Source organism: Pelophylax lessonae, assembly GCF_965119305.1.
Source record: "Pelophylax lessonae genome assembly, chromosome: 6".
NCBI lineage: Eukaryota > Metazoa > Chordata > Amphibia > Anura > Ranidae > Pelophylax > Pelophylax lessonae.
The window spans coordinates 124,242,270-124,486,062 of NC_138773.1; the positions used below are offsets into that span (position 1 = coordinate 124,242,270).

Sequence of the window (243,793 nt, forward strand, 5' to 3'; positions counted from 1 at the left end):
CCTCCACTGGTATCAAGGTGGATTTATTCAGCCTAGAGACAGTGTGGTCCACTTTAGTGGACACCGTCCGTTTGTCCACGGCCTCCAAAAAGGGATAGCGGTGGGAAAAACGCTTAGGCACCACCAGCATATGTTTAATGCGCCGCCACTGGTCATTTGCACTTTTGTGAAACTCAGGGCAGGGAAAAACCTGACCTAACTTCTGGGCCCTCCGGAATCCGAAAGCAGCCCGCTTACTTGACTGAGATGGCTCATAGTCAAGATTCAGAGTTTCCTTTATGGTGCTAACGAGGGCATCCACCATAGTGCAACCCCCTGCTACAGAGGAGGAAGATTCCTCCTCCCTCCCAGAAGTGGAGGACCGGGACCCCTCAGGAAGAACATCATCCGTGGCAACCAATTCAGGCTCAGAGTCTGAGGACAGGGATGGGGCATAGGCCGTTTTTTGGAAGAGCGTTCCGACATCAGCAGATCCACTTTGGATGCTAAAGTCGCAAGAGTAGCAGATAATGAGGCCATGGAGGAGGTTTCAGGGGTACCCGAAGCCCCCACCAGGTCTGCAGGGAATTTATTGTCCCGTGAGTCCATTTTTGCCATATAAAGTAAAAAGGATGCTGGCCCTTTAAACCGGCGGTCGCTAACATCTTGTATAACAGTGTAAATTTGCTGTCCCTTCAAAATAACTCAACACACAGCCATTAATGTCTAAATCGCTGGCTACAAAACTGAGTACAGCCCTAAGTTAAAATGTCCAAATTGGTCCCAAAGTATCAATATTTTGTGTGGCCACCATTATTTTCCAGCACTGCCTTAACCCTCTTGGGCATGGAGTTCACCAGAGCTTCACAGGTTGCCACTGGAGTCCTCTTCCACTGCTCCATGATGACATCATGGAGCTGGTGGATGCTAAAGACCGTGCGCTCCTCCACCTTTCATTTGAGGATGCCTCACAGATGCTCAATAGGGTTTAGGTCTAGAGACATGCTTGGCCTGTCCATCACCTTTACCCTCAGCTTCTTTAGTAAGGCAGTGGTCGTCTTGGAGGTGTGTTTGGGGTGGTTATGTTGGAATACTGCCCTGCGGCTCAGTCGCCAAAGGGAAGGAATCATGCTCTGCTTCAGTATGTCACAGTACATGTTGGCATTCATGGTTCCCTCAATGAGCTGTAGCTCCCCAGTGCCGGCAGCACTAATGCAGCCCCAGACCATGACACTCCCACCACCATGCTTGACTGTAGGCAAGGCACACTTAGCTTTGTACTCCTCACCTGGTTGCCGCCACACCAGCTTGACACCATCTGAACCAAATAAGTTTATCTTGGTCTCAGCAGACCACAGGACCTGGTTACTTTAATCCATGTCCTTAGTCTACTTGTGTGCAGCAAACAGTTTGCAGGCTTTGTTGTGAATCATCTTTAGAAGAGGCTTCCTTCTGGGATGAAAGCCACGCAGACCAATTTGGTGCAGTGTGCACTGACAGGCTGACCCCCCAACCCCTGTAACCTCTGCAGCAATGCTGGCAGTATGCATATGTCTATTTCCCAGACAACCTCTGGATATGACACTGAGCATGTGCATTCAACTTCTTTGGTCGACATTGGAGAGGCCTTCTGAGTGGAATCTGTCCTGTTGAATCGCTGTATGGTCTTGGCCACTATGTTGCAGCTCAGTTTCAGGGTCTTCGCAATCTTCTTATAGCCTAGGCCATCTTTATGTAGAGCAGTAATTCTTTTTTTTAGATCCTCAGAGAGTTCTTTGCCATGTCAAACTTCCAGTGCCGGTATGAGAGCGTGAGAACAATCACACCAAATTTAACACACCCGCTCCCCATTCACACCTGAGACCTTGTAACACTAATGAGTCACATGACACCGGGGAGGGAAAATGGCTAATTGGGCCCAATTTTACTTAGGGGTGTACTCACTTTTGTTGCTAGCGGTTTAGACATTAATGGTTGTGTGTTGAGTTATTTTGAGGGGACAGCAAATTTACACTGTTATACAAGCTGTACAGTCACTACTTTACATTGTAGCAAAGTGTAATTTCTTCAGTGTTGTCACATGAAAAGATAGAATAAAATATTTACAAAAATGTGAGGGGTGTACTCAATTTTGCGAGATACTGTGTGTGTGTATATATATATATATATATATACACATACATACATACAGTGGGGATCGAAAGTTTGGGCACGCCAGGTAAAAAAACTGTATTAATGTGCATAAAGAAGCCAAGGAAAAATCTTCAAAAGGCATCAAATTACAGATTAGACATTCTTATAATATGTCAACAAAAGTTAGATTTTATTTCCATCATTGACACTTTCAAAATTACAGAAAACAAAAAAAAAATGGCGTCTGCAAAAGTTTGGGCACCCTGCAGAATTTATAGCATGCACTGCCCCCTTTGCAAGGCTGAGACCTACCAGTGTCATGGATTGTTCTCAATTATCGTCTGGGAAGACCAGGTGATGTCAATCTTAAAGGTTTTAAATGCCCACACTCTTCTGACCTTGCCCCAACAATCAGCACCATGGGATCTTCTAAGCAGTTGTCTAGAAAACTGAAACTGAAAAAGTTGACGCTCACAAAGCTGGAGAAGGCTATAAGAAGATAGCAAAGCGTTTTCAGATGTCATTATCCTCTGTTCGGAATGTAATTAAGAAATGGCAGTCACCAGGAACAGTGGAAGTTAAAGCCAGTTCTGGAAGACCAAGAAAAATATCAGACAGAACAGCTCGCAGGATTGTGAGAAAAACAATTCAAAACCCACGTGCACGATCCCTCCAGAAAGATCTGGCAGACACTGGAGTTGTGGTACACTATTCCACTATAAAGAGATACTTGTACAAATATGGTCTTCATGGAAGAGTCATCAGAAGAAACCTCTTCTACGTCCTCACCACAAATGAACATATAGACAAGCCTGATGCATTTTGGAAACAAGTTATGTGGACCGATGAGGTAAATATTGAACTTTTTGGCCGGAATGAGCAAAGGTACGTTTGGAGAAGGGGCACAGAATTTAATGAAAAGAACCTCTGTCCAACTGTTAAGCATGGGGGTGGGGATCAATCATGCTTTGGGGTTGTATTGCAGCCAGTGGCATAGGGAACATCTCACGAGTAGAAGGAAAAATGGATTCAATAAAATTTCAGCAAATTTTGGATGGTAACTTGATGCCATCTGTGAAAAAGCTGAAGTTAAAGAGAGGATGGCTTCTACAAATGGATAATGATCCTAAACACACCTCGAAATCCACGGGGATTACATCAAGAAGCGTAAACTGAAGGTTTTGCCATGGCCTTCACAATCTCCTGACCTCAACATAATTGAAAATCTATGGATAGACATTAAAAGAGCAGTGCGTGACAGAGAGCCCAGAAATCTCAAAGAACTGGAAGACTTTTGTAAGGAAGAATGGGCAAAGATACCTCAAACAAGAATTGAAAGACTCTTGGCTGGCTATAAAAAACGTTTACAAGCTGTGATACTTGCCAAAGGGGGCAGTACAAGATATTAACTCTGCAGGATGCCCAAACTTTTGCAGACGCCATTTTTTTGGTTTTTTGTTATTTTGAAAGTGTAAATGATGGAAAAAAAAAATCTAACTTTTGTTGACATATTATAAGAATGTCTAATCTGTAATTTGATGCCTTTTGGAGATTTTTTCCATCTTTCCTTGGCTTCTTTATGCACATTAATACAAATTTTCACCTGGGGTGCCCAAGCTTTCGATCCCCACTGTGTATATATAATTATATTATCAGAAGTAAAAAAAGTGTATATATGCACTATATTGTCATAAGTATTGTGACGTCTGCCTTTACACACACATGAACTTTAATGGCATCCGAGTCTTCATTCGTAGGGTTCAATATTGAGTTGGACCGCCCTTTGCAGCTTTAACAGCTTAAACTCTTCTGGGAAGGCTGTACACAAGGTTTAGGAGTGTCTCTATGGGAATGTTTGACCATTCTTCCAGGGGCGCATTTGTGAGGATGGCACTGATGATGGACGAGAAGGCCTGGCTCGCAGTCTCCACTCCAATTCATCCCAATTATGTTCTATTGGGTTGAGGTCAGGACTCTGTGCAGGTCAATTTCCTCCACCCCAAACTCGCTCATTCATGTGTTTATGGACCTGGCTTTGTGCACTGGTGCGCAGTCATGTTTGAACAGGAAAGGGCCATCCCCAAACTGTTTCCACAAAGTTGGGAGCATAAAATAGTCCAAAATGTCTTGGTATGCTGGATGCCTTCACTGGAACCAAGCCAAACCCCTGAAAAACAACCCCACACCCTACACCAAATGATTTGGATCAGTGCACAAAGCAAGGTCCATAAAGACATGGATGAGCGAGTATGGAATGAAGGAATTGAGTGGCCTGCAAAGAAGCTCAAGGACTAAATTTTGGCCCTGAGCCAGGCACGTTTTTGTCACACAACTGTAGCAAAATTGCATCGCATTTGAGTGCCATTAAGGATGAATGGCACCCAAACATGCATCTCATGCTTTTTCACAGATTCTGCCTATGATTCCATATTACCTAAAGTGTGAAAAGTGTCTTATTGTTAACTGGCTTGCTACCTCTGCTAGAAGTCTATTCCAATCATCGGCTTCTTATTTGGTAAAAAAATACTTTTTTTTTTTTTTTTTACTTTTCCCATGCTAGTTCGAGGTCATGTCCCTGTGCTCCTTGATCTTCGCTTGTGATCTATTACAGTGTGTATAAAACACCAGTTTCGTGGTCATATTATCTTGTCATTTTACATGACAAGAAATTTTTTTTTACTGTTCCCAATTTAACAATTATTTACTATTTGTGTAAGCATTTTTTAGCATTTGATACATAGTGAGTGCTTCTACATATGTTTTAGCTCTATTCCTCCACCTAGTGGACAAAAAATGTTATTTACATTTAATGACAACGCTGTTGAATTACTAAAAGAAATTAAAAACTAAAGAATAACTTCACCTTTGGGAACAGGTCACATGTTCCCAAAAGGTGAACTTATTCTTTAATTACTAAAATACATTTTCTTACTAAAATACATTTTAATTACTAAAATACATTTTCGGGTTCCCAGTGCTGCAGCCACTGCCCCCTTCCCTGCAGCAGTAGTACAGGGAGAAGTTCCCTGTACCATCTGCCACACGTCCGCGTCATTTAGAGACACAGCTCTGTGTGTCTGAACTACAAGCCCCGATATCCTTAGCAGCTGTTGTGAATTACCAATGCGCTGTGGAGCGATGTGGTAGTTCCTTGCGTCTTCCTGCCAGGGAGTATGGATTAACCTGTACAGGATTGCATGGGTAAGCCGATACACTAACAGTGTGCAGGAGACCTGCATGGTATCAGCGATCTTCTGCTGATTCCCCCACCCCTCCCCCTTTTCTTTGTGCTGAAACTATTGACAAGAGAGGTTAAAAAAAAAACTCTTTTACAGAGTGCTGCATAGTAGTAAAAAGCAGGCAGAGATGTTCTCCAAACTAGATTAAAAAAAAAAAAAAAAACCCGTAACGTATATGTGCAGCAGCAGGTCAGGTGGGCCTTAAAACCTACACACCACACATATGCGTCTATGGGACTCCAAGGTTTCTGTGTTGAGAGCATGTTCACTCTGGGTTCTTGGCCATGTGATCATGCAATCTGGAAGTCTGTCCGACCTCCCAGCATTAACCACTTGCCGACCGTCGCACGACTATATACTGCGGCGGTCAGCCCCTCCTGGGCAAAGTGACGTAGGGGTACGTCACTCACCCACCAGCCTCTAGGGGGGAGCACGCGCCGCCGGAGGCACGCTCCCGCCCCCGCTCGTTCCCTGACATCCCCGCGCGTGTGACCGGTGGCTCTGATGTCCGACAGTTACTCGCGATCTCCCGCAGGAGAGGGAGAAAGGCAGACGGCTGATGTAAACACAGCCGTCTGTCATTCTCCCTTAGATAATAACAGACATAAGATCCTACATAGCAGGATCGCATAGCCTCTAACATCTAACAAGCCACGCCCCTTGACAGTTAGAATCATGCCCCTAGGGACACACTTAACCCCTTGATCACAAAGTTAACCCCTTCCCTGCCAGTATCATTTTTACAGTAACAGTGCATATTGATAGCACTGATTACTGTAGTAATGTCACTGGTACCCCCAAAAGTGTCAGTCAAGGGTCCGATCTGTCCGCCGCAATGTCGCAGTCCCGCATAAAAAAAAAAATTGCAGATCGTCGCCATTACTAGTTTAAAAAAAAAAAAAAAAAATAAAAATGACAAATCTTTCCCGTAGTTCGTAAACCCAATAACTTTTGCGCAAACCAATCAAAATACGCTTATTGCGATTTTTTTTTACCAAAAATATGTAGAAGAAAACAAATTGGCCTAAAATTTTAAAACATTTTGATTTTTACATTTTTTTGAGAATTTCATATAAAAAATAAAATGTAAAAAATATTGTTATTTTTTTCGAAATTGTCGCCATTTTTGTTTATAGTGCAAAAAGTAAAAATTGCACAGGTGATCAAATACCACCAAGAGAAAGCTCTGTTTGTGGGGAAAAAAAGGACATCAATTTCATTTGGGTACAGCGTCGCACGACCGCGCAATTGTCCATTAAATTCATGCAGTGCCGAATCGCAAAATGGGGCCTGGTCTTTGAGCAGCCAAATCCTCCGGGGCTTAAGTGGAACTACTCAAAGGGCCTGTGGGTGGTGTCAGTAAGGGGTTTATTTACTTACCCTCCCCAAATGCATAGCTAACCCCCTAAATTCTGACCCTGGCTTTAACCCTGTAACCTAAAGTTCCTTTTCCCTATTGGAACACTGAATATGAAATTACTACTTCAGAATAATCACCTGGTCTTGCTCTGAATTCCCATAACGACCACACTAAATGCTATCGCTGGAAATATTTGGTGTGGGCATTCTAATAACAAATATGGCTGTCTAATTTCCAGATATGGCAGATGGCTTTAGAGACAACCACTGTGACTAAAAACCAATGATTAAGAAAGAGCCAATCATCCGATGCATGGAACACAGATCCATTATTTAGGAAACGAAATGTAACACTGTAAGTTAAAAAGAAAATCATGCTATTTTTATTGGAGCTTCCTTGGGAAATCTGTTTGAGATGCATTCATTTACATAAGGTAACGGTCAAGTGTGTCATCAAGCTTTTCAGTGATGATAAAAAATAAATTATCTTCAGTTGAAAATTACAAAAAGTGGTCACATCTGTTCATTTACAAGCTAAATTAAATTTAGAATCTTTTCACGGACGTCCACATGTACAAAACAAGTCAGTCTGCATTAAAAAAAATGGGATCATGTAAAACTGTATTTGAAGTCTGGTTTCTTCTAGAGAAAGGAGAATTTTCTTATTATGTCCCAAGGGTCCAAGCATGACTTCGATGTCACTTCACACCATGGTGCTTTTTTCTTTACGTCCTCCGTGTCTTTTGTCTTTTCTGAAGTCTCTTTGCGTCCTCTGGATTGCCAGTGTCAGCTCCTGTCTGTCCAAGCGCACGTACACCTTGCAGACGGCTTGTCAAGTGCAGCAGCAGGGGAATCAACTGGCAAAAGATAGAAAATAACAACTCATTACGACTTTAAAAGAAAATCTTCCCTTCTAATGTGATGCTTACCCAAAGTATATATCAATTTCAGCACCTCAAGTATCTAACAAAATAAAATGAAACATTGAGAATATTACAAAACACACCAGAGTTGACCTAAAACTGGGCAGTCACTTTTGGATGGATCATTCATCTCAGATATAGACACGATACAAAAATTCTTACATTGAAAGGAGTGCTTTTTAAGATACATTTAATTAATTTGTAAATAATCATTAGTATGTCCAGTTTATAAGTATACAGTATAGTAGCACAGGGAGCAGGCATTACATAGGCAAGCTCTTTTTTTCTATTTGGTAGTGCGGCAAAAAGGTTACATCTTGTTAATGCATTTGTCTTTGTGCAGTTACAATAACAGCAGCAATCCCTATTGACCTATAAAAGGCCAGCAAGGATCCTTTCAGCCAGACACCATATAATCTATGCTGCCTAGGTTTTAGGTTCCAAGAGGAAGCTTAGAAGCACTTTTTTTTCTTTATTTACAGTGTATGCCCTGTTGAAATGTGTTCACTCTTCAGCTATATTTGTAATACAAGAAATATAAATGTAGATGTTTAATATCTGTAGCTCATGCCACAGTCAAAAAAACTCTTCCCTAGTCCAACACAGTTTACACAAGTCAAGTTAAAGCATGAAGGATAGCTCAAAAGATCTTAGGTCTACCCAAACTTCTTAAGCCTAGTTCACACGATCTTATTTTTTTTCCGTTCAACCAGCAGCTTGAAAAAAAAAAAAAAAATGGAAGAGCTCGGGAGGAGATCCTATACCAGTAATTCCCAAACTATGGCCCTCCAGTTGTTTAGGAACAACACTTCCCATCATGCCTAGTCATGTCTATGAATGTCAGAGTTTTACAATGCCTCATGGGATGTGTAGTTCTGCAACATCTGCAGGGCCGTAGTTTGGGAATCCCTGTCCTATACTAACAATCCAATGTTAGTACAGTGATCTCCTCACTGAGCTATTGTGTTCTGACAGGGGGACTGGCCATTGGCTGATCGCGCTGATCAGATGCTGTTCGGCAGAAATTTTTTGGTCATGCCCCTTTGAAAGAAGCCGTACCTTTGGCAGGCTTCTATCGTACCGGCTGCCGTACACACAGGCCAAACCTACCGCCCAAAATTCAGCCCGTGTGTAAGAGGCTTTATACAATTAGAGAACACAAACACAGTGCTCTTGATAAAGGCTCAGTTTTTTTTTTTTAGCAAGTAATCAGAAGAAAAACACCAATACAGAGGGGAAGGTGTTCTGTGTCCTGTACTCCAAAAAAAAAAAAAAAAACACTATTTATTTCATTATTGTACAGTACAGGACACAAGCTCCTTTGATCTTAAAGCGGAGTTCCGGGCAGAGAATCGTTTTTTTTTTGAACATACCCCCGGGACAGTCAGGGCTAGCACATTCCACAATGGCTAGCCTCTGATCTGTCCCGGTTCGCACTTACCTTTTAGAAAAAATACTTACTTAGAAGTTTTCTTCCACAGCGTTTCCATCTCGGTTGTGGGCAGCTGAAGCCGGCGCGGTCCTCTTCTCCGTCTTCTTCCGCGTCTTCGTGTCCCAGAATGCGCTGCACCGGCCCCTCTCGTCACTTCCAGTGCGGCGCCGCATTCCTAAACAGCTTCTGGGCATGCCCAGAAGCTGTTTAGCAGGGGAATGCGGCGTCGCCCGGAAATGACGAGCGGGGCCGGTGCGGCGCATTGATTCCTGGGAGCTATGACGTTCAGCTCCCAGGAATCATAGCGAGACAGGAAGTGACGGGGTGAGCCGCGGCTCCGAGGGAGGAAGCTGTCATAGGTGAGTATTTACGATCGTCAATTACAAGGTGAGTTTTTAAAAAAAAAAATCTAACTATCCAATTCCTTTTCAGGTTAGGCTGAACTAGCGGACGGGCACAAAAAAAAAATATCGTTTTTGTGCCCGGAACTCCGCTTTAACCATGGGACATCCCCAAGCAATACAACTAAAGGGTAGGCAACACAGTAAACAAGCTAAAAGGCCAAAAACAAGGGAACAATGTAAGAATCAAAGAGTGGCTTGAAGCACCTTACAGCTAAAGCTGGCATCAGAAAAAGCCAGAAAAATACATCAATCTGTAAAAACCCTACTAACGTAGAAACAGAACACCAGGATGTGGCTTTGCATATCTAAAAAACAGAAGCCTGGTGGTGAAAAGCCCAGGAGGTACCGAATTAATGAGTTGAGTAAGCCTTAACAGGGAGGATTTTATTCCATCAAGATGTAAGCCTTTGTGATAACCTTCCTAATCTACAGCTGGTGGAACGAGATGCAAGACCGCTCTTTCGAGTCCACAGGAAAGACAGAAAATCTGAGGATCAAATGGATGCAGTGTCCAAGAGATGAACTTGCCATGTGCATACTATGTACAAACAACGTAATGAGATCTGGTGGGGGGGGCTCTGCAGGATGACAGAGAAAGCTGGACGATGCCCTGATTATGGCGCAGGGGGAAACCATCTTAGGGAGCAATGAGGAGGGGGAGCTGCACAACTACCTTGTCTTTATGAAGAGCAAGGTAGGGTTCTGTATAAGAAAAACTACCTTATGAGTAAGGTCGTCCAAAGGAATATCTAAAATAGGCTCAAAGGGAGGCTTTTGTAAAGCTGACAGGAATAAATTAAGGTCCCCGAGGTGAGACAGCTGTATCAATGGGTAAAGAGATGACAGCCAAGAACAAAGACCTTTACCAGGGAATGAGTGTCCAGCAGTTTGTGAAAGAGAATGGCCAATGCAGAAATTTGACCCTTTAGGGTGCTCAAGGCCTGTTATTAAGTTAGGTTATGTCACACAGTATGGTCTAGGGTCAAATTCCTGTGCCTCACACTATGCAAAATAAGCTATCCAAGTGCGATAATAGACCCTGCAAGAGTTTGATTTCCTACATGTTTTAAGCATAGCAATAACGAAGTCAGAAAGACACTCTTTCTGGACTTGGGTTTTATTAACCAAGCCATCAAAGCAAGCGACCATGCAGCAGGATGGTGGACTGGTCCTTGAGACAGCAGGTCTAGTCAGTCTGGAAGTGCCAATGGAGTGCCTTAAAAAAGTCAAAGAATATCAGAAAACCAAGTCCTTCTGGCCCAATTTGGTGCTTCCAAGATCAACTGAAAGATTCTGCAAAGCAGTAGAGCAAAAGGTTTATAGTGGAGGGAAGTCGTACATACCAGAGGCCAAAGGACTTTGGAATCCTGATTCTGATACAACAGCAGCAAGCTCCTTGGTTAAGACTGAGAGGCTGTGTACAGGTCAAAAGGGAAGAGTTACATACTGGAAGTGCTGATCACCTACAACAACATTGCAGGAACAGCTGATATGGGGGAAAATCAGGAGTATGTAAGTAGGCATCCTTGATGACCAACAAGGCTAAAAATTCCTTGTTGCAGTAAAGGAATGACAAATCTGGCAATTCTATCTACAACTACTGGACCTGCAATAAGGTGTTGCGATCCTTCAAGTTTGGAATGGGGCAAATATTACCAACTGGGCTTTGGAACCGGAAACTAGTCTGAATAAGAGCCTGAAATCATTCCTCAGAGGCATCTGGCACAATCACTCCCGAACAGTGAAGTTGCTGTAAGGGAGTCTGAAGAACCAGCAATCTCATAGAAGAGGCAGAAAGGTTGTAGGGAATAAGTCCCGGTTCACATTTGTGCGATGCGGGAACGCTGCGAATATGCAGCGTGATCCCGCATCGCATCCACACCCCTGGCAGTTCACACTGCCATATGCGATACGCAGGGGGTGTCAATTAAAAATTAACAACATCCCCCAGTTGCGATCGCATATCGCAGTGCGATCTGCAAGTTCGCACAGAATCGGATCGCACTAGTGTGAACCACTATGCGATCCGATTCTGCTGCGGATAAAAAAAAAAGGGTCAGGGGCGAGTTTAGTGTGGATTCGTCGCGAAATCAGCCATACAAAGTGTATGGCTAAAATTCGCACCACACATGAGATCGCATGTAATTTAAGAGCAGTGCGCTCCGAATTACATGCAAGCTCCGTGATCGCACAAATGTGAACCGGGGCTAAAGTGGCGAGGCAGTAGGGGCGAAAATTTTCCGTATAGGACTTGTGAAGCAGAAGTCTGGGAGGGGTGAAAGGATGTCTTTCGGAACTGGAAGACTTTAACTTTGGGCACATTGGTTTTCTTCTTACTGGTCAAGACTGCTTTTTCTGCCCATGACTTCTTAAAGAATGTTAACCCCCAACATTTCATATTACTGATATGTGTCTGTTATATCATGTAAATGTGTTTAAAAGGATCCTGTCCTTTTTGTGCTGCTTCCTTTGTGTAAAAAATACCTAGTGATCTGGCAGTCCACCTGCTTTTCTTTTTCAAACTGACCATGCTAGACAGGAGAGTACATCCATTCCAGTGTGGTCAGTTTTCTGGCCGGGCTCCAATGAGCAAGCCAAGCTAACATGCCCCTCTGCAAAGCCATTAACTGGGAAGATCAGTGTATTGCTGTTTCTCCACCCCCATATCTTTAAGCCCCTTTGCAGCTGAGAACAGAGAATACGAGATCACTTATGAAAATAGAAATAAAAAAGGGTATTTATAATTTTTTTTTTTTTTTGTTTAATTTCTGTTTATTGAAAATTTTTTCAAGAAGACAAAGAAAAACAGAACATAGAGACCATACAATCCCACATTAAATACGGCAAATAGCCATGGAACAGTATCAATGAGTGCATGAACATTTCAGTGCGCGTCAAGCACGCCCAGTCATGAAAAGTCTGAGAAAACATACTGATAGCACAACATCTTGTATCGTAAAACCAATGTCAGAGAGAGCCTATAGAAAAGTGAAAGGATAGAAAAAAGCAGGAAAGAAAGAGAAAGGAGAGGAGAGAGCAGCAGGGAGAAAAGAAAAAAAAAAAAAGGAGGGGGTAAGAGGGGGGGGAGAGGAGGGTGGGAAAGTAGGCCACGGGTGACTTATGTACCGAATAATAAAAACTTTAATCAGATAGGATTATATTAGAAGGTGATAAACCAAGGGGGTGTCCTCAGTGAGTAGGGCCACATAGGAAGAAGTGTTTTTAAAAGAAGACCAAGGTTGCCAGGCAGAGTGAAAACGGTCTAGTTTGTCGCGGGCTATGAAAGTAAGTTCCTCTAATTGGTATGTCGTATCAATTTTCCGTAGCCAGTGACGTATCGTGGGAATGGTCAGTGATCCCCAGAGGGCGGGGATCAGGGCTTTGGCCGCATTAAGCATATGGGGGATCATTGATCTTTTGTACTTAGAGAGCGGCATGTCAGTTCCATGCAGCAGGACAACCCAAGGATCTGATGGGATCGTAACTTCCGTGATCACTTGTATAAGCCGAAGAACTTCCGTCCAGAACGGTTGTATTATTGAACAGTGCCACCAGATGTGTGCGTGTGATGCAGTATCTCCGCATCCCCTCCAACATAACGGGGAGATGGCCGGAGAAATAATGTGCATTTTCCGCGGAGTATAGTACCAACGGGACAATAACTTGTAGTTGGATTCCGCCACCTCGGTGGAGAGAGAGGAAATGTGAGCCAATGCAAGAATTTTGTCCTTCCGGTTATCGGAAATTTGAGATCCAATATCCAGTTCCCACTTGTGTAAGAAATCCGGGTAGGGTTGGCCTTGCAATGAGATAAGTGCCTTGTAAAACTGCGAGGTGGAGTGAAGGGGGGGGGGGGGGGTCCCGAGGGGCCAATATTGCCTCAATAGGGTTCAAATCCTTGGAGTCACGCAGCGGATGTGGAAGAGCAGCTATGAACCTGGATAACTGTCTGTGTCTCCAACGGTCCATGTCCGTTGCGGGGTTGGGTCCCAAAATGTGGCTAAGTGGCTTCACAGTATTGGAGTGGGTTACGTGGGACAACAAGAGGGGAGTCTTAGGAGACCATTTTTTAAATCCAGCATCCAGTTTGCCAGGCATGAAATGGTTGTGATTCAACAGAGGCATTAAAGGAGAGTTGTAGTTCCAGGAGAACTTTGTATGCATGGAGTTCAAGACAGACAAGGTTGATAGAGTCAGGGGAGAAGTGTTTGGAGAGAGGGCCCTGGCGGACCTTGGAATCCATGGTACTGCAGACAAGTCTCTGTCACATAGATCGTATTCCAGTTGTACCCATAATTTAGAACTAATACAGTACTTCCAATCAGCCACACAGGTTAGTGAAACCGCTCGGAAATAGTCCCTGATACTAGGGAGAGCAAGACCCCCACAACGCTTTGGACGGAAAAGCGTCGTCCTGGCAATCCTGGGGCGCCTGCCCTGCCAAATATACCTGGAAAGTAAAGACTGCAAAATAGTAAAAAGCCCAATAGGAACACCCAGTGGTAACATTTGAAAAAAAAAAATAGGATACGAGGCAAAATGTTCATCTTAACTATGTTGGTCTTGCCCAACCAGGAATGGTGTAAAGAGGACCACTGCCGAAGATCTGATTTGATCGTATTCAATAGGGAAATGTAGTTGTGACGGAACAAATTATCTAAGCGGGGGGGTTAGATAAATACCTAGGTATTTCAATTTATCTGGACACCATTGAAATGGGAAATGTGGGGACAGAGCGGAGACTTCATTATGGGGGAGATTAATGTTTAATATTTCGGATTTAGACATGTTGATCTTGAAGTTTGAGAGGTGGCGGAAGTCTGCGAAAGCTCGTAAGAGTACAGGTAAAGAGATACGAGGTTGTTGGATGAAAAAAAGGATGTCATCCGCATAAGCTGCGTATTTATGAATCTGACGGTTCACAGTGACACCATGTATATCGTTGGAATGCCTAATAGTGGATAAAAAGGGCTCTAGGGAAATGGCAAACAAAAGGGGCGATAAAGGGCACCCCTGTCGCGTGCCATTATGAAGGGGGTTCTAAGGAGGCCATTAACCCGTACCTGTGCCGTTGGGAATATAAAGCTGCAATACGTTGCATAGCTTTGGGGCCAAGGCCAAAAAAACGAAGGGTAGTCAGCAAATAGTCCCAGTCCACCCTGTCAAACGCTTTTTCAGCATCAGTAGAGAGGAACAGGGTAGGCTGGGACCGAGTGCGGACAAAGTGGATTAGAGAGAGAGCACGAAGAGAGTTGTCCCTCGCCTCTCTACCGGGGATAAAACCAGTCTGATCAGCTGAGACCCAAGAGGGGATCAAGGGCAGTAGTCTGTTAGCTAACACCTTAGAATACAATTTAAGATCCACATTCAGGAGGGATATAGGGCGGTAACTGCCACATTCTGTGGGATCTTTGCCCAACTTAGGTAGGACCGAAATGTGAGCAGCTAATGATTCTGAACGAAAACCTGAGGATTTAGAAATGGAGTTGGTATAAGAGGTCAAGTGAGGGAGTAGGACATCAGCAAACTTTTTGAAATATGCAACCGTGAAGCCATCAGGGCCAGGTGCCTTACCGACTTGGGTGGATTTTAGTGCCAATTGGAACTCTTCAACAGAAAAATCGTTTTCCAACTTACGCAGGGAGCGTTTGGAGAGGGTTGGTAGGATTAGCCTTTTTGAGGTATGCCCAAATAAGTTTTAGTTTTTCAGTTAAAGGGAGATGACAGAGATCACCTTCTATATGGTAAAGCTTGCCATAAAAATCTCTAAAGGCTTTGGCAATATCAGGGGAGGAATGGACCATAAGGCCAGAGGGAAGCTTCACCTTCTGAATAAAAGCTGCCGACTTTTGGGCTCTAAGAGACCTGGCAAGCATTCTACCGGGTTTATCACCCCACTCGTAACGTTTATGGGCTAAAAAGTGAAATTTGCGCTTGGTAGCTTTGTCAAGTAAGGATCGTAGGGATTCTCTAGCCTCTGTTAAGGCCTGAAGGTGGGATACATGCAATGATAGTTTGTGTGACTTTTCCAGATCCGCCACCAGGGCAAGCTGCTCAGCGATCAATTGGCCTTGTTCTCGCTTCCTCCTTGCCCCCAGCTCCAGCAATTTGCCCCTTATAGTAGCCTTGTGGGCTTCCCACACTAAGGAGGGAGATGCGTGCTCAGTGGTATTTTCAAGAAAATATTAGCTAAGTGCAGAAGATAAGAGAGCTGCATCTGCGGGGTTCGAGAGAAGCGAGTCATTTAGCTTCCAATTAGTGGAGCGGGGTGGGAGAGAGGGAAGGAGCAGGGTGGTCATCACGGGAGCATGATCCGAAATGGAGGCACAGCCAATGGAGGCGGATTGCAAAAGGGGTAAGTGAAAGTGGCTTAGAAAAATGTTGTCAATCCTAGAGTAACAACCATGGGTTTTGGAAAAGTGGGAAAAATCAGCATCTTTAGGATGCAGGATTCGCCAGACGTCAGCTAGTTAGAGGGAATGTAACAACTTTTTAAGCCGTGCGATCTGTTTAAACGGGACATTCGAACGGCCCTTCGAGGTGTCAAGAACAGGGTCCAGGACCATGTTGATGTCACCAGCAACAACCAGGAGACCTTCAGCAAACTTCGCCAGCTCAGAAAGTGTTGTGTGTAGGAAAGTGGACTGAGCCTGATTCGGTGCATACATGTTAGCCAGGGTACAGCGGGTGTTTCCTATTGAACCCTTTAAGAAAAGATAACGACCATTATGATCAGCAAGCATAGCAGCAAGCATAGTATCAAGTTGGAAAGGGGTGTCCTTGCGAAACCCGATAGCGACACCTTTAGCCTTGTTAGAGGGTGAAAGTGCATAGTACCAGGTCGGGTACTGCGGGGAGAATAATTTCACATGAGTAGAATGGGTGAGATAAGTTTCTTGAAGGAACGCAACAGAACAAGATTCACGTTGCATCTCCCGGAACACTTGATGACGCTTATACGCCGTGTTCAAGCCTCAAACATTATAGGACAAGACTTTTATTGTCGCCATTAGGTATCCACAAGCACCTCTCCCACAAACACTGAGAACCCGGGCCTAAAGAAACGGGGATAGAAAGGGGGAGGGGAGAGGAGAGGACAGAAGAAAAGAAGAGAAGAAGAAACAGCAAGAAAAGAGAAGACAAAGGATCAATACAGAGACAATGTCTAATGGGACACCATGTATTGTCACGCAGTAAACTGCAGTGGTCCCTGGGGGGATGGATGATCCCGGAGATAGGGCACCGAGCAGGAGAACATGTCCCGCGCGACAGAGCCCCAGAACCGGGACCCTCCACCCCCAAAAGGAGAGAGGGGAGCGTATCGACCGGACGTAACATCATCCCGTAGAGACGCTCAGAAGGGAGCCGGCGGCGGCACCCCAACAAACCAAAGTGTAAATGACAATGTGTAGAACAGAATATCAAATAACCATGAGATAACCTCCCCCTGGCAGAGGAGACAGAAATAAACCCAACATGAGTATATAAAACAGTGAACAGGCATGATAAGAACAACAACCGAACGCACCTGAAAGGAGAGAACATGAATAAGCCTGAGAAAGAGTGATACATCAGCAGGCAGGGAGAAGGGGGATACCTCAGATAGGGGTCAACCCTGATTTGCGAGCAGAAGGTGGCGCAGAGGTGCGCATTTTCTTGGAGGGCGTTTTACTCCAGGAGGCACCTGGTTTGAAAGTGAAAATGGGGATGCAATCATGCCACCCAGGGAGATCCAAGGGTGGGAGGCCAACATCCTGGAGGAAGGCTGGAAGATCTTCCGGAAAGCGGAGGGTAGCAGAATGACCATTCTTGGTAGCAATTAGACATGCTGGGAAACCCCAGCGATAAGTGAAGCCATTGATCCTAAGTTGTTCCAGGAGCGGCTTAAGTGCGCGGCGGCGTTCTAAGGTCACCTTGGAGAGGTCGGGAAAGATGTTGAGAGAAGCCCCGTGAAAGTCAACAGCTTGAGTGCCACGTAGCTTAGTCATGATAGCATTTTTGTCTTCAAAATAGTGCAGGCGACAGATGACATCCCGAGGCAGGTCAGAGGATAGGTTACGAGGTCTAAGTGCTCTATGTGTGCGATCAAAACGTAAAAGATCAGTAGGCGCCCTCCCCAGGATGGAATTAAATATGCCCCTTACCGATGCCTCAAGGTCATCATCCCTGGTAGCTTCGGGGAGTCCACATTATTCCGCCGGTTGCGGTTTTCCAGATCCTCAATTTTGTATAGAGCGGCTCGGTGGGCCACCGCCAATTGCGTGACCTTGTCCTGTAATTCTCTGATGGAGTCCTCTTGAGAGTCTTGCCTCCGTTCCGTATCTTCCACTCTACCAAGTATGTGGGACATATCAGCACGGACAGCGGTTATTTCCTTTTTAAGCGACCTCTCCAAATTGCGGAACATGCCCCCGATTTCTTGCTTCAGACCATGTAGAAGGGAGGACATGTCAGAAGCCGCCGGGGAGTGCATTTCTTCAAGTGGATCAGAAAAATAGGATGAAGCTGCAGAGCGCTCCTGTGGTGACGCGGAGCGGATAGATGAAACCACGCCCGACACCGAAGCCTCAGCCCTGCTCCCTCGTGTGCGAGTACTCGAGCCTCCTGTAGATAAAAAGCGTTTTATGGACCCGGAACCGGGTAGTTTGGATGAGGATCCCTTTCCGGACCTTTTGCCTGTCATGGAGCGTAAGGTGGGTGTTTTAGAAGGCATTGAATTGCCAGGGGGTTAGTTCATAGAGGTGCCGCCAAAGCTCACTCTAATCACGGCCGGTCATTGCCAATCGAAAATCTCATCCCCAATGGAGCCGGTATAGTGATAGCTGAGCAAAGAGAAGGTGGACAATCGGCTAATGGCCGTTGCTGCAGACATTGCGGGGGGCACAGTCCAGAAGTAACTGCTGGGTTGCAGATATAGGTGATGGAGAAAGCAGAGGCAAGTGCTTACCCTGCGCCTGGTGCATGGGGCACAGCTCAAGGAAAGGCCGCGGCTTCTGGGACGTCTAGGCCGCAATTTCGGATGTCCTCCCACAGCTGAACGATGGATGGCAGACACTGGGGGACTCGGTCAGGCAGAGGATGCCAGTTGTTGGGAGGCAGAGAGACCGTGGGGGCCCAAAAAGCGGCCGATGCGCGGGACGGGCGGGCCGCCGCGGCCGCTAGGAAAGACCGCGGCTTCGGTGCAGGCGTAGGCCCCGATGTCAGAACTTCGGATCCACAGCCCCCAGCTCGGAAATTCTTGGACCGGCCTGTGCAGGGTGTCTCAGAGGGCCGATTGCTGGAATGCAAGCGTTAGATTAGGGGACCTGGGCAGCGGATGGCAGGGGATTAGCCGGCTATGGAGACGGAGCTCCCACAGAACACGTCCAGCTAGCTCGGCTTCCGGTCACGCCCCGGGGTATTTATAATTATTTTTATATACTGTATACACACAAATGTTTTGCCTTTTATTGCTATTCAAAACTGAATGGGTTGTTTCACAAGGTAAGTGTTCACATAAACTTTAATAATGGTGTCCAATGACTCACCAAGACATGATTCTCCATTAACCACTTCCTGTCCTAAGGTCATTAATAAATGGCCTAAGGCTGAAGTTGTTATACTTGGATCATGGTTGAGGCTAAAGCCATGATTCGGATATCCTTTTTTTTCAGCCACTGGATCACTTTTACAGGCTGCAAAAACCAAGGCTAAAAAATGTCTGCATTCATGGGCCCTGTCTTTGAACCATATATAACGCTGCACACATTTAAACATACGCGTGTAATCAGCAGGTGCCACTAATTTCACACTGGTTACATGTAAGTGCTGAATGAGTCATTTATGCAGCGGCAGTGCATGCGCTGCATGAATGACTCATTTAGGGAGGACATGTAAATATAAATACTGTTTAATCAGCAGGTGCCACTGCCCATCGATGCCACACTATTGTTCATATTTTGGCCCTGATTGAGTCATTCATGCAGCAAGGCCCATGCACAGAATATTCGCATCTCAGCTCATGCGGATATATGCAAGATACTGCATGTGAGTTCAGATGCAGTACGCACAAACTTTTTATGCAGAATCTTGCAGCCAATGCGGTTTGCATAAGACCTAAAAGTGTATTAGAGAAATTCCTATTTGGGAAATGTACACTGACCTGCAAGGGGTGCAGCCCCTGCACAATTTTCTACGAGATCTTTCACAGCTTTGCAATAACGCTCTGTCCTGCTCAGCTCATGGTATAATGCAACCATCATGATCATCTTACCTGCTATAATGTACTTTGTTCACCGATCGCAAAATAATACCAAATGTATACCTGGCTGTTTATTAAATTTAAAAAATTAACTTTTTTTTTATCTGTAAACTTAGGTCTACATATTTTTGATTACTCAAATAACAGTAAATCATAACATGTAAAAATGTATGCTTTTGGAGTTCTGAATGAAGTAAAACTGATGATTACCTTATCATGATTGTAACCAGCTAACAGCAGGAGCAAAGTCAATGGAAGTGCAAGATAGGAGCCTTGAACAACATCCTGTTCAGGTAATTTTCTCTGTAAACAAATAATGAATAAAAATAAAATAAATTATTATAAATATTCACAGGGTACATTTTCAGTAGCAGGCAAACAGTAAGGCCTCGTGCACGCTGCTGCTGTTAAAATAAAGTTTTTGTGAATCTTGGGCAGGTTTTTAATTTCTGCTGTTGAACTCTCCTAATGTTATCGTTCTCCTCTGTGTATGCACACATGGACCTTTTTAGCAGCAGAGGAGTTTAGAGGATGTTTTTCTGAACACTCTACAATCACAATCAGGAGAAGAAATTTGGAAAGCAAAAAACGATGAACGTTGTTAAACACTTAAGGACCGCCCGCCGCAGATTTACTGCGGCAGGCAGCACCTCCTGTGCGAACCGACGTAACTATACGTCGGTCGCGCGCCTGCAGCTAGGGGGCGAGCTCCCATCCCTACTCGGCAGCGGAGACCCCGATTGCCACCGGGTACCCGCGATCGTTCCCCACTGAGAGAGAAAGGCGGTCAGCTGTTGTAAACACAGCTGACCGTTGTTCTCTCTGGAATGATCACAGAGCACCTTATTACATAGTTACATAGTTAGTGAGGTTGAAAAAAGACATAAGTCCATCCAGTTCAACCTATGATGTGTGTGTGTGTTTGCTTTTAACCGTACATTGTATACCCCTGTATGTTGTGGTCTTTAAGGTGTCCATCCAATAGTTTTTTGAAACTATCAATGCTCCCCGCTGATACGACTGCTTGTGGAAAAGAATTCCACATCCTTACCGCTCTTACAGCGAAGAACCCCTTACGCACTTTAAGGTTAAACCGCCTTTCCTCAAGTTTTAGTGAGTGGCCACGTGTCTTATTGTATCTCCTTTCTCTGAATAGTTTGTTCCTTATGCTAGGGTCGCCAGTACAGTATTTGTACATTGATATCATATCCCCCCTCAATCGTCTCTTCTCCAGAGAGAATAGGTTCAGTGCTTGTAGTCTTTCCTCATAGCTGATGTCCTCCATTCCCCTAATTATTTTTGTTGCCCTTCTCTGGACTTTCTCCAGTTCCAGCACATCCTTCCTGAGGACCGGTGCCCAGAACTGGACAGCATACTCCAGATGTGGCCGGACCAGAGTCTTGTAGAGCGGGAGAATAATCTCTTTATTTCTGGAGTGAATCCCCTTTTTTATACAACCCAGTATTCTGTTGGCTTTGCTTGCGGCGGCTTGGCATTGCATGCCACTGCCAAGCCTGTTGTCTACCAGTACCCCCAGGTCCCTTTCCATCCTAGACTCACCCAGAGGTTCCCCCCCTAGTGAGTAGCTTGCTTTCTGGTTTCTGGCCCCCAAGTGCATTACTTTACATTTTTCTACATTAAATCTCATCTGCCATGTAGTTGCCCACCCCATTATTTTGTTCAGGTCTGCTTGCAAGATTTCCACATCCTGCATAGAAGATATTGGCATGCCTAATTTAGTATCATCTGCAAATACTGAGATTGTACTAGATATCCCCTCCTCTAGATCATTTATGAATAAATTAAACAGGATTGGTCCCAGGACAGAACCCTGGGGGACCCCACTTTCCACACCCGCCCAATCCGAGTACTCCCCATTAATGTATGTAGGCTCACAGGTCTCTGTGATCATTTCAAAAGAAACACTCCCCTAGGCTTACATTTAACCCTTTGATCACCCAGTGTGTTAACCCCTTCCCTGCCAGTGTGATTATTACAGTAACAGTGCATATTTTTAGCACTGATTACTGTAGTAATGTCACTGGTCCCCCCAAAAGTGTAAAAAATGTCAGTTAGGGGTCCAATCTGTCCGCCGCAATGTCGTAGTCCTGCTAAAAATCACAGATCGCCGCCATTACTAGTAAAAGAAAAAACAATAAAAATTACATAAATCTTTCCCGCAGTTAGTAGACGCGATAACTTTTTGCGCAAACCAATCAAAATACCCTTATTGCGATTTTTTACCAAAATATGTAGCAGAAAACAAATTGGCCAAAATGTTAAAAAATTCAGATTTTTAATTTTTTTTTTTGAGAGAATTTTCTATAGCAAAATGTGAAAAATGTTTGTTTTTTTTTTTTTTGTTTTTTTTCAGAATTGTCACTCTTTTTTGTTTATAGCGCAAAAAAAAAGAAAAAAAAAAAATCACAGAGGTGATCAAATACCACCAAAATAAAGCTCTATTTGTGGGGAAAAAAGGACATAAATTTTATTTAGGTAAAGCGTCGCAAAACCACGCAATTGTCTGTTAAAATTACTGCAGTGCGGAATCGCAAAAAATGGCCTTTTCATTAAGGGGGCAAATCCTTCCGGTCCAGAAGTGGTTAAACGTGTTGCAAACCACTAGTACAGCAGCACTAGTCCTAAGCTGCATATATGCCTGGATCACAGCCCTACTGACCCTATGCTGGCACACACATTTGCACCCATGTTCTGGTCCTCCAAGTATCCGTGTCATTTGAAGTAGTACCCAAACTGCCTATCACAGTGAAGCTTGACTAAAGCCTAGTACACACGCAACGATTATCGGCCGACCGGTCGGCTGTCTTTTGTCCAGAGTGGTGTTTTGTTGGTTGGAATGTGCCTAGACTGCACACGAATGTTCTCGCCCGACAAAATTCTACTTCAGAGGTGATGTTATGTGTTGGTTTGCTTTTTTTGTGTTCTTTCATCTCTGAGCATGCCCAGTCTTGCTCATAAGATTTTTCCCTGTCGAAATCTGTACTGACTGCACGAAAATAGGCCGTGTTTTGACGGTGGACAAAAATTTTATAGCCTGCACACCAGATTTTTTTCGGCCGAAAAGTCGGAGTCAGTTGTCGGAAGCATCATACTAACAAGCCGAAAATCGGCAGATCGGTCATCGGACGAAAATTCCCTGCCAAATTTCGACGCGTGTGTACGAGGCTTAAGACAGGGTGACACGGGAAAGGTAGGTGGACAGATACTTTTATATTGGTGCCCTTTTCTCACTTTGTTTACTAAAGCAATGTAGGCTTCCACCAACCCATGGAACACAGTAGCTCCAACCAGTCTGGGAATAGATGCTGGCTACAGAGAAATCAATAAACACAGAATTATCTTCATAGAAAAAGCAAAGAAAACTAAAGTAATACTATATATTTCTAACTCACAGTGTACTATACAGTATTATTTATTCAGACATTTGTTTCTATATCTTCTACAGGACAGTTTGTCAATAAGACCAAAATACATCAACTTCTCAAGAAAACAGTATAAAAATAAAGTGTAACAGTGTTCGACTAACCGTAGGATTAAATGTCAGAGTGATGTGTTTGTGGTATCCATGAGTACTGAAGGATATCTGAGGCAGGGTGTAGTCATACTGGGATTTAGGCAGAGTAGAATCCAGCTGTACAACATAAGTCTGTAAATGAAAAGGAAACAAAGCACAAACTATGAAATGGACAACAAATGTTAGGAATACACAAATGATGTATTCTAATTAAAGTGATATAAAAGGCTCAATTTTTTTTTATCTACAATAAAAATGGGATTTTTGACTTACTGTAAAATCCATTTCTCTGATGTTCATTGACGGACACAGCTCTTCATCTTCTTGACCATAGGGTTATACTGCCCCCTACAGGAGTAGGACACTAGGCAAAGCTTGAGCACGCCTATGGGGCAGTCCCTTAGGGGTATACTCCCACTTCCTGCTATAGGTCTTCTGACACTGCTTGTTACAAAACTGAAGAAACAAACCCAACTCCATAGAGGGACGGTTGGTGTCCGTTAATGAATATCAGAGAAATGGATTTTCGGTAAGTCAAAAAACCCATTTTCTCTTTCGTTTATTGAACAGATACAGCTCTTCATTTTCTTGACCATAGGGACATCCCAAAGCAGTGTCAAACATGAGAGGTAGGAACAGGAGGAAAAACAAACTTCCTCAAAGCTAAACATAGCCAACCAGGTAACTTGGAGCTCAAATGTCAACAACTGGAGCTCAGCTGAAAAAAAAAAAAAAAAAAAAACACCCTCAAAGAGGATAAGTCCTTTAAACAACAGTCTGCAAAACATTGCGGCCAAAAGAAGCATCCACAGATGCCAACACATTCGCTTTATAAAACGTAGTGAATGGGTGTACAGACAACCAAGTGGCCGCCTTGCAACCCTGCATCACTGATGCCTGGTGACGGAAGGTCCAGGAGGCACTGAGTGCCAGAGTAGAGTGCACCTTAACAGGGAAAGGAACCTGACCCTCAATAGAAGAATAAAAAGAAAAAATTGCCAGGACCAGAGATCCCAGCAAGGAACTAGGTCCTTACTCCTGACTAGGCAGAAAAAAAACTGAAGACCTCTAGCAGGAAGTGGGAGCATACCCCCTGGGACTGCCCTATAAGCGTGCTCAAGCTTTTTTTCTCTGCCTAGTGTCCTACTCCTGTAGGGGGCAGTATAAACCTATGATCAAGAAGATGAAGAGCTGTGTCCGCCAATGAATGAAAGAGAAAAAGGGGGTTTATACACACCTGCTCTGTGCAAATATATTGCACAGAATAGTCTATTGGCTCCTTCTGTGACTATGATCCAACTTTGATGTGACGTTGGACCAGAGAGTATAAAGTTAGATCAAAGTCACACTCTAAGTCGTAATAGTGGAAACGTAGACTAAGGCCCCTTTCACACTTGTTTCGACTTGTCCTGCGATTTAGAACTGCAAAGTCGCATGACAAGTCACACACCATGATTTCCAATGAGTACCGTGCATATGTGTGCGACTTCACGTTGCACGTTGCAATGACTTAAAAGTAGTCCCTGCACTACTTTGGTCCAACTGAGGCGTTCTGAGGTCCAAAGACATAGGCATTGCTACAAATCCAGTCGAAATCGTGGCAAAAAATAACAGCAAAATCGTGTGACTTTTAGGCCGCACAAGTGTGAAAAGGGCCTTAAGCTCCATTTCCACTAGTGCAACTAATAACAGCCATTACCATCTTGTGACATTGAAAAGCTATATATAAAAAGAAAAGAGCTTTTAAAAAATCTAAAAATGAGGGAACACTATCATTGTTTAATTGTTCCAAAGAATATAACAGAATATGTAAAAAGGAAATCAGGGATGCAAAAATTCAAAATGAACGACACTTTGCAAAAGATAGTAGGACAAACCCCAAAAAATTCTTCAAATATATTAACAGTAAAAAGGTTAGGTCTGAGCATGTAGGCCCTTTACAAAATAATCAGGTGTGGGTGTTTCACTGTTTCAACTATGTGGCAAATGAGGTTTAATGTTGATAAATGTAAACTTATGCACTTGGGGCTAAGAATATGCATGCATCATATATACTAGGTGGAGTAGGACTGGGGGAATCCATAGCGGAGAAGGATCTGGGTGTTCTGGCAGATCCTAAGCTTAATAATAGCATGCAATGCCAAGCTGCGGCTTCCAAAGCAAGCAAAGTCCTTTCTTGTATTAACAGAGGCATGGGCTCCAGAGAGAGAGAGATATAATTTTGCCCCTGTACAAATCATTAGTAAGACCTCATCTGGAATATGCAGTTCAGTTTTGGGCATCAGTTCTTAAAAAGGATATCGGGGAACTGGAGAAAGTGCAGAGAAGAGCAACCAAACTGATAAGAGGCATGGAGGACCTCAGCTATGAGAAAAGATTAGAGGAACTGAATTTATTCTCTCTTGAGAAGAGATTAAGGGGGGATATGATCAACATGTATAAATACATAAGGGGTCCATATAGTGAACTGGGTGTTGAGTTGTTCACTTTAAGGTCAACACAGAGGACAAGGGGGCACTCTTTACACCTAGAGTAAAACAGATTTAGTCTCCAAATATAAAAAGGTTTCTTCACCGTAAGAGCTGTGAAAATGTGGAATAGACTCCCTCCAGAGGTGGTTCTGGCTAGCTCACTAAATTGCTTTAAAAAAGGCCTCGATTCTTTGTGTGTACAGAATATAAATGGGTACTAACATTTTTTTTTTTTTTAGGTAAAGTTGATCCAGGGAATATCCGATTGCCTCTTGGGGGATCAGGAAGGAATTTTTTTCCCCTGCTGTAGCAAATTGGATCATGCTTTGCTGGGGTTTATTTTCGCCTTCCTCTGGATCAACAGCAGGTATAGGATTGTGTATATGGGATTGTATGGTTGGGTTTTCAATACTGTTTTTTTTTTTTTTTTTTTGGTTGGTTGAACCGGATGGACTTGTGTCTTTTTTCAACCTGACCAACTATAAAACTATGAAACTTCTTTGATGCGACTTTGATCCAGAGTGCAAAGTTGGAACAAAGTTGCATCAAAGTCGCACTCTGAATTGCAATAGTGGAACTGTAAACTAAAGCTCCGCTTCCACTAGTGCGAATTATCATGCGGCTTTGGACACACAAATTTGCATGACAAGTCACAGCCCATTAATTTCAACGACACCGGTTTCCCATCTATGCGACTTAGAAAATCAGTGACCTTGAAAAGGATCCTGCACTACTTTGATGCAACTTTGATCCAGAGAGTGTAAAGTTGGATCAAAGTTGCACTCCAAAGTCGCACTTTAGCCTAGTGGCTATGTTTCCACTAGTGCAACTCTTACGTTGTGCGATTTAGAGCGCGACGTTGGTCCAACGTTACACTCTGTGGGTCAAAGTCGCATCAAGGTAGTGCAATTTTTTCAAAATTGCGGATTTACAAAGTGGCATAGATGGGAACGAGTGCCATTGGAATCAATGGGCTGTGACATGTCATGCGACTTAATGTGTCCAAAATTGCATGACAAGTCACACTAGTGGAAACTGAGCCTAAAACTCATTACGCACATGTAATGAGCAAAATAAATGTTTCTGTATCATTCTAAACTTTCACAAATGTTCCTTTGTACCTTATTTCTTTCAAATATTGTGCCGGTCCTGTGCGAGGAGGAGATTGCGGTAACAGGCAGTTACCGATTACAGTGCACAGTAAAAACACACTGATTGCCCAGTAATAAAGAGTACCTGTCACCAGCCCATCAGAGTACCCGAGTACCTGTCACCAGCTCATCAAAGTACCTGTCACCGAGTAGCATATCAGAGTGCCTCATAGAATATACATTGTATGGGTAATTCCATTGTCCTGGTGCTCCAGGGCCTTCAAAAGTGTGATAGATAGGAATGAAATAAGATATGTAATTTGTGCTCCTAGAATGCCTGGAGGTGCTACTTGGATTTTGGGACTCTGTATGTGGCAAGGCTGTGAAAAAATCTCACATATGTGGCATCGCCATACTCAGGAGAAGTAGCAAAACGTGTTTTGGGGTGTAATTTTTGCTATGTACATGCTATGTGTAAGAAAAATCTTATAAAATTGACAACTTTCTGTTAAAAAAAAAAAAACACATTTTCCATTTTCTTTCCCCATTTTCCAAAAACTTGTGGAAAAAAAAAATCACAGGTTCAAAAAAACTCATTATGCCTCTTAGGATTTACGTTGGGGTGTTTGCTTTCCAAAATGGGGTCATTTTGTGGGTAATTCCATGGTCCTGGTGCTCCAGGGCGTTCAAAATTGTGATAGGTAGTCAGGAAATTATATGTGTAATTTATGCTCCTAGAACGCCTGGAGGTGCTACTTGCATGTTGGACCTCTGTATGTGGCCAGGCTGTGTAAAATTCTTAAACATGTGGTATCGCTGTACTCTGGAGGAGTAGCATAATGTATTTTGGGGTGTTTTTTCAAGTATGCATATACTGTGTGTGAGCAATAACTTGTTATTATGACAATTTTGTGTTAAAAAGAAAAAAACAAAAACTTAACTTCTACATTTTCCCAAGAGTTGTGGAAAAAAATGACAACTTCAAAAAAACTCACTATGCCTCTTACTAAATACCTTGACTGTCTACTTTCCAAAAAGGGGTTATTTGTGGGGTATTTGTACTGTCCTGACATTTCAGGGCCTCAAGAAATGACATAGGCCATCAGTACATCAGGTGTGATCAACTTTCAATGGCACCATAACTTGTAGACTCTAACTTTCACACAGATCAAGAAATAGCCTGTGATTTGGGTTATTTTACCAAAGATATGTAGCCATATAAATTTTGGCCCAAATTTATAAACAAAAATTACTTATGTGCAAAATTTTGTAGTGTTTTTTTTTCTTTTCTCAAAATGTTCACCCTTTTTTTCACTTGTATCGCAAAAAAATAAACAAAATCCAGTGGTGATTAAATACCACCAAAAGAAAGCTTGATTTGTGTGGAAAAACAATTATAATTTTTTTGTGTACAGTGTTGCATGACTAATTGTCATTCAAAGTGTGAGAGCACTGAAAGCTGAAAACTGGTCAAGTTTGTGTGGCGGCAACCAGGTGAGGAGTACAAAGACAAGTGTGTGTTGCCTACAGTCAAGCATGGTGGTGGGAGTGTTGTGGTCTGGGGCTGCATGAGTGCTGCTGGCACTGGGGAGCTGCAGTTCATTGAGGGAGCCATGAATGCCAACATGTACTGTGACATACTGAAGCAGAGCATGATCTCTTTCCTTCGGAGAATGGGCCGCAGGGCAGTATTCCAACATGATTACGACCTCAAACACACCTCCAAGACAAACACTGCCTTGCTAAAGAATCTGAGGGTAAAGGTGGTGGACTGGCCAAGCATGTCTCCAGACCTAAACTCTATTGCGCATCTGTGGGGCATCCTCAAACAGAAGGTGGAGGAGCGCAAGGTCTCTAAAATTCACCAGCTCCGTGATGTCATCATGGAGGAGTAGATGAGGACTCCAGTGGCAACCTGTGAAGCTCTGGTGAACTCCATGCCCAAGAGGGTTAAAGCAGTGCTGGAAAATAATGATGGTCACACAAAATATTGACACATTGAGTGTACTCAACTTTTGTTGCCAGCGGTTTAGACATTAATGGCTGTGTTGAGTTATTTTGAGGGGACAGCAAATTTACACTGTTATACAAGCTGTACACTCACTACTTTACATGGTAGCAAAGAGACATTTCCTCAGTGTTGTCACATGAAAAGTTATAAAATATTTACAAAAATGTGAGGCGTGTACTCACTTTTGTGAGATACTGTATACTTTAACTTCCATATACTACTAGCATGTTTATTAATTTCCAAAAAAAGAGGCCAAAACATCAGATCAAATTTTCAAAAAGGGTTTTTGTATTGTCTTGGCATTTAAATTTGCTATGTTTTATAAAAGAATATAAAGATAAACTTTTTTTTTTTTTTTTTTGGGGGGGGGGGGCTGGACTTTTCCTCCTTTGTATAGTAGAACATAAAAAAAAACAGTGGTTAAGAAATACCACCAAAAGGAGGCTCTTATCCATCTCAAAGAAATTAGACTGTCTAAATGTCAAAGTATCACAGTCAAAGTATCACATCACCGAAAACTGGAAAATGGACTGGTAATGATGGGTTGAAACATGCTGGCACTAAAATAGTTAAGGTAAAAAAAAGAAAAAAAAAACATTCAGCGCCACTTCAAAAGAAGAAACAAAAACAAATTACTATTAACAGGGCAGGGCAATCTTGTGAGCAGAGTGTGAGGCTCGGTTCACAATGGGGCGGCACGACTCTGTACTACTTCGGGGGCGACTTGTGCATTCCCATGCACCACGACTTCGGAGCGACTTGCATGGACTTCACATAATGGAAGTCTATGCAAGTCGCTCCGAGGTCGCCCCGAAGTAGTACAGGACCCTTTTTCTAAGTCGGAGCGACTTGTGTCGCTCTTATTAGAACGGGTCCTGTAGCAGTCAATGGACCGCGAGGGAGCGCGACTTGTCAGGCTGACAAGTCGCGCTAGTGAGAACCGACTAATAGCAGACACAAAGCAGACTTGTTTACAATAAAAATCAGATACATTTCAGAAAAAGCAGAACCATTTGCATAGACCATAATGTGCAAACTCAAGCCAGGTTTTTTTTTTTTAAGTGCCAAGAAGAGATGCCAGTCTTAGGGGCTAATTTATAAAACGGTTTCAATTAACATTGACCGTAGGTAAATCTGACTGGGGCATGCTTTTTTTTTTTTAAGTTATGGTGACCGATTCACCACCAGTACCACGCACGTTAGAAAATGTGCTGGTGAGTACCAAGCAACTCCTTAAAGCGGTGTTCCAGCCTCCCCCTCCAAAAATTAAAAGTCAGCAGCTACACCTACTGTAGCTGCTGACTTTTAATATTAGGACACTTACCTGTCCTAGAGTCCAGCAATGCCCGCACCACAGCCGATGTTTCCATCGGCTGCCGGGTGCTGCCGCCGCCATTGCCGCTTCACGGGTGGGTCCCTATTGCGCATGCGTGAAGTGCGCTGCACATTCAGATTGGCTCAGCGGCGGGGGATGGAGGAGGATGCCGTGGCGCCGTCTCCCGGAAGTGGGGGAAGGGTACCTATCAAAAACAGGTACCCTCCCCCCCCCCTCCCTCCTGAAAGGTGCCAAATTTTACACTGGAGGGGGGAGGAAGCAAATGAGCGCAAGTTCCACTTTTGGGTGGAACTCCGCTTTAAGCTGACCATACACGAGAGAAGATTATTGAATTAACATTCACACAAAATTTTCCAGTACACTCGATGACTTGAAGAATATAGTTCGTACCTAAAATTTTGTTTGCTTTTAACCTTCGATGTTGGAATGAATGTAATTTACAGAAGGGAACCCATATACATAAATTAGCCACTATGGTCGAAAAATTTATTTGACCTCACTAACAATTAGAAAATCACCATATTTTCAAAGCAAATACAGGTCTAAATGAACAAATGTTGAGACAGAAAGCCAACAGCAATCTTAGAGAAAAAAAATTATAGGTGAAGAAGCAATGCTCGGCACCTACTATCCCAATGTGGCAGCATTTCTACTTCTCCATTAAAAGGTATGCCAGGCATAAGTGTCTGGCCTCTGCTCTGCAGCCCAATCACCACACATAAAATGTGTCTGGGAATCTGCTGCTCTGTGACAATCCATGACCTTCCAGATTATATGGAAAAGGTTACTGCAAAGTGCATGAACAAAGTGGGGATCAGACTGCCAGACTTACCGGTAGGAGTAGTTCTTGCTTTTTTTGTAGCTCCAGATAGCGATGCTTGCTGTACAAGGAAATGCCGCCCCCCTCCCCCCCCCCCCTCCCCATTTCTCTGCCACTTCTGCCTTTCCTTTAGGGATGTCCTGCTTTCCCTTCCTTGCCATCCAAGTGCAGTCTGATAAATCACCTTTATATGGCTCACAGAGACCCAGCTTGCAAAAAGCATCAGCCCCTGGCCCTTTAAAAGGATGGTGCTGTTGGCCTCCTTAAAAATAATCACATTTTGTTGCTTTGCAGACTGAAATGAAGACAGACACAATTTTTGTTTTATCCCGCTGTATTTACTCAGTGCAACTTAAAAAACTAAGATGTCAGGGGGGAAGAAAAAAAAAATAATTTCTGAGCTGGAAAAAGGATCTCATCCTTGGGTCAGTATTTTGTTGAACCACCTTTTATTTTAATTACAGCTTTTAGTCTGTTGGGATATCTCTCTACTAATCTTGCACATCTAGACTTTGCAATATTTGCCCACTCTTCTTTGCAAAACTGCTCAAGTTCAGTTAAATTTGATGGTGACAGTTTGTGAACTGCTGTCTTAAACCTCATTGAAAATCTGTGGAATGACTTGAAGTCTGGGCTCTGACTAGGACATGCAAGGACATTCACCTTTTTCTCCTTCAATCACTGTGTGGTCATTTTTGCTGTGTGCTTTGGGTCATTGTTATGTTGGAAGGTAAACTTTCTTCCCATTGACAACTTTCTGGCAGAGAGCAGCAGATTTTCCTCAAAAACTTGATGGTAGTTTGCCTCATCCAATTTTTCCTTCTATCTTAACAAGTGCTCCAGTCCCTGCTGCAGAGAAACACACTCATAACAGGATATTACCCCCTCCATGCTTTACTGTAGGAATGGTATTATTTGGATTTCTGCCAGGCATATTGTTTCGTGTTGAGGCCCAAAAATGTATTTTAGTTTCATCTGACCATAACACCTTTTTCTATGAGGCCTCAGACTCTTCAAGGTGTACTTTGGCAAAGCCCAGCCGTGACTGCATGTGGCCTTTTTTTGAGGAGTGGCTTTTTTCTTGGGGGGCATACAAGCCACATTAGTGGAGAATTTGAGATATTGTTGTCACATGCATACAATAACCACTCTTTGTCATAAATTCCTACAACTGCTTCAGAGATTCTATAGGACTCTTAGTAGTTTGGAGCGACATCCTGATCCAGGGACGGTCTGTATTGTTAACAATTACCTTCCACTGCCTAATAATAGTCTTCACTGTGGTTCTAGGCATTCATAAAGTCTTTGAAATGTTTTTTTTGCTCCAATCTCCTGATTTATGCTTGTCTACAACTTTATCCCAGAGATCTTTTGACAGTGCCTTGACACCCATAGTTGTATGTTTGCTTCAGTTGCACTACTCTGCACGCTCCAGGAAAGCTCTTTTCATGCTGACGTAATCAAAATGACCACAGCTGATCACAGCTGGAAGTCAAATGGCTTTGTGTGCCATTGAGAAGGCAATTAGCTACACCTGATTGAGTTTACAAGTCGATCCTTTTTCAAACTCCTGATTCTGTTTTTGAACCCCCCCCCCCCCCCCCCAACATGTTGGTGTTATATCTTTTACTTGGATGTTTTAAGCTGCCCTGAGTAAATACAGCCAATTAAAACCTAAACTGTGTGTCTGTTTCAGGCTGCAAAGCAACAAAATGTGATTATTGTAAAAAAATAAAAGGTGGGGGGGTTCTTTTCTATACGAACTGTATTAAGATATTTATAAATAAAACACACATAAACTAAATTTTTTTTTTACATTTACACACTTTTACACTTTTTAAATTAAGATAATAATCCTTACTTAGCAATTTACCTTTTATCTTGGGTAAGGTAAACCTGTCATACTACTAGTATGATACAGGTAGCTCATGTCACAAATGAAAAATAAAATGTTTACCTCTCCATCTCGGAGCAGAGGGGGGAAATGGAAGAAAAGGGACTGACCCAGAGACACAGACTGTATGGGGTTGTCCAAATTATCGCTCTCATAAAGCTTAACCTGTAAAGAAAAATGGTACAAGCAAAATTAAAAAAAAATAAATAAAATTTTGCCTAAAAATTTTAGGCATTTACCTATTTTACTACCAGAGAAAAGAGAAAGAACACATTTTAGGAATAAATAAATTGCTGCAAGTATGTTTTCTTAACTTGCATTTAAAGTTTAGGCATCTACAGACACCTACACATCTGTAGCAGCCTCCAAAACCCCACCCTCAAGGCCAAATCCCCGGCCGATCTTAAGGGTAAAGCCTCAACACCTCCTAAAAGTGCCTTCTCCTTCCAGCCTCTTGCACATTTCTACAGGTCAGTGAGGTGGCAGATCACAGTGATGTTCCAATAGGAATGTGGCTGCCTCAGATATGTGCCTGTACTTTATACCTGATTTACAGAGTCTCAACAACTATTGGTTTAAATAAAGTTTTTGGCCTTGTAGACTCACACGTGTACCTAAAAACATAGGTAAAGTTTTTTTTTTTTTTTTTAATGGATCCTTTGTCCTGAGGATTATGGGTCTGTGAGACTCGCACAGTAATGAAAAAGTTTTCTATACGGAACAAGGACTGCAGTATGTATATGTAGTATCCATTGCGAACAGGCACAGCCTCTGTGTACTCATTCCCCCTTAAGCCATTCCCGCTGTCATTTACAATCTGCCACGCTCCCTGTTCACTGGGGCATACTACAAGCAACTTAAAAAAAAATTTCCTCAATGTGTTCTGGATCTTTCACAATTTTAGTAATTCTTCCATGGTGATGTAATACTGATGAGAGGCACATGACTTCTGATTTATGCACCCTAGTGTTAAATCAAACATACAGAAATAAATATAAGAGTATGCTGTCCTGGTGAATGTGCCATACATCGGCTTACTGTATAACCCAATAAACATATGTTTGTTTAAAAAAATTATAAGGGGCGTTGCTGGTATATTTAACTCACTGGACTGAACTGGCTGCCAAGGAAAGCACCTTTCGGTTTTCTTTCCCCTTTATCAAGATTCAACCCAGGGGTCTAGATGTGGTAAACTGTCAAGAAGGAATATAAACCTACCAATAGAAGTCTACAATTGACTGAAGCAGTAAAAAGTCCCTTGCGTAAAAGTAGCAGGAAAAAAAGTAACCCAAGTATATTTATATTCCAAACTCCTTAAGTCAATCCCAATTAATGTAATTTTCCCTAAGCATTATTTAGTTTATGCCTTCAGCAAACACTGATCTAATTTACCAAGAATTCAGGATAACTTAAGGTCACTAAGAAATGCAGTGAATAATCAAACCTATGATAGCCTGTAACAAATGGTAAAATCTTGTTTCTAGAACAAGATCTCCCCCTGGTGGTGATTCTTAAGAATACCATTGAATACATTTTACCTGCTTGTTCCTATAAAATCAATATTTGCCTTGCTCTTTTACAAAAAGATATTGGTTTGAAAAATAATGTAGATAAGTTTTACTACTTTACAGAGTTAGGACACAAGTCCATCTAGTTCAACTAATAGAAAAAATGAATACAAAAAAAAAAATGAGCATTGAAAAATAAAAATAGGCAAAAAATTAACATAGGAAATTTGTTTTCCCACAAACAGGGCTTTATTTTGGTGGTATTTGATCACCTGTGCGATTTTTACTTTTTGCACTATAAACAAAAAAAGAGCGACAATTTTGAAAAAATAACAATATTTTTCAATTTTTTTTATATGTAATTCCCAAAAAAAAAAAAAAAAGTAAAAATCAAAATTTAACATTTTAGGCCAATTTGTTTTCGGCTACATATGCTTGGTAAAAAAAAAAAAAAAAAATCGCAATAAGCATATTTTGATTGGTTTGCGCAAAAGTTATTGCGTTAACTAAGGGAAAGATTTTTGTCATTCATATTGTTTCTTTAACGAATAATGGCGGCGATCTGCAATTTTTTTTGCGGGACTGCGACATTGCAGCGGACAGATCGGACCCTTGACTGACATTTTTGACACTTTTGGGGGTACCAGTGACATTACTACAGTAATCAGTGCTATACATATGCACTGTTACTGTAAAAATGACACTGGCAGGGAAGGGGTTACCTTTATTGGAGATGCAGGGGTTAAATGTGTCCCTAGGGGCGTGCTTCTAACTGTAAAGGGGTGTGGCTTTTCATGTAACCACAGAGACATACGATCCTACATAGCAGGATCGTATGATCTCTGCAGTTACACCAGGGAGAATGACAGGCGGCTTTGTCTACATCAGCCGCCTGCCTTTCTTCCTCTGCAACGGACGATCGCGAGTGACAGGCGGACATTGGGTCCGCCGGTCACACGCACGGACATGTCAGGGAACGAGCGGGGGCGGGAGCGCGCCTCCGGCGATGTGCGCGCACCCCCTATTGGCTCGCGGGCGAGTGACGTATACGTCACTTTGCCCAGGAGGGGCTGACCGCCGCAGTAAATGTACTTGTGGCGGTCGGCAAGTTGTTAAGGGTCCTTTCACACGGGCTTTCCGCCCTTTCTGTTGAGCCGAAACACCAACAGATCCACCTCGGGGTGCCCCATCGGAGACACAGCTGATGAAACACCTCTGGATGAAGGGACCACCCCTTGATCCAAAGCCTGCTGACTGAGGTAATCCGCCTGCCAATTTTCCACCTCGGGAATGTGTACGACAGAGAGGGCTGGAGCAAACTGTTCTGCCTACCTTAGAATGCCGGCTACCTCCCGAGCAGCCAGGGCACTTCTTCTGCCCCCTTGGTGTTTAACATAGGCCACGGCCGTGGCATTGTCGGATTGGATGCGCACTGGGCATCCCTGAAGACGATCCGTCCAACGATCCAGACAGATTCTGATTGCTCGGAGTTCCAGGACAATGATCGGAAGTCTGGACCCTTAAAGTGTCCAGATCCTCTGAGCAAAATGCTTGCTGAGGATGCCTCCCCAGCCGGACAGGCTGGCATCCAGGGTGACCACTGTTGAATACAAGGGGAGAAAGCATTTTCCCAGCGGAAGCATCAGAGAGCAAAGCCACCATATCAGGGAGTCCTTTGTTCCCCGACTCACCCGGATCTGATTGTACAGAAACTGCAGAGTCTTGTCCCATTTCGTCAGAATATCCCTTTGCAGGTACCTCCTATGGAACTGTACGAACTGAACCGCCTCAAAAGGTAGATACCATCAGGCCCAGCACCCGCATGCAAGTCTGGAGGGATGACCATTTGTTGGACAGCAGGAGATGAATTGCAGCCTGCAACTTCTGGAGTTTGTCCAGAGGAAGGAGCACTCTGGCTATGGCTGAGTCCAGAGTCAGGCCCAAATAGTCCAGCTTCATGGACAGAACCAGGGCAGACTTCTGCAAATTCAGAATCCAGCCGAACTCCTGCAGAGTTCATATTGTGATCTCCAGGTTCTTCACCAGAGCAGAGAGAGACCCTGCTCACAGGAGGAGATCGTCCAAGTAACCTAGTACCACAATCCCCGTTGGCGTAGCAAGGCTAGCACCGGAGCCAACACTTTTATGAAGACCCGAGGAGCGGAGGACAGGGTAAAGGTAAAGCCACAAACTGATAATGCTCCTCTCCCACAACAAACACAGGTTACTGGCACATACTGGAATGTGAAGATAGGCATCGTTGATATCTATAGAGGCGAGGAAATCCCCCTGACGGGGGGGATGCCACCAGCATTTTAATAGACTCCATTCTGAACTTATATCTGCACAAAGCAGTTCAGAGCCTTGAGGTCCAGGATTGGACGCACTTTGGGGACTGTGAACAGGTTGGAGTAGAAACCCTGAAAACATTCCAGTTTTCGGAACCGGGACAATCACCCCTTGAAGGAAGAGGTCTTGTTCCGCCCCATACAGATCCTGTAACCGGTCTGGGGACAGGCGCAGGTTGGAAAAAAAAAACCTTGCCGGGGACAAGAGCGAAACTCGATCTTGTAGCCGGACCGAATGACTTGTGGACCAACATGCCTTGCACCAGAGAAGTCCACGGGTTCGGAAACCAGAGAAGATGTCCCCTTCATGCAGAAGAAGCCTTGTTCACAGGTTTGGAGAAGCCTGCTCTCGGCTTGCCAGACCAGGTTTGTTTGGATGTGCCAGAAGAGTTCCTGAAAAGCTTCGAGCCCTTGTCAGTCGACCCTGATGGACGAAAAAACTTCTCATTAGCCAAGAAGGAAGGTCCACATCTACGACAAGGTTCCTTGCCCTCCGTAGCCTGCGGAAGAAAGGTACTCTTCCCCCCCTGTGAGACCTTTAATGTCGTCATCCGGGGTAGCTCCAAACAGACAATCTCCTTGAAAGGGAAAATCAGTAAAGTCTTTTTTAGAAGTCTGGTCCGCAGACCAGCATTTGAGCCAAAAGACATGCCCGAAGGACCAAAACAGAGAGGCGAGCCAGCAGAGGAACCACGTCCAAAGAAGAATCACAGATAAACTTCAGCCCCTGTAACAGCTGGTCCGCCAGCTCAGCAAAGGCAGGAGGGAGCGGTCCTCCCTCTAGGTCATGGTGTAGGAGCTTAGCCCACTCGGTCAGAGTTTGCGACACTAGGGCAACGGTAAATACCGGCCTCATTGCCGAATCAGCTAAGAGCTACATAAAGCAGGCCACAGCCTCCACCTTCCAGCCATCCGGATCCTTAGAGGCTGGGGACTCTTCCATCGGAATCATGGTTGCCTTGTTTAATTTGGAAACCGAAGGAACCACCATTGGTGTCTGCTTCTTAATGAGGGACTCCTCATAGAGGTAACGCCTAGTAAAGCGCTTAGGAAACAACTTTGCTGCTCTGGATGGCTTGTGAGTGCCAAGGGTACCTGCCCCTTCGTGGCAGCTTCAGCTGCACCCTCCATCTTTATGGTCTCACGCAGATATAATCAGTGCATCTACCAGCGCCTTTTGGTGCACAGTCGCAGACGTGGGGGAATTATCCTCACTATCAGAGGATTCCAGGCGCGTGGTCGCAGACCCACATCAGCGGCAGCGATTTTTGCTAGGTTGTCGCTACCCCTGCCAGTTAGGGGGAGGGGGGGTACCGCAAACAGACAGATCCTCCGCTCCATCAAAATGGGGGGGCTGTCGGCCAGGAGGAACGCTGCAACTCAGGCCGAGGCCAGGTCGTATGCGACCTTGCGAGACATTTAACTCGCAGGGCCAACCTCCGTCCAGTGGGGCTATGTCACGCCCAACCTAGCGCGGAGCTGAGGCCTGTGCTGGCTCGCTGGCCAGACTGGGGTGACCACGGGATCTAGATCATCCAGCCCGTCGCCCAGTCCAGCAGTTGATTGTAGCCAGAAATTTTTTCTTGATAGTGTCCAACTCCTGTAGTGGGCATCATAGCCCAATGGTCAAGAATGACAGGAGCTGTGTCTGTCAATGAACGAAATAGAAATACAGATTCACATTTTCCAACCATTTGGCATTTTCCACTAGAACACTTTTACAAAGCATAACAGAATAAATACACTGTCTAAGACTTACCAACAAGGTAGGCAGGTACTCTGGTGAAGTCATTACATTTCCACTTAGATCAAACTGGTTGATTTGACGAAAGGCAATAATATTAACTTCATCTATATCAGTATTGCCAACCTAGGAAAAATAATTGAATAGAGCGTCATTCACACTGTTCTATTGTACAATTGTTGGTTTAACCAAACTCCTAACCTTTAACATGTTCATTTTAAAATCAACCTAACCATGGCACACAATATAGCAGTATAAAAACAGCTTGTGGGCAGGTAGATCACTTTATGCATAGAACAAGCAAGCTCGATATCTTTTCTACTTTTTTCATCAATCAATATTGAAAAGGAGAGCAACACATGACAGGCTGAAACAGTATGAAGATTATCAGGGAATTCTCACAGCACTATAATTACACTGTAGAACAGCAGTGAATAAAAAAATATATATATATACACAATTCTGTATACATATACCAGTATAGACACTCACAGGCCACTTAATTAGGTACACCTATTTATTGCTTGGCAACACAAACTGCTAATCAGCCAATCACATAGCAGAAATTCAATACATTTAGGCATCTAGACACGGTGAAGACAACTTGCTGAATTTCAAACCGAGCATCAGAATGGGGAAGAAAGGGGATTTAAGTGACTTTGAACGTGGCAGGGTTGTTGGTACCAGACTGGCTGGTCTGAGTTTCAAAAACTGCTGATCTGTGATTTTCACGCACAACCATCCCCAGGGTTTCACAGAGAATGGTCCGAAAAAAAGAGAAAACATCCAGGGAACGGCAGTTGTGTGGAAAAAAATGCCTTGTTGATGTCAGAGGAGAATGGGCAGACTGGTTTGAGATGATAGAAAGGCAACAGTAACTCAAATACCCACTCGTTACAACCAAGGTATGCAGAATACCATCTCTAAACGCACAAAACATCGAACCTTCAAGCAGATGGGCTACAGCATCAGAAGACCACACCTGGTGCCACTCCTGTCAGCTAAGAACAGGAAACTGAGGCTAAAATTCCCACAGGCTCATCAAATCCGGACACTTGAATATAACTGTGAAGTGGAAGGGAAATGATAAATGGTTTGCAAATTTGTTTTAAAAATAAATATGTGAAAAAGTATGGCATGCATTTGTATTCGGCTATCCTGACTCAATACTTTGTGGAACCACCTTTTGCTGCAATTACAGCTGCAATTCTTTTTGGGTATGGTTTCTACTAGCTTTGCACATCTAGAGTGACATTTTTGCCAATTTTTCTTTGCAAAATAGCTCAAGCTCTGTCAGAGTGGATGGAGAGCATCTGTGAACAGCAATTTTTAAGTCTTGCCACAAATTCTCAATTGGATTTAGGTCTGGACTTTGACTGGGCCATTCTAAACACATGAATATGCTTTGATCTAAACCATTCCATTGCAGCTCTGGCTGTATGTTTAGGGTTGTTGTTCTGCTGAAAGATGAACTTTCGCCTCCGTCTCAAGTCTTTTGCAGGTTCCTAAATGGTTTTCTTCTAAGACTGTCCTGTATTTGGCTCGATCCATCTTCCCATCAACTCTGACCAGCTTGTCCCTGCTGAAGATTGCAGTGTTTGTTTTCTGCCACACATAGCATTTTGCTTTTAGGCCAAAAAGTTCAATTTTGGTCTCATCTGACCAGAGCACCTTCTTACAAATGTTTGCTATGTCCCCCACATGGCTTCTCACAAATTGCAAACTGGACTTCGTATGGCTTTTTTTCAACAATGGCTTTCTTCTTGCCACTCTTCAATAAAGGCAAGATCTGTGGATTGCACAACTAATAGTTATCCTGTGGACAGATTCTCTTACCTGAGCTGTGGATCTATGCAGCTCCTCCACTTACCATGGGCCTCTTTGGCTGCTTCTCTGATTAATGCTCTCCTTGCTCGGTCTGTCAGTTTAGGTGGACAGCCATGTCTTGGTAAATTTACAGTTGTGCCATACTTTTTCCATTTTCAGGAGATGGATTGAACAGTGCCCCATGAGATGTTCAAAGCTTGGGATATTTTCTATAACCTAACCCTGCTTTAACCTTCTCCACAACTTTATCCCTGACTTGTCTGGTGTGCTGCTTGGTCTTCATGATGCTGTTCGTTCACTAAGGTTCTCGAACAAACCTCTATGGGTTTCACAACAGCTGTATTTATACGGAGATTAAATTACACACAGGTGGACTCTATTTAGGAATTAGGTGACTTCTCTAGGCAATCGGTCCGACTAGCATTTAGTTAGGAGTATCAGAGTAAAAGGGGGCTGAATAAAAATGCACGCCACGTTTTTCAGATACCTATTTGTAAAAATTTTTGAAAAGCATGTATAATTTTCCTTCCACTTCACAATCATGTGCCACATTGTGATGTTCTATGACATAAAATCCTAATAAAATACATTTACTTTTTGGTTGTAACATGACAAAATGCGCAAAATTGTAATGAGTATGATTACTTTTTCAAAAATATATACACATACATATATATATATATATATATATATATATATATATATATACACACACACACACACACACACACACACAAACAAACACATACCCCATGTTAATCTATTATAGTAAGTTGTTACTTGTATAGCTGCTATTGCTACCTGAGAGCTACAAGGGGTCCTACACATGGGCTTTATTCACAAATCGCTTGAAAAAAAAAAAAAAAAGAAAATTAAGGCTTTATACAACCTAATTCGATAATACATTCCACATAATACATTCCTTTTACCTTCACAAGTGCTCATTATCAACACAGATATTTGTTAGCTGAATTGAAATTTCTGTTCAATCAGGCACCAGTCTTTTCCTAACTATCTGCTTTACTCTTCCACACAAAGTGTTCAAGACCAGACTGTTTTATTCTACTGTAGTCTACTTGTGCAATGTAGCACATTTTTCTGAATCACAAAGCTGGCTACACAGAGTTAAAGATTACACACAGATCTCACACATGTACTTCAACTGCTTACAAAAACTTTAACTGAAAAGTTTCACAATAACTGGGCAACTGATATCTAGCATACAATGATAAATTACGAAAGAGGTTATCTCCAGCAAAGAATTTCAAAATAACCTATAGATCTAGAGATGAAGGCAGAAGAAGCTGTGTTGGTTCCACTACCATCCTCTTTCTGCACCTTTCTTTTGGTCAGTAAGTCTGCCCAGGAATAAAGATCCAATAGTGGTGTGATCCAGAGATAAAGGCAGAAAAGTTAAAGAGGAGGTCCAGCCCCCCCACGAAAAAATTCAAAGTCAGCCGCTACAAAAGCTATAGCTAATATTAGGACACTTACCTGTCTTGAAATCAAGCGAAGTCAGCACCCCAGTCAATGTTTCCATCGGCTCTCAGATGCTGCCGCCGCCCTTGCTTTTAAGGGAAACCATCAGTGAAGCCTTGCGTCTTCACAGTCGGTTCACTACTGCACATGCACGAAGCTCGCTGCCCTTTGTGAATAGCCCAGTGGTGAGGGAGGGAGGCCGAACTTCCAGGGGACCTCGCCACGGGCAGGGCTGCTGGTGAAAACTGCGGGGTCCCATACAGCTTACCTGGCATGGTCCCTGCCTGAATATATCAAAAAAGTATTTTCACTAAAAATACACTATAGATTATTAGCAGACACAAACATAACATAAACTCCATGTGAATTAGCCCTTCATTTTTTAAATATTTGTAAAATTTTTATTATTTTTTTATAATTTAATAAAAAAATATATATAGTATCTCACAAAAGTGAGTACACCCCTTAACCACTTGCCGACCGCTCACTGGGCTGCTACTGCGGCAAAGTGGCACGTTACCGTCTAGCGACGTAGACCTACGTCACCAGACTCTCCCCCTCTCTCTGCGGCGCGCGCCGCCAGAGGCTCGCTTCCGCTGTATTCAGACACAACGGGAGTCGAGCCAGGGGAGGAGAGACGGTGATCACCGCCGCTCTTCCCTGATCTTCGGGGATCGAGTGAGGAAATCTGCCCGCTGGTGTAAATGTAAATGTCCTATGTGACAAGCAGGGACAGATTACAGGATTCAGCTTAGCTGAGACTGCGATCTGTGTCACACAATCCCCTCCCCCCACACACGTCAGTAAGCATGAGGCATACATTTAACCCCTTGATCACCAACAGTGTTAACCCCTTCCCTGCCAGTGTCGTTATTACAGTAACAGTGCATATTTATAGCACTGAATACTGTAGTAATGTCACTGGTACCCCCAAAAGTGTCAAAAATGTCAGTTAGGGGTCCGATCTGTCCGCCGCAATGTCGCAGTCCCGCAAAAAAAAAAAAATCGCTGATCGCCGCCATTACTCAAAAAAAAATAAACAATAAAAATGACAAATCTTTCCCGTAGTTAGTAAACACAATAAATTTTGCGCAAACCAATCAAAATATGCTTATTGTAATTTTTTTTACCAAAAATATGTAGCAGAAAACAAATTGGCCTAAAATGTTAAAAAATTTTGATTTATACATTTTTTTTTTTTTTTTTTTTTTAAATTTGTCGCTCTTTTTTTCAAAAATTAAAAAAAAAAAATCGCACAGGTGATCAAATACCACCAAAAGAAAGCTCTATTTGTGGGGAAAAAAAGGACATCAATTTAATTTGGGTACAGCGTCGCACGACTGCGCAATTGTCCGTTAAAATAACGCAGTGCCGAATCGCAAAATATAGCCTGGTCAGGAATGGGGTAAAATCTTCCGGTCTTAAAGCGATTAAAACTACGTTCATTGAGAATTTTTTTGTCAAAGACATGTAGCTAAATACATATTGGCCTAAATATATGAAAAAAATATATTGGATATTTTTTAACTGTAAAAGTAGAAAATGTCAATTTTTTCGCAAAATTATTGCTCTTTTATTTTAATTAATATCGCAAAAAAATAAAAGCGTAGATGTGATCAAAATACCACCAAAAGAAAGGTCTGCTTGTGGGGAAAAAAAAGGACGTAAATTTAGTTTGGGTACAGGGTTGCATGACCGCGCAATTGTCAGTTAAAGTCGCGCAGTGCCAAGTTGCAAAAAGTGGCCAGGACGTTAAGCAGGAAAATCCTCTGATGGTAAAGTGGTTAAAGTACAATACACTTAATTGAAAATGTCCAAATTGGGCCGAATTAGCCATTTTCCCTGTCATATGACTCGTTAGTGTTACAAGGTCTCAGGTGTGTTAAATTTGGTGTTATCGCTCTCACTCTCATACTGGTCACTGGAAGTTGAACATGGCACCTCATGGCAAAGAACTCTGAGGATCTGAAAAAAGAATTGTTGCTCTATATAAAGATGGCTTAGGCTATAAGAAGATGGCAAAGACCCTGAAACTGAGCTGCAGCACAGTGGCCAAGACCATACAGCGATTTGAAGCACAGGCCTCGCCATGGTCAACCAAAGAAGTTGAGTGCACATGTTCAGCGTCATATCGAGGTTTTCTTTGGGAAATAGACATATGAGTGCTGCCAGCATTGCCTGTCAGTGCTCAGATCATATGCCGCACACTGCATCAAATTGGTCTGCATGGCTGTCATCCCAGAAGGAAGGCTCTTCTAAAGATGATGCACAAGAAAGCTTGCTAAAGACAAGCAGACTAAGGACATGGATTACTGGAACCATGTCATGTGGTTTGATGAGACCAAGATTAACTTATTTGGTTCAGATGGTGTCAAGCATGTGTGGCAGCAACCAGCTGAGGAGTACAAAGACAAGTGTGTCTTGCCAACAGTCAAGCATGGTGGGGGAGTGTCATGGTCTGAGACTGCATGAGTGCTGCCGACACTGGGGAGCTACAGTTCATTGAGGGAACCATGAATGCCAGCATGTACTGTGACATACTGAAGCAGAGCATGATCCCCTCCCCTCGGAGACTGGGTCGCAGGGCGGTATTCCAATTTTGAGAGCGAAAATATGAACATTTTACAATTCTTTAATATAATTTTCAGAAAAACTGGATTTTTGACTTACAGTAAAATCTTTTTCTCTGCAGTTCATTGACAGATGCAGCTCCATATTCTTCTTGACCATTGAGTTATGCTGCCCCATACAGGAGTAGGACACTAGGTAGGAAAAATATTTACCACGCCTATGGAGCACTCCCTGCAGGCATACACCCACTCACTCTGCTATAGGATTTTGTTTTGTTGCAAGCAATGTTTAGAAGAAAAACCCCATCCAACTCAGAAATAGAGGGGCGAGTTCTGCCTCTGTCAATGAACTTCAGAGAAAAGGATATTATTGTAAGTCAAAAATCTAGTTTTCTCTATTGTTCATTGACAGAAGCAGCTCCATATTCTTCTTGACCATTGGGGTGTCCCAAAGCAGTATTTACATGAGGGGTGGGAAGACAACGCAGGAAAGAACGTAATTCCCTAAAGGCTAAACGTTGCCAACCAGTGAACATGGAGCTCACCTGGAAACAACATACACCCTCAAAAGAGAAAATGTTCTCTTTTAAACCGCAGCCTGCAAAACCTTGTGGCCAAAAGAAGCATCCGAAGATGCCAACACATCTACTTTGTAGAATTTTGTGAACGTGTGCACAGATGACCAAGTTACCGCCTGGCAAACTGTATTACTGACACCTGATGGCAAAAAGCCCAAGAGGCACTCAGCACCCTAGTAGAATGCGCCTTCACAGGGAAAGGTGGAACCTGACCCAGTGATCCCCAGTTGTCGCAGTAATGCCAATACTGGAGCCAACACTTTTGGTAAAGACCCGGGGATGGAGGCAAGACCAAAAGGGAACGCCACAAATTGATAATCCTCTTCTACAGCGAAGCCAAGAAAACGCTGGTGTCCCGCGTAAATAGGGATGTGTAGATATGCGTCCTTGATATCGATGGAGGCCAAAAAGTCTCTTTGGTGTAGGGACACCACTACCGTGTAAATTGACTCAATTCAAAACTTCTGAACCCGCACAAACCGATTCAGAACCTTGAGGTCCAGGATTGGATGCATTTCTTTGCTGGGAACAGTAAACAGGTTTGAATAGAATCCCTAAAAGCGTTCCCGAGAGGGAATCGGCACAATCACCCCTTGCGGCATCATATCTTGTACTGCCTCTCATAGATCCCTTAACCAATCTGGAGATAGGCGTAGATTGGACCGGAAGTATCTGTCTGATAGCCAAGACCTGAATTCGATCTTGTAACCCGATCGGATCAGTTCGTGGACCCATTTGTCCTGAATCAAGGAAGTCCATGGTTCTAGAAAGAAGCAAAGATGTCCCCCCACCCCATTTACGGGCGAGGGCGCCCCTTCATGCAGACAGGGATTTGTCTGCAGATCTGGATTGGCCTGCTTTCGGCTTACCCTACCATGTCTTCTTGGAACCAGAAGACGTAAATGGCTAAGACCCTTTCTCTTGCGTGCCGGAGGCATGAAAGGGTTGCCTGTGGGCTGTAAAATAAGGCCCCCGTCTATCTATTACATGGTGACTTTCCCTTGGAGGATTGAGGAAGAAGAGTACTCTTCCCACTTGTAAGACCCTAGATCAGTTCATCCAATGAGGATCCAAACAAGCGGTCCCCCATAAAGGTGAGCTCTGATAGAGCCTTTTTTTAAAGCTGGATACGCAGACCAATCTTTTAGCCACACCGTGCATCTAATAGCTACCCCCACCGCAGATGCTTTGGCTACAAGAGGAGCCGCATCTAGCGACGCATCACATGTAAATAGTAGGGCTTGGACCATTTGGTCCATTAGCTCTGTCAGGTCCGGAGGAGCTGTTCTGTTTCTAGATAAATTTTTAGTACCTTCGCCCAATACGAACGTATTCTACATCAACATTAGACTATTACCTAAATGAATATGATATTTACAGCCAATAATTAATATATCTATCACTATTTTTATAGACTCTGTGATAAAATCCTTGAGAAAGGCTACTACTTAGCGGAAAAGCGTCGGATAACTACCGGATGATCTCTGTGAATATCTTTCCAAGCCCCAGCATGGAAAAACAAAGACAGCATCCAGACTAAAGCCCCGTACACACGTACCGATCGTCGGCCGAACGATTGGCTGTCTTTTGTCCGAGGGCTGTCTTGTCTGTTAAAAACTGCAAAAGACTGCACACGAATTTTGTTGGCCAACAACAGCCGACTGCAGAAGTGATGTCATGTGATGGTTAACTTTCCGTGTGTTTTTTCTTTTCTGAGCATGCCCAGTCTTGCAAATCTGCTGTCTGTCGGCCGAATTCTGCACTGACTGGCGAACAATCGGCCGTTCTGGTGTCGGCATACAAAAATTTTAATGCTTGCACGACAGATTCTGTTCGGCTGAAAGTGCGCTGTCGGCTGTTCGGAAGCATCATACTAACAAGCCGAAAATCGGCCGATCGTTCGGCGGCCGAACATTTTCGTCCGACAATCAGTTCGTGTGTACGGGCCTTAAGTCACCAGATTCACACTTGTCACGGAAATTTTTCTAACCTGCGCACCTTGGGTCTTTAACCCAACACTTATTCACACTATCTATATAAAGTTTTTCTTTTTGAATATATGTTTAAAACTACCGAATAAACTACCTTCTGATTTTATGTATGACTTGTGTACATGATTACTTGCCCTTAAAGTCCCACCCTTTGGCCTGAGGCACCAAAAAACCCTCCCCATGATATATATATATATAGGGACGGAGGCAAACAAAACTTTCTAGCTCTCTAGAGATCAAAACATACCCCCTATAGCCAGGTTTATACCCAATCCTAGGAAGCATTGCAGCGAACTCCGCCCACTGGGACAGCTATAAACCTTGGTGCGCTATTGGCCAGGTTTCCTCCACCGTCCAACAAGAGCCCTCATTGGATACAGTGGGGAGACTCCCCAGACAACAGACTACACCTAGAAACACATGACAGCCTAACTAACTGATCAGGCCCCCCTGATAAGCAGACAGGGCCACACATATACTTTTCCTAGCACCCACCTAGGAGGGTGCTACATTACTATAGGTGAAGTCACAGTAGGCAAGCCAGGGTCCCAAATTTGGCACAGAGATAGGGGAGGTCTATCTCTGGGGGCCTCTAGTATCCCTGTGCCAAATTTGGTGCCCCTTGCCCCCGGGGTTAGGTCAGCTTGGTGCAGTATGGCAAGCTTGGCATTGGCACATTTGCAAGGCCAAAGCTCGGGCCCTGAACATGTCCGGGGGTTCCAAATTTTGCAGGAAGGTAGGGGAGGTTTACCATTACCATCCCAAAAATGTTGGAGTCATTAGCCCAAAATAGCTTTGTCAAACTTTTATGGGGTCACTTAGGAGCATATGTCTGCCAGTCAATACCACAAAGCAGGGAGTGAAGGAAATGAGTGGGATACTCCTTACGCTCAACTAGGTACAACTTTGGGACTTTTCCAGAAAAATGTCTGTTAGCGCTGCCTTAACACCAGCCGACGCTAGCCAACGCTCACGGACGCTTTGAACACATTGTAACTCTGAAACTGTGCTGGAACCTTGACTTAAGTCCAGAAGATCCAGGACTGTAGAACATTGAACTTCTGACGCTGCTTGCACTCAAAGTCTCTTAGACAGCCCCCTACAGCCTGACGCTGGTGTGAGGTAGCTTGTTGTGAAATCCTGTATAGCTGCAACTTAACTGATGCTCTGTACACTTCAGGGCCCAAACTACAGGCGCCCCCTTTTACTCTTCAGGGTCCCCTGACTAGGCCCCCCCCTCTGTCACTTCAGGGTCCTCAACCCAGGTACCCCCTTTACCGCTAGCTGACACTTGGATCCGAGAACCTTCTCCAGGGTGGTCCCCTCTGACACTAGGCAGACCCCCAGGGGCAATCCTCAGTACTCACAACCTGTGTAGGCTTTCCTGTGACTTAACCCCTCTCGTTCTCTGGTGGCTCTCGGCACACCGGATCCCCTTCAGCTCAGCGCAGCACTCTCTGGATTCTCAGGCAGCACCCCGAGACATCCGCTTCCTCAGACAGGAGGAGAGACAGCCGTTCTCTCCCTCCTGGGACTCTGCTTCCCGCCAAAGACTCTGAATCATGCACTCCCCTCAAACTTATACCCACTCCCAAAATCCTCTGCGGCAGAATCTGCCTTCTGGGGTAGTTACAAGCCTGAATGTGTCCCTGATTGGGTTTCCTCCACTGCCCTATGAGAAGCCTCTCACAGAGCCAGTGGGGAGACTCCCCTCTCAGCAGACACACCTGGAAGTCATGACACCCTGACCGAAAAGAAACGGCCCTGCTGTTAGGCAGACAAGGCCCAATATGCATTTACTAGCACCTACCTGTAGGGTGCTACACGTATTAATCCCCATAGCCTTAGTTATCTGTGAAGTGGAGCTTTGGCATTACCTATGTTCTGCAGTATTTGGCCAAAGTCGATCCCCACTGCAGCCCATGTAAAAATGAAGAATTGGCCACAAAAAAATTGTGTGGCTCCTAGATGTCCTTTAGTATTAGTTTGCAAAGTATGATGCCCTTAACTCTCGTGGTTAAGCACCCTAAATTTATAGTAGCTTGTGCTAAATTTATAGCAAATGTGCTGTTGTTGCTAGCGGTGACCCAGGGGAACCCATATCCAGCAAAACAGCTGGGAATTGTGCTACAGTAACATGATGGGCCCCTCACTCCTCTAACCGCTTAATCTGACCCCTACCCCCCCCCCCCCCCCCACTGACAGACCCTCCATCTTCATGCTACAGCTACTGTGAAATCCCCAGGAATAAGCACTGACTGTTCCCCCCCCCCCCCCCCCATCCAGCCCGTGTCACCGCCCTCATCCAGCCCGTGTCACCACCCTCATCCAGCCCGTGTCAATGCCTTCATTCAGCCCACGCCCCGCCATCATTCAGCCCGCGCCCCCGTCAGAATCCTTCTTTTCATTTAGTGTGTCCCTGTCAGAGTGCTCCTTTACATCCAGTGTGTCCCTATCAGAGTCCTATTTTACATCCCTGTCCCCATCAGAGTGCCCCTTTAGATCCAGTGTGTCCCCATCAAAGTGCCCCTTTACATCCACTGTGTCCCCATCAGAGTGCCCCTTTAGATCCAGTGTGTCCCCATCAAAGTGCCCCTTTACATCCACTGTGTCCCCATCAGAGTGCTCCTTTTCATCCAGTGTGTCCCTATCAGAGTCCTATTTTACATCCGTGTGTCCCCGTCAGAGTGCCCCTTTACATCCAGTGTGTCCCCGTCAGAGTGCCCCTTTACATCCAGTGTGTCCCCGTCAGAGTGCCCCTTTTAAGTGTCCCTTTATTATTCCAGTCCCCTTTACATCAGTGTCCCCGTTCGGTGAGAATTCCCCTTTACATCAGTGTCCCAGTGCGGTGAGAGTGCCCCTTTACATCCATGTCCCCATGCGGTGAGAGTGCCCCTTTACATCAGTGTCCCCATGCGGTGAGAGTGCCCCTTTACATCAGTGTCCCCATGCGGTGAGAGTGCCCCTTTACATCCATGTCCCCGTGCAGTGAGAGTGCCCCTTTACATCCATGTCCCCATGCGGTGAGAGTGCCCCTTTAATGTGCCCGATAAGAGCTGCGTGAGTGTTCTGTAATCTGATAATATTCCCGCCATTTCTCAATATGAATCTCACATAAGAATAAACCGTCCCGCGCATGTGCAGATAGTACAGTGAGCGAGGCAGAATCTGACATTAGATTCTGTCCCCTCCGCTCTCTGTCTACCGTCGGATAATGCATCTGACAAACTGTGCATGCAAATGTCGTCACCGCCAGCTGATCTCAGCTGAGATCAGCTGGAATGACGTAATTCACTGAGCATGCGCAGTTCGTGGGATGCATTATCCGACAGGACACCGGCAAGGGACAATCAGCAGGCAATTCAGCAAGTCGCTTCAGAACGACATCCATCTGTTAAGAGGCTATCTTGGCATCTCTTCCACTGAGTGTAAAGAAGCGCACTATCCCTCCTACTGCACAGGGAGTCTTCACTCTTGGGGGTGGCTGTTTTTGCCCTTATATTTCCACCTGCTGGTAAGAAGTAAACTCTGAAGGTTGTGGGATTCACGATATAAGAACTAGACACGTTTTGTTTTGTAATATTCACCATGCAACTCCATTTTATCACTTAAAGACATCAGTGCTTTTTGTTTATCCAGAACCTAGGGTTTTGGATATTAATTGGACACTATTCACTGGACTTTTATCACACCCCTTTTTTTTGGGGCATCTCACGTTTATATTTTTCATATGTTTGTGGGAATCACTATAGTCAATATTTAACTGTATTGTGATATCTGTGCACATTGTGTTATTGGTCATATTGGTTGTTAATACACCCTTTTGGGGGTAGTTCACAGTCACCGTAGCACCTTTGTTCACACACATTGTTATATTGCACTATCACAGGTTGTTACGTTTGTGGTCCTTACCACCTTAATAGTGATAATATTTAAGTATAGCGCACCAGACTATTTTATTTTTACATCCAAGGTATGCAATGCAAATTCCTTGGGATGGGTCGGCTTGGGACACAAGGAAGGCAACACAAGGTTCTCATTCAAATGGAAGTCAGAGACAACTTTGGGCAGGAATGAAGAATCACTTTATCCCTATGGACCACTAAATAGGGACTTTGACAGGATAATGCAGCCAATTCTAACACCCTGTGGACCGAGGTAATAGCCACCAAGAATGTCACCTTCTTGGATAATGTATGCAAGGGAATCTCCCAAATATTCCCAAATGGAGGTTTGTGAGGCAAAAGAGACCGTACAGGTGGAGCCACATGTCAAACCCACTGAATGAAGGTACAAACTAAAAGAGTCCGTGGCTAGGGGTCACTGAAAGAAGATTGTCAGGGCAGACACCTGGCCCTTGATGGTACTCAAGGCCAACTTCTGATCAATGCCCTTTTGAAGAAAGGTTAAGATCCGAGCCACAGACAAGGATCGAGAATGAGCGCCAATCGAGTCACACCAAGAAATGTACGCTTTCCAAGTACATAGTTAGTCAGGTTAAAAAAAAAAAGACACAAGTCCATCTGGCTCAACCAATAAAAAACTAAAAACAGTAAAGAAAACATACAATCCCATATACACAATCCTATACCCGCAGTTGATCCAGAGGAAGGCAAAAAAAATCCCAGCAAAGCATTATCCTATTTGCTACAGCAAAGGAAAAAAATTCCTTCCTGATCCCCCGTGAGGCAAATCGGATATTCCCTGGATCAACTTTTTCTATAAATATTAGTACCCATTTATATTATGTACACCTATGAAAGAATCCAGGCCTTTTTTAAAGCAATCTAGTGAGCTAGCCAGAACCACCTCTGAAGGGAGTCTATTCCACATTTTCACAGCTCTTGAAGATGAAGAAACCTTTCCGCATTTGGAGATTAAATCTGTTTTCCTCTAGACGTAAAGAGTGCCGCCTTGTCCTCTGTGTTGACCTAAAGTGAATAACTTGACACCAAGTTCACTATATGGACCCTTATGTATTTATACATGTTTATCATATCCCCCCTTAATCTCCTCTTCTCAAGAGAGAATAAATTCAGTTCTTCCAATCTTTCCTCATAGCTGAACTCCTCCATGCCTCTTATCAGTTTGGTTTGCCCTTCTCTGCTCATTCTCCAGTACCCGATAGCCTTTTTAAGAACCGGTGCGGCTGGTACGATTGTATATCTTGCTGGAAGACGACCTCCTTAGCTTCACTGTAGGAGGGATCACTGATCCAGAGAGACCTCTATCCCTCATTACCTGGCTTTCAATAGTTGAGCCATTAAAAACAGCGACTTTAAAGCAGGATGGTAGATCAGCCCTTGGGATAACTGGCCTTCTCTGAGAGGAAGCCCCCAAGGGACGTTTACAGGCACCAGAATCATTGGAAGATCCTCACTCTTGATTCCTCGCAGGAACTGCGGAAGAAGCCTTAGCCGAGAATGATATTGGACTTACTGGCCCCCTTGGATGCATGAGGCATCTGTCAGAGGATCCCAATACCAACCTCGGTATCCTGTGGCGCGGAACCTGCTTAAGGAGCTGCATGTAAGACTGTGCAAACAGAACTGTCTTGAAGGTGGATACCACCAGACTCAGAATCTGTATGCAAAATGGGAGAGAGAACTATCAGAGTGACAGCACCCGGTGAATCACGGCCTGTGGTCCCTGAAGTTTGTGCAGAGGAAGAATCATCAGAGGTCAGAAATAGAATCAGACCTAGGTAAATCAATTCCCTGGACAAGGATAGGGGGGACCTTCGGTAGTTCGGACATCACCTGAACCTTTGCAGGAATTAAATCTGCACAAGGAGACTCAGGACCTAAAAAAACCTTAAAAGGACAAGCTTCGTCCCCCTTTCTGGATACCCCCAAAAGAAACATTTTGCGGATCTCCTTGACGTTCACCAAAGTCGTCCACAGGGCCGGAAACCAGCAAAGAAGTCACCCCATCTCAATAAAGAGGAGGGCAGACCTTCATGCTGAAGGAGTCTTGTCTGCTGGTCTGGGGAAGCTAGTTCTAGGCTTACCAGGCCAAGACTGTTTGGAACCTCCTGGGGAATATTTAAAAGATCTATTTCCCTTATTCTCTGGCCTAGAAGCACAAAATCATTTTCTATGTGTGTCTCTGTGGCGAGGCTCCTTCCCTTTCCTAGACTATGTCAGGAAGGTACTCTTCCCTCCTGTGATACCCTTTAATGTCGTCATCAAGGATAGCTCCAAACAAGCGATCGCCTTGAAAGGGCAGATCAATGAGAGCTTTCTTAGAGGCTTGGTCTGCGGACAAATTCTTAAGCCACAGCACACGCCTAATCACCACCACTGAAACAAAGTTTGGATAGAACAGGAGCTGTATGCAAAGCTGCATCACAAAAAAAACGTCATCCACTAAATCAACATAAGCAGCGGGGGCCTGCTCATCCCCCAGGCCCTGGCGCAAAAGCATGGTCCATTCAGTTAAGATCTGAGACACCAGGGCTGGGGCAAAGACCGGCTGCAACGCCGAACCAGCCATAGTAAACATGCCGCGTGCCAAAGCCTCCGCTTTCCTGTCACCCGGGTCCTTAAAAGGACGGGGATTCCTCAACTGGCATCATGGTTGCTTCATTCAACCTGGAAACAGAAGGGTACACCACTGGTGGACTATCTCACTTTTTTAAAAGTGACTCCTCAAAAGGGTAATCGTACAGCAAAACGTTTGGGGACCACAAAAGGGTAATTTTGTTTGTTCCCAACACCTGCCATAATAAGGCGCATAAGGAAACACCTGGGGAGTACGATGTGACTGGTGCCTACCAAGCGACAGCCACGTCCATGGCTACATCAGCCGCAACCTCCATTTTAAAAAGTCTCACACACCGCTTTTTCATTCGCTGTTGCTGCAAACAGGGAGGAATAATCCTCACTATGAGATGGATCAGGGGATGAGCGATTAAATCCCCCTGGACAAGCTGTCTCCATGGCGCCATCAGGCTTAGAATCCGATAAGACAGCCAGAGTAGGGGGGAAGGTGGGGGATGCTTCTTATTGGGCCTTTGCCCAAACTCCACTTCTACCCGGGATACTAAGGACTGCAGGACCACCATCAGGGCAACCATGGGAAGCTGGGGTTCCGAGGAACCTGCCATCTCCATGAGGGATCAGTGGGAGAGATGTGACCCTGAGGCTCTATAAGGAAAGGACAAAGTACAAAAAACATCTTTTGGCACCAGTAAAGGATCCCCTCAAGGTTCAGGGTAGCCATTAGCAGAGAGAGAGAGAGAGAGAGAGAGAGAGAGAGATAGATAACAGGGACCCTCAAAGACTCACCCTACCGACCAGGGGAGCGCAGAGAATTCAAACCTAGCATTATCATGGACGCTGTCTCTGTTCATTTGTTCCGGGCACAGGAAAGGGAAAGGAGGAAGAGAAGGAGCTTTGGCATCCCAACGAGGCTTCAGTCGTCTCCAGCGTCTCGCAGACTAAGGGAAAATGGCCCCCGTGACATCATCTGACTACACAAACATGGCCGCCAACCGAAGAAAAGGGAAAATGGCCACCATCAGCTACAAACACTGAAGCATGCTGCCAATGCTGCACCCTCTGCAAGCCGACCCCCCTGAAGGTAGGACACATGTTTAGGGGAGACTCTGCTGTGCACTCTGCACTGGTATCTGCACTGGGACCCCCCTGCACTATACCCACACTGCAAACAGCAGGGCATGCTTCTAGGAGTCTCCTACCACTATCCCAGGACCCTTACAGAGTGGGGATGGGGGAGGGGGGGAGAGACCCCAGGGGTCTCTGCTGCATTCTTTGCCCTGGGGACCCCCACCAGACTCTAGGTACAGACAGGGGGGAATGGGAGTGGTGGAAACCCAGCCCAGTGAGAGATTTAGGGTGGAAGGAGGGAACCTGCAGGCAGGTCCGACCGTCCATGGAGGTTACCCACGTCCACTTAAGAAGAAAACCACCAAAAGGGGAGAGGGAGGACTGTACTTACCCTTCTATGGTGCTGGTAATGCTCAAGACAGAACTCCTCGCCACCGAAGTAGGGGAGCTGTCGGCTAAGGGACCGCTGCGACTCAGACCCGGTTGTATGCGACCCTGCCGACCTAGCACGTAGCTGTGGTCTGCACGCATGCGCTCGCTGGCCGGGCTGGGGGGGGACCACAGTTGATTGTAGCTCTCCCGGGAGAAAACAAAAAAGATGTAAGGAGAAAATTGCTAAGACCAGAAATCCCAGCCGGGAGCCTAGGTCCTTACTCCTGACTAGACAGATTAAAACGGATTACCTAGAGCAAAGAGGAAGGGTTATATAACAAGCTGAGGACTGCCCATGGGTGTAGTCAGGTGTTTTTTGTTCTGCCTAGTCCTACTCCTGGAGGAGGAAATATAAACAAAAGATATAACGAAAATGATGAACGAAAGAGAAATAAATATTAAACTGGGGTTATCATTAGGGCAAAATATATTAGAAAGCTCAAAAGGAAAAGTCAAATGTACATTGATAATTAACTCACCTCAATGGCTCTATAGGATGGTAGTGCACGTTCAATATGATCATTTCCCTCAGCCTTCAGTTGCACATGGTATACACATTCAGGCTAAAAAAAAAAAAATGTAAAAAATTTTATATTGTACATTAATTTTTGTACTTACTGTAAAACCCTTTGTTTGGAGTTAACAAAATACAACTTAATAGTAAGAAACCTACAGTTATACGGTGACCTACAGGAGAAATGGAAACTAGGTTTGTAGAAAACTGAAGACAAGATCTCTAGTGGCTATAACCCTCACACTTGCTCAGATGCAGCCAGCAGTCCAAAGAGAAAACAATAGCATATGAGGGGAGGGTGTTGTGTGAACTCAGAGAAAAGGATTTTACAAGTACAAAAATCCTATTTTCTCTTTTGTTCATTAGATAAGAAACCTAGAAACGTCAAAATACAGCTCAAAAATAGGGGTGGGCACAACAAAGATAACACAAGCTAACTAGTCCAACAAGACAGAAAACCAAATGCATTAAATAGTTGCTTGTGTAACTTTTCAACTGAAAGTAGCATCTGCATTAGATATATCTGAAATGATATCCCGTACTGGACACAAAAAGCAAGCAGCCATGTTGTTCAGTCATTATAGGTCAGCCATGACAGTCTTGCAGAACAGTTATACACGCATTGATATTATTCCCCCTCCTTCCTCCTTTAATTCATGAAATTAATAGGTTTTACACTTCAAAAGAGCAGTTATCTCAACTCAGAGATATCAAAAACCAGCACTTAGGCCTGTGCTGAGCTGTAAACCGCTAATTGAGTCCTGGCAGCATGTCAGTTTCTTCTGTCCAGGCCTATCATAAAACTTTGACCAAATCCATTAAGGATAACCAGAACTAATGGGGATCGTAAAAGACAATCATAGAGCTCTGCCCAATTCCAAACTTTAAACAAACACACGATTCATAAACTCAGAGAGGAACATGACACATTAACAATAAGTATATATTTGGATGAGAAATGTCATACTGAACGAATTAAGGTCAAGCATGACCACACTAGCACATATAGAAGGGAAGATAGCCGTCAGATATTCCCTGGGTGACAGGTTTATCTGAGCTATCCTATGTTTAGTATCCCTGGTTGGGAGATTCAATGCTGAACCATAATCTTTCAGTTTGAAGAATGTAAATCGGTATATATTGGAAGATATGAATAGTGGTATAAAACTGTCTATAGAGGAGGGAACAGATATTGTCAAACTCAGGACAGCCCATGGCCACTCCATTTTATTGGTCAAGGGCATCTGTCAACTACCCTTTGATTTCAGAGAAAAATGGATTTTTGTAAGATCTTACCGTAAAATCCTTTTCTCTTAAGCTCATTGACAGACGTAGTCTTCTTGATTCTCAAGAGCTGGGTTATGTTGTCTCCGCAGGAGTAGGACTAGGCAGAAAGACAAAACGTTCTGGCTCCACCTTAGGGGCAGTCCCTGAGGGTACATCCTCCCTCTCTCTGCTACAGGGAATCAGTTCTGTTCTAAAGCAGTAACAGAGAATTTAACCCAACCCAACTCAATGATAGAGGGGCGGGTACTACGTCTGTCAATGAGCTTAAGAGAAAAGGATTTTACGGTAAGATCTTACAAAAATCCATTTTTCTCTATCGCTCATTGACAGACGTAGTCTTCTTGATTCTCAAGAGCTGGGACATCCAGAAGCAGTGCCACAAATGAGGGGTGGGATTGACAAAAATCAAAATCCAATCTAGAAGGCCCAACCGGTGCCAAACTAGAAGTTTTAAAGGCTCATTATAAACAAAGAATGAGACTCAAATGAAAATTTCCAACGGAAAAAAACCCTCGAGGTAGACCACTGGTCTCCTCAAATGGCGGCCTGCAAAACCTTGCGGCCAAACGAGGCATCAGACGATGCCATTACATCAACTTTATAATGTTTTGTAAAGGTATGCACCGACGACCAGGTAGCCGCCTTGCACACCTGGACCACTGACGCCTGATGGCGAAAGGCCCATGACGCACTAAGTGCCCGAGTGGAATGCGCCTTAACAGGGAACGGGGGCTCCCGACCCTTAATAGAATAAGCCTGTACCACCGTCTGTCTGATCCATTTGGAAATGGTCGCGGCAGATGCAGGCAACCCCTTTTTGGGTCCATCCGGGATCACAAAAAGTGAATCCGTCTTGCAAAACGAGTCTGTCGTTTTCAAGTATACCCTGATCGCCCGGACCACATCCAAGGAGTGTAAAGCGAACTCCCGAGGATGACTGGGCTTAGGACACAGGGAAGGTAATACAATTTCTTCATTCAGATGAAATTCTGAAACCACTTTTGGTAGGAAGGATGGATTCGGACGAAGAACCACCTTATCTATATGAACCACCAGATATGGGGAACGACAAGATAAAGCGGCCAGTTCTGACACCCTGCGTGCAGAAGTGATAGCCACCAAGAAGGCCACCTTCTGGGACAACGTAGGTAGAGGAATCTCCCTAATATCTTCAAAGGGAGGTTTCTGAAGAACCGACAATACTAAATTAAGATCCCAGGGTGGTAACGGCGCGCGCACTGGCGGAGCCAGATGTCGCACCCCCTGGATGAAATTCCGCACCAAGGAATGAGTAGCCAAAGGCTTCTGAAAGAAGATAGCTAATGCTGAGACCTGACCCTTGATAGTGCTCAAGGCCAGTTTCTGCTCAACCCCTTGTTGCAGAAAGGCTAATATTCGGCTAACCGAATAAGTCCGTGGACGGAACCCCAGAGGTTCACACCATGCAATGTAGGACTTCCATGTACGATGATAAGTCTTTCTGGAAGTCGCTTTCCTTGCTTCAACTAGAGTAGGAATAACTGAAGCTGACAATCCCTTGTCCTTCAGCACCTGGGTCTCAATAGCCAGGCCGTTAAAGCCAGCGATCGTAAAGCAGGATGGAAGATCGGTCCCTGAGACAGTAGGTCCTCCCTGAGAGGAAGTCTCCACGGGACGTCCACCACCAGTCTGACCACGTCGGCGTACCAAGCTCGACGAGGCCAGTCCGGAGCTACCAGAATTACTGGAATTCCTTCCTCCTCTATCCTGCGAAGAAGTCTTGGCAGTAACGCGAGAGGAGGGAAGGCATACATTAGCTGGTATTGCCCCCACGGGGCGATCAATGCGTCTGCGGTCTCTGCTAGAGGATCGCGGGAGCGAGCCACGAATCTCTGTACTTTCCTGTTGAATCGTGATGCCAACAGATCCACATCCGGGGTGCCCCACCGTAGGCACAACTGGTGGAAAACGTCTGGATGGAGGGACCATTCCCCCTGATCCAGAGTCTGACGGCTGAGATAATCTGCCTGCCAATTCTCCACCCCCGGAATGAACACCGCAGAGATAGCTGGAACAAATCGTTCCGCCCAGCGAAGAATGCAAGCCACTTCTTTGGCCGCTCGGACACTCTTGGTGCCCCCCTGGTGATTGACATAAGCCACGGCCGTGGCATTGTCCTACTGGATCCGAACCGGGCTGCCCTGGAGCTGCTCGGTCCAGTGAATCAGACAAAGTCTGATCGCTCTCAGTTCCAATACATTTATCGGTAACCTGGATTCTTCCGGGGACCAAAGTCCCTGGACAGATAACTGACCGAGAATTCCTCCCCATCCGGATAGACTGGCATCCGTGGTCACTATCGTCCAATATATTGGCAGAAATGACTTTCCCTGGCTGAGCATCGGAGACCGAAGCCACCAGACCAGAGACTCTCTGGTCTGTTTGCTCAATCGGATCTGATTGTCCAGGGATTCCGGATTCCGATTCCATCTGAGAAGAATCTCTTGCTGAAGAATTCGGGTATGGGACTGGGCAAATGGGACTGCTTCGAAGGAAGCAAAAACAAGGAAGAAAGCCGCTCAGGTGCAAGTTCAGCACTCGGTGCAGGTCAGATCCGCCATCCAAGCATGTAGACATCCAAAAAGAGAGAGACCGCACTCAGAGATGTTAAATAAAAATCTTTAGGATTCCTTTATTCTCCATAAATCCAACAGACAGCAGACAGACAGTGCAATACACGAACAGACGTGTCGGGTTGACGCGTTTCACGATAAAAATCGCTTATTCATAACCACACACCTGGTTATGTGTGTGTGGTTATGAATAAGCGATTTTTATTGTGAAACGCGTCAACCCGACACGTCTGTTCATGTATTGCACTGTCTGTCTGCTGTCTGTTGGATTTATGGAGAATAAAGGAGTCCTAAAGATTTTTATTTAACATCTCTGAGTGCGGTCTCTCTCTTTTTGGATGTCTACTGCTTCGAAGGAAGCCACCATCAACCCCAGAACCCTCATGCAAGTCCGAAGGGAAGACCAGCTGTTGGATAGTAACAACTGGACTACAGATTGAATCTTTCGGAGTTTCCCTACCGGAAGGAAAACTCTTGTCCTGACTGTGTCTAGAATTAGACCCAGATATTCGAGCCTCTGGGTGGGAACCAGACATGACTTTTGCTGGTTCACCAGCCACCCGAATTCCTGTAAAGAAATCATAGTAATTTCTATGTTTTGTAGCAAGGTCTGAGGAGACTCTGCATGAAGCAGAAGATCGTCTAGGTAACCAAGAATCGATATACCTCTTTGGCGCAGTAGTGCCAACATTGGGGCCAACACCTTCGTGAAGACCCGAGGAGCCGTGGCGAGACCGAAAGGTAACGCCACAAACTGATAGTGGTTCTCTTCTACGGAAAAGCGTAGAAACCGCTGATGTCCTGCGAAAATGGGAATGTGAAGATATGCGTCCTTGATGTCTATGGACGCTAGGACATCCCCTGGATGCAGGGAGGCTGCTACTGTGCGAATGGACTCCATTCTGAATTTTCTTATGTTGACAAAGGAATTGAGTGCCCTTAAGTCCAGAATTGGACGCACTTTGCCCTCTTTCCTGGGTATTGTAAATAGGTTTGAATAAAACCCTTGAAAACGTTCTGTCCAAGGAACGTGGACTACCACTCCTTGTTGTAGTAAATTCGTGACTGCTCTCCGCAGATCTTCTAAACGATCCGGGGATAGTCGAATATTGGAAGGGAAGAATCGCGCCGGTGGGAGAGATCGAAACTCGATCTTGTACCCTGACCTTATGACTTCGCAAACCCACTTGTCCGGGATTCTGGAAAGCCATGGATCCGGGAACCGGCGAAGACGTCCCCCCACCCCAGTTATGGGTGGGGGCGCACCTTCAGGCTTTGGACGATTTATCTTCAGGTCTGGAGGGGGCGGGCTTTTGCTTGCACGACCAACGACCCCTGACGCCTCCTGAAGGAGCTTTGGAGGACTTAATTTTTTCACCCGCGGGACGAAAAAACCTCTTGTGAGCAGAAAAAGAAGGCCCTCGTCTTTGACGAGTTCCTTTACCTTTAAAATTTTGCGGTAAAAAGGTGCTCTTTCCACCCGTGAGATCCTTAATGATCTCATCTAAGTTGGCTCCAAATAGACGCTCTCCTAAAAAGGGGATATTAGCCAATGCTTTTTTGGAACCTTGGTCGGCTAACCAACCTTTTAGCCACAGTGTACGCCTGAGAACCACTGCTGAGACTGATGCTCGCGCCAATAATGGAGTGGCGTCTAACGCCGCATCACACACAAACTGTAACCCCTGTATCATTTGTTCCAACAAATCTGATACCGCCTGAGGGGCCTCTTCTAAGTCCCGGCGTAACCACTTGGTCCATTCAGTTACAGCCTGCGAAACCAGACCAATAGCTATTATAGGTCTGAAAGCTGATCCAATCAAGGAAAACATGGTGCGAGACATAGCTTCTATCTTGCGATCCACTGGATCTTTAAAAGACGGAGCGTCTTCTAGAGGAATAACCGTGGCTTTATTCAATCTAGCAATTGGTGAATCCACCACAGGTGGTTCTGTCCATTTCTTAATGAGGGTTTCCTCAAACGGATAACGCCTGTTAATGCGTTTGGAAATAGTAAAAGTGCGTTTTGGCAGACGCCATTCTTCTTCGATTGGATTGCCAAAACATTTGGGCAATGGAAAAACCTTCGCCACTTTGATGCGTTTTTTAGTCCCAAAAGGGATTTCAGTTTCAGCTATTTCTGACGGAATACCCTGTAATCTTAAGGTTTCTTGAACAGATACAATGAGTGCGTTTACCAACGCTTCCTCTCTGGCTATGGCTGATGCCGAAACATCCTCCTCACTGTCTGAAGAGACAGTACCCGAGACACCAATCCCAGATGAAGTACCTGCAACTGCAGAAATAGGCTCAGAGTCTGAATCCGAGGTTTCAGATAATAAGGGGTTAGGCGGGGGTCGCTTTCTTGCGCCCTGTCCCTGACAAGCCACTTCCACCCGGGACACAAAAGTTTCCATAATAGCTGACAATGATTCAATCGTCAGTGGGGTGCTGGAGGATCCTGCAGACCCCTCGAGGGGATCCGGAGGAGATACATGAGTGGCAGGGTCCATGTTAACTCAGGACAACTTTGCCATAAAAAACAAAAAAACTTTTTTTTTTTTTTTTTATGTGTCTCCCCCTAGCGCAATAGCGCCCCTCAGAGTACCTGCTTCTCGATCCCCACAGAGAGAGAGAGGGACCCCCAAGGCTCACCAACCGATGCAGTGAAGTTTCCAACCAACTGCAGTCAGCGTCTGTCTTTTACAGACTGGAAGGAGCTGTTGCTTTTTCCCGGGTAGAAGGACGTGGCTCCGCCCCCTGTGTACACCTTCCGGCGTTCCCAGCTCTCCACGAGGTAGCTGGGCTCATGAAACATGGCCGCCCCCATACAAGAGACATAAGACTCCAAAAACATGGCGGCCGGCGTGACCTGAGGACATACATGCACTTGGTCTACGGCAAAATGGCGGCGGATCGCCGAAATAGTTTTCCCAGCACATCCACCTGCATCTCTGCTAAGTGGCGATATATTGATCTACAGGAGATAGACTACAAATAAGGTAGGATTATACCTCCTATGTCTGCTGTAATATTACAGTCTGCTGGGTAGAGTGTTAGCTCTCAAACCAAGTCCACTTCCCACAAACACATACTGTATTTACAAGGGGGACTTTTTAGTGTCAGATATATACTGACCATGTATGGAGGGGCCCATAATTCATACTGCCTCATAACGAGGAAAGAAAAAAGGGAACGTTTACTCACCATACCAAACCGACAGGCACCCTCTCTTCACAATACCCTCTCCACCGGGGTGGGGGGTTGTGGGCCACTCCGGACGCCTCGACTCTCTGGTTCCTGGCGTCCAAGCGAGACTTTTAACTCGCAAGGTCAGTCCCTCCACTGGGACTCCGTCGCGGCCGACCCAGCGCGGAGCTCTGGTCTGCACGCGCTCGTAGGCAGAAACCGGGGTGACCACTGGATCTCAACATCCGGCCCCGCATACTTACTTGAATGTGTCGCGGCCGACCAAGCGCAATGCAATGGTCTGCGGGCGCTCGTAGGCCGGCTGGGGTGACCACAAGTGTCGCCCAGTCCAGCGTTTTTGCTTGAAGATCTCACAGGAAAAAAACGCTGGAGAAAAACTACCTAAAAAAATGTCTTTTCTAAAGAAAAAAATCTTGCCAGGACCAAAAGATCCCAGCAAGGAACTTAGGTCCTTACTCCTGACTAGACAGAAAAAAACTGATTCCCTGTAGCAGAGAGAGGGAGGATATACCCTCAGGGACTGCCCCTAAGGTGGAGCCAGAACGTTTTGTCTTTCTGCCTAGTCCTACTCCTGCGGAGACAACATAACCCAGCTCTTGAGAATCAAGAAGACTACGTCTGTCAATGAGCGATAGAGAAAAAGAGAGATCCCTAAACAGTTGAAGAGTTCTCCTTTACCATCAAGGCAGGAACATCTGTCAAGTTTGAGAACTGAGAACATCTGGCTCGTTGACTGAACTCTAATACCCAGGACATTGACTGCAAGTATTCTTCCTCTACAATTCTGCCTTATTTTGCTATTGCTGAAATAGGTCTCTATTTCTTTGAAACACCTTTCTTTTTTTTCTGTAAATATTATATTTGCACCAACTTTGACCTTTTCATTATTAAAACCTTAGTTTGAAAAGTGTTAACCTGGTCCATAAGCTCTTAATGCAAGCTAAGAACCTGTTCTCTTGAAGAGTGCTACTGTATAGAACAAATATTATAGAATAGCTCTTATTTTAATTTTGTATTACAGGTACTTTTATAGTGCAGTCAATTTCCGCAGTGCTTTCCATATATATTGTACATTCATATCAGTCCCTGCCCTCAAGCAGCTTACAATCTAAGGTCCCTAACTCACATTTATAAACTAGGGCCAATTTAGACAGGAGCCAATTAACCTTTTAGCAGGTCTTCGGAGTGTGGGAGGAAACCAGAGCATGCAAACTCCAGGCAGGCAGTGTCGTGATTGGGACCCAAACCAATCTAATGCTGCTCTGCTATCAAGATGATGTCCATTGTAACAATCTTCCAATCAAAAGGGAAGAAAAAAAAAAAGAAAAGAAAAACATGCCCTCGTTGGCGACAAAAGCCACCACAGAGACATATTCAGGTTTAGGGATGTAAGCAGATCATCTGTTCTAGTGTCCCACGCAAGAAATATTGAGAAAAATGTGAGAATAGTCTGTTGATTTCTGGAGTGAAATTGAGTACTTTGAAGATGGGTACTATTCATTACAGTATTTGCATGCAGCTCTGCAGGAAAGACTAGCGTTTAAAATAGTTGCCAACCTAGATTCTGCATCTTTAGCTTATGTAAGAAGACCCTAGGCCTCAAAGGTATCCAGGAGAAGGCTCAATTACTCCAAGTGATAGGTTGATCTGAACTTTGAGCAGTCATCTCTGATTCCATCATGAGGACCTCAAGGTTCACATGATTAACATATTGGTTTCCAGACACAGGAGATCTGTTCTTGCAGCCAGAACTGGTGACAATATCTGTATGAATACTTGGGGCCAAGGCAAGGCTGAATAAAAAAGTGAGTGGTTGTTGCCCTCAGTAAAGCAAAGAATTTGCTGATGACGTGTAAAGATAAGAATATGTAAACAGGCATCTTTTACGTTGATGGAAGCAAAGAAGTTTTCATAATGCAGGCAGACATACTCAGTACCCAATAGATTCCACGTAAAACTTAAAAACAAACAAAAGGCCTGAGATCCTTTAAATCCAAGACAGGGCAAACGCTTCTTTTGGGTTTCAGAACTGTAAACCGGTTTTACCCTTCAATCATTTGGTTGGAAGAACAGAAATGAAAACCCCCTGGTTTCACAATCCCTGAATGACTAAGCCTGGGTTCACACTTTTTGGGGAGCGGCTTGCAGCAAGGGGTCTGGTGCGTCCCTGTTCACCGTTTCAGGTTCGAATTTTTGCATGAATTCAGACCTGAAACGGAGCAAAAGACGCATGGGACCCTTCTGCAGTGCGTTACGCGGCCGCCCTGGAAATGAATGAACTGGCCTTTAATTGGATGCGGAAAACCCGCATCCAATTCGCATAAGTGTGAACCTAGAATAAAAGAAGGTCTGTCTGATGTTGCTGAGACACAGGAAAGGTAAAGTCAAGGCGGAAGAAGGTGGTTAAACTATTCAGTAGCATTTGGTTACTACCTCTGCACTCATGCTTCAGCTATGCAAACCTTCCAAATTTCTGCAAAAGCCATCCAGGAGCCCCAACCTCTGCTGGAGCTGGTTGGGGATGAAACTTCATGTGAAAGCTGGTTTATCTGCAGGTTTGGATCCCTATGTTTGCCAAAGATGTTTAGACCTCCTGAGCCTGATGGGGTGGAAGAAGACTTGTTGGTTTGGAAAACTAGCTTCGAGAAACAAAAGAAACATTTTGATGCAGAATATGAAGGTGTCGACCCATGTCGATTTAACAATTTCTTCCAGCACAAAGTTGATACCCTACAAAGGGTAGCCATAAAGTCTTCTTATTTTGTTGCTCTACCAACCAGCAATTAAGCCAGATCACTCTATGCATCTGAACAGAAAAAAGGGTTACCCAAGACTTAACTCACCTAGCATTCATTGCCATCTAACGCATTTTTGAGGCCACCTTCAAGAAGAAAAAGAAAATCCCCCAGGAATACAAACCGACCCAAGCCTTGCGGGATGTCAGCAGTTAAAAACAAAAAAGATGGCTTTGTTACAAGATGTCACTGCAGGCAAAGCTGTAAAGTCACTAAGAATGATTCTACTCCCAATATGCTGCATTTCCGATTAGAGGAACCTGCAGAGCTTCTTGTGGAAAGCGCTGCCGCAATAATCTCCACAAAAAACTGTAGGGGGAGGAAATTCGAGAGCATGTGTGCACTCACCATTACCATACTGCATAAGCAAAGTCCAAGCCAAGACCAATAAATGCCGATAGTAAAAAACAAATCTTCCAATGAAATGAAAAATACAGAAGGAAGAAAGACCGCTATTCTTCTAAGGACACTAAGCAGAAATGAGCAGGTGTGAGGTGATAGTTTCTAGGGGGCTGACCTCCTTTTCTATGTGCCTAGTGTCTAACAAAATAACCCTACTATCAAGCAATACCTAAATGGATGGTAGAGAAAATAATATGCAATAAAAAAAAAAAAATTTCCATTTTTCCTTTTTGTCGTTTTATTTGAATAGGTTATATTTAGGTAACACATTTACAAAAACACAGAGCCACTTTACAAAACAATCTACATGTTCCTAATATAAAAACAAAACAAGAAATTACAACTTTGCAACTTACACAGCTGCATTTATTTTCCCTTACAATTTATTTTAAATGCTTTGAAAAGGTGATAAAAGCAGTTTGCTAAAACTGGCGAATGCAGCTGTGCATAGTAACCAATTTGCTTCTTACTTCAGTTTGTTCATTTAAAGCGGTACTATCCCGCTTTTTGACACTTTTACCTACAGGTAAGCCTATAATAAGGCTTACCTGTAGGTACAAATAATATCTCCTAAACCGGCACAGTTTAGGAGATATTTACAGTGCATACAGCCGCTCGCGCGAGCGGCGCATGCGCTCTGAAGGTCCGGGGGGACCTTCAATTAAGTTGCCGGGAGCTTGCCGGAAAAATCACTCCCGCGCGCATGCGCGGGAGTGACGTCATCACGGCTCCGGCCAATCATCGCGCTGGAGCCGTCTCTTCCGGCCAATCAGCGCGCCGGAGCCGCCGAACCCGGAAGAGACGTCGAGGGATCATGGCAGCGCCGGCAGCGCTGTCCGGGGGTCCGTGTCGGGGCTTCGTTTTAAGGTAAGTTACACATAATGGGCTAGTATGCGATGCATACTAGCTCATTATGCCTTTGTCTTGCAGGTTTTTTTTTTTTTATGTTTTTTTTTTTATAGGGTTTACAACCGCTTTAAAGAGGAACTACAGTCTGCTCACAAAATGTGTAACAAAAACATATTTGCCATATAAAGCTTCCCTCCCTACTACCCAATGGAAACACATATCAAGCAAAACATTTTGCTAACTGCCGGACTGTTGGCGTAGTTTACCTTCTACTCTGCACTTGCCAATGTTTTTACATTGGTAAAACCAAACAAGAATTCTGGCAACGTGCCTACCACCACATTCTGAGCATGAGAAAATCAGATCCAGATTTAACCTTGGGTAGACATGTGGCCACAGTGCACGCCGGCTAAATGCCCAGGATCAAGTTTTTGATCTTGGACCGAATCCACCCTGGCTCCAGAGGAGGTGACTGGAACAAGGCTCTCCTCCAGCTTGAGCTAAGGTGGATTTATTATTTGAAGGCCACTGAACCCCCAGGGTTGAATGGGACCCTATCATTCAAACCATACCTTGAGGGCTTTAACTCGGGGGGTATGGAAACCTAAAATACAGTATTTCTGTAATTCCATGCCACTCCCCTATTATGCTATCTCCCATAATATTTGGTGCTTGTCCTTTCCTGTCTTCATTGCTGTCCCCTTTGCCATCTATGTTTGTTTCCTTTGTTCCATGCCTATTGTATTACATTAGTCCTTTTGACTGTTTGTATGTAACTGTATGTAATATATATATTATGTATTATTGTCACCATAGGCTTTGACCGTTTTTTTTTTTTCCAATATGGTTTCATGCATCAGTCTATTGTGTACCTGTTCTTATATATTAATATGTACTACGCAATCGTCTCTTTACAGTATTGTTCCTCCAAAAATATATATATTAATTATTATTTTTTGCTTATTATGTTCCTCTTTGTCTTCCTTCTCCCCTTTTTTTTGAACATTGTTGTTATCAATTGTCAATGACCAGCACTCTAATTACATCTGGTGGCCGATCTTTTCTTGGCGACATGCTGGCCGCTTATTATATACAGTTTCTTTTCTTCTGCCCGTTTAGTTGACGGCACATGCAGCATTACTTTTTAATGTAATATTTTGCCATATTTTTAATACAATTCCCAGCTAGTTGTGTCTCCAGATTATGTCCCCCCTTTTCTGTCCATCCCGGCACGGTGAGACACACTTTGCGGTCTAGCAATGTGTTGTCTTGGTCCTTCCTTCCATCTACTCTGTTCCTTGGTGGTCCAGTGTTCGACCAATTAGCAGCCGTGGTGTTTCCACACACTTCCGGTTGCAATCTCCGTGCCGGTGGAGCGCAAGTGCCGGCTCCGCCCACACCAGGTCACGCTGCTGCGTGACACATGGGCTGGGGGCGGGCCCGGCATCAGCGCTCCAGGGAGTCCTCCCTGTGATGCCAGCTGTAACACATCCCCACTCATCGGCGAGCACTCTTATAGTGCACCTCTCCCAACACACAGCCAGCGCTTTTGTTTGCTGGCTGCAGTGTGGAGAGGACGCCGCTATTTGAATCTGGTCTAACAATAAGGTATGCTCTATACTTCTCTCTTGCTTTATCCCCTAAAGCAACTTAATCCCTTGGCATTTTGCAGTCTCCTTTTTGTCATCTTTCTACTTAATTTTTTTCTTTTTTAAACATTGCTATACAGTTTATTTTATACTGTTGAACTAAATTTGAAGTTAACCACCTGCTGTCTGCCTATCTTCCAGATCGGCAGCACTCACACTGGATACACTTTGCCCCTAGGAGACTGCTCCTGGCTCCTCCCGTTTTGAGGACTTCAGATGTCCAGTTGATTGCGGTCATTGACCTGGTCCAACAGCTGTGGTTTTTGCAATTTGTATACCAATCCATAATTGATGCTGCTGCATATGTCCGCCAGATAGATCCACACCACCAGATGTTTTTAACCCCTGTGCAGGCTCTCCAAGCTCAGTTTTGATCTAACTCTGCAAGTACTCATTACATGTGTGAACTGTAATAGTCACTATCTAATATGTAAAAACCTCTATAATTGTTGGTTCTTATACGTCCATTTTTCTACCACCAGAGTACCGCTTTGAACCTCCACCCCTGAAGAAGGAGCAAGTATTTCAGCTCCGAAACATGTCGGGTTATATGTTCTAGCGATATGAGTTGTTTCCTTCTGTCCTTTGCCTGCTTGCACAATGTTTTTTAACCACTTGCCTACAGTGCACTTTCACCCCCTTCCTGCCCAGACCGATTTTCAGCTTTCAGCGCTCTCACACTTTGACTGAGAATTACTCAGTCATGCAACACTGTACCCATACAAAAATTGTGTCCTTTTTTTCACACAAATAGAGCTTTCTTTTGATGGTATTTGATCAATACTGGGTTTTTTATTTTTTGTGCTATAAATAAAAAAAGACTGAAAATATCGTGAAAAAACGCATTTTTCTTTGTTTCTGTCATAAAATTTTGCAAATTAGTCATTTTTCTTCACAAATTTTGGCCAAAATTTATACTGCTACTTATCTTTGGTAAAAATAACCCAAGTAAGTGTATATTATTTGGTCTTTGTGAAAGTTATAGAGTCCACAAGCTATGGTGCGAATCATTGAAAATTGATCACACTTGCTCACACCTGATGTACTGAAGGCCTATCTCATTTCTTGAGACACTAAAAAGTCAGGAAAGTACAAATACCCCCCAAATGACCCCTTTTTGGAAAGTAGACATTCCAAGGTATTTAATAAGGGGCATGGAGAGTTTTTTGAAGTTGTCATTTTTTCCCACAACTCTGCAAAATGAAGATTTTTTTTTTTTTTTTTTTTTACAAATTGCCATATTAACAGGTTATTTCTCTCACACAGCACATGTATACTTGCAACTACACCCCAAAACACATTCTACTACTCCGCCTGAGTATGGCGATACCACATGTGTGAGACTTTTTCACAGCCTGGCCACATACAGAGGCCTAACATTCAAGTAGCCCCGTCCGGCATTCTAGGAGCACAAATTACACATATAATTTCCTGACAACCTATAGCACTTTTGAAGGCCCTGGAGCACCAGGACAATGGAAACCCCCATAAAATGACCCCATTTTGGAAAGCAAACAGCCCAACGTATAATTTTTGAGGCATAATGAGTCTTTTGAATATGTCATTTTTTTCCACAAGTTTTTGGAAAATGTGGAAAGAAAATGAAAACACATTTTTTTTTACACAAAGCTGTCCATTTATGCAATATTTCTAACACATAGCATGTACATAGCAAAAATTGCACCCCAAAATACATTCTGCTATTCCTCCTGAGTATGGCGATACCACATGTGTAACACTTTTTCACAGCCTGGCCACACACATAGGCCTAACATCCAAGTAGCGCTTTACACAAAGTTGTCCATTTATCCACTTTAAGACTGGGCCTATTTTTGACACTTGGTGTTTACAAGCTAAAATCATTTTTTTTGCTAGAAAATTACTTGGAACCCCCAAACATTATATATTTTTTTTTAGCAGAGACCCTAGAGAATAAAATGGAGATCGTTGCAATATTTTTTATCACACCATATTTGCGCAGCAGTCTTCCAGATGCGATTTTTTTGAAAAAAATTCACTTTTTTGAACTAAAAAATAAGAAAACAGTAAATTTAGCACAATTTTTTTCCATAATGTGAAAGATAATATTACGCCGAGTAATTAGATACCCAACATGTCATGCTTCAAAATTGCGCATGCTCACAGAATGGCGCCAAACATTGGTACTTAAAAATCCCCATAGGCAACATTTTAAAAATTTCTGCAGGTTACTAGCTTAGAGTTACAGAGGAGGTCTAGGGCTCAAATTATTGCTCTCGCTCTAACGATCGCGGCGATACCTCACATGTATGGTTTGAACATCGTTTACATATGTGGGCGGGAATTGCGTATGCGTTTGCTTCTGCGCGCGAGCTAACGGGGACAGGGCGCTTTAATTTTTTTTTTTTTTTTTTTTCCTATTTATTTTATTTATTATTTTTTTATTTTTACACAGTTTAAAAAAAAAAAATGTTTTGATCATTTTTATTCCTATTACAAGGAATGTAAACATCCCTTGTAATAGAAATAGGCATGACAGGTCCTCTTTATTGTGAGATCTGGGGTCAAAAAGACCTCACACCTCACAACTACACTAAAAAAGAAAAGAAAAAAAAAAATTGTTGAAAGAGGAAAAAAAAAAAAAGAAAAAAAAAAAGCGGCCCTTTAAACCGGTTGCTAGGCAACGTCTTTTGACGTAGCTCCGGTCCTCCAAGACCATAGAGTTGAGTGAGGGCCATCTTGCCCTCACTCGACTTCCTGTCTCTGAGGATCCGGGACCGGATAGTTTTCCCCGCTGCCGGCTGGTCCGGTAAGCTGGGAAAACGTCTGGGACGCGGCAGGAGGGGGGGGGGGCACCTCTTCCCCTGCACCGTAAGGGTAATTCCGCGGCGAATCCGCCACTGGGACCACCCTTATCTGAAAGCCGACCGCCCGCCGTTTCAAAAAATACCGGGGTTATGGGGGCTATCTGCTGCCATAACCCCAGTATTTAGCTTTTAATGGCCGACGCATATAGTCGTTAGGCGGTCAGTAAGTGATTGCATGCATATGGCAAACAGGTGACGATGACTGATGGGGTGACAGGTGACAATGACTGATGGGGTGACAGGTGACAATGACTGATGGGGTGACAGGTGACAATGACTGATGGGGTGACAGGTGACAATGACTGATGGGGTGACAGGTGACAATGACTGATGGGGTGACAGGTGACAATGACTGATGGGGTGACAGGTGACGATGACTGATGAGGTGACAGGTGACGATGATTGATGAGGTGACAAGTGACGATGATTGATGGGGTGACAGATGACAATCACTGACGGGGTGACATGTGACGATGATTGATGGGGTGACAAGTGAGGATCACTGATGGGGTGTCAAGTGACGATGATTGATAGGGTGACAGATGACGGTGACTGATGGGGTGACAGGTGCGGATGACTGATGGGGTGACAGGTGACGGTGATTGATGGGGTGACAGGTGACGGGCGATGGTCACTGATGGGTGACAGGTGACGGGCGATGGTGCACGGCGGTACTGATGGCAGTCTCTGGTGACCGGTGAATTTTAGGCTACGTTCACATGTGAGCGTAGCGATCGCGGGCAGAATCACTGCGATTCTGCCCGTGATCCAGAAATCATTGCAAATCGCGGGACGCCTGTGCGTTGCCCGTGATTTGCAATAGCACCCCAAACGCTGTGCGATGTTGCTGCGATTTCCGCCTGCCGAATTGAGGTAACATCACGCAAACAACGCATGACGCCCCAAAGAAGCTCTTGTACCTTTTTTGGGCGTCATGCGTTGTTTGCGCGATGTTACCGCGATTCGGCAGGCGGAAATGGTGGCAACATCGCACAGCGTTTGGGGTGCTATTGCAAAAAACGGGCAACGCACAGGCGTCCCGCAATTTGCAATGATTTCCGGATTGCGGGCAGAATCGCGGTGATTCTGCCTGCGATCGCTGCGCTCACATGTGAACGTTATGGGTGTCAATTTCTGGGCACTGATGAGGTGACTGTTGGGTGACAGGTGACATTGGGGGGGGCTGAGGACTGTGTGGGGGACCTTTATTAGTGTGATTTTACTTTTACATGTGTACAGAGCAGTAACTCACTATTTCTAGCTCTTCTCCCCTCATACTGGAAACTGTATGAGGGGAGAAGAGCTAGTAACACTGAGTTACTGCTCTTTGTTTACATTTTCTGATCGGCTGTGAATGGATTCACAGCCGATCACATAGTAAACAGTCACTATCAGTGACTGTTTACTACTGCCGGTGACAGCTGTGTTCCTACGGAACACAGTGCCACCGACATGACCGCGCTGCGCGCTCCCGATCGCGCATGCGCGGTCATCTCCCGGCCGCCTCCATTGTGATCGGCTGTGTCATTGGAACACAGCCGATCACGTGGGAAACAGCCACGCCCAGTGGCTGTTTCCCCCCTGCCGGTGACGGGGGGTGTCCCGGGGACACCCCGACACCGGCAGTGCACGGCGGCGCGCCCGCGATCGCGCGCCTGCCGTGCATTTCCTGGGTCACGTCATATGACGTCCGCCCAGGATAATAGCCGCACCGTCCCGCCGTCATATGACGGCGGGCGGGCGGTAAGTGGTTAATCTACTATTGTGTTTGTTAACTTAATAAAATTTAATATTTTCATATCACTATTATCCATTTTCTTAAAAATTTACGTGCCTTAAAAGTCCCGATTTAGGGGAACCTTAATTTTTTGTATATAAAGCTTCCCTCCAACCACTTTGAATATTATTTTATATGTACATATACACACACACACACACACACACACACACACACACACACACAGCACTGCTTGCCTGCACAATTTCCCTCTCAATGAATACTCATGGATCTCTGCAGACTCCTCTTATCCCCCCCCCCCCTCATCCAGCCCCCTCCAGCTCTCTTTGGCTTTCCTATGACTCACCCATTCTCCCTTGCTGGCAAACTCTCACTAGAATAAGAGAGCAGTGCATGATGTCATTAGCCTAGGCTTATTACGAGACAAGAAAGAGGAAGTGGGTTGTAGAAGGTATTTAGCAAAAAAAAATGTTTTACTATCCAAAGTCAAAACAAATAGGGCAGGGAATTTAATAGATGGAAAGATGAAAAAATGACTGAAGAGCTTTGGCAATAAAACCCTGAGACGGACTGGTTACTATGCACAGCTGCACCAGATTCTGTGTGCAGCAGTTTTGCCATGCATTACTTTTACGCTACCATGCAAGCCAATGAATTTCAATGTGAATACGCATCAAAATGCAAAACATATTTTTTATGGAAAGAAGGGTGTATTTGACTTGGTTCTGTGTCGACATTCATGTACTGTAACCCCTAATACGTTTGTCAGTTAAAACTTCCTACTTACCCTTAAGCCACGAAGTCTGAATTTCCCCTCCTCGTCTGTGACAGTATCTTCACCATAAATTGCACAGTCTTTCTGTCCCACAGCTTCCACTGATACTCCTTGCTCAGGCTCACCATTTAGGGAGGACACAGTTCCATAACAACTGAAAGGACATGACAGCTTGCCATTACCAACTTAACCACTAAGCAACTTTGTGCAAAAAGGCTCAGCTCTCTTAGCAAAATACAAACACAAATGTATGCACACAGAATTTCAAATACATGAGTTTTATATAACAGTTTTAACATCATTCGCTCATGCTCAGAAAGGGACTTTATCCACTTGCCGACAGCTCACAGTAATATTACTGTGGGAGGTCGGTTCCCCTGGGTCCAGCGACATAGACCTATGTCGTTGGACTCCTAGTGGTCTCGGCAGCGAGCGCGCCGCCGGAGGCTCGCTCCCGCTCTGATCGCCGCCTCTCTTCCCCGATTGGGGAAAGTGTGAGAAGATCCGCCTGCTTGTGTAAACAAAGCAGGCGAATCTACTCTGTGACAGACAGGGAGAGATCACAGGATTCAGCATAGCTCTCTGTCTGTGTCACAGAACCCTACCCCCCACACGTCAGTAAGCATGAGGCATACATTTAACCCCTTGATCACCAACAACTTCCCTGCCAGTGTCATTATTACAGCAACAGTGCATATTTATAGCACTGATTACTGTAGTAATGTCACTGGTCCCCCCAAAAGTGTCAAAAATGTCAGTTAGGGGCCCGATCTGGCCGCCACAATGTCACAGTCCCGCAAAAAATTGCAGATCGCCATTACTAGTAAAAAGAAAAAAAAAAAAACACAATAAAAATGACATAAATCTTTCCCTTAGTTAGTAAACTCGCTAACTTTTGTGCAAACCAATCAAAATACACTTATTGCGATTTATTTTTACCAGAAATATGTAGCAGAAAACAAATTGGCCTAAAATTTAAAACAAAAATTAGATTTTTTAATGTTTTTTTTTTTGGGAATGTTATTTATCAGAATGTGGAAAATAGTTTTTTTCCCAAAATTGTCGCTCTCTTTTTTTCAAAAATTAATTGCACAGGTGATCAAATACCACCAAAAGAAAGCTCTATTTGTGGGGAAAAAGGGACGTCAATTTTGTTTGGGTACAGCGCGCAGGACCGCGCAATTGTCCATTAAAATAATGCAGTGCCGAATCACAAAATATGGCCTGGTCAGGAAGGGGATAAAATCTTCCGGTCTTAAAATAGATAAAAATACACTCACTGAGAATTTTTTTGTCAAAGACATGTAGCCAAATACATTTTGGCCTAAACATATGACAAAAATTTAATATATTGGATATTTTTTAACAATGTAATCAATGTAGAAAATGTCAATTTTTCGCAAAATTTTCGCTCTTTTTTTATTAACATCGCAAAAAGTAAAAAGCGCAGAGGTGATCAAATACCATCAAAAGAAAGCGGTTTGTGGGGAAAAAAAAGATGTAAATTTTGTTTGGGTACAGCATTGCATGACCGCGTAATTGTCAGTTAAAGTCGCGCAGTGCCAAGTTGAAAAAAGTGCCGTAAAATCCTTTTCTCTGAAGTTCATTGACAGACGCAGCTTCATATTTTTCTTGACCATTGGGTTATGCTGCCCCCTACATGAGTAGGACACTAGGCAGGAAAAATCTTTACGCCAGATGGGGCAGTCCCTGCAGGAATACACCCACTCACTGCTATAGGATTCAGTTTTGTTTCAATCAGTGTTTATAAGGAAAAAAACAAAAAACATTCCACTCAGAAATAGGAGGGACAGGTGCTGCGACTGTCAATGAACATCAGAGAAAAGGATTTTACAGTAAGTCAAAAATCCAGTTTTCTCTATCGTTCATCGACAGCTGCAGTTCCGTATTCTTGACCATTGGGACGTCCTAAAGCAGTATTTGCATGAGGGGTGGGAAAAAAATGCAGAAAAGAATGTAATTCCCCAAAGGCTAAACTTAGCCAACCAGTGAACATGGAGCTCAACCAGGAACAACTGGAGCTCACCTAGAAAACATACACCCTCAAAGAGGTTTTTCTCTTTTAAACAGCAGCCTGCAAAACCTTGCGGCCAAAAAAAGGATCCGAGGATGCCAACACATTTAGTTAACGTGTGCACAGACAACCAGGATCCCGCCGTGCAAACTTGCATTACTGACGCCTGATGGCGAAAAGCCCAAGAGGCACTCCGTGCCCTAGTAGAATGCGCCTTCACAGGGAAAGGTGGAACCTGGCCCTTCAATGAATAAGCCTGTACCACCGTCTGCCTGATCCATCTGGATATGGTCGCGGCAGATGCAGCCAATCCCTTTTGAGGTCCTTCCGTAAGGACAAAATGAGAGTCAGATTTCCTGAAAGATTCAGTAGCCGCCATGTAAACCCTAATTGCCCGAACCACATCCAAAGCACGCAAGGCAATTTCCTAGGGATGCTTGTGCTTAGGACAGAATGAAGGCAGCACAATGTCTTCATTCAAATGGAAATCAGAAACCACCTTCGGAAGAAACGACTGATTAGGTCGACATACCATCTTATCTCTGTCAACCACCAGATAAAGTGAACAGCAGAATAGCGCCGCCAATTCAGATACTCTGCAAGCAGAGGTAATAGCCACCAAAAAGGCTACGTTCAGTGACAGTGTAAGCAAAGGAATCTCTCTATTGTTCTCAAAGGAGGTTTTCGAAGAACAGACAGTACCAAGTTAAGATCCCACAGAGGTAACAGGGATCATCTTAGAGAAGCCATACGGCGAACCCCTTGAATAAAAGTGTGAATCAAAGCATGCGTAGCTAAAGGGCGTTGGAAAAAACGCAGCCAAAGCAGACACTTGGCTTTTTATAGTACCCAAGGCCAACCGCTGCTCAACCCCTCTTTGGAGAAAGGTCAAAATCCTAGCCATCAAAAAAAGGCGAGGATGCACCTTCAGCGATACACACCATGAGATGTACGATTTTCAGATCCACGATGATAGATCATCCTGGAGGTAGATTTTCTAGCCTTCAACAGTGTAGGAATCACAGGTATTAAAGGACAGGGGTCTTTGACTCAGACTTTCAACATCCACGCCGTTAAAGCTAGCGACTGTAAAGCAAGAAGGAAGATTGGCCCTTGAGACAGCAGATTTTCCCTAAGAGAAAGTCTCCAAGGAGCATCGGCGACCAACCTTACCAGATCTGCGTACCAAGACTGGCAAGGACAGTCTGGGGCCACCAGAATGACGAGAAACCCTTCCACCTCTATTCTGAGCAGAAGCCTCGGCAGGAGTTTAAGCGGAGGGAATGCATAGATCCGCCGATACTGACCCCAAAGGAGCCACCAGTGCGTCTGTGGCATTGGCCAGAGGATCCCAAATTCTGGCTACAAACCTCTGTACTTTCTTGTTGAGACGAGAGGCTAACAAGTCGACTTTGGGTGTCCCCTACTGGACACAAAGCAGGTGAAACACCTCCGGTGCAGTAACCATTCCCCCTGATCCAAAACCTGACGACTCAGGTAATCCGCCTGCCAGTTCTCCACTCCTGGGATATGCATGGCGGAAAGAGCTGAAACAAAATTTTCTGCCCATTTTAGGATCTCTGCCACCTCTCGGGCTGCTGTTGATTCTGCACAGAAATCTCGGCAGAAGCTGTAGCGGAGGAAAGGCATATATTAGGCGATACTGGCCCCAAGGGGCCACCAGAGCGTCTGACAGAAGGTCTCGAGACCTTGCCACAAACCTCAGAACCTTCTGGTTGATGCGGGGGGCTCACAGGTCCACGTCAGGGGTCCCCCACTGGAGAGACAGTTGTTGAAACCCCTCCAGATGAAAGGACCATTCACCCGGAATCAGGGCCTGCCAACTGGGGTAGACCACCTGCCAATTTTCCACCCCTGGAATATGCACAGCAGAGAGGGCTGGAACAGAGCGTTCTGCCCACTTTAGAATATCGGCCACTTCTTTGGCCGCTAGGGCACTTTTGGTGCCCCCTTGATTGACATATGCCACAGCCGTGGTGTTGTCCGACTGAATCCTTATCGGACACCCCTGCAGACGATCCATCCACTGGGACAGGCAAAGCCTGATCGCCTGGACTTCCAGGATGTTGATTGGCAGACTGGGCTCATCCCGAGACCAGAACCCCTGGGGTGATTCCGTGCCCAAGACACCTCCCCACCTGGACAGACAGGCGTCCGTGGAAACCACCGTTGAATACAGGGAAAGAAAAGCCTTTCCCTGCCTAAGTGCCGGGGGGCGAAGCCACCATATTAGTGATAACCTCATCCCCCGGCTCAAAAGGATCAGATTATCCAGGGACTGTGGATTCTTGTCCCATTTGGCCAGAATCTCCTTTTCCAGATGTCTGGTATGGAACTGAGCAAACAGGACTGCCGCAAAGGTGGAGACTATCAAGCCCAGCACTTGCATGCAAGTCCTGAGAGATGACGGGCAGTTGGCTAACAGGAGCCGAATCGCATGCTGCAACTTCAGCAGTTTTGTTTCTGGAAGAAATACCCGAGCTGAGGCTTAATCCAGAGTCAGATCGAGGCAGTCCAGTTTGTTGGATGAAGTCAGAGCTGATTTCTAAAAATTCATTGTCCGGCCGAATACTTGCAGAGTTTGTACAGTGATGTCCAAATCGTCCTTTAAGACAGACGTCGACTTGCAGAAGGAGATCGCCCAGGTACCCCATTACCGCAATCCCCCTCTGCCTGAGCAAGGCTAACACTGGGGCCAACACTTTTGTGAACACCCAAAGAGCTGAGGCGAGACCATGAATTGAAAATGCTCCTCGCCTACAGCAATGCAAAGAAAACGCTGCTTCCCGACAAATATTGGGATATGAAGGTAAGCGCCCTTGATATCGACAGAGGCCAAAAAAAAAACCCTTGATGAAGGGATGCCTTTACCCTGCCAATGGACTTCATTCTGAATTTCTGAACCCGCACAAAGTGGTTCAGGGCATTGAGGTCAAGGATTGGACAGACCTTGCCCTCCTTCCTGGGAACAGTAAATGGGTTTGAATAAAACCCTTGAAAAAGTTCTAACTCTGTAACTGGTAGAATGACTCCTTGTGAGAGCAAATCCTGAACCACCCCAAGAAGGCCCTGTAGCCGATCTGGGGACAGACACAGGTTGGAAGGAAAGAACCTTGCAGGGGGCAAGGACAGAAACTCGATCTTGTAACCGGACCAGATCAGCTCATGGACGTATTTGTCTTCAATGAAATAGGTCCACAGGTCCGGAAAGAAGTGAAAACGTCCCCCCTACCCCATGTGTGGGTGAGGGCACCCCTTCAGGCAGAGGACTTGTCTGCAGGGCCAGCAGAGCCCACTTTTGACTTACCAACCCAGGGTCTCCTGGAACCTCCTGAGAAGGCACGGGAGGATTTAGGACCCTTGTCCTGCCATCCTGCTGGACGAAAGGGCCGCTTGTGGGCTGAGAAACAGGACCACGTTTGCGGCAAGACTCTCCACTTTTAGAAACCTGCGGGAGCAGGGTGCTCTTACCTCCCATGAGACCTTTAATGATCTCTTCCATAGAAGCTCCGAACAAGCTGTCCCCCACGAAGGGGAGATCCGTCAGCACCTTCTTGGAGTCCTGGTCCACAGACCAGCATTTCAACCAAATCATGCGTCGCAGAGTCACCGCGGTCACAGACACCCTGCAGGATAAGGGGGCTGCGTCTAGAGAAACATATACTGTAACCCCTGTATCAACTGATCCGCCAGCTCTGCCAGTTCAGGGGAATGCTGACCCCCTTCCAGATCCTGGCGCAAAAGCTTCGCCCATTCCGTTAATGTCCGAGAGACCAAGGTTATGGCAAACACCGGCCTCAAAATTGAACCTGCCATGATAAATAGTTAGCGGATCAGAGATTCAGCCTTCCTGTCTAAATGCTCTTTAAATAACGGAGCATCCTCCACTGGTAACAGCTTGGCTTTATTCAACCTGGAGACAGAAGAATCCAGAAGAATCCACCACCGGTGGAACTGTCAGGTTCTTTAAGAGGGACTCCTCAAAAATATACCTCTAAGCGAAACGCTCAGGTATCCCAACCAAGCGTTTCAGGGAATCCCACTGGCTAGCGACAATCTCGTCGAAATAGGCAGGAAAGCGGAACACCTTAGTCATCTTGAATGGTCTACGGGTGCCAAATTGCACCGGCACGGTCGATGCAGCATTTGCTGTGTCCTCCATTTTTTAAAGCTTCCGACACTGATACAATCAGTGCCTCCACAAGTGCCTTTTCTTGCGCAGAGGATGCAGGTGAAGGCGGAGGGCGCTTTTTACTAGGTCTCTTCTGAAGAGCCATATCCACTTTTGACACCAATGACTGCAGGCCCGCCGCCATGGCTGCCAGGGCAGACAGACCCAGAGGGTCCTGCAGCTTCTGAAAATGGGTCAGGTGGTGAAACGTGCTTTAGGGGCTCCATGGTAAACTGGGCCCATCAGTAAGTTCAATACAAAAAATTTGGTAACAAAACGCTGAGAAACCCCCCCACCGCTGCACCGATGGCACCACAGGTCCCAGCGCACCAAGCAGCGCTGTTATAGCAGAAAAATGGCAGTATATACAGCCCCAGGAACTCACCACCAACGATTTAGGAGGGACAGAGATCGCGCAGCTGCCTGCTTCACGCCGATCAGAAAGAGGAAACGGCTGCACTGCCAGAAGAGGCCCTTCACTAAACACCACTCCATCAGGCTTCAGGAAAATGCTGCTGTATAGATTGTTGTGTGACGACTACAGAAACATGACCGCCAAGCTCCAATGCATTAGGCTATGGGAAAATGGTGGCACCACGTGACTCCTGGGACCCATGAGGTATTTTAACCACTTCTGGACCGAAAGGATTTGCCCCCTTAATGACCAGGCAGTATTTTGCGATTCGGCACTGCGTTATTTTAACAGAGAATTGCGCTGTCATGCGACGCTGTACCTAAATAAAATGTCCTTTTTTTCCCCACAAATAGAGCTTTCTTTTGGTGGTATTTGATCACCTGGGTGATTTTTATTTTATGCGCTATAAACCAAAAAAGAGCGACAATTCTGGAAAAAAAAAAAAAATTTATATATATATATATATATATATATATATATATATATATATATATATATATATATATATATATATATAATTTTTCACATTCTGCTATATAACATCCCCCCCAAAAAAAATAATAATTGAAAAAAACAGAATTTTTGTAAAATTTTACCGTAAAATTCCTTTCTCTGAGTCCTCTGACAGTCGCCGCTAACTCATACATTCTTCACCTATGGGGTATCTACTTCCTCTCCTTAGGAGTAGCTAGGCATAAGACTTGTTAAAACAAAAGCATTTACATAGACACACCCATGGGGGCTGTCCCACTGGTCCAATACCCCCCTGCAATAGCCATCCCAACTCAGTTTGGTAGCAAGCATTTAAGTGTATAAGAACCCCAAAAGAGGGGCGGGGGCGGCGACTGTCGGAGGACTCAGAGAAAGGAATTTTACGGTAAGATTTTACAAAAATTCCGTTTTCTCTTACGTCCTCCGACAGTCGCCGCCCACTCATACAGTCTTCACCGATGGGGATGTCCCAAAGCAGTGTAGACATGAGGGGTGGGAAACGCAACCGTCAGAAAAGCAACGCAGTACCCACATCAGAGAAAGGAAACCTACGTGAACAGCAAGGGAACCTTCTGGGCAACAAAAAAGCTCAACAGGAGCAACAACCAAGGAAAGCAAATAACCAAGGGGGTAAACCCCAACAGCCAGGGACCCACACAAAACCTGGGTCCCCTACGGTACTGCCGCACAGAGAACTTTGCGGACAAAGGAGGCATCAGCTGATGCCAGAACATCAATTTTGTAGAATTTGGAAAAGGTGTGCACTGACGACCAACAGTGGACGACGGCCTTGCACACCTGGGCCACCGAGGCCTGATGCCGGAAAGCCCAGGACGCACTCACCGATCTGGTAGAGTGCGCCTTGACAGGGAAGGGTGGTACCTGTTCCTTCAACAAATAGGCCTGAACAACTGTCTGTCTGATCCATTTTGCAATAGTCGCCGCAGACGCAGCCATACCCTTCCGAGGTCCCTCAGGAAGGACAAAGAGAGAATTCGATTTTCTAAAGGATTCAGTCAACGACAGGTAAACCCTGATCGCCCTGACAACATCCAAAGAATGCAAGGCAATCTCCTTAGGATGCTTAGAATTCGCACAGAGCGAAGGTAAAACAATGTCCTCATTGAGGTGAAAATCCGAAACCACCTTTGGAAGAAAGGACGGGTTAGGTCGCAAGACCACCTTATCCCTATGAACCACCAGGTAAGGGGAGCGGCAAGACAACGCCGCCAACTCCGACACTCTGTGAGCAGAAGTGATCGCTACCAGAAAGGCAACCTTTTTAGACAGCAGAGGTAACGAAATTTACCTGATGTTTTCAAACGGGGAACGTTGTAACAAGGACAGAACCAAGTTCAAGTCCCATGGAGGTAAGGGCTCCCTTCGAGGAGGGGCCAAGTGACGCACACCTTGAATAAAGGTGCGAATCAAGGAATGAGACGCCACAGGGCGCTGGAACAGAATAGCCAGTACAGATATCTGGCCCTTAATCGTGGCCAACGCAAGGCGCTGGTCCACACTAGACTGGAGGAAAGCCAACACTCTCGCCACTGAGTATGAACGAGGAGAGAAAGCCCCTGGACTAACACCAGGCAAAATAAGCTTTCCATGTACAGTAATAAATCTTACCAGACAAGGCCTTTCTAGCCTTGATTAAAGTAGGAATGACCTCTGAGGAGAGACCCCTGTCCCTCAGGACCTGGCTTTCAACAGCCATGCCGTTAAAGCCAGCGACTGTAAAGCAGGGTGGAAGATTGGTCCCTGAGACAGCAGATCTTCTCGCATTGGCAGCCACCATGGAGGTTCGACGGCCAGGTGAACGATGTCCACGTACCAGGACCGGCGTGGCCAGTCCGGCACCACCAGAATCACCAATGTTTGTTCCGAGGCCAACCTGCAAAGGAACCTGGACAACAACTGAATCGGAGGAAAGGCATAGATCAGACGATACTGATGCCAAGACACCACCAGCGCATCCGAGGCGTCTGCCAGAGGATCGCGCGTTCTTGCCACGAACCTTTCCACCTTGTGGTTTAGCCGAGACACAAACAGATCCACATCTGGGGATCCCCACTTTGTACACAGCATTTGAAATAACTCCGGGTGCAGGGATCATTCCCCCTGGTCCAGGGTCTGGCGGCTCAGATAATCGGCCTGCCAATTCTCCACACCCGGAATGTGAACTGCCGATATCGCAGGGACATGAGTCTTGGCCCAAGACAGAATACTGGTCCCTTCCTGGGCTGCCCGGGAACTCCTGGTGCCCCCTTGGTGGTTGATGTACGCCACCGTAGTGGCATTGTCCGTCTGCACCCATACAGGATGGCCCAGAAGACAATCCGACCAGTGGAGCAGGCACAGCCTGATCGCTCTCAATTCCAATATGTTTATCGGAAGGGAGGATTCCTCCTCCGACCAAGTGCCCTGGGCAGATAGGTTGCCCAGGACGCCACCCCAGCCCTACAGGCTGGCATCTGTGGTTATCACCGTCCACAGAATCGGCCGGAAGGATTTCCCTTCCGACACAGCCGGGGACTGAAGCCACCACAAGAGATCCATTCTGGTTTGGCGACTCAGAGAAACTCTCAGGTCCAAGGACTGCGACTCAGACACTCTCAGGTCCAAGGACTGAGGTAGAAAGGACAAAAAAGAAAAAGAGGGGCTCACCGACCTAGTGCATTATCATAAAACCATTTATTAAAATATTAAAAAGTGTACAAAGTACTCACAAAACTAGTGTGATACAACACACATCGAAAATAGCATCTACAGTCTCCAAGGTAGCCAGGTCCCAATTATGACGATTGGGCATGCAGATGGTCGCATGGGGCTGCTATGGCTAGGCTGACGCGTTTCAGGGGCGAGCCCCCTTCCTCAGAGCCAGATGAAATGGTTTTATGATAATGCACTAGGTCGGTGCGCCCCTCTTTTTCTTTTTTGTCCTTTCTACCAGTGGTTCTGGATACCCTTGATCCTGAAGGGGGCAGCAAGACCAAACAGCTCTCTCTACATCTGAGTCTGCAGTGCACCTCTTTCTACTCCATCAGACAGCACTTGAGCGCAGGAGGTTTTGCTTTTTCTTGAATATACAAGGACTGAGGTAGTCTGTCCCACCTGGCCAGGATCTCCACTTGGAGTGTGTGAAACTGTGCAAATGGTATCGCCTCGAAGGCCGATACCATCAACCCCAGGGACCGCATACAGGTCCTGAGTGACGAGGATTCGTTGTCCCTGAGGGACCTGACCTCGGACTGCAGGGTGCGGAGCTTGTCCTCCGGTAAGAACACCTTCACCTGAGCAGAGTCCAGAACCATTCCCAAACATGGAAGATGAACCGAAGGAGACAAGGTCGACTTCTGAACGTTGATGGTCCAACCGAACTCCTGGAGCGCCTGGACCGTAGTGGACAGATCGCGCAACAGGCTCTGACTGGCACTCGACCTTAACAGGAGATCGTCCAGATATCCCAAGACCGCAATGCCCTGTGCCCGCAACAGGCGCCAACACTTTGGTAAAGACCCTTGGTGCCGAAGCGAGACCAAAAGGTAACGCCACAAACTGATAATGATCCTCAGCAATAGAAAACCGGAGGTACCTCTGATGACCCTCGAAAATGGGGATGTGTCCAGAATCGGACACACTTTGCCCTTCTTTCTGGGCACAGTGAAAAGATTAGAGTAAAAACCCCTGAAACCTGTCCCGATGAGGCACCGGGATGATTACCCCCTGAGCGAGGAGATCCAGTACCGCTTGAGGCAGATCTTGTAACCGCCCTGGGGTCAAATGAAGATTTGAGGAAAAGAATCTGTCTGCCGGCCGTGAAAGAAATTAGATCTTCTACCCTGATCGAATGATTTCCTGAACCCACCTGTCCGGAACTCGGAGCAGCCAAGGTTGGATGAAACCGCGCAAACGTCCCCCCACCCCTGAAATGGGTGAGGGTGCCCCTTCAGGCAGAGGTGGACTGAGCCGTCGCACCAGCTTGGCCGGATTTTTGTTTGCCGGCCCAGGGCTTTCTCTGGCCCTTGAAGGGTTTCCCCTTGTACTGTGCCTTGAAGGCATGAAAGCACCCCTGATTAGGTTTAAAAGCGGGACCCCGCTTGCCGCGGAAAAACTTGCCCTTAGGATTCTGGGGCAGCAGAGTGCTCTTGCCCCCAGTGACTCCTTTAACCAATTCATCCAGGGAGTCTCCAAAAAGGCGAGACCCCGCATAGGGAATATCATCCACCGTCTTTCTGGATTTCTGGTCAGCCGACCAGCTTTTCTAAGCACAGCTAGAAAACTGACCACGGTGTGATCACCGTGGTGAGGCCTTGATCTCCTGCTTAGGCCTTGTGCGCACTGGACATAATAAAACCGGCAGTAGCATTCCCTTTAGAAAGCTGTAGAAAGTTTTGCAGCGTTTTTTTTTTTTTAGCAAAATTATACTCCACAAAAGCTTAGGGCTCAAAAACGCTGATAAACGCTGTATAGGTACGTTTTTCATAGTTTCTAAACTTTTATCAGAGTTAGAGCTTTTTTACAGCTGAAATGCTCCTCCTAAAACCCACTAGTTATGGGTTTTTTTTCAAGCCAGGAAACTCCTGCAAAAAAGAAAAAAAAAAAAACACTGATAAAAGCCTATGTGCGCATGGACACATAGGATAACAAGCTGAAGAGTTTACTGGCTGCAGAAAAAAACTGCCTAAGGCAAACAAACAGCAGCTGTAAAAACTTCCATGGTGAATGAGGCTTTAGTGTGGTCAGTTGTTGATAGGAATGCAGACAGACTGGCAGGAACACCAGGTACTTCACACAAGGAAGGCAATAAAAAGAAAACTGGATACTTTTTCATAAAAATACATGGTACAGCAGGCACATATCAGGAATATGAAATGTTTGGTTAACACATTCTTTAAGAACTTTGCAATTTTATTTGTATAATTACTGTAAATACAATTTGATTGAACAGTAAAAATAATTGGTGGTTTAATTGCACATTTGGAAACTTGGCACCAGTAACCCCAAGGGGTTTCTGGGAATGTATTCTGGTGTCTATATTGTTAAAAATATCTAACATTGGTATTGTTAATACAATGCAGAGGTTTTAAAATGAAAATGTATGCTATGACCATAAATCTAAGATTACAGCTGAGGTTATGTGTATCACAGCAGCTTTTAGCAGCCATTTCAGCTTTGCTCAGCGGTTGTTGCTGAAGAAAAAAAAAATGAGTTTAGTTTTTAAATTAATGTCTTTGCTTTTTGGCCTTTATTAACTCAATGTCACACCTAATTAACCCCAATTACTTCGCTCCTCATTCTGCTTTCTAGCTTTTCTTTGATAATGTTTTTAATATAAAATAATAAAAGGTCTCATTTCGGAGTCAAAAGGAATAACAATGGACTGCTAAATAAATAGGCCTGTAGCTAAAAAGAAATTGGCCCTGAAACACAACTAGTAGGACTTGAGCACAACTGACAGATTTAGCTTATAATTACTAGTACTGTACTTGGGTATGAAATCGTACACCGCTTTCAGCTAATTACAGTTGCTACAAAAATATTTCACCCAACTAAAAATAGTCAGGTTTTAACAACATAGGATACCGAACCACAACAGATTTATTGTAAAAATCCTTCACTCTGGAGCAATTTTTTAATTTTTCACACATGAAAAAAAAAATCAACATTTTTGGTTATTAAAATTACTGAAAACCCCCAAAACTACACTGTATATATTTTCTAAAATTGGAAGTTGCAATGTTTCATGTCACACAACATTTGCACACCCATTTATCAAACCTATATTTTGAGAAAAAATACACAAAAATGAATGTTAGTGTATACAAACACAAATTCATTTCCCCCGTTTTTTAACAAAATAAAAGATAAGATAGTGTTGAGTAAATAGATACTAATTGTCAAGTCTCAAAAAAAAAAAAAAAAAAAAAAAAGACTCAATAGGGAGAAATTTCAGTACTCAAAAATATCAATGGGTGGTGCTTTACAGCTCATCAGTTTAAAGTTGACTTGAAATGAGGGAACTAAAATTATTTCTCTCACCCCAGTGGCAATAGCCAATAAAGTAGCAAAATTGTTTACAAACACGTGTATGCGCGCATCTGTATTCCTATGTGCATGCCTGGAGTGACAGAGGTGCTCTCCCGGTATGGGAAGGAGAGCCCTGGAACCATGGAGGGGCATCTGGAGGATAGCACCCACAAGTCACATAAAAGTGACTGGGTGACTGCAGCCACCCAGATGACTTTTACAGTAAATCATTGAGCCTGATGCACACAACTAAAACTCAAGCTTCTACTGCAAGCACAAACTTGCTTTAACCTCTTCAGACTCAGGAAGTAACAAACATTTCCAAAGAGCTGAAAAGACAACTTTTAAGGGAGCAAATCGTTTTTCGAAAAACTGTAAAGGTGGCAATAGAGGGATCACAATTTTGCCAGTTCAGCATCAACCAGCCGAATTTCAATGTGTGTGGCCAGCCATATACAATTGACTTCTGTCGAATGAACAAGTTGGAAAAGTTTTGTCATTCGGTGGCTGCAGCAGCTGATCAGAGAATTCTGACAGCACCAGGTTCTACTGTCAGAAAACAATGTGCCAGTGAGAGGAATTTCTTCATCCACAATGTTTGTGGGGATAAAGAAATAGGTTTTTGTTTTGTTTAGCAGGTCGAATGAAAAAGAAAAAAAAAATACTCATCTTTGGCCTCCTTTAGTTAAAGTTTCAATCTGAAAGCTTACCTGTAAGCTGTCCTGTGGCCTGTAATTCTTATTTTTAAATGTTGTCCCTCTTGTGCTTCTATCATCTGGGAAGAAGGCTCGAAGCGAAACTCTTTCATCATTGGTTTAAAATAATATTGTCCAGGACTCTAAAGCAAAATTAACAGTGCATATTAGCCTACTTCACATTGAATACACAGTGATGTTGCCAGCAGGACCAGTAGGCAAAAAAAAAAAAAAGCTAATCGTTGCCTCTGAAATAATAGTAAACACTATAACATAATGGCCATCTTCCGTATTCATATAAAAGAAAGAAAAAACAGAGAAACCCCTAAAAAAAAAGTTCAGATTGTAAAGGCCAGTGAGAAAAGCGTACACAGGAAAAAAATAAATAAATTCACAGCCTCTGAAACAACGTTGGCTACTAAAAACTGTACTCCAATCAAACTCACAAAATAAATAATGGATAGAAAAAGTGTCCCCACAGAGTGGCACTGTGGACACTACAAGAGTAGACTGTGCCTCATCCTAAATTACATAGAACAGCAGGTGAGAAAGAAATGGACTTTGGTGGCACAACAAGACCTTACAACAGTAATAGTTAAAATAGTACTTTATTAATTGCATAAAAATCTCCCATAAACATCAATAAATAAATTTATCAAAATAGTACTTCCTCAGTAAGTAAGCACCAAGCCCAGTACTACAGAGGACCATAAAGCCTGGCTAGAGAATAACCCATTCAAAAAGATAGTATGTATTGGTCAGAAACCATAACCATTGAGGGGGTCAGGATAACCAATATTCAGGTAATGGGTCCAACGTATAGGTTGATTAAGCTGGGAGGGAAGGGGTTAACTTTATTGGAGAGGGAGGGGTTAAGTGTGTCCCTAGGGGCGTGCTTTTAACTGTGATTGGATGTGGCTGTGTGTGTAACAGCAGAGATCAACGGTCCTACATAGCAGGACCGTATGATCTGTGCTTTTACACAGGGGAGAATGACAAGCGGCTGTGTTTACATTAGCCGCCTGCCTTTCTCCCTCTCCAGCCGACGATCGCGAATGACCGGCAGACATCGGGTCCACTGGTCACACGCGTGGGCTGCTTAGGGAACAAGCGGGGGCGGGAGCACGTACCGGTACGTCACTTTGCCTGTGAGGGGCTGACCGCCGCCATATATAGTCGGGCGGCAGTCGGCAAGTGGTTACTAAAGTACTATTTTTAACTATTACTGTTGTAAGGTCATGTTGGGTCTTTCTCAACCGCTGTTCAAACTCACAAAAGGATAAAATATAAGCTTTTAGCATACGAGTTGTTTAATGTATATGTGGAGCTATGAAGTTCTCAGTGCAAATATGACAGGCTCATAGACCTGTCAGTAACCATAAGCTCAATGCACCTTCCATAAAGACTTTAGGTTTTGACAAATGGTCAAGATGTAAAGCACGTACTATTTTCTCTTTTCATTTACTGGGAGATGAACATATGGGGGGGGGGACAGTCTACAGAAGGCCAAAAATGTAAATGGAACTTTATGTGATAAAATAAATGCTAGAAGATATGCAAGGTTTCTTCTGCTAAAGAGAAAGCAGATTTTTTTTAGTGTAAACTGTAGTGCACATGAAGGGCAGTATACAACCCAGCTTATTCCTACACCTGGAATACAGTTGATACCAGGGTATAATGCAACTCCCAATCACATGTGCAGGAGTTAGACAGAAATAAGGAACATGGAAGGCTCGTGAGATGGCAGTGCCAGGAGATGTAAGGCAGGGATCGCTTTTATCTGTGAGGTGAGCATAGTTCCACTTTAGGAATGTAGTCAATCTGTTGGTCAACAGAACATATACATGTGAGGCATATTTACAGTATGGTCACGCCCCCTAGTCTTTCTGCAGTTGTGCTTTCCAGGACTCTATGGCATAAAAGCTGGTCAGCAGACCCAACTTCCAAAATGTCACTGTCATCTTTCCCTTTCCAGCTCTGTACTTGATGACAATTAAGAATATATAGAAAGAGAAAGACAAGCCTTACCACAGGCTAAATCAATAAGTCACTTCAGCTACATGATGATTTGTGCCTTTCACAAGTCATCTAAGGAGGAAACCTTTTTACTTTATTAGTCCAAGTCTTATTTTTATCCTTTAGAGTGCCTTCATAACGTTGTCTTGCAAGAACGTCTATTACGCCCTTGCATGTCCAGGTAAATGGCACCCTAACGTACCTCTACAACACATCAGCTTTGCAGTGCACAGTAACACGCTATTGTGCACTGTGGTGCCCTCATGCTTATGCACCAGAGCATTGTTGTCCACTCTGGTGCATTAGCAGGCCATTTATATAACTGGGCTGAAATAACACAACACATATTAACATGTAATATAGGGCATTAATGCAATGCACCAGCACAGACAGGTGTAAACCCTGTCTAAAGCCTGATAAACACTTTGAAATTTTTCTTTGTTCAACCCATCAGGCTGAACGAAAAAAAAACCTGAAATGCCCATGAGGAGCCGGTGTATTAACAATCCGATGTTAGTGCAGTGATCCCCCCCCCAACTGAGCTATTGTTTTCTGACAGGGCCATTGGCTGACAGTGCTGATCGGGAGCCAATCGGCAGACCTTTTACGGTTATGCCTCTTCGACAGAAGCTGGTCAAACTGATGGCTTCTGTCGGACCGGCCGCTGTACACGGGACAATCGTCGACCAGTTTCTTTTGAACCCACCATTGCCGCCCGATATTTGGCCAGTGGGTATGTCCCCTAGGGGTTTCCAAATGGCTACAGGAGGTGAATTCCAGACATAATTATATTTATTTCTTTTGTTTTTTTTCCCAGCTGTGCTTGCCACACATGTCTCTTGGTATATAAACAAAAATCATTGGGTAAACATCTTTTGTACGTAGGTGAGGTAGACATTTTAACATTTTATCTGTCTGGAAAATACAGCTACCAGAAAGCCAAATGTATGTACTACACGGTGTTTGGAAATTTGGCTTTTTAAAAACGACAATATACTTTAATTCCAAGTGCAGCAGTGATAAACAGACAAAATTTACCAGATTTGAAAATGTCAGCATTCCATTTTCTTGGGTTAGCAGGTTTGACCGGAACATACCACCGCTGAGAGATAAAAGGACGCCAGCCAAAGGCTGTTCATCTTCCGATAGGATCTGCTCAGAAACAAAAAAAGAAAAGATTACAATTTTTTTCAATAAGCGCATGGGGCCTCATTTCAGAATATTACTATTCTTTATACATAACAACCCTAATTCCCAAAAAGTTGGAACACTGAAAAATCTACATAAAAAACTGAATGCAAAGATTATAAATATCATAAATCCATATTTTAATTACATCGCATACTAGCTCATTATGAAATACTTACCTTAGCGAAGTTCCGCACTGCAGCTCGCTCACCTCCCTCACGGACGACATGTTCGGTCACTCTTCTTCCTGCTTTGCGGCATCCGGCCATCTGATTGGCTGGAGTCGCGGTGACATCACTCCCGCGCATGCGCGCGGGAGCCGACTTTCACGGCACTTGGCTCTGAAGGAACAGCGCGAGTGGCCGTTCCTTCAGAGCGCATGCGCCAGTGATGTCACGCAGAAAGCTTGCCAGAGCAGGAACTGCAGGTAAGTCGCATGGTGCAAAAGCAGGATGGATTTCAAGGCCACTGAATTTAAAAAAAATGCTGCATGCACCTTTTTTCTGTGGAAAATGAGGGCATAGCAGCCCGTTCAAATCAATGGTCTGCTATGCCTGTGCAAATGTGGGCCGCCAACCCGCATACATGTGAACCAGGCCTAAAGCAATAGTAAAGTAATTTATAAATAACAACACCTCCTTCAGGTTTAACCACTTCTTGACCACAAGGATTTGCCCCCTTAATGACCAGGCCATCGGATCGGAGCCGAGCGCCAGGACCAGTTATCACCAGTTAGGCCAGACACTGCTTGATGACCTATTTTAGGCCTGGTGTCTGTACTGACTGACTATATAATAATGTGCATAAGTGAACCAAAGCCCCTAAATTCAGCAATGAAATTCAAGTGAGGTAGAAATTTAATAATTTAAATTTAATAATTGAATACCGTATACCGTGGCAAAACCTTAATCAATTAATCGCAGCATGAAAATCTGATACCGTCACAAGCCTATGCCCAGGTATTTAACCCTACCAACCTGCTGCAATGGGCAATTTATCTGGAACCCTGCAAGAAGGGTGTGCGTCTGACCGGGCTGTGCGACTCGGTGTTGTGCGTCTGACCGGGCTGTGCGACTCGGTGTTGTGCGTCTGACCGGGCTGTGCGACTCGGTGTTGTGCGTCTGAACGGGCTGTGCGACTCGGTGTTGTGCGTCTGAACGGGCTGTGCGACTCGGTGTTGTGCGTCTGACCGGGCTGTGCGACTCGGTGTTGTGCGTCTGACCGGGCTGTGCGACTCAGTGTTGTGCGTCTGACCGGGCTGTGCGACTCAGTGTTGTGCGTCTGACCGGGCTGTGCGACTCAGTGTTGTGCGTCTGACCGGGCTGTGCGACTCAGTGTTGTGCGTCTGACCGGGCTGTGCGACTCAGTGTTGTGCGTCTGACCGGGCTGTGCGACTCAGTGTTGTGCGTCTGACCGGGCTGTGCGACTCAGTGTTGAGCGTCTGACCGGGCTGTGCGACTCAGTGTTGAGCGTCTGACCGGGCTGTGCGACTCAGTGTTGAGCGTCTGACCGGGCTGTGCGACTCAGTGTTGAGCATCTAACCGGGCTGTGCGACTCAGTGTTGTGCGTCTGACCGGGCTGTGCGACTCAGTGTTGTGCGTCTGACCGGGCTGTGCGACTTGGTGTTGTGCGTCTGACCGGACTGTGAGATTGTGAGTGTTGTGTGACTGACCGGTGTCAAGTGAGTGGAGCGGAATACCAGAGGGTGAGAAGGTAGCGTTAGGAAGCCAGGAAATAGCCACATAGGATAGACTTAAATCGCTGAATCCCCATTAGATTAGATAGTAGGTACAATGCCCGGCGGGTGTGGAGATGCGACTCGGTGTACATCTTGTGATATGTATGCGTTCCTCGGTCATGCGATCGAGGGCGAATACAAATGCGCAAAATGTAAGCACGTTGCTTCCCTGGAAGCTCAGGTCCTGAATCTAGGGAAGCAGCTGGCAACACTGAGACGAATGTCCATACCGGAGGAGAGCCAGGATCGTACCAGTCAGGTGCAGACAGGGGCCTGCACAGAGGTGGGCGGAGTATTGGAGGTGCAGGCATCAGAGCAGAGTAGAGGGGTGACAGTTAGGAGGGGTAGAAGGGGACAAGGCAAGGAGGCTGATCCTGGGCTGGAGCACCCCAATAGATACGCCCCGTTGTGTGATGTTGGGGAAACCAGTCAGGGACCAGCATTGCTGGAGCAGAGCGACGCCCCTAGCTGCCAGGGGAAAAACTCCTCCAGTGAGGCCGGGAGAAAGGGAAAGGAAAGACAGGTGCTGGTGGTAGGGGACTCAATTATTAGAAGGGCAGACAGTGTAATCTGTGACCAAGACCGTGTGCGCCGAACAGTCTGTTGTTTGCCGGGCGCTCGGGTTCGGCACATCGCGGATCGGGTGAACAGATTATTGGGTAGGGCTGGGGAAGACCCAGCTGTCATGGTACACGTGGGTACCAATGACATAGGCAGAGGAAGACGGAGAGTCCTAAACGATTTCAGGGACTTAGGCGCTAAGTTGAGGACTAGGACCTCCAAGGTAGTATTTTCCGAAATACTACCTGTACCTCGAGCCACACCAGAGAGGCAGCGGGAGATTAGGGAAGTTAACGAGTGGCTGAGGAGCTGGTGTAGTAAGGAGGGTTTCGGGTTCCTGGAGAACTGGGCCGACTTCTCAGTCGGTCACCGGCTCTTTGGTAGGGACGGATTGCACCTAAATGGGGTGGGTGCAGCCGTACTGGGTGCGAGGATGGCCAAAAAGTTAGAGGGGCTTTTAAACTAGGGAATGGGGGGGAGGGTACAGATGTAGAATTATCCAGTGGAAAGCAAGTTTCAGAGGGCAGAAATGGGGGCATTAGCGGTAGGGTGTTCGGAGCTCCTATACCCAGGGTGGGTACGGGGAAAAATCAAGAGAGCAGCCTAAAAACATCAAAATTACGAGGCTTGTATACCAATGCCAGAAGCCTGGCCAACAAGATGGGAGAGCTGGAGCTGCTGATGTTTGAGGAGGACTTAGATTTTGTGGGGATAACTGAGACTTGGTTTGACAGCTCTCATGACTGGATGGCGACCATTCAGGGGTATTCCCTTTATCGCAGAGATAGAGAGGGTAAAAAAGGGGGAGGGGTATGTTTGTATATTAAGAACAGTATACAGGTAAATATAGTTACATAGTTACATAGTTAGTGAGGTTGAAAAAAGACATCAGTCCATCCAGTTCAACATATGAGGGATGATATTAATAATGGAGCTATGGACGAGGCAGAATCCCTATGGGTAGAGCTTCAAAGGAAAGGCACGGTGGGGAAGGTAATATTGGGTGTATGCTATAGGCCCCCCAACCAGAGGGAGGAGGGTGAGGCGGACCTCATGTTACAGATAGGATTGGCAGCAAGGATGGGAAATGTCATTATAATGGGGGACTTTAATTATCCTGATATAGACTGGGCAGAAGGAACCGCACACTCAGCCAAGGCTAGGCAGTTCCTAAATGTTTTGCAGGACAATTTCATGGGTCAGATGGTGAATGCACCGACCAGAAAAGATGCGGTACTTGACCTACTGATTACCAACAATACAAACCTGCTCACGGATATAGAAATACGGGACAACTTAGGGAACAGTGACCATAGGTCAATTGGTTTCAGTATTAATTACAGTAATAGGAAACACAAGGGTAATATAAGGACACTGAATTTCAAAAGAGCCAATTTCCCTAAACTGTGCTCGCTGCTAGAAAATATCAAATGGAATAGAACCCTGGGAACAAAGAACACGGAGGAAAAATGGGAGTGCTTCAAGAGCATACCATACAAGGGGGTGGGCCAGTGCATTCCACAGGGAAATAAATTTAAAAGAGCAAAACTAAACCCTGGGTGGCTAAACTCCAACATAAAAATGTATATTAGAGCTAAAGAAAAGGCCTTCAAAAAATACAAGACTGAGGGGTCATTGGCAGCATTTAAGCACTACAAAGAGTGTAATAAGAAATGTAAAGACGAAATCAGGGCGGCTAAAATAGAACACGAGAGACATATAGCGGAGGAGAGTAAAAAGAACCCCAAGAAGTTCTTTAAGTATATAAACAGTAAGAAAGCGAGGCCAGAACACATTGGCCCCATAAAAGATGACAAAGGAATTATGGCCACTGAGGACAGAGAAAAGGCGGAAGTGTTAAATAATTTCTTTTCTTCAGTCTTCACAAAGGAATCGGGGGGCTACACGAACCCCGCTTGTAAGGCCGAACTAAATAATACACCTCAGGAAGTGCCGCCATGGCTAACAGAGGATAGACTTAGAGCTAAACTAGAGAAACTTAACATAAATAAATCCCCGGGACCGGATGGCTTGCACCCAAGGGTTCTTAATGAGCTCAGCCAGGTGATTGCCAGACCATTATTCTTGATCTTTAAGGATAGTTTACAGACGGGTATGGTGCCAGCTGATTGGAAAAAAGCCAACGTGGTACCAATATTTAAAAAGGGGCCGAGATATATCCCGGGTAACTATAGGCCGGTCAGCCTAACATCAGTAGTCTGCAAAATTTTGGAGGGGATGATAAGGGACCACATATAATACCGTTTTCATTACTAAAGTCTTGTAAGTAGTAATCAGCATGGATTCATGAAAAATCGTTCATGCCAAACCAATCTATTAACCTTCTACGATGAAGTGAGCTGCCACTTAGATAAAGGTAAGCCTGTGGATGTGGTGTATCTGGACATTGCAAAGGCCTTTGACACCGTTTCCCACAAACGTTTACTGTACAAACTAAGGAAGATAGGTATGGACCATAAGGTGAGTACCTGGATAGAGAACTGGCTCCAGGGGAGAGTACAGAGGGTGGTGATTAATGGGGAGTACTCGGATTGTGTGGGTGTGGAAAGTGGGGTCCCCCAGGGTTCTGTCCTGGGACCAATCCTGTTTAATTTATTCATAAATGATCTAGAGGAGGGGATATCTAGTACAATGTCAGTATTTGCAGATGATACTAAATTAGGCATGCCAATATCTTCTATGCAGGATGTGGAAATCTTGCAAGCAGACCTGAACAAAATAACGGGGTGGGCAACTACAAGGCAGATGAGATTTAATGTAGAAAAATGTAAAGTAATGCACTTGGGGGCCAGAAACCAGAAAGCAAGCTACTCACTAGGGGGGGAACCTCTGGGTGAGTCTAGGATGGAAAGGGACCTGGGGGTACTGGTAGACAACAGGCTTGGCAGTGGCATGCAATGCCAAGCCGCCGCAAGCAAAGCCAACAGAATACTGGGTTGTATAAAAAAGGGGATTCACTCCAGAAATAAAGAGATTATTCTTCCACTCTACAAGACTCTGGTCCGGCCACATCTGGAGTTTGCTGTCCAGTTCTGGGCACCGGTCCTCAGGAAGGATGTGCTGGAACTGGAGAAAGTCCAGAGAAGGGCAACAAAAATAATTAGGGGAATGGAGGACATCAGCTATGAGGAAAGACTACAAGCACTGAACCTATTCTCTCTGGAGAAGAGACGATTGAGGGGGGGATATGATATCAATGTACAAATACTGTATTGGCGACCCTAGCATAAGGAACAAACTGTTCAGAGAAAGGAGATACAATAAGACACGTGGCCACTCACTAAAACTTGAGGAAAGGCGGTTTAACCTTAAAGTGCGTAAGGGGTTCTTCACTGTAAGAGCGGTAAGGATGTGGAATTCTCTTCCGCAAGCAGTCGTATCAGCGGGGAGCATTGATAGTTACAAAAAACTATTGGATGGACACCTTAAAGACCACAACATACAGGGGTATACAATGTTCGGTTAAAAGCAAACACACACACACACACATCATAGGTTGAACTGGATGGACTTGTGTCTTTTTTCAGCCTCACTATGTAACTATGTAAGGAGAAGGTATTTTAAATGGAAGAATCTGGGATTTATTCAAGTTCACTTTCAAACCAGAGAATACAGCAAAGGACTTTAAGATGGACAAAGCTGCCGATAGGGATGCATCAAAATCGTGCAAAAATAGGACCAGATCGTCCATGTATAGAGTTGTCTTTTCTATCAGGTTTCCTACTTTAATACCCTGCACCTCTGAAGAGGCTCACAGGGCTACTGCCAGGGGTTCAATTAAAAGGGAAGAGAGACCAGGAGACCTGGGACAGCCTTTTCGGGTACCCCTGCTCACCGGAAAGGATTCAGATAACAAACCATTTATTTTAATGCCCGCAGTAGGGCTATGGTACAGGTCAGATATCAATCCATTGTCTAAACCGAATGCCAAACCTGTAGGTTTCCAACACTAATTTCATGTACTGTCAGTCCACAGAGTCAAAAGCTTTCTCTAGATCTAGAAAAACCAATATGCCTCCACTAGAAATATCGGATCCTAACTGCGTGTGAGTAAAAACCCTATGCAAGTTAATGTCTGTGGCTTTTTTGGGCATAAACCCTCGTCTGATCAGGGGAAATTAAGTGTTCTAAGGGCAAAAGTCTGGAAGCTAACAGTTTGGTGAGTATTTTGGAATCCATATGGAGTAGGGATATAGGTCTGTAGGAATAACACTGAAAGGGATCCTTGTCTGGCTTGACCAACAGCACTAGATGTGCTTAGTAAAAAGAAGATGGAAGGGAGACAATCTGAAAACAGTCATATAACTAGAGCAATCTGGATGAAAGAATAGCGGCATATTGTTTATACCACTCAATCGGTAATCCATCTGGACCTGGAGCTTTACCATTAGGAAAGGAGCCTATTGCTTTGGTCACTTCCTACTCTAACAGGAGCATCCAATGCCTCCCTAATCTCTTCCGGCAAAGTAAAAAATGTAAAGTGTCAAGGATAGCGCCTGGATCCTCTGTATTATAAGATGCTATAGGTGAATATAATTTCCAATAAAAGGAAGCCAACGTCTGCAGTATGTTCTCCCTGTCTAACTAGCTCTCCAAAGCATGAGAGAAAGCGGGGGAACACTGTCTGAGGTGAAGCCTCGGCTGTCAAGAATACTAACAACTTCCCATTTTTGGAACAGTGAGCAATGTCCTGGTAGTGGAGGTATAAAGTCCTCCTAGCATATTGTAAATTAGCAAATGACTCTGTGGAAGGCACATCAGCATGCGCATGTGCACGTTCCTGTTCTCCATCCTGCAGGGTTATGGTATGGTTATGTTCCACCCTTGCTGCCTTAATGGCCGATATGTACATTCCTCTGGTGGGAGCCTTAAAGGCATCCCATTCTATTTGACCAGTAACCGAACCCTCATTGGATTGCAAGAATGAATCAATGTGTTGTTTTAACACTCACTGCAGACTCCCCCACCCAACCAGGTGACAAATGCAGGAGCCCTTTAGACCTTTGAGGCCCAATCTGTAAAATAATTTGCAATGGGGTATGATCCGATACACCCCCAGGAGGATATGTAGCCTCAATCACCATAGGCAGTGAGGCCTCATTGGCGAATACCAAATCTATTCTGGACGAGGAGGTGTGTACTGGAGACAAACAACAACACCTGTCTGCAGGATGTTTCCACTTCCATAATTCAGTGAGACCAGCAGCCTCGGCCCAGTGACATAAGTCATGATTGGGAGCCCTTGCGTGCCCCATTTTTAAGGAAATTCAGTACATAGATCCTGAGGGGGTGGGGGGCGGTGGGGCATGAGATCCTGTGTCACTCCAAAAAATGGATTTCACAAAAAGTACAAAAATCCCAGGAATTCAAGAGATGGGCAGCTAGCAGTCTTTGGAATAAGATTTCAAGTGTCAAGATCTGACCCTTGATGGAACTTAAGACCAAATGCTGATCAAAGCCAATTTGTAGAAAGGCCAGGATTTGTCCCAACAAGAACTTCCTGGAATGAAACTTTCCTGCCTTACATCAAGCAAATTATGCCTTCAATGTGCAATGAAGACCGTGCAGGCAATACACAAGTTGTACTGCTGTACTGAAGGTGAGTGCCAATCAGAATCCAGTCCAGGAGGAAACATTTCAGGCTAATCCCGCATCTTCAATGTGGCAGGGTCCGGGTAAAGTTTCTTGAGGCGCTGCAGAAAGGGGACTGATGTGGAAGCTGCGATCCTTTTGTCACAGTGAGGTTGATGACAATATGATTGGAATTGTAAGCAAGAAAGCCGCTTTCCATAGACAGGAGTCATCCCAACTCAGGACTCCGGCAAAAACAAAGAATTGCTGGGAGCGAAAGGGGGGCTGTCCTAACACCTCTGTTTTCCCCTGTCCTCACCTGATACTTGCAAGATATAACCCATGGTCAGGATTTAAAGCCCAAAATGTGCATTTTAACAGGTACGTGAAAAATTGCTCTTGAAGCAAAAAGGGTTAAATGCAATAAAATGTAACAAAGGAACAAACTTTCTAAAAAAGAAATCCTATACAAATTCCATAAAAGTAAGCGGATTCACAATGACTTACCTCAAAAGTGACTCCTGCAAGTGCAAATGCATTGAAGTCCCCAATTGTTCCATCAACAGCAGTCAAAACGAAACCTTCCTTTTGAGCAGAAATGGTATACTCCAAATCACTGTGTAAGGGACCAACACTGTGGACAGAGCATACACTTCAATAGATATACTAATATAAAATGACATAGTACTAGTATGCACTTAACAGGACCTGATCTGGCTATTTCATGTTTGCTTTGTTGATTCAATTATATTTTCCTCTTCTATATCCAGTGTTTTGGCACCAATTTTTGATTAGTCATCTGCAATTGTTTTAATTTTAACCCCATTTAAGTTATATGCAATTGTTTTTGTTTTAGCCCCATTTTAGTCATCTGCAATTGTTCTCGTTTTAGTCAACTAAAATCTCCAGCACATTTTGGTCAACTAAAATCGAATGGGCTTAGTTCAATTGTAATGCATTATTTAGGTATTTCTCTAGAATTTTCAAACTCATGCTCCTGGAGTAAAAAAAAATTAAAATGATTTTCTTCATAGTTTTTCAGTGGAATGAAAATGTGGTGTAGTTTTTGTCACTGTAAAAATGTCACTGATGAAAATTGACGATAATGTTTTCGTTGATAAAATTAACACTCACTATATCCCACCAGGTCTTATAGGCCAGGGACGGGAGGTGTTCCATAGTCTCCCAGCATGGATAGCTACAGTCATTTATCCATTACTGACTCCCCATGCCTTGTTCTACACTGACTCTGTAAGAGGACATTATTACAAAACATTTGCCAGCAGGTCTCTCTGTGGGAGCATCAGGTTGGACAGCCAAGATCTGTTCCCCAAGAGGAGAGGTTAAGTTGGTACGGATGGCAGCTAGAATATGATCCGAAGGTATGACCCGTGTTGGCACAGAGTCCTCATTGGACAACTCAGAATACTGCCAAGACAAGGCATCAGCTTTAACATTCTTGGAGCCAGGCAAATAGGAGACCACATAGTTAAAACGAGACAAAAATAGGGCCCATCAGGCCTGACGGAGTGTAAGCCTCTTGGCCTCAGAGATACATCAGATTCCTAAGATCAGTGAGAATGAGAACTGGAACCACAGAACCTTTGAGCAAGTGTCTCCACTCCTTGAGAGACAGGATAATGGCCAAGAGCTCTCTGTCTCCAATCTCGTAATTGCATTCAGCTGGAGCCAGCTTCTTCGAGTAGAACCCTCAAGGAAGTAAGGGTCCATCAGGTATCCGACGGTGAGAAAGAAAGGCACATACTCCCTTCTCAGACGCATCCACCTCTAAGACAAAGGGCAAACCAGGACTGATGGGAGCCGAAGCGAAAGCAGACTTGAGGACCTTGAAAGCTTGGATGGCAGCAGGCGTCCAATTGTGGGGATCGCTGCCCTTCTTGGTCAGATCGGAGATAGGTTTGGCCAAAGAGGAAAAGTTCCTGATAAATTTCCGATAGTAGTTGGCGAACCCAAGGAAAAGCTGAATGGAACGGGGACCACTAGGGCGAGGCCTTTGTAGAACATCCGAAACCTTCTGAGGGTCCATGGAGAACCCTTCAGCAGAAATGATGTAGCCCAAGAAGGCAACCTGAGACAGGTGGAATTCACATTTCTCAAGCTTACAGGAAAGCCCATTCTCACGCAACTGTTGAAGCACCTGTCTAACACCCAGGTAGTGCGATTCAATGGTGTCCGAGTAAATCAAGATGTGGTCCAAATAGACTACCACCCATTTTACATAGTTAGCGAGGTTAAAAAAAAGACACCAGTCCATTAAGTTCAACCTATGGTGTGTGTGTGTGTGTGTGTGTGTGTGTGTGTGTGTGTGTGTGTGTGTGTGTGTGTGTGTGTGTGTGTGTGTCCGTACATTGTATACCCCTGTATGTGGTCTTTAAAGGTACCCAGCTAATCGCTTTTTGAAACAAATCCATGCTCCCTGCTGATACCACTGCCTGTGGAAGAGAATTCCACATCCTTACCGCTCTGTCAGTAAAGAACCCCTTACGCAGTTTAAGGTTAAACCGCTTTTCTTCTAGTTTTAGTGAGTGGCCCCGTGTCTTATTGAATTCCCGTTCTCTGAAAAGTTTGTTCCCTGTGGTAAGGTCACTAGTACAGTATTTGTACATTGATATCATATCCCCTCTCAAGCTTCTCTTCTCCAGAGAGAATAACTTCAATGCGTGTAGTCTTTCCTCATAGCGGAGGTCCACCATTCCTCTAATTAGCTTTTTTGCCCTTCTCTGGACACTCTCCTGTTCCAGCATATCCTTTCTGAGGACTGGATGCCATATTCAAGATGTGGCCTGACCAGAGTCTTGTAGAGTGGGAGAATAATCGCTTTATCTCTGGAGTGAATCCCCTTTTTTAATAAATGCCAGTATTCTGTTAGCTTTACTTGCAGCGGCTTGGCATTGCATGCCATTGTCAAGCCTGTTGTCCACTATGACCCCCGGGTCCTTTTCCATCTTAGATTCACCCAGAGGATCACCACCTAGTGAGTAACTTGCGTTCGTGTTTCTTACACCCAAGTGCATTACCTTACATTTTTTTAACATTAAACCTCATCTGCCATTTAGTTGCCCACCCCATTATTTTGTTCAGGTCTGCTTGTAAGGTTACCACATCCTGCATAGAAGATATTGGCCTGCTTAGCTTAGTATCATCCGCAAATACAGAGATTGTGCTGGATATCCCCACCTCTAGGTCGTTTATGAATAAATAAAACAGAATTGGTCCCAGGACATATCCTTGGGAGACCCCACTTTCCACACCCGACCAATCCGAGGACTCCTCATTTATCACCACCCTCTGGACTCGCTCCTGGAGCCAGTTTTCAATCCAGGTACTCAACCCTATGGTCCCTAACTATGTACCTTAATTTGTACAATAAGCATTTGTGGGGAACTATGTCAAATGCCTTTGCAAAGTCCAGATACACTACATCCACAGGCCTGCCTTTATCTATATGGACACTTACTTCTTCACAGAAGGTTAATAGATTGGTCTAGAACGATTTTTCATGAATCCATGCTGATTTTTCCTAATAACGTTTTCATTACAAAAGTTTTGTATATAGTCCCTTTTCCCCTCCAAAATCGTGCAGGACTACTGATGTTAGGCTCACCGGCCTATAGTTCCCTGGGATATATCTTGGCCATTTTTTAAATATCGGTACCACGTTGGCTTTTTTCCAATCAGCTGGCACCATTCCCGTCAGACTATCCATAAAGATTAAGAACAATGATCTGGTTATCACCTGGCTGAGTTCTTTAAGGACCCTCAGGACCCATTGCTGCAACAGATCACGAAAGACATCATTGATTAACTCCTGGAACACAGCGGGCGCACTGCACAAGCCAAAGGGCATCACTAGATAATGGTATTGACCGGTTCTAGTATTAAACGCGGCCTCCCAACTCATCGCCCTCTTTGATCCTCATGAGGTTAGACGCTGCCCTTAGGCCAAGCTTGGTAAAGACCATTGCTCCCTTAAGGCGGTCAAACAGTTCTGTAATGAACGGAATCGGGTTTGCATTGTTGACTGTGATGCGATTGAGGCCCCTATAATCAATGCAGGGTCTCAACTCACCCCCCTTCTCTACTGAGAAAAAAAATGGCACCCGCTGGAGAAGTGCGCACCTTGTCAAATACATCTTGAAACTCACAGTATTCAGTAGGCAACACTGAATCCGAGGAGGTACAAAGTACCTTAACAGGCCCATGGATACAAACAGGGCCACACTGTGGAGACCAAGAGAGGATCTCGACCAACAGCCAATCAAAGGTCGGATTGTGTTTCTGAAACCAAGGGTACCCCCAAAACAACAGTAGCGTGGGGACGATATAATCTGGAAACCGGTCGACTCCCTGCGAACAGTCACTATTGCCATGTCAACCTGTGCCGGTTGCAGGGGTCTGCCATCAATTGCCTCTATGACTAGTGGAGAAACACGGGGCTGCAAGGGTAAGGAATTTGCAGCAGGAAACGTGCTATCAATAAAGTAATCGCCAGCACCGGAGTTGACCAACTCCTGAGTAACCACCGAACCTGCTGCCCAGGAGAGGAAAACTCTGATTAGTGATTTATCTTTACGGGAAACCAGGACAAGGAAATTCCACCCAGGACCGGCCCCGACAGGACCTTAGGTGCGAGCGTTTCCTGGAAGAGAAGGACAAAGTTTCAGAAAATGCACACCAAGGCCGCAATACAGGCACCAGCCCTCTCTCCTTCTCCTAAAGGCCCGCTCATCCTCAAGAAAGGCAAGTGAACCCCAGCTGCAGGTTTCACAGCCAGATGCACCATCCCCAGGAGGCATGGGAGGTGAGGGAGGAATGGGTGGGGAAGAAAACATTGGAGCCAATCTGGTAGGAGGCTGCTCCTTATTCGATGATCTCTCCCTAAACCTGAGGAAACGATGGTCTCTCCCTGAGTCGGCAATCGATCCAAATCAGGAAAGAAATGAAAGCCTCAAGCTCGTCAGAGATCCTTGGCCGCAATCTTGTCCTTTAATGCATCAGAGAGATTATGAGAGAAGACAGCCACCAGAGCATCGATATTCAAGCCTACCTCTGCTGCCAGGGTATGAAATTCGATGGCATACTCAGCAATGGTTCATATACCCTGTTGAATGGACAGGGCAGAGCGAGCAGGCACATCGAATATCCTATGGAAGGAGGCAACAAAACTCGGGTTATAGAGTATTACAGGATTATCATTCTCCCATAAGGGATTCGCCCAGGCCAAGGCCTTGTCTGAGAGCAACGAGTTTAGGAAGCCCAATTTTGACCCATCAGAGGAAACGCCTGAGGAACCATCTCAAAATAAATGCCCACTTGGTTTAGAAAGCCACGACACTGACTCGGTTCACCCCCATAGCGCTGCAGGAGGGGGGCTGAACCAGTCACCCCTCTGATAACACGGACTCCAGCTGCAGGAGTGGCAACAGGAGCTGCAGCAGGAGGAACCAGCGGCCTAGCAGCACCAGGAGCAAGGTGTGCTGTGTGTTCAAGCAAGGTCTGCAACGCCTGAGCGAAGCGACCCAAAAGGGGATTTTGTTGATCGAGCCTGGAAACCAGCATGGGGAGCGGAGGAGCACCCGCATCGTCAGGATTCATGGTCCTTGTGTATTGTCAGGGTGCCAGGAAACCAGACCACACAAAGATGCAAGTAAAACAAAGCAGTTCATTGGAGCAACAATAAACACACAGCGAGAGTGAGGAGCGAAATCAGGAAAGAAATCATAGCCGGGGTCAAGACCAGAGCAGGAAGCCATTCAAGCAGGGATTGGGGTCTAGAAGCGGGTAGTCATCTAAGCCAGGGTCGAGTCCAGAGGAGGGTAAGTCTGCGGATGCCAGGTCCTCTGCTGATGCAGAATCGAGAGCCAGGAAAGTCGTCAGCCAAGCCAGGTCAGGAGGAGAACAGAGGAACATGGAGAACAGAAGACTGCACCTGTGATGTGAAGAAGTGATGCACCTGGAAGCACAAACACAAGGGCAAAGGACTGCAAGCCAAGAGGTGATATATATATAGTCAGGTGTACAACATCATCACTGAGGAACACCCAGGCTGCAGGCAAGTGATGATGCAAACAGTATATAAAAGACAACAGTCTGCACATGTCCAAGATGGCTGCCAACAGGAAGGCAAGGTAAGACCTTGACAGGTATCCACCCACTCAGCTATAGGCACTCAGTTTTGTTACAAGCAGTATCAGAAGAAAGCCAACTCCACAGAAGTGTGGGTGCTGTGTCCGCCAATGAACATCAGAGAAATGGATTTTACGATAAGTCAAAAATCCCATTTTCTCTTTTGTTCATTGACTGACACAGCCCCTGATTCTTCTTACCACTGAGACGTCCAAAAGTAGTGTTAAACGTGAGGGGTGGGGAAAAAAAGCAGAAAAAATTCCCAAGGCTAACCATAGCCAACCGGGTAACATGGAGCTCAACCATAAACAACTGGAGCTCACCTGAAAAAAAAAAAAAAAAAAATACACCCTCAAAAGGAGGACCAGGTCCTCTAAACCGCAGCCAGTAAAACCTTGCAGCCAAAAGAAGCATTCGCAGATGCCAATACATCCACTTTATAAAAATTTTGTAAAAGTGTACACCAACGACCAGGTGGCCTCCTTGCAAACCTGCATCACTGAAGCTTGATGACGGAAAGCCCAGGAGACACAGAGCGCCCTAGTATAGTGCTCCTTGACACAGAAGGGAGGAACCTGACCCCTGATGCAATAGGCCTAAACCACCATCAGTCTGATCCATCTGGAAATGGTCCCAGAGGAAGGGGGCAACACTTTCCGAGGTCCATCGGTGAGCACAAATAGTGAGTTTGACTTCCTAAAAGACTCCTTAGCTGCCAGGTACACCCTAATTGCCCGGACCACATCCAAAGCATGCAAGGCAATTTCCTTAGGATGTTTTGGCCTGGGACAAAGGAAAGGCAACACAATGTCTTCATTCAAATGAAAATCAGAGACCACCTTTGGGAGGAACAATGGACAGGGGTGAAGAACAAACTTATCACTGTGAATCTCCAAGTAAGATGAATGACACGATAGACGCCACCAATTCTGACACCCAGAGCGCAGAGGTGATAGCCACCAAAAATGCCACCTTCTGAGACAGTGTAAGCAAGGGAATCTCCCGAAGATTCTCAAAAGGAGGCTTCTGGAGGACCAAAAGCACCAAAATTGAGGTCCCAAGGTGGCAACAGGGACCGCACTGGAAGAACCAAATGTCTGACACCCAGGAAGTGTGTGGCCGAGTGTCATTAGAAGAAGCCCGCCAGAGCCGACACCTGGCCCTTGACCTGGTGCACGAAGGTGATAGCCACCAAAAAAGGCCACCTTCTGGGGCAGTACAAGCAGAGAAACCTCTTGAATATTTTTAAAGGGAGGCTTCTGTAGAGCTGAGAGCACCACATAAAGATCCCAGGGCGGCAACGGAGTCCGCACTGAAGGAACCAAATATCAGACACCCTGAAGAAAGGTACGCACCAGGGAGTGTGAGGCCAAAGGTCGTTGGAAAAAGACCACCAAAGCCGATACCGTGCCCTTGGTGGTACTCGAGGCCCATTTCTGTTCATCACCCCCCCCCCCGTTGGAGGAAGGTTAATATTCAGGCCACCCAGAAGGAGCAGGGATTAACCCCAAGAGACCTACACCACACAATGCAAGTCTTCCACGTACTGTGGTAGATCTTCCTAGAAGTAGATTTCTTAGTTTTTTACAGCATTGGAATCACTGTGTCAGATAAACCTCTATCCATGAGCACCTGGCATTCAACAGCCAAGCCATCAAAGCCAGCGACTGTAAAGCAAGATGGAAGATTGGTCCTGGGGAGAGAACATCCTCCCTGAGAGGAATCTTCCAAGGAGCGTCGGCGACCAGCCGCACCAGATTGGCGTACCAAGCCCGGCGAGGCCAGTATAGAGCTACTAAGATGACTAGAATCCATTATGCCTCAATCCTGCCTAGAAGTCTTGGCAGAAGCTTGAGAGGAGAGAAGGTGTAAATCAGATGATACTGACCCCACAGGGCCACCAGTGCGTCTGGGGCATTTGCCAGAGGATCCTGTGACCGAGCAACGAACCTCTGCACCTTTCTTTTGAGGCGAGACGCTAAGAGATCCACCTCGGGGATGCCCCACCGGAGACACAACTGATGAAACACCTCCCGATGAAGGGACCAACGCCTGCCGACTAAGGTAATCTGCTTGCCAGTTTTCCACCTCGGGAATGTATATGGCGGAGAGGGCTGGACGAACCGTTCTGCCCGCCTTATAATGCCGGCTACCCCCCGAGCTGCCAGGACACTTTTTATGTCCCCTTGGTAATTGACATAAGCCACAGCCGTGGCATTGTCCGACTGAAAGCGCACTGGACATTCCTGAAGACGATCTGTGCAATGATCCAGGCACAGCCTGATTGCTTGGAGCTCCAAGACATTGATGATTACAAGGGGAGGAAGGATTTGCCCAGCCAAAGTGCAGGAGAACAAAGCCACCATATCAGGAACTCCTTTGTTCCCCGGCTCAGCCCGATCTGATTGTTAGAGACTGCGGAGTCTTGTCCCATTTGGCCAGAATCTCCCTTTGCAGGGACCTCATATGGAACTGTGCAAACGGAACCACCTCGAAGGTAGACACCATCAGGCCCAGCACCCGCATGCAAGTCCAGGATCGACCATCTGCTGGACAGCAGGAGACTAATTGCAGCCTGCAATTTATGGAGTTTGTCCAGAGGAAAAAAGCACTCTGGCTAAGGCCGAGTCCAGAGTCAGACCCCAGAGAGTCCAGCTTTGTGGACGGAACCAGACCAGACTTCTGAAAATTCAGAATCCAGGGGAACTCCCTCAGAGTATGGCGATTTCCAGGTTTTCCACCAGAACAAAAAGGGGACTCCGCTCACAGAAGGTCGTCCAAGTAGCCCAGTACCGCAATCCCCCATTGGCGTAAAAACGCTAGCACAGGAGATAAACACTTTTGTGAAGACCAGAGAAGAGACACCAAAGGGTAATGCCACAAACTGACAATGCTCCTCTCCCACGGCAAAGTGGAGGGAGTGCTGGTGACCGGCACATGGAATGTGAAGGGAAGCATCCTTGATGTCGATAGAGGCAAGAAAATCCCCCTAATGCAGGGATGCCACCAGCGTGCGAATCGACTTTATCCTGAACTTCTGCACTCGCACAAAGCAGTTCAGCGCCTTGAGGTCCAGGATTGGACGCACCTTGACTTCATTTCTGGGAACTGTAAACGGGTTTGAGTAAAAACCCTGAAAATGTTCCTAAGTCGGAACTGGGACAATCATCCGTTGAAGCCACAGGTCTTGTACAGCCCCAAACAGACCCTGTAAACGGTCCAGGGACAGGCGCAAGTTGGAAGAAAAGAACTTTGCGGGGGGAATAGAGTGAAACTCGATTTTGTAGCCGGACCGAACGACTTCGCGGACCCACTTATCTTGTACCAGGAAAGTCCACGGGTCCAGAAGCCAACAAGATGTGCCCCCACTCCTGATCAGGGTTCGTACACATTTTTACCAATAAAATTCCATGACTTTTCCATGACTTCAATTAAACATTCGTGACCTACATATTCGGACCCATTCCATAGCCTGACATGAATGTCTTACTGTTTAGACTGTAAATAGTGATTGAGGCTCTCATCAAAGAGCATAACCGACGCTTTGCTTCAATACATCTGCCAAAGTCAGTTTCTTAAAATAAGGAGCCAGTCCAAGAGTGCATAATTATGAGCACTTGCGTTCGCCGCATGCAAAGCTGGCCGCTATCTTGCTGTCTGGGAACATAGTCTGAAAAAGCTGGCCTCTGTCTTCACTACGAATAGTGCGAATTAGCCACCTTTAGCCCCCACAGTACCTCTGCAGTTAGGGTTTTCGTTTCTGGATACAGCACTCAAAATGGTCCCTTGTTTTTCAGTGAATGAGATGGATGCACCGCAGCTGGGAGTCGGTGTCACTTCAGTCACACGGGTGGAAAAGCCAGCGATCGGATTGGAAGTTGTCGAGCATGCAGCTGCAGACTGGTGCTTTGCACCTTTAGCGTGGCTAGACAGCGCTGCCTCTCCCAGAGAGGGGGGGTCAGCTACTCACCATACCAGGAACCAGATGGGCACCGCTCCAGACAGAACCCCTCACCATCTAAATGGGGGGCTGTCAGCCAGGAGGAATGCAGCGACTCAGGCCGTGACCCTGTCGTATGGGACCTTGCGAGGCATTTAACTCGAAGGCCAGCCCCCGTCCAGTGGGGCTATGTCGTGGCTGACCTAGCGTAGAGCTGAGGTCTGAGTGTGCTCACTGGCCAGACTGGGGTGACCACTGGATCTAGATTATCGCCCAGTCCGGCATTTGATTGTAGATCTCACTGAAAAAAAAAACAGGAGAAAAGATCTAAAAAAATTTGCCAGGACCAGAGATCCTAGCAAGGAACTAGGTCCTTACTCCTGACTAGGCAGAAAAAAAACTGAGTACCTATAGCAGGGAGAGGGAGTATACCCCCTGGGACTTCCCATAGGAATAGCCAGATTATTTTTCTGCCTAGTGTCCTACTCCTGCAGGGGGCAGTATAACCCAATGGTTATGATGATCAGGAGCTGTGTCTGTCAATAAACCAAAGAGAAAAAAGATTTTTTTTAAAATTGCGCCGCTCCAAAATACATAGTACTGGTAGAATGTTCTTTAGCCGGTTCAAACGCATTTGCTAGATCCTGCCTCCTAACACAAATCCCGCACCATCACACAAATTCTGTATTCTCTCTCAACTGTCTGTATACAGAAGTTAACACAGTGTCTCCGATCGGACTGGGCAGTTTTTTGTCCTTTTGCCAGAGCACCCTTGGGAACCTTTGTTGCACCCCGGTAAAAAAAATGCTGGTCCTAGAGTATGGGATGGTTAGAACCCATATCAGATTATTTTGCTGTGTTCCCTTCCAGAAAGGAAAATGTCCGATGGGGACACAGTTAACAATAAAGATAATAGATCTAACAATTCCCTATCTAAAAACCAGAAAGAAAAAATGTTTAATTAGGTTTACATTTTGATAGCCTTGTAACATGAATTCAAACATCTAATAACAAATAAACAGGGTAGTACTAACCTGTATGAACCTTTGTCATCAGTAAAAACGGTGATAAGTGGTGAAGCTGCCCCTTTCTCACTAATTACAATTTCAACACCCTCCAACTCTGGGTTTATCTGACCTTCAAGAAACAATCCAGCTTTTCCAAGAATTTCTATTAGCTTTCCTGGACAGCTTTCTGAAATGCAGCAAGGAAAAAAAACACAATTAAATCAATGTAAACTGAATCGAGCCAAAGTTTAAGAAACCTATATTTAGCACACATTATGCAAAAAAAAAAAAAGAAGAGGGCATGAACAATCAGTATAGCATTGTGGGACACTAAATTGGTTGTAAAGTCAGAAGGTTTTTAATCCTAATGCATTTTATGCATTAAGATAAAAAAAAGCCTTCTATGTGCAGCAGCCCCCCTGAGCCCCCCCCCCCCCCCCTAAGCTTACCTAAGCCCGTTCTCAATCCAGCAATATCCACGACTGTCTCAGCAGTCAGGGACTCCCCTCCTCATTGGCTAAGACACAGCAGCGGTGCCATTGGTTCCCGCTCTCAATCAAAATCAGCCAATGAAATGAGAGAGGGGGCGGGGCAGAACCGCAGCTCTGTGTCTTAAAGGATACACCGAGCTGTGACTCGGCTTTGGTGCCCCCACAGCAAGCTGCTTGCCGTGGGGGCACTCAAAAGGGAGGGAGAGGCCAGGAGAGACAAAGAGGGACCCAAAAAGAGTAGGATCCAGGCTGCTCTGTGCATAACCAACTGCACAGAGTAGGTAGGTATATGTTTTTTTTTTTTTTTTTCAGTAAAAATAGACTTTACACTCACTTTAAGCCTAGTGCACATGGCCCAAATGTCGGGCGGTATCGGCTGGTTCAAAAGAAACCGGCAGACACTCGGCTTGTGGGTACTGCAGTGAGTCAGACAGAAGCTGGCCCAACAGCCAACCTTTGTCGAAGAGGCATGACCAGAGAAGGTCTGCCGATCGGCTCCTGATTAGTGCTGACCTGATTGTTCTGGAAGGGGGAAATACAATAGCACAGCAGGGGAGATCACTGTACTAACAGCGCATAGTTAGTACAGCAGTTCCTCATGAGCTTTCAGTTTTTTTTCTTGTTTTTTTTTCGTTCAGCCCTGCTGGGTTGAACAGGGAAAAAAAAAAAAAAAACTAGTAGGGTGTACAAGGCTTTACTTACGATGCCCTCCCAAAAGGTGGTTTTCTAAACCGATGTGTGACGACATACCCATCATATAGACAACTGTAGTTTATATAGAGCAGGGCTTTCGCGATTTTATTGCATTGTACTTTAGGCTCAGAACACTTATAATTGTATGACTTTGACCTATGGTATAGGAACAAAGCGTTCTGCCCACCGAAGGATGCCTGCCACTTCCAGGGCCGCAAGGACACTTTTGGTGCCCCCTTGGTGATTGACATAAGCCAGGGCCGTGGCACTGTCCGATTGAATGCGCACTGGACAACCCTGCAGGTGCTCTGTCCAGTGGACTAGAATCTTCTAGGGACCAGACTCCTTGAGCAGACAACCTGCAGAGAACCCCTCCCCACCCGGACAGATTCGCATCCATGGTGACATTGTCCAATATATAGAAAGGAAGGATTTCCCTTGCCTACGCATCGGAGACCAAAGCCACCAGATCAGGGACTCCCTGGTCACCTGGCTCAGCTGGATATGATTGTCCAGGGAATGTGGATTCTTGTTCAATTTGAGAAGGATTTCCTTCTAGAAGATCTTTGTGTGGAATTGAGCGAAGGGGACCGCCTCTAAGAACGACACCATCAGTCCCAGAACTCTCATACAAGTCCACAGGAACGACCATTTGCTGGACAGCAACAGCTGACCGCAGTCTGGAGTTTTCAATGTTTTTTCGGAGGAATAAACACCCTGGCTGAGGACGAGTCCAAAGTCAGGCCCAGATAGTCCAGTCTCATAGAAGGGACCAGGGACAACTTCTGAAGGTTCAGAATCCACCTGAACTCCTCCATCTCATGGAGATCTCCAAATTTGTCACCAGCATCGTGGGAGACTCCACACGAAGAAGCAGATCGTCCAGGTAACCCAGGACCGATATCCGCAGCTGGCGTAACAACGCCAGGACCGGAGCAAACACCTTCGGGAAGACCTGAGGAGCGGAGGCGAGACCAAAGGGTAACGCCACAAATTGATAATGATCCTCTACCACGGCAAAGTGCAGAAACCGTTGTTGTCCTGCACATAATGGGATGTGAAGGTAGGCATATTTGATGTCCATGAAGGCCAGGAAATCCCCTTGATGTAGGAAAGCCACCACCGTGTGAACAGTTTCTATCTTGAATGATTGAACATGAAGCAATTCAGTGCCTTTAGGTCCAGGATTGGACGCACCTTGCCTTCCTTCCTGTGGACCGTAACAGGTTTGAATAAAAGCCCTGAAAACGTTCCGCGCACAGAACCGGAACTATTACTCCCTGTTGTACTATCCAGGATAGCCACAGGTCCGGGAACCGGCAAAGACACCCCAGATACCCCCTGTGAGACCTTTGATAATGTCATTCAGGGTAGCTCCAAACAGGCGATCTCCTTGAAAAGGTAGATTAGTCAAAGCCTTCTTTGAGGTCTGATTCGCAGACCAGCATTTTAGCCAAAGTATATGCTGGAGGACCGCTGCCGAAACCGACAGTCGACCCATTTGGGACCAGTATCCAGCGCGGCATCGCAAACAAATTGCAGCCCCTGCACCAGCTGGTCCAACAGCTCCGCACAGGCAGGGGGGGGGGGGGGGGGAGTGGTTTCCCCTTCAGGTCATGGCGTAGCAACTTAGCCCATTCAGTCAAGGGCAACAGTAAAACACCAGTCTTAGTGCAGACCCCACCAGGGAGTACATATTGCGGGCCACAGATTCTGCCTTTCTATCTGCCGGATCCGAAAAGGATGGGGAATACTCCAATGGAATCATGGTAGCTTTATTCAGTCGTGAGACTGGACGGTCCACCGTACTGGCACAGTCAACTTTTTAATAAGAGACTCTTCACAGGGGTAGCGCGCCTAACAATCCGCTTAGGGACCCCAGGGGGACGCTTAGGGCGGTCCCTCTCTTTTGTCCATGTTGTCAAAATGCGCGGGAAAGGGAAAAACAGTTGCAGCTGCGTCCTCCATTTTTAGGGTCTAACGCACAGAAACAACCAGTGCGTCCACCAGCGCCTTTTCTTGCATGGTGGCAGAAGAAGAAGTGTCATCCTCACTATCAGAGGAGACAGGGAGCGAGGTAGTACACCCGGCAGGGAGACCAACGTCTGTGGCGGCTGAATCAGAATCGGTCACAAACGGAAGAGGCAGGGGTAAGGTGGGGTTTTTTCTTTTTTTATTAGCACTTTGCCCCTTAAAGGCCACCTCCACCCGGGACACAAAGGATTCCAAGACCGCTGACAGTGCATCTATAGATGGCTGGGATCCAGAGAGCCCTGCGTCCTCCCAGAGAGGGTCAGGTGGGGAAACGTGTTTCACAGAGTCCATGTCTGGGGGAACTACGCAAAAGATTCGAAAAAACACACTTTTTAAAAAAAAAAAAACGTCCCACCGCGCTATAACGCCCCCAAAAGATCAGACAAAAGCACTGAAGACCCCCCCCCCCCGCAGAGAGAGGCCCCCCAGACTCACTACCTTCACCAGAGATGCACAAGGAAGGCCCAGGATGTCTGTACAGCACGTGTCTGCAGCGATCTGCGATCAGGAGGAAACCTGAATGTCAGCACTAGGCAAAAAGGAGGAGCTCCACAGCCAAAAAACGCCTCTAGTGACTCCAAAAACATGGCCGCCAGTGATTTCCAATGGGAATCCACCACAAAATGGCCGCTGGGTGTACCAACATGGCTGCCAATCTGTCTCAGCACAAGGGCTACAAGAAAATGGCGGTCCCGCACGGCCTTCGGAGCTTCTGGGGACCCCCCAGCCTCCTGGACGGGATCGACAGGATGGGGGCCCTGGTAGTGAGGTAAGTCGTCGTGCCCCCCCCCCCACCCACCGGCATGACTGATTGTTCTGTCGCCGGCAGCGCACCCCCACTGTCGGCCTTAAGTAGGGTAGGTTCAAACGCCCCATAGCCCCAGTGAGTGAGGGGAGGAGGGGGTGTGCGTGACAGGACAGAGGTGAAACCCGGGGGTCAACCGTCCTAAGGAGGGACCCGTGTCCACCCCAAAACCCGCCAGGTAAGAGGGGAGAACAATTACTCACCATACCTGAAACAGGCAGGCACTATCTCCTGGATCGATTCCCGCTGAGCAAAACAGAGTCCGCCGGGCGGAAAGCCCGTGTGAAAGAACCCAAACAGCACTCTGCCTAATAGAAATTTTATTCTAGGAGGATGGGTAGTGCCCATCCTATGGATGGAACACAGCGCTGTATATTGCATGTAGCTGATGTATACGGTTTATACACCACTCCCAGCAGGAGCAGTTGTTAGGAAAGCAATAGTTCATTTGGCTCAAACTATATAACGTTACAAGAAACCTGGAGTTAGACTAACTGGGAATTGAAGGGCCAAAAGTTTCTGAAATGGTACAACCAACATTTGTCCCTTGATGGTACTCAAGGTTAGATGCTGATTTAGACCAGGCTGTCAAAAGGACAGGATATGTCCCGCCGAGAACTTCCTAAGATAGAACGTCAGCCTCACACCAAGCAAAATAGGCTTTCCAGGTGAGATTGTAGACTTTCAAGAAGTTGAAGTTTTGAGAAGTCACAAGAAACCTGGAGTTAGGCTTGAACAGTTGATATACAATGTATACAAATGGATCGCACATTTGTAAATACTATTCCTAGACTAGCCTGTTTTTACCCAACTCAAACAGTAGTAAATACATTTTGCACAGAATAACCAAAACAACCAAAATCAAATCTTAGTAAGGTTGTGGAAATGAAAAGTCAGTTCCACTAAAATTACATGGGGTGGGGGAGATGAGATCCCTGTGTAAATGTGACCTTCCTTTCGAATTCCAGCAAGAGGCATTTCCAGACTTTCCTGTCTGAAAGATTTATGCATCTACAGGTTTAAAGTGGTTGTAAACCCTCACATATACCCAGTGAAGTTAACAGCCTCAGCTACACAGAGATAAAATGAATCCTCCTACATATGTTTTACTTGTTTATCTGAAGCCAGCTCATCCCTATACCCCCTTAAAAGGGCAGAAAAGTGTTAAAATCCTTCTTCATCTGTCAGAAGCACAGAGGAAGGGGCGGGGAGGCTGTAGTTACAGTGTGTGAGAGCCGATTGGTGGAAAAGAACACAACCTCTTCCACACAGCAGAAGAATGTTGTGAATAGAAAAGCTGCCTGCTGAGCTCCCTCCCTGACACAAATTTTATCTCATGTGTTGGGAAAAAAAACAGAAAAACTCATGCCGATAACGGAGGAACAAAGCACCAGAGAGAAATGACACTTAGAGCTTTGAGAGAGACAATTAAACACTACACATGCTGTGGATATAAAAAGTCTACACACCCCTGTTAAAATGTCAGGTTTCTGTGATGTAAAAGAAATAAGACAAAGATAAATAATTTCAGAATTTTTTCCAACTTTAATGTGACCTATAAACTGTACAACTCAGTTGAACAAACTGAAATCTTTTAGGTGGAGGGAAATAAAAATAAAATAATATGGTTGCATAAGTGTGCACACCCTTAAACAAATACTTTATTGAAGCACCATTTGATTTTATTACAGCACTCAGTTTTTGGGTATTAGTCTATCAGCATGACACATCTTGACTTAGCAATATTTGCCTACTCTTCCTTGCAAAAACACTTAAAATCTGTCAGATTGCGAGGGCATCTCCTGTGCACAGCCCTCTTTAGATCACCTCACAGATTTTCGATCGGATTCAGGTCTGGGCTCTAGCTGGGCCATTCCAAAGCGTACTCTTCTTCGGGTGAAGCCATTCCTTTGTTGATTTTCAATGTATGCTTTTGGTCGTTGTCATGCTGATAATTTCTCTTCATGTTCAGCTTTCTAGCAGAAGCCCGAAGGTGTGGTTTCAATATTAATGTTTATTTGGAACTCTTCATAATTCCCTCTACCTGTGCCAGCTGAAGAAATACAGCACAAAAGCATGATGCTGCCACCACCATGCTTCACTCTGGGTATGGTGTTCTTTTGGTTATGTGCAGTGTTTTTGCGCCAAACATATCTTTTGGAATTATGGCCAAAAAGTTCAACCTTGGTTTCATCACACCATAACACATGTTCCCACATGCTTTTGGGAGACTTCAGATGTGTATTTGCAAACTTTAACCGGGCTTGGATGTTTTTCATCGTACGAAAAGGCTTCTTTCTTGTCACTCTACCCCATAGCCCAGACATATGAAGAATATAGGAGATTGTCGTCACATGTACCAAGCATCCAGTACTTGTCAGATATTACTGCATCTACTTTAATGTTGCTGTAGGCCTCTTGGCAGCCTCCATAACTAGTTTTCTTCTCGTCTTTTTATCAATTTAGGGGTGACGTCCAGTTCTTGGTAATGTCACTGTTGTGCCATATTTTCTCCAGTTGATGTGGTCTGTGGTATATCTAATGCCTTGGAAATTATTTTGTACCCTTCTCATGGCTGATACATTTTTTGACAATGAGATCCCTCTGATGCTTTGGAAGCTCTCTGTGGACCATAGCTTTTGCTGTAGGATGCGACTAAGAAAATGTCAGGAAAAAACTACTAGAACAGCTAAGCGTTATTTTGGGTTAATCAGAGGCACTTTAAATGATGGCAGGTGTGTACTGACTCCTATTTTAGATGAGTTTGAATGTTATTAATTCTGAACACAGCTACATCCCCAGTTAGAGGCTGTGCATACTTTTGCAACCACATTTTTTTATTTTCTCATTTTTACTCCCCCCCCCACACCACCAAATGTCAGAAACCTGACATTTTAACAGGGGTGAGTAGACTTTTTATATTCACTATATGTGCTTTGCTCAGTTATCATGAATGAGGTCTACAACTACTTTACGATTTTGAAAAGACTTCTATGGGTTTGATGCTCACTGCAGGTATTATTAGCCACAGGTGATCTCTTGCCTCCCTATTAATGAATCAACAGATTGATATGGAGATAGTGGTATCTTTTACAAGCCACTTACACCACTAAAAGCTGCTTAAGTAAATACAAAATAAATTACCTCCACTAACAACCGCCTCCACAGAAGGTGGATAGAACAAAAGTTCTTTCGATGATGGTGTAACTGTAATCTTCTCACCAGATCTAAAAATTAAAATAATTTCAATAAGTTATTACCACAGAAAAATATAAAAAAGCAGAGTCAGTAACATACCACAGAGCTATCCCTAATTCCAGTAACATACAGCTATCACAGAGTATTATAATTATTAACCAAAGCACATTTTCACAAAATGACATACATAGTGCATATACATGCAAAAAAAGATTACCACTCTAATCGGCAGAGCCAATATAACAAATCCTTGCCCACACTAGATCCATGTTTTTAGTATTTTCACATCATTCAATTTATTGTAACATGCTACCATATGCCCTTCAACCATTCATATCAAGCCTAGCTCTATGAACTCTGACATACAACTACCTTGAACAGTCAAACCCATCACAACAATGCTTGTTTGCCCAATGGAACCACTATAAAATAAGACAGAAAAAAAAAAAAAAAAAAAAGAAGAAGTACAGCCAAAGCTTGTTTGGCTGCACTTCTTGTGTGGCTCACAGGAGTGCAGTTTGTTCCGCACTACTGTGAACCATTTTCAGCCAACAGCAGGCTGAAGCCCATTGTCAGCTGACCTCACAGAGTCCAGGCAAAGAAAAGATCACAACCATATGGTCAGGATCCACCCAGAACCCTGGACCAGCGCCTGGCTTAGCCTTTCAGCGAGTTACTGAGAGCCTGAGCCAGCCACTCCAGCCTCCTTCAGAGCCCAGCGCTTCAGTGAGGGCAGAGCAGGGAGCCAGTACTCTTCAAATTATTCATAAATTATCTTGGATATCACTAGATAAGATAGATAGTAACAAAATTCACAAAGCAACAAAATTAGCAGAAACTGCTCTGGCCAATCAGTTGTTACATTAAAGTTCAACCCCAGCATTCAGTCACTTTAGCCACTTCTTTACCAGACCAATTCTGGCACCCCGCTCCTACATGTAAAACATTTTTTAGCTAGAAAATTACTCAGAACCCCCAAACATATATATATATATATATATATATATATATATATATATATATATATATATATATATATACACACACACATACACATATATATATATATATATATAATATATATATATATATATATATATATATATATATATATATATATATATATATATATATATATATATATATATATATATATATATACACACACATACATACATACATATACACACACATGCATATACACGCACACACACACACAGTGTCTCACAAAAGTGAGTACACCCCTCACATCTTTGTAAATATTATATTATATATTTTCATGTGACAACACTGAAGAAATGACACTTTGCTACACTTGTAAAGTAGTGAGAGTACAGCTTGTATAACAGTGTAAATTTGCTGTCTCCTCAAAATAACAACACAGCCATTAATGTCTAAACTGCTGGCAAAAAAAAGTGAGTACACCCCTAAGTGACAATATCCAAACTGGGCCCAAAGTGTCAATATTTTGTGTGGCCATTAGGGCTGCAACTAACGATTAATTTGTCTGTCGACTAATCTAGCGATTATATTTCCGATTAGTCGACTAATCTAACGATTATTATTTTTAATTTTTTTTGCTTAAATCTAGTGTTCTTTGATGAGGTAAATAATCCTTTGAATAACTTTACTAAAAATGATACGTACAACTTCTAATAAATGGATTTTTGTAAAATCTTACCGTAAAATCCTTTTCTCTTAGCTCATTGACAGACGTAGTCCTCGGTGATACACCACCTTCGGGTTATGTTGCCTCCACAGGAGCAGGACTAGACAGGAAATTAAAAAGCTCTGGCCACACCCTAGGGGCAGTCCCAGAGGGTATATCCTCTCTCTCTCTGCCTCAGCAAATCAGTTATGTGAAAAAGCAGTCTTTAGAGATTTTAACCCAACCCAACTCAAAAAAACAGAGGGGCGGGGACTACGTCTGTCAATGAGCTAAGAGAAAAGGATTTTACGGTAAGATTTTACAAAAATCCATTTTTCTCTAGCGCTCATTGACAGACGTAGTCCTCGGTGATACACCACCTTCGGGACGTCCCAGAGCAGTATCACAACTGAGGGGTGGGAAAATGAAATCAAATCCCAATCTAGAAGGCCCAACCGGTGCCAACTAGAAGTTTACAATGCTCATCCTTAATGATGAGACTCAACAAAAGAGAGAAAAAAATTTTTCTTTTTTTTTTTTTTTTTTTTCAAACAGAAAAAAACCCTCGAGGTAGACCACCGGTCTCCTCAAATTGCGGCCTGCAAAACCTTGCGGCCAAATGAGGCATCCGCCGATGCCGTCACATCAATTATATAGAATTTTGTAAAGGTATGTACCGACGACCAAGTGGCCGCCTTACATACCTGGACCACTGACGCCTGATGGCGAAAGGCCCAGGAAGTACTGAGCGCTCGAGTGGAGTGCGCCCTAACAGGGAACGGAGGACTCTGACCCTTAATAGAATAAGCCTGTACCACCGTTTGTCTAATCCATTTGGCAATGGTCGCGGCAGATGCAGGCAAACCCTATCTGGGGCCATCCGTGATCACAAAAAGTGAATCCGTCTTACGGAATGATTCCGTAGCTTTCAGGTATACCCTGATTGCCCGAACCACATCTAAGGAATGCAACGCATGTTCCCGATGATGCTTGGGCTGAGGACACAAGGAAGGTAGTACAATATCTTCATTCAGATGAAAATCTGAAACCACCTTAGGAAGAAAAGATGGCTTAGGATGAAGTACTACCTTATCCCTATGAATCACTAGGTATGGGGACTGGCATGATAATGCAGCCAGTTCTGACACCCTGCGAGCAGAAGTAATAGCCACCAAGAAGACCACCTTCTGGGATAAAGTAAGCAAGGGAATCTCCCTGATGTTTTCAAAGGGAGGTTTCTGTAGAACCGACAAAACCAAATTAAGATCCCAGGGCGGTAAGGGCGCGCGGACTGGAGGAGCCAGGTGCCGCACCCCCTGGATGAAATTCCGCACCAAGGATTTGGTAGCTAAAGGTTTCTGAAAGAAGATTGCTAATGCTGAAACTTGACCCTTGATGGTGCTCAAGGCTAGCTTCTGCTCAACCCCTTGTTGCAAAAAGGCCAATATTCGAGACACCGAATAGGTACGTGGAGGAAATCCTAAAGATTCGCACCACGCAATATAAGTCTTCCATGTGTGATAATAGACTTTGCTGGAAGTCGCTTTCCTTGCTTTAATAAGGGTAGGAATGACTGAAGTAGACAAACCTCTGTCCTTCAGTACTTGGGTCTCAATGGCCAGGCCATTAAAACCAGCGACTGTAAAGCACGAAGGTAAATTGGTCCTTGAGACCACAGACACTCCCTGAGACGAAGTTCCCACGGAACGTCTGCGACTAACATGTCCAAGTCGGCCAGGCCGGCTTGAGGAGGCCAGCCTAGAATTTCAAGGACCACTGGCGCTGATTGGATCTGAACCAGGCGTCCCTAGAGCCATCTGGCCCCGACCATCCGAGAAAGTCTGGTCGTTTTCTGTTTCCACACATTTATCAGATACCTGATCGTTATCAGGAAAGGTGATCTTTTCTGGTTGAACCTCAGGGACCGAAGTCACCCGACTAGAGGCTACTTGGCCTATCTGGTCAATCAGATCCGATTCCTGTGAGGTATCGGGACTAATCTTAGGAAAGGGTAAAGGAAAAGATCTATTCAGGGAACGGTAACTACCGCTTCCTGTGGTACTTAAATGTTGGAAGGGAAGAATCGCACCGGTAGTAGTGGTTGATGCTCGATCTAATGTCCTGAATACCGGTGAAAACGTCCCCCCACCCTGAAACCGGGTGGGGGCGCACCTTCAGGCTGTGTACTCCTTTACTTCGGGTTTGGCTGAGTTGGTCCTCTGCTTGTCCGACCAGCCCTTCTTGAACCCTCCTGGAGGAGTCTTGCCTTTCCCGGGAGTACCAGCCGGGCGCCCTTTATGGGCGGTAAAGAAAGGTCCTCGCTTGTTGCGAGGTCCCTTAGCTTTTGCAGCCTGTGGCAAAAAAGTGCTCTTGCCCCCAGTGGCATCCTTAATGATTTCATCTAGGTTGGCCCCAAATAGACGATTCCCCTGAAAAGGGAGATTGGTCAAGGTCTTTTTGGAACCTAGGTCAGCTGACCAGCATTTTAACCACAGCACACGTCTGAGGATCACTGCTAACTTAGATGCATGCCCTAACAAGGGAGTAGTGTCCAAGGCTGCGTCACAGATAAACCGTAGCCCTTGTATGATCTGTTCCATCAAATCAGATGTCTCCTGGGGAATATCTTTTCCCCTAAGATCTTGGCGTACCATTTTCGCCCATTCCGTAAGTGTCTGGGAAACTAGACCAATAACAATTACTGGTCTAAATGCTGACCCTATCAGAGAAAAAATAGTGCGGGACTCTGCTTCTATCTTTCGATCCACCGGATCCTTAAAGGACGAAGTGTCCTCCACTGGAATAACCGTGGCTTTATTCAGCCTGGAAATAGGCGGATCCACGACTGGTGGTACCGTCCATTTCTTAATGATGGATTCCTCAAACGGATAGCGTCTAGCAATACGCTTGGAAATAGTAAAGGTACGTTTAGAATGCTCCCATTCTCCTTTAATCTGATTACCAAAACATTTAGGTACAGGAAAAGCCTTCGCCGTCTTGATGGGCTTATTAGTCCCAAAAGGCCTCTCTGTTTCAGTTGCCTCTGCCGGTAAAGCCTCAAGTTTTAAGGTTTCTTGCACTGCCACAACTAGTGCGTCCACCAATGCTTCTTCCTGAATTATAGCAAGAGAAGAAGCGTCCTCCTCACTGTCTGAGGGGGCTTTACCTGGGATAACAGCCCTTGCAGAGGAACCTGCAACTGCCGTGACCATCTCTGAATCTGAGTCAGAGGTGTCAGATAGTATAGGGGTAGGCGGGGGTCGCTTCCTTGACCCCCGTCCCTGACAGGCCGCCTCCACCCGAGCCACCATAGACTCCAAAATTGCTGTAAATGACTCTATACTCTGTGCACCGGCGGGTCCCGAGGCCCCCTCGAGGGAAACAGGTGGGGGAATATGTGTGGCAGGGTCCATAATAACTCCAGTTACTTCCCGGATAATATAATTCAAAAGTAAAGAAAAAAACTTTTTTTTTTTTTTTTCTTTTCTGACCCCCAGCGCCACAAAAAACCCCTTAGTGTTACCTGCTAGGGATCCCTATCGATCGAGAGAGAGAGAGATAGACCCCCAGGCTCACCACTTGATGCTCAGAGTTAAACTGCAACAGCTTACAGCGCTGTCTTGACAAACAGGAAGTCTTTTGGCTGGCTGCCCAGGAAGAAAGGAGGCGGCTCCGCCCCTCTGCACGCCTTCCGGCGCCTCCCCCAAGCTCCACGAGGTGTAGGATCACCTCAAACATGGCCGCCCCCATGCTGGAGACACGAGGCTACGCCAAAATGGCGGCTCGTGCGATCCAGCAAAAAAAAATGGCGGCGGCCTATACTGAATAGCGGTGTGCTGCAGGGCACACAACACTCTCTCTGCATGGGGATATGGCGTGGTTGGCGGTACCGGCCCTGGCGGACCGCATGGCCGTTCGGGAGGCCTGCTAATAGCTGGAGATCTGATTTGGAAGGCAGTCTACATGTCCGTGGCTTCTGACTGGTAGGTAGCTTATACTTAACCCATAAGATTCCCAGAATGCCACAGATAACATCTTTTAAACATGTATACAATAGATGGTTAGCTCCCAAACCAAGCCTCCTGGCTTTTGCACACATAAAATCACACTCAAAGTAGGAGGATTTGTGACATGTTATAGGATAGAAAGGACTCTTTCTTACCATACAGAGAGGGGCCCGCGTTCACCACAAAACCCGTCAGGGAAAAAGGGGGAACATACTACTCACCATACCGGAACCAGGCGGGCACCAACTCCTGACAGTACCCCTCTCCACCGGGGCGGGAGGGCTGTCGACCGATACGGACGCCGTGACTCATGGTCTTTGGCGTTTCAGCGAGACGTTTAACTCGCGGGTTCAGTCCTTTTAATGGGACTTTGTCGCGGCCGACCCAGCGCGGAGCTATGGCCTGCACGCGCTCGTAGGCTGAACTGGGGTGACCACCGGATCTCAACATCCAGCCCGTCGCCCAGTTCAGCTTTCTTGCTTGAAGATCTCACAGGAACACTGGAGAAAAAAAGCTGTCTAACAATCCTTTAAGAAAAAAATTCTTGCCAGGACCTAAGATCCCAGCAAGGTATCTAGGTCCTTACTCCTAACTAGACAGAAAATAACTGATTTGCTGAGGCAGAGAGAGAGAGGATATACCCTCTGGGACTGCCCCTAGGGTGTGGCCAGAGCTTTTTAATTTCCTGTCTAGTCCTGCTCCTGTGGAGGCAACATAACCCGAAGGTGGTGTATCACCGAGGACTACGTCTGTCAATGAGCGCTAGAGAAATAATATTTAAACTTTTATTGAATTTTTTCCAAAAAATACTTCAATGTGGTTGAAGTTTTTACAGTGTACAAAAATGAAGTGGCAAAAATAAAACGTAAACACTTTAGCATCAGGCACGAATAAGACCATTAATTTAGAACCAAAAGCATTCAAAATGCCATATAAATTCTAAAAAAGCCTTGCTCAACACTGTGGCACTTTGTGTCTCTTGTATTTTTGCACAAACACTTTAGGGCATCAGGCATGAAAATGCCATATCTGCCTAACACTTTAACTTCTTTAAAAGCTCTCTGCCTTCAGGTAATCTTTTGCTGTATTGGCCATTATTTTTGGCCATTACTTTTGCACAGTGTTGAGCAGCAGTGCTTGCTTTTGTTGGACTACTTGGCTCCTTTAAAACTTGGTTACTGTTTAGGTATTTTTTACATTTACATATACATAGAGTTATTGTTGACCAGTATTTTTTTGGTGTGTTACTACTTGTACACAACACTTAATGGCATCGGGCATGAATAATTATGCCATATAAAATAAATTCTGCCTGAACACTTTGCAAAAGATGCATTCTGAAGGCAATGCATTATGTGGTGGTTAAAGTAGTAAACCTTAATACTTTAAACCACATAATAAATACTGGTCAACAAAAACTCTATGATGTAAATGTAAAACATACCTAAAAACTAACAGTTTTAAAAGAGCCAAGTCCAACAAAAGCACCGCTCAACACTGTGCAAATAATAATGGCCAATACTGAGCAATGATTACCTGAAGGCAGCCATCTTGTAGTTTAAAGAAGTCCAACATTATAAATATAACCCAAGAGTGCATCAGGTACACGTTGGGAGCCTGTATCTAATATATAGCATTGCAATGGAGGAAGGTTAGCATATCGACATGCTCTGAAGTTAGGCTTGCTTTTTTTTTTTAGTCACAATGTTGCCAGCAACTGAGAAAAGCCTTTCAGATGGGGTTGATGTTGCAGGCACAGACAAGTAACTCTTTGCCAGCATGGCCAAAATGGGAAACCTCCCTTCATTTTCCTTCCACCATTTCAGTGGATTTCCTTCCTTTGGAATAGCCTGCTCACTAAAGTACATGTGTATCTCATTCCCCACAACTTCACTGTGAATTTCTTGATCTTGGATGTGACCACCAGTGTCATCCTCACCATTACTGTGGTGTTCATCTGAATCTGAACCGAACAAAGAGTCCAACAGACACTTTTTTCATTGAAAAGGTGGTTAGGAAGCGTTGCATCACCTAAAAGAAAGAACCTTATGCACTGCTACAGGGAAGCGGCAGAGAAGGCCACTCAACTACAGAGGGGTGATTACCCTGAACAGGACCCTTTTCAGGCGACACCAATCAAAAATAATCTCCTCATCCTCACTATCTTCCTCTCTTTCTGGTGAACTCAAAAAACGGAGGATTCTGCTGGGGTCGAGGTCGTAATCTTGGGGTCCTAGGAACATCCTCTTCTTCATCACATACTGCTGTTATGAATACGTTTGGAAACATCCATGAAGACTGAGTGCAGTAAAGAGTCTTTGGGAATCTATTCTGGTCCATACTAAGAGGAGGTGTTCAGATGTTACTGGATCCTGTCTGTTGTAGATATATCAGCACTTTGGGCGTTTTATGACCCTGTGGGGTCCAAGGAGCTAGTAAGAGTATTCATTGACTCTGCTTGGTGGTGGACTTTCCTATTGCACCCCTTCTTGTGGATTTATTTGGACTCTCTATTTGCACATCGGACTCCTATATATTGTTTTCTTGTCTTTTTGTGTCAGCTGCTTTTCATTTATGGGGTTCAAACCCTTTATACAAGTGTTTTATGCTAGCATTTTAGTATATTATGATTATAGTGCAGCAACTCTATCCTATTTGACGTACATACTGCTGGTACCCTGACTGCCTCAGCAATGGGCAACAAATGATTTTGATGCCAAGTTCTTAGAGGCCCAATCTTCCCTTCAGGGTGAATCTGGTATAAAGGCAGACCTGGCAATTTCTTGTGAATAACAAAAGGTTGTGGGCGCCAATTAAAATTCAGGATTGTAGTATGCGGTGGACTAAAGCAAAAACACGCAAGCAGGATATTGAAGAATACAAAGTTGCCTGCTGTTACACGGTACTACTGGAGGGATCTGCACTAATATATGATCTGATCTGCTGATGACACAGGGGGCCGTTCTCTGAGTCTTTGCCCCTTTGATCTGCCACCATCTGACATCACTGGAATACTCTGCATTAATGCGTTGTTTGACCTGCTGGTGAAACAGGGGTCAAACCTTGAGGTGAGCGCACAGGTGTGCTTCTTGGTGAAGGGTTATCACAAGTTGGACCTGTTTGTGACCTACGTTTTCCAGCACCTTATGCGGATTTATGGGCCTTTGATAACTCTATGGGACTTCATTTTATATACCTTTATTTATTTATGGACAGTTTTTACACGATTTGCACTACACCATTTTCCATTATATATTCTGTCTGGGATTGATTGTGTGTCCCGGGTCGGTGTTTAGCTAGCATTTCAGCCTTGCATTTTATTTATTTATTTCTCACCTGTCTGCGCTGACTGTTTTTTTCTGTTTATGTTCTGAGCCTAAACTAGTGAAACTTGTGAACTGCCATGTGTTGTGTAAAAATGGCTCGATTGGGATATTCACAACTTTTGCTGCTGTGGAGACGGAAGGGTTGAGCCTTCTGTTCCAGGGATCACTTTGCTTTACCATGCAGGGAGCCTTGGATCGCTGCACAGTAAAGAAACAGTCCATCATCTAAGGACACTAGCAAAAGGAAAACACAACTGAGACTAGCTTGGAGTTAGGGGGAGGGGTTTTAAAGGGAATATCCCTGAAGCTTCAATTTTTTTTCAGGTACGTGAATGATGCTGTATATAATCTATGGCAGCGTTTCTCAACTGGGGTGCCGTGGAAATATTGCCAAAAACGTCCTCAACTAAGCAGGCATCTAGATAAAGATTCTAAACGTCGGCAGTTAAACCTATTTATTAGTACAGTGGTGCCGGTCGGCTGTCTTAAACGTGTAGGCAGCTGCAACAGGCACTTAGAAAGCCGAGCAGGCCACCTGCTCGCATCCTGCCAATCAATGACGTCATTATCGGTTGCTAAAGGCGGGCCGGGCACCCACACAATTTTTTGGGTCTGCTCTGATGGTTTCTGGGCTGTGATTCTTTCTGCTTCTGCATCAGTGTAGATGGGGAGGCACATGCAGGTTTATCAGAAGGGTGACAAAAAAAAAAAGACAGTGAGGAGGCTATTCCGTGGGCTTGCATATGAGCTCCTGTGAGCTCTGGGAGGTAAAACATGTTATGTTATAATAGACATTTTTAGCAGAGTTAGTTTTATCCTACTAATTGCAGGCATGGTAAAGAAATGAATTCATGTAATCATTACATCAAATATCAATCACTTTGCCTGCAATTAGTGAGAATATGTATGGGGCCTTTCATTACTTTTTTCACAGGATTTTATTTATACTGTATGTATGCCATGCAACTCTGGTTAAAAAATCCTGTCCGCTCACCCTCTGCCGACAGTTTGCAGCTCTGCCGGTCTCAGCCCTGCATAATATATAATAAAGAGACTGGCAGAACTCCCAACTGCCAGTAAAGTGAGAGCCTACTGTAATATGTAGAGCCGATAAAGTACATAGCCCAAAATAGGTGAAAGCTTCTTCCAGAGTGCTGACCTTGGCGTCCTTCTGCAGTGAAAGACTTTGTAAACAAACATTTCTCCGTGCAGTGGGGGTGCCGAACATGAAAGGGAAAGTCAGCCAAGCGACAAGGTGTCTGTACTTTTCAGAGGCATTGACAGGTGGTGAGGACATGATATGTCGCCTCCTCACTGCCTGTTTTACCCCCTAAATGCAGCACACCACTGTGCTGCAACCACATGCAGTGCCGGCAGTTGCAGGGTGGTTGTAGCATGGCCCCATTCACCAGCAATGCCCGCCGAATGCAACAGGGGGTAGAAATCCTGCCATAGGCGCAAAGCATTGTGGCTACAGCATGTGTACAACCTTGGCTGCTGCTTCTGCAGGTAAAGGGAGAGTAGTTGGGTTGGTGGGATGTTCGAAACAGAAACCTCATACATAGTGTGTACCTCACATTATACTGGGGTACCTCAAGACTGAATATACTTTCAAAGGGTGCCTTGACTGAAAAAAGGTTGAGAAACACTGATCTAAGGTTAAAGACTTAAGATGGAGTTTACCACACTGTAAAACAACTAAAGAAAAAAAATGGATTGGGTGTTCGCGTGCTTTTTCACAGGTTGAGAAGATTAACGTATTACCAGCAGTGGTTTTAACATCCATTAGTCTCTCAAAAATAAAAAAAAGTTTGGGCTTTAAGATATTGTTTAAAATGACATATATAATTTCCTCTGGGTCACTGAAAAGAGACTCAAGCTTAACAAAGCCGGTTAACAGAGCCGGAGTTCTGCTGCAAACTCCAAATTGCCAAAATCTCCAACCAATTCACTTCCGGTGACTCTAAAGCAGGAATAATTGGAGATTGACGAGTTGCTGTTTTCACAGACCACCGGGCACCCTGTACAGTACACAACCAGTTGTCTCTTTTCACAGAACACCAGGTAAGGAGGAACAAAGTTGTCGCTGCCTTGGAGGTAGCCATGTTGTTAGTTAGTTGCATCCATTACCAACAATGTGCAGTCAATATAGCGTGTACCGGAGTGTATAGGCTGCTGGTGGTTTCTGAAAACAGCAACTTGTCAAAATCATAACTCCTGCTGTAGAGTCACCAGAAGTGACGTGGTTGGAGATTTTGGCAAGTTGGAGTTTTCGGCAGAACACCGGCCAACTGAAGATGGTTTTAAGATCAGATTATTAAATTCTGAAATCAAAACAAAAAAAGCACTACAAACAGCCATCCGTATAATCATTTACAACACCTAAAGTAAATCATCATACACAGTGATCACACCATCCAAAAAGACTTTCAGGCCTTTCATTGCAGACTGCATTACAACCATAAAGGACATCCTACCTTGCCCAGTAGGAAAATTCATAGGAGAATGGCCCCTGAAGCTCTTCCACCACTTCTTGGACAGGTGGCTGAATGTCAGTATCTTCTGCACCGGCTTTTTCTCTCTCCTGTCTTCGCACCTCAATCTCCGCTAGCTGCTGCTCTCTACGCGTCTCTTCGATAGACTTTAATGGCCCCAACACAAGAGCTGGTTCACTGTCTATGGAAGACCTGCATGGAAAGAACTACAATGTGGTTGAAGAAATAACTGAAAAAAAAAAAACTTGACCTGGCCTACAAATGTTTTGCCTAAAAAAAAAAAAAAAACTTTAAGTTGGAGGGCATGAGATTTGTGGGTTTTCATATAAAAACAAAATTTACCATTTAGGTACCGAGAAAAGCTATCTTATCTCATTTTTTCAGAGTGAAAGCATTTGAATGGGAAGTGTTCCTACTGATTTTCATTTAACTGTATTAAATCAAACAATGGAAGGACCAGGAGTCTGGAGCTAAAAGGAATTCCATAGCACAGTTCATCTTAATACAAATGCCAGATTTCAATATTTTACACTCAGTTCAGCACTACACTTTATATTACAAACACATAATATAGCACAATGGATTCAGTTAATGAGGTACCCAGACATTCTGAGAAGAAACTGAAGTATGCTGCAAAGCATTAAACATACTTAATAGTGACGGTGACATCCATTAGTTTATCAGCTGTTATGACCCCAAGGACATGATGTCGCACTGCAGTCAGAGTGAGGATACTGGGCGAAGATCTGTAAATAAAAAATACACATTAAGTTTCAAACAAAATGTTATGAACAAGCATGAAGATAACTATTATTTAAATTCTGTAGAGCTTTTATAAATAAAAAATAATGAATAATAAAATGTAGTCTATTAATCTACATTATACAAGTATTCATTCTACTTTACCTATAGTGGAAGGTGTGGTAATCGATTTGAAATTTGGTTAATGTTTCAGAGTGTAGCCATTTCACAGAGCCTTTTGTCTGAGTTTTTGACCACACCTCGATTCTTTATGGTGACATGGCTTAAGCCTAGTACACCCGATGAGATCAGACAAATGATCATTATTTTCTTCTTGGGTTTTTTTTTTTTTTTTTTGCATGCAAGTCTCCATATCGAAACCAAATAGGCTACTAAAGTATGAAAATTCTCAGTAAGTGCTGTAATGTATTTGTACTGTATTTTCGAATGAAAACTGGAGAATAAAACGTAAATCGTACGAGAATTTGTCTGTCCCTTTGAAAAATTTCGGACGAAAGCGGTGTACTAACGATCAGATTATTGTACGATCGCATCAAAAGCTGTATTTTTTGTACGATATTGTGATAGTGTGCACGGGGCCTAATGGTCAGTTTTTCTGTTTTTAATGTCCTGGGGCCAGTCCAACAATTTTTCATGGAATAGTAAACGAAATAATGAGATTTTTGACTTAAAGTAAAATCCATTTCTCTGACACAGCTCCTTAGCTTTTTGACCATTGGGTTACACTGCCCCCTACAGGAGTGGGACACTAGGCAGGAAAAAGCTTGACTATGCCTAGTTTTGTTACAAGCCATGCCAGAAGACAGCCAACTCCACAGAGGGGTGGGTGCTGTGTCCGTTAATGAGAAATGGAGAATGGATTTTACGGCAAAGTCAAACAGCAGCCTGCAATACCTTCCAGGCAAAAGAAGCATCCGCAGAGGTCAACACATCCACCTTAAAAAACTTTGTGAAAGTGTGCACAGACGACCAGGTGGCTGTCTTGCAAACCTGCCGCACTGATGTCTGATGACGGAAGGCCCAGGGAGGCACTAAGTGCCCAAGTAGAGTGTGCCTTAACAGGGAAATGAGGAACCTGACCCTTAATCAAATAGGCCAGAATCACTGTCTGTCTGATCCATCTGGAAATGGTCGCAGCAGAAGCAGCCAACCCTTTCCGAGGTCCATCCGTGAGTACAAATAGTGAATCTGACTTGCGAAAAGACTCTGCAGCTGCTAGGTACACCCTGATAGCTCGAACCACATTCAGGGAACGCAAGGCAATTTCCTTAGGATGTTTAGGACTGGTACATTGGGAAGGCAACACAATGTCTTCATTCAAATGGAAATCAGAAACGACCTTTGGAAGGGAAGACTGACAGGGACGAAGAACCACCTTATCTCTGAACCACCAGGTAAGATGGACAAGACAATGCCGCCAGCTCTGACACCCTGCGCACAGAAGTAATAGCCAACAAAAACGCCACCTTCTGGGACAATGTAACCTCAGGAAAACCTCCTGAAGACTTTCGAAGGGAAGTTTCTAACAGCTAACAGCACCAAACTGAGGTCCCACAGTGGCAATGGACACCGCACTGGAGGAGCCAAGTGTCGAACTCCCTGGATAAAGGTACACACCAAGGAATGTGTGGCAAATGGATATTGAAAGAAAACCACTAAGGCCGAAACCTGGCCCTTGATGGTACTTAAGGCCAGGCACTGCTCAGCCCCCCCCCCCCCCCCCCATTGGAAGAAAGCAAATATCCAAGTCACCGAAAAAGGAGTGAGGGTGAACCCCCCTAGAGACTCACCACGCAATGTACGTCTTCCAAGTATAATGGTAGATGTTCCTAGAGGTAGATTTTCTAGCCTTTAACAGCGTAGGAATCATTAATTCAGACAAACCTCTATCCGTCAACACCAGGCTTTCAACAGCCAAGCCATTAAATCCAGCAACTGTAAAGCATGATGGAAGATTGACCCTTGGGACATCAGATCTGTTCAACCCCCCTGGGGAAAGCAGATCCTCCCTGAGAGGAAGCTTCCAAGTAACGTCGGGGACCAGCGGCACCAGATAGGCGTACCATGCCCGGGGAGGGATCCGAAGCCACCAAGATTTTGTCATGTGTGCGCTTTTTTGTAAATATGCATGTCTCTTGGTCTATAGCTGCACCAGCTTTAGAAATGCATGTTCAGGGTGTGCTCCCCCAACCTCTTTTTTGTTTGTAATGTATTCGGTCTGACCAGACTCTGAGGTGAGCACCCCACCCTCCCACACCTGTACTCCATTAGTGTCCATTGACTAGCAGATATTTGATGAGTTCCTCATAGTGCAGTAGCACATCTCTCCCAGTTAGGAGTAAGTATCTCCAAGGGTTTAAAAAGTTGGATTCATCCTTTTTTACATGGATAGTGTAGGACCCACTGATAATGGGGTACTTTGACGTAGTGGTGGGCTTGAGCACGACATGGCCATATGGTGGGACTAAATCCCCATTTTTATTTATTCATTGATTGCCTTTATATTTGATAGTCATTTCTTTTGCATGTGTGCACTTTTTTGTAAATATGCATGTCTCTTGGTCTATAGCTGCACCAGCTTTAGAAATGCATGTTCAGGGTGTGCTCCCCCAACCTCTTTTTTGTTTGTAACGAAGCCACCAAGATGACAGGAATCCCTTCTGCCTCGATCCTGCGTAGAAGTCTTGGCAGAAGCTTGAAAGGAGGGAAGATGTAAAATCAGAAAAAATACTGACCCCCACGGGGCCACCAGCGCTTCCGTGGCATCCGCCAGAGGATCCCGTGACCGAACATCTGCACCTCTCTGCTGAGCCGAGATTCCAACAGATCCACATCAGGGATGCCCCACCGGAGACAACTGATGAAACACCTCCAGATGAAAGGATCGCTCTCCTTGGTCCAACGCTTGACGACTGAGGTAATCCGCCTGCCAGTTTTCCACCCCAGGAATGTGTACGGCAGAGAGGGCTGGAACGAAGTGTTCTGCCCACCTTAGAATGCCGGCTACCTCCAGAACCGCCAGGACAGTTTTACTGCCCCTCAGGTGATTGACCTAAGCCATGGCCGTGGCATTGTCCGATTGAATGCGCACTGGATATCCCTGAAGAAGATCAGTCCAATGGTCCAGGCACAGTCTGATTACTCGGAGTTCCAAGACATTGATCAGTATTCTGGACTCTTCCAGCGTCCAGAGCCCCTGAGCAGAATTTTTGCAGAGGATGCCCTCCCAGCCAGACAGGCTGGCATCCGTAGTGACCAGTCTCCAACACAAGGGGAGGAAGGATTTGCCCAGCCGCAGCGCCAGAGTACGAAGCCACCATATCAGGCACCACATATAGAACTGTGCAAACGGAACAGCCTCAAAGGAAGATACAATCAGGCCCAGCATCCGCATGCAAGTCCTGAGGGATGACCATCTGCTGAACAGCAGGAGACGAATTGCAGCCGGCGATTTCTGGAGTTTGTACAAACGAAGAAACACTGACTGCGGCTGAGTCCAGAGTCAGACACAGACAGTCCAGCTTTGTGGAAGGAACCAGAGCAGATTTATTAAAATTCAGAGACCAGCCAAACTCCCGCAGAGTTCGTATGGTGATTTCCAGGTTTTCCACCAGAGCAGGAGACTCTGCTCGCAGAAGGAGGTCATACAAGTAGCACAGTACGGTGATCCCCTGTTAGCGTAACAATGCTAGCACCACAAACTGATAAGGCTCCTCTCCCATGGCAAAGCGGAGAAAGCGCTGGTGACCGGCATATATTGGAATCATGGCTGCCTTGGTCAATCTAGAAACCGGAGGGTCCACCACCAGTGGAGCAGTTCACTTCTTACTAAGGGACTCCTCAGAGGGGTACCACCTAGTAAATCACTTAGGGACCCCAAGGGGACGCTTTGGTCCTCCCCCACTTCTAGTGACAATTCTGTCAAAAAAGGCGGGGAAAGGAAACACCTTTGCCACTCTGGATGGCTTGTGAGTGACAAAAAGGAACCTGCGCCTCCATCGCAGCTGCATCCTCCGCCTTCAAGGTCTCAACACAGATACAATCAGTGCTTCTACCAGCGCCTTTTCGTGCGTGGTTGCAGATCTGGAGGAATAATCCTAACTACTGTATCTGGGGATTCCAGGCGCGTGGTCGCAGACCCAGCAGGAACACCCACGTCCGCGGCGGCCAAACCAGATTCAGGATCTGGTGAGCCAGATGAGGCAGGGGACGCTTTCTGCTAGCCTGTCGCCCGAAAGCCACCTCCACCCTGGACACAAAGGACTCCAGGAACTGCCGTCAGTGCATGGATAGATGGTTGGGACCCAGAGGGCCCTGCAGCCTCAAAAAGAGGATCTGTTAAAGAGATGTGCTCCAAAGACTACATGAGTCGCCAGGGGAACCCCACAAAAAGTGTAAAACACTGCAAAGGGACAATTCCCACTGTGCTGGCAGCACCACCTGGTCGCCAGGCACAAAGCACCAAGCGATTCTCAGCAGAGAGGGAGAGGACCCCACCCACAACCCAGGACTCTCAACCCAGCAAAAACAGACACCTGCAGCTACCAGGAGAATCTGCATTCCACAAGCGGCACCCACAGGGCTCCACTGTCAAGGCTAGGGCTGAAAGATAGTCGATATGATATCGACTATCGTTCTGTGGCCGTAGGCGATATTCATATCGCCGAGGTCACAATATTTGAATAGACAGGGGGAAGGGACTCGGAGGAGGACAGGAGGACTCTCAGACTTCCGTGTTAGGCAGGGACTCGGAGGAGAACTCACACATCCAATCCACTGCAGGCCACTCCACACGTTCAGTGAGTCTCACTCTCCGCCCTAGTTTTCTAAATGGCACATTCAGGGAACCAATCACGCCGTGAGCAGCTGCACAGCTAACCAATCACGCGTGCCTGCACACCTGATTGGTTCGCTGTGCCGCTACTCACGGCGTGATTGCTTCCCTGAATGTGCCATTGAGAAAACTAGGGCGGAGAGTGAGACTCACTGAACGTGTGGAGCGGGCTGCAGTGCATGAGTGAGTAATGTATGCGGCTGTGTTTCTTTGCTTTCCCGGCTCCTAATCCACCGCTCCAGCCTCCTACCACCACTGCCAGTATATATGTGAAATACACTAAATAATCTATATTGACATGGTGTGTATACAAAAAAGGAAAAAGTAGATGTATGTATGTATGTATGTATGTATGTATATGTAGAGGAAAATAAATCAGAGGTGATTTATATATTAATAATTTATTTTCCTCTACATATACATACATACATACATACATCTACTTTTCCTTTTTTGTATACACACCATGTCAATATAGATTATTTATTGTATTTCACAAATACTGGCAGCACCAATCACTTCCTCTTCCTTTTTATAATTATTATATAACCCCTTCCAGGGTTATATTCTGAAGTGGGCTGCAGCCAACCTCCTTTATATTTCTCCATATAAAGGACGGGTCCCTCAATATCGCAATATATATCGTTGGAAAAAAAATATTGCAATATATTTTTTTTCCAATATCGTGCAGGCCTAGTCAAGGCCATGCTATTTTCAACTGCAAACCACCTTTAAACGAACGCCAGACTACACAAACAAGGCCAGTGCATAGAGCACACAGGCTACAACAAAATGGCAACACCGAGTGGCACCCCGAGGCTTCCAGGGAAGGCCTGGACACAACCAATCGTCCGGATCGCCATGGGCACAACCCCCCCCCCCCTCTTTTGCCAGTATAGTGCCCTGCTCCCACCCCAGGAGGTGGACCAGACCACCCATACAGCCCCAGGATAAGTGGAGGGGGGGGTACAGATGAAGGGGGGGTGCCTGACGGGAAGAAGGGGGAACCCAAGGAGGGGCCCACGTCCACCCTCCAAGGTTACCATACCAGAAATCAGGCTGACACCACTCCAGACAGAACAGAACCTCTCGCCATCGAAATGGGGGGCTGTCGGCCAGGAGGTACACTGAGACTCGGTCGTATGCTACCTCACGAGACGTTTTACTCGCAGGCCAGCCCCCGTCCTGTGGGGCTATGTCGCACCCGACCTAGCGCTCGCTGAGGTCTGCGTGTGCTCGCTGGCCAAACTGGGGTGACCACTGGATCTAGATTATCCAGCCTGTTGGCCTGTCCGGCAGTTGATTGTAGATTTCACAGGAAAAACATGAGAAAAATTTATATCTGAAAAGAAAAAATTGCCAGGACCAGAAATCACATCTGGCCATGCCTCTTACTAAAAACCTTGGACTGTCTACTTTCCAAAAAGGGGTCATTTGTACTGTTCTGGCATTTTCGGGCCTCAAGAAATGAGGCCATTAGTACAATAGGACTGATCAATTTTCAGATATACACACACACACCCCATAAATTGTGAGCTTTCCTACAGACTAAAAAACACTGGATTTTGATTATTTTGACCAAGGAAATGTAGCAGAATACATTTTGGCCTAAATTTTTTAAGATAACTTGTTAAGAAAATTTTCAGTCATTTTTTTTTAAGCAAAGAATAAAAAACCCAGTGGTGATTAACCACCTCCCACCTGACCACTGCACATAAACGGCCGGGTGGGAGCTTCCTCCATCTTAATGGACATTCCTGAATGTCCTTCAGGAGGGAGATTGTGCGGCCACGTGACCGTGTCCCCGAAGCACATCGCAACACCGCTCGGCAGGAGGGCTCTGTGATTGGCCTTCCTCATCACATAACGCTGTGACCAATCACAGCCTTCATGTAATGTCAACACAGCCGTTGTAACGGCGATCGGCTCGGTTTCTCCTCAAACAGAGCCTGTCAGTGAGGAGGAGAGCGGATCTGTGCTGCTATTAACTGCGTTTTACACACCGATCACCCAGCTAGTGTCCCCCAGCACAGTGTAAACACCGGTCACACATCTGTCCTAATAAAATAATCTGTTACAGTGAACATCTGCCACACCCGTCCCAGTGAACAACATCTGCCACACCCGTCCCAGTGAACATCTGCCACACCCTGTCCCAGTGAACAACATCTGCCACACCCTGTCCCAGTGAACAACATCTGTCACACATATGACACAGGAATCATCTGCGCACATGGCTAAAAAATTATTTAGCAGCGAGGAGGCTTTCCATATTCTCCAGAGTATGTCAGACGACAGTAGCGGGGAACTCTTTCCATCAGACTCAGAGTATAAGCCAGTAGAAAGCAGTGGCTCTGAAATTGAAACTGAGGAGGACAGAATCCTAACAAAGAGGCTCAGGAGATTTGAGCATGCCTAGGCATCCACCAGCTGCACAACAAATCCTGAGGCATCCACCAGCAGCACAACAAATCCTGAGGCATCCACCAACAGTGCAGCACTCCAAGATTATAGACAGGCATCAACCAGCAGTTCAGCAAGTCCTTGTGCAGTGGCAAGCACAAAGCAGGGCCAAATTCCTACATGATAGGCCAGATGCTAGTAACTGGACGTCCCATCCACAAGGAGGCGATGTATTATACCCCACATGGCTGCCCGATACTTCGGCAGAATCTGTAATTCCCCCTTTTACAGCACAGCCAGGCCCTCAAATAGAATCAGAAAATGTAATCCCACTATATTATTTTCATTTATTTTTCACAGATGATCTGCTGAACTACATTGTGGAGCAATGCAATCTGTACGCCAGCCAACATATTTCCAGCAATCCTGATTCGTCCTATGCCTGCCCTTTTGTTTGGAAACCCCTCACCCATGGAAGAACTTAAAATATTCCTTGGACTAACCCTCAAGATGGGGCTGACAAAAAAAAAAATGAACTCCATTTCTACTGGTCTACCCAACCTATCCTTCATATGCCAGTCTACTTCGCTTTGATGCCCAGAACCAGCTACAAAACTATGAGATTTGTACACTGCAACAATGCCCAGTGCCTCCCTCAAAATCACCCGGATTAGGATAAATTATTAAAAATTCGGCCATTTTTTGCTTCAGCTTCAAGCAAATGTTTACCCCCAATATAAAATATTTGTTTAGATAAATCCCTAGTCTACTTCACTGGAAGACTTGGCATCAAGCAATACCTCCCAAGCAAACAGGCCAAATATGGGGTAAAATTTTACAAGGCATGTGACGGCCACGGGTTACACATGATTTTAAAATTTTGGAGGGAAAAGGACAGCCAGCTAACCTCCCCCCCCCCCCCCCTCCTGATGCCCTACCTATAAGGGGACAAGTGGCAAAATCGTCTGGCAGCTGATAGAACCACTCTTTGGGAAGGGTTACCACCTATATGTAGACAATTTCTACAGTAGTCTCCCACTTTTCCACCATCTCTACCTAAAGACTGTGGCCTGTGGGACAGCACGGTCAAACCGCAAGGGCTTCTCACAGAGATTGGTCATCTAGAAATTGAATCGGGGGTAAAAAACCAGTATGCGGAATGAAGAGGTATTAGCCCTAAAGTGGAGCATTAAAAGACGTCTACATCCTTTCCACAATACATGATGACACCTTATTGGAACTTCAGTCAAGACGAGGTCCCATCCAGAAGCCAAAAGGTATATATGAATATAACCTATTTATAGGGGGGTGGATATAAGGGACCAGCTGATGCAGCTCTACTTGGCCACCAGGAGAATACGGTTTTGGTATAAGAAAGTCGCCATTTATTTTATTCAACCAGGCCTGTTCAATTCATATGTTAGTTTTTCCAAGCGCACCCAAAGATCCCTAACCTATCGAAAATTTCAAGAGAATGTTATCACAGCCCTTCTCTATCCCCATGGTCATGCCCCTGAACAAATTTGCTCCAATACATTAGCCAGACTTAAAAAAAAGGCACTTCCCCGATATCCCTCCTCCTACGCACACAGGCTGCAAACCCCCAAAAAAATGTTGTGTATTTTCAAATAGAGGAATTTGACGTGACACCCGATACTACTGTCCCCAATGTCCCTCCCAGCCAGGCCTCTGTATTGGGGAGTGCTATCAGAATGATCACACTGCACTACACGGCTATTTCTGTGTATGACCTAGTTTAATCGACTATGCCTCTGCCAACCATGTTTCTGCCCTACACGTGAATTGACCTCGGCCTGTTAAAATTAGCATGCTTTTTGCCTGCCTCCTGAACTGATCGTTTGCCCTGCCACTGTATTAGTGGGATTCAAGACAGCACAGAGGTCTCATATAGATGAGGGGCTCCAGAAGAGGATTTCCAAGTGGAGAAACCCTTTTTTCTCGGATTAGGGTCTGGAGACTGAAAGGCTTCAAAGAGATTTGGGTGGGAGAAACCTCTACCCGTCCTTAGGTCTTACATGACAAAGGCCCTAAGCCTTTAAAGTACTGCCTGCTGCCACCTGAGCTGGCCATGCTTTTGCCTGCCACCTGAACTGGCCATACCTCTGCCTGCCACCTAAACTACTGCCAGGACCAATACTTTGGCATATCTCTGCCTGCTGCCTGGACAATTTCTGGACATTTCCGTTGGCTGTCTGGACCAAAGCTTTTCCTGTGCTGTGCAGTATTCCTGCCTTCTAAAACCACAGGTAATCTTTTTTTTACCCTTTGCTCAGCAGAATGTATTTTGGGGTGTAGTTCTTGGTATGTACATGCGTTAGAAGCCTGAAGGTGCTACTTCATGTTGGGCCTATGTATGTGGCCAGTCTGTGGAAGTCTCACACATGTGAAATCGCCATACTCAGGAGGAGTAGTAGAATCTATTTTAGGGTGTCATACTTGGTATGTACATGCTATGTGTTAGAAAGATTTTTAAAAATTACAACTTTGGGTTAAAAATTAATTTTTTTCCACATTTTCCAAACACTTGTGGAAAAAAAATGACATGTTCAAAAGACTCAATATGCCTCTGGCGTCACATCAGGAAGGTCTGCCGCATTAGACGCTGACATAGGCATCTGTTCCTGTGAGGATTTCAGCTAATTGCTAATTGCTTTTATTCATTCATATTCTTTTCATCAATTGAGAAGAAAGAGCACGGTGCCTGAAGTGTACGAGGTAGACTCCACATAGCCAGCAGACAGATGGATTCAGAGTATCCAGCAGGGGAAGTGTTTCACCAAAAGACAGCAATAAGAGAACTCATGGTGCAGTATGTAATAAAATTCTGTTTATTCACAAAGTAAAACACTCACCACTATTGAAAATTGTGGAAACAGTGATCCCTTCCCTCTGTTAAGAGGCAGTGTGCTCTGTGTGGTGACGGTGCAGGGCTTCCAGGATCACTGGTGGTTATCTATCTCACACATAAAGGTGGAAGAATATCACAAGAGACTGTGTTTTTTATGGACTTTAATGCTTTAAAGTGCTGCATTTTACATCTTCATCCTATACTCACAACAGTGAATTGTAGCAAGGGGAAAGGGAAGCTGTGGATCAAAAACGTAAGGAATCCCCAGACAAAATAGCCTGACCTGAATAGCAGAGCCCTGTGTAAACTGAAACAAAGACAAGTAGTCACTTCCGATTGTGGGACTGTCACAGAAAGAACACTAGTATATATAGTCAACTGGGAACCTTTGCTGCTTGGCTAATTGGAGAGATGTCCAGAATTTTCATATTAATCCTGAGTATAGCTGTAGCCGACCTAGGAAACTTCTAGAAATGTAGGACTCTTGCAGAGAGAACACCAGTATTAAAAACTGGGAAGAGACATCCAAGATTTAAAATATTCTTTGTGAATCTACCAAAAAGCTGTAGAATCTACCAATACCTGAGGACACTTGTAAAAAACTGGGTCATGTCCTGTGCTGGCTATTTTAATTTTTTTTGCCAGTATCCATTTCTCATGTAGGCATTAGTATTGAAAATAAAATACTCACGTGTCATATGTGTAAAAAGCATGCTCAAACCGATGGCAAGAACGTGGTGTGACTTTGTAAACACCTAAAAGATAGATAAAATATGCAGAATTCAAGAATACAATGCAACTTGCTTTGTTTTTTAAAGCTTTCAATTTAAAGTGAGCCGGTTATATCACCAAACATCTAAACCAGTGTATCACACAAGAAGCAGGCAAAAAAAGTGGGAGGAACATGCCCACAGAAGTCAATAAAAAGATCTTCTGTGTACCTAAGGGAGCTCTGGAATTCAGAAGCACACTATATTAGAAAAATGTCCAGCTGGGCCCAGGTCAACCCATTCACCCCAGAATCACACAAATGTTATGCAAGTCCCTATACTGTAGCAATCAAGGAGGCAGGTCAGAATTGAAATATAAAGCTAGACTTGAAAGGGGAGTAGTGTACACTATCCAATATACTTTGGGGGCCCCCAAAGACTAAAGAAAACCTTTTGTTGCCAGTTTGGTTACCGGTTTAGAGTTACACAAGTGGTCTGGTGCTAGAATTATTGCTCTCACTCACTATCTCACGTGTGTGGTGTATTGCTGTTTACATATGCGTATGGGACCAATGTGTGTGTTCGCCTTTACACGCGAGCATGGGGGTGCTTTAAATGTTTGTTTAGTTTATTGGTGGGACACTGGTACACTGACAGATGTTGATCCACCAGTGGCGGAAACTGACAGATGTTGATGTCACAATGGTGCACTAGTGCAGAGGTTTTGTGCACTGATGCAGATGTGATGGGGGAATGACAGAGGTTTTGTGCACTGATGCAGATGTGATGGGGGACTTACAGATGTTTTGTGCACTGGTACAGATGTTTTATGGGGACAGTGGTGCTTGCTGTACTGTTTGTGAGAGATCTGTGACAGCTCAGTGTGTAAAATCATCCTTACGCACACACACACACACACACACACACACACACACAGTGGTCACAGATCTTGCAGATTTCCACGGTGTGTGTCCCTATAGCATATGGCTTGCTTTGGAGGCACCCATAAAAAGAAGGAGCAGAGAGTGCCAGTGGGTGACTGCAGAAAAGGAGGTAAGGGACCACAGTGTGCAATTCCACTGCACAGAGCAAATAAGTATGACCTTTATTATTTTATTAAAAAAAAGAAATTAGCCTTTACAACCACTGTAATGTAAAGGAAACCTTTTTTTAGTTTTGGATAAGGAAGGGGAAAAGGTTAGACTTAGTGTGATACTTTTATTGTTCTGACCGCTAGGGAGATTCACTAACTCGGTTTGCTGGGATACCATTGTCTGTGAAAGCAAAAGGCAACTGGAAATGCAAACATTGAACTTTCAAAACAGAAAGAAGCAAGGGATAATCTCCAATGAAGACAGCTGGTTCCTAGGACAACTCTCTCAGATATCCCTCAGAAATCCCCTCAGTTGCCTTCTCATTTCCTGTTGTGTCTCCAAGGTCAGGAAGAGAAGGGAAGTCTTCCCAGCAGGATAGAGGCAGAAAAAAACTAACTTCCCGAATGACTTGGGAACCTTGGGAGTGTAACCTTTGTTATGTTGATTTGGTCACTTTATTATACTATGTATAGTACAGTTTTTTTCCTTGCCATGACCTCAATAAACGGATTTATGGAAAAAGAAATAACTTGCCAGGGGTTTCTACCTTTCCCTACTCCCTGAAACAATTAGGGAAACACCAAGAAAAAGAGACTGATTTTTACTAACAATGTCATAATAGGTCCAGCTACATAAAATTATATACATTTTTTTCTTTTACAACTAATCTGCTTTAGCAGCAGTTTCAACTTAAGCAATTCAGAAGGAACTACATTAGTCATGCATGAATGTGTAGCTAAAGCCAAACCTTTTTTTTTTACATTTTAGATAAAGGGTTAACTCTATCAAGTTTCAACTTTTCAATATGCCCTAATGGCAACGTGGACTGGGACAGAACTGATCAGGACAGCCAAAAGTCTAGAACGGTTTCCAATTAGGTCATGAATGGGTTTCAACCATTTCCTGCTCTATCCAACAAAAAGAAAATGCTTTAGATATATTTTAAACTTGCTTTTAAACAAAGAGAAACATCTAAAGACAAAAATATATAAATTAAAAAAAAAACATAAATCACCTGGTTTTGAAAGACAAAACCTGTTCACTCCTTTTGTTAAGTTGTAAATGCCAACATGTTCTGGTCCATTTCCATCCTGGTAAAACTCCTGTTTATAAAAAAAAAAAAAAAAAAAAAACAGGATTAAAGTCAACAAAAATAGAATTTTTGTAAGAACTTACCGTAAAATTCTTTTCTCTGAGTCATCCGACATTTGCCGCCCACTCATACAATCTGCACGTCTGGGTATTGGCCTTCTCCATAGGAGTAAGCTAGGCAGAAGATTGTTAGAATATTCACAAAAACTTTGAATAGACACCTACAGGGGGCTGTCCTTCTGGTCAATACCCCCAGCTAGTCTCATTCCCAATTCAGTTTGGTAGCAAGCAGTATAGAGATCCATGAACCCCAAAAGAGGGGCGGGGGCGGCGACTGTCAGAGGACTCAGAGAAAATAATTTTACGGTAAGTTCTTACAAAAATTCTATTTTCTCTTACGTCCTCTGACAGTCGCCGCCCACTCATACAATCTGCACGTCTGGGACGTCCCAAAGCAGTGTAGTGTAGATGTGAGGGGGGGGGGGGAACGTAACCGTCAAGAAAGGCAACGCAGCACCCAGGTCAGAGAAAATAACCTTTTCTGAACGAGAAAGGTAAACACTGGGCAACAAGAAAGCTCAACAGGAGCGAAAACCCAAGAAAACAAAGAAAAAGGGGAACCCCCAACAGGAGGAGACAGGCCAAAACTACCCTGTCTCCCCTAAGGCACTGCCGCACTCAAAACTTTGTGGCCAAAAGAGGCATCCGCAGATGCCAAGACATCAAGTTTGTAAAATTTGGTAAAGGTATGCACGGACAACCAGGTCGCCGCTTTACAAACCCAAGTCACTGACGCCTGATGGCGGAAGGCCCAAGACGCACTATTAGCTCTGGTAGAGTGCGCTGTGACAGGGAAAGGAGGAACCTGATATCTAATTGAATAGGCCTGCAAAATCGTCTGCCTGATCCATTTCGAAATGGTTGCCGCAGACGCAGCCGTACCCTTCCTAGGTCCCTCAGGAAGGACAAAAATACAATCCGACTTTCTGAAGGATTCAGTAGACAGGTAAACTCTGATCGCCCGTACCACATCCAAGGAATGCAAGGCAAACTCCTTAGGATGCTTAGGCTTGGCACACAGCGAAGGCAAGACAATGTCGTCGTTGAGATGGAAATCCGAAATCACTTTTGGAAGAAAGGACTGATGAGGTCGCATCCTATGACCCTATGACCTCAGGGACATAGAAACCCCCGCAAACCCCCATACAGCGGAAGAATGGCCACAGCGCCCCGCAGAGGCCGGGAAGGGACACACTGGGACCGCACCTACAGACATGAGGGCCCACATACACACCCGACAGACAATGCCAGAGACAGCGGGGTAGCATGGTACTCACCGGTCCAGCGAAAACGTGGGTACCGCTCTGTGACAGAAAGCCTCCCACTCTGAGTGGTGGTGCCGTCAGCCGAAGGGGACGCTAGCAACAGGTGGGCGTACTGCAGTTGAAACATCCCAGGAAAGAAAGCAACTTCGCAGGCTCGATCCTGAGGTCAGGGACATAGTCGTTTGCGAGGCCTGGGCGTACCACGAACCTGCTAACGCTCGATGGCAGGCTGGGATTCCATAAGGCTCTAAAATAACCAGTGAGGTTGCCAGCTCCGCAAACGCTGTAGTCTTCCGAAGTCTGACTAACTAAGCGCAGGAACAAATAAAAAGCCATATTTTTTTAAATAAAAAACACTTTTCTAGAGAGAAAACATAAAAAGAAAAAAAAGCTGAGACCGCAGCCCCAGCCAGGGAAAAGCCAGCCTACTCCTAAGCTAGGCAGCAGCAAACTGAGTTGGGAATGAGGCTAGCTGGGGGCATTGACCAGAAGGACAGCCCCCTGTAGGTGTGTCTATACAAAGTTTTTATGAATATTCTAACAAAATCTTCTGCCTAGCTTACTCCTATGGAGAAGGCCAATACCCAGACGTGCAGATTGTATGAGTGGGCGGCGACTGTCAGAGGACGTAAGAGAAAAATAAAATGTTATAAGAAAATTTATATTTTCTTTATTTTTTTTTATGTTCTTAAACAAATGTACAAAGGAATGTAAGTACAGTGACAAGATGCACTGGGATGTACAGAAAGTTAAAAAATTACAAAGATAGTGAATTTATGGGTCTTTTGAGAGTTTTTTTTCCCTCTACAGAGAGAGACATTCTCATGGTAAACTATCATAAAGAAACAAGCCTCCACAATGAACAAGAGATCAGTAGGAGATCAGTGCATCATGCAAGTACAACATAAACCAGTATTGTTATTGTATTCATTGAACAGTCCACGAAACAGTTTACCCGTATTTTGTGTATTTATTAAAAATAAATTCCAGTGAAAAAATATTTGCCCATTTCTTATGTAAAAATTATGCCCTTAATAATGTACAGTATGTCCTGTTGGTGGATGCTGCTGCATTAGGATAAAAAGGCTACCTTTTACACATTTCGCCTCCGGCACTCCCAGTCCTGGTACATGCATAGAGTGAGGGCTATGTGATTCACTCACACTCCACTTTCTAGTCTTGTAGTTTTTTTCTGTTTTTTTTTACAGAATACAAGGCATTCTGTAAATGGAGGAGAGGAAATTGGAGAAGGTGGATGAACAGTTCAATCACAGATCATCTTTAACACAGCAGCATCCATCAACGGAATGCACAAGATTAGGGGTATAATACACAGGAGCATCTAAAAAAATTAGAAAATCATCAAAAAGTTAAATTTGTCAGTAATTCAATTAAAAAAAGTGAAAAGCACATATTCTATACATTCATTACACACAGAATTATATATTTCAAGCAATTCTTTCTTAATTTTAAGGATTACCGCTTACAGCTAGTAAAAACACAAGATTAAGTATTTTAGAAAACTAGAATATTGTGAAAAAGTTAAATATTGTAGATTCATGGTGTCACACTAATCAGCTAATTAACTCAAAACACTACTGAAGGTTTCCTGAGCCTTTAAATGGTCTCTAAAGCCAGATAAACACTATACTTTTTTCCTTTAGATTTACCAAAACCATATAATATGAGGTCAAGCCCAAACACTTGCAGTTTGTATGCAATCAGTCAGGCCCTTGCACTACATAGTTGAAGGTAAATCTAAAAGAAATCTACCAACAAAAGTTGTATAGTGTGTATCCAGCTTAAGTCTGGTTCCGTAGCTTACACAGTCATGGGGAAGACTGCCGACTTGACACTTGTTCAGAGGACAGTCATTGACACCCTCCACAAGGAGGGTAAGTCACAAAAGGTCATTGCTTAAGAAGCTGGCTATTCAGAGTTCTGTATCAAAGCATATTCATGAAAAGTTAAGTGGAAGGAAAAAGGTGTGGCAGAAAAAGATGCACAAGCAACAGGGATAACCACAGCCTTGAGAGGATTGTGAAGCAAAGGCTATTCAAGAATTTGGGGGAGATTCACAAGGAGTGGACTACGATTGGTGTCAGTGCTTCAAGAGCCATCACACACAGACGTATCCAGGACATGGGCTACAACTGTCACATTCCTTGTGTCAAAGAACCCCTGAACCAGAGACAACATCAGAAGCGTCTTTCCTCGGCTACGGAGAAAAAGGACTGGACTTTTGCTCAGTGGTTCAAATGCCTCTTTTCAGATGAAAGTAAATTTTGCATTTCCTCACCCAAACCCCCATAGAGAATTGGTGGGGTATTGTCGAGTGGAAGATGGGAGACACCAAACCCAACTATGCAGACAAGCTGAATGCTGCTATCAAAGAAACCTGGGCTTCCATAACACCTCAGCAATGCCACAGGCTGATCACCTCCATGCCACGCTGCATGTATGCAGTAATTTATGCAAAAGGAGCCCCGACTATTGAGTACATACTATACTGTACACGGACATACTTTTCAGTAAGCCAACATTTCTGTATTAAAAATACTTTATTGGTCTTCTGTAATATCCTGCAATTCAGAATTTTCGATTTTCACTAGCTATAAGCCATAATCCTCAACAATTAAATAATTTAAAAAAAGTAAAAAATTAAAAGGAATGCCTAAAATATATCACCGTGTATAATGCATCTATATAATATAGGAGTTTCACTTTTTGAATTGAATTACTGAAATTAACTTTTTGATTATATTCTATTTTTTGAGATGCACCTGTATAATTTGTACATCGCAAAATAAGCAAAACTGGATTTTTGGAGTATATCATGGAACACAGAGCATCTTGATACCCATAACACTAGGGTTTTGCAGCCAAATTCAGGTGACTGGACACTGGCAAAAAAAAGACAGGAATTTCCCCTTCGATAAGGAAAGGCTTCAGTTTTTGTAGCAAGCAATGAACCACAAAGGAAAAGAGAGACAGGATCAGGTTAGAAACCAACACAGCAATCTGCAAAACACACTCCACTTGGTAAAATGTTGTAAAAATTGGAACTGAAGACCCGGTAGTAGCTTTAAAAGCTTGAGCTACAGAAGCAGGCATCAAAGAGCCCAAGAAGCACAAACCCTCTCGGTAGCCCATAGGCTTGAAAAATTAGCCAACAGATCCATCGAAAAATTGTAAATTTGGAAGCTGGGTGACACCTCATTGGACCTTAAAAGGAAGCACAGAGGGAATCCGGCTGATGAATTGCAGCAGTTCACCTCTGGTAACACCTTATCATATGAACCACATCTAAAGTGCGGAGAGTCTTGTCTCCTTGCCTCTAAGGCCTAGGATAGAAAGATGGCAGATCCTACTACTCTGAATTTTTACCAGTGCATTCTGAGATACAGGGACTTTCACCGCCTCACCCCCAGTACCCAGCTAACACTTTATAAATACTTCTAAATATACACCATAAATGCTATAAATATACACCATAAATGCTATAAATATACACCATAAATACTATAGATGCTGTTAAGGTGCAGTTACAGATCTTTACCATTGAAATCAATGTAGGCAGCTGACTGTTGAAAGCGACATTCTGCATACTTTTTAAAAAGGACAGGACAGAACACAACACTATGGCTCCTGTGTATACAGCACTGCGTTCTCACTGTAGTATTCATGGCAGGTGTTGAAGGGCAGTTATGAGGTTTTAAAAAATGCTGAATAATTGCCACTTAAATACATGGTATTTACAAACAAGTGAAGAAGCTCTAAGAGACTCAGAATCTTGATGGATGAATGTTGATTGGCTGAGGGGAGATTAGATAGGGATACTGCAAGGGAAGGCGTGGAAGAATACTTATAGCCTATGCAGTCAGAACAGCAAAGGAATGTGATATCTGGCTCATGAAATTCTGCATGACTGTAGTAAAGTCCTCCTGGGATATAATTGAGGAGACCGACATGTCCAATGGAGTCAAGGAAGACTCAGAAAAAGACAGACTCAGAGTATCAGGTACCTCAATGGCACACTGCAGATGCACAGGAAACGTTTAGTGGGGTGCATGTAAGATCAAGAATGTTAAACTGCACCCAATGGTCCTAAAAAATAAAAGTGACTCTTTAAAGGCAGGGTCATACCTGGGGCTGTGACACTTCTCTGGACCTGGAGAGCAATCTGCTGCAAACTTACACAGTACACGTAGGTCTGGAAAGTGTGACACAATGCAGCGGCAAGTGCTTGAAGGTCACATTCCAGTCTAGCCCCGCAATGGCCCAGTCCAGCAGAGTCTGTGTCCAGCATTCCACAGAAAAGCTTAGAAAGGAGAGACCAGTACAGAAAATGAAAAGTAGCTAGACTATTCTCAGAGCAGAGAAAGGATGATGGCACGACCAAAAAACTGAGGCAAGCTTGAAGTAAAGAGGTTTTTCAGAGCTGACCCACACATTTTTAAAACTGTTTGCTGGTCTAACCCACCTGAAGGGGTCAGCATAAGCAGCAAGTCAAGACTTCCTGAGTCCCTCAATGGACAAGAAAGGACCAGGTTTTATTTATCTAAAGGGCCCCAAGACTTTAGCAGAGTAAATGACTTACCAGGGTTATAGCATGTGAAAGGGAACATCTTAGCATGTAGCCAGTCTGTCTGAACTCCACACCAGCAACATTGTCTTCTGTAACCTCAAACTCTACAGATTTATTCTTCCAGCACCAGTCTTCCTGGATAATGCTCGCTTAAAAATCAAACACAGGAAAAAAATCAATGGCATGCCTTCCAGAAGCTACTTCAACACTCGCACTTAAATGCTAAAGACACCTGGTAATCTGTGTATAGTTCTGTATGTTTTGCCAAACTTTCTACTTAGTTGATGTAAATCATTCAGATTCTTAACTGTAATTACTTCAAAACAATGACAAAAAATAATAAAAAAAACAGGCAAAAACATCAGAGTTTAGCATTAGGGAATCAATCGGAGAAGTAAAGCTACAACTTTTGTTTCCATTTGAGCTTACTGTTATACTGTCACCATCTGATGAGGTCCTTAACATAACAAGCATTGTACAGGCGCTGCTTGTAAGACCACTCTATGCAGCATCCGCTTTTCAAGTATTTGAGGAGTTTCTCAAATCCTGGGGTATGCTTTAGCTGTAACATTTCTGTTTTGTATAGAGTAAGGGGAGGGTTATAACCCGTCAGATTTTTCTTTTTAGCTGTGTCCGATTGCAGAGATTCCTCTTCACTCCCTGTCCTACAGCCCAACAGGAAGTGAGGAAAAATCCCTGCAAATTAATTAAATTCCTTGGGGACTCTCAGATCGCCAGAAATAGTGCCCCTATTGGAAGATTCCCCCTCTTTTACTTTTCTGGAGACAACACAAATTGTGGGGTTTACCTTTACTTTCACTTTCAATGATAAAAGTAAACAGGACAAATAGAGAGGATGAATCTACTCAATGGCGTCAAAGACAGCAATAAAAACGGACAACCATTCTAATCCCTCTGCACTCAAAAAGGAAAAAAAAAAAATAGGATTTTTGACTTACCGTACAATCCATTTCTCTGATGTTTATTGACTGACACCGCTCCTGTCATTCACGACCATTGGGTTATACTGCCCGTATAGGAGTAGGACAGAAAAAAACTTCTGGCTAACCCCTGGGCACTCCCTCTTCCTGCTATAGCCACTCAGTTTTGTTACAAGCAGTGTCAGGAAAATAATAACTCCACAGAGGGATAGGTGCTCTGTCTGTCAAACATCAGAGAAATAGATTTTACGGTAAGTCAAAAATCCCATTTTCTCTTTCGTTCATTGACAGACACAGCTCCTGTCATTTTTTACCATTGGGACATCCCAAAACAGAGTGAAACATGAGGGGTGGGAAACAGCAAAAACATTCCCAAGGCTAAACAGTTGCCAACCAGGCGACAGGGGCTCAACCCAAACAACTGGAGCCCACCTGAAAAAAAAAAAAAAAAAAGCAATACACCCTCAAAGAGGATCAGGTCCTCTTAACAGCAGCCTACAAAAGCTTGCGGCCAAAGGAAGCATCCGCAGATGCCAACACATCCACTTTATAAAACTTTGTAAAAGTGTGCACCAATAACCAGATGACCACCTTGCAAACTTGCATCACTTGGTATGCTGATTTGGATGAAGGGACCACTCCCCGTGGTCCCATACCTGCTGACTGAGGTAATCCGCCTGCCAATTTTCCAGACCGGGAATGTGTACTATGGAGAGGGCTGAACAAACCGTTCTGCCCACCTTAGAATCCCGGCTACCTCCAGAGCCACCAGGGCACTTCTTGTGCCCCCTTGGTGATTGACATAAGTCACGGCCGTGGCATTGTCTGATTGTATGCACACTGGGCATTCTTGAAAACGATCATTCCAATGATCCTGACACAGTCTGATAGCTCAGAGTTCAAGGACATTGATTGGTAGTCTGGACTCTTCCAGCACCCAGATCCCCTAAACAGAATGCTTGCCAAGGACGCCTCCCCAGCCGGACAGGCTGGCATCTGGGATGACCACTGTCCAATACAAGGGGAGGAAGTATTTTCCCAGCTGAAGCCTTGGAGAGAGAAAAGCCACCACATCTGGGACTCCTTTGTTCCCCGACTCAGCCGGATTTGATTGTCCAGAGACTGCGGAGTCTTGTCCCACTTAGTCAAAATCTTCCTTTGCAGGGGCCTCATACAGAACTGTGCAAACGGAACCGCCTCAAAAAAGGTAGATACAATCAGGCCCAGCACCCGCATGCAAGTCCCGAGGGATGACCATTTGTTGAAAAGCAGGAGGCGAATTGCAGACTGCAATTTCTGGAGTTTGTCTAGAGCAGGGATTCCCAAACTACGGCCCTGCAGTTGTTCAAGAACTACAATTCCCATCATGCCTAGTCATGTATGTGAATGTCAGTTTTACAATGCCTCATGGGATGTGTAGTTCTGCAACAGCTGCAGGGCCGTAATTTGGGAATCCCCGATCTAGAGGAAGGAGCACTCTGGCTATGGCCGAGTCCAGAATCAGGCCCAAATAGTCCAGCTTTATGGACGGAACCAGGGAAGACTTCTGAAAATTCAGAATCCAGCCGAACTCCCACAGAGTTCGTATTGTGATCTCCAGGCTCTCCACCAGGGTAGAGGGAGACTCTGCTAACAGAAGGATATTGACCAAGTAGCCCAGTACCACGATCCCCCGTAGCAAGGCTAGCACCTGAATCAACATTTTTTTGAAGCACCGAGAAGCAGAGGCGAGACTAAAGGGTAACGCCACAAACTGATAATGCTCCTCTCCCACAGCAGAGCAGAGAAAACGCTGGTGACTGGCACATATTGAAATGTGAAGATAGGCATCCTTGATGTCTATAGAGGCGAGGAAATCACGACGCAGGGATGCCACCACCGTTCGAATGGACTCCATTCTGAACTTCTGTAATGGCACAAAGCAGTTCAGCCCCTTGAGATCCAGGATTGGACGTGCTTTGCCTTCCTTCCTGAGGATGGTGAACAGGTTTGAGTAAAAACCCTGAAAACGTTCTGAAGTAAAAAAACTGAACAATCACCCCTTGAAGGAACAGGTCTTGTACCACCCCAAACCGACCCTGTAACCGGTCTGGAGACAGGTGCAGGTTGGAAGGAAAAAACCTTGCCGGGGGACAAGAGTGTAACTCGATCTTGTAGCCAGACCGAATGCCTTTGTGGACCCACTTGTCTTGTACCAGGGAAGTCCACAGAAACCAGCGAAGACGTCCCCCCACCCCCGATATGGGTGAGGACGCACCTTCATGCAGAAGGAGCCTTGTCCGTGGGTCTCAAGAAGCCTGCTCTCGGCTTGCAAGACCAGGTACGTTTTGATACGTTTTGATGCACCAGAGGAGGCCCTGAAAGGCTTTGAGCCCTTGTTAGTTGACCCTGAAGAAAAAACTTCTTATGAACCAGGAAGGAAGGTCCACGTCTACGACGAGGTTCCTTGCCCTTAGTAGCCTGCGGAAGACCTGGCATTACCCTTCCCCCCTGTGAGACCTTTAATGATGTCATCCAGGGTAGCTCCAAACAGGCGATCTTCTTGAAAGTGAAGATCAATCAAAGCCTTTTTAGAAGTCTGGTCCGCAGACCAGCATTTGAGTTAAAAGTTACGCCGAAGGACCACCGCCAAAACAGAGGCAAGCCATCAGAGGAGCCACATCTGAAGAGGCAACACTGATAAACTGAAGCCCCTGGACCAGCTGGTCCACCAGCTCGGCAAAGACGGGGGGTGGCTGTTCTCCCTCCAGGTCACGGCCTAGGAGCTTAGCCCACTCGGTCAGAGTTTGCGACACCAGGGCAATGGTAAATACCGGCCTCATTGCCGAACCAGCTAAAGTGAACATAGCGAGGGCCACAGCCTCCGCCTTCCGGTCAGCTGGGTCCCTTTAGAGGCCGGGGACTCTTCAACCAGAATCATGGTTGCCTTGGTTAATCTGGAAACCGGGTCCACCACCAGTGGCGCAGTCCACTTCTTAAAAAGGGACTCCTCTACGGGATAACGCTTAGGAACCCCACGGGGACGCTATGGCAACAATTCTGTCAAATTAAGCAGGGAAAGGAAACACCTTTGACGCTCTGAATGGCTTGTAAGTGCCAAAGGGTACCTGCACCACCTTCCCAGCTTCAGCTGCCTCCTCCATCTTCAGGGTCTCATGCACAGATAAAATCAGTGCATCCACCAGCGCCCTTTCATGTGCGGTCGCAGATGTGGAGGAATCATCCTGCCCATCAGAGGAGTCCAGGCACGTGGTCGCAGACCAGAAGGGTGACCCATGTCCGCGGATACTGAATCTGATTCAGTATCAGATGAGGCAGATGAGGCGAGGGGGCGCTTTTTGCTAGCCCATCACCCGCAAGCCGTGTCCACCAGGGACACAAGGGACTCCAGGACCGCGGTCAGTGCATGGATGGATGGTGGGACCTAGGGGGCCCTGCAGCCTCAGAGGGGATCAGGTGTGGAAATGTGCTCCAAAGACTCCATGAGTCACTAGGGGGACCCCACAAAAAGTGTAAAACTGCTGAGGGACAACCCCCACCGCACTGGCAGCACCACCCGGTCCCCAAGCACAAGGCATTGAGCGATCCTCAGCAGAGAGGGAGAGGACCCCACCAGACTCCCCACCCACCGACACAGGAACCTGCAACCACCAGGGGAATCTGCACTACACGTGCGGTGATCAGGAAGCTAAATTATGCAGGGGTAAACACCGGGGGATACGGAGGGGCTCCCACCGCCAAAATCGCCACCCACAGGGCTCCACTGTCAAGGCCGCCGCTATGACAGGAGCTGTGTCCATCAATGAACGAAAAAAAAAATAGAATTTTTGTAAAATCTTACCGTAAAATTATTTTCTCCGAGTCCTCTGACAGTCGTCGATTCTCTTAATTCATTACGATTGGGTAATAACTGTGCACTCTAGGAGTAAGCTAGGCAGTTATTAAACAGTTAACTGTTTTTTTAACCAGACACACCTCTAGGGGGCTGTCCCACAGACATTATCCCTCAGCTACTTCCTGCATCTAATCAGTTCCGTAGCAAGCAGTGCCGCAAGGCAAACACAACCCCATATCTATAAAAATAGACACCAGGGGGGGGCGACGACTGTCAGAGGACTTCGAGAAAATAAATTTTACGGTAAGATTTTACAAAAATTCTATTTTCTCTTACGTCCTCTGACAGTCGTCGACGCTCTTAATTCATTACGATTGGGATGTCCCAAAGCAGTACCAAGGTGTTGGGACTTGGTACTGCTTTGGGACATCCCAGAGGACTTCGAGAAAATAAATTTTACGGTAAGATTTTACAAAAATTCTATTTTCTCTTACGTCCTCTGACAGTCGTCGACGCTCTTAATTCATTACGATTGGGATGTCCCAAAGCAGTACCAAGGTGTTAGGGGTGGGGAAAAAAAACGCAACCATCAAGAGGTAACAAAGGCCCCCCCAGGCAAAAAACATTGCCCTTAAAGGAACTGGAAAATAACCAGGACCACAAAAAACCAAAGAAGAGCCAAAAACTCTTCAAACAACTGCCGCATTTAAAACCTTTGCGGCCAAAAAAAGCATCCGAGGATGCCAAAACATCAAGTTTGTAAAACTTTGCAAAGGTGTGCACAGACGACCAAGGCATGAACCACAATCTGCCTGATCCATTTTGAAATGGTCGCTGCGGACGCAGCTAAGCCCTTACGAGGTCCCTCAGGAAGAACAAACAAGGAATCAGATTTTCTGATAGACTTCGTGACAGATAGGTAAAACCTAATAGCCCGTACAACATCTAAAGAACGCAAGGCCACTTCTTTAGGATGCTCAGGCTTAGCACAGAGCGAAGGCAGAACAATATCTGCATTAAGGTGGAAGGAAAAGACCACCTTGGGCAAAAAACGACTAGTTTAGTCGCAAGACTACCCTGACCCTATGTAGCACCAGGTAAGGTGAACGGCAAGACAAGGCTGCCATCTCGGACACTCTGCGAGCAGATGTGATAGCGACCAAGAAGGCAACCTTCTGGGATAAAACAGGCAGAGGAATATCTCGGACGTCCTCAAAAGGAGGTCGTTTCAAAACTGACAACACCAAATGCAAGACCCAAGGAGGCACCGGAGCCTTCCTTGGGGGGAGCCAAATGACGCACCCCCTGAATGAAAGTGCGAAGCAACGGATTGGTCGCCAGGGGGCACTGGAAAAGGAAGGCCAAAGCCGACAACTGGCCCGCAACCTTGGCCAGCGTAAACGCAGATCTACCCCTTCCCGCAGGAAGGCCAAGACCTTCACTACTGAGAAGGCACGCAGGTGAAAACCCAGCAAATCACACCAAGCAAAATCGGCTTTCCAGGTGCGATGATAAATCTTCCCGGAAACCGCTTTCCGAGCCTACAGCAATGCAGGGATGACCGCAGTCAGAAGACCCCCATCCCTCAGGACTTGGCTTTCAACAGCCACGCTGGTAAAGCCAGCGACCGTAAAGCAGGATCCGCCCTTGAGACAGAAGATCGTCTCGCAATGGTAACCGCCAAGGAGGTTCGACGGCCAGATGTAGGATGTCTGCGCACCACGACCGACGTGGCAAGTCTGGGGCCACCAGAACCACAGAGATTTGTTCCGATGCCACTTGGCGAAGGAACCTGGATACCAGTTGAATCAGAGGGCAGGCATACATCAGTCGATACTGATGCCAAGGAATCACCAATGCGTCCATGGCGTCCGCCAGAGGATCGCGTGTTCTGGACACAAACCTTGTCAGTTTGTTGTTCGGACGGGATGCAAACAGATCCACGTCCGGAGTCCCCCACTGGATACACAGGAGCCGGAATACTTCTGGATGTAGGGACCATTCTCCCCGATCCAGGGTCTGGTGGCTCAGGTAGTCCGCCAGCTAACTCCCCACACCCGGAATGTGAACTGCAGAAAGTGCCGGGACATGCGTTTCGGCCCAATTTTGAATCTCTATCACCTCTAAGGGCGCCCGGCACTTCTGGCACCCCCTTGGTGATTGATGTAAGCCACTGCCGTGGCGTCCTCCATCTGTACTCGGACCGGACAGCCCCGAAGTCGGGAAGTCCACCGGAACAAGCAAAGCTTTGTCGCTCGAAGTTCGCTCAGAATCCTGGATCATGCCCAGATACTGAATATGCACTGACGGTTTTAGAGTCGACTGTTGGAAGTTCACGGTCCACCCAAACTCCTGAAGCATTTGGAATGTCATTGACATGGGTCAGGGTTGCAACTGAGCAGGACCCTAACCGGAGGTCGTCCAGATAACCAAGGACGGCAATCCCCTTTAAACGCATTAAAGCTAATACAGGGGCCAAAACTTTGGTGAAGACTCTGAGAGCCGAAGCGTTGCCGAAGGGCAACGCCACAAAGTGAAAATGCTTCCCCGCTACTATGAATCAGAGATATCCCTGGTGACCCTTGAAAATAGGGATGTGGAGATATGAAATTCCTGCAAGTCGATGGAGACTAGAAAGTTGCCTGGACTCAATGACGCCACCACGGATCTGATAAGATTCCATTCTGAACATCTGCACCCACACCTAGCGGTGTAGGGACGTTAGATCCAGAATAGGACGCACTTTCCCCTCTTTTCTGGGGACAGTGAATAGGTTGGAGTAAAAACCCCGAAACCTGTCCTGCACAGGAACTTGTATAAGGACTCCCTGGGCGAGCATGACTTTCACCGCCCCCCGGAGACCTTCGAGGCGGTCTGACGAGAACCTGAGGTGTGATAGCAAGAACCTGTCTGCAGGGAAGGATCGAAAACTCGATCTTGCATCCAGAGCAAATAAGCTTGTGAACCCACCTATCCTGAATCTAGTACAACCAAGGTTTTTGGAACCACTCAGACGTCCCCTCACCCCTGGTAGGGTGTCCCTTCATGAAGAGGTGGATTGTGACGCCGAACGAAGAGAACTGGTCTCGGGCTAACGAAAGGACCCCTGGTTTGGTTTAAAAGAGGGACCCCGCTTGGCGCGGAGCGATTTTCCCCTAGCCACCTGGGGCAAAAGAGTGCTCTTACCCCCAGCGAGCCCTGTGATTAGTTCATCCAGAGAGTCCCCAAAAAGAAGACTCCCCGCATAAGGGATGTCAGACACTCTTTTTTTTTTTTTTTTTTTTTATTTGGAAGACTGGTCGGCCGACCAGCTATTGAACAAAGGCGGCGGATTGCAACCGCGACCACCGACAGCCGTGCGACTAAGGGGGACTGGTCTCCACCCACCCATCCGCCGGGGCCTTAAACACTGGGGAATCCCCCACGGGCATTAAAGTGACTTTATTTAACCTGGAAACAGTGTGGTCCACCTTAGGAGCCACAGTCCAGCGAGGAGCCACCGGATCCGCAAAAGGATACCGGTACTGAAATCTCTTGGGCACCACAAACATATGTATGATACGGCACCATTGGTCATTCACTGTTTAGTGAAACTCCTCGGGACAAGGAAAAACCGGACCCGATTTTTGGGCTTTGCGGGTCTCGAAGGAAACACGCTCACCCGACAGGGGAGGCTCATCATCCAAATTTAACGTTTCCTTAACAGAGCTGAGAAACGCGTCCACCGCAGCGCGGTCCCGCGCTGACCCAGAGGACGAATCCTCCTCCACATCCGACTGAGAGGACAGGGACCCCTCTGGGGGGACGTTGTCCGTGGCAACCAAATCTGGCTCTGAATCATAAGACCGAGAGGGCATAGGTCGTTTTTAGAAACCCGGTCAGATATCAGCAAATCCACTTTTGACGCCAAAGTCGCAAGTGCAGCAGATAGAGAGACTATGGAAGCGGATTCAGGAGTACCTGAACCACCCACCAGGTCTGTGGGGAATTTGCTATCCTGGGACTCCATAATAGCAATACACAATTTAAGTGACGCTGGCCCTTAAATCGGCGATTCCCGCGGCCCCCACCGCAAACCTGCACCGCAAATGGAGACCTTGTCCCTTGCTACAAAAAATTAGTGCTAGCAGGAATCCAGGCCAGAGAAACCAGTAAAATGCCCCCCACAGTGTGTTATATCTGCCCGTGCTGCTGAGGATCTGAAGGGAAGAAAGAGGAAGTGACCTCACGCCCCTAGAGGCAAAGCCAGCCCTGAGCCACAAGAAAATGGTTGCCAATAGAAGTCTATGGGAGAAAAGCCCTGGGAAAATGGCCGCTGCCCACAAAGGACATCATGCCCACACTAAAGATGGCGCCCGATCGGCGCCAAAAGAATGAGAGAAAATGGCTGCTGCCCACACTATGAGGCCAAACAGCCTGCCCACACCCAAAATGGCGGCCGCGAGGATTAGCGCCAATTGCGGCCCCCAAAACACTATGCACTGGCCCCCACAGAGTACCACAAGCACCCCTGGGATGTAGGAGACCCCCTCACCCCCCCACACCACGGTCAAACCGCGACAGCGTCCCCGCAGGGACAGGGAAGTGACACACAGGGGCCGCACCTACAGCCATGAGAGGGATATCACAGAACCCTTACCTGAACTGTCATCCCCAAACAGAGGGCCCACATACACACCCCAACAAACATCAGTCATGGTACTCACCAGTCCAGCGAACGTGGGCACCGCTCTGCAACAGGAAACCTCCCACCCTGAGTGGGGTTGCCGTCAGCCGAAGGGGACGCTAGCAACACAGACATCCCAGCGAAGATAGCAACTTCGCAGGCTCATCCCTGACGCCAGGGACACTATCGTTTGCAAGGCCTGGGCGTACAAATAAACTGCTAATGCTCGATTGCAGGCTGGGAGTCCATAAGGTTCTATAACAACCAGTGCGAGGCCCAGCTCTGCAAATGCTGTAGTCTTCTAAAGTCTGACTAACTAAGCGAAGGAGAAAATAAAAAGCTATCTTTTTCAAAGAAAAACACTTTTGTAGAGAGAAAACATAAAAAGAAGAAAAAAGCTGAGACCTAAGTCTCAGCCAGGGAAACCCAGCCTACTCCTGAGCTAGGCAGCAGAAAACTGATTAGATACAGGAAGTAGCTGAGGGATAATGTCTGTGGGACAGCCCCCTAGAGGTGTGTCTGGTTAAAAATACCTGTTATTAACTGTTTAATAACTGCCTGGCTTATTCCTAGAGTGCACAGCCATTACCCAATCGTAATGAATTAAGAGCGGCGACGACTGTCAGAGGACGCAAGAGAAAAAAGTTTAGCCTTTAGTTACACTTTAAAAGAAGTGATGGTACTTATTTTAAAAATGTACACTCCCACAATGCAGTGTGTTCTACAATTGGGCAGCAAAGCAACTGAAAGACCAGATCTTCTTTGCCTATTCATGGTACACAATGGGATTGATTTACTAAAACTGGAGTTTGCAGAATCTGGTGGAGCTATACATGGTAGCCAATCAGCTTCTAACTTCAGTTTGTTCAATGATGCTTTGACAAAAAAATAACCTGGAAGCCAACTAGTTTCTTTGCAATGCTGCACTAGATTTTGCACTCTCAAATTTAAGTAAAACAACCCCAATGCATTGTGGGAGTGTAGTAATAGGCGTTCTGTGAATGGCAGAAAGGACAGAAGGGGTAAAAAAGTGCCACAACTTTTTCTCTGTTGCAACGGCTGCAGTTAACTCACAGCACTGCAAGATAGCCTCTCAGTGCCGTATCTGAAAGCTGTGGAGGGGAAGAGAAAAGAGGATTTTTAGCAGAAGCATTCACCTGCAGGTAATAAGATACACATCCCTAAAAAAAGTGTTTTAATAGCTTCATGCTAATTGCTTGAAGCTTGTCAAATGTTAGCTGAGGTTATAGTGGTTTGGACTGCCATTTATACACACAAGGCTAGTAAAGGCTACCTTGAGGGTTAGTCAAGTATCTGCCATTTTTATCTGCTATTACTTGTCTTACCTTTGTATTTTCCAGGCAGGATATCCTCAAAATTGAAAGTAGCACCTTCTGTCTTGCCAGAAATCTGCAGGGTGCGCTTCTCTCTCTGTCGGCTCATAGACTGCAATGTTACAGTTACATCACCACAGGCATCTGTGCATATTAAAAACAGAAATGTGAAATCATCAATATAATCTAAATTTGTTTTTTGAGATCTGTTGGTAATATCTGAATATTACGAAGGGAAAATAAGACAAGAGATTACTGATAAGTATGTTAAAAGGTTCCAGTGACAAGCTATCTAGAAGTGATTTCCAAAAATGTGAGTAAAAAGCTTATGTCTATACATAAACTTTAAAGACACTGAACCAGAGAAAGTATGAAGATTAGAAGTTGGAGTATGCTGGTTCCAGGGTAACAACCTAAAAGTACCTAAACTAAAAGATTAGCAAATCAGCCAGTAAACTAGTATTTTCAGCAAAACAGGTTAGCAATGAAAAGGCATCATTTTGACAAGGCAAGGTTTTCCTTTTATTTCTCCAAACCAAATCAAATATTTTAGCTCCACCATTAACATATTTGTGCATGCTGCCATTGCAATCCAATTATGCCTAGATGACTAACAAGGCTATTGAAATCAAAGAAAGCATGGGTAGTTTTACAGAAGCTACTAAAGTAAAATTTTATTCAGATAATTAAGTCCTGCTCGATTACTTTGGGCTGGCCCCTTTTGCAGGTATAGCTATGCAAAACCTTAAAGTGGTTGTAAAGGCAGGAGGTTTAATGCATTAAGATAAAAAGCCTTCTGTGCGCAGGAGCCCCCCTAATACTTACCCGATCCCCCTCTCGATCCAGCGATGTCCACGAATGCCTTGGCCATCCGAGACTCTCCCTCCTGATTGGCTGACACACAGCTACGGTGCCATTGGCTCCCATTTCTGTAAAACTCAGCCAATGAGGAGAGCGAGGGTGCGGGGCCGAACTGCGGCTCCACGTCTGAATGGATACACTGAGCTGTGGCTCGGGCCTCAGGTGCCCCCATAGCAAGTGGTTTGCTGTGGGGGCATTCAACAGGAGTGGGGGGCCAGGTGCTCCAGCCAAAGAACCGAGAAGAGAAGGATCCAGGCTGCCCTGTGAAAAAACACTACACAGATCAGGAGAAAAAAAAAAAAAACAACTTTACAATCACTTTAAAAAAAGTGCCCATACTGTTTAAAATCCAGTAATACACTGTCTCATCTTGCTCTGCACGTTCTCAGTTGCTTTCCATTTTGGCAATGTGCCAAAAATCAGAACCACTAGAGGTCAATCTGCTGATAGCCTAAAGATTTACTGCAGCTCAGAGGCTCTGGGCTTCAGAAAAATGGTAGCCTCCAGCAAGGAGAAACAGGACTAATGCTGCAAACAATTTACAGCACACACCAATTTTAGTAGCATATTTATTCATGTGGAATGTATGTTTCTTGCTAAATACATTTTTTTTTTTTTTTATTAAGCTGCAAAGTTCCACTTTAAAGGCTGGTCTCACACTGGTACGCTGCAGTCTGGCCACAGCGCAGGTGTATCAGTGACTGTCACACACTTTGCCCATGGTTTTGGCTACAGCCCCATAAATTTTCTATTAGGGCGCTTGTTTTTACCACCTTTTCGGAAAAGCGCACCAAAAGTCCTGCATCTTTAATTCATTTTCAGAAACCAAAGCAAAAACTGCAGGTAAAGCATGTGAAAATCTCACACTAGCAGGGACCGACCGAATTTCGATCCATGCATGGGCAGGGTGGTTGTACAGAAGCTAATTTACCAATCTACTTTTGTAAAACCGCACTGTCAGATTTAATGCCACTCAAACAGTGCATTCTGAGAGCCCTGAAGACTCCTCCCAGTCAGAATACAGAGGCACAGCAGTAGGATTTCCCCCTCCACTTTAAATTTTGGAATGGAGTCTTTTTCCAAAAAGTGGATTGAAAGAGAAAAAAAAAAAATGAATCATCTATGGGCTGCTTGATGCAATCCAACCAAGGATGTGTTTTTTTTTTTTGTTTTTTTTTAACTACTTGTTGATATGCAGAAAACACACCTTAGCATAACACAACATACCTAGACAAGACACTTTGCCCGAGACTGAAGCCATAAATTGTGAGAAGGAGACATCCAGAATCTGTTTATCCGTTACAGTCACTGGGTACACTGCTGGCTTTAATGCAAGTCCAGCTTTTAATTCTACTTCTGGAACTGAAACCTGGAATTAGAAATTTACAGTTAGTCTGCCGGTAACATTTCTTGAAATCTTCCAAGACTGTACATGAGAGTGTGGCACCCCCACATAAAACAAAGCTTACAAGTTAAAAGGGCTCTTCCATAGTAATAAACTAGTACTCTAAATCAAACCAACATTGCAAATAAGACAGCTATCCTGGAAGATTAAATGATAGCCCAGGCAATTCTTTTTTACAGTTATCTTCCAAGACAGCAGCAAAATAGAAAAAGTTGGAAATCACCTTTGGGAACTATTAGGAAGTACTTTCCTGCCAATGTGCTAAATCTGGCAGACAAAAATAGTAAAGAAAAGAAAAAAAAAAAAGTATCACATTATTGTCCTGATATGCATCGTATTTATCGGCGTATAACACGCACCTTCATTTTAAGAGGGAAGTTTCAGGAGAAAATGTTTAAATATTTAAAAACAGTACACAGCCCCTTTCATTAAACAGCCCCCCCCTATACATTACACAGCCCCCCCATGCAGAGTACATACCCCCTTTTATTATAAAGCCCCCTATACATTGCACAGTCCCCCTGCACTCCCAGGAGACCCCCAATCTCCTGGGACAGCCCTGCCAGCTTACTCTAAAGAAAAAAAAAAATCACTGCAAGCCCCTTTTCATAGGCGCTTCCTACATTGTGTCACTGTCATTGTAAACCGATGCCTCTGCATACCTTATTAGCATTGTTCTTTCATGGCTGGTCATGTGACTGCTTTCCTCTGATGTTTAATGGCCAGTCATGTGATCACTCTCCTCCACCAATCTGAAGCTACACTCAGAGAGGGAGGAGTGGGAGGAGAGCAGCCAGAAAGAACAAAGCTAACAGTATTAAAGGCACCGTTTTATGAGAGTGATATAATGTAGGAAGGATCTATAAAAAGGGGCTGGAGTGATTTTTTCTTAACTGCAGAGTACGCTGGCAGGGCTGTCCCAGGGCCAGGAGAGGCGGGGCGGCCGGCCTGACACCCCTCCAATGTGTGGCCCAATCCCCACCCCGTTGGAAAAAAAAAAAAAAATGGGGAAAAGTGCGTGTTATACGCCGATCAATACAGTAATATACTGTATGTCAGCTTATCTGTACAATTTGTTTATCCCAGCTTTTTTCCCCGTTTTTCAGTAGGTTGACAACACATACTTACCATACCTTCTCTATGAAGAAGCAATGTCGTCACACTAGGGCAGCATTACAGATTCTCTCTCCCTATCCTCTTCTCCAGAACAGGTTTTAAAAGACGATTTTAGAAAACCCTGAAGCACCAACAAAAGATCCCATTGTGGGAAGATGTGAAAGGCACCGGCATGGCTTCCTAGAGGGGGACCAATTCTGAAGTAGATCTTTTGGAAGTCTTAACTCCACAGTGAAAGAGCAACTAATTAAATTAAAATTTAATAGAATTTTAAAATACTAGCAGAAAGCCCAAAGCAGACAACAGTGGATCAAAAGGAGTGTTGTTACATGGAAGACAAGTGAAGCAAGGCTTTTTTTTTTTTTTAAGCATAGCAAAAACACCACACCTAACGACGTAGGAGCATTAGGGTAGGTGATCATGTGAAAAGTAACAAAAAGGGTACAATTACACATAATGTATCTAAACATTTTAAAATGGTTCACAATAAAGACCCCAGCTCACTACGTTTCTGGGGTATAGAAAGAATAGTTAAACATTAGAGAGCGGGAAATTGTATCAGGCAATTGAGTAGGAGGGAATCCTATTGGATTTTTGAGGCTTAAGTTTTATCGCATAGGGGGTTAAATATTAAGTTTGATTCAAATTGTTTTATTAGCGATAAATAGGTTTTATATAATTATATTTGTATACTTAGCAATGGGGTTATTAATTCATTTATTGTCGGTCACAAAAAATATATATGTATTGATTTATGTATTGCCAGAATATTTGTTTTTATTATGGGTATGTTAGATTTTATTTAGTACGGTATTTAAATAGTCTTTAATGTTTATATTGTATATGAATTGACCAGGAGAGCGGTGGACGTGAGCAGGCTTTAGATTTTTAATAGGCGATTTGATTTTAAATATTTTCTCTAGTATTTTTAGCTATTTTTAATAATAGTTTTATGCCATTTTAATATCCGGTGAGTGAAAGGAAATGTGCAAGGCGTCCCCTGGCTGAGACTCCTCTGTAAGTGCGATCAATGCTTCCGGTGTTGCAAGCCCTGGGAGGCGATGTATCCTCGTAGGATACAACACTTCCTGTAGGAAGTGAATGGCAATTAAAGGGCCGGGCACTTCTGAGATAGTGATCATTTAATGAATGGGACGTTGTGTTGGCGCCACCCCTGCTGACGAAGTAGTTTGAGCATACGGGGCGGAGCTTGCGCACAGACGCCGCATTCAGGTTGATTCTTCTAGTATACCCACAGACTAGCCTGTGTGAGCCAGAACTGCTGAAGTGTCTCAAATTGTGAGTGTTTTAACTGTTGTGCCCTGGCTAAATAAAAATTTATTCAGAGACTACTAGAGGATAGCTCTCTTGTTTTCACATATAAAATGGAATTTATGCCTGTACCACCCTGAGTTATAAAATGGAATTTATGCCTGTACCACCCTGAGTTATAAAGGAGGAAGGAGGAGAAGGTTATCCTAATACATCTTGACACCATTGGGTGTAACAGCGTGTCTGACAAATTGGAATATACGAGTCAGATAGTAAGGTGAGCTGCTAGTGAGTACTAATTGACCCACACGGAGCACTTGCGTGTGGATGGAGAATAGGCACTTTATATTTATTGCACAGCACGGAAGGATCCTATATTAAATTGTCAAGATTATTTATTTATTCAATTATTGACTTTTTTTCACATGATTTATGTGCAATATAATTAGAATATCTTTTGTTCACGTCTCCACATGTTTGCAATAGACCAATTCAAGTTGTTGGTTGTAAGATTTATTACTGTTTTAGGCTCCATGCACACAGGGCGTCATAAAAACGAGCTCCAAAGCTGTTTCTTGACGCCAGGAAAAAGCAGCCGTAAAAACGTGCTTTTAGTAGCTTTTTCCATTTGCGTTATTGCACGTTTGGCCACGTAGCTTTTAGCAGCATTTTTTCTGCCTCCATTCAAAATCAATGGTTCCCTATGTGAGCCCATTGATTTGAATGGAAGTCGCACCGGATCAAGATGATCCGACTTGCGGTGTGACTTGCGCTGTGAGAATCTTGAGGGGGAACTCCACGCCAAAATGGGGAAAAAAACGGCATGGGGTTCCTCGCCAGGTTCCAAACCAGGCCCTTTGGGTCTGGTATGGAATTTGAGGGTAGCCCCACGCCATTTGGTCCCCCCCAAAATCCATACCAGACCCTTATCCGAGCATGCAGCCCGGCAGGCTAGGAAAGGGGACTAGCGAGCGGCCCCACCCCCCCCCTGGACCATACCAGGCCACACGCCCTCAACATGGGGGGTATGGGTGCTTTGGGGCAGGGGGGCTCTGCACCCCCCACCTCAAAGCACCTTGCCCCCATGTTGATAAAGACAAGGGCCTCATCCCCACAACCCTGGCCGGTGGTTGTGGGGGTCTGCGGGCAGGGGGCTCATCGAATCTGGAAGCCCCCTTTAACAAGGGTGGCCCCCCAGATCCCGGATCCCCTCCCTATGTGAATGGGTATGGGGTACATTGTACCCCTACCCATTCACCCCATAAAAGGCAGTTTATGTAAATAATGACAGGAGACGTTTTGAAAAGTTTATTAAAGATCTTCGCTCCGGTCTTCTCCGCTCCTCCTCCGACGCTGTCCCCGGTGATTATGCCGGTCTCCAGTCTCAGCAGCTTATTATATAGCCATTAGGGGCGTGGCCTCCCGGTGACATCGGGAGGCCCTGCCCCCTTATGTCACCGACGTTGTGACACTGCAGCTCCAGAACACACAGTTCCTGGGTTTTGGATCTGTAAAACGCCTATGCCACTTGGAGCTCCTAAAAGCTCTATGTGTGCATGAGGCCATAGAATAACATGGATGGGCGTTCTGCAGCTGCAAAAAAAAAAGTCTGACGCTGCTAACAGCAGCTCCAAAAACGTCCAGTGTGCATGAGGCCTTACAATCACTTATTTGTTATTGTTTTGATTGATTTATTCACTTTTAATTGCACCCCTGGCGCTGCATTATTTACATATTTGTACAACTCACAGCACATTTTAAATGCGTTACTTTAAAACTTAGTCTGCCATCATTACGACTGGACACTGCAGGGGAGGGGGGGTGTAGAGCTGGAAGAACTGGGCAGGACAGCCAAACTGACTGGAAACTTCACACTGGACCTCATGCATTTTGGATGTGCCTCTCCACTCTTCCTCCAGACTCTGGGACCTTGATTTCCAAATGAAATGCAACATTTTCCACTGTCAGTGATGATTCAGATAGCCATGTCATCTGCTGGTGTTGGTCCACTGCGTTTTATTAAGTCCAAAGTCAGGGCAGTCCTCTAACAGGAAATTCTAGAGCACTTAATGCTTCCCTCTGCTGACCAGCTTTATGAAGATGCTGATTTCATTTTCCAGCAGGACTTGGCAACTCTGGTTTAATGATCATGGTATCACTGTGCTTGATTGGCCAGCAAACTCGCCTGACCTAAACCCCATTGAGAATCTGTGGGGTATTGTCAAGAGGAGGAGGAGCGACACCAGATCAATTTAACAGTTTATAGAAACAGTAAGGCCCCTTTCACACGGGCAATCCGATCAGCCTGTCAGTTTTTCAGGCGGACCTGATCAGATGCTCCATGCATCCCTATGGGGCAGCAGATGTCAGCGGTGACATCCCTGCAGACACCCACTGCTATCCGATTCTGATCCTGTCTGTGAAACCTGGACGGATGGAAACCCTATTTTCCATCCGTCTGGAGGATCGGATGGGATCGGATGAGAACGGACAGGAGGTCCGCTCTCATCCGATCTCCCATAGAGGATAGCAGGGATCTGATAGCTCCGTCTCCGCACACAGAGCGGAGATTGAGCTGTCATCCACCTGCTCGGCGGATCAATTTCCCGCTGAGCAGAAAACGGACCTCGTGGGGCGGTGCGCCATGTGAAAGGACCCTTACATTGCTGCAATGCAGGGATTGCCAACTGTCACATTTGCTTGTGTCCCCAACCTCTGTTAAACCATCAAATGGCCGGTGTCAAAACTGATCACGTGCAGCCCAGTGGCAGCTGAAAATCAAAACACAGCAGTTTCCTTGGCTGTAAAGGATAGGAAGGTTTAATTCCACTTTAACCACTTACCCACTGGACACTTATACCCCCTTCCTAACCAAACCAATTTTCAACTTTTAGTGCTGTCATATTTTGAATGACAATTACTCAGTCATGCAATACTGTACCCATATGAAATTTTTGTTTTTTTTTCCCCACACAAATAAAGCTTTCTTTTGGTTGTATTTAATCATCACTGGGTTTTTTATTTTTGCACTATAAATGAAAATTTTGTAAAAAAAAAAAAAAATGCATTTTTCTTTGTTTCAGATTTAAAATTTAGCCTTTTTTTCCTTGATAAATTTTGCCAAAAAAGTTATTCTGCTACATATCTTTGGTAAAAATACCCCAAATAAGTATAAATTATTTGGTCATTGTGAAGGTTAGAGTCTACAAGCTATGGTGCCAATCATTGAAAATTGATCACACCTGATGTACTGATGGCCTATCTAATTTCTTCAGACACTAACAAGCCGGGAAAGTACAACTACCCCCCAAAATTACCCCTTTTTGGAAAGTAGACATTTCAAGGTATTTAGTAAGAGGCACAAATTCCCTCTTATCCTACAAGGGCACTGTCAAAACAATTCTGCCACCAATGAAGATTAATGTAAGAACACAACAACATAATGATGGAAAGGTTAGGATTTCCAGATTAACCTAAATATAATGATCCACTTAATTAAACCTCCCTAATGATCCGCATAAGCATGCTGGGCTTGGATACAGGATGCATGATTACAACATTGTGTTTATCAAGTTAATTTTCAGCAATCAGTAACAAAATACAACTATGTTCTGAATATTTATTTGGTCAATAAATGATATACATCTGCATATTCCTATTACCTGTATGTTATAAGATCCTCTTCTTGCCTGGAAGCAGAACCGTCCTTGAGTGTCTGACTCTGTAGTAAGAACTGATGTTCTCTCTTTGTCTTGAGTCGTCAAAGTAACTTTATATTTACTCATTGATTTCATACCTTCCGGAAAGTGTGTAATAGAGATATCTCCACACACACTAAATCTGTAAACAAACATAAAAATAGGAGATTTTTATGCCATTCTCTGGATAAGGTGTGAATACAGGGATCTGTTTATGGAGGTTTTCTTGGTTTAACCCAATAGATTGGTGCCTTCTTTTCAACCTATGTTACTAAACACATGTTTTTTTTAACACAAGGTAAAATAGAAAAATAACCACTTCAAGACCGGAAGGATTTGCCCCCTTAATGACCAGGCCATATTTTGCGATTTGGCACAGTGTTATTTTAACCGACAATTAAATTGTGTGACGCTGTATCCAAATAAAATGGATGTCCTTTTTTTCCCACAAATAGAGCTTTCTTTTGGGGGTGTTTGATCACCTGTGCGATTTTATTTTTTGCGCTATAAATTTTGGGGAAAAAAAATAAAAATTTCACATTCTACTATATGACATTCTAAAAAAAAAAAAAAAAAAAAAAAAAAAAAGTAAAATCAAAAATTTAACATTTTAATTTGTTTTCTGCTATATATTTTTGGTTAAAAAAAAAAAAAAAAAAAAAAAAAAAAAAATCGCAATCAGCGTATTTTGATTGGTTTGCGCAAAGGTTATCGCCTCTACGAACTATGTGAAAGATTTCTGTCATTTTTATTATTTTTTTTTTTTTTTTTACTAGTAATGGCGGCAATCTGCGATTTTTTGCAGTGGACAGATTGGAGCCCTGACTGATATTTTTCACATTTTTGGGGGAACCAGTGACATTACTACAGTAATCAGTGCTACAAATATGCACCGTTACTGTAATAAGGACACTAGCAGGGAAGGAGTTAACATTATGGGTGATCAAGGGGTTAAATGTGAGCCTAGGGGAGTGATTCTATCTTTCAGGGGTGGGGCTTCTGAAATGACCATAGAGACATGTGAACCTATATAGAAAGGATCACATGGGATGTGATCGTTGCAGGAAGAACAACGATCAGCTGTGTTTACAACAGCTGACCGTTCTCTCTCAGCATGGGAACGATCGCAGGTGTCAGGCAGCAATTGGAGCTGCCTGACACACGCATCGGCTTCCACGCTGACTTTCCCCGTCGCTTTGGCCAGGAGCGGCTGCCTGTCGCAGTATATCTGCAGTGGGCAGTCGTAAAGTGGTTAAACAGTAAAAACCAATTGCAGGACATATTATCTGTAAATCATCCCTGAAATGGCATGACCTGCTCTAGGATAGAAAGACTCTACAACTATGGCACAAAAGGTAACACATGGCTAGTGTCTGTTCATTTACACATTTGGGGTGCAGTTTTCTTGTAGGCAACAGGATCTTAAGCAGGTCAACTTACCTAGCTGCTACAATATCTGCCAACTGAGGAGTGTTTGGCGCAATCTTCACAGTAAGGGTGTCAAAGAAGACATGTTCTTTCTTTGCATCAATACTATATGTTCCTGCAGTCATGTTTTCCAGACGGAATGATCCGTCAGCATTGGTCGTAACTGTAAATAAATAAAAATGTAAAATTATTTAACTACTAATCAGTGTTCAGTACTTCATAACTCACCAAGCTAGAATTGAAAAAAGAATCCGCTTTTACTGGAGATCTATAATAGCAGTAAAAATGATTTACAGACAATGCCAGCTGGAGGTTTAAAATACATCAGCAAAAGAAAGGACAGAGGAAACTGTAAAAAAGAAGGGTAAATGGGATTTTTGTACTACGGCGTTCTATTGCCTCCTTCAGGAGTAGGACTAGGCAGAACAAAAAACACCTGGCTACGCCCATGGGCCATCCTCAGTTTGGTATATAACCTCCCCTCTCTGCTCGAGGTAATCAGTTTAGTAGCAAGCAGTATTAGAAGTATCAGAACCTTATAGAGGGGTGGGTGCTGTGTCCATCGATAAACTCAGAGAAATGGATTTTAAGTACAAAATTCCCATTTTCTCATCGATGGACACAGTGCTCCATAAATCATAACTACTGGGACGTCCTAAAGCAGTACCAAAAGAAAAATGAGGTGTGGGGAAAAAAAAACCCAAGGCTAAATACAAGAGCCCTTAACCAGGACATAGGAGCCCCGTCTGAAAATAAAAGTTTAAAGGTTAACGCCACTTTTGTGGGGGGGGGGGCATATACAATTGCGACACAAATCATATTGTAATTGAATCTTAATTAAAATGACCTTTCCTTTTCAATCTGCAGCCGTTGTAATTTTCTGAAAATGCAATACAATATGGCTACCTGCAGCTGTTCTGTACACAGAATGTGAACTGACCACACCCCAGAAATCATCATGATCATTTCCTGCTTGTGTGATTGGTTCACCAATTTTCCCAGAAGTCTGATTAAGATACAAGTCAGATTTCTGCCATCCCTTGCAACAAAAATTTCTAAAGGGATGCAGGCCCAGCAACTTTCCTCATTAGAGCCCTGCAGCTGCCACAGCTTGTAGATAATTATGAAACCACTCCCATTTGACCCACTCAGCATAGAGGAACACACAGTGATTTCTTCAGAATAATAAGGTAGGAATCTGCAACAAGGTTTGTTAAAATCCCTGCAATTTACATTTTATTTAGATCACCCAGAGGGTAATGTTTTTCTCAACAAAAGTGGAGTTATGCTTTAAAAAAAAAAAAAAAAACCTTCAAGAGGGAACAGCCCCTCTTAAACAGCAGCCTGCAAAACTTTGCAGCCAAAAGAAGCATCTGCAGATGCCAAAGTATCTACCTTACAGTATTTTGTGAAGGTATGCACCGACGACCAAGTGGCTGCTTTTCAACTTGCAATATTGATGCCTGGTGACGGAAGGCCCAAGAAGCACTCTAGTAGAATGCACGGTGACAGCAAAAGATGGAACCTGACCTTTAATGGAATAGGCTGAGTCACCGTCTGTCTGATCTATCTGGAGATGGTAATGGTAGCCGAAGAAGTGGCCAGCCCTTTCCTTTATCCGTCCGTAAACACAAAAAAGCGAGTCTGACCTCCGAAAGGACTCAGAAGCTGCCAGATCCACCCAAATCGCACGAACCACATCCAAGGTATGCAAAGCAAAATCCCTGGGAAGAGCCACCTTGGGACACAAGGAAGGCAACACAATGTTCTCATTCAATTGGAAGTCAGAGACAACTTTGGGCAGGAATGATGGGCAGGCACGAAGAACCACTTTATCCCTATGGACCACTAAATAGGGACAGCAACAGGAAAATGTCGCCAATTCCGATACCCTGCGGGCCGAGGTAATAGCCACCAAGAATGTCACCTTCTGGGATAATGTAGGCAAGGGAATCTTCTGAATATTCTCAATGGAGGTTTTTGGAGAACTGAAAGTACTAAATTTAAATCCCATGGTTGTTCCTATTCCTTACAGGAAAACCTCTGAAAATAAGGCACATAAGGAAACACCTTTGGAGTGCGAGATGCCTTATGCGTACCAAATGACACAGCCACGTACGTGGCTACGTCAGCCGCATCCTCAATTTTTAAAGTCTCATGCACCGTCTCAGGCAGGGGGCGCTTCCTCCTGCGCCTCTTTCCGCACGCAACTTCCACCCGGTACGCCAAGGACTGCAGGACCACCGTCAAAGCAACCATGGGAAGCTGGGGTTCCAAGGGACCTGCCACCTCCATGAGGGGGTCAGTGGGGGAGACGTGACCCTGAGGCTCCATAAAGGAAAGGAAGAACTTGCAGTACAAAAACAATCTTTTGGCACCACTAATGGATCCCCCCAGGGCTCAGGGTACCTATTAACAGAGAAATAACAGGGACCCCAAGGACACACCCTACCGATCGGAGAATCATGGACACCATCCTTGTTCATACGTCCTGGGCACAGGAAGAGGAAACCGAGGAGGAAACCGAGGAGGAGCTTCGGCATCCCCACAAAGCGTCGGTCGCCACCAGCGCCTCCCGAAGGGAAAATGGCCCCCGTGACATCAGGCTACATAAACCTGGCCACCAAAACGGAGACCAGCCAGACTCAGGGAAAATGGCCATCAGCTACAGCATGCTGCCAGGATCTTCCCTGTGCCCTCTTCCAATGCTGCACCCCCTGCAAGGGGACTCCCTTCTGAAGGTAGGACACGTTAGGGGAGACTCTGCTGCACACTCTGCAACGGTCTCTGCACTGGGACCCCCCCTGCACTATAACACACTGCAAACAGTGGGGCAAGCACCTAGGAGTTTCCTACACTGGGACCCCTCCAGATTACCAGGGCAGGACACACTATCCCAGGACCATTATAGACTGGGGATAGCGGGGGAGACGCCAGGGGTCTACGCTGCATCCTCCCTCTGCCCTGGGACCCCCATCAAACTCCAGGTCCAGACAGGGGCGAAAGGGAGTGGGGGGGAAGCCCTGCTCACTGAGGGATTTTTAAGGATGGGAGCAGGGAACCTGTAGGCAGGTCCGACCGCCCCTGGAGGTTACCCGAGTCCAGCCAAAAAAAAAAAAAAACGCCAAAAGGGGGGGGGGGGACTGTACTTACCCTTCCATGGTGCAGGTAACACTCCAGACAGAATCCTCACCACCGAAGTAGTGGAGCTGTCGGACAAGGGACGACTATGCAAGCCGTTTAACTCGCAGACCAGCTTCCGTCTGGGAGGTTAGGTCACGGCCAACCTATAGTGTAGCTGTGCTCTGCATGAATTTGCTTGCTGGGCAGACCACTGGATTTAGATTATCAAGCCCGTTGCCCAGACCAGCAGTTGATTGTAGATCTCCCGAGAGAAAAAACAAAAAAGTTGTAAGGAAGGAGAAAAAAAAAATTGCTAGGACCAGAGATCCCAGCCGGAACCCTAGGACCTTACTCCGGACAAGACAGATTAAAACTGATTACCTAGAACAGAGGGGGATTATATACCAAGCTGAAAACAGCCCATTGGCGTAGCCAGGTGTTTTTTGTTCTGCCTAGTCCTACTGTTGGAGGAGGCAATATAACCCAGTATTTATGATTTTTGGAGCGCTATGATTGGGGCTGCTCTGTGCAAAACCGTTGCAAACAGCAGGTATGTATTACATGTTTATTATTTAAAAACAACCTTTACAATCACCTGAAGTGTAAATTACCCACTGCGATCCTTTGCGTAAGGTCTACACAGGACTGTACGGCGTGTGTGAGGATACACCCCAGCCGCGGCTTGAGGGTGTCGGCTTCTCTGGTGATTTTTCCCCCCCCTATGCAGGTGTGTTGGTCATCTTGGCCGCCCCAGCTAAGCCAGGCTCCTCGGTGCAGGGATAATCACCTCCCACACTGGCCCTCAGGCAGCTTGCCTGCATGTATCCTGCTCTCGCTCACCACCACCCAGCCCGCTGTCTCCCCCTGATCTGTGCTGTGACAGTCTGTGGATTCCCCCCTTACCTCCTCCACTGTAGTCTAAGACATCCATGCAAGTTTTAGCTAATACTTAATAAACTTTCAGAATTCATGGTCCAGCGCCTCGATCACTTATTTGCAATTCTCTGTGGATCTTCCCCCAATCTTTTATATCAAGAGCTGCGGATCATACGCTGGAAATTTTGTTTTCCATTTTTAATAAACTCCATGACAGTTGCTAATGCTCTGCAACCTTATTACTGCCAATTCTAGAGTTGACAGTTGCTCATTCCTCGCAACCTTTTTGCAGCCACTTAATTTTCATAAATTCCTTCCAGCAGTCCATTGTGAGCGCTTAAGTTAGTGTCTAATGGCACTTTTATTTTTGGGTTTCCAAAAATAAGCATATGGGTTATCCGACTGAACGAACTTGCTTTTTTTTTTAATACAGAAAAATCCACAAAAACATATTTCATATCAGCACTTAGAGAAAAGTGTAACATCCATCACATGTCTAGGGCCTACCTTTCATCTGATTGTTCAGTGTGACAACTGCGTCCGCCACTCCTTCACCTTCTGGTCCATTTAAAACTCGGCCAGTAACAGAGAAACCCATTACATGAAAGACAGACTGGAATGGTAGGAATGGCAAAGGGGAAAATATTATCCGAATCAACCAGGGGAAAAACGTTGTATTTAAATGAAACAGAACAAAATTTACCATCTTTAATAAGCGATGCAGGAGAATCAATGTGGATGCAACTTACTGATTTAGCTAGTCTGAAAAATGACTTGCCATTCACTAATTTTTATTACAAATTATTATATTTTCGGTTATCACTTTACCTCTAATCTGAGGCTGTCATGTTCCACAGTGAAATCAAGTCTGGATGGAGCAACATCAAAAGTAATTCTCTCCCCTCTATAAAATGGGATCTGCAGAATATAAGAATGCGTCACTTGATAACATCGCTTACTTTCATGTACTACTATTAGCTTACTATCATTTGATAACTTACACCAAATAAATCCTGCTTACCTAGTCACAGAACATGAAGGTCAACATGTAATATAAAAAAAAAAAAAAAAAAAAAAAAAAAAAAGTATCCTCTATTCAAACTCCTAGTTTACAATTCACTGTCAAAAATATTTATATTTCTGTGTGGTCATGCATTCCCTATGCATTCTTCCTACATTACCTGAAAATCTCTCCCCCTAAATTAAATCATAAATAAATATTTAGAGTGGAAAATAAAGTGCTGATAGATCAGATCATGCAGGCCCCTTCTGCAGGTATACCCTATGGAAAACATTACAAATAATTGCCTTTACTGCAAAGCCTCAGTTGCTCCTATTCTCGGCACGGTGCTGATAATCAATCACTAGAGAAGAATCTGCTGATAGTAGAGCTGCAGGAATCAAGATTTTTTGGGCTTAAAGATCATGATTCTCGGGGTAACATCTTTTACATTATACAAAAAAAAAAAAAAAAAAAATTGTGCTAACTTTACGGTTTAGTTTTTTTAATTCAATAAAGTGTATTTTTACCCAAAAAAAAACTGCATTTGAAAGACTTGTGCGCAAATACAGCGTGATATAAAAGATTGCAAAGATTGCCATTTTATTCTCTAGGGTCTTTGCTAAAATTATATCTCTATCTATCTACACATACACACACATACAATGTTTGGGGGTTCTTCTTTTTCTAGCAAAAAATACAGATTTTAACTTGTAAGCAACAAGTATCAGAAAAAGGCTTAGGCCCCTTTCACACAGGCGGACCGTTCAGATCCGCCTGTTCGTTTCTCAGGCGGATCTAAACGGATGCCCCATGCATCTCTATGGGGCATTGGATGTCAGTGGAGACATGTCTGCTGACATCCGATCCAATCCGTGAAATCTGGACGGATGGAAACCCAATTTTCCATCCGTCCAGCAGATCGGATGAGAACGGACAGACGGTCCTTTCTCATCCGATTCCTCCATAGAGAACAGTGGGGACCGGACAGCTGTGTCTCTTCACACAGCGCAGAGACACAGAGCCATCCACCTGCTCAGCAGGAGATCGGCGGATCGATCCCCCGCTGAGAAAAACGGAGTCCGCCGACGGACTCCTATGTGTGAAAGGGGCCTTAGTCTTTAAGAGGTTAAACTACCCTCCTTTACAGACTGCTTTCCTTTGATCTAAAAGGAAATTATGCACGCGACTTCACAGGTCGTCCCCGAAGTCGTGCCACGTTAGTGTGAACCGGCACTCAGGCAAATGTTTATCACCATTGTTAAGGCTGCTAGAGAACTATAAACACAATGCTTTACAAACATTTGCCTGAGTGCCGGTTCACACTAACGCGGCACGACTTCAGGGACGGCCTGTGAAGTCGCGTGCACCGCGACTTCGGCGTGACTTGCACGGACTTCATATAATGAATGTCTATGCAAGTCGCTCTGATGTCGCCCCGAAGTAGTACAGCAACCTTTTTCTAAGTCGGAGCGACTTGAGTCGCTCCTATTAGAACGGTTCCCGTAGCACACAATGGACTGCCACTTGTCAGGCTGACCAGTCGCCTGACAAGTCGGGGTAGTGTGAATGGACACTTAGGCTTTTTTTTTTTTCTTTTAACATCAGTGAGTAAGTAGAGAACAGCTCTTTAAGAAATCGAGGACATGCCATTTTAAGATCGTGAGGGGGGTGAATAGTGATCTTTTAACGATTAATTGTGCAGCTCTAGCTGACCGCCTAATGATTTGCTGCTGTGGGGGGGTGGAAGCAAGAGGAATACCGTGCCAATGGAGGACAGATTTGGGAGGGAAAAGCAGGACAAATGATTAACTAAATATAAATGTACAAACCATAACTGGATACTAACATTTACTGTATAGGTAAATCTGATTCAGGGAATATCTGATTGCCTCTTGGGGGGGGGGGGGGGGTTAGGAAGGAAATATTTCCCCTGCTGGAGAAAATTAGATCATGCTCTGCTGGGCTTTTTTGCCTTCCTCCAGATCAACTGTGGCTATGGGATTGTTTACATATTGTAAAAAAAAAAAAAGTGTGTGTTTTGTTTCTCCTTTATTGGTTGAACTACATGGACTGTGTCTTTTTTTCAACCTAACTAGGACAAGACACATTCTGCTGCCAAGGAGACAAAAAAGAGGCAAACATACAAGTACAGGGTCTCCTCTTATTTCCCTAATATTCTCTCCTTTCTTCTTTGGCATCAGCAATTGTAAACCTCAGCTACTGCAGTTTTCCTCTCTAAGCCTAGGTTCACACTAATACGATGCAGGAAATCCTGCAATTCATATGCATTTCCTGAACTGCATTCAAAAGTCACACTGCCCCGAGATCCACAGCGGGTGTTAGTGCAATCTTAACAGCACCCCAAACACAGGTTGAAAACATAGTGCGTTTGTCTGCACCGAATCGTAAAGCGACCTCTGGTTTCCGTTGCGAAATAAAGCATACCCTGCACTGCGATGCACTGCCCAGCATAGACCAACGCATAGTGGTGTGAACAGGACCTAAAAGCTTCAGTAAATCTCCAACTCTGGGGATTCCACATGCATTGGAGCTACAAGGTGGCTACTAAGCACCTTCAGATTAGCTGCTACAGTAATATCTGGAGGTCCAGTATGACATCAGGCTATACATCAAATGCTGGGGCGAAGCTCTAGGATTTGGTGTGAGGAATGACACTGCTAGCAGCTGATAACAAATTCAGGATAGTGAAAGTCAACTAGGGTGATAATCTACAAGCAAAAGCTCAGTATTTTGCAGTATAACTTAATGTAATATTGCGTTCACCATGTTTTTTTGCACTACAAGACTTCCCACTACAGCATCAGCCAGCTAGAACTGAAGGAGGGTGGGGTTATCCAGTGCTTCCTTATGCTACCAGAAAGTGCTGGAAGGGACTCAAAACTAAACCTCCCAACATTCCCACCACTTTTCCATTAGAGTTGGGGTTATCTGTGGTAGGCTCACTGGAAGGCCTGTGGGTAAGGTAATTCTACAGCGCTGGGCTGGATCAGCCTTTAGTGGGTAGTCTTACATGTGCTATGCAGTATATGTGTGATGCTGAATACAAAGTGATTCACGTGTGTTTTTCTTGAGGCCTATACCACATGACCATATTGCATCACACTGTAGTCTAAAGTAGCTCAACAAACACACAAGGTGGCAACAGAGATTCAAGAAGGCAGAAGCATTATGATCGTTACAGAGGAAGTCAAAACAAATAAACTCAGTCTTGGGACACAACTAGAAAAGGTGACATTTATGACTTTGCAATTCTTAATAAATTAGCATTAAGATCCATAAGAATTATCTGAAGCTGTAGTATAGAATTTCTTTTTAGTGTGAAGAAATTGTCAGCTTCAGGGTCTTGATCCAATAGAGATTGAAAGAAAATGTTCTACATTCAAAGGACATCAAGACAAATTTGGCAAACTCTGTAGGTACTTGCGGGTAGACATTAACCTTTGACCCTGCTTGTAACAGGGGAGCATGCATTTAACTCTTAGGGAAGAGGATGGGGCACACTCAAAAGAACTTGGTACCAAAGGAGAGAAGACTTTCCGGCCAACCCACTGTGGCTGGTGAAACTCGATTTGGGAGCACAATTTGACACTGGAGATAACCAGGGAAAATTCTCTAAAACTAGCCAGTGAAAGTCCAACTATCTTTTCTCTTAATCAGAAATGAAGATGTCCTACTATCTAGGTCATTAGCTAAAATTAAACTCTGCCTTCCAGTACAAAGGGATATAACACACACTTCAGGTATATACGTCACCTCACCTCATTAAAGCATTTGCAAAAAAACTGAGGCAGGATTACTGTAATAATGCATAGCCCTTGTTAGCAAGTTTAGATACTAAAGCTTGCCATGGTAAGATCCAGCTAAGAAGGGATTCACACTGACACTGGAGCTAAAATGCAGATGGTTCATCAGACAGGAAAACTCCTTATACTTACCACACTATAATCCCCACTTGGTAGTGACAGGAATGTAAAAGATCCATCATCCTTAGATGTGACATGACACAGATAGGAAATCATCATATCTTTACCCGGAAAGCTCTCGATTGGTACCAGATTGCAACCCAAAATATCCTAAAATATCAAAAAATGATGTAAGCAAAACCAGCAATTGTATATAATAAAAAAGTGTGGGTAAACATAACAATTAGCAAACAGCATTAGACATGAAGAAGATTCTTTAATAAACTGCGAAACATTTTTACATTTACAGAACAAGTCCAGATGAATGTACATGACCGACCGATACTAGCTATCACAACTGACCCAACGTATTATCTAACAGACTCTTTCACATTGATAAAAAGGGATAAAGAAGGCTACATGCTGCTTCCTCCAAAAAACTAAGGCAGTTAAATAAAGTATATGTAGACCAAAATAAAATCCTCTATAAAGCTTTAAAGTGTAAATTTAACATCTGAAATAATTTGCAATACTTCACAGGCAATATCAGTTTTAGGTTGACAATGCTCTGTCACTGTCTCCCAATTGTACTCTTCCATTTCCTGCCTGTCACGCAAGCTTCCGATGGAGTTTACAAGTGGCCATTTCGGTACATATTATGTAGGCATGGTCCTCGATTATCGTCAACAACCAATGCTGAGAAATTCCATGGAGCTATTGCTCCAGTGCATGCACGTGAACTGGGAGTGCCTGCAATGATGCTGCAAGAAATCAGCATCACTAAAACCATAAAAGACCAAAAAATTGGATTTTTGGCTTACCGTAAAATCCACTTCTCTGATGTTCATTGACAGACACGGCTCCTGTCATTTTTAACCACTGGGTTAAGCTGCCCCCTACATGAGTAGGACACTAGGCAGAAAAAACTTCTGGCTACATCCATGTGCAGTCCCAGGGGGTATACTCCCTCTTCCTGCTATGGTCACTCAGTTTTGATGCTAGCAGTGTCAGGAGAAATATAACTTCACAGAGGGGTGGGTGCTGTGTCCCTCAATGAACATCAGAGAAATGGATTTTACGGTAAGTCAGAAATCCCATTTTCCCTTTCGTTCTTTGATGGACACAGCTCCTGTCATTCTAGACCCTTGGGACATCCCAAAGCAGTGTTAAACATGAGGGGTAGGAAACAGCATAAAATTCCCAAAGGCTAAACAGTAGCCAACCAGACAACAGGGGCTAACAACCAATACAACTGGAGTCCACCTGAAAAAGAAAAAAAAAAAAAAAAAAACAATACACCCTCAAAGAGCAGCCTGCATAACTTTGCGGCCAAAGGAAGCATCTGCAGATGCCAGTACATCCACTTTATAAAACTTTGCAAAGGTTTGCACCAACGACCAGGTGGCTGCTTTGCAAACCTGTGTCACTGATGCCTGATGACGGAAGGCCCATGAGGCACTAAGCGCCCTAGTAAAGTGCACCTTGACAGGAAAAGGAGGAACCTGATGCTGGATGGAATAGGCCTGAACCACCATCTGTCTGATCCATCTGGAAATGGTCGGAGAGGAAGCGGACAACCCTTTGCAAGGTCCATCCATGAGCACAAAGAGTCTGATCTCTTGAAAAACTCAGTAGCTGCCAGGTATACCCAAATTGCCCGGACCAAATCCAAGGCATGCAAGGTAATTTCCTTTGAATGTTTAGGCCTAGGACACAGGGAAGGCAACACAATGTCTTAATTTAAACAAGTCAGAGACCACCTGAGGAAGGAATGACGGACAGGGGCGAAGCACCACCTTATCCTTGTGAAACACCAGATAAGGTGAATGACAGGATAACGCCGCCAGTTCCGACACCCTTCGCGCAGAGGCGAAAGCCACAAAAAAGGCCACCTTCTGGGACAGCGTAAGCAGGGGAATTTCCTGAATATTTTCAAAGGGAGGTTTCTGTAGAGCTGAAAGCACCAAATTAAGATCCCAAGGTGGCAACGGAGTCCGCACTGGAGGAAACAAATGTTGGACACCCTGAAGAAAAGTATGCACCAGGGAGTGTGTGGCTAAAGGTCGTTGGAAGAATGCCGCCAAGGCCGATATCTGGCCCTTGATGGTATTTAATTTTTGTTTAACCCCCAGTTGAAGGTTAGGTTAAGATCCAAGCCACAGAGAAGGAGGGAGGATGAACCCCAAGAGACTCACACCACGCAATGTATATCTTGTACGTACGATAGTAGATCTTCCTAGAAGAAGTAGATTTCCTAGCCTTTAACAATGAAGGAATCACCGACTCAGACAAACCTCTATCCTTCAGCACCTGGCATTCAGCCAAGCCGCCAAAGACAGCGATTGTAAAGCAGGATGGAAGAGCAGTCCTTGGGACAGCAGATCCTCCCAGAGAGGAAGCTTTTAAGGAATGCCAGTAACCAGCCGCACTAGATCGGCGTACCAAGCTTGGCAAGGCCAGTCCGGGGGCCACTAAGATGACCACAATCCCATCTGCCTCGCTCCTGCGTAGAAGTCTGGACAGAAGCTTACGAGGAGGGAAGGCATAGATCAGACGATATTGCGCATGTGTTGGCCCGCCAGTGGATCCCTTGACTGAGCCTCAAACCTCTGCACCTTTCTATTGAGCAGAGACACCAACCAATCCACCCCGGGGTGCCCCACCGGAGACACAGCTGATGAAACACCTTCAGATGAAGGGACCAATCCCCGTTGGCCAACACCTTCCGACTGAGGTAATCCACCTGACAATTTTGCACCCCAGGAATGTGTACGACGGAGGGGGCTGGAACAAACCTTTCTGCCCACCTTAGAATGCCAGCTACCTCTTGTGCCCCCTTGGCGATTGACATAAGCCACGGTCATGGCACTGTCTGATTGAATGAGCACTGGTCATCCCTGAAGACAATCCGTCCAATGATCCAGACACAATCTGATCGCTCTGGGTTCCAAGACATTGATCAGTAGTCTGGACTCTTCCAGTGTCCAGATCCCCAGAGCAGAATGCTTGCCGAGGACCCCTCCCCAGCCGGAGAGACTGGCATCCATGGTGACCACTGTCCAATAAAAGGGAGGGAGAATTTTCCCAGCCGAAGCCCCATATCAGAGACTCCGTCGTTTCCTGACTCTGCTGGATCGAATTGTCCAGAGACTGTGGAGTCTTGTCACACTTGGTCAGAATCTCCCTTTGCCGGGACCTCATATGGAACTGTGCAAAAGTAGATACCTTCAGGCCCAGCACCCACATGCAAATCTGGAGGGATGACCATTTGTTGGACAACAGGATGCAAATTGCAGTCTGCAATTTCTGGAGTTTGTTTAAAGGAAAGTCCAGAGTCAGGCCCAAATAGTCCAGCTTTGTGGATGGAACCAGGGCAGACTTCTGAAAATTCAGAATCCAGCAGAACTCCCGCAGAGATCTTATTGTGATCTCCAGGTTCTCAACTAGAGCAGAGGGCCATTCTGCTTGCAGAAGTAAATCGTCCAAGTAATCCAGTACTGCGATCTCCCATTGGCGTAGCAAGGCTACGACCGGAGCCAACACTTCTGTGAAGACCCGAGGCGCGAAGGTGAGACAAAAGGGTAACACCACAAAAAACTGATAATGCTCCTCTCCCACAGCAAAGCTGAGAAAACGCTGGTGACTGGCACATATTGGAATGTGAAGATGGGCATCCTTGATGTCTATAGAGGGGAGGAAATCCCCCCCCACTGATGCAGGGATGCCACCACCGTTTGAATGGCCTCCATTCTGAACTTCTATACCTGCACAAAGCAGTTTAGCGCCTTGAGGTACAGGATTGAAAGCGCTTTACCTTTCTTCCTGGGGACTGTGAACAGATTTGAGTAAAGACCCTGAAAACATACCAAAGTCAGAACCAGAACAATCATCCCTTGAATGAACAGGTCTTGTACCGCCCCAAACAGACCCTGTAACCAGTCTGGGGACAGGCGCAGGTTGGAAGGAAAAACCTTGCAGGGGGAAAAGAGCGAAACAATCTTGTAGCCGGACCGAAAGACTTGGTGGACCCACTTTTCTTGTACCAGGGAAGTCCACAGGTTCGCAAACCAGCGAAAATATTCCCACACCCCCGATACGGGTGAGGGCGCACCTTCATGCAGAAGAAGCCTTGCCCATGGGTCTGGGGGAAGCCTGCTCTCGGCATGCCAGACCAGGATCATTTGGATCCACCAGAGGCCCTGAAAGGCTTCACGCCCTTGTCAGTTGACCCTGAGGGATGAAAAAAAAAAAAAAAAAAACTTATGAGCCGAGAAGGAAGGTCCACGTCTACGAAGAGGTTCCTTGCCCTTAGTAGCCTGCGGAAGAAAGATACTCTTCCCCCGTGGGACCTTTAATGATGTCATCCAGAGTAGCTCCAAACAGGCGATCTCCTTAAACGGGAAGATCAGTCAAGACCTTTTTAGAAGTCTGGTACGCAGACCAGCATTTGAGCCAAAAGACACGCGAAGGACTACCACCAAAACAGAGAGGCGAGCCATCAGGGGAGCCACATCCAAGGGTGCATCACAGAAAAACTGCAGCCTATGGACCAGCTGGTCTGCCAGCTCAGCAAAGGCAGGGGGAGCTGTTCTCCCTCCAGGTCACAGTGTAGGAGCTTAGCCCACTCGGTCAGAGTTTGCGACAACAGGGAAATGGTAAATACTGGCCTCATTGAAAAGCCAGCTAAGGTGTACATAGTGTGGGCCACAGCCTCCGCCTTCCGGTCAGCCAGGTCCTTAAAGGTCGGGGACTCTTCAACCGGAATCATGGTTGCCTTGTTTAAACTGGAAACCAGAGGGTCCACCACCGGTGGCACAGTCCACTTCTTAACCACTTCTGAACCAGGCCTTTTTCTGACACTTGTCAGAAAAAAATTTTGTAAGAAACTGGATTCTTGACTTACCGTAAAATCCTTTTATCTGAAGTTCATTGACAGACGCAGCTCCATAATCTTCTTAACCATTGGGTTATGCTGCCCCCTACAGGAGTAGGACGTATAACACTAGGCAGGAAAACAACTTTACCACGCCTATGGGGCAGTCCCTGCAGGTATATACCCACACACTCTGCTATAGCCTTCAGTTTTGTTGCAAGCAGTGTTTAGAAGAAAAAAACCCCATCCCACTCATAATTAGAGGGGCGAGTGCTGCTTCTGTCAATGAACTTCAGAGAAAAGGATTTTACGGCAAGTCAAAAATCCAGTTCTCTATCGTTCATTGACAGACACTGCTCCATATTCTTCTTGACCATTGGGGCGTCCCAAAGCAGTATTTACATGAGGGCTGGGAAAACAACGCAGAGAAAGAATGCAATTCCCCAAAAGCTAAACTTAGCCAACCAAGTAACATGGAGCTCAACCAGGAACAACTTGAGCGCACCTAAAAAAAACATACACCCTCAAAGAGAAGATTTTCTTTTTTAAACCACAGCCTGCAAAACCTTGCGGCCAAAAGAAGCATCTGAGGAAGCCAACACATCTACTTTGTAGATTTTTGTGAACGTGTGCACCGACGACCAAGTTGCCGCCTTGAAGACTTGCATTACTGATGCCTGAAGGCGAAAAGCCCAAGAAGCACTCAGTGCCCTAGTAGAATGCGCCTTCACAAAGGAAAGGTGGAACCTGACCCTTCAGAGAATAAGCCTGTACCACCATCTGCCTGATCCATCTGGATATGGTCGAAGCAGACGCAGCCAATCCCTTTCGAGGTCCTTCGGTGAGGACAAAGAATCTTATTTTCTGAAAGATTCAGTAGCCGCCAGGTAAACTAATTGCATGGACCACATCCAAAGAATGCAAAGCAACGTCCTTGGGATGCTTGGGCTTAGGACAGAGTGAAGGCAGCACAAGGTCTTCATTCAGATGAAAATCAGAAACCACCTTAGAAAGAAACGACTGATTAGGTCGAAGTACCACTTTATCTCCGTGGACCAACAGATAAGGAGAACGGTAGGACAGCGCCGCCAGTTCAGATACTCCGTGGACTAGTAATAGCCACCAAAAAGGCAACCTTCTGATATAGTGTATGCAGAGGAATCTCCCAAATGCTCTCAAAAAGGAGGTTTTTGAAGAACAGACAATACCAAATTAAGATCCCGGGGATCGCCTCGGAGGATGTATATCACGAACGCCTTGTATAAAAGTAGCTAAAAGAGGTTTGTAAAATACAGCCAAAGCAGACACTTGGCCTTTGATAGTGCCTAAAGCCAACCGCTGTTCAACCCCTTTTTGAAGAAAGATCAAAATCCTAGCCACCGAAAAAAGGAGAGGATGCACCTTCAGCGATTCACACCATGAGACGTACAATTTCCACGTACGATGATAGATCTTCCTAGAAGTAGACTTTCTAGCCTTCAACAGTGTAGGAATCACTGAATCAGAAAGACCTCTATCCTTCAATACCTGGCTTTCAACAGCCACACCATTAAAGCCAGCGAATGTAAAGCAGGATGGAAGATCGGCCCTTGAGACAGCAGGTCTTCCCTGAGAGGAAGTCTCCAAGGAGCATCGGTGACCAACCTTACCAGATCTGCGTACCAAGACTGGCGAGGCCAGTCTGGGGCCACTAGAATAACCAGAATTCCTTCCACCTCTATTCTGCATAGAAGCCTCGGCAGGAGTTTCAGCGGAGGGAACGCATAGATCAGCCGATATTGACCCCAAGGAGCCACCAGTGCGTCTGTGGCGTCAGCCAGAGGATCCTACAACCTGGCTACAAACCTCTGAACCTTCTTGTTAAAATCAAGAAGCAAACAGGTCAAAACTGGGTGTTCCCCACCATACACACAGGAGGTGAAACACCTCCCGAGTGCAGGGGCCACTCCCTCAGTATCTCGGCCACCTCCCGGGCCGCCAAGACACTCTTGGTGCCCCCTTGATGATTGATTTAAGCCACGGCCGTGGCATTGTCTGATTGAATCCGGACTGGACAACCCTCTAAACGATTTGTCCAGTGACGCTCGGAGTTCCAGAATATTGATCGGAAGTCAGGACTCTTCTACTGTCCAAGACCCCTGGACACACGGCTTCCCCAGCACTCCTCCCCAGCTGGAAAGGCTTGCATCTGTGGTTACCACAGTCCAATACAGTGGAAGGAAGGACTTGCCCTGGCATAGTGCTAACGAGTGAAGCCACCATAATAGAGCAGTCCTTGTGTTGTGACTCAACCGAATCATAGTGTCCGAAGACTTTGGATCTTTGTTCCATTTGACAAGAATCTCCCTTTGTAAGGGTCTCATATGGAGCTGTGCAAACTGAACCACCTCGCAAGTTGAGACCATCAGAGCCAAGGCCCGCATGCATGTCCGCAGAGAGGACAGATTGCTGGCTGACAGCAAACAAACAAATTGCCCCCTGCAACTTTTGTAGCTTGTCCGGGGGAAGAAAAAGCCTCGCAGAAGCCGAGCCTAGAGTCAGGCCTAGATAATCCTGTATTAAAGATGGTACCAGGGCAGATTTTTGAAACTGATGTTTCAACCGAACTCTTGCAGAGTCCGTACAGTGATTGTCAAGACGCCCAACAAGGCTGAATGTGAGAGTTTGCTCTTAAGAGGTGATCATCCAGGTACCCCAGTACCGTAATCCCCCGTTGTCGCAGTAATGCCAACACTTTAGTGAAGACCCTGGGGGCAGAGGCGAGACCAAACAGTAACGCCACAAATTGATGATGCTCTTCTACAGTAAAGCAAAGAAAACGTTGGTGTCCAGCTTACAGGGATGTGCAGATATGCGTCCTTGATATCTATGGAGACAAAAAAGTCTCCTTGGTGTAGAGACGCCACCACCGTGCGAATGGACTCCATTCGAAACTTCTGAACCTGCACAAAGCAGTTCAGAGCCTTGAGCTCCAGGGTTGGTAGAACCCCTGAAAGCGTTCCCGAGAAGGAACCGACTCAATCACACATTGCCACAGCTGATTTTGTACCGCCTCTCGTAGATGCCTTAACCAGTCTGGAGATAGGAGTAAATTGGACAGAAGAAGCTGTCCGTCAGTCAAGACCGGAATTCGATCTTGTAACCCGATGGGATCAGTTCGTGGACCAATTTGTCCTGAATTAAAGAGTCCATTGTCGCGGAAAGAATCAAAGACGTCTCCCACCCCAGTTATGGGTGAAGGCGTCCCTTCATGCAGACGAGGATGTGTCCGCAGATTGGTCTGTTCTCGGCCTACCCGACCATGTTTTCTTGGAACCCCCAGAAGACCTGAATGGCTTAGCTCCTTTTTTCTGCGACCCGGAGTTATCCAAACAACCTGTCCCCCATAAAGGGAAGGTCAGAAAGAGCCTTTTTAGCCACACCATGCGCCTAATAGCAATCCCCACCGCAGACACTCCAGTGGAGCCACATCCAGAGACAGAAGGGCTTGGACCATTTGGTTCATTCGTTCTATCAGGCTCGGTGAGAGCTGCTCCGTTTCCAAGCCACCTTTTAGCAACCTTTCCCATTCTGTAATGGTCTGTGACACCAGAGTGATCACAAGGGACCGGTTTTAGTATTGAGCCCACTAATACATGCAAATAGCGGGTCAGAGACTCAATCCGTCTATCCACGGGGTCTATGGCATAGGGGGTCCCCAGGAAGAGACCGCACAAGGACAAACCCCCCCCCCCTGCAGAACCGCCGCAGCTGCCGCAATTCTCCTGCCTCCCTGAGGTAGGAACCTGCTTGTGGGGGGAGCCTAAGGGGGGCCTAGTTTCACCGAGAGGCCAGGCGAACCGAGGCATATCCGAGGGCCTGACTTTCCCAGGGAGGTGGCCCACGTCCAACCCGAAACCGCAAGAGAAATGGGGGGGACACTTACTCACCATACCAACAGCAGCAGGTGGGCACCACTCCGAACAGACCACCTCTCCACCCGGGGTGGAGGTGCTGACGGCCAGGGTGTACGCTGCGATTCAGGGCATCCCAAGTCGTGTGCATCCTGACAAGGTGTTTCACTCGCAGGCCAGCCCCCGTCCTTCAGGGTTCTGTCGTGGCAAGACCTAGTGCTGGACTATAACCTGCTCACGCTCGCTGGCCGGGCTGGGAGACCTTAAGGATCTAGCATATCCAGTCCGAAACCCAGCCGGCCGTTGCTTGTAGTTCTCTCAGAAACAAACTAAAAAGTCTAACAAAAAGGTTCCCAAAAAAAAACAGCCAAGACTGAAGTCACAGAAGGGTACTAGGTCCTACTCCTAAACTAGGCAAAAACAAACTGAAGGCTATAGCAGAGTGTATGCCTGCAGGGACTGCTCCATAGGCATGGTAGTTTTTTCCTGCCTAGTGTCCTACTCCTGTAAGGGGCAGCATAACCCAATGGTTAAGAAGAATATGGAGCTGCGTCTGTCACTGAACGATAGAGAAAATACATTTTTTGAACAAACAAAATAAGAAAACAGTTAGCCCAATGTGAAAAATAATGTTACGCCGAGTAAATAGATACCCAACGAGTCCTGCTTCAAAAGTGCACATGCTCATGGAACGGCGACAAACATTGGTACTTAAAAATTCCCATAGGCGACATTTTAAAAATGTCTACAGGTTAACAATTTAGAGTTACAGGAGGAGGTCTAGGGCTCAAATTATTGCTCTTGCTCCAACGATCGCGGCGTATGGTTATAGAGCACCCTTTACATATGTGGGCGCAACTTGCGTATGCATTTGCTTCTGTGCGTTAGAAAACGGGAAGCTTTAATTTCTTTATTTTACCTTTTATTTTTATACTGTTTTTTTTTTTTTTTTTCTTTACCCCTTGGATTATTTTGATCCCTTTTATTCCTATTACAAGGATTGTAAACATCCCTTGTAATAGAAATAAGCACGACAGGACCTCTTTAATGTGAGACCTGGGGTCACTAAAAAAAGGGGGGGGGGGGGGGGGGAGTCCTTTTTTTTTCCCATGAAAAAAAAACAATTTTTGTAAAATCTTACCTGTAAAATTCCTTTTTCTGAGTCCTCCGACAGTCGCCGCCGCCTCTAAGTCATCACTGTTGGGTATTGACTTCCGCTCCGCAGGAGTAGCTAGGCATATAGACTTAGTCAAAAGACAAAAGGCATTAGCATATACACACCCATGGAGGCTGTCCCATCTGGTCAATACCCCCCTGCATAACCACTCCCAACTCAGTTTGGTAGCATAGCAGTAGGTAATAAGAACCCCAAAAGAGGGGCGGGGGCGGGGGCGGCGACTGTCGGAGGACTCCGAGAAAGGAATTTTACAGGTAAGATTTTACAAAAATTCTGTTTTCTCTTACGTCCTCCGACAGTCGCCGCCGCCTCCAAGTCATCACTGTTGGGATGTCCCAAAGCAGTATAGACATGAGGGGTGGGAGAAGCAACCGTAGAAAAGGCAACGCAGTACCCACATCAGAGAAAGGAATCTTACATGCACCGTAAGAGAACCAACTGGGCAACAGAAAAAAAACAATGCTCAACAGGAGCAACAGCCCAGGAAAGCAAATGCCAACAGCCAGGGACCCAGAAAAAAAACACAAGGGTTCATCATGGCACTGCCGCACTGAGAACCTTGCGGCCAAAGGAGGCATCGGCTGATGCCAGAACGTCTACTTTGTAGAATTTGAAAAAAGTGTGCACCGACGACCAAGTCCCAGCCTTGCACACCTGGGCCACCGAGGCCCTATGCCAATAGGCCCAGGACGCACTCACAGATCTGGTAGAGTGCGCCTTAACAGGGAAGGGTGGAACCCGTTCCTTCAAGGCGTAAGCCTGTTCAATGGTCTGTCTGATCCATTTGGCAATAGTCGCTGGGAAGCAGCCATGCCCTTCCGAGGTCCCTCAGGAAGGACAAAGAGGGAATCCGTTTTACGAAAAGATTCCGTAGATGACAGGTAAACCCTGATCGCCCTGACAACATCCAAGGAGTGTAGAGCAACCTCCTTAGGATGCTTAGGCTTCGTACAAAGCGAAGGCAGGACAATGTCCTCATTAATGTGGAACTCAGAGACCACCTTAGGAAGAAAGGAGGGCTGCGGACGCAAAACCACCTTATCCCGGTGAATCACCAAGTATGGAGAACGGCAAGATAACGCTGCCAGTTCCGACACTCTGCGAGCCGAAGTGATCGCCACCAAAAAGGCAACCTTCTTAGACAGCAGAGGCAACGATATCTCCCAGAAGGGAGCACGTTGTAAACACGGACAGAACCAAGTTCAAGTCCCACGGAGGTAAAGGCTCCTTCCTGGGAGGAGCCAAATGTCGCACACCTTGAATGAAGGTGCGAACCAGAGAAAGAGGCCACAGGGCGTTGGAAAAGAATAGCCAGTGTGGACACCTGGCCCTTGATCGTGGCCAGCGCCAGGCGCTGGTCCACTCCCACCTGGAGAAAAGCCAACACTCTCGACACCGAGTACGAGCGAGGGGGAGAACCCCCTGGACTCGCACCAGGCGAAGTAAGCCTTCCAGGTACGGTAATAGATCTTTCCAGAGGAGGTCTTCCTAGCCTTGACAAGAGTAGGGATGACCTCAGAGGAGAGACCCCTGTCCCTCAGGACCTGGGTCTCAACAGCCAGCAACTGTAAAGCAGGATGGAAGATTGGACCCTGAGACAGGAGATCTTCCCCCATGGGCAGCCGCCACGGAGGCGCCACTGCCAGATGAACAACGTCGGCGTACCAGGACCGGCGTGGCCAGTCTGGAGCCACCAGAATCACCAGGTGCGGTTCCGAGGCTAGCCTGCGGAGAAACCTGGATAGCAACTGAATCGGAGGAAAGGCATACATCAGACGATACTGATGCCAAGGAGCCACCAACGCATCCGAGGCGACTGCCAGAGGATCACGTGTTCTTGCCACGAACCTTTCCACCTTTCGATTTAGTCGAGATGCGAACAGATCCACGTCCGGGGATCCCCATCTCGCACACAGCCTGTGAAAGACCTCCGGGTGCAGGGACCATTCCCCCTGGTCCAGGGTCTGGCGGCTCAGATAGTCGGCCTGCCAATTCTCCACACCCGGAATGAGAACTGCTGAGACATGAGTCTCGGCCCACGATAGAATGTCGGTCACCTCCCGGGCCGCACGAGCACTCCTGTTGCCCCCTTGGTGGTTGATGTAAGCCACCGCGGTAGCATTGTCCGTCTGTACTTGGACAGGAAGGCCCTGAAGACGGTCCGACCACTGGAAGAGACAGTTTTATCGCTCGCAATTCCAGCACATTTATCGAGGGAGGACTCCTCCTCCGACCAAGAGCCCTGGGCAGACAGGTTGCCCAGGACTCCACCCCAGCCCGACAGGCTGGCACCCGTGGTAATCACCGTCCACACCAACGGACAGAAGGACTTGCCTTCCGCCACAGACGGGGACTGGAGCCACCACAGAAGAGCCAATCTGGTCTGACGACTCAAGGAGACACTCAGATCCAGGGACTGAGGCCCACCTGGCCAGGATCTCCGTTTGGAGAGCCCGCGTGTGAAACTGAGCAAAGGGTATCGCCTCGAAGGCTGACACCATCAACCCCAGAGACCTCATACAGGTTCTGAGTGACGAGGACGGGTTGTCCCTGAGGGACCTGATCTCGTCCTGCAAGGTCCGGAGCTTGTCCTCCGGCAAGAACACCTTTGCCTGAGCAGAGTCCAGAATCATTCCCAGATAAGGAAGACGAACCGATGGAGACCACGCCGATTTTTGAACGTTGATGGTCCATCCGAACTCCTGGAGCGTCTGTACCGTGGTGGACAGATCGCGCACTAGGTCCTGGCTGGCACGTGCCCTCAGAAGGAGATCATCCAGGTAGCCCAAGACCGCAATGCCCTGTGCCCTCAGTAGGCCCAGAACCGGAGCCAGCATTTTGGTAAAAACCCTGGGTGCCGAAGCGAGACCGAAAGGTAACGCCACAAACTGGTAGTGGTCCTCTGCGATAGCAAACCGAAGGTACCGCTGATGACCTTCGAAAATGGGGATGTGCAGATACGCATCCTTCAGATCTATCGAAGCCAGGAATTCCCCTGAGCTCAGAGAGGCCACCACCGAATGGAGAGAGACTCCATACAGAACTTCCGAACACGCACGAAGCGGTTGAGCGATTTTAGGTCCAGAATAGGACGCACTTTGCCCTCCTTTTTGGGCACAGTGAACAGATTTGAATAAAACCCCTAAAACCTGTCCCAATGAGGCACCAGGACAATCACCCCCTGAGCAAGAAGGTCCTGTATCGCCTGGTGCAGGCCCTGGCCCAGGCCCTGCAGACGCCCCGGAGGCAAGTGAAGATTTGAGGGGGAAAAAAATCTGTCCGCCGGCCTGGAAAGGAATTCGACCTTGTACCCCGATCAAATGATTTCCTGAACCCACCTGTCCGATATCCGGAGCAGCCAAGGTTGGAGGAAACCGCGCAAACGTCCCCCCACCCCTGAAATGGGTGAGGGCGCCCCCTTAGGCAGAGGTGGACTGACCCGCCGAGCCGGCATTACCCGACTTCTGCTTACCCGCCCAGGGCTTCTTCTGGTTGCCCTGGGCCTTGAAGGGCTTGCCCTTGGATTGGTTCCGAAAGGCACGAAATGACCCCTGATTGGATCTAGGCGCAGAACCCCGCTTGCCCCGAAAGGACTTGTTCTTCGGGTTCTGGGGCATAGTGCTCTTGCCCCAAAAAGGCGAGAGCCAGCATAGGGAAAATCAGCAACTGTTTTCCGTGAGGACTGGTCGGCCGACCAGCTCTTCAGCCATATCAGTGGCCGGTTAAGCACCGCGACACTAGAGAGGCGAGCCACTAAAGGGGACTCATTCAAGGCCGCATCACACAAATACATGACTCCTTGGTGGATCTGATCCACCATTTCCAGCCGGGCAGGCGGAACACCATCAGACACAAGATTGCTCCTAAGCATCTTAGTCCAATCAGCCACCGCCTCAGCCACCAAAACGGACACGAAAACGGGTTTGAGCAACGAACCCGCCACCGTGTAGGAATGGCGGGCTAGAGACTCCAACCGCCGGTCCGTAGGGTCCCGGAACACCGGAGTATCCTCGGAAGGAACCAAGGTAGCCTTGTTTAACACGGCCACAGTGTGATCCACCTGTGGAGGCACACACCATCGTGATTCTGTAGCCGGCGCAAAAGGATAAAGCAATTTGAACCGACTAGGTACCAGGAATGGACGTTTCAACGTGCGCCACGTTTCATTAACAGTGAAATGAAATTCAGCTGGGTAGGGAAAAACCTGCACCGACTTGCGGGTCCTGTGCGTCCCAAACGAGGACACAACGCCCGGAGGACTGGGCTCATCCTCTAAATGCAGTGTCTCCTTAACAGAAACAATTAACTCATCCATGGTCGCCGGTTCTTCAGGCGACCCCGGGGAGGAGGTATCAACCCCCTCCACCTCAGCCTCCCCCTCAGACCCCGGGGGGTCCAAGGATGAGCGGGACCCTGAAAAGGGCACGCTAGCAGCAGCAGCCATATCACCATCTGAATCAGAAGAGACAATCTAGCCCTCTTTTTTGCAGCACGTTCAGCCATCAGCATTTCCATATTAGACACCAAAGTCGCCACCACAATAGCCAAATCAGGTCTCAGCGGGGCCACAGGAGAACTGGGAGCCCCCACCAGAGCTGGGGGGAATTTGCTATCCTGAGAATCCATTGCTCAAGGTTACAGAAAAAAAAAAAAACAGTGCAATAAAATGTGTACTGCCCCCTTTAAGATCGCTGCGGAATGCGCAGCCCACCGCTACAGCTACAGTGACAAAGACCCCCAAAAGGAGAAGAGAAAACTGAGCCAGATGCGATAATACAGAGTAATATTGAGAGCGATAACCTGCAGAGCCCGCAGAGTGTTGCTACCGATGTCCTGCTGCAGAGGAAAAGGAAGTGCTGCTGAAGTAGGCTGAACTATAGACTGCCAGACTTAGGGAAAATGGCTGCCCCATAGGAATGCATTGGAGGCTACGCCAAAATGGCCGCCGAACATGCGGTTGGACCGATCGTCCACCTCCCACAAAATGGCGGCAGATGGCGCCAAAATAGCAAGCAGTATCGCCCACAGAGAAGCTATACATGCCTGCCCATATCAAAGATGGCGTACCGTGCGAATTCACGCCGATGCGGTCGCCACACAAAAACGTCTGCACCCCCAACAATGCACCGAAGTGACACAGGGAAGGAGACCCCCAGAAAATATACAGTATCTGCACAAGCGATCCCCACAGGGACCGCATCAGGGAGTCACACAGGCACAGACATGGGGAACACACAGCAACACAGACTACCACCCCAGACAGAGGCCCCACACAGAAGTACTTACCTGTACCAGATGGCGTGGGATGCCTCTATGAACGGAAAACCGCTGTCCTCGTCTGACAGGGAGTGCCGTGAGCCAGTGACATCGCAGATGTGTCCTGTGAGGTAGCCACCTCACGGCTGCATCCCTGCGGCGAGCAGGGATGGGTCGTTCGTAATGCCAGGGCGAACTATAGCTGAACGCTCGATGGTGGGCTGGGGGTCCATCTGACCCTTCTGCCCTGGAGAACCAGAGCGGTTAGTCCGAATCCCAGCACCGCATGATCCGTCTTCATCCGAAGAAACGACTAACACTAGAAGCTGACAAAATAAACAGCTAGTAAAGTAAGAAAAAACTGACATTTTCAAAGAAAATCAAATAAAAGATTAAGAAGGCTGAGACTGAAGCCCCAGCACAGGGAAGCCTGACTACTCCTGACGCTAGGCAGATTAAAAACTGAGTTGGGAGTGGTTATGCAGGGGGGTATTAACCAGATGGGACAGCCCCCATGGGTGTGTATATGCTAATGCCTTTTGTCTTTTGACTAAGTCTATATGCCTAACTACTCCTGCGGAGCGGAAGTCAATACCCAACAGTGATGACTTAGAGGCGGCGGCGACTGTCGGAGGACGTAAGAGAAATTGGCTCTTTAAACCCGTTGATAGGACGCGATGTATGACGTTGCTCTGGCCCTCCAAGGCCATAGAGTCGAGTAGGGGCCATCTTGCCCTCACGTGACTTCTTGCCTGAGGGGACAGTGGACCGGATCTTTTTTCGCCCGTTACCGACGGGTCCGGTAAGCGGGGAAAACGACCGGGAGGCACCTCTGCTGCCACCCATCAAGGTGATCCCACTGTCCCACTGGAACCACCCTTATGTTAAAAGTGGATCGCCCGCAGTTTAAAAAAACACCGGTATTATGGCAGCTATCTGCTGCCATAACCCCGGTATTTAACGTCAAAATACAAATGTTAAACTGCGGCAGGCAGTCCGTAAGCGGTTAAAAAGGGACTCCTTGTAGGGGTAACGCCTAGGAAAAACTAGGATCCCCATGAGGACGCTTTGGTCGTCCCCACACTTTAGCGACAATTCTGTCAAAATAGGCAGGGAAAGAAAACATCTTTGCCGCTCTGGATGGCTTTCGAGTGCCAAAGGGTACCTGCGCCTCCGTCACAGCTTTAGCTGCGCCCTCCATCTTCAGGGTCTGGCGCACAGATACAATCAGTGCATCCACCAGTGCCTTTTCATGCGCGGTGGCAGACAGAGGAATCATCCTCACCATCAAAGGATTCCAGGCGCCTGATCGCAGACCCAGAAGGGGGGTGACCCACATTCACGGCGGCCAAATCAGATTCAGGATCTGATGAGACTGAGGAGACAGATGACGCAGGGGAAGGCTGGGGGCGCTTTTTGCTAGCCCGTCGCCCGCAAGCTGCCTCCTCCCAGGACACAAGGGACTCCAGGACCGCCGTCAGTGCATTGGGGTAGAGGGCCCCGCAGCCTCAGAGGGGATCAGGTGGGAAAACGTGCTCCAAAGACTCCATTAGTCACCAGGGGGACCCCGCAAAAAAGTGTAACACACTGCTAAGGGACAACCCCCACCATGCTGCAAGCACCACCCGGTTGCCAAGCACAAGGCACAGAGTCATCCTCAGGAGAAAGGGAGAGGACCCCACCAGACTCACCACCTGCTGACACAGGTACCTGCAACCACCAGGAGAATCTGCACAACACTTGCGGCAATCAGGAAGCTAAATGATCCAGGAGTCAGCACCAGGGGATAAGGAGGGTCTCCCACCGCAGAGATTGCCACCCATAGGACTCCACTGTCATGGCCGCCGCTGTTTGCAAATAGCAAACCACAAGAAAATGGTCACAGGACTACTCAAACATGGCCGCTGTGTATAGGAATACAAAGGCTACAACAAAATGGCGGCACCATGAGGCATACAGGGACCCAGAATTGGGAGACCAGGCCTCAGGACAGATCCTGGCAGGAGCTCCCACCTAGTACAAGTCCCCCACACAATCGATAGTCCAGACGCCCGAAGCACATCCCCCCCCCGGCCCATATCGCCAGTTAGCACCCTGCCCCCACCCCAGGAATGTGGCCAGACCACACAAAAAAAAAAAAATACATCCCCAAGGAGGGGCCCAAGTCCACTCCAAAACCCTCCAGTGGTAGAGGGAGGATAGCTACTCACCATACGGGGGAACTAGGTGGGCACTGCTCCAGACAGATCCTCCTCTCCATTGAAATGGGGGGGGGGGGGGGTGTTGGCCAGGAGGAACGCTGAGACTCAGGCCGAGGCCAGGTCGTATGGGACCTTGAAAGACGTTCACCTTGCAGGCCAGCCCCTGTCCAGTGGGGCTATGACACGGTAGACCTAGCGCGGAGCTGAGGTCTGTGCACGCTCGTTCACCAGACTGGGGTGACCACTGGATCTAGATTATCCAGCCCGTCGCCCAGTCCGCCCGTTGATAGTAGATCTCACAAAAAAAAACGTCTGCATGTTTATGCACTGCACCACAACCCACCTCAAAAGTAGCAGTGTACTTTGAAAAGAACAGATAGAAAACAATTGTTTTCTACATGTCCTGTCATTGAATGATATGGTGTGAGGGAGCCCTCGGGGTTGACATTTACATCAAGCTTTACAAAAAAAAAAAAAAAAAAAGGAAAAAAAGTCATGGGTAGGTCAAAAGAGGTCAGCTCTGTTATTACATTTGTAAAGAAACTAGTTAAGGAACTCCATAAATATGTAACCTACAGGGTCCTCAGACTTAACAGAAATGTGCACTTACCTCCATGCTGTCCATTGCTGCATATCAAGCCAAGAAAAATCCAGCTGCCAGTGGTATTCTTACCACCAGCAGCATGAGCAGACCTAATTATGTTCTATGCCTAGGACATTTATTTTGTTGCCATACCTCTCTTTTGATGGTTGATGAAAACAGTAGAAACATGACCCCTTTCATCGGTTCCCCATCACTACGAACTGAACCAGAAACATCATAACCAGCAACAATAAGAGGGCTAGAAGCATGAGAATTGGAATTCGTCACTTGAACCACTGTAGATGCCTAAAACAAAAGAAAATAAGGAAAAAACATTTGTATCCTAAAAGACAAATATATATTTTGGGAGAATGTTTAGATATCCCACCATCACATGACTGCTCTATTTTTTTTTTTAAGGTGCACTAGAAAAAAAATTGATTTTTATTAGAACTTACTGCAAAATCCGTTTCTCTGAAGTCCATTGACAGATGCAGCTCCTTTGCTTCTTATACCATTTGGGTTATGCTGCACCCTACAGGAGTAGTACTAGGCAGGAAAAAAACAGTTTACCACGCCTATGGGGGCTGTGCCTATAGGCATAAGCGCACACACCCTGCTCCAGCATACCAGTTTAGTTGCAAGCAGTGAGAAGACAAAAAAACATCTCCATATCAGAGGGGCGGGTGCTGCGTCTGTCAATGGACTACAGGCTTAATGAACACGTGGCGAACATTATCAAGGGGTTTCCCCAAACACAGCGTTTCTCGCCATTACGACCAGTGTCATGGGAGGGACCCCACCGGCACAGTGTTTATGGGCATAGATAGGTACACTAGTAGCTGGAGAGGTAGTAATTGAACACGAGGTGTATCCCAACTGGAAACCCAGTGGATCTATAGGGTTAAATCCTATAGTCCTCATGGTATGAACATAGACTGGGATATTAACTCCTTTATCAACAGCTCCTAGATTTTCCCCCTTTCGATAACTAGTTCTATGGTTTCTGGGCTTTTTTCTATATGTAAATGGTACCTGTTTTTATATTGTTTTTTATATTTCTACACACATTTTTACTGTTCGTATACGAGTTTTAATGTTTTTTACATTTTTAAGTGGTTCATTCTACGTGTTTTTTTAATTGTGTATTCCTGTGGGTGTCTCTGGTGGATAGTGTGGAAGCATTGTCAGCCCATCATATTTAGTTATATTTATTCCTGCATATTTGATACTTATTAGCAGGATATCAATGGCATAACTTGAGCAGGGATTGGTTTCCCCTGTTTTTGTTATTATAGTCTGGAGGATTTTTTCTATTTTGGTTTAAAAGTCTCACTCATAGCGCAGCACATCGGCACTAATTATCCTTTGGGTTTTTCTCCCTCTCTTTTTTTACCTTGCAGTGAGTTGCTTTTGTGTGCAGAGCTGTGGGCTGTTTAAAAGAAGTGCCTTGATTCCAACTGATTGGTTCCCGACAGTGCCTTCGGATTGGCTCCTGACGGAGGGTTCATGTTGGTAAGCTAGTGCACTTCCTTTTTGCATAAGGAACGTGTGGTTAGTATATGCGAGGAAGGAGGAGTCGGCTGGAACGCATGCCTCTCCTCCCCTTCCGCTGTTTTTGGGCCATTTAATGTGGGTGACGGGCGGCGTCTAGCCACGCCCCCTGATGACATCAACATCTGACGAAACCGGTAGGGGACCGGCAACGTCCTCATTGTATGCATCTCCCCAGCGTCTACCTGTCTTCAGCTAGAGGCTATACGGCTGCAGCTACCACACCGTCCACTACATGACTTCCCCACAGGAACCTGACTGTTGATGCTCGTTTTACCTAGATTAAATGTGAGAGTGTTACATTGGCTTTTTAAGCAATAAAGTGTTTGTGTTTCAACATACTACACTATGAGGAGTTTTTCTTCTTCACTCATATGATATTTGGGTTGACACCATTTCCTGTGAGGGGATCATCTTTGAGCGTGCAGAAGTTCTTTCTGTAGGAGAAGATTGCACATCTATCCATCCATTGCGGGGTGTGAGGAGTTCCCTTTAAGGCGTATTGAGATCCCTGTAATGGGGATCATATGCTTCCGGTAAGAGGCCACACATGTTGGTGACTGGTGGAGGTTATCTTTTCAACTTCATCACCTGGTTTATGGGACTTTTGTACAGGACTCCTCTCCTCATGGACTTTCCATTTATTTATTGATATATAGATTCATTTGTTTTTTATATATCGTTTATACCTTTATCTTAAGCACTGGCTGAGATCGAGAATATTGTATCAAGCGCTGCATACTTTGTTTCGAATGGACTACAGAGCAAAGGATTTTACGAAAAGTTCTTACAAAAATCCAGTTTTCTCTATCGTCCATTGATAGACGCAGCTCATATGCTTTCTTATACCATTGGGACGTCCCAAAGCATTGTAGGCATGAGGGGTGGGAAGAAAGCAAACCAAATAGTTAACGTAAACTCCAAAGGCTAAACTAAGCCAACTGGGTAACATGAAGCTCAACCAGGAACAGGAGCTCACCCATGAAAGAAAAAAAAAAGAGAAACAAGCTATTGTCTTTTAAACAGCAGCCTGCAAAACCATGCGGCCAAAGGATGCATCAGAAGATGCCAAACAAATCTACCTTGTAGAATTTTGTAAAAACGTGTGCACAGACGACCAAGTTGCCACCTTACAAACTTGCACTACTGTGACCTGATGGCGAAAAGCCCAAGAGGCACTCCGCGATCTAGTTGAATGCGCTCGGAACTTGTTGGTCCCTGTTTAGTTTTGTACCACGGATAGCAAACATTTGAGCTATGATGCTATGTATTGTTGATATCTGCTTTGCACGTTTTCTGGGAGTGCTCATTTGCACAGAGCCTGTTGAGGGCCTTGGAACCTGAACTCAGACTTTGTCCCACAGACTGCCATCACACACTTCAGTGTGCTGAACGGACTTTTTCACTGTACTTTTTCACGGGAGGACATTGACAATGCCAGCGGGAGAGGATGTCTATTCAGGACTGTCGCAGACTGGTTCACAGTCTGCTCAGAGACTATAACCCGATGGATCTTATGGAGGAAGAGGAGGTCTGAAGATTTCCCCTTCCCCCACTCTCCCTTGTGTGTCTTTGTCCATTCAATAAAGCTTCGGGCTCGTGATTTCATTCCCCTCCCCTTACCCCACTCTCCCCCCCCCCCCATCACACATGTTGCTTTTTTGAAATGTAATATTATATTGTTTGATAGATGCAACGTATAGACAACGTTTTTCAGACTGAATGTATTTGATTGAATGTATTTATTCATATGACCGGAAATGTATTGTAATGTAGTGTATTTATGCGCTGCGTCGCAGCACAGGGGAGAATGTACCCCGACAAAGTATTGTTTTTTGTATATCTTTTAGGCAAATAAGGATTACATTTTCAACAAAAAAAATAAAAAATCTGTTTTGCATACCATTAAACAAAGAATTATATATATATATATATATACACACATACATACACACATACATACACACACACACACTATATATATATATATATATATATATATATATATATATATATATAGCAGACTGCGCAGAGATATGCCCACAGAGACCCCAGTACTTTACCAACTCTCTGAGAAACCTCCAGAGCTGATCTGTGCAGCAGGAAAGTGAAAGTCACAGGATAGGACATCAGCCTGGATAGAATGTGAACGGTCACGCTGCTAGAGCTACACAAAAATGGCTGCCAATGCAAGTCTATGGGAAGCACAGGGAAAATGGCTGCACTATGCAAGTCAATGGAGAGAAATTCTAATATGCCCACACTAAAGATGGCGGCCCCCACAGCGTGCCATGCGGTCAGGGGACCCCCAAATCGGAGGACACAGAGGATTTACAAGACCCAGCAGGAAAAAGGTACAATTTTCAACCTCCCCCCCACCCCCACCCCAGGGCATCCGGTGCTGCAGCAATAGCGCCCCCGGGTGAAAACCGCAATAAGGGCAGGGGGCAGGGGAGGGGGGCAAGGCAGAGGGCCAGGCATCCTGACAGGACTGGTGCTTCCTAAAAGATCCACCTGGCCTATAATCCCCAGGAGTGGGCCCACGTTCCCCCCATCAAGGGGATATGGGAGGGTTGCATTTACTCACTATGCCAGGGACCGGGTGGGCTCCACTCCAGACAGGCCACCTCCCACCGGAGTGGGGGGTGCTGCCAGCCGAGAGGTAAGCTGCAACTCAGGGCGTTCCAGGTCATTGCGTCCCAGCAAGGCATCCACTCGCAGGCTCGTCCCCATCCAAAAATAACAGCTTTCTGACCGCCCGCCGCAGAAATACTGCGGCAGGCTGACCCTCCTGCGCGAACCGCCGTAGGTATAAGTCGGTCGCGCGCCTGCAGCTAGGGGGCGCTCCCGCCCCCACTCCGCAGCGGGGGACTCTGATGCACAGGGCAGGCGGCTCCGATTTCTTCTCTCTGGAATGATCACCAAGATCCTGTGATCCTTCTATATAGGATCACAGGTCTCTGATCATTTCACAAGCTCCGCCCCCATACAGTAAGAAACATGACCCTAGGTACATATTTAACCCTTTGATTTAACCCCTTCCCTGCCAATGGCATTATTACAGTAACAGTGCATATTTTTAGCACTGATTACTGTAGTAAGGTCACTGGTACCCCCAAAAGTGTCATAAATGTCAGTTAGGAGTCCGATCTGTCGGCCGCAATGTCGCAGTCCATCCAAAAAAAAAATAAATAAAAAATGACAAATCTTTTACCGTAGTTAGTAGACGTGATAACTTTTGCGAAAACCAATCAAAATACGCTTATTGCGATTTTTTTACCAAAAATATGTAGCAGACAACAAATTGGCCTAATGTAAAAAATTTTGATTTTTACATTTTTTTTGGGGAATGTTATATAGCAGAATGTGAAAATTATTTTTTTCAGAATTGTCGCTCTATTTTTGTTTATAGCGCATAAAATAAAAATTGCAGAGGTGATCAAATGCCACCAAAAGAAAGCTCTATTTGTGGGGAAAAAAGGACATCAATTTTATTTAGATACAGCGTCGCACGACTGCGCAATTGTCTGTTAAAGTAACGCAGTGCTGAATCGTGAAAAATGGCCTGGTCATTAAGGAGGAAAATCCTTCCAGTCCAGAAGTGGTTAAAAGAAGAAAAAAACTGAGACTTTAGTCCCAGCAGGAAACCTAGGTCCTACTCCTTCACTAGGCAGAAACAAAATTGGTATGCTGGAGCAGGGTGTGTGGGGTTATGCCTATAGGGACAGCCCCCGTAGACGTGGAAAACAGTTTTTTCCTGCCTAGTGCTACTCCTGTAGGGGGCAGCATAACCCAATGATAGAAGAAGCATGGGAGAAATACAGAATTGGAGCCAAATGAGGCAACACCTCTGACTCTTGCAGTCTGCATATAGCTCATCAGCCTTCGGCACCTCTGATGCAGGCAGAACTTCTGTTCCTTCGAAATGGTAAAGTACCTAGATCAGTGGTTCTTAACCTTGTTGGAGGTACTGAACCCCACCAGCTTCATATGCGCATTCACCGAACCCTTCTTAATTGGAAAAATAAAATATGATTTTATGAGTCTAGTCTCGGGAGGGGCACTGCCAGAAAATAAGGTGTTTACAGAACTGAATTAAATGTATCATACAAAGTAAAATGTACAGAGGTCAGTAGGCTGTAGGGCAGCGTACTGAGGTCAGTAGGCTGTAGGGCAGCGTACTGAGGTCAGTAGGCTGTAGGGCAGCGTGCAGTAGTGAGTAGTTTGTAGGGCAGCGTGCAGTGGTCAGTAGTTTATAGGGCAGCGTGCAGTGCTCAGTAGTTTGTAGGGCAGCGTGCAGTGCTCAGTAGTTTGTAGGGCAGCGTGCAGTGCTCAGTAGTTTGTAGGGTAGCGTGCAGTGCTCAGTAGTTTGTAGGGCAGTGTAGCGAGGTCAGTAGCATGTAGGGCAGTGTATAGGGGTGAGTAGCTTTTAGGGCGGTGTAGAAAGGTCAGTAGGATGTAGGGCAGTGTACAGAGGCCAGTAGCATGTAGGGCAGTGTATACGGGTCAGTTGATTGTAGGGAAGGATAGAGTGGTCAGTAGGCTGTAGGACGGTGTACAGAGAATAGGGCAGAGGACAGGAGTTGACAGGACAGAGGATAGGACAGTGTACAGGGATCAGTAAAGCCACACACCAGGGGGCTGGGAGGGCACACACCAGGGGAGGGTCAGGAGGACGCATACACTGTGGGGGAGGGTAGTGAGGGCACACACCAGTGGAGAGTCAGGAGGCCCCACACTGGGTGTCAGGAGAGCACACATCAGTGGTTGGGAGGGCACACACTGGGGGAGCCAGGAGGGCACACACGGGGGGGGGGGGGGGTTGGTATAGGCATACCATGGGGTATCAGGAGGGCACACACTGGGGTGGGGGGTTGGGAGGGCATACCATGGGGTGTCAGGAGGGCACACACTGGGGTGGGGGGTTGGGAGGGCATACCATGGGGTGTCAGGAGGGCACACACTGGGGAGGGGGGTTGGGAGGGCATACCATGGGGTATCAGGAGGGCACACACTGGGGGGGTTGGGAGGACATACCATGGGGTGTCAAGAGGGAACACACTGGGGGGAGGTGTTGGGAGGGCATACCATGGGGTGTCAGGAGGACACACACTGGGGGGGAGGTGTTGGGAGGGCATACCACGGGGTATCAGGAGGGCACACACCAGGGGGCATTCACAATGCTTATTGAGCTAAATGAAAAGGACATGCATTTCCATTTGTCAGCTAACAGCACCTCTATGCTAAGCTGCAGTAACTCAGCAGACTTAGCATAGAGGTGCTTGCAAACAAATCCACCATGTACAGCTAGCTGAGCCTACCTCCAGGAACATTCACTAGGCTCCCTCTGCTTAGCTGCTCACACTTCCCTCTTCCAGGCGGGCGCAATCTCCGTGGTCAGGTACATCCCCATCCCGCCCACTCAAGCAGCAAGCAGCCTGCAGGAGATAGGCTGGAAACCTGCTGGGGGAGGTACAGGGGGCAGAGCGTCAAGTGTCTATGTGTAATAGCTGTGAGTCGTCCCGACCGCAGCTCTGATTTCCCGGGGAAGGGGGTTGGCCTCACAATCAGTAATATTTTCTCTCGGGGGGGGGGGGAGCAATTGCCCTGTTGCCCTCCCGCCGAACCCCTGAGACTGACTCACCGAACCCCTGGGGTTCGATCAAACCCAGGTTAAGAACCACCGACCTAGATGGAGGTGTCCAAACCATGAGACTTGACCAAAGAGGGCTGTAGAAGGAACCGCTTGATCTGGTAATCTAGAATGCAGCCCCAGAGACAATGATTCTCTAATGAGAGGAACCCCCCCCCCCCCAAAAAAGATGGGGGGAAAAAGTCTTGTGAAGCATCTGAATGAGGATCTGAGTGATCAGGCCAGAAACTACCTGATCATTAAAGGCAGATACACAGGTCTGTTCAAGAACTAGACCCACAGGAACAAAGTAAGGGACTGAGGTGGACCAAGAGGAGATGGGAGAAAGGGATGTGCCTCTGCAAAGAAGGTCCCAGATGACTAGACAGGTCAAGGGGTCCCTCTGGAGAAAGCATGGAATGAAATTTGATGACCTTACATGCCCTAAGGAAATAGGATATATCAGAAAGAGGGTAGTAGCCTGGATGGGGCAAAGCTTTGGAGGTCGAACGGATACAGAAATTAGAGCCAGAGCTTTGAGGTTTAGGAGACCCTGAGAGAGCAGGGAAAGGTCTGTTATAATCTGTGCAGTGACACAGGAGGAAAAATAGTTAGTGGCTGAACAGAGGGTCAAAGGGGAAGCACTTTGCAACTTAAAGCTAAAAGGGCAAATTACTCAACAGACCAGCAAGGGTTATCAACCACCCCCACATGGAAAAATGGGGGCGCACCTTCATGCTGAATCCTTCTCAGGGGGCTTAGCAGCTTTCTTGCTTTCAGTGTTTAGTTTATTTGGACTGCTTATACTGAGAGGTGTATGCTCTACACTCTTGGGATATCCCTGATGACGACATCAAGGGTAGGTCTGAAGAAACACCATTCCTCAAAGACCAAGCAAGTTAGGTGCTCCTTGCATGAAGCATCTGCCTCTCAGCACATTAATCAGAGTGCTCTTCTCATCTGTATATACAACATGCCTGTACAGGGCAAATGTTTAAAGTTGAACTCCAAATTTTTCACTAGAACTGAATGGAATGATCAATCCCAGCATAGATTGTACCTCTGTATTATGTTGCTCTGTTGTCTGCAGATTCTGATAATCTGGGTTTAGTTGTGGCTTTGTATCACGACACGCTGTATATCCTGCGGATAGACCCTGTCCCTTCCACAGCTCCTTCCTGCAGCAGCTAGAGTCTAACACTCCCCTTTGTAGTCTTTCAGACTCTGCAAATGATGTAACTTCCTTCACAGTTCTGATAATGGGTGGGATGGAATACATCCTAATAAGCATTCAATCCCGCCCAGTCACCCCTACAGGAAGAGTCCAAGCCTCCCAAGTCCCACCTCACAGCATTATTAAAGAAGGAAAGCCCTTCATACACAGCCTTTTCTGAAAGCTAGCTGTGCTGGGCAGGATTGAATGATTACTATTAGAATTCAATCCTGCCCAGGTAAATATGCTGACCAGTGTAAACAGGGAGAGTCCCAATCCTCAGATCTCACCCTCCCAGAGCCCTGCTCTCTGAAGTGATTCATTTACATATGAAAGAAACCCTTTCATAATAACCTCCCAAAGCATTTCCTCTGTAGTATTGCAGTAAGCCATTCTTCTTTGGCATGCTGCAAGGCAGGAATTACACATTTCACCACCGACAGGCACAGAAACACCCACAGTAACCCTGGGACACGCCCACGTCAACTCCCAGTGACTCCATGGCCCTGAAGCTACAGAGGCTCAAAGTATCATGGGACATGTGTCAGGAAGGAAACAGGAAGTCAGAACTTGGAAATACAGTTACAAGGAGTGATATCCGAGTCATAGAAAGCTACTTTACACAGCTAAAGGAGGTAAGTTACACAAAAATTGACAGTGGGGTTGAGATTCATTTACATGCACAATGCATCTGTTTTGGGGAGGAAAAGCTGGAGTTCTTCTTTAAGTGCTTATAACAAGCCATTTTCCTGCTCCCCACGCTCTAGAAGGAAGGAGTTTACTGTGGATTTAACCCACTCTGACACAGTTTGTCATGTCAAGCCATAATAGGGAGAAGGAGAAGGGTAGTGCCCATCAATGAAAACTGGATGTTAAGGAGGAATTCCAACTGATAGTCAATAGAACATTTAAACTTAGAGAACACCCTGCTTAACTAGTGGTTTGACTGTTGGGGTGGGTCACTGGCAGATGCACAGTAATAATAGACCAACATTTAATAAAATTCCCTCTTAAAGGAACAGGCGCAAGGCACAGTCATGTGCAGTCTAGGACTATTCATTGTAATTTCAGTTCACATTGAGGAAAACCTTGAATAGCAAGTGTAATGAAAAGGTAGGGGATTTAAAAAAGACCCTAGGCTGGACAAAGCAGTGAGATCTTCCAGATGCAAAATAGTATGTACTGCATCAAGAAGGTCGGAAACTGTCTCTTAAGTCTGAGATAATGAGATGAGACTCCTGTTCCTCAAAAAAATCAGAGAGATTGTGGGGATAAGGAGTGCGAGACAGAGATGGACAGGTGGTCTTTTCCAGGGCCACAAGAAGATCAGAGATTCATTGTGTGGAAGAAGGTGAGGCATGCACATAGAGCTGCAGGCAGCTCCCGCAGGAATTGGGTGCATTTAGCCACAAAACGTCTAAAAGGTGTCCAGTTATGCAAATACCAAGGTAGCCTCTAGTGGTTAATCCTACTGCCAGAGTCTTCAGAGACAAGGCAAGCACTGTGGCAATGCCTACAGCCCTGGAGCAGGAAAGCACTGCACAGCTAACTTGCTACCTGAACAGGGACTGGAAACCTCATAAAGCTGAACCCAGTGGTTGAAGTTTACGTTCAGGCTAGTCCAGGAATAGCACTCCAAAGCTTGAAAAATTAAAGGATGATTGGATAGCTCCGACAAAGACTAGCTCAAGCAATAATAGCAAGCAACCAAGGAATTTTAATTGAACAAACACTTGCACTTGAAAAAAAAAAAGCTAATATTAAGGCTTTGCAGCAGACCTAAAGAAAAGACATCCATCCTTTTAGGACACTAGAAAAAACAATAAAAAAGGTAGAGTAGGGGGGTTATCTAGAGCTTGCCTATAGATTTTTAGTTTGCTATTTCAAATCCTTCTGTAGGCAGCAGTATAACCAAATAGTAAATTACTTCCTGTGTCACTTAATGGACAAGGAAAAAGAAAAAAAAAGAAAAAAAAATCATAACTTAACCTATGCCCTTAGTTTTTGACTTGGGACATCCTTTAACCCTGTTTATCTGATTGGGTGTCAGACAGAGCAGTAAACAAGCATAAATCTCCCACTCCCTTTCCATTTGACAAGTATCAAACTGAGGGGAAAACTGATGGCCCATCTTATTTCTTGAGGCCCGAAAATGCCAAGGCAGTACTAAATTCCCCTAAATTACCCCCATTTTGTAAAGTAGACAGTCTAATGCATTTAGTAAGAAGCATGGCAATTTGGAAAATTAAGAAATTAGTTTTTTTTCCACTTTCTTTTTTAAGCATATGATCGCCAGTGCAGTATAGCATCATCATACGTATGGTGTGGTGATGACCAGGTATGCTGACTGGTGACCATATGTAGAAAGAAAATTAAAATAATTTGTATTTAGTTTTTTACATCCTTTCACCAGAGTGGCTCACTGTTACCATAGTGTGTGTGTGTGTGTGTGTGTGTGTGTGTGTGTGTGTGTGTGTGTGTGTGTGTGTGTGTGTGTGTGTGTGTGTGTGTGTGGGGGGGGGGGGGGGGGGGGGGTGCAGGGGGGGGGGATTAAGCATTAGTTTTAGCTTTCATGAATGGGTTAACCATTCATGTACAATGTGCTTTTGGTTGTGATTGGCTACAGTTAATCACATGGTGCAGATAGCCAGGTACCATGTGCTTTTGGCCAATCAAAACAGTAAGCAAGCTGTTTATGAATGGAAAGTCATTAGTGACAGATTGTTCAATTGGTATCATGTGATCGCTACGACCAATCATAGCGATTACGATACCCAGTTACCCGTAATTCCACACACAGGAGGGGCGTGCTGTGCACTCCTAACCCGGAGCTGGTACAATGACATACATGTACGTGCCACCCCACCATAGTATAATTACTGTGGCGGGTCGGCAAGTGGATAAGCAATAACTTAACTTTTTTTTCTCAAAATAAACACCTCTTAAAGTTCTTGTCACAGTTGGATAAAAATTAATTTACCTCTTTTAAAGTCCAAGTGGGATGTGATGCAACAATTTCATATTCTCCCGGAAGAACTTTAGTAAAGGAATACCTAAAAAAACAAACAGAAAGAAAAGAAGACATTAAACAAGAAACAAATAATGTATTAAAGTTGTTCTAAAGGCTTAAGGCTTTGTACCTTAATGCATTTTCTGCAGTAAAGTAAAATTCCTACTGTGCCACAGGATCACCCCAACCCCCCTCTATATGCTTACCTGAGCCCAATCTCGAACCAGCGTTGTGCATCAGCTCTCTCCCTTATCACTGGGCAGATTGATAGCAACAGAAGCCACTGACTCCCGCTGCTGTCAATCAAATCCTAGGACGATTGAGCAGGGGGCAGAATCGAGTGCTGGGGGGGGACCCCAGAAGGAGGAGGATCAGGGCTGTTCTGTGCAAAATTATTGCACACAGCAGGTAAGTATAACATGTTTATTATTTTAATAAAAAAAAGAAATAATGAAGCTTTACCATAATCATCATCTATTCACTATAGACACATCATAAAGTGTTTACCTAGATCTCATGCCCTCCCACCCCTTTTCTTATTTCTCTTCTCTCCCATCTTGTGTCTTGTCATTAGCCCCTCTTTAAGCAGGGGCTACACCCTCTCGGCTTCTCTAAGGGTTCATTTTCTTGAAGAACACTTCTGTTTTGAGAATGGTTACATGTTTGACATTAAAGACAGATTATTTATTGGCCTCTTTTTAAAACGGGGAACCGGCATCTCGAGTCTCTCCGGTTTACTTTGGCTGAGATCGGACTGTCAGCTATCCACAACTTGTTCACCGCTCTAAGGGACACCTCTGCAGGACTTATGCTGTGCTAATCCATCTGCTTTTTACATGTGAGTGAAATTGCTTGTTTTAATAAAACACACAGTACTTGCATACTTCACTAGGATAGGTCCCTTTTTTTGTTATGGTTTCTGACACCACCGGTGGTTAAGCGGTACCTTCCCCAGCGTGACAGCTTATGAGGGTCTCTGTATCAGTGTACTTCGGGAAGTGTGGAAATCGATGAGGATCATACAATAAATACACCTGGAGAGTAATCTGGCTTAATGAGAAGGGACACCACTTATGCTGTGGACAACCACGCCCGGGGCTTACTTGTATTGGAGCAGGTGTAGATCTCTGTTATGGGGATCTACACTTTCTGGTAAGCGGCCACACTTTTGGGTGATCAGGGGAGGCTTCTCTTTGTCCTGCAGGGTTATCCAATGAGTATACATCTATGGGACTCATTTCCTGAGGGATTCACTGTTTGGGATCACTGTTTATTCACATCTGGGGGGGGGGGGGGAATTATATCTATGAATGTGAATATATCTGTATGTGGTTTAAAAGTGACTTTCTAGATCATTACGGACTATTTTTGTATATTTGGTTTTGAATATTGAGCGCTGCACATCTGGTCAGGCTCTTTTTAAACAATACGGGGACCCCTGGTTAAAGATTTTTTCTTTATCTCAACCTTAAAATACTGCTCTGGATCTCACCCCAACCTAATATCTTTGTTAAAACGGGGATGAGTTATGTATAGTCTTTGAATATCTCTAGCCCTGCAAGTCAACTTCTCTATCTCTTTGGCAGAGAGAAGGTACCTTAAAGTGGTATTAATCCCAGGACCCTGCATTCACGCTATCTGGTCTCCCACAGTACACAGAACAAGGAAATGCAATTCTAGGAAATATAGGTTCCACACTGAGTATACGAAGCATGCTTTACTGCATTTACAGACTGATTTCACTTTTGTGGGTTTACTAACATTTTGTTATTGCTTCTTGCACTTCGCATTTTTTCTATGACTACTTGACTGTGAAGCTTATTGATGCGTTTATTTTTCATTACGTTTTCAATATAAACATTGTGAAAGAAATGGTTTACCTAGATCTATGAATATAATAATGTCTCTGTAGATGTCCTTCAAGAGTTTTATACAAAAAAACATGTGACAACTATGTACTATTAAAAGCAAAATAGAAAAAGTTGTACTTCTACATTTCAAATAATTTTGTGCATAAAGGTTTACCAAGTTACAGCTCTTGGAATAAATCGGTTGTGAAAAATTGAATATGTATTTTGTGTTCATGCATTTCAAAAACTTACTTTCCCCCTTGTTGAGTGGTGGTTGTCTGTAGGTTTACTCCACTGCCTGCTCTTCTCAAAGAAACCTGCACTCCAACTGGACCCAAGTCCTGGTTTCTGCTGAGAACCTGCAATGTGAATTTTTAAAACTATAAATAATATTAAATGTTAGATTAAAACGTGTATGAATGTATATTATACAGCACTCATCACAAACATTGCATTAATTAGAACAATTGCTCCATGCATCTTTTCTCTGCACATTGCTGGGCTATAAACTGATCTGTGTTTAACATTCAAGAACCGTTTTCCAAAAATGAGAACATTTGTGGAGATTTGCCATGAAAACAGACTTGATAGAAGAGGGAAAAGTAAAACCTTTAGGCTGCATTCACATGTCAGCGTATGATCGCGGGCAGAACCGCCGCGGTTCCGCCCGCGATTCGGAGATTTATTGCAAATCGCGGGACGCCTAGCGTTGCCCGTTGATTTGCAATAGCCCCCCAAACGCCGAGCGATGTTGCCGCGATTTACGCCCGCCGAATCGCGGCAACATCGCGCAAACAAAATCGCGGGACGCAATACGCTCCAAAGAAGCTCTTGTACTTTTTTGGAGCGTATAGCGTCCCGCGATTTTGTTTGCGCGATGTTGCCGTGATTCGGCGGGCGTAAATCGCGGCAACATCGCTCGGCGTTTGGGGGGCTATTGCAAATCAACGGGCAACGGCAGGCGTCCCGCGATTTGCAATAAATCTCCGAATCGCGGGCGGAACCGCGGCGGTTCTGCCCGCGATCATACGCTGACATGTGACTGCAGCCTTAGGGCCCATTCACACACAGCAAGTAACCTGTGTTTTTTTGTATTGCATCAATGCAGGTCACACTGTAGTGCAGCCAAAAGATGGGATTAGCTGCGGTTAACTGCAGACATGTACCATTTTACTGCAGCATATACAAAAACACCAAATATCACCGCGGCACATTGTGTAGCTGTTAAGAGACATGAAGTATCACTTCGTGACACTTTAAATAAAGCCTAAAAAAGTAACAGTGCGGTGCGCTGAAAAACGCATCACACTACAGCCTCACTGCCCCTGAACTGACAGCAACTCACATGCTAAATCTGAGCGTTTTAGCATGCAGTGCTAAGTAAATAAGCTGTGTATTTGTAAATGCTTTGGTGTCCACAATGAGGAAGTTAAAAAACGTCCTTCAATTCATGCCTGCTTATGAGGGGCAGAGCAATAGCAATAAAAATCTAAAATACCTTTAAATACTTGCTTCCTAGTGAATTCATTTCCTTCACATCTTAGTGGTAAGAAATTTAAACACTGGGTTTCTAATAACTCAAAAAAAACAAAAAAAAACCTTTAACCCAAGTACTCTATGTGCAGATGCGGCAGTTACAGCATACCAACACACAATACCAGAGGCTGTGATGTATATTTACCCCAAAACATTTCTTTTTTAGGTAATATCAGCGGAATAATTCACCTCTGGCTTCATCTAATATTTATGAACCCCATCCAGCAAAGAGATCTCCGAAAATTAGTTACAATCTGCTGCTGCCACTCCGAAAGAGATTCAACCCTGATGGTTATTGTTCCTTTCTTTGTTGAGAATGAGGAGCAACAAGATGTCAGACAAGAATAAATGTGGTAAAAGTAGCATCACCAAGAGGATACAAGAAGCTAGTAGCCAATATAACCAAGGCAGAGGCCCAATAGTAACTGAAATATCAAATTTGATTATACCTAGCCATAAACCAAACTCCCAAAATCCCCCAACCTTCTTGTGACAGTGCTAGGGCCTTGCCATTGGCCACTGAGGCTTAAAAGACTGTGTTGCGCTCCCCAATACCAAAAAACAAAAAAAAAAAAAAAGAACACAACATATTTTGACTGAGCAGTGGCAGGGACGGGAGTATGCTAAACGTAGATTTGAAGTGGTTGTAAACCTCAGACTTGGAATATGAGCAAAGCATATCAACCTATAGTGTGTACTTGTCTCAATCAAGAGCACTAAGGCTAAGTTCACATTGGAATTAAAAGCAGGCGTTTAACGCTCCTCAAATGCCCATATACACAATACTATGGACAGCACACCGTGCTGTTCACATTATCAAAACTTGAAGAGTCAGCATCCCATTGCTTCAAAATTGAAGCCTCATGTCGAGTCTGGAGGAGTTTGAAGCCTTTCAACACCTCTCATTCAAGTCTATAGTAACGCTTTGCAAACGCACTGGCAGGCATTTGCGTCAAGTTAAGATTAGTTTAAAAAAAAAAAAAATGCAGGAGGAATATAATGTCCCACAATGCCTTGTAATGATAGAGGAGAGCATAGAGTGTATGGCAGTTACTTCCTTCTATGCACTTCCTGTTTGTGCTGCTTGAAGATGGCTGACAACTTCTGAGGGTAGGTGCATGATACAAGGCATGAAAGTGCCCTTTAGAATATCTCTAAGAGACAATTGGATATACCCAATAGCGCCTGGATGCCTAGCTCTTCCTCTGTTCAGCCAACTGCTCATACATCAGCATCATCTGCAGGAGGCCAAACATGAGATAAAGAATAGTAAAGGAATCCATGCTGTGGCCTTCCCTGCAAATGGAGTATGCACAAGAAACAGTCACCATGACAAGCCACACCTCAAATTGTTTATTTCCAGTAATGCCACTTCCCTTAAAAAAAAAAAAAAAAATGATATTATATATATATATATATTAGGGATGCACCGAAATGAAATTCTTGGCCGAAGCCGAAGAATAATGAAATGTTTGGCCGAAGGCCGAATACAGAACGCGGTGTTTCGCATTTTTTCCATTTATTTTGCCAATTTTTTGTCCTCTCTCTTGTCCTCTCATGTCTCTCTCCCTCTCATGTCTCTCTCTCTCCCTAAATGTTACTGTAGGGAATGGGATTCAGTGCACACTGCAGCCTTGTACCATAGGGTTAATGTTAGTGACACTGTAGGGATTGGGAAGGATGCTGGGAATGGAAATCAGGAAGCATGCAGGCAGCCTTGTAAATTTTAATTGCAGATACAGGGAACTGGGCAGGTCAGGGTTAATGTGGTAACATCAATTACTCAGTGACAGTCAGTCAGTGTCAGTGTGGACTCGATCAGATTATACAGTGACAGACAGTCTCTCATAGTGGTGGTAGTAGGAGGCTGGAGGTGGACTAGTAGGAGGCTGGAAAGGAGCACAGCCACATACATACATTACTCACTCGTGCACTGCAGCCCGCCCCACACATTCAGTGAGTCTTACTCTCCTCCCTAGTTTTTTTCAATGGCACATTCAGGAAGCCAATCACGCCGTGAGTAGCTGCACAGCGGAACCAATCAGGTGTGCAGGCACGCGTGATTGGTTCGCTGTGCAGCTAATCACGGCATGATTGGCTTCCTGAATGTGCCATTGAAAAAACTAGGGAGGAGAGTAAGACTCACTGAATGTGTGGGGCGGGCTGCAGTGCACGAGTAATGGATGTATGCTCACCGCTGAAGTGTCCCGGCTTCACGGAAGTCTGTGAGTCCTCCTCCCGAGTCCCTTCCCCCTGTAAATATCGTGACCTCGGCGATATGAATATCGCCTACGGCCACAGAACGATAGTCGATATATCGACTATCGTTCAGCCCTATTGTTCGGCACAAAATTATTCGGCCTTTTGACTTATTCGGCCGAATACCGAAAGTGCCATTTTTTCTATTTTCGGCCGAATAATGTTCGGCCGCCGAATATTCGGTGCATCCCTAATATATATATATATATATATATTATATATATATATATATATATATATAATATAGTGTTTTGTGGAGTCGTTTTAAAGTGCATTAACACACATTAAAAACGGTCCATAAGGCATATTTGGGGAGCGTTTTAAAGAGTCATTAACGCTTGTAAAACACCAGTCTAACGCCCATACTAAAGTGCTTAACACCAGTCTAACGCCCATACTAAAGCACATTAACACTACAGAAACATCTGTTAAAAGTTGTAAATTTAGTCAAGTGTGAGCAAGCCCCAAGTGGAATATCTGTCTGCTGCTTTGTTCCTCAGCTATCAGCATTAATCACTTCTGATGACTTTTCCTGACACCGAGAGAAAAATGGTGACAGGGGAGGGACCTCCAGCAGATCGACAGCCTCAGCTCTGTTCCTGTGAGCTGTGTGGAGGGGGGATTGGGGGTGTCTTCCCTCAAATCCGCTCTCAGAGTTCTCCTCACTAAGCTCTGCAGAGTGTAACCAGGTCTCAACCCACTTTTATTTTTAAATAGGGTTTGCATTAAAATAAATAGAAAAAAAAATACTCAGATGTCATACCTTTCCATTCACTGAAAACCCGGTGAAAACAAAATTAACATCTTCCCCTTTTGTACAAATGTCATTCACTCCATCCACATGGAGGGAAACACTGGTCGGCTCTGAAGTGAAGAAATAAGTTACTGATGAAGGTGAGGCCAATACTTTGTAAAAAAGCAAAAACATTAGACGAATAAAACTTATCAACCTAAGCAAGAATAAACATTTGCATAGTAAGAAATATCTTTCTACCTCGTGTGTACAGACTGTCTGCCATACTATTTTCCTCTGATAATAAATGTGATAGTCCTTTAACACACACTCTTCATCAAAAGCAGAAAGACTTGAAAGTAAAGGTTGTTGTAGAAGCATAAGTATACTACCCTTCCCTTCACTCCCGTGCTACTTTTTGTCAAGACATACTTGGTGCTTCCAGATATAGGGGATAATGCGATTGCCTCCCCTTCCTCCCACATTGCACCACTGGTACTTGGCAATTGGTCACTCAGGCATTAGAGTCTTCACTCGGTGGTAGGAAAAGGGTCCTCAGCCTTCCATAATCTTCATCCTAAATACTAGGTGGCAGTCACATGCCTCTCCATACCCACAATGACTAGATATTTACCAAGAGCTCGGACAGAGCAGAAGAGGAGTGAAGTTCAGGTAATCAGGCAAGGGATGTCTCTTACAAGAGAACCCATCCCTTTGCTTTGAATTGGCAAAGTGACAGATTCTCCTTCACTTATCTTCCATAATGATCACGTATATCTACAATTGCTGCAAAAGACCCCAAAAAAATATCTGGTATTTCCAGCTAGGAGAAAAAATATGTCTCCCCCAAAATCAATATGCATCATTGGGTGCTTAATCAACCAATCATCAGGTTTCTGCTTTAGCACATGGAAGCAGGAAGGAGCATGCTCAGCCCAATACAGGTTTCGACTTTTAGGCTTAATGTACACTAGCCTTCTCAGGCAGCTACTAAAATTGAGTTTAGGAGCTTTTGGCGTTTTATTGTCAACACTCCTAAACTCAACTCCATAAAAGCCTATGTGCCCATGGACATATAGGGTTTTAGCAGAGTTTAGGTGAACTGCAAACTTTTGCTCCTGAATGTGGAAGAATCACATGCAGGACAGGAACATTTTGGCTCCTTTCACACGGCCGCTCCGTGTGAAAGGTCCGCTGCGGGACTTTTTTTTCTTTTTTTCCACGGAGCGGATGACATTTCTGTCATCCGCTCCGTGTGCCCGCATATCATCCCATCCGTTTGCGGATGATATGCGGACCTAATGTAAGTATATGGCACTGCGGATGTCAGCGGATGACACCGCTGACATCCGATTTTCCTTCCTTTCGTTTTTTACACGGATGGAAAAATGGGGTTCTGTTCTGTTCCAATAAACGGAACAGAACTGAAAGGAGGAAAATCGGATGTCAGCGGATGGTATTCCGCTGACATCCGCAGTGCCATTCACTTACATTGATGTCCGCAAATCATCCGCAAAAAAATAGGATGATTTGCGGACACACGGAAAGCAGCGGAGCGGCCGTGTGAAAGGACCCTTTAACTGCCGGGAGTGGGAAAATGCAAATCGCACTAACATCGCAGTTTGCTTTTTTGCCGGGTTTTGTGTTTTCCCGCAGCAAGGGTAGGCTAGTGTACATGTAGCTCCATGCACACTAGCGTTTTCTAAGCTGCTAGAAGCTGTTATTAACATTTTATTTTCTGCTCCTGGAACCTAAATAGTGTTAATCCTATGTGTCCATGCACACAACTTTAGGCTATTAGCGTTTTTTTAAATTCAGCATCTAGGAGCAGAAAAAAAAAAAATTGCTTCAGCAGCGTTTGTGACCATTTTGCCAGCAGGGAAAAAAAAAAAAATTTGAAACGTTACTAACCGCTTTTTTGATTTTTTTCGAGCAGTTTTTGTTTTTCCTTCATGTACTGTAAAAAAATGCTAGTGCTCCTAAGAGGCGGCACAAACGCCTTTTTCATCCAGTGTTTTTTTGAGCTTATAAAAAAACGCTAGTGTGCATGGAGCCTTAAACTCCTGTACAAAACTGCTCTATATGAGCGTTTTTCTTTTTTTTCTGCTAAGGGAACTAGACTGTCATAGGGATTTTTGGGTACAATCCCAATGGTGGATTGAGGCAACATGGGAATTTAGCTGCATAGTATCTAATTCAAGGCCTATGTCAGGGTCTACAGTATTTATAGTGGAGAGTGAATACTGCTTTCTACTTTACAATACACCACAGTTTCTCCTCCACCTTGACCTTACACTTAACAAGTCAGTCATAAAACACAGAGTGAGATGTGGAGCCTGTTGTGTCCTTTGGAGTATTTTTTTTTAATTACACCTCAGAAGACATTGCCAGGATTTTTTTAAGCCTTTAATTTAAAAGCAAACAGTTAGGAACTGGTGGAACAGGACACTGCAGTTCCATCTGAACTGAAAGGAGGCCGGCAGGTGGTGCTGTGGAGCAGAGCGCGCGGGATCAGTGTCTGTGTGCGAGTGAGAGGAGCGGGGTGTGACAGACCGGGTGTGTGAGTCCCCCCCACCCCCCTCAGAGGAGCGGCGGCGTCCGGGCGAGAACCCCCCCCCCCAGAAAGGAAACGGGCGGTGAGCGGAACGGTAACCCCCCCCCCCTTTCCATTGTTGCGGCGGCGGCGGCGTCCGGTGCTAAGAGGCCCCCCCCCCACCGAGGTAAGAGCGGGCGGCGGTAACCCCCCCCCTTGTAAGAGCGGGCGGCGAGCGGTGCGGTAACCCCCCCCCCCCCCTGTTGAGGGCGGCGTACAGTAACTGTCCCTTGCGGCGAGCGGTGCGGGAACCCCCCCCCCCCCTCAGAGAGGAGCAGAGGAGACTAGCTGGCCGGGAAGTGACCGAGGGAAGCGGGGTGCTGAGAGGAGACTGACCGACTGAGGGAGGAATCACAGCCAGGAACTGCTAGTGACAGGCTTAAAAGGGACACACACTAGGTAAGTAAGACTGGTGACTGAGATTGAACAGTGACTGAGGGTGTAGTGTAGTACCTGAGTGTCTGGGAGTACCTGTTGCTACCTGAGTGTTCTGGGAGTGGTGCGACTGGCCGGGCTGTGCGACTGAGAGCTGTGCGTCTGACCGGGCTGTGCGACTGTTGTGCGTCTGACCGGGCTGTGCGACTGTTGTGCGTCTGACCGGGCTGTGCGACTGAGTGTTGTGCATCTGACCAGGCTGTGCGACTGAGTGTTGTGCATCTGACCAGGCTGTGCGACTGAGTGTTGTGCGTCTGACGGGGCTGTGCGACTGAGTGTTGTGCGTCTGACGGGGCTGTGCGACTGAGTGTTGTGCGTCTGACCAGGCCGTGCAACTCAGTGTTGTGCGTCTGACCGGGCTGTGCAACTCAGTGTTGTGCGTCTGACCGGGCTGTGCAACTCAGTGTTGTGCGTCTGACCGGGCTGTGTAACTCAGTGTTGTGCGTCTGACCGGGCTGTGCGACTGAGAGTGTTGTGCGTCTGACAGGGCTGTGCGACTGAGAGTGTTGTGCGTCTGACCGGGCTGTGCGACTGAGAGTGTTGTGCGTCTGACCGGGCTGTGCGACTGAGAGTGTTGTGCGTCTGACCGGGCTGTGCGACTGAGTGTTGTGCGTCTGACCGGGCTGTGCGACTGAGTGTTGTGCGTCTGACCGGGCTGTGCGACTGAGAGTGTTGTGCGTCTGACAGGGCTGTGCGACTGAGAGTGTTGTGCGTCTGACAGGGCTGTGCGACTGAGAGTGTTGTGCGTCTGACCGGGCTGTGCGACTGAGAGTGTTGTGCGTCTGACCAGGCTGTGCGACTGAGAGTGTTGTGCGTCTGACCGGGCTGTGCGACTGAGAGTGTTGTGCGTCTGACCAGGCTGTGCGACTGAGAGTGTTGTGCGTCTGACCGGGCTGTGCGACCCAGTGTTGTGCGTCTGACCGGGCTGTGCGACCCAGTGTTGTGCGTCTGACCGGGCTGTGTGACCCAGTGTTGTGCGTCTGACCGGGCTGTGTGACCCAGTGTTGTGCGTCTGACCAGGCTGCGTGAATGAGAGTGTTGTGCGTCTGACCGGGCTGTGCGACTGAGAGTGTTGTGCGTCTGACCAGGCTGTGCGACTGAGAGTGTTGTGCGTCTGACCGGGCTGTGCGACTCAGTGTTGTGCGTCTGACCGGGCTGTGCGACTTAGTGTTGTGCGTCTGATCGGGCTGTGTGACCCAGTGTTGTGCGTCTGAACGGGCTGTGCGACTGAGAGTGTTGTGCGTCTGACCGGGCTGTGCGACAGAGTGTTGTGCGTCTGACCGGGCTGTGCGACTCAGTGTTGTGCGTCTGACCGGGCTGTGCGACTCAGTGTTGTGCGTCTGACCGGGCTGTGCGACTCAGTGTTGTGCGTCTGACCGGGCTGTGCGACTCAGTGTTGTGCGTCTGACCGGGCTGTGCGACTCAGTGTTGTGCGTCTGACCGGGCTGTGCGACTCAGTGTTGTGCGTCTGACCGGGCTGTGCGACTCAGTGTTGTGCGTCTGACCGGGCTGTGCGACTCAGTGTTGTGCGTCTGACCGGGCTGTGCGACTCAGTGTTGTGCGTCTGACCGGGCTGTGCGACTCAGTGTTGTGCGACTCAGTGTTGTGCGTCTGACCGGGCTGTGCGACTCAGTGTTGTGCGTCTGACCGGGCTGTGCGACTCAGTGTTGTGCGTCTGACCGGGCTGTGCGACTCAGTGTTGTGCGTCTGACCGGGTGGTGCGACTGGGAGTGTTGTGCGACTGACTGGGCTGTGAGATTGTGAGTGTTGTGCAACTGAGCGTCAAGTGAGTGAAGCGGAATACCACAGGGTGAGAAGGTAGCGTTAGGAAGCCAGGAAATAGCCACATAGGATAGACTTAAATCGCTGAATCCCCATTAGATTAGATTAGTAGGTACAATGCCCGGCGGGTGTGGAGATGCGACTCGGTGTACATCTTGTGATATGTATGCGTTCCTCGGACAGGTGATCGAGGGCGAATACAAATGCGCAAAATGTGAGCACGTTGCTTCCCTGGAAGCTCAGGTCCTGAATCTAGGGAAGCAGCTGGCAACACTGAGACGAATGTCCATACCGGAGGAGAGCCAGGATTGTACCAGTCAGGTGCAGGCAGGGGTCTGCACAGAGGTGGGCGGAGTATCGGAGGTGCAGGCATCAGAGCAGAGTAGAGGGGTGACAGTTAGGAGGGGTAGAAGGGAACAAGGCAAGGAGGCTGATCCTGGGCTGGAGCACCCCAACAGATTCGCCCCGTTGAGTGATGTTGGGGAAACCAGTCAGGGACCAGCATTGCTGGAGCAGAGCGACGCCCCTAGCTGCCAGGGGAAGAACTCCTCCAGTGAGGCCGGGAGAAAGGGAAAGGAAAGACAGGTGCTGGTGGTAGGGGACTCAATTATTAGAAGGGCAGACAGTGTAATCTGTGACATAGACTGTGTGCGCCGAACAGTCTGTTGTTTGCCGGGCGCTCGGGTTCGGCACATCGCGGATCGGGTGGACAGATTACTGGGTGGGGCTGGGGAAGACCCAGCTGTCATGGTACACGTGGGTACCAATGACATAGGCAGAGGAAGATGGAGAGTCCTAAACGATTTCAGGGACTTAGGCGCTAAGTTGAGGACTAGGACCTCCAAGGTAGTATTTTCCGAAATACTACCTGTACCTCGAGCCACACCAGAGAGGCAGCGGGAGATTAGGGAAGTTAACGAGTGGCTGAGGAGCTGGTGTAGTAAGGAGGGTTTCGGGTTCCTGGAGAACTGGGCCGACTTCTCAGTCGGTCACCGGCTCTTTGGTAGGGACGGATTGCACCTAAATGGGGTGGGTGCAGCCGTACTGGGTGCGAGGATGGCCGAAAAGTTAGAGGGGCTTTTAAACTAGGGAATAGGGGGGGAGGGTACAGATGTAGAATTAGCCAGTGGAAAGCAAGATTCAGAGGGCAGAAATGGGGGCATTAGCGGTAGGGTGTTCGGAGCTCCTAAACCCAGGGTGGGTACGGGGAAAAATCAAGAGAGCAGCCTAAAAACATCAAATGAGGATAAATGTAACCGATCTAAATTACGAGGCTTGTATACCAATGCCAGAAGCCTGGCCAACAAGATGCGAGAGCTGGAGCTGCTGATGTTTGAGGAGGACTTAGATTTTGTGGGGATAACTGAGACTTGGTTCGACAGCTCTCATGATTGGATGGCGACCATTCAGGGGTATTCCCTTTATCGCAGGGATAGAGAGGGTAAAAAAGGGGGAGGGGTATGTCTGTATATTAAGAACAGTATACAGGTAAATATGAGGGATGATATTAATAATGGAGCTATGGACGAGGCAGAATCCCTATGGGTAGAGCTTCAAAGGGAAGGCACAGTGGGGAAGGTAATATTGGGCGTATGCTATAGGCCCCCCAACCAGAGTGAGGAGGGGGAGGCGGACCTCATGTTACAGATAGGATTGGCAGCAAGGATGGGAAATGTCATTATAATGGGGGACTTTAATTATCCGGATATAGACTGGGCAGAAGGAACCGCGCACTCAGCCAAGGCTAGGCAGTTCCTAAATATTTTGCAGGACAATTTCATGGGTCAGATGGTGAATGCACCGACAAGAAACAATGCGGTACTTGACCTACTGATTACCAACAATGCAGACCTGCTCACGGATATAGAAATACGGGAAAACTTAGGGAGCAGTGACCATAGGTCAATTGGTTTCAGTATTAATTACAGTAATAGGAAACACAAGGGTAATATTAAGACGCTGAATTTCAAAAGAGCCAATTTCCCTAAACTGCGCTCGCTGCTAGAAAATATCAAATGGGATAGAACCCTGGGAACAAAGAACACGGAGGAAAAATGGGAGTGCTTCAAGAGCATACTTAACAAGGGGGTGGGCCAGTGCATTCCACTGGGAAATAAATTTAAAAGAACAAAACTAAACCCTGGGTGGCTAAACTCCAACATAAAAATGTATATTAGAGCTAAAGAAAAGGCCTTCAAAAAATACAAGACTGAGGGGTCAGTGGCAGCATTTAAGCATTATAAAGAGTGTAATAAGAAATGTAAAGATGAAATCAGGGCGGCTAAAATAGAACACGAGAGACATATAGCAGAGGAGAGTAAAAAGAACCCCAAGAAGTTCTTTAAGTATATAAACAGTAAGAAAGCGAGGCCAGAACACATTGGCCCCATAAAAGATGATAAAGGAAAAATGGCCACTGAGGACAGAGAAAAGGCGGAAGTGTTAAATAATTTCTTCTCTTCAGTCTTCACAAAGGAATCGGGGGTCTACACGAACCCAGCTTGTAAGGCCGAACTAAATAATACACCTCAGGAAGTGCCGCCATGGCTAACAGAAGATAGACTTAGAGCTAAACTAGAGAAGCTTTACATAAATAAATCCCCGGGACCGGATGGCTTGCACCCGAGGGTTCTTAAAGAGCTCAGCCAGGTGATTGCCAGACCATTATTCTTGATCTTTAAGGATAGTTTACAGACGGGTATGGTGCCAGCTGATTGGAAAAAAGCCAACGTGGTACCAATATTTAAAAAAGGGCCGAGATATATCCCGGGTAACTATAGGCCGATCAGCCTAACATCTGTAGTCTGCAAAATATTGGAGGGGATGTTAAGGGACCACATACAAGACTTTAGTAATGAAAACGGTATTATAAGTATTAATCAGCACGGATTCATGAAAAATCGTTCGTGCCAAACCAATCTATTAACCTTCTATGATGAAGTGAGCTGCCACCTAGATAAAGGTAAGCCTGTGGATGTGGTGTATCTGGACTTTGCAAAGGCCTTCGACACCGTTCCCCACAAACGCTTACTGTACAAACTAAGGAAGATAGGTATGGACCATAAGGTGAGTACCTGGATAGAGAACTGGCTCCAGGGGAGAGTACAGAGGGTGGTGATTAATGGGGAGTACTCGGATTGGGCGGGTGTGGAAAGTGGGGTCCCCCAGGGTTCTGTCCTGGGACCAATCCTGTTTAATTTATTCATAAATGATCTAGAGGAGGGGATATCTAGTACAATCTCAGTATTTGCGGATGATACTAAATTAGGCATGCCAATATCTTCTATGCAGGATGTGGAAACCTTGCAAGCGGACCTGAACAAAATAACGGGGTGGGCAACTACATGGCAGATGAGATTTAATGTTGAAAAATGTAAAGTAATGCACTTGGGGGCCAGAAACCAGAAAGCAAGCTACTCGCTAGGGGGGGAACCTCTGGGTGAGTCTAGGATGGAAAAGGACTTAGGGGTACTGGTAGACAACAGGCTTGGCAGTGGCATGCAATGCCAGGCCGCAGCAAGCAAAGCCAACAGAATACTGGGATGTATAAAAAAGGGGATTCACTCCAGAAATAAAGAGATTATTCTCCCGCTCTACAAGACTCTGGTCCGGCCACATCTGGAGTATGCTGTCCAGTTCTGGGCACCGGTCCTCAGAAAGGATGTGCTGGAACTGGAGAAAGTCCAGAGAAGGGCAACAAAAATAATTAGGGGAATGGAGGACATCAGCTATGAGGAAAGACTACAAGCCCTGAACTTATTCTCTCTGGAGAAGAGACGATTGAGGGGGGGATATGATATCAATGTACAAATACTGTACTGGCGACCCGAGCATAAGGAACAAACTATTCAGAGAAAGGAGATACAATAAGACACGTAGCCACTCACTAAAACTAGAGGAAAGGCGGTTTAACCTTAAAGTGCGTAAGGGGTTCTTCACTGTAAGAGCGGTAAGGATGTGGAATTCTCTTCCACAAGCAGTCGTATCAGCAGGGAGCATTGATAGTTTCAAAAAACTGTTAGATTGGACACCTTAAAGACCACAACATACAGGGGTATACAATGTACGGCTAAAAGCAAACACACACACACATCATAGGTTGAACTGGATGGACTCATGTCTTTTTTCAACCTCACTAAATATGTAAATGTGCCAGATGGATTTCCCTTGTAATGGCACCAGTAATGGCAAAGTAATGCCATACAGCCGCATTACAATTCAGCCCCGCAGAGGTCCTGCACTGCCAATAACCTATGGATACCAAAACATAAGGTGCTTTGACCCACTAAAAATAAATGCGGGCCTAAATGTGGATGACTACAATCACAAAAGGCACAGATGTGGAAGGCCTCGCAGGGAGCCTTGCCAACCACTAGTCTATGAAAAAAAATAGTTATATCTAAACCAGAAAAAAAATAATAAGTTTATAACAGGTTATAATCCCCTGTGCTCTCTGCCCCTGCTACACTCAGTTATCTCTGGACTACAACCCCCCCCCCCCCAAATATTATGGAGAAAAGAAGTGAGGTTTTATGTGTTACTGCCCTGTGCTCCTGCCCTAGGGTGATAACGATGCTCCTCTGTAAACAGTGTGGAGAATGTTGTCACCCTAGGAGAAGAAGCCAGTGTGTTGGTTGATTATAAAAATGCATTTAAAAAAAAGAAATTGTAAAGGCTGAAGGGTTTTTTTTTTTTTTTCCTAATGCATTCAATGCACAAAGATAAAAAAACCTTCTGTGTGCAGCAGCCTCTCGAATACTTACCTGAGCCCCATTTCGGTCCAGCGATGTGCATATGTGCCTCGAGTCCAGGACTCTCCCTCCTGATTTGGAGACATAGCAGGGGCACCACTGGCTCCCACTGCTGTCAAAGTCAGCCAATCAGGGGGATGGGGGTGGGGTGGGTAAACCGGGGCTCTAAGCTTGCTTGCTGTGGGGGCACTCGACAGGATGGTGAGGCCAAGAGAGCCAGCAAGGGACCCGAGAAGAGGGGGCTCTGGGCTGCTCTATGCAAAACCAACTGCACAGAGCAGGTAAGTATAACATGTTTGTTATTTTTAAAGAAAAAAAAATAAAACAGACTTTAGTGCCGGTGTTCTGTGAGAATTACCTACCCGTGAGAAAAACCTACCCTCGTCACTTCCGGTTTACGGCAGTCTGTGTAACGCGAGCAGTTACATTAAAACGGCTGTGCTGCACTAGGAGTCATCTCCGCTCCTGTCCCGGTCACTTCCCTGATCTCGGCTAATAAATATAAAAGAGGCGGCTGTATGAAAAGATAAATCACGGAGCCGCCAGCCACTTTTATATTTACTAGCCAAGATCAGGGTAGCGACAGGGACAGGAGCGGAGATGACACATAGTGCAGCACAGCTGTTTTATGTCACCGCCGCGTCGGTAGGTTTTTTTCACGGACAACGAGATCAATTCAGACTAGTGCGCATGCGCACTAGTCTGATCCTCAGCTCTTCCATTAGGTCTCCGGGGCTGTGAGCATGCGCACTGCTGCGCTGCTCAGCTGTTCCTGGCAGGAAGTGACGTAGGTAGGTTTTTCTCACGGGGTAGGTAATTCTCACGTTACACCGGTTCACATATGTGCGGCTGCGGAGATCGCATGTAATTCGGAGCGCACTGCTCCTTCATTACATGCGATCTCATGTGCGGTGCGAATTTCAGCCATACACTTTGTATGGCTGAATTCGCACTGCATCCGCACCAAAGACGCACAGGAGGCATTTTTTGAGCCGCATCAAAATCGGATCGCACAGTGGTTCACACTTGTGCGATCCAATTCTGTGCGTACTTGCAGATCGCACTGCGATATGCAATCTAACTGGGGGTGTCGTTAACTTTTAATTGACACCCCCTGCGTATCGCATATGGCAGTGTGAACTGCCAGATGTGCGGATGCGATGCGGGAACGCGATGCATATTCGCAGCGTTCCCGCATCGCACAAGTGTGAACCGAGCCTTAGTATCACTTTAAAGCCTTTGGCTACCCAAAAGTGATAGATCAGTTACAGGTGAAGTCTGGCGGGCTGAGCAACCCACTGGCTGCTTGTATCTGTTAGGGACTTCAGGAACAAAAACTTTTCTTCATAGTTCCTAACTCTGTTCCAATTTATCTTGGAGTTTTGAGTTTTCCTGTTCACTTTGGGTGTACCCACTTCTCTGTTGCATGCCCCACAATACTATTAAAAAAGAAATCTAAAAAAGTATGAAAGCCATTGGTCATGGCCACAACATATGTACAGACCCAAGAACTAAAGCACAGAGATTTCACCACTCAAATGCCCAAGAGAATCCATTTAACTAGATTAACTCTCCAGCATTCTAATTAAAAAAAAAAGAAATGCAACATCAAATTTGGGTAGATAAAATATTTCTTAAAGCATGTATTCACATTTTTTTATATACAGAGTCAAACCTAAAAAAATAATTAAAGTAGCAGATAACAGTGCTGAAAGCATTGCTTTGTTCCATGAATATTGTATAGAACATGTAAGAAGATTTCAGGCAGATTATGAAAAGCTTTTAGGAGTATCTGGGGATTTCCTGATTATACCCAAGTAATGCAAATAGGTGAAACAAGGGAATGTAAAAGATATACACACAAAGCCATAGGGAGCTAAACACAGCTATTACAGGTAGCAAACAGAAACTTACCAAAACTCCACCCTAGGGGAGGCTCAATCTTAAGAACAAAATCCCCCTGAAAGAATGAAAGATAAAATAACATACTGTAATTACAACGGTCTTGAGGACAATAATATGCAAATATTGCTATGTGTTAAGTACATAATCTAGACATGCAAAACTGGATTTTAGACTTACCATACAATCCTTTTCTCTGAAATTCACTGACAGATGCAGCTCCATATTCTTCTTAACCAATGGGTTATGCTGCCCCCCTACAGGAGTAGGACACTAGGAAGGAACAAAAAACTTTACCACGCCTATGGGGCCAGTCCCTGAAGGCATACACCCCGTCACTCTGCTATTGGATTCAGTTTTGTTGCAAGCAGAGTGTGTCAGAAGTAAAAAAAAAAAAAAAACCCAACCCACTCAGAAATAGAGGGGGGGGGGGGGGCATTGGCTGTGCCTGTCAATGAATTTCAGAGAAAAGGATTTTACGGTAAGTAAAAAAAATCCAGTTCTCTGTCATTCATTGACAGACGCAGCTCCATATTCTTCTTAACCATTGGGATGTCCCAGAACAGTATTTGCATGAGGGGTGGGAAAAACAACGCAGAGAAAGAATGCAATTCCCCAAAGGCTAAACTTAACCAACCAGGAACAACTTGAGCTCACCTAGAAACAACATACACCCTCAAAGAGAAAAAAATGCTCTTTTAAACAGCAGCCTGCAAAACCTTGAGGCCAAAAGAAGCATTGGAGGATGCCAACACATCTACTTTGTAGAATTTAGTGAACATGTGCACAGATGACCAAGTTGCCGCCTTGCAAACTTGGATTTGTTCGCAGATTTGGAGGGGCCTGTTCTCTGCTTACCCGACCACATCTTCTTGGAACCCCCAGATGACCTAAATGGCTTATGTCTTTTCTCCTGCGTGCCTAAGGCATGAAGGGGCCGTCTGTGTGCTGAAAAATAAGGGCCTCCGTTTATTACGCAGTGACTTACCCTTAGCAGATAGAGGAAGAAGAGTACTCTTCCCACCTGTGAGCCTTTGATCAGTTCATCCAAAGACCCAAATAGGCAGTCCTCTGTAAAAGGAGAGATCTGATAAGAGCCTTTTTAGAAGCCTGGTCCGCAGACCAGCTTTTTAGCCACACCATGTGCGATTATCATTATTGCGTTTAGAACAACTCAACTGACTCGCGACAATTTTGACACAGTAGGTGGGAAAAGGGAGTATCTTTGCTGCTTTTAGGGGATCTGCAGGCCCCAAGCTGACCATTACCCCCAATGTGACCATTACCCCCAATGTTAACAATTTTCAGCACCAATACAATCAGTGCATCCACTAGCACCCTTGCATGCGCAGTAAAGAAAGGAATCATCCTCACTGCGTGCAGAGCACCCCAAGTGCGTGCATGCAGACCCAGTAAAGTTGCTATATGCCAAGCTCACCCTGAGAACATAAGAAGAGGAGGTAGCCAACCACAGTCTTGCAAGGAGACCCTGGCTAAATTTCCACAAAAAGACCCCAATTAGACCCAAGGGTCGCCCACCATAAATGACGAAAAAGGACTTAGCCCCCTCTAAAGTGGGAGAGGGGGCCCGAGGTGATGCAGACACGCAGGCAGAGTACACAATGACCCCACGGCGCCCCCCGGTTCAAGGGGGGCACCAGGCAGTCCATATGTCCACCCCCTGAGGGGGGGGGGGGGCAGACGCCCATCTGCTGCTCTATCACCCTGGTCTGCAGCTCAAACAGCCTGGTCAACAGCTCGGTCAGCAGCTCGGACAGCCAGCCGCAAGTTGGCCGCAAAGCCGCTGCATAAATTTTGGGCCCAATCCGGTTGCGAATCCGCCGTCAGCTCTGTCAGCTTGATCAGCAACTCGGACCAGCCTGGTCAGTCATTCAAGTAAATACATATTCGCCAGCACACCAAGGATCTTGCAAAAGCAGTCCAAAAAACTTTATTCAAGATAAGATCACATCAAAAAATGGTGCAACGTTTCAGAGCCGCACAGGACCCCTTCATCACATGTCTGACGAAGGGGTCCTGTGCGGCTCTGAAACGTTGCACCATTTTTTGATGTGATCGTATCTTGAATAAAGTTTTTTGGACTGCTTTTGCAAGATCCTTGGTGTGCTGGCGAATATGTATTTACTTGTAACTTATCCAGTTGCCAACTGGTGATTGCTTCAGCACCCAGTACACACGAGCCTACAAACCAGTAAGGTGTGCGATAGGAATATGAACTATACGTGGTCAGTCATTCAGACAGCCAGCTCCGTCACCTGCGGCCTCAATTTTTGGTCCGCCAGTCAACTTGGTCAGGCACCTCATCTCGGTCAGCTCCGCAGCTTGGTCAGGCACTCATTTGGCTTGGTCAGGTACCCGGACAGCCACGGACTAAATTTTCGGTCCAACCGAGACAGGTGGGGCGCAGACCCGCGGATGAAGAAACATCCGCTTCCCCCCCCCCCAACCCTATAACCACCGCAGGGAGCCCAAAGGACATCCCTGCCCCAGTCACTAACTCCCAGGGGGCCGGGGCCTTGCTCAAAAACCTCATGTGCGATCCAGATAGCCCAGTCAGCAACAACCGGATCCCCCCCCCCTTCCTGGAGCAAGGGGCAAAGCCAGCTCCTATCTAATCCCGGGAGGGGGTAAAAGACCACCGTGACTTTTAGAGGGGCTGGGGGAAATGGAAGGGAACCCGGGGGGTCCGACCATCCCAAGGAGGGGCACACGTCCACCCCAAGACCTATGGGGGAGGGGGGAGGGGACCACTACTCACCATGCCAACGACAATCGGCACGCTGCGACTCAGGCTGAACCAGGTCGTGTGCGTCCTGAACCCCAGCCCCCGTCCATTGGTGCTCTGTGATGGCGAAGCATAGCGTGGGGTTATAACCTGCACGTGCTCGCTGCCCGGACTAGGACACCTTAAGGATGTAGGATATCCAGTCCGGCTGTTTATTGCAGTTCTATCAGGAACATGACTAGCTAAAAATCTAAAATTAAAAAAAAAAAAAACAAGCTAAGACTGAAGTCCCAGACGGGAACTAAGTCCTACTCCTAAACTAGGCAGAAACAAACTGAATCCTATAGCAGAGTGAGTGGGTGTATGCCTTCAGGGACTGCCTCAAGCAGAGTGAGTGGGTGTATGCCTTCAGGGACTGCCTCTTAGGCATGGTAAAGTTTTTTCCTGCCTAGTGGTGTCCTACTCCTGTAGGGGGCAGCATAACCCAATGGTTAAGAATAATATGGAGCTGCGTCTGTCAATGAACGATAGAAAAATATGGATTTTTCCTACAGCTTACTTGTAAAAATCAATTTCTTAGAGTAAATCACGGGACACAGAGCAGCCATATTCATTACTATATGGGTTATATGCCACCTATAGGTGAATGGACACTGGCAACCAATCAGACAGGAAGTCCCCCTATATAACCCCTCCCATACAGGAAGTATCTCAGTTTTGTAGCAAATAATAAAACATCCCAGACAAGAGGGGAGGGACCTCTGTGTCCCATGATGTACTTCAAGAAATTGATACAGGTAAGGTGTAGAAAAATCCATATTTCTTTATCATACATCACGGGACACAGAAGCCATATTCATTACTATATGGGACGTTCAAAAGCAATGCACTTGAGGGGGGGGGGGGGGGGGGACACACCATAAATTACTGCCATCAGACCACAGAAGAGCTACATAGCTGCCTGCAGAACACTGCAGCCAAATGCAGACTCCTCCTGGGTCCTAACATCCACTTGATGGAATCTAGTGAACGTATGCACTGACGACCAAGTCACTGCTTTGCAAATCTGAGCCAAAGCAGTTTGATGGCGAACACCCCAAGAGGCACCTACTCTTCTGGTAGAGTGTGCCTTTACCGGAAAATGTGGAACCTTACCTTTTAAACAAACCATACGCCTGGATAATAACCTGGCAAATCCATTGAGAACTAGTAGATTTAGATGCTGCCTGCCCTTTCCTGGGCCATTCCAGCAGTATGAACAAAAGGTTGGCCTTACGAATCTGAGCTGACCTTTTCATACAAATTTTGAATGCACGTACTACATCAAGAAAAGGTAATAACTTTTCCTCTGCCTTTTGAGGATTTGGAAAAAAGTAAGGCAGTATAATGTCCTGATTCAAATGAAAAGCGGACACCACCTTGGGCAAAAAACCTGGGTGTGAATGTAGAATCACCCCATCTTGATGCAATATCAAGAATGGCCCTTTACAAGAAGGAGCTGCTATTTCTGATACTCTTCTGGCTGAATTTACTGCAACCAAAAAAAAAAAGGCACCAAGTTGAGGAATAGGACCTCCAAGGTAGTATTTTCAGAAATACTACCTGTACCTCGAGCCACACCAGAGAGGCAGCGGGAGATTAGGGAAGTTAACAAGTGGCTGAGGAGCTGGTGTAGTAACGAGGGTTTCGGGTTCCTGGAGAACTGGGCCGACTTCTCAGTCGCCCACCGGCTCTTTGGTAGAAAAGGAATGCACCTAAATGGGGAGAGTGCAGCCGTACTGGGTGAGAGCATGGCCATAAAGTTAGAGGGGCTTTTAAACTAGGTGATGGGGGGGGGGGGGGGGGCCGGAGGGTACAGATGTAAAATTAGCCAGCGGGGAGCAAGATTCAGAGGGCACAAAGGGGGACATTAGCGGTAGGGTGTTCAGAGCCCCTAAACCCAAGGTGGGTATGGGAAAAAAAAAAAAAAAATCACAAAAGAGCAGCCTAAAAACAACATCAAACGAGGATATAGGCAACCAGTCAGAATTACGAGGTTTGTATACCAATGCCAGAAGTCTGGCCAACAAGATGGGAGAACTGGAGCTACTGATGTTTGAGGAGGACTTCGATTTTGGGGATAATTGTGGGGATAACAGAGACTTGGTTCGACAGCTCTCATGATTGGATGGCGACCAGTCAGGGGTATTCCCTTTATCGCAGGGATAGAGAAGGTAAAAAAGGGGGAGGAGTATGTCTGTATATTAAGAACAGTGTACAGGTAAATATGAGGGATGATAATAATGGAGCTATGGACGAGGCAGAATCCCTATGGGTAGAACTTCAAAGGGAAGGCACTATAGGGAAGGTAATATTGGGCGTATGCTATAGGCCCCCCAACCAGAGGGAGGAGGGGGAGGCGGACCTCCTTTTACAGATAGGAAATGTCATTATAATGGGGGACTTAATTATCCAGATATAGATGGGCAGAAGGAACCGCGCATTCAGCCAAGGCTCGGCAGTTCCTAAATGTTTTGCAGGACAATTTTATGGGTCAGATGGTGAACGCACCGACAAGAAACAATGCGGTACTTGACCTACTGATTACCAACAATACAGACCTACTCACGGATATAGAAATACGGGGCAACTTAGGAAACAGTGACCATAGGTCAATTCGTTTCAGTATTAATTACAGTAATAGGAAACACAAGCGCAATATAAGGACACTGAATTTCAAAAGAGCCAATTTCCCAAAACTGCGCTCTCTGCTAGAAAATATCAAATGGGATAGAACGCAGGGAACAAAGAACACGGAGGAAAAATGGGAGTGCTTCAAGGAGCATACTAAACAAAGGGATTGGCCAGTAGATTCCAAAGGGAAATAAATTTCAAAAAGAGCAAAACTAAACCCTGGTTGGCTAAACTCCAACATAAAAAATGCATATTAATACTAAAGAAAGGGCCTTCAAAAAATACAAGACTGAGGGGTCATTGGCAGCATTCAAGCATTACAAAGAGTGTAATAAGAAATGTAAAGAGGAAATCAAGGCGGCTAAAATAGAACACGAGAGACATATAGAGGAAACCTATAACCTGTATTTAACACGATTTTCTCCTCATCACTTGGTCTGTCATACCCGTCTTCTTTTTTGACCTGAGCCATCTACCGCCGGTTATCAACAACCTATTTTGAATAAGAAGGAAAAGGCGTATCTTGTTCCAGTGGCACCATGCATTCCTGTTATATATTATTTACCCAAGGTACATAAGGACCCCCTCTACCCTCCTGGTCGCCCTATAATAAGTGGAATTAATTCTGTAACATCTAGTGTGGGAGGTTACATTGATAATTACCTTCAACCACTAGTTGTAACTATACCTTCTTGTATCAAGGACACTACACAGGTGGTAAGGACCCTGGATTCTTTCAGGTGGAAAGAAGGTTACCTTTTGGCGACCGCCGACGTCGCATCCCTTTATACAATTATCTCTCACGATCATGGCTGGCACGCTGTGAAATATTTCTTCCACAAGGATGCTTCTTTACCCAGTATTCAACAGGAGTATATTCTGGACCTCCTTGACTACGCCATTCGCCACAGTTTTTTTCTGGTTCAGAGGCTCCCATTACATCCAATGTATAGGTGTGGCCATGGGGGCTAAGTTTGCTCCTTCCATGGCCAACCTCTTCATGGCGGAATGGGAGGAGCAAGTCATCTACACGCAGGATGTTGCAGAGTTGCTCTATTGGGGTCGTTACATAGAGGACGTACTGGTTATTTGGGGTGGCTATAGGGACTCTGGAGTCCTTTTTCTCCACTTTGAATAATAACGATAGAGGCATATCATTGAAATATGATGCGATCAGTGAAAAAAAAACATTTTTTGGATTTAAAGGTTAGGATTCAAGAGAATCAAATTGTTATTTCCACTTTTTTCAAAGACACCGACCGTAATGGTTACATTAGTCTTGGAAGTTGTCATCATAAACCTTGGCTCAAAGGCGTACCGAAGAGCCAATTTCGAAAGCTAAAGAGAAATTGTACTCTTGTACAGAATTACTTAAGAGAAGCTGAAATCCTTAAGGGCCGGTTTTTGGACAAGGGTTACTGTTCTGATGAATTAGACTCTACTATCAGAACTGTGGCTGACTTGGATAGGAATGTCATTCTAAATCCCCCTGATGGTGTTTCTCAAACCAATCGGCAGGGTGACATAGCGGATAAATTTTCATCTCGGTTATCTTTTTTTTTTACCACATACTCTTCGCAACACTATGTCATTAGAAAGATTTTGTCTAAGCATTGGGACATTCTTAAGAGTGATAGGGTACTGGGGCCCATTATACCAGACATCCCCTCTGTCATTTACAGGGTGCCCCTCCTCTTAAGTTATGAATAGCTTCTAATGTGGTAGAGCCCCCTAAAAAATCTTCCTTTGATAGAAATGGCTACTTTCCATGTAGGAAATGTGGGGTATGCTCCGTTAACTCCCTCAAAAATAGGAAATACACCCAATTTTCTTCGAATGTCACCAATACTTCATATGATACTAAATGTTTCGTCACTTGCTCGACTAAGAATGTTGTTTACATGATAACTTGTCCTTGTGGCCTCCATTATGTTGGATGGACCATAAGAGAGTTCAGAGTTAGGATGCTAACGAACACATTAACAATATTTGCAAGGGTTACCCCAAGCATTATAACCGACACCATGATAGAAATCCTTTTGGAACATCCTTTATGGTTATCGATCAGTTTAAGACAAATTGGAGGGGTAGCCATGTGCGTAGGGGTATTTCACAACTAGAGACCAAGTGGATATACTAGTTGAAGTGTTTTAGGCCATTGGGCCTAAACGTAGACCTAGACATCAATTCCTTTATCAATAATAGTTAACTTGTTATGGACTGGATTTGTAACATTCTTATAATTTTTTTCTTCATTCATGTATAATATTCCTTTTTCTTTTGGGTTACTATTTTATATGGTAATATTTTAAAAATAATAGTAGACGGCTTACTTCTGGCTTGTGACCATCTCAGGTTGATGGGTTACAGTTCTGTTTGACTAACAAATGTGGTTTATTATGCTGGGCCATGTTGTTATGCCTACGAGCCCCCTTTGCATATTGACTTTGCATATACAATTTGCAGCAGTATAGAATCTGATTGGCACTTGTCCGTTTTCGTTTTAACATTTTTTTTTATATAGAATTAGGTTTTATATCTGAATCGGCTTTTCCCCTTACACAATATAGCCTCCGGGATTTTTGTTCCGGTTTGCGCTTCATTCGCATTGTTATGCGTTCCAGGGGGCACAGTTCTGGTTCCTCCGTTGGAGGAGTGAGTTGGTTCATTGGCCATAGGGGCCACACCTCCCTGATGACGCGGCCTACTGCGAAACATGTAGGTGGAGTCTGCCATTAACCTGACGTCACGAGCCGGAAGAAGCCCGCCTCTGTATAGCGGTTTTAAATCTATGATCTTCTGCTGTTTGCGCATTGTATGTTTCATGTGTTGAGTGCATTAAATGTTTTATTAAAAATGTCCTATTTTGAAATACTGCACCATTGGTTTCCTTACATTTTCCTTTTTTGGCATTACGCATCCCCCATGGAGGCCCACATGGGTTAGTGTTCACTGTCTCAGGGAGAATCGAGATCATCTAATTGTCCTTCAGTGGGTTCTGCCTTTGGGAGTCTAAGGTTATCTTGATCACTGTGAGAGCAGTGATCAATTGGATCTGGTAGGAGGCTTATTGCTGCATGTGGTGGAGGTGTAGGCTGCTCTGATTGCCCACTATTGCTCTCCATCTTTGTACACCAAGGTGCCAACTGATATGGACTGATCATACACTGTGGACTTTATATCCCTCTTTCAATATCAGCGCTGCATCTATTGTGAAACAAAGTTCTAGGTAGATCTTCCAAATCTTCAACTGACTCTCCTTGAGAACGAACCATCCTGGAAACTCTTTTAATGCAGTATTTTAAAGACTGACAAACTCCTATAGCTGCCACTGCTGGTTGTATCGCAGATCCTGCGACAGCAAAGGAGGCTTTTAGCAAAGATTCCAACTTCTTATCAGCTAGATCTTTAAAAACCTGGGCATTATCCACAGGACAAGTTAAAGTTTTGTTAACTTAAGAAATGGCAGCATCCACAGTAGGTATACTTCTTGTGAACTTTTCCGCCATAGGATACAAGAAAACCTTTTGGAAGGAACAAAAATCCTTTTAGGATGATCCCAATCCGCATACATTTCCTGCTCCATGAGCAGATGTAAGGGAAAAGCCTGAGGATGTTGAGGAAGGGGCAATGAGCCCAGAGAGGAAAAATAATTCAGACATCTCTAAGGAAGTTAATTTTTATGCAGCCCGGACCATTTCAGTGAGACTGAATTAACAATCTCTGGGATTGAGAGGCCGAAAAGGACTACTCAGATCCTGAGTCCCCAGAAGTGGAAACCTCAGCTTGACCTTCTACAGGGTCATTTACAGCTATTTCTTCCACATCCTCTGCCCAATCATGAACTAAATCAGGGGGTGACTCAGGTGAGGAGGATCTATCACCTTTCCTCCATCCTTGCGATGCTGCAATCATGCCAGCAATCTTACCCTCAAGCCTGGCCAATGCCAAATCGTCCTTAGTGACATAGGTTGCGACAGAAGCACTGGATGTGGCTACTATGCCTGACAACCTTAATGGCTCAGATTGGCTAGTCACCTCTGTCCCTTCAGGGGAGGTAAACACAGGAAGCACGGCTAGGATCTTCTAGTCCTGACAGTGGGACCACAGTGCCCCTTCCAACTTCCCCCCCACTCCTATTTTGGGAGGACATTGCTCTTAGGAAAGCTGCAGGCATCATTCAGATATAATTTTTCCTCCTCAGGTGATTCCCTTTACTAGAAGAACAATCATAGCGGCTGAACCGCCGCTTGATAGTTCTTACAGGCGGGGGGAGGGGACAGGCCCCCACTCCCGCCACCCTCCGGTGCTTCTACCGGCTCGCCTGGACGATCGGCGAGCCAGAGAATGAATCGGCTGCCGGGAGGAAGTGTACCATAAAGACTGCGAGGACCAGATGGTCCCCGGCAGTCTCTATGACTCTGAGGCCGGGCGCGATGTGATGATGTCACACCCGGCCTGGCAGTCTCAATACTGCCGAGATCTCTGCATTCAGCTGAGATTGATTTTTTTTTTTTCAGGCTTTTTAGCCTGTAGGCGAGATCGAGGTCTTATTGACCCCAGATCTCCCTATAAAGAGGACCTGTCATTCACTGATCCTATTACAAGGGATGTTTACATTCCTTGTAATAGGAATAAAAGTGATCAAAAAAATAAAAATTAAATGGAAAAGTGTAAAAATAAAAAAAATAAAACAAACAATTAAAAAAAAAAAAAAAAAAGTGCCACCCTGTCCCCGTTAGCTCGCACGCAGAAGCGAACGCATGCGTACATCACGGCCACATATGTAAACAACGTTCAATCCATACGTGTGAGGTATCCCCGCGAAACGTTAGAGTGAGCGCAACAAATCTAGCCCAAGACCTCCACTGTTAACTCTAAACTGGTAACCTGTAAAAAAAATGTAAAGCGTCGCCTATAGAGATTTTTAAGTTCCTAAGTTTGGCATCATTCCATGAGTGTGCGCAACTTTAAAGCGTGACATGTTAGGTATTTATTTACTCGGAGTAACATCTTTCACATACAAAAATTGGGCTAACTTTAGTGTTCTGTTTTAATTCACAAAAGTTTTTTCTCCAAAAAAAAAAAACGTGTTTGAAAAATTTCTGCGCAAATATCGTGTGACATAAAAATTTGCAATGACCGCCATTTTATTCCCTAGGGGTCTCTGCTAAAAAAAAAAAAAAAAAAAATATGATGTTTGGGGGTTCCGAGCAATTTTCTAGCAAAAAAAAAATGATGATTTTACATGTAGGAGCGGAGTGCCAGAAATCGCCCGGTATTGAAGTGGTTAAACAAACAAGGTGTGTGCTTTGACATAGCTAATACACCTACTGTCTTTTGTAGAGACCCAACATGGCACTCAGTATCTGTTATACTTAAAAGGGAAAAGTGCAAAAAAATGTTTTTACAAATATTTTTTAAAGTGGACTTACCATTCCCGCCAAAGGATTCTGTCTTGTAATAAGAACCCAATCTTCACCCATCACAGTGAGTTTCCATAACCTGCCGACCTTCCTTCAAGGACTGTCTCCCCTTGTTTTGAGGGGCCACTCCCTTGGACCTGTAGAGCACCCTGCCGGAGCTCTTTTGGGGTTTCGTTTTACCAAGGGCCTGGATCCCAAGGTCCAGTGCCTAAAAAGGACAATATTACAGGCAAAACCTCGTACCTCCTTTCCGGAGGCTCAGGTACCATCCTTTTAGTCTGACTTTTTTGGATGGATCAGATTGCTAATCCCCTTAGATTCAGAGATCTTTGATCGGGGTTTGTAGCATAATCTTCTTTCTTCTTTGAAAAACATAGAAATGTGGAGAGGGTCTCCACCGTGACCATCACCTTTAAGACACTGGTGAAAAAACATAGGTACTTCCTGTATGGGAGGGGTTATATGGGGGGACTTCCTGTCTGATTGGTTGCCAGTGTACATTCACCTATAGGTGGCGTATAACCCATATAGTAATGAATATGGCTGCTCTGTCTCCCGTGATATACAATAAAGAAATAGGGTTTTTTTCTGCGTTGGCCTGATAAAAACAATTTTCTTCCTAGGCAAGTATCTCTATCTGACCTAAAATGGTTCTAAAGGCAACACATATTTTACCCTAATGAATTCCCTGCATTAAGGATAAAAAATGTCAGAGTGGTAATATGGCCTGCACAGGAAGGTATTTCGGATGGACTCCTGTATCAGACTTGTTGACCAATATCTCCAAAAATGTATCTCTTCCATGAAATTTAGGTAGAGCTCCATCCCTCAAAAGGTTGCATACTCCTGATATAGGAGGTACTGTAACGTACTTCTGATCCTTAAAACCAACATGGTGGATGGTTATAACAATTTTATTTTGAGTGTTCCTTCTTAGTCATGTGTGTTGTGTAATAATTTTTGTTCATGTCATGATTTCTTTACTTACTCACCTTGTCATAAAGAGGAATCATGAAGTAACCATTATTTGGCGCACAATCCGTCTGGTATTTCAATGTACCTTGTTTGGTATACAGCTTAATCTAAAACAACAAACAATTTACATAATTACGGCATTGATATCCATATTTCACTTTAAAAACATGCTTATTTAAAAAAACACAAAAACGCTACCACATAATTTAAAGCAGTAGTAAACACTGGGAGGGGGGGAAAAAAAAACACTTTCAACTTCAAGTTAAGGGCACAATGTGGTAGCATACATAACATACTAGCACATTATGAAAGATTTACCTGTAAAACAAAGCCCTCCAGTAGCACACTGACAGCGTTGATAGGGCTTCCACCTTCACCCGGTCTTCCTTCCGGATTCACAGGCTCTGACCGTTTGAATAGCCGAGCCGTGATAACGGAATGGCGGCAGCACAGAGCTCTAAAGGGACGGCATACTTAGTAGTGTGCGCTGGTGACGTACCAAGCTGCAGAAACAGTGAATATTTCCTAAACAGTGTTTAGGAGATATTTCTTGTACCTATAAGCAAGCTTTACCTGTAGGTACAAGTCACCAAGTGCCTTTACTACTGCTTTTAAACAATATGATAAAACAGATGATGTTACATAAAAATATAAATGTTACATAAAGAATATAAAATGTGTAAAAGGTCATGCTGCAGACAAGCTAAACAAACAAATCCTTCCATTTTTCCATTTGCATTTACAAGAGTTTGCTCTGCCAGTTTACTTGTGCTAAATCCAAATTAGTAAGTATTCCTCTTATACAGTATGCTTGTTCTCCATTTAAAAAAAAAAAAAAATATATAGGCGGAGATGACGTGATGACGCTACTCCTGATGACGTCGGACAGACGAAACCCGTAGAGAGTCATTACATCACATCCGCCTTCGTGGAACGCACATCCGGTTTTGTGGAACCGGAAGTGCGCCATCTCTACTGCACCTTACATTGTCGTTTGCATATTGGCTTATGCGAGTATTACTTCAATAAAATTTTGGATTTTCACCGACAATATTACACTATGTGAGCCCCTTCTTTCCCCATATACCCTTTTGGAATATCTCCGGACCTTGTGAGAGCACGATCTTTAGAGGGACCAGATTCGGGCAGATTACAGCCTCCATTCATAGGAATACCACCCAGATTTGACCAGACCACCCAGGGAGACCGAGGGCTTGGATCTGAGGAGCGGAATAGCCAACTATTACCCACAGGCTTGTTACCCGTGTAGGGGTAGTTACATCTGGTAAGTGCGGTCCTGGGAGTGCGGGGAGCACCGATTGACCACTTTACTAAGCACACCTGAGGAATCTTTATGGCACCTGCACCGAAGTCACTCTGGTTGTGATACTCTTGGCACTGTAATCATTTTTTCGGGATTTGGGAACATTCCAAGGATATCTGTCCTACATCTGGTTGTTGCATATATTTTCGACATTTTTTTCTCCTGCTGAATTTGTGTTGTGGGAATTTGGGTCTTTTAGGACCTTCATCTGCTACAGCATTTGTGATTTTGGAACTAAAATCGCACCGTTTAAAGAATCTGTGTTTTTAGAATTTTATGCAAATTTTTATAGTATTTGTGTGTTTGGGATTTTAACATCACTTATATTCTTCTCAGTCACTTTATCCTAGTTTTTAGTATTATTACACATGTACATTTATTTATTCAATATCTGTGTAAACTATTGAGCACTCCATCACCTTCTGCACAAACTAGCACTTCAGAGTGATCTGATGTGCATGCGATTTTGGTGAATCGCATCATATGCAACATACTTTCTTGCATTTTTTGCACGCCCCATTGGGCTTATTTGCTCATTACATTAATCTTTATCACACTTTATATGTGATTTTCTGCACCAGTGCGTTTTTTCCCACACTGTTCACTGGTTGATGTTTTTTCCTACAGCCACTGCATATCTGAGTTGCATCAACAACTCTTTCACCCTTTCCACTCTAAAGGAAGTTGAGCCTATTTTCTGGGGCTATTCCTTCCTTGCACAGTCACTTGAGCACTTTTAGTTAAGGGCGTTTAGCCCATTTTTAGGAAGTTGAGCCTATCCCTTCCTTGCACAGTCACTTAAGCACCTTCAGGTAAGGGCTCTAGCCCCCCTGTTTTTGCACTTATTCACTTTAATTTTTATGAATTTTATTGATAAAGCACTTTAAGATTTTATTCTGTCTATTAGGATTGTATATTCATATTTATTGCATACAGTGGTTCATGCAGGCAGCGCCATCTACCTCCCATTTTACTATATATCCCTGGATTATAGTTTTACATGTGGGCTGCAGCCAGCATTTTTTCTAGTTTGGTACATCTATATCCTAAGCGCGGATTTTTTATATTCTATAAAAATATAAATGTTACATAAAGAATATAAAATGTGTAAAGGTGATGCTGCAGACAAGCTAAACAAACAAATCCTTCCATTTTCCCATTTGCATTTACAAGGGCTTGCTCTGCCAGTTTACTTGTGCTAAGTCCAATTAAATTAGTAAGTATTCCTCTTATACAGTATGCTTGTTCTCTATTTAAAAAAAAAAGTTTTCCTTTAGTTCTGCGTTACGTGACTGTGATTGATTTACCATAAGTGAATGTTTGGTGAAAAAAATCACATTGACTGCTTTATAAATATGCCCCTTAAAAACATACAGCTAAATATTATATATATTTTTTTTAAGTATTGGCTATAGGAGGGAAGGGCTAAAACCCCAAGTCGAATTTTTACTCCAAAAAGGCTGAATTAAAGAGATTTCACCTACTGGAATGGTGAAAACAATATACAAAACAGAAGGGGAGAGGTACAGAGTCCCTAATAAGCCCAGGAGGGTTCCTTTCCTTTATTCATTTGTATTTCTGTTTCCCTGTTGAAGATTTTCCCTCACTGAGTTGTCATTGGGACAGTGGGTAAGGGAAAGCTCTCTGACACCAGACAGCAGTACAAACTCTAGGGCGGGAGGAACAGGGAAGGGTTAAAAACCATGTCAGGTTTTTTTTTTTTTTCCACTGTGTCCCCTTTTGTGTCTTTAGACCAGTAAGCAAAGGTAAATCTCCCAAAAGGGAATGCTTTCTTGGACGCTGTCATCAGAACAGGGGTACAATGCTCCAAATTCGACATGTGAGTGCGTGTCCCCGAACTCGTACAGTGTGCAATCAAGGACATGCACCCCACCCACGCAGATGTCAAATCTGGAGCAGAGGCTGTGTACAAAACTAAAACAATGGGATGCATGGGAAACCTGTGCATCCCCATGTGGATAAACACAGCCCTCCACAGGCTTATGTTTTAGTTAGTATTTCCCATGTGAACAAGACCCAAGGCTGGCTTCAGAAAGGCTATTCTGCTGCTAGACACACATCACCAAAAGACAATCTATTTGTCATTATGGAATCGCTTCCTCTGTAGCGGATGCCCCAGACTTGATGTCTAACAACAGGAGCAATCTTGTCTATATTCCCATCGCACTTTCCTGGAACAGGGCTCGTTTGTAGCAGGTGCTTCAGGACTACCAGCTGGATACTGGATTGATCACAGATAAATGCAGATATTCGTCAACACACCATGAAACTTCAAATACCATCCAAAACTTTTATTGCAGAAACATCACAGAAGACATAGTGCAACGTTCTGGAGCTGCACAGGACCCCATCGTCAGGCGTGTGATCACGTTGCACTTTTGTGATCTTTCTGCAATAAAAGCTTTGGACAACATTTGAAGATCCATGGTGTGCTGACAAATATGAGCATTTAACAACATGAGCGACCCCAGAGGATCAAACAGACAGCCTCTTAAAGCGGAACTTCACCCAAAAGGTGAAGTTCTGCTCTTCCTCCTCTTCAACTTTCGGGACTTCTTGGGAGGAGCGGGTACTTGGTTTAGACAGGTACCTGCTCGCACTTCCCCTTAATCACTTAGGCGATCCAAGCAGAAGTTCTCCCCCGCTTCCTGTCCACAGCCTTCCTGGACACATCACAGGTCCCACAAAGCTGCAAAACCACTCACAGGCCGCAGTGCGGCTCATTCATAGGCAGCCAGCTGCGAAGCTGCAAGGAATCAAATTCGCTGCCCACAATTAAGACACTGGCACCAAGAACCCAAAGACCGGAAAAGAAACCCACTTGAGTGAAGACGGCACTGGATCTCTGGATGGGTGTGCGTTTCTTGAAAGTCAGCAGCTAGTTTTTGTAGCTGGTGACTTAAAGCGGAGTTCCAGCCACAAAATCGACATAGTCGATTTTGGGCCATCCGCATGCTATAGCTCACCTGAAAAAGAAACGGGTAGTTACGATTGTTTTTTTTTTTTTACTTACCTTGTAATTGCAGAACAACATACTCACCTTTCATCCACTTCCTCCCTCGGCGGCCGCGGCACGCGCCGTCACTTCCGCTTTGCAATGATTCCTGGGAGCTGAACGTCATCGCTCCCAGGAATCAATGCGCCTGCACCGGCCCCGACGTCAATTCCGGTGCAGGCGCATCATACCTTGCTAAACAGCTTCTGGGCATGCCCTGAAGCTGTGCAGGGATGAGGCTGCAGACCCGGAAGTGACGGCGGGGCCGGCGCAGTGCATCATGGGACTGAAGAGGACACAGAAGAGGATCACGCTGGCTTCAAGCTGCCCACACCTGAGATGGCAGCGCTGGAGAAGAAATTTTAAAAGTAAGTATTTCTTCTAAAAGGTAAGTGCGAACCGTGTTCCGTGAAAAAACCTACCCGTGAGAAATGCATACCCTCGTCACTTCCGGTGCACCTACGTCACCACTACGTCATTGAACAGCTGAGGAGCTGACTAGTGCGCATGCACGGAGGGTATTAATTTGATCATGGTAGTGTGTGTAACGCGGCGGTTACATTAAAACAGCTCGGCTGAAATATGAGTCATCTTCACCCCTATCCCTGTCACTTCCCTGATCTGGGCTAGTAAATATAAAAGCGGCGGCGGGTGTATGAAAAGATAAATCACAGAGCCGAGATCTCCGTTCATTTGGATTTCATACACCCGCCACCGCTTTTATATTTACTAGGCAAGATCAGGGAAGTGACAGGGACAGCAGCGGAGATGACTCATATTGCAGCACAGCTGTTTTAATGTAACCACCGCATTACACACACTCCTGTGATTATTTCATACCCTCCGTGCATGCGCAATAGTCAGCTCCTCAGCTGTTCCATTACGTATCCAGAGCTGTGAGCATGCGCACTGCTATGCTGCTCAGCTGTTCCTCACAGGAAGTGACGAGGGTAGGCATTTCTCACGGGGTAGGTTATTCTCATGGAACACCGGGACAGATCAGAGGCTATCCATTGTGGAATGTACTAGCCCTGACTGTCCCGGGGGTATGCATGTTGAATTTTTTTTTTGTGGCTGGAACTCCGCTTTAATATAAGAAACACTTTAAAAGATTCTTTATTTATGCTCCAAATATTCAGCAATTTTTCTGATAGATCTTGGCAGAAAAAAAATGCCTCTGATGTTGCGCATGTAGGTATGTATAGCAGGGGTCAGCAACCCATAGATTTTGATCCACCAGTAGATCTTGGACAGGTGACTGGTAGATTGTGGTCTGGGCTTGCTGACCTGCCATCCAAGAGCAAGCAGAGTGCAATGCAGAGGGACTACTTTCAAATTTGGAGCTGTAGTAGGGAGCAAGAACTGCATAAGCCAATGCCTCCTCTGTAGTGCTGGCTCCTGCCTGCCCCCTGCGGAGTGATACCAACTGCACTCCACCTCTTATCCCGGCTAGTGGTGCCAGCAGCAAGAAAGAAGCGATCTTCAGGTGCAACGTCTGTGGTCACACAAGTGTGCACCCAGTCTAGATGCTGCTCTTCAATCACTGATCTAAGAGCCCAATGTGCATGGCCATACAACACAGAACTGCATTTAGAGGCAATAAAAGAAAATGCTGTATACCTGCAAAAGCAGTGTTTTTCTGTCCGTGTGTTCGAGGCCTTACAAGTCTCGCTACTACCCCAAGAAAAGCACACACCTTCTCTCTGAGTCCCGGTTTACACATATGCGATGCGGAACCCTGCGAATCCACTGCGGGTTCCCGCATCGCATTCAGCTTCACACTGCCATATGCGAATCGCTGGGGGTGTCAAAGTTAACGACACCCCCAGATCAGTTCACATATCACAGTGCGAACTGTCAGTTCAGACATGAATCTGATTGCATAGGTGTGAACACTCATGCGATCCGATTCTGGTGCGGACCCAAAAAAGGACCTGTGCGAGTTGTGTCCGAATCCGATGCAAAATCAGCCATAATGCACATCGCACAGACATTGCATGTGATTTGCAGAGCAGTGCGCTCCGTATCACATGTGATGTGTCATCGCACATATATGAACCAGTACTGACTTCCTGCGCTTTAACTTACGCATGGAATGTGAAAGGTATGATCATTATAATTACATATAAATGATCCCCCTGCTCTAACTGTACAAATGAAGACATCACTTTCAGGCACATGCTAAAAAATAAATCCAGCAGTTTTACCCCCCTCTGCCTGAGCTATTACTTGTACATTTCTTTGGTCTACAATATTATAAATAATGGCATCCACAATAGGAAGCTCCCCGGGGTCAGAGGTCACGAGATATGGAATGAATGGAGACTGAGGCCTGCCCTGGATGAAGAGGTGACAGCACACCAGCCTACACCCAGTATTGTAATGTGTTCCGGGGATTAGATGTGACTCTGGCATAGATAATACCTACCTCAATCAGCGAGTAGTTTATATCCACGTCCGATTTGACGAACCCCCCGCACCCCACCACGATATCATCCGCCGACTGTACCCGCCCCCAGCAAAGAACACACAGCACCGTCCATAACACCTGGGCGCCCATTTCTCCTGTCCTGACAGATGTCTCCCTTCTCCGGGCCCCGCTCAGCTCAGCACGCCGCTCCGAGCTTTCCGCTGACACAACTTGATTATGTCAGTCTCAGGCCGACACTACTTCCCAACGCATGCGCACTACTCCCCGGTGTGCTCAGTCCAGGAGACAGACAGACAGCGCTTCAGCTTGTATCCATGACCACGACACCGAAGAGAGGATCACGCTGTGCTTTGCTGCCACCTGGTGAGCAGGAGGACTAACTGAGCACTTGTCAGGTCATAGCAAGGTTAGGCTGGCCATTGTCTAGTTAACCACTTAAGCCCCGGAGGATTTGGCTGCTAAAAGACCAGGGGG

General features: G+C 45.5%; 1 protein-coding gene across 1 annotated transcript; it reads right to left on the reverse strand.

Annotated features, from left to right (window-relative positions):
* Positions 1-7,070: 7,070 nt before the first annotated feature.
* On the reverse strand, positions 7,071-243,579 carry LOC309558183 (BOS complex subunit NOMO3-like). The gene is made up of 31 exons (XM_082261194.1): positions 243,317-243,579; positions 236,566-236,655; positions 224,741-224,786; positions 213,296-213,396; positions 208,990-209,096; positions 206,858-206,930; positions 195,632-195,784; positions 177,529-177,666; positions 173,398-173,487; positions 173,077-173,182; positions 168,583-168,733; positions 167,107-167,284; positions 160,879-161,020; positions 158,803-158,934; positions 148,027-148,163; positions 142,025-142,112; positions 139,897-139,960; positions 128,988-129,083; positions 128,320-128,529; positions 116,808-116,890; positions 109,668-109,827; positions 99,054-99,180; positions 90,506-90,619; positions 87,467-87,594; positions 73,605-73,746; positions 55,395-55,478; positions 38,483-38,593; positions 32,931-33,032; positions 23,257-23,376; positions 19,920-20,012; positions 7,071-7,567 (listed from the first exon to the last, which is right to left on the reverse strand). Exons 1-31 carry the CDS (start codon positions 243,446-243,448, stop codon positions 7,436-7,438), a joined length of 3,630 nt encoding a protein of 1,209 aa, XP_082117320.1. The 5' UTR covers positions 243,449-243,579; the 3' UTR covers positions 7,071-7,435.
* Positions 243,580-243,793: the final 214 nt, after the last annotated feature.

Excerpts from the sequence above, each read along its gene's own strand:
- LOC309558183 (XM_082261194.1), bottom strand. The coding sequence starts at position 243,448 with ATGGGCGCCCAGGTGTTATGGACGGTGCTGTGTGTTCTTTGCTGGGGG. Across the intron at positions 128,530-128,987 it reads GATGTCACCGTCACTATTAA|GTCTTCCATAGACAGTGAAC; the intron begins GTATGTTTAATG and ends CTTTCCATGCAG. Across the intron at positions 55,479-73,604 it reads TCAGACTTCGTGGCTTAAGG|CCTGAATGTGTATACCATGT; the intron begins GTAAGTAGGAAG and ends TTTTTTTTTTAG.